At 30.5% G+C, this 277,029-nt stretch overlaps 8 protein-coding genes across 17 annotated transcripts; 5 read left to right on the forward strand and 3 right to left on the reverse strand.

The window, feature by feature from the left end:
* The first annotated feature begins 43,464 nt into the window (after positions 1-43,464).
* Positions 43,465-142,383, forward strand: LOC121122162 (uncharacterized). Its single transcript, XM_040717171.2, has 4 exons — positions 43,465-44,117; positions 128,318-128,402; positions 134,171-134,264; positions 140,397-142,383. Exons 1-4 carry the CDS (start codon positions 43,653-43,655, stop codon positions 140,587-140,589), a joined length of 837 nt encoding a protein of 278 aa, XP_040573105.1. The 5' UTR covers positions 43,465-43,652; the 3' UTR covers positions 140,590-142,383.
* A 48,567-nt stretch (positions 142,384-190,950) lies between these two features.
* Positions 190,951-197,110, forward strand: LOC121121538 (luciferin 4-monooxygenase). 2 transcript variants are annotated; one of them, XM_040716494.2, is made up of 3 exons: positions 190,951-191,197; positions 191,253-191,945; positions 195,588-197,110. In XM_040716494.2, exons 2-3 carry the CDS (start codon positions 191,280-191,282, stop codon positions 196,641-196,643), a joined length of 1,722 nt encoding a protein of 573 aa, XP_040572428.1. In that variant the 5' UTR covers positions 190,951-191,197; positions 191,253-191,279; the 3' UTR covers positions 196,644-197,110. The 2 variants fall into 2 exon arrangements, with proteins under 2 accessions (XP_040572428.1, XP_040572427.1); XM_040716493.2 differs by having other exon boundaries at positions 190,952-191,945.
* A 13,587-nt stretch (positions 197,111-210,697) lies between these two features.
* LOC121121514 (tektin-B1) lies at positions 210,698-216,792 on the reverse strand. The gene is made up of 5 exons (XM_040716466.2): positions 214,532-216,792; positions 214,032-214,466; positions 211,876-212,098; positions 211,454-211,677; positions 210,698-211,114 (listed from the first exon to the last, which is right to left on the reverse strand). The coding sequence occupies exons 1-5, from the start codon at positions 214,732-214,734 to the stop codon at positions 210,901-210,903; spliced, it is 1,299 nt and encodes a 432-aa protein (XP_040572400.1). The 5' UTR covers positions 214,735-216,792; the 3' UTR covers positions 210,698-210,900.
* Positions 214,767-225,637, reverse strand: LOC121121512 (NHL repeat-containing protein 2). 6 transcript variants are annotated; one of them, XM_040716465.2, is made up of 3 exons: positions 225,478-225,637; positions 216,930-217,223; positions 214,767-216,792 (listed from the first exon to the last, which is right to left on the reverse strand). In XM_040716465.2, exons 2-3 carry the CDS (start codon positions 217,071-217,073, stop codon positions 214,975-214,977), a joined length of 1,962 nt encoding a protein of 653 aa, XP_040572399.1. In that variant the 5' UTR covers positions 217,074-217,223; positions 225,478-225,637; the 3' UTR covers positions 214,767-214,974. The 6 variants fall into 6 exon arrangements, with proteins under 6 accessions (XP_040572399.1, XP_040572398.1, XP_040572396.1 ...); XM_040716464.2 differs by lacking the exon at positions 225,478-225,637 and adding an exon at positions 218,248-218,378; XM_040716462.2 differs by lacking the exon at positions 225,478-225,637 and adding an exon at positions 218,218-218,341.
* LOC121121511 (uncharacterized) lies at positions 218,426-225,339 on the forward strand. Its single transcript, XM_071890072.1, has 6 exons — positions 218,426-219,065; positions 219,505-222,325; positions 222,379-222,635; positions 222,699-223,151; positions 223,217-223,749; positions 223,809-225,339. The coding sequence occupies exons 1-6, from the start codon at positions 218,752-218,754 to the stop codon at positions 223,811-223,813; spliced, it is 4,383 nt and encodes a 1,460-aa protein (XP_071746173.1). The 5' UTR covers positions 218,426-218,751; the 3' UTR covers positions 223,814-225,339.
* On the forward strand, positions 224,237-225,339 carry LOC139906003 (uncharacterized). Its single transcript, XM_071890074.1, has one exon. It carries the CDS (start codon positions 224,237-224,239, stop codon positions 225,077-225,079), a length of 843 nt encoding a protein of 280 aa, XP_071746175.1. The 3' UTR covers positions 225,080-225,339.
* An 11,192-nt stretch (positions 225,638-236,829) lies between the features above and the next one.
* On the forward strand, positions 236,830-239,026 carry LOC121121678 (uncharacterized). Its single transcript, XM_040716645.2, has 3 exons — positions 236,830-237,203; positions 237,258-237,700; positions 237,814-239,026. The coding sequence occupies exons 2-3, from the start codon at positions 237,545-237,547 to the stop codon at positions 238,840-238,842; spliced, it is 1,185 nt and encodes a 394-aa protein (XP_040572579.1). The 5' UTR covers positions 236,830-237,203; positions 237,258-237,544; the 3' UTR covers positions 238,843-239,026.
* LOC121121679 (purine nucleoside phosphorylase) lies at positions 238,884-252,159 on the reverse strand. 4 transcript variants are annotated; one of them, XM_071890081.1, is made up of 6 exons: positions 250,248-250,346; positions 243,855-243,922; positions 240,709-240,850; positions 240,192-240,641; positions 239,426-239,616; positions 238,884-239,248 (listed from the first exon to the last, which is right to left on the reverse strand). In XM_071890081.1, exons 3-6 carry the CDS (start codon positions 240,804-240,806, stop codon positions 239,028-239,030), a joined length of 960 nt encoding a protein of 319 aa, XP_071746182.1. In that variant the 5' UTR covers positions 240,807-240,850; positions 243,855-243,922; positions 250,248-250,346; the 3' UTR covers positions 238,884-239,027. The 4 variants fall into 4 exon arrangements, with proteins under 4 accessions (XP_071746182.1, XP_071746183.1, XP_040572580.1 ...); XM_071890082.1 differs by lacking the exons at positions 243,855-243,922; positions 250,248-250,346 and adding an exon at positions 252,035-252,159; XM_040716646.2 differs by lacking the exon at positions 243,855-243,922 and having other exon boundaries at positions 250,248-250,440.
* Between the last annotated feature and the right edge of the window lie 24,870 nt (positions 252,160-277,029).

Consider the following 277,029-nt stretch of genomic DNA (forward strand, 5'->3'; position numbering starts at 1 on the left):
AAAACAATGGTGTGTATACAAAGGGTTTGAAAAACCAGATGAAGCCCTGGATGGACAATTTAACAAAAGAAAGATCATGTGTTCCCATAGGATTCAACTCCAAGTAATACACCCTAAGTAACCCTTTCCTGATTGATGATAAATATTCATAATTTTGATACTCTCAAACATGGTTGAATAACTCACCCGCTCTTAACCCTTTGTCTAGAGCAAATTAGATGGCCAAATTTGCGAATATCCTTAAAATTCAATCACAACACTGCAGGCTGACATCAAGAAATATACTGCCATGATGACTACTCAGGAAATTTGGTCTATCTACAAGAACTTCAGACATCATTTAGAGGAGTGGTTCCAACCTGTGGGTCACAACCTTAACATTACCTGACAATTTGCATGGGGTTGCATATAGCCTTATAAAAAGTTGTTGTATAATACTGAATGTCCTTGTTGTTCATTCTCGTGTCAATATCAATATTCAATAATTATAACAGACAACAAAACTGATTGTTTTTTATTTTTGTAAAATTTCAGATTGAATCAAGAGACAGAAGATATTGACTATTTTTTTTTTAAAGTATGGATGTAAATTTTTATATAGTTGAAGTAGGGACTGAAAAGCAAGAATGTGTCATTTGTAAGGAAATGTCAGGCGAGAAACCTTCACCATTATAGAATAATTGCTATTGCCATCAACCAAAAATACTGTTAGAGTTATGTTTGGAGGTGAATGTCCTAAAAAATTGACTACACAGTCCTTGTCTAATATAATGAAACAAAGGAAAGTAATTTCAACTTTTTTTTTCCTTGGGGTCTTTGCAATATGGTAAATGTTATCAAGAGCTGACGGCACTAGAAAGGTTGGGAACTGATGCTTTAGAGCTTGTAATGAAAGTCAAAGCTAATCATATAAAATTACCCTTAAATCTTATAAAAAATTATAGTCCGTATCATCACCCTTTTGATTCTTGATGATGAAAATTTGTTCCTAACTTCTTGTGTTAAGTCATCGTGAAAACCCTGTATATTCATAAATATATGAAATAATTTATTTGTTAGTGAGGTAGTATAAATGATTAAAAACTCATTCATCAGCTGAGGATAACCATGAGTAGGCTGGAAAGTCTTTTCTCTTTCAATATGAGTACAAAACTTATACATACCATCTACATAATAGGTATACATACTCCATTTAATATGTAGGCTGTATAAAAAAACTAGTCCACTAATTTTCTTACGTCCTCAGAGAAACTTCCAAAGAAATTCTTTCATTTGATGTTATATGTATCTAATAATTGTTTCTAATAAAACAATTTATTTTAATCCTTATCTTTGTTTGTGTTAATATTATATGTATAATGTTTAGATTGCTGATGATAAGCATTACAACATTTGTCTGCTCATAATTCACAAAAAGTTAAAATCCTTTTTCCTGATGATATCAGATGTCCATAATAAAAGGGACTTAAATATTCTTTATATATACAAACTTCTATTTTTTTCATCAAATTTATGAGACTAATGTATGGTTATTTTTCCCCTTCAGAGGTCGTATCCAAACTTAGATATATTCGTATTTACTTCCAAATAATTTCCATCTTGGCTTTTTCCTTCCCCTCCCTTCTAGATTATTTTTCCTTCTTCTTACTTCCTTTAATGGATATAAAATTGTAATTTATGGTTGAGAAAAAAGTACTAAAAAATGTTTTATCTATATACTCTACAAATGCATATTTCTCCAACTTGTCTTTTAATGATTACTAGAAAAGGGATACTTTGTGTTGGTCGGCCCAAGGAGGGAGCGGAAAATCTAATAGACAATTGTCAATGTTATTTTTTCTTAATGTTTAGTATTATTATAAAATATTTTATAAAATTCAATACATGAAAAAAATTTGTACAGTTGATAAGCCAATTGTTTATTTTTGTCAAAATATTACCAAATCAAAGTTTGCTATGAAAATTGCAAAAACTATTTTGCACTAAATCTGCAAAATAAAAAGTAGTTAATAGCATTTAAGGGCATTGTAAAGAGAAAAAAAACAACTTTTGAAGATTTTTTTTCGTACTTGCAAACAAAAAAAAAGTTATTTTTCTTCGAAAAAAATAGCCTTCGATAGCTGATTCATTTTTGCAAATATTGAACAAAAATATGTAAGAAAATATTCCAGAAATTGAACATACTAATGTTCATAATCAAAATGCATCGTTTTGTGAAAATGAGACGCCAATCACTTTTTGATCAATATCTCAACCCCCTATCCAGTCTCCTTGAGCTAATTTTTTTTTTTGCATGTGTTTAGTTAATAAAATAAGACGGGTTCCCCCTCCAAAGAAACTCTGAACCCCTGTCTTAGCCTGACCAGGTTTAAAAGAGGCAACAATGCAAAGTTCTAGCCCGGTATATCCAACGGTTCTGAATAGAAGACACACACATACTGTATTATATATATATACAGATTATATTTTAAGAATTCACTCTTATAATTATAACTAGGTATAAAATAGTCCAATCAAGATTGCCCTCTGAAATATTGTACTTGGAAAATGGCCCTTTTTGAAGCGAGGCCCAAGTTTGTACTGCACAACCTATGTGTTAGAAGCATGGGCAATTCCATAGGAGGATTTTTTGAAGTAGCAGATGAGGTTTTTAACCTGTTTTGATGTCTTAGAGTTGCACTACACAAATCTTGTGTGGTTGAGGTGCAATTTGGGAAATCAGGAGGTATATCATATATTTGCCCATTTGCTGGTGGAAAATTGGACATACCAATCCGTAGATGAATAAACTATGATAGCACGATATAAAATATGTCATGTTTTTGAAGAAAGTCCGAAATAAAGAAACTCTAAAAAAATCACTGTGGAATTATTATTGGTAAGGTATGATAAGTATAATTTGGTTTAACTGTTTCCTCATGAACATTTTATGAAGAAATCAACGCTTTAAATTGAGGAATTTTTCACCAATTTTACATTATTTTATCTTTGTTAGTATTAATTAGTTAGTCACTACTTTAATTTCTTAGATCTTGGTTAGGTAGTCGAATTTTAAGCTATAGGGCTTATTTATGTTTTTTTTAGTAACAAAATTATTCCTCTTTAATTTTACTGAATGTTTGTTAAAAGTACATAAAAAGTTCTTGCAATTTTTTGCACACTTCGGATGCCTCCTCACTATATGATAGTGAACCCTAAATTTTCAGGTGCCAGGTGCTGGGATATTGATGTTTTCTTCCAGATATCATCAGGGGAAAACAGAACTTTCCTTGGTTTATTATTGAGTAAGAGTTTTGATGGAGGGCATGCACTGTAAGAATATTACGCTGCATTGCTTCAATATCTAAACTTTGGGGATTTTCAAGATTTTTGAAAAAATCTCGCTTCGAGTAATTCTGCCTAATTATACCCACCATTTTTGTGGAATCGTAAATAGGTTTGGTATACCATAAATCCTTTCAACAGAAGCCCAGAAGGGAGAAAGTGAGCTCAAATACTCATTGGTGAGGTCTGAGCCGAGCATTAACTACTGATATATATATTTTTTAGAAATTACAGGTCTCCATTCCAGTTTGGGTCTAATTGATAGGTAAATAAGAGCCTTAATATAAATTTTAGGGAAAACTCTACTCAAGATTACTAAACCTCCATGCATATCTTTCCTTGATCTTTTGAGAAGCAGAATATAAGATTTATGTAAATCACGCAGAAGAAATTTTCCTTCCTCTTGGATTTCCTTGTCAGCTAAGGTAGACAGAGCTGAGGCCTTACATAACGCCAAGAGAATCCTCAAGTTATTATAACATTCAATCCCAGTTTGAAAATTAAAATGCCTCCATTGTGAAAGTTTTTTATACACCATAAACCCCAATGTACACCAATTTCTATTTGACTCCCCATAACTTTAATACTCAATACCTAATATATGCACTTTTTATTCAACGTAAAATCTTGCAACTTTTGTATAGAATTCATGATTCTATTCTCCACCTAGTGAGATACCTATTTTCTTTTTATTCGTTTACAGACCAGATCTTGCTTTAAACTTACAAAAAAAAAATAAAAAAATAACCTCAATTCTCTTTATAAGTTGGGCGTCAGAACTGTCTTCTACAAATAAAGTGATATCATCTGCGTATATATCAACTATGCGTTCCTGATGTTCAAATAGAACACAAAATCCACTTAAATCCTCTTAAATAATAATGCCAACTCCTTCATAGCCATAACAAAAAACGGAGTAGCAGGGCAGCCTTAACGACAGCTTTTTCTGAGATGTTGGATCACTTTCTTTTCCTTTTAAAGTTATTCTTGAAGCCCCATTGAATAAAAGTGCTTTAATTGGATTATAAAGTCGTCTTGGTAAAACATTTGTTGTTTTTCGTAAAATGTGGTTATTGGAAATGAAGCTTTACTAAAGGACATATACTGTAATTTTGGCGCATTTTTGTTTTCTTTTTTCAATGCTATCCCTCGCCCGCCGGATGTTTCCTGCAATATCAACCATTTTTTTACCTTTAAGAAAACCTTTTTAGTCAAACCGATTCTTGTATTAAGTCTTGATTCCATTTCATACTCCCAAATGAATTATTTCGTTTTCATATATTATAGTTATTGGTCGCCAATGACTTCAATGGGTCCTATCTCCCTTTTTCCGTAAAAGTACAATTTCGCCTTTCATTACTGACTTGAGGAGCTTTCCTTTATTCTTCCCAAACATAGTAAGAATGGAACTAGCTCATTGCTAAACTTTCCCTCCAAATCCATCTGGTCCAAATACTTTATTGTCTTTGAACTTATCCTTCATATAATTATATAATATCTCTTATATAAAAAAAAGAGGCTTGAAATACTTATGAGAAAAATTAACTCTTTCTTCCGCTACAGTGGATTGAAGGTCCTGGCGAGAACATGATAGTATATCATCATCTTTGATAAAGATTTGGCTGTTTAATTTTTTTAATTTATTTTATTTTGGAGTATTGAAAAGGCTTATCTAGTTTCATATTTTTTTAATCTAAATGAAATATCATTTTATAAATCCACTTCTTCTCTTGATTCTTGCAAAACTATAGTTGATATCCTAAAAGAATTGATAGAGTCAAAAGTGAATATTTCCCAAATAAGGATCCATTTTTTAATATTTAATCTCATGAAGGAAAAGGAAGGAACATTTCTTCTGCGTGATTTACATAGATTCTTCTGAAAGATACAAGCACTCTTTTTATGTTTTTTTTTATAAAAATAAGCACAGATTCTTGGATGCTATGTCTAAGTGAGTAAATAGCCCTATGAGAAAAAAAGAACCCATAAAAACGGATCTTTAAATTTGACAGCATGATATGCTTAAAATTATCTTCCTTCAGAGTCCATCTTTGGAGCAAAAATGGTTGTGGAGATGAAATGTTTCGAATTTCAAGTTCAATGATAATATTGTTCTGAAAACGGCTCAGGATTGTACTGAGCTCTTTTAACCTTCAATATAATACCGAAGAGAGCAAAGCTAGGTCAATTCTAGATGATTGATTCCCTCTCCTCCACTATATGCGATCACTAGGGTTCAAAACACTCTATGTGTCAATTAGATTGAGCTGCAAAATCAACTTTTCAAGAAGAGGATCATTTACATAGTTGTTTTTTTTCTAGTACAAAATCAACGTTGATATCACCAATTACTAAAATGTTAGGCGGTATTTTTTTATGGCCATAAATAATTGATAGGAAATACGTAGAAAGTTTTTCGTTCGGTCCATAAGCTTTAATTAGGTCAAACTTAAAATTCGAGGACGTTACTAAAATTTTATGCCAATCACCGCAACCAATGAACTTTTTGATAAAAATAGTATTATCATCTTTTTTTGAAATGAAGATTATAAATCATCTTGAGGCTCCAGAACCAGTAAAAAATGAGAAAATGTATGCAAAAGACTAAAAGGACAAGAGAAATCCCAAGTCGCAGAAACCAACGACTTTATATATTGTAGACAAATTATATTTGGTTTGAACGTTGATAAATGTGTCTTTAAGGGATATCTAGACGTTAGATCTCTTCCTCCTCTAATATTCAATGAAATTATTATTCTCATTTCTAGATTTATCTGGCGAATCCATTTACTTCAACTTTGCCTGGAAGAAATCAGTTATTTGCGATTGAAATTTAAATCCGCTGTCCGTACCGTTAATTTTTTTTTGTGTAGCTACCATGGAATACATTTAGAAAGGGAATGACTACTAACACCGGTAACTAAAACCCATTTATACTCTTTATTCATATTTGTTAACCATTAAAAGGAATCTACGATGAGTTAAACTATTTTGGAGGGGTTTCCTTCCCTTTTTAGGAGAGTAATCACTGTCTGGGTTATTCCTCTTTCCGGCTGATTTCGAACGAAATGCTTAGCATCTAAATATGGCTTAGATAAACTACGTAGTTCTTTTATATTTGCTTTCCCTCTTCTTTTTTTCACTCCTACATTCGAAAAGTGTTGTCCAACGACAACAAAATCTTCTTAACTTTCAATCACGTCATTTTCATTTAATCTTCTATTTTTATCACTAGCTAGACCTTTTTGAGGACACATTCTCTATTAGGGACAGTATCAACAAAAACTTCCCTTTAACCCGCTATGTTTGATTTTTCACTATCATCGACAGAACTATACTCCAGTAAACGCTACTTTATCTCCAAGTTCTCTGGTAAATTGTTTGGCATAAAGTCATTATCACTACCTTCTTTAACACTTTCTTCATCCAAGTACTCTGAATAGTGACAGGTCTAGACACTAATGCTTCATGTACTCGATCAAAAGACTTCTGGGCTGATTTATCCATCATTTTAGAACTGTTCTTTAATATACTATTATTAAATAAATTTATTGAAGTCAAATAAGCTTTTAAAGACTACTCATACTCCTGACATTGAATTCTTTCGTTTTAGCAGCTGAGCTTAATATACCCAAAGCTAAAACAGTTTTGACACTACAATTGAGCTCCTTTAAATATGAATTTAATTTGACAACCATCAATAGGAAAAATCTGAAGAATCATATTAGGATTGTCCACAATTTCCTCTAGATAATCCCCATACCTCTTTATAGCTCTAATATTTATTTTCAGCTACTCTGTCTGACAGATTCTTTTGCCAAATTGTTTCAACCAATCTACTTACTTAATTTCATTTATACATTTAAATATATTAATCAATGTTATAGTAATTTTATTTTTCTGTAAAAATTTATTTTCTCAATTTCCTTCATTTTTAAATTAACATCTATGGCCATACCCTTGGCACTTTTCAAAGAATAAGGGTGTACTTCTTTGAAGTAATCTAACTGACCTCTAACATCGATTAGATACTTTGAGTAAAAACATGCCTGACCAAAGACAAATCTAGAGTTAGCACCAGCTAATTCGTCCTCTTCAAGACCATATTGAATTTAGCTTACCTTTTGAAACGTCATGGGGCATTATTCTTTCTCTCCTTCAAATTGTCAGGGCTGCCATTTTGATTCTCGGTTGCTTTTCTTTTTTAACATACCCATTCCACACAGGATTTTCACCTTTGGTAATGATGTTTCCCAAGAGAAGGGATTACGTAACTACACATTTTTTAATTAATCAGTCAATTATACCTTAAAAGGCAACCGATACAAGCTAAATAGACAAATAAAAAGGAAGCTCACTGACTATTAATTATGCAGAGTGAAGAAAATGTAAGAATACAGAACTAAACCTATGTTCCATATAATATTAAATACTTCACTATAAAGATTCGTGTTTTTCATTATTTTTTTAATTGAACAGGAGAAGTTTGAGATTACTCACATTTAGGCTTACCAGAACAAGCAAAATTCTAAGCGTATTTATTAAGAACTAGTATGTACAACATTCATTAAAATTAAGTTTATGTTGGGCTTTAAATTTTTTTAAATCTCACAAAAATGAGCGATAAAATTTTTATTTATCATATACCCACAATATGTATAAAATCCTTAATATTTTGAATATGTTTGTACATTTATATATCTATTGTTCGTTAGACCGGAACAAACAATCATAACGATGTTATTTGAACAAAACTTTTGTTTATTAGGATTAGTGTGTTTTCTATCCAAAATATCAATTTTCATTTCCTCACTACTTTTGTTTGAAGATTGGTGAGTTTGTCCCTGTTTCTGAAGGGTGCAAAAAAATTACGTTCTAGTTCTCATCAAAGAAAAATGTATTGATATTTCTTAAGATTTCTAATTTGGTCCAAAATGGACTTTTTATCAACTTCAGGTGATCGAAAAGTTGTGGGCATATTATTGGTATTTTTTGTTGTTCCGACAACTATGATAAATAATTTCCGTTTTTTAAACAATAAATAAATAATTAAACATTTTTCGAACTTATAAGATATTTTCTTTTTTCTTCTTGAAAAAAAATAAAGGATTAATTTATTGGAGGCACAGTTGTTGGTTCGAAAAGCAAACAAACATGAAATAAATTGAAAACTTAAATTTAATGCTGTATAGTGTATCTAAGTATTTACTTTAGTGCTAATGTATATAGTATGTACTTTATTTTTCTAAAGGGAACTAAAAGAAATTCCAAAATCAAACAGTTCCATTATCCTCTTATTTTATTTATCTATTCACTTTTCTCATTAGTCAAGAATTTTTTACTCTAGGACTTATTGCTTTTACTTCGAGCAACATTAAAAAGACCTACTATATATAAAAATTTATGGTTTTGTAGCCTACAAAGAGCTACATTTTATTTTACTATCAAGGAACCTTAAAATCCAATGATAAATATACAGAAAATATTTTTTTAAGCAACAAATCTTTTTAAAATAATATTTTTTTTCTAGCTTTTTTCAATTATGTAGTTGTATCTAGGGATATGACGGATCTTGTATCCGAACCTGAAGTACCCAAGTGTGGCATAATTAAACTTGTATTATCCAAAAAGATTCGAGATATGAGACACGAACCAACTTCAGCTACCCGAATTTTTACAGATCAAAAAAAAAACCCGAAAGATTTTCCAGGATCTTTAAAAGTGTACAGTATTTCTTAATAATTAAACATATTTATAAAAGAATAGATGTTATTTTTATTTTAGTTAATGATTGGAGCGACATCTACATATACCATTACATTGTAGGTTTACTTTTTTTGCGCAAACAAACAAAATGTACACTATGTTTGATTGCTCCCTGTCGAAGACTTTTCTTCTTTTTCTCTTATCTGTGTTCTTAACATTGATTGGTTGGATACGAATTATTTCTTATTAAACTGCAAAAAAATTATCCACTATCATTGAATAATAGTTTCATAGGTTGCGAGATATAATTAAAGTAACGACGTGGGCCCCTAATATTATAGTTATTATTATAAAATAACCAATAGTTCTGTTCAGATGTTAATAACATTTGGTTATTTAATGTTATTAGTATCTGAATAAAAATGTAGTCTCAATTCTATATTATTTAGGTCAGAACTTCGAGTAAAATGATATTAAAATTCGAAACTAGTATCCATCTTAATTGACTTTAAATATGGATCCTAAAGTTCGGCTATATCAAAATTTACTCAAAAATTTACGTTTAAAAAATAAGGAATTAATTAGACTTTCAAAGAGTAATTGGTTGTATTACAAATGAATTTTCCTTTATTCAGAAAATATACATAAATAATGAAAATATTGTTTTAAAAAATCTGAAAATATTTACACACAAATTTTATTGGATATTTTTTTCATTTATTTAGATTTTTCAAGTCGAAAAATAATATCATATTATTTAGATGTTGTAAAATAATATTTTTCAAAAAATTACTCTGTTGGCCACAAAAACACACACTCTTTGGTTCTAAAGATAATTTTAATTAATTGATAAACTTGTTGGTTAATATACTCATTATAATTTCAAATACTTAAAAATAGTGCCTTGGTTCAATTCACAATTGATTAACTCTTCTTTTTTATGTAGAGATAGGGATTTTCAATCCAGAACAAGCTTAGACCTTAATATCTTGACAACTCTGAAATGTATAGTTTGTTCCTTAGATTTATCTGACAAAACTATACAAGAAAAATACAAAATCCTGAAATATCCTTCGAATACCAGGGCCGTGTGGTCATTATTGTCTGTCTTTGTGCTGGGAGGACACCCAAGGAGATTATTGAGTTTACGAAGCTGACCAAAACAGCTGTTTACAATGTTGCCAAGACTTTCAATGAGTCTGATTGGGTTGTGAACATCTGCAAGAAAGACCCATGATCGTTTTTGGGCTAATAACGTATAATAAATTAATGGACTATCCAAATAGCACTATTGACATCTTGCAAGCTTCCATTCCACTCGAGGCAGTGGCAACATGGACAAGGAATTCCTCATCAAGGTATGTTCCAGATTAGAAGGTGTGATTAAAGATGGAGGTGATTGGCTTGAGTGATTGACTTGACTATAATGGATCTGTCATGTAAGATTAAAAGATTTGTTAATTAGTGAATTAACTTTGAGAAATACATTGCACATTATCCTTAAATTTTTCAGATTTAGAAACCCCACCCCGAAAATAAATGTACATATTATTTTATGATATACTCAACGAAGAAGACAAATGCTGAAGGACCCATAACAAATCCTGAATTTAATGAAACATACAACTTACTGACAATTGAGTAATGGCTACCAAAGTACATACAAAAAGAAGGCAATGTATATATACATACATTGCCTCAAGACGTCTCATATGTTTTTAAAAATACCCACACACACATATTTATATTAGTACATTATTATTCTAACTCTTTTTCATCTTTTTTGTTCATATTTAGAGTGAAGAAAGTTAGGATTTGTGTTAGATCGTTAGTCACATATACCCTCTTCTTGCAGATCAACCCACTCGTTTCATATTTCATTACGCATTTTCATAGAGTATGTCTTAATATCGTTAATACATTTATAAATGCTAATTTTATAATTGGTGTAGTAGAAAGAAATTAATTATTTTAAGAATAGATGCCCCTAGTAATGTTTATCTCGTGTTGTATAAGTCCGAATAGTTTTATACTGGATGGTGTTAGAAATATACAATTTTGTTCAAAAAAAACTTCATAAACTATGTACTTTTTACAGAAAGTCATACATAGAGAAAGAACGACATGCATTCATTCTGAATAAATTTGTTTTATTAATATAGATGGAATTGAAAAAGTATTGCTTCATAGAAAAGTGATAAAGCCCTGTTACAAATAACATTTTAGATGTTTCTTATGATGTTTATAAACGTTAACAAAAACAGTTTGTTAACTTAAATGTAAATAAAATTATCAATTTCTAACCTAAAACTAAAACATCAAAAATATTCGACTTTGGCAGATGTTTTTTTTTGTTTCTTAGAAATAGAGAATACCTCTAATTACAAAAATAAGAAAATTATGACAACACATTGCTCTAGTTGGAGTCATAGTGTATCATAGGTTCAATTAACATTCGAGGAGATTAATATACAGTTTTAGAAAATTTACTCTTACTTTGAAGATTATCATCTCCAAACATTCTATTCCTACATTTAAGTTATAGAAACGAAAAAAGAAAAGCCATTTATTGAAAAAAGAAAAAGTTTGAGTAAATAAGTTTTACCCTCTTAGTTCGAGATGTACATTGCATATATCCATATTGGTTATTCCTCCGAATCTAATATAACTTTCTTCTAATATTCAATAAAAACTTTTTCTTTTCAATTTATTATTTTATAAAAGTACATTGCTATGATCTTTCCTTTTGGTTTATTTTTCTAATATTTTGTAATATTTATAAAAAATTTAATTCAATCGTACGTATGAAAGATTATTGCGTGAATCCCATTCTTTTAATTTATTAAAAAGTACTTTAACATCCTATGGATTATTTATATTGAAGGAGCCTTTAATTAATCTCATGGTATCAGTTCTATGTATAATGAGTCTGTGTTTATGCTACATATCACAACATTGGGTACCTTGTTAAAAAAATATAACCTATGTGTTTTGTTGTTAGCTGTTGATTCTCTCGTCCAACTTGATTCGTCGTGGCTATATCATAATTTATTTATTTTTGATAAATAAACGAAGTAATAAGTAATACTATACTTTTGCTCTGTTTCCAAAAGGACAGGAAAACAATTTCTGTTGACCCCTTGGTGTATATATACATATTTATATATATTGGGCATCTTATTATTCCTACAAAGAAAATTTTGCTATCATATAGAAATACAAAAGGTATTGATAAGCTTTTAATAACATATTGCAAATCAATATTATAAATCATTCAGTATTCAAAATAGTCCTATGTACGATTTGAATATTATGAAATATGTGTAAAATTCATTTTAAAAATTAGGGAGAAATAATGTGGTTTACGAATTTGGCTAACAACTTGATGATTTTGAGCCTTTCTTCTGTTCCTTTGTGCGGGAAAGGTTACGTGGTACAAATAAGGTAAAAATTGCACTAAGTATGCAACGGAAATTTAATTTTCAATGCTTCAGTCTAGGTTTCAAAATTGTTCGGGAGTTGCAATAAAATGTCAAATTAAAAAAAAATTGCTTATTTCTCATCTTCAAATACAACAAAGTGTCAGAAAACATGTACGGAGAAACGTCCTAAAGAGGTCAAAAATAGAAAAAGAGTGGAATTATCAATAGTTGATTTACTCAACTTTCGAATAGTTTACCTTTTTAAAAATTTTTAAAACAAACATAGGTTGCTAGAGCATTTTTAGCTTTGTTGGTTATTTTAGTATATTTGATTTTTAGTATTGCAAGAGTGCCGGACGGCAATCGGCAACTCATTAAAGCTCTCAATGAAAGGTTTTTGGTCTCCTTTAAAGAACGTTTTAAGGCGTGATTTTGTAAAAAAAAAAAGAGTTTGTTTAAGTATTTATTTAGGACTGAAGACTGCAATTCCAGTCAAGTTTTGGTCCTATACGGTCCAGTTCAGTAAACTTAAAAAATATTTAATTTGGTCTTTCATTACGTCACTCAACAGTTTTTCTTCTGTTTAAATAAGTTCCAGTACTGAGAGTTCGAAAGACCGACGTTGCCAAGAACCACCCCAAGGACTTGTAAGAGTGGTCTTAAGACTAAATTGGACCAAATATATAATAAATGACACAACGTGAGAAAAAATTGTCAACTTTTCAAGAACGTCTCCAAAAATGTGATTTGCCCAATGGCCAATTCTTGGAAAATGAAGGGGGTTGGAGCAGGGTTTTTTTGGAAATATATACATATATTTAAAAAATTAGAGTCATTTTAATTAATTTTAATCTTTTTTTTTCATTTAAATTGTTTCAAAATTAATAAATTAGAGTAATTGAAAATCCCCTTACACTTTTGGCGCAAATTATAGATAGGTAGACCACCATTGAACTGATTCATTGATAGGTATTTTTTTAAATATAAAAGTGAAAGTTTACGCATAACTGTTTTTTCTTCTTACTTAAAGTTTCTGCTTATCTTAGTTTGATAAGGTTCTTCGATTTATTTTTAGAGTTAACAAGTAAGTTTTTTTCTTTTTCTTGAGAAATAAAGAAGCATTAAGGGAAAAAGAAATATACATAATAATAAATAAAAAAAAGAAAGCCTAAGAATTGTCATTTGATATTATGTTCTTGAGTAATAGAGAATAAATATAAGCAGATACCATAGTCCTTTCAACTAGAAAATTTAAAAGATGCTAAATGGTTGTAAATACATTTGTATAAAATCAGTAAGAGATGTCAATCGTTTGTCTATTTTAAGCAAGCCCATTCTTTTTGAATTGTTAATCTGAAGAATGAATTGTCTTTTCCTCAGCTGTTGTCATGACTATTTAACATTTCTTAGAACATTCCATTATACTCAAAACCTGATTGAAAATTTTATGGTGGAGTTTTAATTGTAGGTCCTTGTTGGACTCAGAGTAGAATTAAAGATTGACATCGGAGTCATACTTGCCAATTTCCTTGTATATTTCCTTCTCCCTCTCCTTTAGATAATTGCATAAAACGACATGACAGATAAGCTGCTCTCCTCTTAAAAAATATTCAAATTGTCTGGGTTACCATGTTGAAATTAAGTTTTTTTTATCATGCCCAAAAAACACACGATTTTCCTCAATAGATATGAGTTTGTATCACCTTTCTACTCATATAATCATGATAAATGAATTTACATTAGAGCAGTTTCGAATTTCGATTCGACTAGTGCAGAAAAATTGTAATGTAGACGGAAAATAGCCAAGTATCACTATTTTACGATGCTATCCAATTGAGCAAAAATTAGAAATAATATCAAAAAATTTTGAGCATTTGATCTTTGCTCCATAAATTGACTTTCGAAAAATGTAACAGCAATATTTTTATACAAGGTACGGAAGCCAATTTGTTCTGTAGATTTGTTTATATATTACAACCTTAATGTTTTGATAAGCTGACTAATTTATTAGTTGATACAAAGTGCAGACTCTTAGTTCTACATTCATGTAATGAACTTTGTTTTGCGTTTAAAAATGAGTGTACAACAAGTAAAACGGCAAAGATTTCTTGATTTCTTCTAGGCAGATGTCAGCTATAAGGAGATTGCAAAGACTGTTGGGGTTAGCTTACTTACCATCCGCCGCATCTAGCTTACCAAGGAGGCTTAGAAGGGTGTTGAGATGTCCTCCTAGAGTAGTGGCCATAATCTCACGGATGATAACCCCTCAAGGTCAGGATTGTGAAGGGGTTGACCACCTATATATATATATATATAAAGTATTTAAAGTTCAAATATCTAATGATTATATTCTAGATAAATCATAATAATAAAAAGTAGAAAATGAAGAAGTGATCAACTTGAGCAAATCAAACTTCAACATATATATATATATTAATATAAGTAAATTTATTTCATACCTTGAATGATAATGAACATTACAATATTATACGCCAATTTTTACTATATTGAGAATTATTTCAACTAATCCAAAATAATAATAATAAAAACATTCTTTAGCTCTTAAATAATAATTAATTACAATAAAATAATATCTAGTTCCACAACTCCAATATAAACCTTTTTCTCCCCCCCCCTCCCCCTTTCAAAGAAGATTACATAGAAGTAAATCTCACATTAAAAATTCTTAGAGATAGAGAAGAAGACGAAATAAAAAACACTCCTTGGATGGACGCTATTTGTCAACAGTGTGAATAAAAAAATATGGTGTGGCTAGTAGTGTGCCTCCACCTGAGAAGGAGTCCATGATATTAATTAAAGTAGACATGCAGCTTCGGATTTCCCGTAGAATAATTCCATTTGTATACTTCGCTGCTTAGAGTACTTCCTGAACCTCAGAAACAATGTTCTTTAATTTGAGATACTCTTCATATGACGGAGACGTGACGATAAGCCAATACAACTGGGTAAGTCTTACTCTGTAGTGGCACCATACTATGTCCTCCACCAATCCTAACATAAGTAAATCAATTTGGTGAATGTAAAAATATGAGATGGTGTCCCTGTCTCCTTCTTATTACAAAATGAACACTTTATATCTTTGGGAGGTGCCCTTGGTTCATTGGTAGAAAGTGAGGATGTTGCCTACTCGTACCTAATTCCCTTCTGGCAAGAATTGCTGACAGGTTTTTTCAAAATTACTAATTGGTCTACTCCTTTCATATCTCTTTCATGGTCTGTTCTTTTCATTCTTCTCTGAGCTAGAGTGGAAGGATGTTTCACAGTAAGACCGTTGGAAAAGCCTTTTCTTATTAGTTTACTCGAAATAGTTTTAGCGCATTATATGCCGGAATTGTAGAACTACAACGCTTTTTGGATTCGGAACAGTGTTTTGACCCTTTGCGAAAGTATTCAATTTTTCAAAAAGATGCTATTTAAGTGCAGCTGACCGACAAACGTTATCCCATGGTTTTTCAAATACTTATTACGACTTCTCAGACGAGTAGATACTATAATTCCAAGAAGTGATGTTGACTGAGATAATTCAATATTTTGTAAGTGTAACTTCAGGGAGTCCTCACAATCGGTAAGTATTTGTGTTTTTTTCAAGATTTAAAGATATTTTTCCGAAGCCTTCTATTGTTTCAATAGCAGTTTCAATTGATTTTAGCACTTCCTCACTAGTTCCTTTACAAAAAAGTGTCAGGTTATCTGCGTAAAAAGACATTTTATCGACATGCTACCTATTTTTATTCCATTAATTCTAGGGTCACTATGGATTATCTCATAAATGTCGTTTATGAGTTGGAGAGAGTATTCCTTTTCGTACTCCTCGATGAAAATAAAACGGTTTTTTTGGTACCTGATACGTGGATTTTCGAAGAAGAGTTCCTCAGTATGGCCGATATTTTTTAATATATACATCCGGAAATCCATATTTATTCATTTGCCTAATTATTAATTTATGGGATGCAGTATCAAATGTTTTCTCAAAGTCAAACATAAGTGCTGCAAGGTCTTCATTTTGCAAACAGTCGATGGCATCTGGAATGAGGGAGGAATGCCTTCTAGGAGCTTTGCTTTAATGAAGCCTTTCTTGGCTGGAGAGATGAATTTGACTATTCTATTATTTAAAACACCTGTAAGATCTCTGTGGGATATATTTAGAGGAAATACAGGTCTATATGATGTCTTATTTTTTCACCATATTTTTTTTTCTATAGTTTCAATGCAACAGATCCGATGCTCATAAAATTTCCTTTCAAATTTAACTTTATATACTGTCTTAAGAACAGGGTATATAAAACTCAAACAACATTGGTGAAATAAAGAATGTTTGCCTTTTTTAAACTTAGATCATTGTGTGGTCTAAAGATTACATTGTAGATCAATGCCATTTTGCATGGGTTATTTTCTAGACAACCAAAATTTGAAAAAAAAGTTTTAAAAAACCGCCCGAATATATATACATTCTGACAAAAAAGTACCTATAATTATTCATTTCAATTGCCCACGCTGAAGGGATTTAAAAAACTAGAAATTCGAAGTTGGCAGGACTGTTTTGCATTATGATTCCAAGTTTGAGCTTGATCTGTAGACCAGTCTGCTTGCAACAGCTGGATAAGTCAGTAATGATCCACGATTTCTATATATACTCATTTTTTCCTCTCCATTCTGATTACTGTTGGCTTGTTTGCATGGCATACTTGTAGACCCACGTCTCATCACCAGTTATGATACGTTCCATGAACGTTGAGTCGGAATTTGCACGATAAAGTATGTCAGTAGTGACTTGCTCTCGGTACTTTTTTCAGATCTTTTGGGGAAAACTCTGTTTCAAAACATGTCCAGCTCCCAAATTTTCAGCCATAATGGTATAAAAAAAATTGAACACAATTTCCTTCGCTGCGTCGATGTTCATTTTAGTGGTAGAGGACGAAGGTCGTCCAGAACGCAGGCTGTCTTCGAGGAACTCACAGCTCTCCTTAAACACTTTGTACCACTCATGTGCACAAGTTTTTGATAAAACTGATGAACCAAAAGCTTTTTAAACATTTTCAACGTGTCAGCAAGTTAAACTTCATTTGCATCACAAAAATTTAAGGAAAACTCTTTGTTCAATAATTTCATTCCTTGTAAAAATCGTGAAGCACTAGTGACTGACTTATGGAGCTGTTGCAAGCAAACTGGTCTACAGATCGCTTTCAAACTTGGCATCATAATGAAAGAAAAAGCTGGCGACCTCAATTTTTTAAATCCCTTGAGCGCAGGCAACTTAAATTAACAGTTTCCGGTACTTTTTTTGTCAGAATGTATGCTCCAATCAAACTGGGTAACTAGGGATTACATGAAATCCCTTAAAAATGTTGGTCATTTTGTGAAATGAGTAAAATTTTCAAGGATTTCATGAAATGACTGATGATATTATAAATATTTTTAATTAAAAGCTCTTAACTATATTCACCCGACATTTCTTCTTATCTGTGTTTCAGTCATTGTGGAAAAATCCTCAGCCACCAGAACTTGCAGTTCTTGGATCTAAGGAATTGTAATGGTACGGTCATTTTTAATATTATAATTATTTAGTCGCCTTGTGGAGGATGACTGTCACCACAATTATTTTTAACACTCATTTTTTGTTTTGGTCATGTGGGTAGTAACATGATTTACATATACCAGGGGAAAAGTCAAATATGTGAGACAGTCTATAACTCATTTAATATATTTAGACAGAGGCATGGAATTCAAGTATTATTTTTAGATGTAATGATCATCTCTTTTCAGGACCTTATTTCAACGATTTTCCCATTCACTAAAGCCATCAAGAAAGACTGCTTGTTTTAGACCTTTTTTGACACCTTCCGAGAGAATTATTTACTTTCTGGAGAACAACTCGAAAATACTAATGCAGCGATATTCAACACGTGGCACATACCTAAAAAAAGCAAAAATTGTAACCAATTTAAAAAAATAATTAAGTCTATGGATTTCACGATTGTTACGCTCAGACCTACAGGTAGATGAGTTTTTCTTTAATTGCGAGCATATATTAGCGTAAGAGTCTTGAGCTTCCTCCTCTCTCAAGTCACTTTTTTTAAATGAGCCAATCCGACACTTTGAGACTTTTGCCAAATATACTTTCCATCACAGATATTAGATGTCTCACTCCATCACCATATTAAAATAAGTGAAATGATGACTCTACAGCTTCTTTGAAAAACAAAATAATAATAACATTTCTTTTTATTTAACTTGTTGGTAGGTATTTGTCGAGGATGTCGCCAAACTGTAACAAAACTACAACTGTGACCACAAAGTTAAAGACTTTGAAAGAATAACATTTGGGTTGATTTCTTCATTTTCAATTTTAAGGTTCTTGTATAATGCTTGATTTTGAAATTTTTTTTTCTCTTTCCCTGAACCCATAACTATAGAAAAGGTTATTGGTGGCCTTTCTTGTAGATAAATTAGCAGCACGAGTCAGAAAAGTGAGCCCTGCAAAAACAATCCAATCAGCAAAGTTACTTTTGAATCTTTTCAGCTTGCTTATTGATACTAGGGTATGTTCTTTTTAATAGTGATCTACAGTTCTATGACGAAAGACAAAGTTGAGAGGTTCATCAGGATCTAAGAAAATAACACTATCATCAATTGAACTTACCCAAGAAATCCCCATTTTATACCAATAATTACACAAAGTATTAATTATTTAAAAAAAAATTATTTGGTCATGAAAATAATCTGTCTGAGAAACCAAGTCCAGTTATTAATTATGACCTCATTGGTTCTTGAATTATTCGTAATATTAAAGAATATTTTTCTTCAATTTCTTTTAGTTCTTTAATGTAGTCCAATCAACACTATAAAGTTTTATCGTCTCATTCAGAAGACTGGTAATGAACTCTGCAAAACTCGTTGATTCTCAATACTTTATATTTTATAACCACAGTCCTGCTAATACTTTCATGTATTGTCGAATATCTGGGGTAAACCCTTTAACTATTGTTCCTTTGATATCCTTACAATTTATAACAACTACTTTTCATTTTTAATTCAAAGTTAGATTATTTATCGCCTATGAATTTGACATTTTAACTTTTTCATCATTGTTTTCCATATTATTATCCGTTTCTTCTCTTTCCATATTGTTTCTACTTTTCTCTTTCATTGTTGCTTCCTCTGTCGCCCTTCTGTTTTTATACACAGAGGTGTATAAAGTATATTCTAAAAAGCAGGAGCAGTTTTTTTCCTTGTTACAACCTCGATTGGATTTTTTACTTTCCAAAGTTGTCATCGTTATTATTTAATTATTGAAGAGAGAGAGAGAGCAATAAGTGAAAAATAATCACTTAACGTGAAAGAAGAAGAGAAACTCTGACGATTTGTAGTGGGGTTATAAGTGTGAGTCCTAGTCAGACTTGGAGTAGAATTAAAGATTGACAGTGGAGTAATTTCAGCTTATCTGCCTTTGCTATAAACAGAGTAGGATTTGTATTCATTTCCTTCCTGGCAGCTGATCTAATAAAATGTAATAACAGCTAAGCTGTTTTCCTCCAAAATATACTTCAAATTGTCAGGATTATCAAGTTCATTTACGGTTTCTTGTACTTTTACATACCGGCAGACATAATTTATCCATCAGGGTCTATATTTTACTCCTATGCCTTTGGATTTTGGCTTCGTAGGGCGTAGAATGAGTCTATCTTGTATATGAAAGCACTTAACTATTGTACGTTAAATAATCTATTCAATGATGTGAGAAATCCTCTTCAATATATTGTATGTCCAAGGATGTGTATATTTTTACATAGAGCATAAAAAAGGACTTTTTCACTCGTAAAAAATACATAGATAACCTAAGATAACATTACGTAACCATTTCACTATCTTCCTCAAATATACTTAGGTAATTTGGGATTTGTATACCTGTCCTTTAAAGTCATTTTGTGAAATTTTTTTGTGAAATAATCACTTCACGAAGTGGCTAAAATTTTCAAGGACTGTATTTAATAGCTGATTTAACTAGTGAATTATATTTCTTTGCAGAATATTTTATGATATAGCAGATTGGGAGTCAATTTGTCGTAACTCAAATATATACCGAATTAAGGATGGAAATGCCATTATTATATTATAAACAATGGGGTTTTCCAATTTTTCTAATAAGATGAATTTGAAATATTTATTTCAACAGTCTGAATTTCTCTGTTTAATAAGTATTCTCATTAAATGTTAGACTTCCAGGATGACAAATAGAGAATAATTCTAATATTTGTAATGTTTTATGTTATTTTTACTTACAAATATTTCTGTCCAGACGAGCGCTTGAAACCGTGCACCAAAATTTATAATTGTACAATTCATTCTTTGCTACAATGTACAACGTTTTTATTTTTGTGGGACAGACTAAAACCAATTTTTTGTGCAAACCAAATTTTACAAAAAGACCGGTTCTGATCTAACTAATTATACCCGTCAGTAGGGGAACCCCGACATTATAAAAAATATAACGTCTTTCATGAAAATAACCACCGTTAAAACTGTTCTACCGATCACCTCTTTATTGTGACTAAGTGACTATATCCAATTTTCAAAGAAACAACTGTTACAAAATAGGAAATCTGGCTAAAGAGGTCACTTGTACTATGGAGGTCACTTTTTTAGTTTCATTTGGCCGACTACTTCTTAGAGGTTTAACTTTATTTTAATTCAGATCAACCTAAATTTAAATTCGAGTCTAAAGTCAATGGCTATGTGCAAATATGTCAATATTATTCTGTTCAATTAATGTAAACTTTGGAAAAAGCTCAATCTCTGAAACTTTTTTTAATATATATGTAAATATCAAATTGTTTTTTAAGCATTTTCTCCTTTTTCTCACAAACTTGACAGGGAAGAGGTAGAATAACTTTTTATAAGTTTTTTAGTGAGAAAAAGGTGAGCAATTTTGAATTCACAAAAATTTCCTCTCAAGATCTTAAAAACACAATTTTAGGATGAATAAGAGACTGAAGATTTTCAAATTTTTTTTAGGGAGTAACAAGTTAAAAAGTACCAATATAATATTTTTCCCAATAGATGGCTTTAGTAATGTGTATCTCGGGTCGTATAAGTGCAATTGCTTCTCGCTTAATATTGATAGAAACATAGGATTTTATACTAAAGAACTATTAAGAAAGTTTGTGATTGTTTGAGCGATCGTCGAAGATGAATACCAAAAAAGAGAAAATGCGCCATATTGTACACTTTAAAGATAAAAATGCATGTCAGGTACCTGAAAATTTGAATGGTGTGTATGGTCCTGACAATGTAATAGCCAATCTTGCAGTTTTTTCGTTTCGTCGATATTATTCTTTTAAATTTGATGACAATGATGCACCACTCTCTGGAAGACCAATTGTCGAAAATGTGGATAAAATTGTCAAGGTCGGCCGTCATCTAAGCTCTTTATGTAAAAATCAATTACAAATAATAAAATAAAGATCACATTTAAAATTTAAAACAATAATGGATTTTTTTTTACTACCATACCAATCAAAAGTCATTTTACAAATTAAAATATTTTATGTCAAATACTCAAAATTTATAACTAAGTACTATTTCAAAATAATTACTAAATAAACCATGTATCTCAACGATCAAAAGTCTGATTTTGTTTCACATTAGTTAAAAATGACGTATTGACAAGTGAAACCTAAGAATAAAATAGTAGATCTGATCTAGGAAATATATGTCTTATCAAAATTATCTCAGGGAAAGGAAGAAATCTGTAATGTTCTCTTTCACAAAAAAACGTTTTTAGGTAAAATGAGAAAATAAAACTTGTATTAGATATACAAGTAAGAAGAAATATACATTTTTCAACTCTACAAAGCGGTTTCTTTTAAGCTAAGAAAAAAATTACTATTAATCAGTATGTCAAAGTTGTATTGAATACTAAATGATAATATCTATACATAGATGAAAAAAAAAAACTTCCCCAAAACTTAAATGTTTTATCATTGTACATTTTTTTCTATGTTCTTTGGTATACTTGTAGATTAATTGACATAAATTAATATAAAACATTATATCCCTTTTTTTTATTGGCCTTTATTGGCATGCATTTAAATATTTGTAATTTTATTATAATATAACACAATATAATGTATAGTTAATTTGTTAAAACATGAAGGCAAACGAGAATTAAAAAGACTATTTTAACGGACGATTAATTAAAAAAAAAAGGTTTAAATTTGGAACAAAACTTTTGCCTAAAGATTAGTAATATATAAAATTCCATCGAGGTTATTTTCTTTTACTGCCCGTAATTTATAGCCTATATATTGCATTTTAATAATAATTGCATCGACTTTCTCACTATTTGTAGTAAATAGGAAATTTTCTTTGTCCAGTTGTTTATTGAATAATGTACTAACCATTTTAAAAAAGTTCCCATAAATTTTAGATAAAAATTGACATTCCCACAAAATAAAATCGGTTGTTTCTTTTTAACATTGCCAGAAGAAGCAACTTCCTCGTTCGTCATTAAAATAATTGTCATGAACCTCGAAAGTCTCGGATTGTATACCATTAAATGGTGCTGATGGTTAAGGAACTTTGAAAGTGTTGTATTTAAGCTTAAAAAAGTGATTTAATGGATTTAAGAGAGGTTGTATGGTTATACAGGATGAGACAAGATGACTTTCTTTTTTCAAAAGGCAAAAAAGAAGTTATATAAATCAACAAGTTGTGTTTTTATTTAATAATCATAGTAGACATTTAAAGTTTGCTTTCCACAGTTTTTAAAATCACATCAGATAGTTGGTGTTCCCATTTGTTCATGCACTAATAAGCTTGTTAATGTTATTATTTAGCTGCCATGACATTTCATTAGATTAGCTGAAGTAGCTATGAAGGAAAGTAAATAAACACAAACCCTACTTTATATTATCTAGCGATGAAATACTTCGATATCAATCCTCCATTTCACTTTCAGGTCAACGAAGACTTGTTTTTTGCTAAACTTAGAAAAGTCTAAAATTTTTTAAATGTCTTTTTTTTTAGAATTTTCTACTTAAATTTCTTTTCATCTTACTTTTTTTTATAGTAAAAATAGTAAATTTTTTTGAAAAATAATTTTAAAATTTAAATAAATAAGCATCAAATATTAAATATTTAGTATAAAAATTTGAAAATTTTATAGCTCTTCACCGAAAACTAATTTTTTTTTTTTTTAATTTAGAAAAACTAAATATTTGCGAAAAAAATTTCAAAATAAAATTTGAAATATTAAATTGAAAAAAAAAAAAATTCCAAAATCCACAGCTATTTACAAAAATTAAATTCCTAATATTAAATTAATTATTTTGGAAAAAAAGTTCAAATATAAATTATTTTTTATGAAACAATTTGTAGTAAAAAGCAAAAATTACTTTTTTTTTTTTTTTTTTGGGAGGGCTACAGCCTCTTTAGCCTGCCTCCTGCAGACGGGGCCTGCTTACTCTTCATTTGATCATACGTTTCTCCTCTTTAATTCTAGTACATTTTTAATCATGGTTAGTGAAGATTCATATCCCATTTTTCTAATCGATACACAAATCCTTGAAATATTTTTGAATATGGAAAAATGTACCTTAAAAACTATAGTTTCTGCTTTTTTATTTTGTTCAGATCTTTTTAGTCAAAAAGTAATAATGAATCATATCGATATTGAATGAAAATATTTTTCAAAAAAGCACCTTGTATTCCTCAAAACCAGAAATTTTGGGTTATGTAGTCATTTTCATGTTTTTCGGAGTAAAAATCAAACAGAAAATCCCCAACTTATCCATGAGCAAAAAAAGTTTTAATTTTGGTGATGAGTGATATTATCAAAAAGCATAGAAGAAGAATAAACTTTCATAATGTTCCATGAGTTAGTTGTTAAATGTGATGCACGTTGAATATTTATTTAATGTAACTATTTTTTTATAGCATTATTATGAATGGATATTCAACTTTTATCAAATATACTTATATAATAACACTCATTCAAATCTTTATCTAGCTTCTTATAAACCAATGATGAGACTCTTGAGATGGTCCTTGAAAGAATAAGCAAAATTCATATTGTTCAGTCAATTTAAAAAAAGAAAAGAAATTGATTTATGGTTAAAAATATATATTTAGACTGTGAAATATTCAGAGGCCAAAAAACCTTTGTATTCCATGCTATCTTTATAATTTGGACTGACAAAGACATGTTCATCAAAAAAAAAATGTAGTACATCATTAGGAAATGGAATTAATTAATTTTTAATCTTTCCCTTTTGCAGAGTAGTAGAGAAATAAATTATTTTTCATTATAGAGTTAGATAATTAACAACCTCGCTTCATTGTCTATGGATAATATGCCACATTAGAGGTTTTTATACTTCTACATAGGGCAAAGACGTGATTGACACGTTAATTAGAAATAAGGGAGAAATGAATCAACCTTATAACAAGTCTGTCAGCTTGGTTACAATTACACAATGCATAGCTACATTCGTAGCTATGCATTGTGACTTTTTTCTTCTCGTACATTTGAACTATCAAAAAATTTTGAAGAATAATTTTGTATCTTTCCCTCTGGTATCTACTGACATCCTTTTTGTTTTTCACATTTAAATGGAACAGGACCTGGTCTTTCGATTACAGTAACTGGAATTTATTCATAAAGAATCCTTTGAAAATAAATTTGCAAACCATGACATGATCGTATGAATCTAACCTCATTTCTCGTGAGCGTTTTCCATTATGCTTTTTTCGTTGTTACTGTAATTTCACTTTCTGAAACTCCTGCTGGAACTATCTAGTACAACTGAGAACGCAAATTTACACCACGACATTTATTCACAAGAAGATGTGTCACCAAGGGGGAATGCGGTTTTATAATATAACCAAATAAAAACTTAATTAAATCGAATTCATATGAGAACCAAATAACTCTTGAATATGTTAACGGTATTTTCTGCATGTCCATTAGTGGAAGGATTATAAATTGTTGTTTTTATTTAATTAATATGATTCTTATCTCCCCAAAAAATAGCAAATTCACCAGATGTAAAATATAATCTTCTATCAGAAACTATAGAAATGGCTTTCCAAATCTTGAAAATATAGAACATAACGATTTAATGAAATAAAAGTCTTTGGAAGAATTTACAACTATTTAGAATTGGTATGAACTGTTACAAGATTATATTAGTCAGTAAAGCGTAATCATGATTTATCGGGTCATTTTCATGGATAGAGATAAGTCTTAGGAGGAACGACTCTCCATTCAAAACATTCCGCACATTACTGTAAAAACTTTTACCGGTCTTTGTCTAATCCTAGACACCATATATAAGAACTATCAACATTAGTCGAGCATTGATGATCAAAATGTATTTTTTCCACAAGTACTCTCTTCCTCTCTCCAAAAAAACTAACTCAGATCCACACAAAACACAATCATTCTATGAGACATAAGATGAAGGCTTCTCTTCCACAGCTGATGGGCACTCTTTCAGTTGTGGACTATTGTCATCTCTTTTAGTCATTACTATTATTATTTACCATTATTTCTGAGTTATTAGCACACTTAATATTTTCAAGACTATATGCTAATGCTGGTCTGCTTAAAGCATATGTAGTATCTAACTTTTCTCTTTTTTTGGAGGGAGTAGTTCAAAACGGTAACTTTGGGAAATTAAGGCCTATCTTTTTATCATACCGGACGTATGCTCCAGTGAAGATTTGAGGATTAAAACAAACCTAACATAGATTTATAACCATTTATCAATTCAAACCATCTCCCCCATAATACATTTGAAGTACCTTCTGTACTTGATAAAATTTGTTCTGCATTATTTAGAGTTCGAGAAGTAAAATAGATAGGAGACTCTCTGTTATCTGTCATAGCTACTGCAATGGCTATAATCGGTAATTTAGGATTAAAATGATCTAAAAAACGACTGTAAATAAATTCTTAAGACTCACTATAAACTTTTTTGTAAAATACTCCAATTATACCAACTCTTCAATAATTAGTTCAAAGATGCTATTAATATGTATGATTTGGGAATAAATTTTAGATGTCAATTTATTATCCCAAAATATAATTGAATTTGTAATATATCAGTAAAACGAGTATTTGCAGTTTCTCCCCCGTCTATTTCAAACCTTCTACATCAACTTTGAATCTGAAATATGAAATATTGGAAGTTTTAAATTTACACTTATCTAAATTTATTTTTTCCTTATATCCTGTAAAGTCTCTTAAATAAAAATGAGTATACTGTTATGTTCTTTTCCTGATCTACTTCTAATTGTAGGATCATCTAAACAGGAGATACCTTTCAATGAATTATCAACAATTCTTTGAAAAATTATGAGCTCTAAAAGCACTCTTAAACACAATCGAGGATATATAAATAATTTCAGATGAGTATTTATAGTATTTAATATTTTGGAATGATCATCTAATTCAAACTAATTACAAATAAGCAATACTCATCTCTAATTTAGGAAAATTTAGGCCATATAAAGAAAACAATCAATCTTAAAGGATGTCTATTTAAAAAAAAAAAAAAAAAAAAAAAAGTCGTTTTATATTATTCACAAATTATCTCTTTAGATCAACATGGCTGCAGTTTTAGCTAAGGGTTAAAAAATATTGAATTTGAAAATTGTTGTTCTTTATGTAATTGCTACCTGAAAGGATTTTTTTTTAATTTGTCAAAGCTGTAATCTTTACTCTCGAAAGGTGACAAATATGGAAGTGAAGTAACAAGAGTGATCCAGAGTGTTTGCTGTAGAGTTATAAGCGTAAGCTGCACTTCTCTCCAACATAATTTAAATTTTCTGTATTACCATATAAATTTTCGCTTTTTTTTTAAAAACCACAATTTCATATTATATAAATCACTGATGATGAGAGTCACCCAGGAAGAAGAATTTGCAAGCTCGATTATGCCTTTTTTCAAAAAACAATCTAAGGGCATTCTTACTGACCATATCTAAGACTGTAAGTGCTTCCCCATTCATGTTCTTAAGATAGTATGAGAAAGCTGGGAACTATTTATACTAAACAAAAAATTGGCGATTTTTTTGGAACATTTATCATTATAAAACTTGATGTAAATATACTTTACTCATTAAGGGCACAATTCGTCAACTTTATGAGCTCATCAATTAAAGAGCTTTATTTATCAGGTGAAAATATGGAATGTATCTTATTTTCCTGGTTTGTTGTGTGCCTAAAATGAATTTAAAAACATATTTAACATTTTTTCCTTGTCAAGAAAGATAAAAAAAAAAGTATCAAGAGGGAGGAGCAATCCTTTGATCTATTATAAATGTCTTTGATCTTGAATTTATATAGGTTTATTTATATATAAATGATATATTTTGGACTATCCGTCAAGATACTTAAATACTAACAATGTTATGCTAAGCTATTTTCAATGATATGTTTTAGAGCAGTCGTTCTCAAAAGGGAGTGCACATATCCCAAGGGATACTTTAGATTTAAAAAATGTTTTTTTTATATATAAATTTAAAAATCTTTTGGCTTTTGGATTTGACTCTTCTGCAATTTTTGGGGGAAATAAAGGGAAGAGAAACTCATCTATACATGTTACTACTCATAAGAAAAAAAAAACGTATTTTTTATTTTACAAATGATTCTGGCTCCCAGAAACTCGAAAGAATACACCCTTGTGTGATTCACTTCCACTAATTCCATTCACCCCATGGTGTTGTATTTTATCTTAAGGAAAAAGTTGGCTAACAGTGGAATGCGCTTTATCGTGAAACAAAAGATGAATCTCGTGTTGTTAGGAAACATGGAACTGTCGGTATTCAGGTGATCCCAGGACACAATTTGGAAAGCTTCCACATCATAAGCCAAAGTCCATAAGGCTTTTTATCCAATATCTTTGCTAATACCTAATTTTTATTCATATTTTCATTGGCAAGCAGTTGAGATGTATGCAGTTTATTTGGATTTGCAAAGTTTAATAAAACATAAATTGTTGACAGAGTGTTCTACCTCTTCTTTTTTTTTTATCTAAAATTATTTTTGTGAGAGTGTACTTGCAAGAAAAAAAATTCTACAAGCGTATATCACTGAAAAAAGTTTGAGAATCCCTGTTTCATAGAATACTTAGGCATACTAGCAAACATTAGATAGCAGAGGTTATGGACTACCAAAGTAACTCCTTATCGAAATTATATTCATCGGGTCTAGTAACACAAAGAGGAGATAAAACTCCTTGCAGTTTTAAACCCAAATTAATTCTGGTAAATATAAATATTCCTAGATATGTCAAAAGATTTAAAAAAAAAATATTACAAGGCAATAAGAAACGGTATATGATAAAGGTTTTTCTTCTGATTTCAGTGATGCCAATATTTCTTATATTTATTTGACAACGAAGGAGCCATCTTACCTTTTCGACAGAAATTACTACTTCATTTTCTCAGCTTCTTTACTTCTATTTTATGATTTTCTGACACAGAATATCACATAGATGGTTCATGTCTGATGCATGAAATTTCGTCAAACGATAGTTGAAACATTGAAGTATTTGAAAAGGTTTAAAAAAATCAAATAATTTAAAAAACGACAGAAATGTATACACAATAATATACCTTTTCCTTATAAATTCCCTTCTTCCCTACTCCTTTGAGGTATGGAACAAACAATAATGTTAGAGATATTTGTCATAAATTATATTCAGCAATTTATAATGTGTTATTATCAAGATAGTGCCCTTAGCAGTCTTGCGGGTCAAACGGAACCGCTTAAACTGGAACCGCCAAAGTCGAATCCATACTGCAATATATTACCTATCGGTCTCGGTTCTTGTGCTTTTGTTCCTATATAGAATATATAAAGAAAATAAAATGTATATTATAAAAAAATAAATTACCTTTCATCAATAAGTAAATTTTCTCAGTTTTTTTTTTTTTTTTTGCAAATGCACAAAGCCGTTAACCAATGATTTTGTTGATATGTTGCAAGGGTAATACAGTTGTATCTGAGTTCCAAATAGCTAAGGGCTTCTTATACATCTGGAAAAGGGGTTTTAGGCAGCAGACGGTGTAAATACAAGAGGAAAGCTGCGGGGTAGATTATGGATCCAGATCCGCTAGAAAGGTTGTCAGGGCCCTATAATATTTCTTAAGCCATGGTTTCCCAAACTTCACTATGCAAAGCTCCACTCTACACTAACATATTTTAAACTGAATCCTCTTTATACGAGTTTCAGGGCCCCTGTTGGAACTTGGGGTACTATACCCTCTGTGTATAAGGTAGCTGCGCCTTTGTTTGTTGAAATATCATTTCCGGGGCCCGCATTTTCTACTGATGTTTTAAGTGTCTCTTACCAGACGGATCATGTATTAAAAAGATCCAAGATGGAAGAGCGAAGCATAGACCAATAAAGCTTTACCGAGACCCAAACCGTTGAAGCGAAAGAAGTGGGACTGATAGAATTGCTGAATCTGAACCTTGCTTATTACATTTTTTTTTAAATACGGGCATTTTCCTCCATGGCAATCTTCTACAGGCTATTTTCTTCAGAGCAGTTTTCCACGCACGATTGAACACATATTATATTGAATGTGACAAATTGATACACAACAAAAAACATGAGCATCATTTTGAAAATGAAAAATATATGAATTCTTAAATCTTTCAATTAGCCTTTTTTTTACCTTAGAAACAGATGGAAAATCAAGATATTATTCATCATGTAACAAAAGTACAAGAATTTTTTTTAAGGCTTTACATTGATTTTTCTCTCGATTTATACATTTTTTAAGTAAACTTAAAATTTTGAATGAAACAACTTTATGTTTGTGTGCTTTTCTGATTTTTGTATCAATTAAGCATACAATTCATAAAGCGTAAGAATACGTAAGAAAATAATATATTGCAAATCCTCGAAACCCTTGTAAATATTTTTTTTTTCAATGAACAATTTAGAATCTGGCGTTCTGAATGATAATTCCTTGTCAGACATATTTCAATAAAAAAACTTTTAATATTTTAAAAGAAGGGATTTCTGTAAAGAAAAAAATAAGTTTTGCAATTAGAGTCTCCCAGACTGAGTAGTTTTTGATGTAATTTAAAAATAAAAATAAAAACTTTAAATAAATCAAACTAATTCTACTTTTCTTCTACTGTGCACGTTTAAATAAGTCCATATATTTCTACAGGCCTCGATCAGTTTGTCAGAAAATAACTTCATTTTTTAGGGAAGTTTGGGAAAGGGGAATTCTTTTTTTTCTACGAATATACTTAACGATCAACCTGCTGTATAGTCCTCTCTCCTGTTTAAAGTCGGATTTTTTAGCTAGTTTTCATGTATTATCTACAATTTATTATCTGGTATTGTTTTTTTTTTTAATTGATGTTCCGTCGTGTGTTTTAGGCATTTTTTTCGTTAATTTCAAAAATATTTCCTCTCAAAAGTGTTTTCATAAATTATTATTGATTAAAAACAAAAAGGTTAGCGAAAGGAAAAATAATTGATTCGTGTGCTCTTTTTTCTTTCATGTTCTTTATTTAATGAGTTGGGGGGTCACAAACATAATAACATAAATATATTTGAATTGATTTTTGTCTCCCTCAAAATTATATAGTAGACAGCTTATATTAACAAGGGTCTTAATTCAAAAATAAAATATATTACGCTCCCGCCTTCTCCTCGGACTTTTACAAAAATCCCACCTCCACCTTTAATTAATATTTAATTTCATAAATACTTCTTTTTGTCACGGAAATCTATAGTGTACACACTTTCATTGGAGCCCTTCAGTTGTAATTGATCCATTGATAGAAAACGTCAGAATGATTCAAATTATTTCCCAATCAGTTAGGTTTGAATTTGATAAATTTTATCAACTGATAGCAAAATAATCAACAACTCAAATGATATTAGTTGTAGTAAAAACAATAATAAGCTGACCCATATTCAAACACAAATATCCCTTCGCCAAAAAAATACTTTACCACCGTAAAATATCTCCAAAAAAAAAAGTTTACAAATAATGATTTATTTTTTCCACAATAATTGTTAATATATTATACAATTGTGTCTATAACTTTTTTAATGTTTGATAATAAGATTAAGTTTGTAATTTTCCCAGCTTGCGACTGTCTTTGCTTGTTTGAGTATCCGAACAAGTTATAATTTGTTCTTTTTGAAAATGAAACATATTGATTATATTCCTATGTATCACATGAGAAACTGAACTTTTATAAAACTTTAGAAATTCAGCAACATAACGTTAAAATTGAAACTTCTCAATCCCATTATCAATGTAGAATGTTGTTAGAAGACGTAATTTCAAAATGGCGAAAGAGGTAAAACAAGATGCCCATTGAAGACTTTAACTTTACAAAAATAACTTTTTGATCAAAATACAACTTATTATTATTAACTTAATAATTATATAACTATTACTTTAACTATAAAAAGGCTTTAATGATCACCAAGTTTGCAATTTTCTTCTAATTACTTTGAAAATAGATAAAAAAAACAAAAAGTAATTTTGGGATTAGAGAGGGCAGGGGGGTGATTTTAATTTTTTTTCCTGCCGAAATACTACAAAGATATGTAGTAGCTAGAAAAGTTGGGCTAAAATTGAATTTAGCAATTTCTTATGTTTGACAAAAATTATTTTCCTTTTAATGTATAAATTAAATTATAATTCTTATAAATCACACCAATACGACTGATTTCATGCTGATAAAACATTGCACGTCCTTGAAAAGATTTATATGTGTTTTATCTTTAGATGGTTAAAATTTCAAAAAAATCAAAGACTACCAACCTTTAAATATTTAAAGTCAAAAATGAAGGTCAAATTAAACTTTTTTTTAAATTTTTTTTATCAATAAATAATGAAGTTAGTTTTTTTTTACAACTATTTGATTGCTTTCCAATGATCTACTATACTTGCTTATCATTGCTATGGTCTACGATATATCATTAATTAATCAAAGTGGTAATTTTTTTATATTTAAAACCTCAGAACTCAAAGCTGGATTAGGTGATAGTTACAATATTTCATATCTAAGTAGTACTGCTGTCAATAATACGACATACCAAATTGAAGTAAAATCAGTGTCCTCGTGAATTTTTTTTGAAGAATAGCCCACGGTTATACCATAACGCTTTTTCGACTGAAGTTTGACTTCCACCACGCTTTTTAATATTATATCCAAAGAGTCTAATACACTTTTACTATTAATCATATAATTTATGGTATTATACATATATTGTTAATATAATGTTGTTATTCTCTATGACGTAAAATAAGTCTGTACGGTACATCAAATTGAAAATTTTGGCAAGCCAGATTATATGATGGTAAACCTTGTATTTCTATTCACATTGGAATGAACCTTATTGGAAAGCTAAGTTTGTCTTTTTGCTTATTTGTCTAATCGTAAAGTCATTTTTGAATGTCTACTACATGTGAATGTAAAATTATCGAAAAAGAGTTTATCAGAATGTTTGTCTCCCTCTTAGCCACATAAGTCCTAATAACGGCATACTTTCATTCATTGAGCTATGTGTATTTCCTGGCTACAAAAATTGAACAACAATTTATTTTACATTCCCTCCTTTTTTCTGACTTTATCATTTAAAATATCGGAGCAAATAACCAAATTTGTAATCTGATATATCAGCCATATCTAGTAGCTTTATTAAAAGACATTATGCAACACATATGTAGGTAATAATAGATCAATACATGTTGGTTATTATTAAGCTGTTAGTTCTAGACAGTGTGCAATCTCTTCGTAACAACCAATATGATTTTTTACAACATGTATTGTCTCCTAAACTAATCAGTAATCCTCTGATTTTAATAAAAACCAATGCCAAATGAATATTGAGTCAATTTAAAAAAAATCATTGTTCAATATTTGGCGTCTATTACAGCCTCGACTAAACTTTGTATACGGAACCAGGTTTTGATGACAGTCTCTTTGGCAGATTCCGGATCCTGGACATCATTTCTGATTTTTTTCAGAAGGAAGCTCTGTCGCTATATTGTTCTACTCCCCCTCACACAAACAAGTCCATGATGACCACTCTTATTATTAGCACACTTTGCTGTTGATTCATAATCATCTCCAGACAAAGGACCTGTTGAGAAGTTTGCGATCTCAACATTGTATCGTCCGGGGCAGATCGCAAAAAGGACAAAGATTATGAAATTTTTTTTTTTACTTGTTTTAACTTACTTGTGCCTAGCCAAAAAAAAAAAAAAGTAAAATGCCTTACTTGCACATGCACAACTGTTACAGGTGCTCAAAGTTTGTTGTCTAACAACGGCTGTACGCTGTATATGGAGAAAACAAATGAATTCTTCACTATCAGGCAAAAAAAAAATTGTCATTCGCCTCTAAATAGTAATTTGAATAGTTTAGAACACGACTTAATATCATGTGATCTATTTTAATTAAAGAAGTTGACACGTACAAAACCTATCGAATTAAGTGCCCACATAAATAATATATATACAATAGAAAAAAGGGAGTAGATATATGAATGCATGCATGTTATTTTAACAGAAGTTAGCCATCATTAAATCGTTTGTCTCTATGTATACATAATAATAAAAACAATAAAGTAATATGAAGAAATATATACATATATTTTATAGTCCTAGATTATGAAGTTTACTCATCGTAAAACACTACTAAGCAACTGTTTGGGTCACTCTCATGGAACGTAGTAAAATAATAGAAGAACAGGGCAAAAGCCTTTTAAAGATCTAAAAAAAAAAGAATATGATACATATTTAATACATACATATGTAGAGCTAATAAAGAAATCTCTTTAGTCTTTTTTGTTCTTCGTCTTCCATCTTTTTTCTTTTCTTGAAAGTAACAGCTCGAAAAGAAGGATCTTAATGACAGGGATTGATGATGAAATGTATAGTGACAAGAGAGTGATAAAAGCAAGAAAGAGTAGTTTTTTTTTAAATAAACGAAGATGCAGTAGGGTATTTTCATTATATCTGTTTTCATGAAATGACTCCTGTTACCTCTGTAACACAAAAATATACACAATATTTTGTTGTGAGCATCCCATTTTTCTGCTTCTTTTTTTCTTAACCAATGTTCTAAACGTTGATTGGTTTAATTAGAATTAGCTCTTTTTAAGCTGTGAACATTTTTTTATATGCAGGGGAATTATTTTTGTTCACTTATACTCAGGAGTTATACAATAATGACAACTGCTATGGAAAAGAATGTTTATTCTTCGGACAGCCAATTCCACAAATACACCGAATTTTCATCATTTCTTACTCACACTGAAGGTGCTATGACAATTTTTTCAGTATATGCCATCTTATTAAACAACAAGCTACAGACTCCCACAATACCATGCAGATAATAAATATTTTGTTCTATTTTTCCTGCCCTGTTATGAAATAATAATTCTATAGTTAGAATAATGAATTGACCGACTACCAACTGATTTTGGGCTTCTTTCTTTTCCGAAGAAAGGTTGTGTGTTACAATCACAACCTCCTTTGTTATTCAAAGCAACTTACTCTACGTATGAGGAGCTCAAAAAAGGGTAGCATCAAGGAATTTGATTTTTTTATTAATTTATTTCAATCGAAGACTTTATTTAGATTTTGTGTCATTTTATAGTAACAAAATTATCAATTTTAATTTATATAATAATTAATCATGATTTTTTTAACATAAAAAATGAAATTTGGAAATCAAAAATAACTACTGAAGACTAGCTACCATATGTATTTATTTTTCTTCTCTTTCTATTTTGATACTCGAGATTTCAAAAGGGATATAAAAAGCAACAACCTTGAAAATGTACATATTTGTTAGTATTAAAAAAACAAAAACAACCTTAGACAAGGTACATTTATGATGTTCTATGTATATATATTTATATGTTAATTGTGCATATATACTCGTAGATATTTCTTAGAACAGCAATGCTCTGTTTTTGTATAGAATATGTATATGAATATGGCATTATATCAAAGGTTTTTAATTTTCTGAATCTAACAGTTCTTGCTGATGTTTACATACAAAAATTATGGTAGTGGCAATCCTGATTTATTTAAATCAATCTAATTTTGTCTTCAGACCTTGAGACTGGTCTTTAAACCCATCAGTTCTTCGGACATTCATTTTTAGAACTAATTATTATTATTAAAAAAGAAAAAGTTGAGTGACGTCATCAAGAGCATAAATTTAAAAATTTTAGTACTGATATGTAGGACTTAACAGTACCGGACATAAACTGAACTGGACGGGACTGCAATTTTCAGTTCTAAATAAGGACTGACACAAGACTATAAAAAATAAATGATTTTTTTATATAAAATCTACATATTAAGTTATATTTGTCACTTTTCAATAAATCGATAGTTTTAGCACTTTTTTGATTAGAGCATACGTTTATACACTGGAAGGCCATAATTAAGAAATTTGTATAATTTTCTACTAAAATATCCATTGATTATACATTTGAAATTGTATTCTTAAAATTTTTTACCCAAAATATGGTCAAACTGCTCAATTCGAGAACTCCAAAGCTCATTTATCATATATGATACCTATTGTGTGATAGTAATCAATAAAAATGTAAAGTACATGTAATAATTTAAATTCCATTAGATATATTACTGGTGTAATTTGTAACTCTTTCGATGTACATTAAATTTACCAAGGGTTAATAATTCTTTCATTCGTTAATAAGTAGTATTAATAAGTCAGAATGAATAATTAAATAATTGTACGTGTTATAATTAACTAAAACATTAATTAAATGAGATGTACGTGCATTGTAGAATGTATATATAATATATTTGTTATGTAGAACCTTCTTTGTATAGGTTGCAAGCTTTACAAATATCTCAACTTCTACATGAACTAAAATACGTCGTAACAAATTATATATATATATATTTCAGGAAATTGTAAGACACACTACAATTTTGGAGTCTCCAATTTAACCACTTTCTAGTTACATAAGGATTAAAATACACCAACTGCCCATACTCGAGCCTCTCCAAAGTCTTTGAAAAACTTGGCGGATTCTCGGCTAGGCTCAAAGGGTTTTGTGATGGGTCTTGGGAAGTAATCAAAAAACTTAAAGATCCTTGGGATTGGAAATGCCTCTGAAAAATTGTATTAGCTACAATTATACAGGTGATTTTACATTGGAAGTAGCCGCAGATTTAAAAGAGTCAAACTTTCTTGTAAATCAGATGGATTTTTCATTCCATAGGTAAGTCTTAGGACATTTTTTAGCTGTACAACGACCAATATTTCCTTTTATAGTCAAGATCAGTGTTTTCTCCACCTGGTACCTGAGAAGATGTCTAACACAACATACATTTACGCCTTTCATTGCTTATTTAAGCTGTTGCAAAACCCCAAGAACTCCATAGCAAAGCATCAAACCCATTAAAAATAAATATCTAACGGCTTCTGAGAAATGGTTTAAGTATAGAGTACTTTTGGGTACTCTTGAAACAGCCAAGAAATATTACAAAGACGAGCGAGCAGATATTTTTTTCTACGATTCAATAAGAGAAAAAATCGACAGCATACTCTGGGAATGCAGCAGATTAACAGAAATCTACAGCGGCCTACAAATCATCATTGAAGAGGGATTTGCCCGCAAACTTTCGAAAAATGATTTTTTATCAACAGCAAACGATGGAAAAATCGACGTATTATATAATGGCTCAGTATATAATGTACAAATTGCGCACTACAAGAAACGATAACTTTGATGGCATTTTACCTATAGTAAGATTGTATTTTAGGACTTTGAATGGTATTATTAATTAATTATGACTTTACTGTCATGAAGTTATCGACTGTTTTTGATGATCAAAAGGTAAATTTGTATTGTAGTGCATGATTACCAATGGTGATAAGAATGAGCGCATAGTTTTCTGGTTGTTTTAAATGAGATATTTTATTTGCTAAATTATTAAATCAATGCAATTTGTATTCGAAAATTGTTGAATAAAACTGAATGCCCTAGTGGGCAACAAAAAAAAAATATATATACTTATATATTGTTAATTTTTAGTTAAAATAAATTTAGAAGCATTCAATAAAGTATACTGACTGATAAAAGAACATACAAAAATGCTCTAGTATAGCTGATTGCCCATTAAAAAACAATAATTTGTTGTCTAATTTTAATCAATATATTAGATAAAAATTGATTTGATTATGGGCAAGCATAATTTTTTAATCTTCCCTAGCTGCAGCAACATATTCAACATTTGACAAGTCGTAAAAATTATATGCTTTTTGTTTGTGCTTAATTGTGGTATGTCTTTAATGAAACTAACTTCAGGCAATTTAGTTATCAGCAAAAAGTATCATAATAGGTAAGGAGTAAGCTAAAACAACATCAATGTCCACCAGATGGCGTAGATGTGCTAGGTATATATATTAAACAAATAAGTATCGAAAATAAGTAATAATAATATCGAAAATCATTCAGTTTAGAAATATTACGGACTTTTGTTCAATATGAACAATATTGTTCAATCTGTTTGACTTACTTTAATTTAATTTGTTTTTATACCTTTTAATTTTATCTTATGCCCACATTTCATCCATCAGATCGGTACTTCTTTAACTGTTAATTATATTTATATTCTAAAGGATAGTAACCAGTCAAAGATGGAAAGAAAATTACATTTGCAATTTCAAATATCTTCAGGATGTTAACTTCTTCAATGCTTCTTGCAGGGACTGTGGAAAATTGTTAAAGAATTGTTAATTCATGCTTTTGCAGACTGCCCTTTACTACGTATTTTGAAAAATTCATATAGCTTAAAATGGGAGAAATACGTCAAAAATTTGTAGTTCCTATGTTTTTATTTGGGTCAATTCAAATATTTCGAGTGATCCTACAAAAACTTGGGCTATAGAGTTGCCCCTCTTGAGCTGTAGAAGTAGGATAGCAGAGAAGCTGACAGAAGGTGTCCCAATCCGAAATGAAGAATTTTGAGTTATTCTGTTTTCGACTACTGCGGTATACTCTGTGTTTCTTAATAAAAATTATGGACTCTTCTTATCTAATGTGTAAGTACGCGGGGATCTGATACGCTACTACCCAAAATCCTTGAAAGATACTATGATGTGTCTTTGCTGTACAATTTAAAAAGTAATGTGCACCCAATGTTTAACTGTTACTCTTTTTGTCTCCATCCTACTTTTTTTAGTCGTTGAAGCTTATTTCCTTTCCTTCTAATTTTAATAATTTTATTCATTTGTTTTTTACAACATCTTTTTACTTATTTTATTGAAAATTTTTATTAAATGTGATAAACTACTACAGAGGATTTTTATTATCTTTTTGCTCACTGTTCTGATTAAGGATTTAATTATACATGTTTTTATACAAGTAACTTCTCCAAAAGAATAATGTCTTTTTCCTTGGAAAAAAATTATAATAGTTGCAACCAGTTTTATATACCAAAAGCATAGACTTGATAATTTGGGTGTTTTTTTATATCTTTAATTAATTGTCTGTATGACCCTTAATATTATATCTCGAAACACAAATTCTTTGGTTGATAAATCTAAGCTCAAAAGAGTTGTAGATAGTAGTTGTTGATACACCCCACCCAAAACCATTGGGCTGGGAGGCATTATAGGATATTGAATGGGGTCCTTGATGCTCAAAGAAACGGTGGCGGTGGGTAATTATCCAACCCCTGAACATCAAGTTATTTTGCACATTCCGTGGGTGGGGTGTATTATAAGATAGAAAAAGGGGTCCTCGATGTTCAGTAAAGCATACATACGATATACATTTTGGACAAGGGGTTCAATTGTAAACCTGTGGGGCCGGGGTATATTATAAATATATTAGAAAGGGTCCTTGATACTCAGGATAGCAGCAACGATTGATTTTGATCCCACTTGTGGACAAGCAGAAATACCGCGTAACCCATGGGCCGGGGTGTATTATAATACATTGGAAGGGTCCTTGATACTCAGCACAGTGGCGGTGATAGGGTTTAATTCACCTGCAAAACTTGTTGGTTGTGGTATATTTTGCAAAATAAAATGGAGTATCTTGTGACAATTTATTATCATACTATGGTTTGATTATCAGAATACAATATAAATTTCAATAAAATGTACTAGATCAGGGATGTCTAGCCTTTGAAAGTAATAGGATGCATTGCCATTTGAAATATTTTAATGGACCACATATTTCTTCAAAATGGCAATATAAAACAAAACTATTAAATCCAAATTTATTTAAACTTTAGACCAAATATAAATAAAGAACAAATTTAATTTTTCAAGGTAAACTGCTTTAAAAAGCTTAATTGGCAAACCTGTTATAGTCTCAGAAAATACAAGATACCGTTAAATATTTTTCAATGTGTGTACGTATTATGAGCGCTAAACAGGGTTTTTGATGATATCGTGACAATTTTGCTAAATATATTACTTTCAGTGGGAATGAGTAGTGGGCCACACCTCAACATTCGGCATACCGCAATGTTGCCCAAAATCCACAGTTTGGACATACCTACACTGGATTATCAAATTGCTTGCAATGTGATTGTATCTTAATGATCAAATTGCTTGAAATGAATTGTTTAATAATCAAATTACTCACAATAATTTTACCTTACAATTTAAATGAAGTTAAAATGACTATTAATGATTCTTTTGGAAATTTTATATTCTGAAGGGCATTTTGGACATTGCCCCCTCTAACGGTTATTTTCCACATTGCCTGTAATACATACACTAACTAAATCTTTCTTTATACTGAATTCAAACCAGAGATAAATAGGTAATACAATTAGTATAATAAGAAAAAAAAGGTAACGATTGGAATCGAAAAATTGCTAATCCCTTTTCTGTTAGTTATTATCACTAAATATGATGGATTATTCATACAAGAAAATACTCATGGATTGACAAACAAGCATAATATGGGGCAAAAACATAATTACATCATCATTCTAACAGAAGACAAACATTTGATGCATTTTATATTAATAAATATTGCATATTTTCATTTAATTAATGTATAGGAAACGTCAATTACTACCAAAATAAACAATAACGACAGATAAACTTCATTTATATGTAATAAGTCGAAATATCCTTGTGATAAATGGCTTCAAGGCAAAATGGTTTAAGGCAAAGCTTCATTAAGCAAAATAGTTTAAGGCAAAATTATTGAGTACCATCTAAAATATCAGCTTTAACCGAGGGAATTGTCAATATGTAATCAATGTTTAAATTAAGGAAACTATTATTATGAAATAACTAAATGTGATATGTTACGGAATCTCGGGAGATAAGCCCTAGTATGGGCCAATATAATAGCTACATATATATATTGAAATGAAAATACTGAATACTGGATGTCCAGAAATAAACTTTAATGACTTTGATGCTAATTTACAACATCTGACAACTCTTTTTGTTAGCTTTGTTTTATTAAAAAAATAGAGTAATTTTATTTTGCTTTCAGTTTGCCAAATTTTGTTAAGATATTTTTAAAAATAAATTAACATGAACAAAATCAAAAACCATTTCCACTCTTTCTCAAGTCCCAATTCGCAAATTTCTGGGCTTAGAAAAGGCTTAGTGCTTTTTCATTCCCCATCTCTAGTCTCTGTGCTATTATTGGTGGAACAACATGGAGTACAATTATTTTAGTAGCCACCACAGAAGTATAGGTCCAGTTCAATAAAGGAGATTGCTTCAGCGTGCCCCAAATTTCGGTGATATCACGAGCCTATCATGTAAGCCGAAGAAAAATACTGTGCATACCTCAAATACCAGTGGTTGTTCAACTCTTAAATTAAAAAAATTCTTAATGCATATGATTAATAAATTTGTGGCTGTGAAACCATTCTTAGTCTTTTTTTAAGTTTTTTTTTTTTTTTTTGCCGCCTTGTACTTCTATACACACACATATATATTCAAAAGTGAATAATTATAATTTTGAATAGATAGAACGACACGACTTTTTTTTATTATTATGTAACATACCTGACATTTTCAGGATTTCATAATGTCAAATGCAATAAAGAAATCGACGTTTTTGACATATTTTTGCAAAAAAAAAAAAATATATATAAAATAAGGTTTTTATGATATTTTATTATTTCACTTTGATCAAAGTATTATTGAAATAATAAATATTTTCCATAACTTCTTTTTGATTTATTCTGTAAAACTTTTGTGGCGTGCAAATGGGGATTTCCAGCTTTAAAAAAAAACTAAAAAGCTTTTTTAGGATGAATTACATATCTATTTTTAGATCATAATACCTTTAAAAAAATATAACTCAACTTCTTGATCCCTTAAATGGGAAAATATGAATTTTAAGTGATTTCACAAGTCAACAGAAAAAGGTATTTTAAACTCGTAAATAAAGTGTTAGCACATTTATTAAATCAACAATAATTTTTTGTAACTCATACATTAATTTTTATGCGTACTGCTTCTTCTTTTTTTAAACTCAAAAGTTGGATGAAATCTATACATATATCAATTAAAAGTTAGGAATAGAAAAATCTCAAAAATAAATTTGATATGAAAAAGCTAATTACAAATTCGTAATCATCGCGTTCAGTACTACTACAATTAAATATTGAAGTAAAAGGATTCTTGAAAAAGCAAAGGCTTGTTGATTATTAATTTTAATGATCAATTCCTTTAAATGCCACATGACAACTTCTCTACAACTTAAGGCATTCAATTTCCAATATAAATATTAAAATGAAGTTAAAAATGTTTGGTGTTAGTTTTAAAAAAATGGCATCGCTCAAAGAAGTATTTATTCTACAATCCTGGAGAAGGCAGAACGTCATTCTTGCAATCAAGCCGGACAAGACAATGCTGAGATTGCAAACTTCTTACATTTGGATAGGTCCTTTGTCGGGAGAGTAATGAAGCAAATGGAAGAGTCTAGAGGTGTTTATGAATCAACAGCAAAAGGCAAACGTTCATCTGCTGGTCAGATTTTTTTTTTTACTCTGCTGGAAGTAGTATTAGGCTTTCATTCTCTCCGGACCTCAAACCCATGGAATTCTTTGTGTGCGGTTCAGTTGAGCGACACACGAACAGATCCTCCTTAAAAACAAAATCCGAACTAATGTCCAGGATCCACGAGGAATTTCTTAATCTGCCAGAAAAAAGAAAAAAAAAAGATATCATCACGTTTCACAGGGCAAGTTGAGTCGGTAACTGACGCCAAAAGCGATAATATTGAATTATAATATTCAACTTTCATTTGGTATTTGTTTTTATTCAAATCAGCTTATTAGTTTAGGATACAATTAATAGAAAATAAATGTGTTAATTGTTAAATGGAGATATATATATATCCTGTACATACAAAAACATATTTTATAGGTAGTTAATAGGTGAGCTTTTGAATGTAAAAAAAATAAAGACAAAAATCAAAGAACTGACAACCTTTCTCAACATTTAATATCCTAGCTGTTATAAAATTAATTTTGTATGCATATTTGCTATACAAATTGTCATTTTTGATACATAAAAAAACAAATCAAAAACTAAGCGTTGTCGAGTAAACTTATACAGACTTGTTAGTTGAGCTTATGTACACATTCATAAATAACATAATGATAGAACATACTTTTTCTGTGAACATAATCAACAAGTAAGGAAAACAGTCTTTTATGATAATTACACAATATTATGACTCATTTAATTTGTAGTGAACTAATCCATGACCTCTTGAGATAATCTTGAAATCCCTGAAGAAATATTTTAACTTACATAATAACTATGTTTGTAAAAGTAGTAAGTATCTTGAAGTGAAAGTCAAAGGGAATACCAGGTAACCTTTTTAAAAGAAGAAACGAAAGGATGCGCTTGGTTTGAAAAAAGAGCAAACGGGGACGGAGGAAAGACAAAAATAACAGAAGCAAGTACTTTGCAAGTTCCGAGTATTTTTTTTTCTCCCGCTGTAACAAAAACAGTTATAATTGTAGGAGCCTGAGTGTGAGGCGTTTTATTTGTTATGTTTGTGAATCCCAACCCTATCCTTGACCCATCCTTTTGATCCATATATAATTAAATACACAAAAATAGCTTTTAACCAAGTCCGTGAATACTGAAATCGCACAAAAAGAGGAATAAAACCAGGAAGAGACAGCATGAATTGTGTGACTCTACTCTTGTTCTCAATAGTACTCTGCAATGGAGAGGATGAAGAAGAGAGTTCGGGTCTGAGCTCAGACCCTTGTCTTTGTATACTCGAAGAAGTTCATCTTCAAGACTTAAATGATAAAATCTTAATGTGTCGTCCAGTCTATCTTACAATAAATTCATCCTTGTCCAATATTTCACATCCCATGAGTTGCTCTCCATCAAGAACAAGATTTAAATCCATAGCTATCACGTCAGTTCCAAATTTAAGGATTCAAGTCCTTGAGCATTTGGACTGTAGGTGTGTCGATCCCGTCCATAAGAAGAGCAGGAATAAGCGCTCTCCTACCCATAGCTCATCTGATAAAAATAACTATATTCCTCCCAGCAAAGTCTCTTTTCCGCCCAGGTTCGGTAATTTAACTACTTATCAAACCTGCCTTGCATGTAAAACTCAAATGGATTTTTGCCAGGTCAGTGAAATTTTTTTGTTTATTATTTTATCATTTCATTCAAACCAGGGGAGTTGATTATTTTCTCATTATGTATTTCTCACTTTATTTACTATGCAAATATTGAAAAACTATCTTCGATATACACACATATTGAATGTATGCATGCAAATAAGAACTCTCAGACCTAGATTTAATTATGAATCTGTTTAAATAGACTAATACTTTGTAATGAATACATGCCAAGTAAATCAATAATATCCGCTTTTGATTTAATTTATTGATATAAAAAAGTAATGGATTTACTTGTACATGATGGCAGGACATATTTTACAGAACGAATAAATTTTAGTGATGTGTCGTGTGTAAAACTAGCGAAAGTTAGTTTTAAATAACTATGTCGACGTAGTACCTAGAGTAATTTATCCGTCGACAAACTCTGGTTTAATATTATAGACGAGAACTCCCGAACAAACCATCAGTGTTAATATCCATTTTGTATGAGTATACTGACATGTAGCTACTTTATACTTGCAAGTTCCCTTCTTAACAATGTTAGAACAATTATAACAGGCTTGAAAAAAAACAAATGGTGTGATGAGTAATGATGAAAATTTGGTGTTTATTTTTTTCTTGAATTAGTAATTTGAAGAAATGATTTTGTATTCATCAGCTGTTGTCATTATTATTTAACTCCTGAGCTGTGAATTTCCTTTTCTACTTCATTCAACCATATTCAAAACCTGATTGAACATTTGATTGTGCTCATAAAGTAACCTGAGGATTTGTTGCGGAGTTTTAAAAGGAGGATCGACGTCGGAGTAATTCTTTCCACTGTCCTTGTGTATTTCTTTCTTCCCCTCCTCCCTTGACACAGCTGATTATAGCTGATCTAATGAAACGTCATGACAGCTAATCTATCTGCCTCCAATATATTATTCAAACTTTCAGGGTAAGCATGTTGATTTTTTGCTTCTTTTTATTAACATGGCCATTATACGAATAATTTTAATAACAAAAAATGCAATATCTGTCTATGGTTTATCTACACACGCTCGTTGCTAAATGTATTTATTTTCAGACAATCAATTATTTTATTATGTATTGCTAGAGTGTAGACGTACTCTTCTTGCTCTCATCAATAAAAAAAAATCATTAAATTGCGGAAGATTTCGTTTTTAATGTTAAAGACCGTCTCTATTACTTGCTGAAACCATAAGTGTTTGTTTAAGTGTCTTTTAAAAGTGTCAAGTACTGACCCTACTGATTCATTTGTAATTTTCATCTTCTGAAGATCATCAATTAAGGACTATTTAACATCTTTTTTCCTCCATCTTTTTTCTTCAATCAATGTTCTTCCAGCTTCAGTATCTATCACCTAAACACAAGACATCAAAAGGAACTTTGCAGAGTTGCACTTTTTTTTTCTTTCTTCTTTTAAAAGATAATAATAAACGAATCTTCAAGTGGGAATGACTCACAATTTAGCTATCTTAATGATTGAAAACGGATATTGCTGCTAGAACAATAAAGAGTCAAATCAAATTGATTTTAAGTCAATAGATGAACCGACATAGAACTAGAAAATATAATTTTTGAGCTCACAAACTTGAGCATTCTATTCTTTAAGGAATCAATGTATACCCAGCCCCTTGAAGCATTGTCGTTATTCTGCAGAATAAAGATCTTTACATCGGAGTGGGTCTCTCTCATATCGAAGATAAATTTATTATAATGGCATAAAAGGAACTCTCAGGAACCTGAAAGCTCAAAGAAGGGATGATTCCGGTAATCCAACATTATTCAATCTAGATGTTGTCAAAAACATGGACTAGAATTTCTATAATGAAACTTTTTCAGAATTCAGATTTGTTCAACAATAAATGAAAATGTTAAAGTTTTCAAATAAAATAGAATATTAATTTCAGTGTTTTAACTCGTAATGGCATTTCAACGAGTACTGAGTGAAGCTTTCCATTACTTGAGTTTTTTTCTGTATCTAAATCTTCCAGTTTTGATATTTATAAAGAATAATTATGTATCTACAGAAAGAAAAGAAAAGTTTCAAAGAAGATTTTTTTTTGCAAGGATTATGCAATAGATAAATGATAAAACCATACTTGTATACAAAAAAAAACTAATATACATATAATTTTAAAGATGAATAAATAAACGGAAGTATAATTTCTACCAGGATGTAGACAAGTCTAAAAAAATTTTAAATGGCATTTTTGGATTTAGTTTTTTTTTGGTATGGTGAATTTAATTAAAAAGTTAAAGTCATTCACCCTCCTTTAGTAAACTGGTATATTATACACCCCGAGAATTATAAATTGGCTTATATGAAATACTTTATTTTTCATCATTATGTCATGCTTAGGATTTATTAATATATTACGCTATTTATAATAGAGGTTGAGTAAATTTAATTAAACTACCTTGCTTGAAAGCCGTTCCATTGCTTTACATGATTTCTTGAATTACTTTTTTTTCAATGGGTTGACGTAGGCGTACAAAGTTAGCTACATATTTATAATATTAAAACCATTTTTTTATAGAAGTATGACAGGCAATCTGATCAAAAAATGATTTGTTGTAATTTGATTCCCAAAATTCGAAATGAAATATTCATTACTTTTATTAAATAATTTTACTAGTAGAATAACAAACTAGATCTTGTTGAAACTCTAAACTTGTATTTTCAATAATGGATTTATTTTCTCAACGTCTTTTATTTATATAAATGTTTATAGCAATTTAATTGATATTTACGAGTGAAAAAAGGATGAAGTAGTCAAAAAAAAGAAGGATACAAAATGAAAATGACATAGTTATTATAAGGCCCCAAGAATTTAAAATGTAATTAAATACGTTTTATTTTTGTTTTTTACCCTAGTTCACTAAGCACGTACAAAAAGGATGTTCACTCATGGAATGTGAACTAAAAAGTTAGATTCTCTGCTTTTATTTTAAATATAGAAAATAAACAAAACAATCAAGACAAAGCGGGTGATGAGTTGGAGGGGATGTAAGCCACCCAAATTAAGAAATTATTAGTTTTTCCTAGAAAATTTGATATTTGAGATTTTTTTCAATATTTGAAATTTAATTTGATTTAATTTATTGTAAATAGGTGTGGATTTTAAAATTAATTTTGCTAAAAAATAAATTCTTTGTTCCATAAAATTTAATTTTTGGAGAATAGCTATGGATTTTTAAAAAAATTTGTGAATAGTTGTGGATTTTTGAAAAAGTTCCACAATAATTATATATTTTAAATTATTTTGAAGAAATTAATTGTTTTATGAAAGCCTGTGAATTATTGAATAAAAAAAAAAAAAAATATTTGAAATTTAATTTTTTCGATAATGAAGCCCCTATGATATAATCCTGCAGACGCCCTAAAAGTGTACAGATTGCAAAGTTGTGGATAATAACCCCTTTTATACATTGGCATTTAGTCTGCACCAGTAAGACCAAAAAAAAAAAAACCTTGTTAAGGCAACATTCCTTAACTTTATCACAGAGGTCTGGCTACTAAGTTAGTCGTGTTTAAAAAAGCATATACACTCAATTAAGTTATAATGTCAATATGTTTTTATTGTAGGATTCAGTTAGCATTAAGGGTTCTTCAATTATGTTATTATGGCTTGTGATAGCACCTCACTATTAACAAATAGGTATTTTAATAATAATACTGTGGTATAATTGATTGAAAATAATGAATATTGTGAACTGTAAAGCTATTATCTATAATCTGATTTTGTTGTTTATGTATTTGTACCTTCTATTTCTTCAAGGCTACAGAATAATTTAAAATAGAGAACGCCTCTAGAGAAAGTTATCTTCTTGCTTTTTTTAAAAAATGAATTTTGACACAATAATCAAAATACTATCTACATAGTCCATTTACTATGGACCCAATAAAAACAAATTATGCCCATATACGCAAGAAATCATTTTCTTGAATTTTTCAACCATGACATACATAAATAAAAAAATAATTAATTATTCATGCATAGATTAATATTATTTTTATCCCATGGTCAGGTCTTCATACTCGTTATTGTATTATTATTTTTATTCATTCAAATAAAAAAGTAAATTATGAGTCCTGAATGCTCAAACAATGTGTGTGTGCCTATATTTGCTATTAGGTGAAAGGAGGCTAAAAGTGAGGAATAAGTTTACTCAAATTGTACCAATAGTTGCTCAATATATGTACGTACACATTGGTTCTATTCATAGTTATGTATTAGTTTATGTCTAAATTAAAATGTCATGTAAATACAATGTTCATAGAAATACAAGGTGATCCCATAAAACTTTTCCTACTGATGTTTGACTTCAACTAACCCTTTTGATTAGTGACGTAAAAGAGTATATACTATTAACATTCATCAAATGAATTTATAGTATTATATGCTTCTAATATCCAGTTATTATACTCAATCACGTCAAAATCTGTCTGTCTTGTCCAGCAGTCGGTATGTTACACCAAATTGAAAATTGAGCCCGATTTTTCTTGATGGTCTAACCTTGCATTTCTATTAACCCTGATGTAAATGTAAGATTTTCAATTTAAAGGTAGTAAATATGTGATGACTTTACGTGAAAAAAAGTCTTAAACGAATATTAAGAACAGAAGAAATGCCAATCTATTTTTCTATCAAATTTGTTTCAGGACTTGACCAAGTTCATTAAAGTTCCAACAAATTCAATCTGAACGATTAATTCATTCTTATCGTCCGTAAAGTCTCAACCATTACTTGATGGATTCTTTCTCTTTTTTAAACATTTTCTTATCTTTTTAATTTATTTATTGGACGGTTGACATGATTTTTGTTCTAATAGCGATTCAAGCCAACTGTTGAAGCATTCTCATAACGAAATGAATAAATTAAGAATTAATCATTACAATACGTGGCAAATGATAAAAAAAAATTGTCTTTAAAATTTGTGTAATATGAATGGTAATCAGAATGACACATTATTAAAGTATGAATCAAGTTCAAATATATTTTTTATTTATTTTGCAATGGGTCTCTTCGGCAATAATTAGTTTTGGGCAAAAGTGTTGCACACGTACAGGGTATGACAACGAATCTGGTACTTTTGATCTGTAATAAAATGCTATGTTTCTTAGATTTCTTTAATAAACAAAAACAAAAAAAGAGTTTAAACAGTAATTGAAAATATATCTGACTCAACGAAGCCTCCATTGCCCCTCAATCACAGCCTGGTTTCAGGTCTTGAACTGCGTGCAGGCCCTGGAAACTAGAGCCCTATTTAAATGCTTGTATTCCATGATGATAGAAGTCGATCAGGGACTTCTTTTTTCTTTGAGAACCTCTGTTGACCTATGACTCAAGGTAGCTCCAGACAAAATCATCCATCAGATTCAGGTCAGGGGAGCTAGGCACTCAGTCATAGCTGTGCTTGCTTTTGGGATCTTCTGTCTATGACAATTTCTTCCTGAACTTGTCAACCCTTCTCATGCCATCTTGAGCCCTCAGCATTAATAATATCAACAAATAACAACAAAATTATTACGCAATTTCTTTATCATGTATGCCGGAAAAGTCTGAAAATCTGAAGTACTGGATTTTGTTATTAATCACTGTATGTATGTATACATCCCAATATTTTATAGACAAATTTCGGGAATGAGTTGAGCTGCCCAAAAATGTTATCAACAGCTTAGAGCTTTCATTAAATTGAAGTTACTTTATTGGACCCCGATATGATTTTTTAAATAAAAGCTTTCTTATTTTTTCTTTTTGCCACTTTAGGGGCAATTGACGACGTTTCCGAAGGATTCACCAGATGATTTTGAGCAAAAACTTTGTCGATAATTCGCAAAAGAAAATATGTAATTCATATAGAATTTTGAGAGAAATATTTAAAACTTACTTTTATGTTGACTGGACTCATCTGATTAACTTCACATAAAAAATATAATAAGGTTACATATACCCTATAAAAATCCTCAATAGGGAATATATCAATTAATATTCACTCCATCAATGGTGAAAAAAAAAAAGGATATATATATATTTATAAATGTTATTTTTTGGCTAATTTATTCATTTTCTTAAAGTATATACTATATACATTAGAGTGAAAGCGGTGTTCAACAAAGTCTGAAAGACAACGATATACCTTATTTGTGTAAGGATCTAATGAACACATTTGTTCAATTTAAATTACCCTTAACACAAAGCTGATAAAACATTTAGAATAATATACCATGGTGATAAATTTTTATGTCATTTATTGGAAAATGTATCATTTGTTACCAAATACAATAAAAAGAGTTTCAAAAAGTATGAATACTTATATTATTGGCTAAGCTTAATATATATTTTTCTTTTTTTAGTCCATAAAAGCATTATTGTATAAGCAAATTTTCAATTCGTTGAATTAAGTATGAACAAATCTATTTCAATTCTTGGATAAAGAGTACTAAACACAAACATTATTCGCTTAAATAGAACGTATAAGGGATACCGGATAAAGTTGTAGAACCTTTTGATTTTACCCCAATGACATTTTAACACGACATAGATATTATATACTAAAGTAAGTCATTTCCCGGGAAATTAATCATTGAGTAGGATACTGGGAAATATATTTTTAAATTTTATGGTCATTGTAAATAGTAGGATATCGTTATTACATAATAAATACAGTCAAATTTATAATTGTATTTACATACAGTAAGAAAAAGTAATCATTTTTAAGCTATTCTAACAATATATTATCAGTTATCATTTTCTAAATTTTATAATTATCACTAATAGTAAATTGGTTGTTTTTGGGTAGAAGCTTTTTTGATGTTCGAAGAGAGGAAACTGTTGCAATCGTTCTGTGTTGTAACGTCCATGGTCTCCTCATCATATTATACTTTTTTTAAACAAGTAAAATACTTTTTAAGCAAAACTTTATAGTAGAATTAGTACACTTTAAATATAATCTGCTTTATTCACGGCTTTATCCAACAAATACAAAAATATTCTTTGTTATTTTTGTTACCTGTCCTTTTTTTCTTCTACTGATTAGTATTCTAAACGTTGATTAGTTGAACTTGAATTATTTCTTATTAAGCAGAAATATTTTTTCTATGGGGATAATAAGAAACTTACTTTTGCAAAGTTTGAGATACATACATGAGCCTATTGTAAATTGAAAGGAATTGGGGGTTTTTGATAGAAAATGGCTATTTTTAAAACTCTTGTTCTATGCCAAGTATGATGTTTTGAGTCAAAAAATGAAATTTTTATATTTTTTCCATATTTCATTTATGAGTATAAATATAGCACACGTTGTTTTTGATAATTTTTTGATTGTACCTAGCTTTACCCGAAGAAAGGGCACTCTACTGTCCACATTGATTAACTATAGCTCGGAAAAGAGCAAACTTCCACCTTTGGTTATATTGTCTAAATGAAATATCATTTATTTTCTTTGTTAAAATCGAAAATGTACAATGTTGAATTTAATAAAATTTTATATATATTGCATTCATACTTAAATATGTGTTATATAAATACACAAGGCGTATTGTGTGCAACAATGCGATAATTTCAGTTCCTTATTGTAATTTTTCAAAAATAATGCTCGAATATGCACTTTTTTTTTTTTTTTTTTTTTTTTGCTATATGAAGCATTTATATTAAACCTACATAATGACACCAGTTTGAGCTATATACCTCAATATGTTTCAAAGTTATTGTCGAATATGTATTTTTAACGTTTTGAACATCATTTGAACTTTACCTCTCAAAATTTAATAGCCTCTCACAGTGGTCATAACTAATCTTCGTACCTAGTATGATCAAAATCAATCCATAACTTTTGCTGTAATCCTTATGACCAACAGACGGACAAACAAACAAACAGAGTAAAAGAAGTAAATAATGTTCAACTTTGTTTGCAGAAGTAGATATAATTGAAATCCCACAGTGTGGTAGAATTGGATCGCATTATTAGTCTTTTTCCCCCCTACTCTTTCTGTCTTTTTTTATCAGTCCCATATTTTTAAACATTCAACGGTCCTAAGGACTGATACATCGGTCTTTCAGTCCGGCGGTCCTAGTTATCTTTCTATATTCTTCACTCCTAGCTGAGATTGAATAATATAAAAACTAAAAAAGAAAGCTGGAACATTTTATAGTACGTACTAGTCATACATCTCCTACAGGTATGTTGTCTCTCGAAAGAGGTTATGAAGTATGATGAACCTTCACCCACTCAAATGACTTAGTTAATAATAACTACGTAATTTCAGTTGTTGTAGTTTCTACAAAAGACCGATAAGGACCGGTCCTAGGACTGACAAATTTTATTAGGACAACAAGGATAGGACTACAGTCTTTTTTGTTTTTTTACACCGATCCAACACTAGCTAACCCCCAATTGATTTTGAAAACTTTTTCCCTTCCTTTTGAGGAAACGGTTGAAAGATACAAAAAGGATCACAAATTATTGAAGTATTTTGAATGCAAGAAAATGTGAAGTTGATAAATGGATGGGATTTAGTAGATAATATATTATAGATTAAATATTGGAGAGGAACTTAATCTGCTATTCAACATAGTTTGATGAAATTAGAATTTTTAGTATGTGAATTTATCCCCTCCTCCCTCTATTTTTTTAGGTAATAGATTATCAAAGCTTTATTGAACTGTCGAAAACACCTGTATCTTTCTCTATGTAAAAAATAACCATAGAAAGAGGAATGAACAGTTTCCTTCTCCATATTTTTTTCAATAAACAATTTAATTCAATCTTAGATGATTATTTTAGCAGATTTATTGCCACATTTTTTATGTAAAAAAAATTACATATAATATATTTATCATTCCATATATATGTATGTAATTTGTTTTATATTTTAACAACAAAAAATAAATTTGAGACCCAAAATAAAAGATTCACGGCCTATACTCATTACTCGCCCTAAAACAATTTTTGCTCCCAAACAAACTCGTAACTCAAAAAACCATATTTTTAAAAGAATTATTGGAAACCTGTCATTTACAGAGTGTGTTTCCCTTCTCTAATAAGTAGAGATGGGATTTTTGTTAGAGTGCATTGAGAAGACATACATTAATTATGAACTACCACCCTTCTTTAATATTAGATGCCTGTGATATGATTTTGTATGGAGAAAATTAATAATTGCTATTAAGAGGACAACCCTCTACATTTAAAATTGCATTAGTTGAGAGAAAATACTATAGTTATATTTAAATTCATTTATATATTATTATTAATTTAGATCAATTTACACTTAAGAAATGCGATAATTATTTTCTATAGGAAGATTTTAACACCCCCACGACATATTAAATAATAAACAAAAAAGAATAAAAACGCATACAACAACTGTTTTTCCTATTCTAATTTTTTTAAATAGTTTTTTCTTTAGATAGAACCTTTTTTTTCCTTATAAATAATATCAAGATTCCTATGAGATGCAGCAACATTCTTAACCGGCTCAGTTTTAGCAGATTTCTAACTCCTGTGGACGCGAAACTTTTTGAATCCGAAGAGAAAAAAAAACAGAAGGTCTTGAACATGTTGACGTGTGCACAGAGTCTAAGAGTACGTACTTCACCAACTTCTACATATATTTTTAAGTTTGGGAGGTAATGGTTACGTCATTGGTGGCTTTCATAGAATTTTGTTTTAGAGGGGATGGTTACTGAATGGCTTCTTTGACAATTTCAACAAAATTGTTTTTAGTTTTTTTATAAATGACAAATATGACAACTAATTTTTTTAAAATTTATATATTAAAACTTTTAAGAAGAGACTAAATTGTTACAAATAATAATTTTTTTTTGAAATGGCAATTTAAATGATAATTTCTTGTACAGGAGGTTTTGTGATATTTTGGTCCATATAAAAAATCTGTGGAAGTTATGGGAACCCAAACTTCCTGCGCCATTGACAAATTTCTACGTCAATCTGCATACTTCTACATTATACAAGTTTATCACTTGGTTTAAATTTTGGTGGAGTGTAATAACATCATAATATATAAGTCTATGACACATACTGATTAGGTCAAGATATTACATGGATAGCTGAAATTATCTGCCAATGAAGGGAAAAACGGAACAACCCCCAGCTTGCACCTTTTTTTTAGACTCAATTAGATAGTTTCATGAAGGATTTTAGGTCCCGGGTATATAAAGTTTCAGTTTTAAAAACTTATTTGAATGATTCTCAATGATGTATTCGTATAGGTTTTTAATCTCAGATCATGAGAAATGTACATTCTTAAGTCTAAATAATCATCTACCCCTAACAAAATGATTGAATGCAAGATTTTCAGGGAAACATTTTCCCCAGGGAATTTGTCGTAGGCCTTTGTGTAATTGTAGAATATACACATATCATAAATAATTATTATATCAATATTGAACATTTTTTTGGTTTAATGTATGCTTTATAAGCACATATATGCCTATAATTTTTCCTGTTAATATTTATTATATATTTTTCCGTGTATGCCGAAAAATATACACATTAAACACATTCTTTCTCAAAATATATTTTAAATATTCCTTTTATGAAGTTGATGATTTTATTAATTCATAAAAAAAACTTTACAAAGTGTTTTTATATATATCAGGGTTCAATACTAATAATAAGTTTAAAAAATTAAGGACTTCTCAAAAATCAAAGAAGTTCACTTGGTATATAGGTACATAATAATTACCATTCACTTATAATGAAAAATAGAAAAGCTTGGAGTTTAATTAAATTTACCTATCAATTAGTGAATGAGTTTCTGTAACTTTATTTATCGTGAATTTATTTAACTCTCTTATGACGTCTTGAAAAACATAAATAATCATATACTCGTATGTATACATAAAATAACTAAAATATACTCCTTGGCTTAAAATATGTATATAAATAAATAGATTGAAGTGGAAAAATATGTTCAACTGCCAATATTTTTTTCCTCAATTCAATAGATTTTGATTTTTGAAAGCAAATATTAAATATACCATAGGTACATACACGTAAATACGTATGAAGTAATGTAAATTGTATGTATTTTTTAGCTGGCCCGCTTTTTTGGAATTGGTAGTATAAAGAACAAATTTTGTTTTCTTTAGCAGTTGTCATTATTATTCAATTCCTAAGTAAAGAACTTCCTTTCCTACTAGATTCAATGATATTCAAAACCTGATTGAACATTCGTCTGTGCACATAAAAGACGTAGACTAAACCAAAGTTAATAGAAATACAGGGTTAGACCATCATGCAATTGGGCTTCCTAGAGTTTTCAACTGATGTATTTTACCAACTGCTGTGCAAGACATGCAGATTTTTACAAAACACGGAACCACTCATAGTCTATGACGACACTATTACCAGAAAAAACAATTTAATGTATCATACTGACTCCTGGACAAGAAAAACAAATTTTGACAAAACATACAACCACTCATCTACTATGACGTCAATATTAAAAGTGTGGAGGGAGTCAAACATCAGTCGTACACGAGTTATGTAACAACCATGTACTTCTATTATCCTTGGAGTAACATTGATGATTTGTTGCTTTGTTGTAATTGTAAGTCCTTGTTAGACACAGAGTAGAATTGTGGATTGAAATCAGAGTAATTCTTGTCAATGTCCTTGTTTATATCCTTCTCCATTTTCACAGCTGATTATTGCTAATCTAATGAAACGTCATGAGAGCTCACTACCGGAAGATTTTTCAAATTATCAGGGTTAACATATTGATTATTATTTTTTAATATGCTCAAAATACAACATATTTTCATCAGTATAATTAAATATGTATAATGGCTCGAAATTTCCATGAGCGCAAGGAGATTGAGACATAAGGTACTATTGATAAAATCAGCTGCCAATTATGTTTTGATTTTGATGGATTGAATATGACCCTGGGAGAACATCTTGCCGAAAAAAATATTTAATATATTTGGTAATTATTCATACTGCATTAATATGTAATTATGATTCCCATTCATTTTACCCAAATTTAAAAAGCCAAAATGTTTAATTATTTGCCACGTATTGGAATGATTAAGTGTTGATTAATTAATAATTGATTCGTTTTGTTATAATTACTCTTTAACAGTAGGCTCAAACCCCTACAAAAATCATGAAAACCGTCCAATAAATAAATTAGAAAAATTAAAATAAGAGAGGAGGTCATTAATCAATCAATGGTTGAAGTTGGGACAATGGAATGAGTCAATCGTTTATATCGAATGTGTTGGAGCTCTTATGTACCTTGTCAATAACAAACAGTCAAACTTTGCTTTATTAATTCAAAAAATAACTCCCTCACCAATCTTAAATATTACTTTCCGTTTTTCACTGTACACCTGCTGAATTATTATTATTATTTTTTTTTGTGTGTGTGTTGGATCATTAAAAAAAAATTAAATTATTTAGAAACAAATATTCTAAAAAAGTTAATTTAAAATATTAAATTTTTTGAAATATAAAAACATTCTAAAATAGTTAATTTAAAATATTAAATTTTTTGAAATATAAAAATATTTAAAAAAATTTCGAAAATTAAACTTTTTGGAACATATTTAAAAAAAATTTCGAAAATTAAATTTTTTGGAAAATATTTAAAAAAGTTAAAATTTTAAATATTAAATTTTTCAAAAAAGATTTGACAAAATAAATTTGTTAGGAAAAACATTTTAAATTTATATATTAAATTATCTGAAAAAAAAAATCAAATATTAAATATTTTCGAAAAAATTAGAAAAATTAAATTTTTTGGAACAGATTCTAAAGATTTTCAATTCATAAATTAAATTTTTGAACTTTTTTTTTCTAATATTACATTTGTCGAAAAAAAATTCAAAAATATTAATCAATTCACAGAAAATTAAATTTTTGAAACTTAAAAGCTGAGCTGTTTTAGGGTGTGATTTTTGTTGTTGTTCTGGCAAGCTGAAAAGTGTTTTTTTTTTGTTTTTTTTTCAAAAGCAGTTATCAACTATTAGTATTATTTTGATGTTGAGGAGATACCTTTCAACTATAAAGAGTAATCAAGAGTAGTTTTTGTGCTCTTTAAAAACGGAAAGTAACCCTGAGGATTTGTTAGGGAGTAATTTGTTTATATTTAAAGCATGATTTGGCTGTTGGTCGACCTCTACTAACTTCAAGCAATGGGAAATACTACCATTAGTAGATTATGTAATGTAAATTTTGTGGTTACAAATTGTTTGATGTTTGATAGAATGGGCTTGTTACAACTGTGTCTAGTCTCCCTTATGTATTAACAGCCATGAATAAGATGTTTTATTATTCAAGTATACTTGCTCTTACTTCAGATTTTGAAGAGGAATATCCTTATTAAACGTCTTAGTGAGAGAAAAGTAGGGAGAAAGAGTGAAAATAAATAAAGGTTTATCTTATTCTAATGAGTGAGAAAGCTTTTCTTGACAAAAATAAATACAGTATACGTGTACATGGCTTTGCTCTCTTCTTACCAATAATGATGACATTTAACTATTCTAAATCCATGGTAACAAAAGTTCTCCTTATTAAGAGAGCAATCATATGGTACATACCATAGTTGAAAATCATATGATCTGAAAGCATGCTATAAAAAATGAAAGCAAAAATTAATGTGGAAACTTTAACAAATTAAATAATGTTTGGGAGAAAAACAGCTCAACTCTCATGACATTTCATTAAACCAGCTGAGAGCAGCTATAAGACAAAGGATATAAAGACAATACCATCTCCTTATCTAGCAATGATATAGGCCAGAGTTACTCAAATGTTGATCCTCAATTAGAATCCAAGTCCAACAAGGATCTACATTTATAACAACAAAATATATCTTCAGTTTTAATTTTGTATTTCACGCATTACTGATTACTTTATACTTATTAGTTATATGTTCTCTAGTCAAAAATAAAAGAATAAAGATAACAGCTGTGGAAAATTTAAAAAAACAGCTATTAATGTAGCAACTACAAAACCGCTCCCTTTTACCTTTATCATATTATTTTCATCTATTGTAGGACCATATTATCCATTATATAACTATTAACATAAATCGAATTATGAAGATGGATAAAATCTAAATTTGATTTGAATTGTTCCTTTGTTCCAAATCAAAATATGACATTGAAAGAAAAAATCGGTCTAAATGTATATTTTTTCAATATTGTCTAAAAACCTCGTAGGTTCTTATAATTTTTTAAAAAAGTAAATCAACTTTATTTTTGCCAATCATTGTTATTTTTGACAATTTGTTGTAAAAAATAATTATCAAACGTGTTAATTTACAAAACAATTAGATACACTTTGACAATTTTTAAATTAGAAGACCTGTTATTTCAACAATACTTGATTAGTTATGATAATAATTGATCCGAGGGGGGCGGGGAATTATATATCTAATATTGAAAGTTTGATTATTTGCTTTCATATTGATTTTATTTTGTCTATTAAAAATAATTAAACGTTCAAAACTAATATCAATTTTATCTATTCGCCTGTTTTATTTATAATCCTTATTTTGCCTATCATGACGGTATTTGTGTGTCGACAGACCAACACTTTATTTACTTGTTAATTAACTGATTTTATTCTTCAAAGTTGGCTAATCTTTCATAGTCGGAGGACCTATAGCTTGGAGTATTATTTATTACAATTTTATAACCATCATTTTTAATTATGAGGTTTCATTACGAAGCTAAACCACAGCTGAAAGTGATTTTATCACATGTTTCTATGTGTAAAAATTTCGGAGTAACGATAAAAAGGAACAAACACCTGTACAATATTCTCATCGCCAATGTCAGTGCCGAGAAGGCTGTAGAGGCAGTTGACATCTCCTTCCAAACTGCCTATAGTATGAAGAATTCAATTACAGAACCATACAACAAAGAAAAGCTAAAAATATTGTAGCAAAAATAAGTCTGAATGCTGGACTGCCTCCATGTGGCCGTCCTCCAGAATTTGCAGTTGGAACGTTTTGGAGAAGAATGTCTCCCATATCTCTTATCTAAATTTGGATTCGCTCCGTGTTGACATAATGACAGCGTGGTACACCATGGACACGGCCTTCATCGTCAAGAGATGGGGCACTTTGGTGACGAGGGTGTCGAAGCTGACATTTCTTATGAAGGAAGACATATTGCATAAAAAATGCATTTTAATATAGTATTTGAACATATCACAAATTGGTTTTATGTTGGTTTTTCTGTGTTTTATAAAAATAACGTTTTTCGTAATTTAGTCATGGTAATGATAGTTTAGTGTTCCCACTCTATTACTATTACTATTTCACATTATATTGTTATAGATATTTGTATAGTATGAATCAATGGAGGGAATTATAAGGAGGTATGTCTTAATTTAAATGGGATTTGACTTGGTTGTATCTAGACCAAAATTTACCACATTGTGAGCTTATTTGACGTAGACTGATTATTCAATTAATGAATTATTGTACGAAAAGTTAGGAAATTTAATATCCTAATCTTTGATGAAAGCAATATCTTGACTCATAAATTTTTAAAGTTCATGTAGGGAGAATATGATTATCTTTACTAGCAGGTGTGTAATTATACATTTATGTATAAACCCTTTCATGGTAAATGCATTTAATTTATGACAACAAAGTTATGATGAGAAATAAAAGTAATAGAAGTAATAAGAAGTAACCTTTTTTATCAAAATGAGCATGATTCAATAACAAAGAGAGAATACCTAGATCATCGTATACCCAAGGCTAAAACACGTCATTATAAAAATTGTATCATGCAACATTTTCTCTAAAAACAAACATGGGGAAAATGCAGAAAAATCAATTGGTAGTTAGCCAATTTAACCCAACTATGGAAAGATTATTCAATAATTGTTTAGAATGGTTGAAAACAAGATGATTCTAATTCAACCAATCAACGTTCAGGGCAATGTTTTTAAGAAATAAGGGAAAAAATTTATTGCTGACATCAAAATACAATGTATATTTTTGTGTTAGTGTGATAAAGCCTTGATAACCCAAGAAGAGAAGCAAAGTCACCGAGATCAGTTATTGCTTCCACATGAAATACAGTCCAGTAGTATGCGACAAAATAATTGAAACACAATTATATTTAATTATACTCAATAAAACAAGTGGTTTTTTTGCCATAAATAACACAACTATGCCAATAATTAGTATTGTGCTGATCCTTGCTTAGAACGGAAGAATGAAGTACCGTCCGGTTTAGTCTTAGTCCAGTCCAGTTCAGTCCTACACATCAGTACTAAAATGGATAAAGTTCGTTCGTTAATTATGTTACTTAACTTTATTTATTTTCTTTTTTTTAATCAGATCTAGTAATGACAGTCCTAAGAAGAGACCTGACCAAATAAGTAAGGACTGACACAACACCACCAATAATGATTTACTTTATCATTAAGACGTACAAAAAATCTATATTTACAAGGAAATACAAATACTCTATGGGTGTCAGAGAGATAAAATTACTTTATTTATCTTCATGGTGGGGGATCATGGGAGATAAATGAAGAGTGGTACGATAATTTACTTGGATGAAAATAATATGATAATAGAACAGTGTGTGGCTTTTTGTAAAATATTTGATATATTTTTTTATTTTCCAAAGTTGTAGTCATTATCACTTTGTTGTCGAAGAGAAAACATATATGTATTAAGTAATCATTGGTAAGGGAACTACGAAAAGAAACATCAAGGATTTTTTTTGGTGATATAAGTGTGAATCCTTGTTGGACTCAGAGTAGGATTAATTATTGGTATCGGAGTAATTCCTGCCTATGTCTTTTATAGATACAGAGTAAGGTTTGAATTTATTTCCCTCATAATTTAATTAAATAGCTGCTCTCCTCAGCTGCACAGTTGAAGTACTATAATAAATCCATCTAATTTACAATAAATATCTGAAAGTCAATTTACATAGATATGATATGTATAGTTTCCTTTGCTAGCAACAACTAGGATACGAACTTTCACACACTAATTCCCGGAGAATAACTTTTCTCGAACGTGTTATCCATTATAATAGAAACCAACCAACCAAATTATTGTATTTATTCATTTTTCTCTTTTTAACTGTGTATTCAATCCTCCTTGAGTTAACTAGGATATTAAATATCCTAAATGTATAAAAGTATTACTTATTCATATGAGATTGTCCTTCCAACAATTAAATTTGATTGTATGCAATTCTTTATTTTTCTTGTTAATATCTTGTTTAGGATTTATTTGTATATTTAGCCATTTTTAATAGAGTTTTAATTAATTTAATCAACTGTTTTTCTTAAAAGTCGGTCCTTGGTTTTTCTTTTTGATTTCTTCTATTCTTTTTTTTTTTTTTTTAAATGAAGTCTGTGGCGAAGAAAGGTAATAATAAATTATTAACATTATTTTATATAATACACACAAACTCGTCAAAAACTGATGTCTACTAATTTGATTCTCAAAATTAGCATAAAGTAATGAATATTTTGAAAGAACATTTTTATCAAAAATGGCCATATAATGTTTTTATCATAACGAATAACGAATTATATCTCGTTGAAGCTCCAAACTAATGTTTGTTAATTTCACTATAAGATAAGGACTTCTTTTTTCTCGATGTCCTATATTCATACAAGTATTTTAAGTTATGCTTACGAATACAAAATGTATGGAATATTTGAAAAAATGATTCAAAATTTAAATAGAGTAATTATTATAATTCTTTTAATTGTTTATCATGTAATTATATAAGTTTAATTTTTGTGCTTTCTTTTATCCTCAATTAATTAACTACGTAATAAAAAATATATTCACTAACAGAGTGTTTGCTAATTCATCGAATATAAACGGTCAGTGTAATATATGTGATTGGGCCTTACATTATTTTAGTGCCTAAATTACTCGGGCAATAATATTATATTATAAATATATGACCTACTTGAAAATGTTAACTAAAGACAAAATATTATCTTTCTGGATACAGAATTTCAATTTGAAAAGTTTTTGTAAATTTTTCATGTTGCTGAAGGTTTTTCCCCGATGGCGTAACTTAAAACATATTTTACAGAGTTATGGAATTTATTGTTATTTTTAAAGTTTTATTATAAAAGGATATTTTAGACCAGCTTCAGGAACATTGTTTCGATTAAGACGATGAAAATATACACTTCAGGGAAGGTATTCAAGTTTTTTTTTCTTTTGTAGTCTTCATGTTGTAGGGAATTTGCATAAAGTGATCGACAGATTTAGTAAAAGTGATGAAGAAGGAATATTTCTCTGCAGGAAACAGTTTTAGAAAAAGGTAGATTGGCATATTTATCGCATACGACAATCAAAATAAAGATATCCTTCTTCGGAGATGGTTTCAATAAAATAATGAGTTTATGGGAAATTACATTTGTGAAAGAAAAAGAGTTATTTTTATTGGAAGGGAAATTTGCCAAAGGGTTAGTTTTTTTTTTTTTTTTGATAAAAATGATTGTACACAATAAGTTGAGAATGTTTTTATTATAAACGAAAAGAAATCAGTTTTTGATCAGATAGAGAAGAAGGAAGTTATGTTTGGCTTTAAAGCCTCAGTCTGGGATTTAGTCAGAAGGCTTAATAATAGTATGTTAGACTATTCCTTATTTTGGTTGCAGTACAGAGTGGTTATCAAATTACTAACTTTAGGTAGCGGATATGGTAGAACATTTTTCTTTTGTTAAAAATTACTGGAGACATCCAAACATTTTTTGTACGAGTGTACTCATATTGTTTGTAAAATTGACCTAGTAATTGAGTTTTTTTTTTTTTTTTTCTAGTTTAAATTGAGCCTTGGGCTTGATAATTTTTCACATTCTTACAAGTTGAATAAGAACAAGGTAATAAGTCGAAATATAGAAGTATCCGTGTTACAAAAAAAAAAAAATCCTATTGACTTAATAAAATTTCCAGAGGTTAGTTTTTTTACAAATAATAAAGTACGGCTGTCGTACAAGAAAGATCTTGTAATTATACCAACAATTTCATGTCTAAATGAAAATTAAATTAATCAGATGAAAAAGGATTAATAAATACCTTGATATTAAAAACAATTCTTATACTCGATGTTTTATGACAATAATATTATACTAAACAGTCATCGACTGGTTATACAAGAAATCTACTGTACATACAGGGTGACCAATGAGATCCACCACGCACCAATACGTACAATAGTTAAAATTTCTTACACAGCTTCTTTAAGAAGTTCATTCCAATCTAAGATTAAGAGAGCAACTTGTGCAACATTGAGAAGCAGAATCATACAGACCAAGTATTATTGATGGCTTTCACATGTAATTAAAGGACTGAAATTACCCTTTCTCAATATATTTTTTTATAAATGTCGAAAATAATAATTCATTTACCAACATTTTGTTGATATAACGTAAATTATATATAAAAACAAAATTAATTAGAAGATTAGATTGTAGAGCACAAACCTTCGCCTATGGGCATTTTTCGTCTATTAAAATGATGATATATGAAGCCTCTTCATTAAACTTATATAATGACACCAATTTATGCTTTATATCTCATTTTTTTTAAATTATTGGTCAATTATGGATTTATAATTAATATTTTGAGTTCCCTTGACCTCTCAAAATGTAATAAACTCCTACTTTTACTATACATAATCTTTGCAACAAGTTTGATCAAAATCGATGGGTAGTAACTTGCCGTAATCCTGATGACTAACAAACAAACAGATCTAGAAACATATTTTCTTGCACTTAACACTACTAATACTGTGGAAAGGTTAATTAAAATACAAAGCCCCGTTGTAGGACTTTTTTTAATTAAGTTATCTCAATTTGCTTGTTATTTCAATGTAATGGTGTTCTATTTTTATGGATTATCAAAGAAAAAGTTATTTTTCAATCTCTTTACTTCTTTGATTACATCTATATAATTTTTTTCCTAAGGGTCATTTGTTTTACTTTATCATTCAAAAACCACAAAACTTTTATTACTTTTTCTTTTCTTTTTTATGACTTATAAATGCCTTTTATTGATTTTATTATAATTGTTGCCCACTTAAAGTAATTTTAAGGGGATAAAATAAATGATCTTTTTTATTGGTATGTCCCTCCTTAGAAAAAAGTTATATATAATAGAATAGAAAGATAAAAAGGATATTTTTCTCATTTAAATATATATGTTTTATATAAGAAATCAATTGAGTGTGAATAAAAGACTTGTTTCTGGAATTAATTAGTTATTATTTTAATATTATTTTGAAACACTTTTTGACACTCATAATTGAATAATAATTTGGTAAGGGATAACTAATGTATTATTGATTAATAATTTGATAAATAGTGAAGAGGTTTTTAATATATAGATCATTTAAAAAAACAAAAGCAATATACTTCATTAAAAATAGTATTGTGTAAGAGTATTTTTATTTTTTGTTTACTTTGTATGTGAAAGAAAAGAATGGAAATATACTTATCGTTATGTTCAAAAAAGTTAAATTTAAATCATATCTGTTTTTTTGCCATGTCATATTTTAAGTTTTGTATTTCGATAAAACTTTATTAAACTTTAGAAACAAACTTTTTAAATATAGAAAAAGGTTTAAACATATCTGCAAGATAGTTTAACACATTTTCAATAGTAGGACAGCTGTAATGGTAACATTCATATGAGAATCATGCTGAAAATGGATATACTCGACTATAATTTATTACAAAATCCTCTTTCCATATTCTTTCTTTTATTTTCAATTTTGGTTATTTTACGAAAAATAAAATTATATAAATTGAGAAATATATTTTATCATAATACTTTAATATGATTTTTTATGCGTAAAGTCCATAAAAATGACAGCTAACGTTTAACGTATTTTATAAAAAATGAATCTTTATATACAGATTGCTATGGTTTTATTAAATATAATTTATATTCTCACTAAATCCAACTATATGATATTTATCAGTAATATTCAAAATTCTAATGCCGATGTATCTAATTACTTTCGAATTGAGATTACTAAGGACGTTTGACGAGGAAGACAACAATGTTGGCAAAAAAAGTAAGGTGTACTAATGTTTATGTTTTGTTTTTTTGTGTTTTTCAACTTTTATCGTAAGAGGAAAGAAAAATAAAAGAAATGGGAATACACAACACCTTACTCTTTTTGTAGCCTCGTTTTGTGTTCCTCGTTGGACGTTCTTAGTAATTGTGTATTTATCAGTCTATAACTGCTCACTTATAAAAAGAAATAAGTAACATATTTTGTAAATATATAATAGGTACACCCTGGTTAAAAAGTCAACGATTTATATGGATATATGTTCATATTTGACTTTTGTAAAAGTCCTGAATTATTTATAATATAATATATAAATTCCAACCTTTATTAATCGTTCAGGCAAGGGAAACTTCGCAAATTGACCTTTCCGTGCAGAAGATTTCTTAAGGTAGGTATGGTATTTTGTGAAAATTTAAAGGTTCAAAATTGTAAATAAATGAATACAATAGACAATGAAATATAGTTCTGGTTAGTAAATGGATAAAATTCATCCTCAGATAGAGAGGAAGGGAACGACAGATATTTTATGGAAAAACATTCATTTACGTCTATTCTTGTGTCGGTTTTTATTAAGAGCTGAAGACTACACTCTCATTCAGTTCAATCTCAGTCCAATTCAGTGCTGCATATTAGCCGTAAAAACTTGTAAAGTTCAGTTAAGGACGGATCCAAATGACTGGTTAGACCAGTCCTAAGACTGGACTAGACGGAATAAATAATATCCGACACATAAAAGTATCTTCAATCATATAAAAGTTTTAAACATTAGCTAAAATTCTTGAATATTTAACTCATCCCAAAAATTTGAATACAAAGCCTAGGGTTGACTCAAATATGTCTATAAAATATTGGCTATATGTAAAAAGACATAAATTGGGATTTATTTTTTTTGACTTTTGTTCAAAATTGATTTTATGTTGGTGCATCGGTAATGACATTGTTTTTTTTTATAAGACAAATACTATTTAGAAGTGTACAACAGTTAATATTTTTGTTTTTAAATTGTAACAAAAAAACAAATTTTCAAAAACAAGATTTTAGTCATTGGGGGATGTAGTCAATGGCTACAATTCTGTTATGTCGGTCTCTTGAGGTCCGGCTTTTACTGTATTTTTGAATGGCTATACATATGAGGATTAGAATATCTTATATTTTAATGGTTTTGTTTTTTTACATATATCCAAATATATTCATTCATCTATGTCTAAATATATTGAATATTTCTTCTATTCGGGGGCAATATATATGTTTATAAAATACAGAACCTATAATTGACTTAAATATCTTTGAAATGTGGGAATGTATGTATTTATGAAGTAAAAAAAAAAAAATTGGGATTTCCTCCTTTGTTTCATTTTTGCTTAAGATTGTTTTAATTATGACGCATCACAATTGTAACTCCTTTTTCATTTAAGCTATTGAAATTTAATTATACTTCCTTCTCAGGTATTTAAACTGTCACATAAACATCCAAAATGGCAATGCAGAGTAAATAATACATACAATCTGCTCACGTGGCTTTGAAAAGTCATGTGGCAGTTCATAGCCAAAAACCTTATATAGAAAGACACGGTCAATAAATATTTTCCCCCATATTTTGTACTTAATAGGTCTATTACGTACCTAGATAAATATAAGTATTTATACGTGTATTATAAAATATATATATGTTTCATGTAGAATCGTGACTTTTCCAATTATTTAGATAAATCTCTTTTAGGATTTATCCCCTTGTAAATAAAGGTTTCTCTAGTTGTACGTTTTCTCATTGTAATAAAACATATCAATCATAGATTCAATTTTAGTTATAAGGTAAAAAACAAATTGCATAATATCTAAGTACAAACATATTTACAGTGACTAGGTTGCTTTATATACATAAGTATACACAGTATGCAAACTTGAAAATGATATACAGTTTACAATTTTTACATAATTACTTCATATTTCTAATGATATTCATATTAAAAAACGTATTAATAAATTAGTTTAAAAAATGCCTGGTATACAGTTTGCAATGTAAAATCGTTGACCTTTTGATAATAAACAAATGGAGAAAACTTTTGCAAAAATGAAAAGAAGTACAACATTAAGGCTTTATTATTGATACATCTTTCAATTTTTCAAAGTAATTTCCTTTGGGTGTAAATATGCCCTCCAATCTGGGCCTAAAGGTACCACAGTATTTCTTGATGAAGGTCTCATACATGGTCTCCTACAACTGCTCGACAGATAGCACTTGAGGTCAACTAAATTTAGGTGAGGGGTAGTACAGGCTCTCTTCTTGACGACACATACGATGATATAGTCGAAGGGGGAACAGACTGGGGAAGAGGTGGCCTAAACGACGTTTATACTTTAAACAATTCAACAATTTCTGATCTGTCTAGACTTGGTTGGGATTGGCTGCTGTTGAAAGCAGTTGCTGAGGTCGTCATACATAAGAAGCCTTCCCCAAAACCCTCATATACCTCCACACAGTCCAATCACTGACATTAAGAACCTTAGAATGCTGTCTCATCGACTTGGCCGGACTTTTGGTGATCGCAGTGTCTACGTTCTCCAAGATTCCAATTTTCAGGCATCAACCTCTGTCATTGGACCTCTGAAGGCTCTGACCTGAAGCATCCAAGCTTTAATCTAGTAAGTGAGACTCCAAGAATATTCTACGACCTTCCTGATCCCCTCAACACTCAATTGTGAGTGAAATAAATGTGATACCCTTTGCCTTTTCTCCTCCATGCTGACAACTGATGATTTACATACGTAAATTGAGAGTTTCATGCAATATGAAGCAACGTGTTTAAAATCCTGAAACCTCCATGTTTTTTAATCTAGTAAGTAAGACTCTTGAAGCACTGCACGACCTTCATGATTTCTTCGTAACCCACTAGGGCGTTGAGCTTTGCCTTTTCTCCTCCATCCTGACAATAGTTCGTTTTAAAAGTTTTATTATTGTTGTTTATTAACCGGAATAGTCTTTATTTTTAATAATGCAATCTAATATTTTAACAGATTTTCCCTGCAATAATCCAGATTAATTTATAGTCAAGTCCACGATTTTACCTTGATCACTGTATATTTATTCAATTCCGCTAACATCAGCTGTTGCTATAGCAGTAATTCTCTTTCGGAAAGTGATGCAAGTCTTGCATATGCAGTATGGTTTCGTTCCAATCTAGGCCTTATTTACAGATGCCTTTATGGCCATCACAATCCTATGTCGATTCTGACTTAGCTCCATTTTAACATGAGATTATAATGTATAGTCACGGGGATTCGCATCTGGACTGTAGGGTAGCCACTTTATTTTCTCCTAGTTATTTTTTTTACAAGAATGGTTGGGTGAATAAGACGAATAAATCTTGAAACTTTTGACGGAGTATGACCCGGACGAATTAGTGATGAGAATTTAATTCTTGTTTCCTTATTCTAGATGACATTTTTTTCATTAATATAAAAAAAAATGATATTTGTCCGGAGCTTTTGAAGTCAATCACATAAAATCTGTATTTTTTTAATATTTACACCCAGTATATGTATATACTTTTTGGAAAAAGTATCGAAAAGCCAAATTTAATTTGGTAGGCTTTAATAAAAGCTTTTTTACACAAACAAAAAGGAAAGGGGGAAAAAATTGTTGAAACTCTTTAAAAAAATTGAAAACAAATGATAAATCAATCTAAATACTCTACAACTTACAAGTTTATATAAACTGTCAAAATATTTTTTAACTCAAAATGATAGATGCTTATGTACATGTGTTATTAGATAATATATTTAAGATTAATGTATCTTACGTAGTTATAATGGAATCATAAAAAGGAGTTGATGACATTATCCTCTTTGTATAAAAACACAACAACAACAAATTTGAAAATTTTAGTATGATTCATGATCTTTGTGTTTAGAAATGAAGATCCATCTTATTTGTTTATTGTTAGGGATTATAAGAGCATACATTTATTTTAGCAAAAAGAAATTTTTCTAAAGGGTGATTCAAAACGAGCGGTTTTTGGATTGTAGAAATAAAACACACAAATATTATATTATGGTCAAAACTTTATTATTAACGGAAAAAACAATTCTTTACAATTATTTCGAGAAAAAAATGCTGTTCATATGTTGGCCGCAACTGGCCTTTAAATGGTCCATTCTTTCGCGCCAATTTTCGATGACGCGTTCGAGCAATGTGACCGGAATTTCACGAATAACTCACTCAATATTTGTTTCTAATGATTCAATCGTCAATGGTGTATCCACATAGACTTTTGCTTTTACGTAGCCCCAAAGAAAAAAGTCTAAAGGTGTGATATCACGCGAGCTTGGTGGCCAATTCACGTGAAATTAATTGCTCACAAAAAGGATGTCCCAATAAGTCCATTGTTACGCGCGCTGTGTGGCAAGTGGCACCGCACCGTGTTGTGGGAACCAAATATCGTGGAGACCATGTACTTCAATTTGAGGTACCAAAAAGTACGTTACCATGGCGTGATAACGCTCACCGTTGATGGTAACGTGTTAGCCGGCAGCGTTTTTGAAAGAGCTGTACGTGTCCTACCAGACGACGGGACATCCCAGCAAGTTGCTGTCCCTTCAAATTTTTCGATTATTCTGCAAATTGTGGATTCTGGAGGTCGATTATGTGGACCATAAGTTGGGCGTAATTTGCGAAAAACTTCTTTCACAGACGCTGATTTTCATAGTACAATTGAACAATTTGTACACGTTGTTGTGGCGTATATCTTTCCATGAAGAATTGTAAAAAAATACTGAGTATAAATGTATAAATTTGACAGAACTCGCGCGCGCCTGTCAAAAAATCCCTACTGGAAAGAACTGCTCGTTTTGAATCACCCTTTATATGATGGAAAAACATATTTGCCAATGTTTATAATGTGAGTAGATATATTGAAGGTAAATTAATGAAATGAAGCAGCCAGACACGATTGTTAAATTGATAAATTCCTGGACTTATTGAAAAAAAAATTCCCCGGTGAGATCACTATATCATTTTCCCTTATCCTGTATGCAACCTTTTCTTCCTGTTTGTAGAACTTAAGAAGCTCTTTCAGTTCAAAGGTTAAATTTATAAAGGCTGCGTAGTTGGTTATGGAGTCAAACAATTATTGCTAAGAACACTACTTTTTAGAAATATTAATCACGGTGTTATCTTTTTTCCACTAAATTTATTATAAACATCAAAAACACATAAGGTGTACAATGAATACCTGCTCATTTAACGTACACTGTGCACTGCACATAAGTTGATTTAAATAATTTCTTTTTGCTTTAGAAAAAATTTAATTTTAGGAACCAGTGTTAAAAAAATATCAGATTGGCATATATATCATATATAAACAAAAGAAAGATATCATTCTTGGGATAGATTTGTAATAACTATAATGACTTTACAGCAAATTAGATTATGGCAAGAGAAATAGTTTTAAAGGAAGTTATTTTTAAGAGAATATAAATTGGGCCTAAGGATAATTTTTTTTTTTTTTTTTTGAAAGAATGATTGTAAAAAATAGGCTTTGAATGCTTTTAGTGATTAATCAAAAAGAAATCATTTTTTATATGAAATAGAGAATTGGGGCTGTATTTAAAGCCCAAGTATGGGATATAGTCAGACAGTTAAATAATAGTATGTTGGACTATTACTTATTTTGGTTGTAGTACAGAGTGCTAAAGGATTTTTTCTATTATTTTACATCAGGTCAAATCAAGAGAAAATAAAATATATTACTGCAAAAGTACAATCTCTTATGTATATTTATAAAAAATATGTAATAATCTACTTTTATTCGAAGAATTAAGGTCGTATTTAGTAATCTGTTCTAATTTAATGACATTAATTTAATTTGTAAAAATATTGATCACGGGTTCTTCTTTTCGTGGGAAGCTTTTTAGTCGATGAAAGTAAAGTAGTACATGATTACATAGTTTGTTTTCTAATGGATTTTTTGGAGGAAAATATCTTTGAAATGATTATACTGTAATGTAAATCTTTTTTTCTTGATATATATTTACTTATTTTTTTAAAAGTGTATGGTTATTTTTTTAAATAAAAATAATGTGATAAATAAAAAAGAAAGTGGTAAAATGACCCAAAAATGACAAAAGTACCCTTTTCCCTGTCTTTAGTGTTAATATTTTTCTACTTCTTGCTTGGTAAATAAAGTTATCTTTTATTATTTAATTATATATACTCATAATTCATTAAAATAAACAAAGAACACATATTAAATGATCATTCACTCAGTTATTTTTTTTGTACAATTTGTGCTTTTTACACATCAAATTTACTAATCAAACAGATTATTCTAAAATTTGGCTGCGCTCTGGGTGACCTGTTAAGATAAATAAAGACTCTTAAAATATAAATATAAATTTGTTTTTTGACCCTTTTTAACAAATGGACAATTTTTTTATCAAATTTGGATTAAAATAGGGAATAATTATAAATCTAATAACTCCCTCTATGATGATCCGAAAACCCACAGGGAAGCCACTATTAGAGGCCAAAACATCTTGATAAAATTATAGTTATTTTTTTATAAAAAAAAACTGTGTTGATTTTAAGGAATAATTAATTGTTATAATATTTGATTTGGAACTTCTGATGTCCTAAAAGCTTTGCTAGAAAATTGAATTACCTAGTTAACTTTCAAAAAACTGTTTTTATGTTCTGCTGATAATTATCTATATATTATTAAATGTAATTGACCTTTTTTCGAAAATATATTATCATTTTCTATTCTATATACCATTTTTGTATAGATAGACAGTGTTTTATACGAAACCCCCTCCCAGTTAAGAACCATTTATTACATAAAGTGTAAATATTTTTATTTTTCTATAACAGCATGAACCTTTGTGTTAATAAAAGACATCGGGTTTTTATTTTTTTAGTTCCAATGATAATTTTTTTACAATATATAGAGTTGACCTAACAAGATATTAATTTGCTATTCCAATATACTTGTATTCCCAATATCTATTTTTTTTTTTTTTTTTTTTTGACTTGTATGAAACTACATTCAACTTTAAGAAAAAAACTAGACGTTTATGTAAGATTCTAATACTTAAATTGATCTGCTATGTTACTGCGTGAAATAGCTATTTATTAATCATTAAGAAATAGTTGCCTTGTGTTTATGATGTCCCTTTTTAAGAATATACAAGCTGAAAAGTGTCACGAGGTTTTATTTCGGTAGTTTTGCTTTTAAAAAATGTTAAACACAATATAAAGACCCTATTTCAAAAAAAAATTCAAAAATTGTATTTCAAATATTCAAGTTTGTTGAGAAAAATTTCAAAATGCATAAATACAATAAAAATTAATTTTTTCGAAAAGAAAAATTGACTTTTTAGAATTTTTTTTTAACATTTAATGGAATTCAGATATTACATTTTTTGAATAAAACTTCAAATATTAAATATTTTGGAAAAAAAAATTAAAAAATCAAATTATGTTTCAAATATTAAAATTTCTAGTAAATAGCAATAATTCCTTAATTTGGGAGAAAGAAATAAAGAGCCTACTAAAGATATAAAGTGAATACTTCAGTTCTATCTATCAATCAGTTAAAGCTGAATTGGAGAAGAAGTTTCGGAGAAAATTGAATAGATGACTTTTCTGGCCCTATGCCAAAAAAAGAAAAAAAAGACGAAACTATTCGTTGTAGTGGTTATCAAGATCTAATTCTACTTATTTACAATTAAGTGATAAAAAAAAAATAATAAGCATGGCTATAAAATTATTTTTTGGCTTTTAACAAAGAAATATAGTTACATATAACTGAATATTTTTTTATGTCGTAGGAGTAATTCTTATTTTTATACAAGCTAACTTTATTCAATTAAAATAACTAAATACCGGATCGTGCAAAATGGATGTACCACTAATCAACATGAGCAAACTTTTGCTCCTGAGTCTCCATTAAGTCATTCGTGATAGATTACTTAAACACATTTATTAAGCACACAATGACAGATACTATTTATGAATTTGGCATCCATTGATCTCAATGACGGCCTTCAAGCGGCCACAGAAGGTGAATCACACTCTCGCAATGTAGTCCCTTCTCATGAGCTTCAACTCCTTCTCCATGGAGGACTTCAGGTCGGTGACATTGCGTGGTGTGATCTGCAGGCCACAGACTTAACTTGCCACTAGATAGAGCAATCGAAAGGATTCATATAGGGGCTCTGGGAAGGCCAAAATTTCTTGGGCCAAAACTCCATGTTCTCTATCATCCAGGCTTGCACAACATTGGATGTGTGGGTGGATACCCTATCCTGCTGGAAGATGTAGGACATCTTGCCCGACTTCTTGGGGATCTTGAGGACCTACGGAAGTACCTTGGTCTTCAAGATCTCCAAGTAGTCGGGATAGGCGTCCTACGTCTTACAGAAGAATGGGGAACTCGCCCACCTAATTTGGACACGTGGTGGAGGTCTTCAGAAGTGTCTTCAAAAGCAAACAATTCGATTGTTCTGCTTATTGAAGACGGGGCCAACAGTAAATGTTTTTTTCATCCAAGAAGAAGATCAAATGGTTTCCATGATGCTTCAGGTCGTTTAGGAGGCGTTTATAACCCCAATCCTTTTCTTTCTTTCTTTTTCTACTAAAAAACTTTAATTTATAGTTTAGGTTTCCTAAATAATATGTAAAGAACTGAATCATAATTTCTTTGTTAAGAATTTTTTAAAGATAAAAATATACTTTTATTAAAGAAATGTGTGTACAAAATAATTTCACCATTTAATGGGTCTTTAATTTTAAAACCATTATAAAATATAAGATAGTAGAAAATAAGTGTTAAATATAAATGTATGTATATTGTATAAAATGCACTTGTTATCAATATTACTTTATTTTTAATTTTACCTTTATTTTGTTTAGATTATTTACTTTCTGCGACTCCATGATAGCAATTGTGTTTTTTTAGGGAGGATGACATGTATGAACAAAATATAAATTAACATTTATTTATTTCATTAGACTTAAAATCCTGACAGTTTGTAATACTTTGTTCGGATATAAGTTTTAAGTAGCCGATTCTCATCAAGTTGGTATTTATTTTTGATTAAATACTGAGGAACTAAACATCCTTCTAAATATTTATTATGTACAGTAGGGGTAATTCTTATTTTTATACAAGCTGAAGTGCACAGCTAACTTTATTCAATTAAAATAACTAAATACCGGGTGGTGCGAAATGGATGTACCACTAATCAACATGAGCAAACTTTTGGTCCTAAGTCTCCATTAAGTCATTCGTGATAGATTTCTTAAAGACATTTATTAAGCACACAATGACAGATATCATTTATGAATTTGACCTCCATTGATCTCAATGACGGCCTTCAAGCGGCCACTGAAAGTATATCACACTCTGCTCATACATTAACTCTCGGTTAAATGTAATGGATTAGATGCTTCAAGTACACTTTGCCAAAAGCCTGATTGGCGAAAGCCACTTTGACGAGTGCAATATTGTAGAAAATAGTAATAAGGATATTTGATGATGATTCATGCTGCAATTTTATATAATTATCTACTAGACTACTCGATACAAACACATCTATCTTATGATAGAACCATGAACGTCATTTGAATAGAGAAAAGTCAATCTCGTCTCGGCAAGGTACATAAGTTCTCCAACATATTTGATCCAATCTCATTTTCCATTAAATCTCAGTCATTGATTGATTGACTCCCATTCTATAGTCATTTTTTTTTTCTGTTTCATTTATTTATTATGATGTAATGCAGATTTTGGTTGCAAAGGTTATAATAATAGTTCAAGCCAACTGTTGAAACATCTTCATAATGTAATGAATCATTTATTAATTAATCAACACTTAATCATTGCAATTCAAGACATATAACCAATTAAAGATTTTATCTTTTAAAATTGGTCTAACAAAAATGCGAATCATAATGACATTGTATCTTAATATGAATCGTCATCATTTTAGAAAAATGGCAATCGGCAATTAGATTTGTTGCAATGTGTCTCTCCACAGGCCCAGACATATCATCTATAATCTGACAGTTACGTATGAGTTATAAGAAATAAAGATGGAAAAAAGGATTAATAATTGCGTCAACAAGTTATTTTATATACGAATTACTGAGGCGTTCCTAATATTTAAGTAATTATTATATTAACTATTGCTAACAATTACCTGCTTTATGACTAATAAATAATCTATAATAAGATAAATGTGTCCTTTTTTTCTATAATTTTTTACCTTCAATTCTGCCATTTACTGTGAACAACTCGACAGTTTGAAGCTGGAGATCAAACAGAAGCAGCCAGCATTAAGAAACAACAAATCATCTTCGATGACGCACCAAAGAAGGAAAATACGAAATTCCTTTTTCCCCAATATATCATAATATCAAAAAATGAGTTTCTCCCTTTCTTGATTTATATTCAAGATGGTTTCTGTGTCAACACAACATATATCATCTAAAATTAATGGGGTTGAGAGCCTATGCATCAAAATTTAATCTAAATAAGAGATTAAATTGTGTGTTTTTTTCTCAATATACGTGGATAGTATTATTTGTATTAGGGAATCTATCATATCTGTAATTCTATTTGAAAAGGTATTTATAAAAGAAAGGCACATAGGGGTTGAATATATTGATAAACATACGTACATGCATTCCTTAGAATATATGTATACCTCAAAAAAGGAGAGCATACCCACATTATGGACATTTTTTCAAAAGTCCATAATGTACAATGAATAAAAAATGACCTTCTACGTGAGACGAATATAATTAATGCACATATTTGTCAATATATGCCTGTATGTAATTATATGCATAGTGTGTTTTATCTATTGTGTAGGTATAACTAAAAGGGTAATTTTGCCGCTAGTAATTACGCCTCTTGGATATTTTGCCATATCACATATTCGCCGCCTTTTTATATTATAGGGTCGAACTTCAATATTCCAAGAGGGGAAAAGATGCTTAAAAAAAGAGAAAATAAGCTTCTGGAGAGTGAAAGAGTAAACTTAGGAAATATAAGAGAGAACCCGTTGAGATAAATAATCCAGCATGATGTTTTAACAGACCATCTTGTATATAAATAGTCAAATGTATTTTGTTTATAAAATTCCCTGGTGTAAAGAAAAAGGAGTCCAAGCTTACGAAGGAAATTGAGTCGATTTAGTCTACAATGCATTAAAGAATCATTACTAATATCGTAATATTATACTATGAGAGTTGACTAATGTCATGTTGGATGAGAACAAAAAAAGAGACGCGCCTTCGTGAGCTATTTAATTATATCTGTAGTTACGGCAGAGATATAAGAGGCAGCATAGCACGATGAAAAGAGACATCCTCCGCCCAGAGATGAAATTCACGGAGAATAATTCCTTTTTTTACATTCCTTGAATGAGTAAGGTTCATTTAATCAATGGTACCTTTCTAAATACTGTTCTTTCTTTATTTTATCAGTCCTTATCTTCTTCTTCTGATCTATAGATTATATATAAAAGTGAAGACTGAAGATAAAACTCGATCCTATAATATAAAAATATATACAAACATTACTGGTACCAAAAATGCTCGAATCAAAATGACCCAGAACTACCTTTAACACTAGCAACAAAATGAATGATTATTATTAAAGCCATAAAACACGAATTTGCCAATTAAAACTTTCAAACAATGTAGGTTTGGCTTTTAAGTTTTTATTAAATAAGCTGGTTAGGTGTAAGTTGCGTTTAATATCGATTACGATAATATTCCGTCTACAAAAATTTAAGCTCTTCAAGAATTTTTCAACAATAATATATATTAATATGATTAAAAATTTAGATGTAAGGAGATGGAAACAAGTTTATAGATCCTTCATATTCAAAATCATTGATTAACTGATACATATATTACCGATTCAATTTTCCTGCCCGGAATAATATTGTAATAATAATATTGTCATGCAACCTAAATAGCTTATATTTTAAAAAATCCTTAATAAATATTAAAAAAAAATATTCCAAAAATGAAAAAAAGGACCTTTTTAATATACAACTTTTTTTTAAATTAAAATGTAAGGTATATTTTAAAAGTTCAACTAAGATATAAAGCACTTGAAGAAAAAATAAAAAATATATTCGCTTCAATGTAAGTGCTTTCATTTTACTTGATTTTTTAGTAGTTATATACATTTTTTATTAATTTCAATTAAGATATACTAATAAATAATTCATTTTTCAAATCCTGAATGCTTTTATTAATTTGTCATTTACTTGGATTTCCATAAATATAGGTCTTTTATGTCGAAATATGTCACTGAATCGTAGCTACACCCTAAAACTTGATTTTTTTTAAAAAAGGTTTTAAATGCCAAACCTGTAGGGTATTTTTCGTGTTCTACGGCTTTAATAACAATAATAAAGTGGGGGTTTCAGTCTGATCCCAAAAAATGTTGCTGCAAGGTGTAATTAAGTATTGTGGGATCGGGAAATAAAAAGTAATACTATACTTGTTAATTATATATTATTACATTAAAAGAGTGAGGAATGAAAAAATATAATATTAATAGCAAAGGACAAATCATTAATCGGAAACAAATATGTATTTCTTTCTAGAATACAAAGAGATAGTAGGTATTGTGCCTGCTAATACTAATAGGGCACTCATACGTCAATAAACGTTACTAAAAAAACCTCATATTCTAAGTAAGTCTCTCATTGTATTTGATCCCATTAAGATCCCACTCTGAATTTCGTATATGTTTGAAAATATAAACTAATACATGTTATACTAAAATTAGAACAAAATCGATTTTGCTCTTTGTTAGGGGCGCCATTTTGAAAGTTGCACCGGATCCCCAAACTTTTATTTTGATTAAAATAAAATTATGATTGAATATGAGTTAAAGTATGTGTTTTAGTACATTTTTTTACCGTACTTTTTTGTTAAAATCAAGCCACTATGAGTGAAATTATGGCCTTTAGAACAACACTAGTCCAACGCTTATTGTCCATCTATAAGCAGGCCTAGAAAGGCTCAGGTGAGTCACAGAACCCTAATATTTCACACACTCTCTTCTTTCATATAGAAAAGCCAGCTCAACAAAAATCATTCAAATCGGTGATGATCATGTCGTAAATTGTAAAAAAAGTGTGTACACAAAAGCTGGAATAACTGAGCTTTTTGAAGTGAAATCAATACACCCATAGGACAATTTTTACATAAGAAAACTAAATTCTTTGTGAAAATTAATTTTGAGCAGAATCACTAAAAAAAAGTTGAGCATAATTTCAGTAATTGATCTGGAAAACTCATTTCTGGTGCTATATATTCTGAATCCATATTGAAGAAGGGACATATTGTCATATTTTTTGTTCTTCTCACGTAAGAGTAGATAGCTGACCATGTTAAGCTTGGCATTATCTCTATGTTTTTTTAAGGTATCTAATTACTTACAATTTAGTTCTTTTTTTTCATCATTTTTACTTAATAATAACTATGACTCTTAACTTTATTAGAAAGGACGGATCCACATTTTCTTGGATTTGGGATGGGTCGAATTTCCAGGCTTTATCATCATTCCTCCAGAAAACAACCATTATATGCATTTTATGTTAATAAATATTACAAATTTTGATTAAATAATTCAAAAGAAATATATATTTCAATCCAAAATAAACCATAACATCGTATAAATCTCATACATTGATATATTAAGGCGAAATATCCTTGAGGCAAAATAGTTTAAGACGAAAGTACTGGGCCCCAATATTGACTCCCCGACTGAGAATGCTCAATTCCATAACCGGAGCTCCTGTTTGAAAAATAGATAAAGAAAGAGCATAAAATAACCCCTTTAGATGAATATAAGTGTTTCCTTATAATTTGTATAGTTGGATATTGAAATATAATTAAGCTAAAATTCTGTTCAAGGCAAGACACATGCTTCATACAGGTTGGATATGTCTGAACATGTCCTGGTTTGTGAAAGGAAATTCATGTCTTTCACTCTGACTTACAAGACATCAACTTAATCCTTTTCTTTAATAACCTTACATTATTTTCTATTTTGTTAAATTAGCATACATAAAAGAATAATTTAAAATGAAAAATGAGCAGACTTGCAAAAAGTAATTAACAAGAAAAATACATTATTAAATTTTAAGAGGATTTCCTTCATTTTTTTTATAGACATATGTATGTGGGTAATGGGTATGTACATGATTATGAGTTTGTAAATGAGTTTTTTATAATAATTTGCTTAGTGACTGAACAAACATATATCGTCACTTTAAAAATGAAATATAGGTAGATAAATAATTCATCTTTACAAAATTCAGTATATTCAAAGTTTACTAGATAGATAACATGTCTATTCTTTAGTCTTGCTTTCGGCTATGATTAAATCCTTTTCATCAGGAGTTGATGTTTATTTTGTAAAATTTTACACATCGCTTGTGCTGTTATGTTTTTAATTTAACGATGAAAAGTCCTTTGATGATGCAAGTCACTTTTATTTTCATTCTGTGTTTTTCAACTAAGATGGTTAAGTAAACCTGCCCTTAAACCATTTGGACTAAAAGTTTGAAATTTTTCCAAAATTTAAACAGTTTCTTCTAGAGAAATGAAAAATCAGAATTTGTACGTATATTCCTGACTAAAAAAACGTATACCCTAAAAAAGTTACAAAAGAGACTTTGAAATGTTGTGCAAACAAGATTAAATTTGAAAAGTCTCCTTTATATAGAAGTGATATTCTTTAGATAAAAAATAGATCTATGTGTCTCAAAATTTGTAAATATATCTCCTTGTTATTTTCTAATATATCGTATAACATTTATACATAAAATAATATACTATTACTTAATAAAAAAAAAGTAAGGAATGTCGTTATCCTACTTTAAAAATGTTTGAACATGTTCTTATAAAAATATAGCTACAAATATGTATTTTAAAAGTACTCCATATATAAAATATATAATATTAAAGTATTATCTCGATACTCATAAGTATTGTTAGCAAAAAAAAACAACTGGTATGAGTAGCAATAAAGAAAATCTAAAAGAAAAATATGCACTTTGATCTTAATGGGTAAATGACGTAAGCATATACTGGTAGTTACATAAATACGGGACTATTTGGGGTAAATAATTAAATGTGTAATGAAATTCGAATGACGTATTTTTTTGAGAATTATATAATTGAGAATTTATTCTGATATAAAATTCAATATGATTACTTAATATAACCCCCATCAGCTGCTATGCCACCCTCCAAGCGCCCCTGGAAGGTCTTGCACACATTGATGATGTAATGGTCTTCCATGGCAGCTCGTTGACCCTGGCCTTCAATGAGTCCAAATTCGGGTGGCGGGTAGCACAGGCATTCTTCTCAATTTGCCACCACACACTGTAGTCAAGGGGATTCAAATCAGGTGATTGAGGTGGCCATATGTTTTTGTTTCAAAATGGTATGTTGGCAGCAAGCCAATCCAGAGTCATTCCAGAGGTATGCACAGGTGCCCATACCTGCTGTATATCCTGCTGGAAGATAAAGGGGTACCATTAGAGATCTTGACGGCCTATGGAAGGACCTTGTCCTTCAAAATCTCCATGTAGGCCTCTGATTTAAGTCAGAAACCAGTTTTGAACCAAATTAGATCCATCTTTGCCCCATTTGATGCAGTGGCACCAAACATCATCACAAATGCTGGATGTTTGACTGTGGTGATTGTCCAAAGCTCCTCACCCATGTCCCTGTTGCCATTGAAGGACACCACCCGGTCACTTGACCTGTTGTACTCTGGATCAACAGTGAAATTCTTTTCATCTGAAAAATGATGATACGACTAGCCGGGACATGCTTGATATCATTCAGCATGACTTTACAACGTTCTAGGCGCTTATCCCGTTAAAGTTGAGACAATAAGGGCCTCTCAATCATCCTTTGAGATCGGACACCAACTTTTTTTACAGCCCTAGAAATGGTGGCCTTTTGAACATTCATGTCTTCAGCCACCTTTATCATGGAAGTCTTTGGGGTGGCCATGAAGGCCGGCTTCACCTCATAAACATTGACCGTGGTCTGCCGGTCCGAGCACCCTCCTTCAGATATTTTCCCTCCTTGACAAGCTTCTGGAGAACACAGTAGTCCTGGATAGTCCAGTGTCCTTGATTATCTCCTTGACAGACCTACCGGCGCGGAGGAGAGTGGCAACCATATGACGTTTGGCCTCGTCATTCATCGTAAACGACTTTGTTTGATGCGAGTAAGAAAAATAAAAACAAAGCCAAAAGATTTACCGAGTTACTTGTGCTCCAATTTTTTATTTCCAGTCACGGAACCTCGAGAGAAAAACGTTTAAAAATTAGTCCGCGTATTTATGCAACTACCGGTATAATTAATTGACTCGAAAAAATGGATAGTACAATTAACGAGAGTAACTTTAATGAGGTCTTTATATATTTTTTTTACTCATTATTTGTGGCATTCATTTACCATTAAAATACTTCAGAGGACAATTATATAAAAAGAAAGTTATGGGTGGACAAGGAAATAAAAACAAATTCAAGTATAAAAAGATTTGTTACAAAATTTATCTTATATTAATAAATATGATGCTAAATTTTCAAATAGACACACAAATAATCTTTTACTATATTTATTATCAACTTTCCATTGTATTCTCTATGTGTACTATAAATATTGTTTTTTTGCTATAATAGCATTGATCTTCCTATTGCCATAGCTATAAAAAAGGTCAATAATAATATTTATTTACCTTTTTTCAGAAGATATACTCCAGGAAAAACTAAAACTTTAACATATATATAATTAAATACCAAACATTCCCCTTAAAATGGTCCATGGTTTCCAATATTCTTTATAAAAGTTTTAATAGTTGAAGTGAGTTGTCAAGAAATCAACCACTTCAAATGATATTTGTATGATAACAGGGTCATTTTATACAAAGTACTTAAACATATATAAAAAGGATTTTCTTAAATGAAGGTGTAACAAACGTTTTGAATAATAAAACACAAAGATTACAAATTTATTGAATAAGTAATTTTAATATACTTATCAATACTAAGGACATACTTGTTTTCAAGACCGGATATGTTGTCCGATTTGAATGATTTTTTTTATGGACTTAAATGTTTTATCAGGCTCCACGCACCGTTTTAAAAGTGGAGGTACTTTGATTTTTTTTTTCCTGTCATATTTTGGACACTGTTTTCATTTAACCAGGACATATTCTCTGTTTACATCCTATCTAAAGTGTTCAAGGGACTATTTCAAAAACTCATTAAATGTACATTTTTTTATGGGTTAAGTGGATTTTAAAGATGTAAAAAGAAGACATAATCTAATGCACAATAGGGATTTTTTGTAATAATTATAAAATAAAAGTCAATTTAAAAATAAAGAACTATCAAAATCCAATTTTTTATTAGAAAAATCTTAGATAATAATCAAAAACCAAAATTTAAGCCTGAATTTTTAATTGAGTCGCAAGTCCTTTTTTTTATAATTGGAAATCCAAATATAAGCATCATACCTATACGATTATTGTACATTCTCAAAAAGCGGATTGACCCCCTGCCACTGCTGATAGAGATACAAATCGATTATTTCGAAATCCCTCCCTCAATACAAGATTATTACACAGTTTTAATATCTTGCAACTCATTTTTAAACCTACTTTTAATATTTCTATGCTCTAGTTATGTCTGAATAAAAACTACATTCTTTTGGATTACTCCTTAAAAGTCAATGGAAAAACTTTCCTATAAAACAAAATGATATCAAATTAAATTTGTATTATTATTTTTTTAATTATAAACATACATACATCAAGGGATTCGAGAAATAGAACACTTTTTTTTTTCTAAAATGAAATAAATAATAATTTTCTTTGATTTAAAAATCATCTGCAATGTTCATTTTTTTATAGATACAATCATTAATATCTATGTATTAGCTCTTATTTATATTTGATCTTAACACAAATGTGTATATATTCCTGCATTTTTACAAAATAGCTCTATAAATAAGTGTATTACCCTTATAAGTATTATACATATATATAAAAAACACAAAAATTTCCACTTATATTATTAATTTTACAAACAAGTTATTATCTATACATATACGTAAACAAATATCTAGTTGTGTAGTGTCTACTAGAGAATACTATCATTCCAGTGTCTTTTCGAGTAAATAAATTATTTACTTGGTTCGACTCGACTGAAATTATAAGATACTTTCCAATTTCAAAAAAACACTGAGTCAACTTAATACCTATTTTTAGAGTTGTATCGATCCATCTTTAGAAATAAAAACTGCAGTCTCTTCCAGTTCAGTCTCGGTACGGTCTAGTTCAGTCACGAGTATTAGTCCTAAAACTTATACAAAGCTCAGTCTTTTATGACGTCACTCAACTTTATTTCTTCTTTTTTTAAATCAGTTTTACTACTTGAAGCCTTTCAGGATCCGTCTAAAGAAAGGAATGGACTAAAACTGATAAATAAGAACTGGTGCAAAACAAACTATTTTGGGGGTCGGTTAAGTTTATATTATATTCTCATTATGATTTGAAAATTGAGGGATTACTTCATTAATCATGCGTCTGACGTGTACACTTAATGTGTATATGGATAAAAAAAAATTACTTCAAAGAACTTTGCGTATTAAAATCTTCAAGCCTCGACAATTTTCTCTTTCAAAATAAATAAATTTTGTGATTTAAAATGTGTTTTGTTTTTTTGGAGTGGAAATGTGATTGTAAATATAGTTTTGAAAACATAAAAACAAAACAACACTTTCTCTCCCCCAAACAAGACACTTTTTAAATCCCAAAACCTCAATATTTTGTACAGCTCAAGTCAGTAGTAATAAGTGATAATTGTCAATAGTGAAGTCGACGATTTAAATCAAATTAAATTCAAAATCATAAATATACAAAAGAATTATGCTGTTTTCAAATTGGGTGTGGATATGTGTGGCTGCTATATCTATTGCTATCCTTTATAATTCACCACCTCCAGTCCACGTAAGACTATATCATTCTTTACATATTTCATAGGAAATTGCTATCTAATAATTTTCTTTTGATGCAACTACAGGATTTTTGGTAACAAATATATAAAATAAATTAACATATAATTAGATTTTTTTCTCTCTCTCAATAGCGTTTGTTTCACCAACATTAAACCTATCATGTTTTTGCTTTGTTTCATTGAACTAACTAATCTTTTATATGTGTAATTCAAATTTGGATTAGTAATTTATTACAATAAGTATATATGTGTTCTAAAAATGGACGATTAATCATTTTAGTAGCTCTAATAAAGTAGTCTTTAATTCAAAAAATGAGATTAATTTTCTTCCAATCCTGATTGAACGGATTGTGTTATTAAGGAACATGAGCAGTAGAAAAAATTGGTGACCAACCAAAAAATATAAATCCAATTTTGTATGTTTGTGGAATAAACCAAGTATAGACCAATTAATTTACTCTATTTGATACAATATCATTGCTCATGACAAAATCCAATATATTGAAGTTGTTTCTGAGTTAGAGCGCCATCAACTTTACTGTTATTAAATTATGATAATTGTGTTTAGAGATACGTTACATAAGTCAGATAATAGTAATAATTCCAAGAGCGTTTTGTAGAAAAAATATTGCAGTATGAGCTTGGCCTCACACTACAAATGAACTAAAAGGATAGTACAAAGACACCTCTGAGGACTTTTGGTCTCCTTCTTCCCTTAACCTTTTTAAATTTTCTTTATCACATTTGTGTAAAGATTAACAATATGTAATGTTCCATGAAGGTTGTTTCTTTTATAGTACGCAATTTATAGAAGATATATTATTTTTTTATAATAACTGAATCAACTTTTTCATTCTTGGAAGTAGAGAGGAAGTCGTCTTTACCCAGTTTCTCATTGAATAAGTAATTAATTATTTTAATAACGTCCCCATCAATTTAGATAAAAATTGACATACGATTAAAATACGATTTTTTGTTTCTTTTGAGCATTGACAGAAGAAGCAAATTCTCCTTTCGTCAATCAAATACTTGCCAGCAACCTCGAGAGCGCCAGATGGTATTCTGTATTTATCTGTATCTTTCGCTCGACGTAAAAAACCTTATTTGTAATTGCGTTAATGGTTTTTAGTACATTTTTAATTATGTGTCGTTCCAAATATGCGTGAAAAGGTATTAAGTTGGGCTATACATTTAAAAAAGTAAAAAGTACTTGTATAATATTTTTATTTTTTTCTAAAAGGGATGAGAGGACGCTCTACTGAGCTGCTGGTTACGTAAATAGGCAAATAAAAGATAAACCATTTTATTCATGTGACAATCTGTAAAGTTAACATCGATACCAATATCTGAGCTTAGGGGACACACAATATTTATGTTAATGCATCTTATGTTGCCATTTTCTATTGGAAGGATAGCTCAAATTTTCTAACTATATTAGTAGAATCATCACAAAAAAATTGAAAAATTATTTTTTTTTGGAAAAAAATTCCAAAAATCACCAGCTATTCACAAAAAAAAAATCTTTTTTTTGGAATCAAATTTAAATATTGTTTTTTCGATCTGTTTTATAATTTGGAAGCATGACACTTTTAAAAAAAAAGAAATATTTAAAAAATTAAATTATCCCCAGTTTGGCGTCAAATTTTTCCATACTGACCACAAAAAATTCGAGTAAAAAGCAGAAATCCTTGATTTGGGAGGAGGCTACATCCCCTTCAGCCCGCCCTTGCAAACGCCCTTGTATGTACAGTACTTCATTTTGCACAAGGTTAATAGAAATACAAGGTTATACTATAGGACGTGTATGACTGATGTTCTTCACTTCCACCACGCTTTTAATATTGACGTCATAGTAGATGATGGTTGCGTGTTTTGTCAAAATCTATTTTTCTTCCCACGTAATCTGTACTATATATCAAATTGAAAATTTTAGTAATAGTGACGTCATAGACTATAACTAGTTGCGTATTTTTTCAAAATCTGCCTATCTTGCCCAGCAGTCGGTACAGTACATCAGATTGAAAATTTTAGCAAGCCCGATTACATGATGCTCTAACCTTGTAGTACTATTAACTTTGATTTTGCATACTTTGGTTATTGTATAAATAATTATGAATATGTATTTCATTAGACAAATTAACATAAATCCTATAGTGATTAATTAGGTTTTTTTGTATATAAAATATATATTCTTATTTCAAATTCTTTTTAATGGATTAATTATTATTTACTGAAATAAGAAGAGAGAAAATATGTATACTTATTTATACAAAGAGAATGCTAAATAAATACCAACTTTTTTACCCTAAGTATATTACCATATTATATTTAAATAAAAATAAGGAAACCATTATTACAATAGATATGTATAAATAGTATATATTTATTTTACATTCTTATAAAATAACTTTTCCCCTGAAAAAGAGTTGAATTTAATAAAGATTCTCTTAGTTGCCATTGAACATTACATAATTATAGTCGTATACACATAAGTTTACCCTTTCTCTCCCTCTATTATTTTCATAGAGAAGGAAAGACAAGCGAGAACATCAGACATATTAAAAATATACATATATCTTGTGACCTTAATGTATTAGAAGAATAAATCTCATTAGGGAGAAGAAAATTAAATAACAGGGTTTGAGAAACAGAAGTCTTTAATTTTTATACTTGAAAAACCTAAATTTGGATTTAAACCTCTTTTGAATAAACTTTTGGCTTGTTTACTTCGCTTTCTTTTTTTCCTAAACAACAAACTTAAACATGTATCTTCAAGGTTGATCATCTCAGCTCTGTCTAACTTTACTTCATTTGCAAATAATATACCTTTTGTAATTTTTTGCTTAAACAGTGGAAGAAATAATTGTTTGATCTCTACCGATTTTGTAAGTTTGTCTACGGACAAAGAAAAGATCGGGTCATAATCTTAATGGTGTGTTTATTCATAGAATTAGACATTATACAAAAAAAGAAAAATCATTTGAGGAAGAAAATACTGTGTATATGGCCAAGAACAATACACCCACCGTCAAGCGTAGGGGTGGAAACATTAAGTACAGTGTTTCTCTACTAGGAGGAAAAGACTACTTGACGGTGTCAAAAGAAGGTTAGTCTATCCTCCGGGAAATATTGGGCGACATCCTCCTTCAGTGAAGGGCATTGGAAATGGGGGTTCCACTGTCTATGTTTGCTCACAAAAAAATAAAATAATAATCTAATAAAATACTATCACTAAACATATTTCACATGGGTAAAAAACAAAATGGAAAAACAAGACAAAGCGACCCTAAAAATCTTTTTTTTTTCACTTTTCCCGCCTTCACTTTTTATAATTTAAGCTTCAATTAAATTTAACTCAAATGATAAAAAGAACTAAACAAAGATTTTTTTTTTTTTTTGAATTTATCTGTCCAGTAGCACCTGTTAGATAACTACAATTCAAATAATCCGATTTACCCACTATTGTAGGCGAAATTTGCCAAAACGACGAGTTCTTTAGCATTCCAAATTTATTGAAAAATCTTGGAGGTATATAGGTCAACTCATATTTTATTTAAGTTTATACTATAAAATATGAGTTAAAACTCATATTAAAAAAGAAAAACAATGGGAGTTCCATTAAATAAAATAAATATAATGAATACATTTTGCGGACGTTTAGCAACGAACGTGTGTAGCTAAAACTCATGATAATTACTTTAGTCTCTAATGCTCCCTCGTTCATCATGTTACATTCAAAAAAAGTCAATCTGTTATCATTATTCCTTTATTCTCCAGTCGATCAATTACACTACACCCGGAACGACCACTGGATGCAGAAACAAAAGAAGAGGTCCAAGGGAGTTACCACACCAAATAGTCGTCCTCAGCGTTCTGGCCTCTGATGGAAAGAAGATTCCTCCGTTCTCTTTCGAGGCTAGATAGAAAATTGGACAGGAGGCCTACTATAGGGTGCTTAGGTACACTATCTTACTATGGCTGAATATCAACTATCTGGAGGGTGAAAACATGTGGACTCAGGACGGCAACCCGTTTCACACGTCCACCAAGTACAAAAAGTTATGCGCAGATAACATGGCTCGATTCTGATCCAAGGAGATATTACACTCTTCCTCACCAGATTTGAGCCCACTGGACTTTTCTATATGGGGCACTTTGGAAAGGGAAAAACAGGACCATATACCCAAATGTGGACTCACTGAATTCCTTCATAGTGGCTGCATGGGACAGTTTGTCAGAGGAGTTTTTCATCAACTCCTGCATGGCCTTTAGGCGACGTGTAAAGGCTTTGATTGATAATTAAGGTAGCCATATTGAGTGAAAAAAGTTTTGCTTAAACCTTGTCTACCTGTTTTTTAACATTATTTTTTTGCCTATTACAGGGCCGTGCAGAATTATTTACCGATTTTTGTTCGGAACATATTGCAGACAATAATGACATTTCCAATGACTTGAGAAACAATTTATTCATACATTTTTAGAATAATAAAATAGTTGGTGATCAAATTTAATCAATGTAGCCACCATTTGATTCAATAACACTGGTCAGGCGACGTCTGAAGCTGCCACAGACTTGCTGGATGTAATTGGCGTCCATGGAGGCCTGGGCCTTGTTGACAGCAGCCTTTAAGGCATTTATGTTCTTGTGTCGTTTTTTGCAGGCCTTGGTCTCCACGTACGCCTAGATAGAGAAGCCTAGTGGGTTCAGATCTAGGCTTTGAGGGGGCCAGTAGTCCTTGGCCAAAAGTTCATGTTGTCTTTGAGCCATTCCTGAGCTTTCTTGAAAGGGTGGGCGGATGCTCCATCTTGTTGAAAAACCCAAGGAGAGTTGCCGACTATGGATTTGATCCACGAAGGACCTTCGACGCCAGAATCTTCACATAATCCTCCGATGTTAATCTGAGCCAGTGGGAAACCATACCGGCTTCATAGCCTTCCCGTTGGATCTCCAAACATCTCCAAAGCTCACAATACGGTCATTTTGCCTGTTGAAAACCGGATCGGCCGTAAAAGTTTTCTCATCTGAAAAAATGATGATGTGTCCAGATGAGCTCTTGATATCATTCAAGATTTTCTTGCCACGCTCAAGTCTGACTTCTCGCTGACGTTCAGTTAGCAGAGGGCGTTCAGTACGCCTCAGGGACTTTCCTCCAGCCCTTTTCAATGCCCTTGAAATAGTTGATCTCGACGTTCCCATCTTTCTGGCCATGTTGGCAATGGACCTGTTGGGAGTCCTCTTGAACGCTGCCGTTACTTGCCTTGTTGAGACAGTGGGCTTCCTGCCAGCCCCAGGGGAATGCTTGAGATCACCCCCAGCCTCCAAGCGCTTGGAAACGTTGTAAATTGTCTTCAACGAGGCCCCAACCTGTTTCTTAATGTTTTTATGAGGCACTCCCGCTCGGAGGAGGGCTGCAATTTCGATCTCTTTGTTTCCTGATTGGACATGGTCTCACGTGTGGAAGTCTATAGGCTCTCACAGGAAGGATTTTTGTTTATTTTAACAGTAAAAATATGAAACAATCAGATTGATTGCCACAAAACCTCTTAAAAAGTATATTTACATCATCGGTAAATAATTTTGCACGGCCCGGTATTGAATAATTAAAATTATTGATGTATTTCTAATTCCATCTCTCGAGCCCACATTTTACTGCCCTATCCTGTAGTATAAAAAAAGTCCAAAAATCTTATATAATGTATTCTTTGTTACTCCTTTGATTTATTTTAATCTATATCTGAAATGGTGGGATGTGTACGTTGAATCGAAATTACATAAGTCCTTCTTTTTGTGTAGGTTGTATCACATAAAAAGATGACATTTAACAAAGAATATTTGTTTATAACACAAGGAATATTTTAACACAGGTATAAACATTGAGTACTAAAAGCATAACGAGTTATTGATTTGAAGCACACATAAATCTTTAGGAAAAAATCAGTCAATGATATGGCATTTCTCCATGTTGCTATATATTTAAGAGAGTAATACTACATATATATATTTATTTATTTATATCCATATCACTTGATGCTTTCTCCAGAAGGGGAAGGTTCATAGAGAAAGAAAGAAGTCTTTATTTTTTACAGAATATGTTTTACCATACAATCTATTTTGTACATTGATTGCAATGCACGAAATTTATATTAATTTGTCAGATAGAAAAAGCTTTATGAAACATAATATATCTATAAATAATTGTAGGGGGGAAATTCCTTTAAGGTTTAATTATGTTTTGGACCCTTCATTCCAATAAGATAATTGTAATAAAATGTACATGAATCATGAATCATAATTAACTGATACTAGAGTAGTTTTAACCAGCGTTGCCCGGGGTATTAAGGACTTAAAATTAATTGTGTCCTCTTTTGCTTTATATAAAACACAAAATAAAGATCGTAAAATTCTAAAAAGAATTTTTGCTGCATGCAAGTAATTATCCCTGGACATTTTTTTTAAACGAAATCATAAAGTTAAGAGCGAAAAAAAAAAAAAAGGAATAAGACTTAGGATTTTTGACAATTTTTTATAAACTAAAATAGAAAAAAAACTTTAGAAAAATGATATTTTAAATCCGCCATGGCCTGAAAGACCAAACAAAGTTTTTAGCAGAACCATTTCTGGAGCCTTAAGAAGCTACATAAAATCTTTCCACAAAATCAATTCAATGTTTTGGACGTGAATTCCAAATGAAGACGCAGGCACAGACATTTGTATTTAATGTATAGATATCTGGGGCATTCCAATAGAAAGTTTGAACTATCAGTATAATTGATAGTAGTGCTACTCAGAATTGAAATATTGGACCTTTAACGCAACCACACTCTAAGTTCTGAGCTCTTAAAGATTTTGAATTCATGATCCATTGTTAACCAAAGCAATATTATGGAAATATACTTCATCATTGAAAAGCTATGAGTTATCTACACAAAATTTATATACTTTTTTTTAAATATGAAAAAAAACAAAATCTTAGTTTTTAACCTTTAATGTTTTGAGGTTAGTCTTTTTTGATTTTTTGAAACATGATAAAAGACGTTTATTTTTTTTAATTTAGAAACGAAAAATTCATGGCATAAGGAGTAATGATACGATTTATAAAATTGTGAACTTTATTTGTATACTTAAATAAAAAAATTAAAGTTTTTTCAAAGATGCCCTTTTAAAGAAAAATATAATATATGTGCAAAAATGAAACATAATTGAAGTTAAAATATTTTAGCATTTTTTTAAATATATTAACAACATATATTGCTAAAAAAAAATTTTTTTTCCCAACAATCAGCAATTTCTTATATTCATCCTTTTTTTTCAAAAATGTCTTTATAATTATCAACAATTTTGGATATTATTTTTTTTTAATTCAATTTTATTTAGTCTCATATGAATAGGAACAGTATTTCAAAGTATGAGAACTTTCTCATTATCTCTTATCTACATATTTATATAGATATGGTAAATAGTTTTTTAAAAAGAAAACCTACATATTATAGCTACATATATAATTCCAACTCAAAAGAGAGCAGCTGGTAAAATTCCCTCTATGATCATTAAAACACCTTATTAGGCATATAATTTTGATTTTACTCGACATATTATTAGATAATTATTCTTTTGCACTTTCTAAAAATAAAAATGTGTAGTAAATATTTTGGTTCTTTGTCACAATATAAAAATTAATCTTTTTTTTTTCTTTTAGTTCATTCATATTTATTACCCTCATAAATGACTAGAGGTGTATCAAATATGACTTACCGGTATGTAAAAATATAAGATACCGTCAATGAAAGGGGTAATCCTAACAATTTGAACCATGTTTGGGGGGAAAAGCTTGGATCTCATGATGTTTCATTATATCAGCTGTAAGCTGTTGTGAGAGGAAAGGAATAAATACTTATCTTACTACGTATGAAGCAAGAATACATAGACAGGAATTGTTGATCCTCTATTCTACTCTAAATCCAACAAGGACTTACACATTTGTAACTCTTCAACAAATCCTCAGGGTTACCATCATTCATTTAAGAGCACACACGCTAGTAATTACTATTGATATTTAGACGTTATTTCTTCAAGAGTTAAATAATAATGATAACAGCTAATAATAAAAACAAAAAATGGGTTTTGATCCATTGTTATATCAAATAACAAAAGTAGCGTCGCACTTAGCACAATAACTAAAGATCTAACTTAAGGATCCAAGTGTTACACGTAAAACTCCGTAAACAACCCTTCAACGTGGTTCTCCTTTTGGGCATGTAAAAAAAAAAAAATAACAAGGTAAACATGGTAATTTGAAGAATATTTTGGAGGAGAGTAGCTTAGCTGTCATGACGTTTTATTGGGTTAGCTACACGTAGTAGATATGAAAGAAGGGAAATAAAAGCAAACACCATTCCGTGTCCAAGGTCATAGACAGGAATGACTACGTTTTATTCCTGAATTCTACTCTGATTCCAACACGGAGTTGACGTATAACTCCCCACAAATCTTTAACCTGGCTCTCTGTCATTCAATTGTGCTCACACTCGTGGTTAATTGATTAATTGATAATAATTGATTGTTCTCTACTCAAGAAGGAAAGTACAATGATAACATCTTTAAAAGAATAAAATACACTGTTCAGGTTGCTAACAATAACAACACCCGCACGTGAAAATTCTTTTCATACGTTCTTATTAGTAATACGAGTTGGCTTTTTTTAAACTCCCAGGTCTTGTTTCTTTTGAGTAATGTAGTTCAACCCACAACATATTGTTTAATTTGACCACTATAGAAAATTTGACAAAAACATATAATAGTTAATTAATCCCTAAATACACTTAATTCCAATGAATTAAATTAGAAATTGACTAAAAACACATTCTATTATGTTTCATGATGAAATTACCTTACAAATTATTTATTTATCGTGAAATAAAATGTCTTAAATTAGAAATTTCTAACTCCTCCCACACACATAATAACAGGAACACTCGTAGGATTATATTTTAAGTGGTCCTTGGTTCTTGGAATATTTTGGAAAAAAACTACAACTAAATGATATTTCAAAAATAAATGTTTTCATACAAATTTCCGATATTAAATTTTTCCTAAAACATTTTTAGACATTATTCTTTTGGAAAAAGTTTCAAAAATCCACAGCTGTTCACACAAAATTCATTTTTTGGGAAAAAATTTCGAAAACCAAATTTCAAATATTTGATTTTGTGTAAAACAAAATGAAAAATTGAAATGAATTTCAAATATTACATTTTTTACAGCTACATCCCTCCAGCCACCTCCTGCAGACGTCCTTAAATAGGTATATGAAATCTTGTCACAGAAATGTCAAAACTTCCATCTAATAATGAATAATGAAGACTGATACAGAATGCTAATTGAATCTGTAAATCCATTCATCTAAGAAATAGTAAGCCTCATAAGATTTGAAATTAGGTTAGTATGAGATTTTGAAACATATGTACTTCAATCTCAACGTTACTTTTCTTTTATAAAAAAAAATCTCAATATTAAATTAAAGGATACCTTTTCTATGTTAGAAAAAAAAAATGTGAGAGAAATTCAATTTGTGGTATATTAGCGAGAGAAATGGTGGATTTGCGTGAATTTATAGCTAATTATTTGAGATTTGGGAGACATCGAATGGTGATACTAACTTTTGTTTATTGTTATCAACGAATGTATTACTTTTAAAGTGTAAAAATCCACAAAACCACTTACCCACTACGTAAAGGAATGTCATATTTTTCTTGGAACTGCTGGTTGAATAACCTTGAAAACACACACACCCGACCTGATCCACAAGTTAAAAGTTAACTATCACACCCCTATTGTTTCTTTTATCTGTCTTTGTAGATATGTTCATTCTTCAAAAATACATAATATAAGAAAGAACAAAATCAAATCCCCCTTCTCTTGAATTCTTTTTACATTTGATACCTAATTTTTGTATTTACTTTAAGGTATTGTTTACTAGATATTTACATATGATAATGTACACATCTATTATTTGTATATATACCTATAATAGAGTTTGTATATATGTGTGTCCTTTATGGGTGCCCACACCGTTGGAGCTAGGAGGCTGAAACTCTGAATTGGTGCCTTTTTTACCTTTTTTTACACTTGCCAGGCTAAGATATAAGGGGGGTTTAATCTATACCCCCACATGCAGGGAGCTTTTCAAGCTTGTTTTCTGCATACCAAATAGTCCATTCAAATCTCAACACTTTGAATTTTAAACTCCAACAAGATATAATTTGTTTATTAACAATATAATTTTAACAAAATCAATACCATAAATAGATGTGTGGTTGAGCTCAATTAATAACTAATATAGGCTCCCTTAGCAGCAATGATGGCTTCCAGGCGGTGGGGAAAGCCCTGGCACCCACTTCAGATGTATTTCTCTTTCATTTCGCCCCAGTGCTGGCGGGCAGTGGCTTTGAGGGTCTCAGCGTTTGGATGACGGTCCCTCTAGGGATTTCTTTCGGCATGCACCCAAAAGGTGTAGGCGAGGGGTTCAGAATTAGGGCTGTAGGGGGTCCAAAAGTATCCAAAAAAGAGGAGACATGTTAACTTCATTGCTGGTGTGATATGGCTTTTCACCTACTTTTTTTATAGCTCTCTCGACAGTATGATGTGAAACCATCATATCTCTTCCATGAGCCCTCACGGACTTCAGGGGATTGACCTAGGCTGGTTTCTTTAAGTCATCTGGGTCTATGTTGACAGACCCATTCTCCTCTCCAACGTTTTGGGCATGCTGACGGGGTAGACAAATGTCCTGGAGACACCCAACTGCTTGGAGTGGGTGAATGGAAATTCGTCTATCACGTTCAAGTGTCCTTTTCTCGACTTGAACGTAAGCTAAAGAGCTTAGATTTGTTTTATTTTGTAACTAATTGCTTAGGCCTTAATATATCGAAATATGAATTAATTTCAATAACTCAACCTTCATTAATTATTGCATTAGTAAGTGTTCAGATTTTAATGGACCACCTGGTACTTGATGGGTGTTGGAACACCCATCTTTAACTTTTACACCAAATTGGATGGTAATTTTTTTTTTATCATGTTGAGAAAATACCCAAAGAGCGTTAATTCGAATATAATTTATTAATATTCTGAAATAACCTAATTTTGGTGTATGTTTGCCACTTGAAAGAATTTACTAATTGTTTTTAACACCTACATACCCATCTCCATACATCCTCTTTGTAACTTCTATAATTTTTAATAATTATGTGCATTTATATTTTATTTTGCCCATTTATCATTTTTTAAATTGTTTTTTTATTTGACTTATTTTAATGAAGAAATAGTTTGAAAAAAGGGATAATTTTAAAAGAGTTGAAAAACTTCCTCATAACTCTAATTATTTATTTTAACTATGTCTAATTTTGAAGGACATTATTAAATAAAACACTTTTTCAGACTTTATTAATATTTTTAAAAGAAACATAAAGGTGTGAATCCGAATATATTTAAACAAGATACTATGAAAACATTAGGAAACAGAATAACTTTCGAATTGATCGTCTTGAGACTTGTGCCATATCCAAATTAAAGGTTTAATATAATTGTATTAGAGAGTGTGCATTAAAATGAGCGAACTTCCTCATAACAAGCCACCCGTCGTGGAAGTTCTTCGAATAATATACTCGAGGATGGCAAATCAAGCGAAAGATACTAAGTGGAGTGTAATTATTTCTTATGATTTGGATAAGATGGGAGACGTTTGTGGTCTTGTTTGAGGATAAGGGGGGAACCCCCTTTCGTATTGAAGGTTTTAAACATGTAAATGTTTATGATATTGTTATTTTATATGAATTTAAGGAAAATGAGTTAGCCGGTGCAAACCCTAATTTTGATTTAAACCAATTGAGTTTTTATTCAAAGTTTCGAATTGACATAAGAGGAAGACTAGAGGACTCCCGTTGAAGGCCAGGGGCATCGACAGTAAGTTTGTCGAGGTAAATTTGAGATTAAAAGGCATAAGCCACATCAATAAGAATAAGTAATAGTAACAATTGTCAATACTTTCAAAAGAATCGAGGTGTGAATGGCTCAAGAAATTTGGACAACTGGTGGAGCACTACCCAAAAAATAATCCTATCAATGAATCAGCTTGGAAGAAATACAAAGATTATAAGGAAGTTTGGAGAGATGGTGACTATACTGTTGTAATTATGGCGAATCCAGCCTTAATCCTACAGATAGTTCCTTTTTGGGGACGACTTATAATACTAAAATATAGAGGAGTGAGTCTACAATGTCAGAATTTTTTTTTCCCTTGGTCACACTATAATTGGACTAAAATTCAGGATTATGCCAATACAATAAAGCAAACTATTCCAAGTAATGTTTCACGGGAAGAGAATGGAAGTAAGAAAACCATGCAAATTGAGACTGTATCACAAGATACAGTCTAAATTGACCAAATAATAATGGATGTATCACAGGTTTCAGAGCCGTTAGATCAAATAAGAATCGATGGGAATAATGAATTTGTTGTTTCAAGGAGTATTCAAAGAAGAACACTCTTGTACAGAATAATATTAGGAGTATTTAGACGAAAGAAGTTAGAGAGAAAGTTAGTAATGTTGATGATATTGAAAAATCAATCAAAGTTGGTTCTTGTAAAGGTTTGTGTGATACCCCCCATGATGGAGAAGTTGTCCCAAGTCAAGTTGAGAATGGTGTTGGAGAAGATGACTCAAGCCAAGTTGAGAATAGTGATGAGTATGGTAGAGGAAATGAAAGTAAGCCGGTCGGTTATGAAGAAGGATATGTTTTCATTGATCAATCTTCTTTTAATGAATGCAGGAGTGAAGAAAAGTGGAGAAAAACATATCAGAAGAAACCCTGGTAGTCTCTCTAAGCCACATTTGGATGACAATCAAATTTTTGAATTTCGGACCCGTTCTGTTTCGGTAGGAAAAAAGAATCCGCCTAGGAACGGGGTGATCGCATTTAAAAGAGCAAACGCCCAATAAGATCCAGAAAAGTTAACCTTTGATTTATTTTAATTTATAAATTCAGCTTTCAAAATTACTTTTAAAAAACGAACTAAGATCTATGATTACTTTAGACAAGCATCGAGAAATTTGGAGATAATTATATGTATAAGCAAAATCATTTCCTTTGAATACAAGGGGTCGCAAAACAAAATCGCCCGTCATGCACTTATGAAAAGCTTACTTTGTCAAAAACCTGACATTATATGCTTACAAGATATAAGAGCGGCAATGTCATTGTCTTTTAAATTAAATTGTCCGTTTAGATAAAACAGTTCACAATATACCAACTTGCATATACTGTCGAAAATAATTTACGAACTCAATTTTGGGGATATTATTCGTATTTTAAGTCCAAAAGATTATGTGTCTTGGAGACTAGGTCGAAAAACTTCTCTAATTGATTTGGCACTGGCTTCCTCCTCTATACTTACTAAAACTAAAAAGCCTTTTATCGTCCTTGTTCTGCATCTCAACATAAGTCGATTTAAATTGGGATGCATTATCAAAGCCATAATAAACGATTTAGAATCCCAAGCTGGGTGATTGAGGATGAAAAATACATTCAAAAACTATGCACAGATCTAATACGAGCAGCATTAAATCATTTACCACCCAATACCTTGGCACCTGTTATTGAATTATTCCTCTCAAACAGAAGCAGAAGCCACAAGAATTTGTGATTCTTTTGGGACTTACTCGAGTTACCTTGTAAATGGACCGAAATGCAAAAAATCGAGTTATATAACATGCTATTTCAAGCTGCAAAAGTTTGATTGCAAAAAAAAAAAAAAATAATAACCATTGAAGAGCTCCTCAAAGTAGAAAATCTTAGAGCAATAATGATTGCGGCTGCCGCAAGATATTGGAGTATTCGTATCTTGAGTTACATATGCAGATATTTGAAAAATGTGACTATTCAACACGTCTGCATTACCAACAAGGTGGACCCCATATAATATAAAATTGAGTATAAATATTTAGTTTAAATTCTACTAAATATCATATCAATAGGTAACAATAAAATTATCTAAAATGACCCACTTCTGCAGGAATCGCAATCTTGAGTCTGTTTGCTATAACATCACTTTAGGCACGGGCACCTCCATTGGAATGTTGGCTGAATCCCTAATTATTAAGCTTTCAGTGCATCTAAATTTGAATGGGGCTACTTACAGATCCTGTCCTCTGAAATGGAGCAGATTTTAAAATCCATCTGATCCAAAGACGGACTGGATGGAGGCTAAAAGTTGCTTCTCCAAAAGCAAGGAACATGAGTGTATCCCCCCTTTGGCATCATATTAGACGTGTTGGAGGATTTATCATCTTTTTGAAAGATCCATGTATTTTCCTCCAATAGGGAATGGACCCATTGCTAGAGAGGGATCACGTACTTAATGTTTTTGATTTTGATCCCAGAGGGCACAACGATAATGCACATCTTATTGGACCGGTTCATGGCACCTTATATCTACACTGACTCTCATGTTTCCTTTCAATAGATCCTATAGGCTAAAATCTTTTTGTTTTTTTAATAAAACCTGATCGTTTAGTGAGCTCCGCAGAAAAAAATTTACTATCACTAAAAATCAATATTGGGAGCGTGCTAGAATTCAACAAAATTTGTGATTAATTGCATTGCCTACTCACTTATATCTCGTAAATGAAGAATCACCAAAAAAATGTTTGTAGAAAACATTGCTTACATATCTATAAATCTCTTTCAGTTGAAAGTTAAATTTGAGTTTACATTTTTTTACAATAGGTAGAGTCTACCCTGTACATTTTATATAATTATACTTATTTAACGTTTTTTTTTTCTTCTACTTAATAATTACCCTTTTTTTGGTCAATTAATGTCAAATTAGTAATGCACATACATCCCTTAAAGTCAAGAAACTGAAGATCCTTAGTATATAATTTGTGGTAGGTTCATTAAAGGCTTTATTTGAGGGAAGTAGGTAGATATGTAATTAGGTATAACGCTTATAAAAGAAGATCCAATTAATTTTTGCTTAGGTTAATTGAATCAGTGTTGGTAATATTAGATAGGATAAAAGATTATATGAGTATGTTTCTCCCTATTAATTTACATATAATCCATTTAGTTCTTTGAAAAGATATATGTTTCTTACATATGCTATAAACCTAGATATGTAAGTTAAGTCTTACGTAGGTATAGGTATGTATATATACGCTCAATAGTCTTTCGATTAATTTATGTAAGGGATGCAATACATATGTTGATGCCTCAAAATATTACTTTGTATATAGAAACAGGGTTAACCTAAAATACTATCACAAAATAAAACTAAAGTTAAGCTTATATAACTCATAGAGGCTTAGAGCTATCATTGTAAAAAAAAAATTGGTAATGTATAGTTGATCAAACGTTAACATTTTTTTTTGGGGTGATCTCTCATTTACTAGTAAAAAGATAAGCAATAAATCCCACAGTTTGTTGAAGTCGGACACACCTCCCAATATTGTTTTATAAAATCACAAAAGAGGATCTGATTAATCTTATAGTATCTAAGTAAAGGAGAAATAAGAGTCAATGATTTTTCCATTGAGTGCCATTAGCTGGTCCTGTAATATGGTCATTATGTTTGTGCTCTCGGTGCTCAAAATTGATAACAGTGATTACGGGAGCACCAACCTTATGAAAGGTCTCTAGTCATTGGCTTATTCCCACTTAAGGGGTTGACTTTTACCTTTGAAGAAGATAGTGCTCCCTCTAACATGTACAATATTTGGATGAATTGAAACCCTCTCTAATTAAGGAGTGGGACAACGTTCCTATGGAGATTCGTGCTTACAGTTAAGTTTTACCTAACAGAGTAAAGGTTGTAATTTCTGCAAATGGGCACTATTTTGCATAGGTTTTTTGTTACCTATTAATATCATAACCACTGGTGTTCATCCAAAACTTTAGGCGTCTCATAATTTAGATAAATAAGTTATATGCGATTATTCATTGTACAGTATTTAAGATCAACCCTCTTTTTAATTTCTTGACATGGTTGATTTAATAACAATAGAGGATACATATTTTTTCCTTAGTTATGTAATTATAATTTATACTTTAAGGGGAAACTTAAATTCCTTGGAATATTAAATATTAATATTTTAACTCATGTGTTTTACGAGAAAATGATCTTATTTTCTACATGCACAATTTGACTAATTAATATTTATAATGTAGGAAAAACAACCTCATTATAGCATTTTAAACCTGCATAATTTATTATTCAAAAAGCTTTTAAACACGTTGCTTCATATTGCATGAGACTCTCAAAATACGAATATAAATCAACAGTTGTCAGCATGGAGACGAAAAGGCAAAGGGTGTCAGTTTTATTCAACGTACAAGTAAGTGTTGAGGAGATCATGAATGTCGTAGGGTGCTCCTGGAGTCTTGTTTACAAAATTAAAAACATGGGAGCTGCAACTCAGAACCTTGAGAGGTCCCCTGGCGGCTGTAGATGTGGCAAAGACGATGAAGCAGCGTGAAAAGGCTGTCAATGTATGTGAAAGATTTAGGGAAAGCTTCGTATGTACGACGACCTCTATAGCAACCGAGGTCAGATTTTGTTGAATTGGTTAAAGCATAATGGGTTATTGGTTTGTATTTGTTCACAGACTGTTCCTCCCTCGACTATTCCATTAGGGCGTAGTCAAGTCTGTGTTACCCTCCCTAAAAACTTGGATTACCTCAAGGGATCCGTCGAGTAGCAGTGAGTGGCTATGTCCGAGGCCTCCATCAAGAATTGACTTGGTCCCTTTCGGCCTAGGTTGTAGGACTTGGTAGAAGCAAAAGGAAATAATTTTGGAAAATAGAAAGATGTATCAAAAAAGAAGTATGTAATAAAATCATAATGCTGTAATACTTTTTATTCTTGCAAAAATTTAGCTTATTGGTTCGTTATCAAAAATTATACAATTTTACCTCTGACCCTGTATGATCTTGATTTAAAATATGCAAATAACTAACCTCAACTTCCCCTCCAAAAAAAGAAAGACAAAAGGTCCCAAGTCAGTTGAAACCGCTCTGTTTTTTTAATGATAGAAAGTTATTGATCACAGCTTAACAACACTCAATTCAATATCAACTAATCAACATAACACTAAAAAAGGGACCTGCATAGAAAATTAACAGTGGGTACAAAAAAAGTTAAGGTTGTTATCGAACATTTGGGTATCAGACATAACAAAAATATTTTGATGAATAATAAAAGTCCTTTTTGACATACTTGGGAGAAAAATATGATATAATCAATATTATTGGATATGTCGATTGCAAGAAATCAATGATTAATTCTTTAAATTTTTCCTACCTATTCGACATAGAATAGCATACTATTTTATCAAAAATATAATATTTAAATAAATAAAAAAATTCAAAGTACCAGTGACTAAAGTTCATTAAAATTTATGCATCAATAGCATACACACATAAATACTCAAGAGTCATATACCTAAAAATGTTGAGTATCATATCTTTCGTTCTTTGTATGTAGAATGTAACTTTACCCATACTTTAAATAGTCTTCTTTAAGGAAAAACTCGATGAAACCTGATTACTTATACAATACATACATGCATTTCTTTAAAGTAGCTTCTTGTACTTTTTTGCCTATGTGGAACAATATTCATCCCGTATGAGTACAGAGAGAGAGAGAGAGAAAAGAGAAAGTTGATTGAAGATTTACAATCACTTGTTGTCTGTAAAAAGGATGTTTTATCTTGCCACCAACTCTTAATTTTGAAGGGTTGCAAAAAAATAGTTGAAAATGAATTATTACACTAATCATGGAATCCTAGAGACATCATTTCTTCCCCTCTTGAAGGAATAGAGCAAAAAATTAGATTAGCTCGGTTTTTCTTCTTTCCAACACATCTTTTTATATTCACCTCCTATGGGAATAAAAAATCTACGTAAATATTCCATGTATCTATAATTCCATGCCCTATTCATGGAATTATAGATATCAATTATAATTTGTTGACTTTGGTGTAGACAAAAGCCTTGTCACTCAAGAAACGATAAATTTTTGAATTAAATAAGTTATGTTACATTTTTTTCGGCAAATAGATGCAAATTTTTGAAAAAGTTTGATTCTATTGGCTTAATGGCTTTCTTACAAAAATAAATGATAAAAAAATTACTATTAGATTTGATTGTAAAAAATAACCATTTATCTTAAGATAATGGAGCTATTTTCAAACATAAAAAGTTTTACCGCTATTATTTGAAAAAATAACTTTTCTACATATTTTAAGGCATGTTTTGTATAAATTTAATCTTATCCGGATTAAGAAAAGTAAGAAATCCAGAAAAAAAGCAAACAGAGATTATTTTACAGAAAAAGGGTAAAAATAGATTGAATATACTTTGATAATGAAATGAATCTTAAGCTTTCTTGTATCTTTTGGTCGAGATTTGATTAATCATACAAATTAAGAACGATTGTACTTTTCAAAAAGTTTTCTTTATTCGATAAATGATTCTTTTAGTTATGTTTACTCATGTATAAAGATATCTAATTTGTTTTTCTTTGGGTGGTCAAGTAAGGATTTGTATTTCAATTTCTAAATATTTTGTTATATTTATTTATTTCTCGACCAGCGGCTTGTAAAAGTTGACTTATATTTAGTATTTATAAATTAATAAGAAATTATAATTCTTATTAAAAGTAATACATTGAAGATAAAAATATAATTATTTTTATTTAATTAACGTAATAGTGCAAAGGAAAAAAAATAAGAAAAGAAAATAAACCTAAAATCTAAATAACATATTTATAAATGTGTCACACACAAAAAAATACCTAAAAATGATAATAAAAGCAATACTTACAAATGTCTATATTTAGTTTTGGAAGGTAGATGGTGTTGTGAACAGAGAGTCTCGTTTCGTGGAAGAGGTAGCCTTTATTTAGTATCTAGGGTCTAAAACGTTAATGTAAATTTCAAATAACGTGTGTCCAAGTACGCTACCTTGCAGAACAGATGAAGTAACACCACAAGGCTCAGAGATAATGGAATAGATTACTACACTCTGTATCCTATTTGTCAACAAGTATCTATGCCACAGTACCCTCTATAACAGTTTTGGACAATTTAAAGAGAGGTTCACCATGAGGGTCTTTCTCGAAGGCCTTACGGAAATCAAAGTATATTACAACACAGACAAGATTACAATTACGGCGACTGACGATGATATACCAGAAACAAATTAGATTCGAAACATGTGACATATCAGGACGAAATTCGTGTTGCGTGCTATAAATAAGTTTATTACTGTTCAGGAATAATTGTAACTTCCGACTAACGATCCACTACAATACTTTCCATACATTTACGTTCCACTATGACCATATATGTTAATTTTACACTTAAAATTGTTGTTGATTCACTTTGTGGATTATGAAATAATCATTTGTTCTTCTAAATATTTTGTAATATTTCTCAGGAGTTGATACCGAGAATATTTTGAACATATATCAATAAGCATGTAGACATGATCAATAACAGAGTTATAAATAGCGCAACAAATTACCCGGTAATATTACTCACTTAATAAGGATCATTAAAAAATACCTTCTGTATGAAAATGTGTATTTGACTTTATAACAATTTAGTAATAATAGGGACATTAATAAATTTAAAGTATGTATATATTTATGTACTTACAAAACATTTAGAAAACCTGTGATATACATAAATATATCGAAAGTAATTCTTTATTTTTGCAACCATCTTAACAGTACCATAAATATTATAGAGTACTCTAGTTTGTTTTAGTGCTTGACAAGCGCAATTACTTGACAATGTATGTACGTAGAAAATGTATTGAGAGGATCAATAAATTATTCGTAACTTTAAAGTCTTATTCAGATAAATTAGTTCCAAGTATATAACATAAATTATTATCAATCGGAAGGTACAACTTTTGTTCATTTTTCAAGCAATGTACATTTTCCACCTTTGAGGAAAAGTATTGTACTTAGAAAAGATGAAGCTCGACAGGATTTAGAGTATTTGTTGGTTGATAGGAATATGGGTTACAATATAGGAACAATGTTTGTTTAACAAAGAATATTTTGTAGAACATCAAATTATAGTGCATTCAATGTGTTAATGACGTGTTAATGAAAGGGTTTTTCGTTTGGTATATTCAGGTGCATGAGCTTCCAAACACAGCTCAATTAACACAAATATTGTCCATATTAATCCACGATTTCCTGCTTCTGGATGCTTGAATTGTAGTCAATTTACTTAATTTTTAGTCCCTGTCACGATGTGATGCAAATAATAATAAAAAAGTGCCAAAAGATTATAAAGCTGGTCTAACGGCAACCTATTTTTTTTTTTTTTCAACTCTTTAACATTTAATGTGTAACTTTGATTTTGTTTTATGACGTGCTGACTTTAGCTTCACACGCTCGTTGCTTCATCACTATTTCTTAGATTAAGTAGTCACGCAGTGTTAAATTATGCAGAAAGTGGCCTTAACAGTTTTCAAGTTCATAATTCTTACAAAATCACCTAAATTAGATTTCAAAGATAATCTGCATTAAGTAGTCACTTTCTCCATGTCTGAATACTTAATACAGGTTCAATAAAATTTGTTTATTTGCAATTTAATGTCCAAATCTGGACCTTTTGAGTGCTGTATTTGGCCCCTAGTTCCCAGGAAGTGGAAATATAGCAAAATAAAATGAAGTTCATGTTGGTAGATTGACGGACTTATGTATATATTTAAGCCTTCCTCATAATAGTTGATTAGAACTGTCTTATACAATGTAATTTATAAATTATAAAATTCACTAGAGTAATACATATAGTACGTATATGTAAATATACATATAAATGAAACAAAGATTGTCTTTCTGTTTGTTTGTCGTAAACTCATTTTAGAGTGTGCACTTAATATCATAGAACTGCCTGACTACTTGATTTCAGAAAAAACAGTGAAGCAAGGAGCGCTTGTAGCTAAAGCAAGCTTGTTATATTAAAATAATGTTAATCATTTATACATGGAGCTCATTTTTTATTTCCCTTGGTTTTTATCATAACATAATTCAAACTTGCACCTTATCAACAAAATCACAAAAACTAGCATATCTCAGTAAAAATCCATATATTACCATAATTCAAACACTTGCAACCATTTTACATAGTGCAAATTACAATTCATTCGATGTAGCAACCCTCAACCTTCACCACAGCAACAACTCGGCCTCTAAAGCGAGCAGTGGCGGCCTTTACCATTCCCTGGTACATCTTTCTGCACTCCTCCTTGATGGGGTGATTAGGGAGGTCCTTGTGTTGAAGTCACATTAATCGGTACTTAATTCCAACAAGCTCCAGAAAATATTAATCCAATGGATTTTAATCAGGAGAGCTGGAGGGTCATGTATCCTTAGGGATGAAGTACTACAACAAAGCAACAGGCCAGAATGCAACATGTATGACCATCAGCGTAAATCCACCTGGATATATTTTATTATTGTGTTCCAGTTAACCCAAAATTCCCTGGCCAAGATGGCAGTTTACCTTCAGGGATCATTCAAAATGACAGCCTCTACCTTGATGATGAATAAGGCGTCCCTAGATTTTCTCCTTTCCTCCTTTGCCTTCAACTTCTTCTTGATGATTGAGTCAGGGTGCTTTTTATCTTTCTCCAACCTCTTCCTGATCCTTTGGATGAATCATTTTCGTAATCTAAGTATGTTAGCAATCTCCCTGTTCGTTATTTTGCCCTTTGAGTTCACCAAAGCCATCATAAGTGTACAAAGACTCTGCTCTTCATTAAATTCAATATTATGTCACGGTCCATATGCTGACTTCATTGTAATTTACAAGCTACTAAATAATTTGTCATTGTTTCAGAAATCAAACAATATCGAACATGAAATGAAATCTCAATTGTATCATCCTTTTTATACCGCTTTTTTACGACGACAATTACAAGTAGGAGCCCTATATATGTAAAATGTTAAATTATCTTGCAATTTTAAGTTTAGCCTCGTTGATCATAATTCATTCTTATGCAAGTTTTCTCTCTCATTTCATTGTCAAAATAACTACAATTGTAATAATAATAACAATATAATTTCAAATAAAGGTTGAAGATAATGTGGTTGTAAAAAATTGAGGGTCATATAATAAAGAACAACCATTTATTTATTTTTTGTATCCTTCTCATAAATTTTTAAAGTACCTTTTTCTACATATATTGGTAATTTGTGCTTGTACTATAAAAAGAAGCGACTTTTTAGCTGTTTTTATATCTTATTTCTTGAAATATCGCCAATAAATCCTTCTCTGGATCTTAATCATCTCAATTAGTCTTCATGGCGTTTAAGGTGTCACTCATTTTTTATTATAAGGACAACTATTAAACTCTAAATGAGGGCTGCAACATGAACATAAATTTGACTGTTTTTTCTTTCATAGTTTTTTTTTTTTTGCAAACATGGTCTGATAATGTTCTTTTTCGTAAAAAAATGAAAAAATTAGAGTTTGTGCAATATTAATCAATGCTTAGAGCCTCTGCATAGCCCTTGAACTAGTAAATTGCACAGTTTAAAAATTAAAGCATGTATCAAAAATAACTTTTTTAAATTTCAAAAATTATAATAATGTAGTTTTGTCCTAAAATATATATTTTTTTTAAATGACATCTAAAACAACATATGGCATAAACATCTGTATAACGAAAGATCTATAAAAAAAGTTGAAAAGTATTTTCAGAGGTGAAAAAGTCTTTATAATTATTGAATATCCCCTGTATTGCATCAACCTAGAAAAGTGTGTTACTTCGGGATGGCTAAATTGTATTTTTGTTGTAGAAAAAATCATATCATTACACCATACTTCTAGGGGGGAATATGAATATTTTCTTATTGCAAAATGTTTTTCCGAAAGTTTAAATATTATTTTATATGCTTTGATTGCAAAAAAAAGACTCTGTGATTTAGAATATTTCTTGCTTGAGAGAGAGAAAATGCAACAATATTAATTTTTGTTGAGTTTTGCATACAAGTCATGCAAATTTCTTAGATATAAATTGTATTCACGTACACCGATGATAGATGTGGTAATTACCACCTTAATTATCTATATTTACATATAAAAATAAAATAAATACTTTAAAGAGATATAAAATGAATTCAAAAGATTAATTTATACACTTGATTCTTTTGGAAACATTTGAATGATAGCTTGTTATAGCAAAATTATTAACTACCAAATAGGAATATTAAAGGCCTATAAATATATCTACGGTCAAAATAAATAAAAAAGCACCACTTTTGTAGCTCTAATAATCAAAAGTAATTATTTACAAATAAATAATACATTTATTTACAACAAAATAGAAGGTGTAGTAAAATTATTTCAATTATTTGTCCAATAGATGGCCTTAGTAATGTGTATCTCAGGTTGTATAAGTATAATCAGGTTATGTTATATTTTAGTATCTTAGTTACCGTATAGTATTTCTTAATGCTAATTTTTACAAAAATATATCTTCTATATTGAACGGAGCATATCCTTGCTTCGTGCAAAGGTTTAAATAAACAGCTGCATTAGGCACGTCGTTACTTTTATTGTATCATTCAACTTTTCCTCCAAAAAGAAACAAGAAAAAGATCAATAATCCTATGGTAGTTAGTCAATTCTTCTCAAATATAGAATTATTGTTCAATGATTATTGAGAATTGTTAACAGCTTAGAAGATACTAATTCTAATTCGACCAATCAACGTTCAGAATATTACTTAGGAAAAAAGAAGTAGAAACAACACAAAATACACTGAATAATATACAGTGTGCAATTTACAGAAATCAACGAATCAATATTAAGAACAACACTCATAAGAGGCCAAGAAGAAGGAACATTGACAGCTGAGAACCAAATACAGTGTAAATTTTTGCTTTAGCGAGGTTACGCGGTGTCCGTGGTAATTCCATGGACATTACTGTTACTAACATAAAAATAAACAATCTATTTGTGTGTCAGCTGTCGATGGTCTTTCTTCTTTTTCTTTAAGCAGTGTTCTAAATATTAATTCGTTAGATTAGAAAGAGTTATTTTTAAACTATGAACAATTTACTACAACCATCATTGATTGATAATTCCAGAATTGAAAAATTGTCAAATTAAAACGGATTTTGGGCCTTTTCTCTTTTTATTTTCGGCTAGATACAGAATAAGTAACAACATGTTTGATGTTATAATAACTAATTATGTTCTTATAGTAATCACATTGGGTTATTAATTGTTTCGGCATCAGTAAACCATAAAAATGAAAAATCATGAAAAAAAAAAACCATTAAAATAATGGATTTCTTTTTACTGCAGCTTATATTAATATATGTAGCCTGTTGTGTCTTCTCTCAACAGTATACACTCATAATTAATTATCCTTATAATCTAATGAATAAAGGGTTTAATTAAGTTTCTCTCCTTGTACGTACATTCATCCACTTATTTTTAAGTATAATTACTACATACATATGTATTCATTGGAGGGGAAAAAATCATTAATTTACTGGTATCAAATATTATGTATGTACATATTACATAAATACATTTATTGGGTGACTATAATAACGCTTGTTATAATAAGTTAAAAAGTAACGATCGACGGTTTTTAATACAAGTAGTAAGCACGTTATTTATTTATATACCCACATAGTTTTTCTCACGTCAGTTTTTTTTTTTTTTTTTTTTTTTTTTTTTTTTTTTTGTGGAAGTGTTTTGACAGATTCTGTAAATAACCTCGAAACTCTTTTCAAGTATCAAAAACTTACATATATTGTATGTATTATTTACATAGTGAAATACATTTATTTATCTTCTAAAAAGAATGCTTTTTCAGTATTTCTTTTGAGTATTTGTAATAGTATTCTGTTAAAGACCATTTTATCTGAGAAGAGGACAAGATTAAGACTCTTTAAGTTTAATTAAATTAACCAAGCAAATGTGTGATCATCAGTGCTTTGTAAAATATACTATATATGTGAATAGTCCTTTTATTTAATAGTAATATTTAATACTATTATTATATCCTTTCCTTACATGTACATATTGTTGGTTAGAAGTACAAAGTCCACTAGAAAATCTATACAAAACATGTGGGGCAGTCGGGAGTTCGAAAACATGTTTCATATTTTTTTACTGTAATTCTATTCAATTCTTTTAAACTTGATTCAGTTCTAAAAAAAGGTCAAGCCAATAAAAAGTTCAGAAGGTGGCTTTAAGGTGAGATATATACGAGAGATATCAACAGATGCTAATTCTGGGTAGGAAAAATTGAGAACTATGAAGCATCCTCAGTATGTACCACCAAACTAGGGTATGCAAATAAATCTTTATCCAAATTGAAACAAGCAAAAAGTTATCTGGAGGAGTGTTTCTCAAATGGACAGCCATCGCACACTGGTGTACCCTCTGACTGTGTCAGTCGTGCCGCCAAAAAAATATGGATTTTGACATCATACTTTTAATTTATTCTAACCATGTACCTGTATTTTCGTTTGAATTTTCAATAATCTAATAATTACGATCTTGGGCTGAATAAATCAATATTCACTCGGAAAAAAAAGAACATCTAAACATTAAGTAGTCACTATTGTGTTTGCTCATGAAAGACCATGATTAATAATGAGGGGTTTGGGGAATTGTATGTTTAGTCCTGGTTGGATTTGGAGAAGAAAGGACGATCGATTACCACGTCAATTTACACTTTTACATAGCGGTAGGTCATATTTTATACAACTCTAAGTATAAACTTAATAGTTCAAAACAAATACGCTATTTTCAATATTGCTGGTAATACATTTGAAAGTGCATCTAAAAACTAAGAAAATGTTGGGATTTCATTTAAAAAATACATATTTTCCAGACATGGAAATATTTTTGAAGTCAAAATATAATAAACATGAAAGAAACTTTATTTGAATATATTTGATGAAATATTCATAGGTTATGCTTATAAAAATATTATTAATTGAACCTAAGTATATTCAATATATGAAGAAAGACTTGAGAGATAAAGACCAAGATGATACTAAAAATCTTTATAAATTAGGTAATTATAAGTATTTGGTTTCTTTTATTATTTTCAAGTACAGTATCAACTCCATTGATTTGATGAACACCATAAAATAAAAATTATTAAGAGGCCCTAGATACTTAAAAAGTTCTATTAATCCGATTAATAATGTGTGTTGAAGAAGAAATTAATGAAGGGAAACAAAAAATATTTGATTTACTATAGTAACATATTGATCATGATCATTAACAAGAATTTGGAACAGAACACCCGTTTTTGGTTGTGAAATCAATACAATTAGTCTAGTATAAACATACCAAACTTTTATATTAAACAGAAATAGAACCCCGCCCATGTTTGTCCTACATTTTTGAGCATTTGTGCAGGAACAAAATTAAACCATTCCGAAAAAAAAAAATTTTTTTTTATTCTTCAAAGAAAAATCATCTATGAGAACAAAATCTTAATCCCAGTGGAAAAACAAAATTCGACGTCGTGATCATTTTCTTCCCTAATTAAATTGCCTAAAATACGTTTGATCCACAGGGGGCGCAAAGGGTATCATGAATTATCTATAAAAAACTATACAACCTCCATGAATTCACAATATAAATTATCATATGGGAAAAAATTAATACGTACATCACTAAGAAAAATGCAAAATGATATCTGTGATACAATCAAAGGTGACATTTCGCAAAAGAAAAGAGTTTGTGTATGTTGTCAACTAAATTAGGACAAAAATGAATGAACATATATTTTTTTATTTCCACATTATTGTTTTTTTACTCAACAAATTCAATTTATAAAATATTATCTTTAATTAACAGTCCGTGAATATTAAAAACATTAACATAAGTAGAATGATCCAGTTAGATTATTGCTGTTCTGATATAAAACCTATTAATGAATAAATCAAAATATTTCAACATTAATCATTTATTATTATATATATGCATATACGGATTCATGTACAACATATATATTTTTTGTCAAACATCTTTCAACTCCATTATTCTATGAAAGAATCAAGTTTCCAAGCTCAATTAAAATAAAACGAGTGCTTAAATTGAAACAAGTGGATACCCGACCTTCAATATGTACTTTCATTTATTAAGCTAATTTAAAAAAAATTTATAAACAAAAAAAAACAAAAAAAACCTTACCAAGTATAATTATATTATACTTTTTTTGAAGAAACTAATTATATATTTAGTTAAATTACATTTTTGTAAGATATGTCCTTATTTGTTGGTGGAGATGTGTTTTGTATATATATATATATATATTAAGATTCAATATTCAGATTAGGAAAAATAAGTTTTCTTTATACACCTGTGAGGGCTTTATATATATAAATACTCCTCTATTGTATTTTATGATAGTTAACAAATTTAGATATTTTGTAAGGAACTAGTTGATATAAGTTTTATTTAGTTCTATAATTTTTTTTTTATATTATTTTTCTTAGACGTTCCTTTTTAGTAGCTGTTGTTGTATGTATATATTAATTTATGTGTATTTGAATTATTTTCTTCTAATTAATGACATAAAGAGAGAGAGAAAAAATAGAGAAAGCTTTCTTTCCACGTTTTTATACGTTTGTCATTGTCACATACATGGTTAATTTGAAAATATATATTCCAAAAAAGAAGATGACGAATAAATCAAGATAGTACCAATTTGAAACAAACAGTGTTGATGTTTACATGCAGTTTTATATAGAACACAAAAAATGAATTATATAAACTGGGTGTGTAATTGAAAACTAGACACTTTGAATCTGGTATTTTAACCAGTGTTTATACCAGAGACTATTGAAGCTACATTAATTAAACTTTGTAAAGATGTTGGCACATGATTTGCAATATCTAATTACTTAATGTCACCTCAGTAGACTTTGATAATGGCATCAATACCTGTCAAAAGTTATGACAGGTGATAATAATGTAACTGGGGATCATGGAATGCATCAAATGAAGCCTTGAGAGCTTTTTTGAGGTTTTTTTTTTTTTGAGGATTTATTATTTTATGTCAGAAATAATTGAAAAATTTGATTTAAAGTATTTATAAATATAATTGTTTCATCGGGACTATTTGATTTATAGATTAAAAATACCAATCTGGTTTCTCCAGTAATCTAATTTCTGTTCATAATTGGTACTAATAGTAAAAAATATTTACAAAATATGTATAAATTAAGATTCAAATAAATTGGGAAATCTCTAAAATAGATTCAATTGTCCTTAAATTTGTCACAGAATAGTATTGCATAGTATTAAAAATTTCCCCAATACCTCCTTTTCGACCCAATCTAATTTATCTAAATCTATTACTTACACAAAAGATTGAATATTACAACTTTAACAAGGGTTTAACAATCCCTTATGAATTATATCTAGTAAAATAAAAAGCTCTCAACAACAAGTATATTTATAGTATGCGAAAGAGTAAATGTATGAAGCTCAAGCATGAGTCTTTGCCTTCACATAATATATTGTAGTTAAATATGGTATCAAATAAATAATTTATGAACGGATTATATGTAGACACTATAGTATATACTTACAACATTGTACCTATTATATACATACATACAAAAATAATTTTAAAGCTCTTAATGAGTTGATCAAGTCATGATTGCAACTTTTATGTTATATTATAACTAATTATAGTTTGTTTTTGTTTTTTTGGGAAACATTCTATTTAAATGTGTATCTGCATATTTGAATGAAAATAAGCCATTTTTGATCAAAGAAGTAATAATGTAGTAATATTAATAACATATTAGAAGCGTTTTGCATGTAGCATCTAGCGTGTATAAAGTACTTACCCATGTATATCCTATTCATATTTTTGATCTAAGAAATAACAATATAGACATATATTTTGAAATCTCGCAGGCATTTTGCATGTAGCTTTCAGCGTGTATACAGAGTGCACTTTTTATAGGGCTCCCTGATGTATATCATTTATATATTTTTGATAAAAAAATAATGATATAGTCGTTTTAAGGAAAACTCGAAGGCGTTTTGGATGCACTATTTATAGGTTTCCCTGGTGTATATATTTATATTTTTTATTTAAATAATATCAATGTAGTCATATTAATAAAATCTCACAGTTGTTTTGATTGTAGTATAAAGGGTGAATACAGGGTGTACGGGTCATAGGTCTCCCTAATGTATTTCATATTTTTTATTTAAGAAATAACAATGTAGTCATTTAATAAAATTTCAAAGACGGATTTCATGTAGGATTGAGCGTATATACCCCAAGCTCAGCCGGGTAGCGCTCTAAAGACTCAATTACGTCATTTTTTTTTCTTAAACTGTTATAATTATTCTTTTATTTTTGAATAGAAAACATATCCATATTGAGTAAAAACGATGAGTAACACAGAGGATTTATTGGGTAGTTATATTCTATATTTTTTAGAGAAAGTTTGTCTGTTTGACGACGCTTAATTACTCTGGGTGATGTTGGGTACTAACACTAGTTTATAGTATGGAGGAATTATGGAAATTTGTCTGGCATTCTTGTAGTGAGTCGTTATTTGAAGACTTTGTCATCGATAAGATAATTCATTTTATGAAGATCATGGAACTCTACTACAACGAGAATATTGTGTTTCTTGCTTTTTTTATACAGAGTGCGTGGACAAAATCTGCCACATTTTAAAGACGCCTTTACTCCATCAGCTGATGTCTGATTCGCATGTTTTTGGTATTAAAATTTTCATCGGGTACAGGCTTCAGTTATTGTTTACCACTTGTAGCGATAGCATCATTTTAAGTGCTCAAGAAAAGTCATTATGTTCAATGGGAGAGATCGTAGGTGCGCTGCTATTCAGGTTATGCTTTGTGATCACATGAAATTAAGCAATGCTGACATCTATGGCCTTCTGTCAATGCCAGTTAGAACGGTCAGAAGTCTCAGGAAGCAGCTGGAGGAGTCATCGGACCCGATGGACGTTGTTGACAGGAAGAAGAAAGAGGAGAATATCACCAGGATTCTCCGAAACGTCACCTTCATCAACAAGGTCAGGGACATCATCGACGAGGACCCCTAGTCGTCCATGAGAGACATGGCGAGGGACCTAGGCGTGGCCGAGTGGACTGTGAGGGCTTGTGTGAAGGAGGACTTAAGGTGCTACAGGCGTCAGACAGCCCAACGTCTGACTAAAAGACTCAAGGGTTGCAGCTGCTCAAAAGCTGAACATCTTGAAACCCTAAGTCGCCGAACATGCTCTGGTTCTTTTCTGATTTTTTTTCTTCTTTTGCGTTCGTACCCTTCTCCTCTTGGCCTCCCTCATCACCGGATTTGAACCCGTTGGACTACTTTGTCTGGTCCTACGTGGAGAACATGACCATCTGTTCCTCCCATAACACCAAGCAGTCTCTCATCACCTGCATCAAGGAGAAATTCAGTGAGATAGAAGCAGCGCAGATCCAAAATGCATGTTCTCGGTTTCGTAGCTGCATTGAGTGGGGTTTGGCCGCAGACGGCGGCTACATTGAATAGATAGCTGCTCTATATCCCAATAAATATTATAAAATAAGCTTGTAGTTTTTGTTTTTTAAAGCGGCAGATTTTGTCCACGCACCCTGTACTTATATACTCCATTTATAAATATGCTAATATTCCTACATATATTTATATATAAAAATAATATTTCAAGTGATCCTGCTCCACAGGAATTTTCCAGGGTAATGAAAAACCATAATGAATACCTTCACAATAGATAAAAAGTGCTAACACAAAGAAGTTACTCCTTTTATAGGTATAATATGTTTTTATCATTATGAATAATACACATATGACGAGACAAAATAGTATTAGAAATATGGAGAAGTCATTTATTTTTAATTAGTTTTTTTTTCTTTCCTATTGGTGACTCTTTTCATATTTGAAGTATGAGTAAAAATATTTTTTTATTTACGAAAAAAGTCTATTTTTCTTCTAACATTTGTATTCAAAAGAAACCTCCAAATTCAATTTTGTCCCTTGTGAAACTTTATTCTCTCATAGAAAGACATTGAAATGTGCGTGTCAATTTGTATGCATTTGTATTAGAAGTGTACCGATACATTGGAATCGGCAAGTATCTGCCTTTTTTGAAGTATCACCATTGGCTCAATAATGATACTTCCACCGATACTTGTGCTAATTTATTTATACACATTATTAAGCTAAATGAAAGTATGATTTTGTAATTTCAAATGGTCAAACAATAAAAGAAAGCAAGGAGCATAGTATAGATTAACAGAGGTTCCAGACTTGAGCCCCCTACTTGTAGGGGCCCGTATAAAATTATTTTTTGTTTACTTTTTATTTTAACTTGTAATAAGTGCAATAATAATAGATATGCATAACAAAATTCATGTATATTCATTAAAAACGAAAGCCTTTTCAGTTGAGTGGAGCAATATATATGAGCCAGCCAGGATTAAATTCATTCCTGAGCACGGAAAGGAACTAACTTTTTAAATAATTTTAATTTCAAATGATTTACATCTAATTATAATCACAATTATGAATGATATATTAATGTATTTTCTTGTCAAGCCCTAAATAATAAAAGTTAAACACTTAAAAAGTAAATCATTGCGTTATTTGTTTTTGTAATTCCTTGATATATAATATTAATAAGGAATCGTATCAAAATAGTTCATAAAGATGGTATCGGAATCCACTGAAATGTTTTTATCACATACCAATATGTATTTATCGTACAATATATATATACAACAATTATTAGTTTACAATTATTACAGAATTCAAATAATTTCATATATGTCAAATATGAGATAAAATAAGTAGGGAATCATTAGGAATGTGACAAATTATGTGTCTAAAAAAGTGCAATTAAATGTTTTTATATTTTCTAGTTATCTTTAAAAAAAAATTAAATTATATATGTATTTTGAGAAAAAGAAAGCCATGGAAATCAAATGTAACCCTAATTATTCTCTCTTACACGCCTTTAACTTCTTGTTAGGTAGTGGGAGTGTTTATATATTAGTGAAGATCCTTTACAAATCTAGTTAGTGAGCTTTGTAAAAATGATAAACAGTTAATCATATTACATTTCATAACGACATCACTTAAATTTTGTACCAATTTCTTGCTATTCCATCCATTTGATACCCGTAAATGTCAATTAAAATGCTAAAAATACTTGTATGAAAAAAAACAATCTATAAAAATTACTTATTTATTTTAAATAACCTTAACAATAAGAGTTGCGGTTTCAGCAAGATGTAGTTTGTTATTCCTATTGTTAAAACATTTTTTTTTTCCATAAAATATTCATTATTTCATGTGAATTTTGTGAATCAAATTAGTGTCCCATCAGTTTGTTTGATGTACATATCCAAAATAATAGCTACAGTACTACATTTTTGTAGCTATTACACTGCGTTAAATACCAGAATACCCTAAGTATTTTGTGGTCAGCTATCTATGATCTCGTCTCACTGGATACGTCATGGCTATTTCATAATATAGTATTTTTGTTAACTAAAGGAAGTAATAAGTTATGTTCTACTTATGCTCTGTTTCCAAAAGGACAGGAATACAACTTCTAGTTGATCCCTCCTTGTATATATACCGGGCCGTGCAGAATTATTTTCCGATTTTTGTTCATAACATATCGCGGACAATAATGAGATTTGAATGACTTGAGAAACAATTTATAAATAGAATAATAAAATAGTTTGTGATCAAATTTAATCAATGTAGCCACCATTTGACTCAATGACACTGGTCAGGCGACGTCTGAAGCTGCCACAGACTTGCTGGATGTAATCGGCGTCCATGGAGGCCCAGGCATTGTTGACAGCACCCTTTAAGACATTTATGTTCTTGTGTCGTTTTTTGCAGGCCTTGGTCTCCAGGTGCGCCTAGATAGGGAAGTATAGTGGGTTCAGATCTTGGCTCTGAGGGGGCCAGTAGTCCTTGGCCAAAAGTTCATGTTGTCCTTGAGCCACTCCTGAGCTTTCTTGGAAGCGTGGGCGGGTGCTCCCTCTTGTTGAAAAACCCAAGGAGAGTTGCCGACTATGGATTTGATCCACGGAAGGACCTTGGACACCAGAATCTTCACATAATCCTCCGCTGTTAATCTGAGCCAATGGGGAACCATACCGGCTTCATGGCCTTCCCGTTGGATCTCCAAACATCTCCAAAGCCCACAACACGGTCATTTTGCCTGTTGAAAACAGGATCTACCGTATAAGTTTTCTCATCTGAAAAAATGATGATGTGTCCAGATGAGCTCTTGATATCATTCAAGATTTTCTTGGCACGCTCAAGTCTGACTTCTCGCTGACGTTCAGTTAGCAGAGGGCGTTCAGTACGCCTCAGGGACTTTCCTTCAACCCTTTTCAATGCCCTTGAAACAGTTGATGTCGACGTTCCTATCTTTCTGGCCATGTCGACAATGGACCTGTTGGGAGTCCTCTTGAACACTGCCTTTACTTGCCTTGTTGAGACAGTGGGCTTCCTGCCAGCTCCAGGGGAATGCTTTAGATCACCCCAGCCTCCAAGCGCTTGGAAACGTTGTAAATTGTCTTCAACGGGGCCCCAATCTGTTCCTTAATGTTGTTATGAGGCACTTCCGCTCGGAGGAGGGCTGCAATTTTGATCCTCTTTGTTTCCTGATTGGGCATGGTCTCACGTGTGGATATTGTTACGCTCTCACAGGAAGGCTTTTTGTTTATTTTAACAGTAAAAATACGAAACAATCAGATTGGTTGCCACAAAACCTCTTAAAAAGTATATTTACATCATCGGTAAATAATTTTGCACGGCCCGGTATATGTATATTGACGATATTATTATTTCGATGAAGGTATTTTGGCTATCATATAGAAATACAAATATATATACCTATGCTATCAATAAAATATTACTGAGCAACCTTATTATAATGTATTGAATAAAATATAATGTCGGAGTTTAATATTATGAAATATTAGGACGTACCTTTATCATTTTTTTTATTGTGAGTTATTATATTAATAGTTTAAATAACTCCAGAATTTAGTAAAACTTGTCGAAAGACAATTTAATAATTGGAATTATGTTCCTTTTTCAGCCAGGATGAAGATACATACAAAAACAGACTCGTTAATCCTCTTGTTAATTTCCTTTTTTTAAATCGTATTCAGAATACATTCTCCCTTTTTCCATTAGTACAATAATTCGTTTTTTGGGATTTTTAATTTTTTTGGTGCATTTTGGAATATACAACCCATATCTTCAAAAACTTTGAAACACGGGAAAACGATCTTGTTGTATGAAAAAAATCAACTTAAATGCGAAAAAACAAACTGCCCCCACCCCCAGATAATCTGGTTCGATTAGAATTACACATAACATTAGGTATGTAACTCAGAATTATGAACACCTTTTATTTTATGTCCTATGTCTGTATCTGTCTCGGTTTTTGGAATAAATATCATAGAATAAGAACTTGGACAGCTGAATAATAAAAAAAAACAGTGTAACTTTATATCGATGTCAAATAACGCCATCCTGTGCATACAAGATCGGAAAATTCGATTTTTAACTCCTAAGAGTCACAAATATTACAGTTCTTTTGTATATATTCATGATCAATTTTTTGTAACCCAGAGGACGATCCTACTATTATTTATTATGCCAATATTAGTCAAAATTATACATATATTTTGGATATTTTTTAATTAAAATATAACCAAATTACAAAATATAATTGATGTTGAAGTTTTTTTTTTCTATTAGTCACCAGGATAACGGATCGATTTTGATCAAACTTGGTGCAGGATTATGTGGAGGTTTTAAATTCTATCGAGTGCCCATTCCATTTTGGGAGCTGTTTCTTGTTATTGTTTTTTTTTTCCAAAGAAGAAGATTTTTTTTACATATGAATAAAAATATATATTTCTGTATATCTTATCATAATATATCAGTCGAAAACTAGATATAAAAATATTTTAAATTAAAAAATCACATGGATCAAGGTCTTATGACCACAAAATAACATTTAGTAGCACTGTGTAGAAGGAGCAATGATTAATGAAAACAAGTGCCTAGGAATGACCTAAAGAGATTTCATGAAAGATATGCATTATGTATATAATATGTGCATAGATAGACAGCTCTTTCATGTAAAGTTTGTTGAGTTATATTGATAAATGTATTTTTACATTAATATCAGTATGAAAGTGATTAGATATATCTTGACGGCAGGGGATGTTGTATATTTGTGTATCAAAGAGAAATATGTTAAAATAATTCCTATTAAAAATTTCCATTTTCCAAGAAAAATTTTATATTTTACTCTGAAGAGGAGAGATAAATTAGTTTGATCTTCATACAACATACACGCCCTTATAATATATTATTTATAATATTGGATATATATTCATGCGAATATTTTCTTGACTCAACGTAGTATATTAAAAGTTCAATTATTAATTATGTAAATCTGGTGTGTGTTTCAGCTATCCTGTTGATTTGTAATTGTTAATGTAAAAAATGAATTTTCTTTTCCTTAGCAGTTGTCATTATTGTTTAACTCCTGAGTACTCAACATCATTTCCTAAATAAATTCAATTATATTCAAAATCTGCTTGAACTGTGTGAGTTCCTAAAACCTTGAGGATTTGATGCGGAGTTATAATTGTAAGTCATTGTTGTACTCAGAGTGGAATTGGGGATCGACATTTGAGTAATTCAAGCAAATGCCCATTTTTATATATATCCTTTTCTCCTTCCTCTCTTGTCCCTGCTCATTGTAGCTAAACTAATGAAACGTTATGTGCATATTTCTTTCTCTTCTCCAAAACATTTTTCAAATTTGTCAGAGTTAGTATATTGATTTTTTTTTTTTTAGCATGCCCATTCTACACTGGATTTTCATCATTATTCATTATCATCTAGAAACAACTTTATTCCTATCTCATATTAAATAAGCAAAATTACTTGGTAGTTGATTTGAACATAATTGATCCGAGAGTTTCTTTACACGACACATTATTCATTTGTAACGTAGCATCCCAGAGAAGAAGAGCCCGAGAGAGGCTAAAGTTTATGAAAGATCTGGCTGATATCGATATCAAATTCCAGAATAAAATTAGTTCCATTATCAAGTATCAGTTCAAAGGAGCTCTAATTAAGATAAAATATAATCTTGACGACGCAAATATTAAAGGAAAAATCATATTTTAAATACTTCGAGAAGAATATACATACTAGGATTGTCTTGGTATGTAGTAACAATCATAGAATCCAACTGAAATAGTAATATAAGCTTAATATTTTATACTGAGATATACAAATGGTGGGAATGGTTTGAGGAGAAGGAGTGTTTGTTCTGTTTGAAAAAATAAATAAAAACTAATAAGGACAAATACAAAATGGTAGAATTAGATCAAGTAGGTTACAGTGAAAGTGCAACCAAGAATTGCCTGATCACTCTAACAGCACAAGTCAGAGCCCTCAGATCAAAGCCTGGATTCATATCAGTTCTTTGATAATAAAAAAATACAATTAAAGCCGTTAAAAAGATCCCCAAGACATTATTTTGAACTTCAAAATGAAGCCCCACAAACACCAGAATTGCAAATTGTTCAACCAATAAATTTAAAGTTTCCTTCAGGATGAGATTAACTGGATGGTGACAAGATGTTTCAGAATATTTACTGGGTTGCTCAATTTGGTGGTAGTAGATCTGACACGTTCAAAACAAAGTTTTCAGTCTTCATCATGATACTGAGTGTCCTTGAGAGTCATCCTAGTGACATTAGACTGTCATATTTCTGCAGATGTGGTAAACCTATAAATCTATCTGATTTCGTATCGGGTTAATGATTGCTTGAGGAAGATGATCAAATTAAGTGAATGTATTTTTTTAAGTCTTAAGACGTTAATTTGTAATTTTTTCGCAACATTTCTATAACACGTTGTATTAAATACATATTCAAAATCTTCTCTTTTTTTTCACATAAAGTCTTTATTCGTTTAGAGAAGTTACATATATAAATAAACATTTTAGTTTACAAGTAAGACCCTAAACTAAAGTAATTACAACAGTTAATTACCACGGTGAGTGAAACGATAATTAAAATACTCTGGAGTAGTTTATCACATTTCATAAAAATCTTCAATAAAATTAGTAAAATGAGCAGATAGGAAACAAATGAATAAAAATTATCAAAATCATACGACTAAAAAACGTAGGATGGAGACAACAATTAAGCATTGGATGCACTAAACTTTTTAAACCGTCTGTGAATGCGTATTAGACGGCGAATAAACGTTATATTGTCTTTCGAACCATATGGGTAGTAGCGTATCAAATCCCCCGTGTACTTCCACGTTAGATTAGAAGAATCCGGAATTTTAATGGCAAGGACAGAGTATCTTGCCGCAGTTGAAATGAAAACAGCTCTAAATTCTTCATTTTGGATAAGAACGCCTTCTGTCAGCTTCTTTGCTATCCTACTTCTACAGCTCGAGAGATCCAACTCTATGGCACGAGTTTTTGTAGGAGCACTCGACATATTTGAAGTGAGCCCGAATAAAACAATAGCAGTCACGAATTTATCACTTATTCCTGCTATGTTAAGCAATATGAATTTTTTTCAGTGTATGTAGTGAAGGACAGTCAGCAAAAGTATGAATAACTCTATTAAACAATTTTCCACAGTCCTTGCAAGGAGCATTGAAGAATATACATCCTGATGATACTTGAAGTTGCGAAGTGAATCGCTTTCCATCTTTTACTTTTAAAATAAAACTTATTTTTATAATTCTGTCGCACCACATCAATGGTGGAAGTGGATGAAAATGACGGCTTTCCTTTCCAAATAATCCTATGTGCTGCCGCTAAAGATGGAGATAATTCCACCAAGTGATCATTTATAAAATCTGTTCCCAGTATAACCCGTGTGTACATCGGGTGTGAGGAAATAGTAGCTCGCCACTCAGTCTCTGGATGTCTTGAAAGGTCAATTAGAACTTTTTGATGATAGACTTTAGGTAGCATTCTTGAGAGCAGAGATAATCCTCCACCCATAAGAGATCTAGGTCGTTTGATTAAGGGTAAATAGATCCTATAAAAACATATTAAGCCAGGAGTCTTCTTCTTCAATTGCTCTCTCAGCGAGTCAGGGAATAGCTGTTGCCTTATATAGGATATTAGGAATAATTCAGAAATTATATAGTCAAATCCTCTTTTGAAGATTGAAACTCCTCCATTGGTAAATGGAAGCCCGCACATACTTTTTTAGGAATGTCCAGTTAGAATAAGAGGCACCCTTTTGAATCCCAAATAATTCCCAATATCTCCACTGTGTCCTTAATTGAACAGTTGGCAATTTGAATAGCCTTGCTTGGGAATCATTTACCAATAGGAAGAACAACCGTCTTTTTATAGTTGATTTTCAAACCGGACCTCAATTTCCTACTTCTTGAAATAGTTCAGAATTACTTCAATTCGTCTAGTTAATTGAGCCTCAGAGTTAGCTTCTAACATCAATGTGACGTCGTTGGCATACATATCAATTATATGTGTCTTCCAGATTTATCTGATCGATCCTAAGAAGATGGGGGAACATTCATTTTTCTCAGTCAACTATATAATATAAAGTAAAATATTGTGAAAGAAATCAATCATTTTTATCAATTTTTCTTCAAGATGTTAGATAAAAACTGATTTTGAGGAGTCAAACAAATTAATTGGGAAACAATATTTTTGTAGTAATGTAGTCAAATTTTAATTGTTTTTGTTATAAATGAAATCAATAGAATTATTTATAGCTTTGCTATCAGTTGATATAACTTTAACAAAAAATTTAAAAAAATAATCCATGGAGGAAAAAAGGTTAAGTTGAGAAAAGTTTTGCAACTTTCCTTCTATTATTAATTTTCTTTATGATTTTATACATCTAGACTTTACAGATAGCATGTTTATAAGCTAATTTCCGAAATACGAATCAATGGTCTATGCTATAAATATTATTTCATCTTAATCAACTATATCAAATTGAAAAGGTCTACTTATTTATTCAACAAAAAATATTGGAGAGTATAATTTTATTCCTTCTAGATCGACACTCAATTATTGTTTGCTCTGGCAACCGTTCCCGACTAAAGTAACAATTGTAACATATAACAGGTGACATTAAAATGTACTCGTGTACTCCCTAAAGACATATGCTATATCCAATTTTCCTAATTTTGAGTCAAATCAGATCCAATTAATTGCAAAAAAGCTAAAAGTGTTGTAACTGTCCACTGTCAGGGCCTACTAATAAACAAATTAGTAATAAAAAATAAATGAATTATTATTAATAATTTTGTTTAATTTGATTATATAAAATAACGACCACTTGTAATAGTCATGAAGACTGAAAATAAAATTATTTAATCAAATAAAATATAATTTGCGAGTTAATTATCTTCAGATTTTGCCGAAAGAGACAGAATTATTCAGTAGATTTTTAGTCAAAAAGGCGTATAAAAATATAATCAATTTTATTGAAAGATTAATGATTGTCACTAATTGAAAAAAAGCTAGATATTTTCGGTTGGAGAGCATATAGATAGATTGGATGTTATGGCAATAAAGGACATGGTTTTATATTAATGATGTTGTTACGGAGAATGGGTATCTATCATTTAGATATTTATTTGTTTTACTACATGAGTAAGTACCCTCCATTCTTGGCAAAGGTTCTTCTATACAGATAACTGAAAATAAAATATCTATTTTTACAAAATGTTGCCAAACATAGGGAGGAGAGATAAAATTAATCATCGAACAACTAAGTATAAAACATTGAGCAAGGAATAATGAGTTGAAAAGGTTATAAAAATGCCCATTTGAGTTCCATTTGATGCTGGGTGGCCATATTTCCTTTCCCTAGAAGGCACAGCAGTGCATACTCAGCTACTTTAGCTACCTGTCTGGGACATGACAAACAGAATAGTCTTGTCAGAGCCAATGCCGATCTTTAACAATTTGCTGGATCCAAAAAGATCTCCCGATTTTAAATCTCCATATTTATGTGTACAAAAATGATCATCACGTGCAACTCCGTTCCTCTTTGGCAAATTCAATCTTCTTTATAGCTAGAGAAACTGCCGCCATGATGACCAAAACTCCACTAATGTTTGTTAGTACAACAAAATTTCTACCAACAATTAAAAAGACGCAATCAGAGAGCTGCATCGAAACAAAATCGCAGGTGAAAGCAAGCGCTGATTTGATCTTCACGCTCTGTATTGTGACCAGACTTCAAAAGAATTCCCAGTTCAGATGTACTAATTGTAATACTATTATATTCACATATGCTTAATCAGTGCACTCCATCTGATTAAAGGACCATTCAAAAACTAGTCGTTACTACTCAAAAATTAATCTTTGAAATGTTTTGGAACGATATTTACTGTATCGTCTTTAAAGTCTTGGTTCTGACTTGTAGAGATAACGATAGTGTCACAAATAAAAAATCTAACCAACTAATGGATGAGTGAAGCTTAAATTATGCTCCATTGATTGCACTTTTCAATTCAAACACTTTTATATGTAGATGTAGTTCCTAAATCTATGCAGACTTTGACTTTTTTTAAACTTTAAAAATATCTTTACTCTCCTCATAGGTATATTTCAACTTTATTTAAAATTCTGCTTGAAGATATTTTATAGAAGATTTTAACATACACTTTAACTTACATTTTTTTTACTTATATGCATAATTATGTAGGTAATAGTAAGCTTGGAATAAAAATACCTCCCTATAGGTACACAATGATTATGGATAGGGATTTATATACACAGGTTTTCAAAAGATTATATATGAAGTGCTTGGGGTCATGAATATATATACAATGTAAAAAGGTACTAATAGATATTCCCTTCATATTGGTCTGTGATAACTTGAGAAGAAGAAAAAGTTTTCGGAAACTCAATATTTCAATATTTGTATATATAATTTATACATAAAGATATAATATAATAATATTAATGATTTTATCTATTATTTTGGCAAACAATAATATGATATATAAGTAAAGTACAAGGATAAATCCTTATTATCACATGAACCCAACTTAGAGTTGTAAATCCAAAGCATTTTTTAATGTTCTATTTTTTTTAGTTTTTGGCAAATGAAACTATATAATACGATTATTATGTGTAGTATATTTTCTAAAGGTGTTATTATAAGTATTTCATTTTTGAGCAGGGAATATCTAAGTATTACGTGCATGTACTCAGGGATGATTCAAATTAACGCAAAGGATTTACGGGAAGTCTAAAGGGTAAGTCTCTGTTAGACTTAGAGTAGAATTGAGGATCAAAAACGGGGTCACTGTGGCATATGTTTCTGCTTGATACGGTGGGGGACTTATGTTTATTTTATAAATCTCATAGCTACTTTCTGCTACAGAACGGGGATCCAAAACTTGCAGTAGTGTTTAATTACGATACTATCCCCGTTTTTTTTATTCACCAGGTTTCATTGCGCAACCAAACGACAATTTTTGTCTTTATCCAATGTCTCTTAGTGTTAAAATGTTGGAGAAACGTGTGTGATATCCTTCGTGTCAATGTCAGTGCCGAGAAAGCCGCATAGATTGTTAGCATCTCTATCAGGGATGCCCATGACATCAAGAAGTCCATTACAGCCCCATCCATCCAAGAAAAATCAACCCTTCTGCAACAACAATATGGCCGACTTCTGACCAGGATCTATGTGGCCCTTCCTCATCCCCGGCCTTAATCCCATCAACTGGGCATTTTCGCGTGTGTTGGAGAAAAATAGAGACAGTCTTCTTTGTCAAGAGCTGCAAATCTGTACGCCATTATATCGAGACAGCCATTAGTTGTAAAGGAGGATTCATTGAATACAAAACATAGCTAAATATAATATTTAAACATGTCACACATTGCTTGTCTTTTCTTGATTCTATAAAACAAGGGTTGTTTTTTTATTTAATCATACAACTACAAGTTTTGGATCCACACTTAGTAATCTAATGATAAATGATGGCAGCTAAGCTTCTCTATTATCAAACAATCTTCAAATTGTCAAGGTTAAGATGTTATTCATCTTTTTTTTAAATATCGAAAATGATTACGATTTAAATCCCGAAACATTCTCTTTTAACCCAATAACAGCCAAAAGGGAAATGCATGTTCAGAATTTTCAAGGTTTTTTTTAAATTAGAATCTTTGCCCATTTCTAAAGACAAATATATATCTATATATATTTTTTTTTTGAAGATATGGTGAAATCAAAAATTCTTCAAAAAGAACCTAGTAATATATTGTATCAAAGTTAGGCTCTTGATGTAAATAAGACATATAGAAACATTACTCTGTTTAAGGGGGGAAATAAGATTTAAGGCTTTTTATGTTATGACCCTCGTTTCATATACATTAGCTCTTGGTGGCCTATTTTTGATGATTTTTTGCGTCCATTTTTCTATTACCAAGATTCATATACCAATAAATACAAAAACTCATCAAAAAACTGTAAAATCTTGGAGCATTCGATGCACCTTAATGAACATATGTCATCTAAAGATGAGAAACATATTACTAGAGCTTCAAAAACTCAGCCTAAAATCAAATTGAGGTATATATCTTAGTTTGTTCAAAAATTATGGTCGATTATGATTGTTTTATTTTTTTGTGTTACTTGATCATTGACTTCGATCTTGACCTCTCAAAATTTAATGACGTCTTACTGCGACTATATAAAATCTTCAAACCAAGTTTGATCAAAATCGATCCGTAACTTTTGCTGTTATTCTGATGACTAATATAACAAAAAAAAACCAGGGATATAACCTCCGTTCAATTTTGTTGGTGGAAGTAAATATCGGGGGGATTCTCTAACTACCTTCAAAGTACGTACTCATTTACATACATATTTATTCATGCTTTAAATCTCCCCTTAGGGAAATCTAAATTTGTACATAGTATGAATAGGATTTGATTTGCTTCTCTTCTATGATTTGATAATTCTTTACACAGAAGTTCTCTCTTTCTTTCTCTAGTATCAAACTAATGTAAAATATTCAAAAAACAATTTTTATATTCATAACAATAGATTTGACTCTACTCTTTCCCATTGCATATTATTCTTTCAAAAATTGAAGAAGTAACTCTACAAATTTATTTATTCCCTTGAAAGTTTCAACACTGAGCAGATATTTAAAAGAGTTTTCTCTTTTGCCAGGAAATTGTCGTTGATTTTTCTGCAACTTCAGAAGTCCGTTAGTAAATAATAATTAATGTTATACTCAACTAGTTTTTGGTTTTTTTTAATACTAAAAGAAGAAAGAATCAATTTTAAACTAGTCTTATCCATATATTCTCAATTCTAATTTTCTAATAAATCCAACCCACAACAAAGGAACTTAAATAATAATCCATAATGAGCTATATTTTATGTGGAGGTTGTATAATTGTGAAATGCACAACCCGAACCTGAGGATACCTGTGATTCTATATTTATTATACATTGAACATTTAATTTAATATATATTAAAAAAACAATGTTTGTCTGAATTATTATATAGCAGTTCTTTTTGAGAATGTGTTTAACTCAGCGCGTTATATTAAATAAGAAAAGGAGGTACATTTTTATATTATTCAGGCAAAGTGTGTCTGCCTTTTGTCCACGTATAATAACTCAGAGCAATCCCTGGTACTCCCGGTAGTGAGTAATATACAGACAATAAAATGAAACTTATATTATGAAAGAAAAAATCGTAGAATTGCCCAATATAAAACCCTGAGAAACCACGGTTCAACGGTATCCCAAAAAAGGAACGCTAGTATTTAGAATCTTTACTCCATAGCATGTAATGAAATCAAGTTTGATTGAAGTGCAAAATATAAATTGTAATGTAAATTTCTTTATTCCTTTGTATTGATATAATACTATTTATATTTCGTGATTTAATTATAGGAGGATGGAAAAGTCTTTGACTCTGACGTCTGCCACTGCATCTTTCCAGCCTCAAGAACCTTCCTCAATTCCTTCTATACATTAGGTAAGTACTTATAAAAGTATTTTAATTTATTTTATATGCCTACATACTTTTAGAAGGATAACCATTAAGAGACAAAAAGTTAGTCTTTTTCTCTTTTATAAAAGATTTAGTAGATAAGTAAAAGTGAACGAATTATTAAGCATGCCCAGATACAATTGTACAATATACAGTGTGTCCCTGTGAATTGTAAACATTTTTTTCCAAGTTTAACTTTATTAAGATTATTAAAAAGTATAAGGAGTAAAACAATCAGACTTTATATTTTTTTTTTTTTTTTTTTTGTATAAACAATTAAATCTCAAAGTGGCCACTCTTGGATTTCGTCATGGTCTCTAATTTAGGCCTGAAAGTATTGCAGGTCTTCTTCACTTATTTTCCCAAGATGTCAGCCCATTCCTTCTCCACTGCAGTCATTGGAGCCTTCACAGGGGATGTAGTAAAAGTATTTTTCTCGATGACGCCCCAGATCCAATAGACAAGAGGGTTGCAGTTGTGAGAACGGGGAGGACGTTCTGGAAGGACAGAAACAACACTTCTGATTTTTTTTGGCTTTCTGACTTCCGAGCTTCCTCTCAAGCCTAAAATTATAGTCATTTAGCTTTTAAGTCTTGGTAATGAGACCTTTGATGTAGGGGGCGATTTAGGAAATCTCGTCAGAACTCATTCCCTCGTTTGAAGCCCCTAAACACAGTTTATTTTACCATATATCTCAGTTTCCCTTTTTCTGATAAAGAAATTTGTTTCACAAAAATTGCTTGTTTTATTCCTCTACCAATTGGTATTACGGTCAAAATCAGTAAATGATTTAATAAGTCAATGAAACCTTCCTAAAGTTTCCTACACGGTTCACTGGGACATGCTATACTTGTACATTTTATCCTTATTGTACAAGCAAATTGTATCCCGGCTCGCCTAAAACTGGGTGCATCTTTATTTATCTTCAGATTAATAAATGTCCTTACAAACATTACAAATACGTAGCTAACTATTGTATAACGAGCTTTCGAAAGGTGCGTAGCAAAAAACTTTTATATCTTTACTAGAGAAGTGGAAATGTACTCATTTTGAAGCGTACAGAGATACAATTGCTCAATTTACTTGTAATATGCTTGACCAAATGTGTACTAATATCGATTATGTGGTCTTTTATCGCCTATAAGCTCATACTATATCTACACTTGAAAAAATATATTCAAAGTTAATCCCTTTAATCATCTCCCAAACTATATATTTGTCATTTTATAGGGAAAAATATCCACCAATACTTCATAAATTAGTCAAACAAAATCAATTATGTTATGACAGATTTGATAATAATTTGTTAAATTGAAACTTCATTTCAAATTTATATTATTTAGTATTTATTTTAATAATATGACATATACAGAAACAAAAGTCATATAGTGTGTGCCTAAAAAAAAACATGTTTACGAAGTCACTGTACCATAAAAAAAGGTTTTAGACTGACATTTATAGACTCTAATAACACTCAGTATTTGGCAAATAAATTAGTAAATCTCCGTTGCAAAATTTTTTCATAAATTAAGAACTTACAAAAATATTAATACTGCACTGAGACTCCAGGATCATGATACTACTTATCATACTTTGAACCAAATGGGCAATTATGGGATTCCCAGAACATCAGTTATTAAAAAATTATAGTTGACACTACATATTTGTTGCCAAATCATTGATATGTTAAAATGTTTGAGATTGTAGGAATTATCGCTTTATTTTTATTAACAATGAAAATGTTAACAAGAAGTAACTAAATAATATATAAGCATCAAGATCAGAAAAAAAAAACTATTTTCCAAATTTTTACTACACGTTCATATAAAGTGAGTAGAAACTTATGATTAATTGATCAAAAACAAGATATACTTAAATGGGTGAACGAAGGAATGCCTACGAGAAAATTGCCACTAATTAGACCATATTTATAGTGATTCATCCACTAATCTGTTCATCTACAGATTGGTCTAAGCCATAGATAAGTATAGATTACTTGAGGGTACTGGTGGTGTGTAAGATCACGTCAACTGTTGTGTACCACCCGTTCCATGATATATACTCCACACACCCCCCAAATAAAAAAATTAAAAATTAAGGATTTTTTTTAATAGAAAATTTAACTATTTGAAATGTGTTTTAATTATTCAAATTTTATTCCCCAAAAAATTAATTTTCTGTAAAAAGCTATGGATTTTGAAAAATATTTCAAAAAATTTAGTATTTGAATTTTCTTCAAAATTTTATATTTGTAATTTTTTTACAAAATAATTATTTCTTTATAAACAGTAATAGATTTTTTTTTTTAATTTAATTTAATTTTTCTAAATAGCTGTGGATTTTCGAAATTTGTTATGAAAAAATTTTTTCCAAAAAATTTAATTTTTATTAAGAGTTGTAGATTTTTGGATTGTTTGTCCAAAAAATTTAATTTTGTGTGAATAGCTGTGGATTTTGAAAAAAAAGATTCGAAAAAATTTTATATTTGAAATTAAATTTTTCAAATACTTTTCCAAAAAATTTAATTATACTAAATTCTTTTACAAAAAAAGTTAGTATGATTACGTGCAATATTCTACTGATGGTCATTTTCTGATGACAATATTCCAGAGGACAATATTCTTAGAACCTTTAAATTTAATAATTATTATCAAAGGTGAACATATACTTCTATCGAATATCATGTAACTTATTCTGTCAGCATTAAATTTAATCATATATGATTCTTTGTACCCTTTTTTGTCTGTAAATTCAGGTTTATTTAGGTTTATTATTTACATACCAATGTATATTACATTTTGTGTGTTTGTATGAAGGTGAAACTTCTTATAACTTTCCTTCTTATATTTGAAACTCTTTACATACCCTTGAAATAATAATGTGGGTATCTTCTTATCAGACTCGAATCATTGTACAAAAAAAAAAGAATAGGGAGGTATTGAAATCAGGGAAAGGTATCATTTCTTTCTATCTTTTCTCTCCCTCACGCACACTCAGGACACACTTTTAAAGACTCTATATATTTTTTATCTACGAATCAAAAATTACTTTTATAAGAATTGAGATTGAGAGTGAGAATCAAATATATGTTTAAATGTTCATATAAACTTATTTTATGAGCAATTGACTTATAACAAAGAGCTTTTTTGATCTCTTCCAAAACCTCCACTGTCAAAAAGAAAAGTAAATATTTTACAAATTATTTTTTGACATTTGTTAACAATTCATAAGTGCGAAGTCAGAAAGAAGGAACTGACGAAAACAGTTTATGAGATAATACTTGTGTTTCTGTTTTTTCATAAAAGAAAGTCGTGTTTGTATATAGACAAAGAAATGAAAATTAAAACAATAGAGTGACGTGGCTGAATGGACAACGCACTCGGCAGAAATAATTCTATAAAGCTCAATGTGTGTGTGTATGTTCGATACTGGAAAATGTATTATTTCTTTTGAAAATATGTAAAGTAATACTTTAATTTCACATTATTTATTATTTACGAACGTAGCTCTATCAAAAAAGTGATCAGGATAAATTAATCTTTTGAACACAATTTACAAAGGTATATTATGTAAATGGACTTCAAAGACATTCCTTTAATTGTTATAGATGAAAATTATACGACTGAGTGGTACATTCAAATCTGAACAATTTAAATTTTAAATTTCAACAAAATATAATTTATTATGTAACAATGGAATTTCAACAAAACTAATATCATAAATAGATGTGTACCTGAGCTCTCTTAATCAAAAATGTAGCCGCCCTTAGTGGCAATGATGATTTCCAAGCAGCAGAAGGCCTGGCACTCACTGTCGATGTAGTTGTTTGTCATAATGTCCTAGTGCTGGGTGACAGTGGCATTGAGAGCGGTGTTTGGATGATGGAAACTGTAGGGATTGACATTATGGTTGTAGGTGGCAAAAGTTAAAAAAAGAAAATAACTCTTTAGAGTTGAAAAGAACTCAAAAAAGAAAAGAACTCTTTAGAGTTGAAAAGAACTCAAAAAAAGAAAAGAACTCTTTAGAGTTGAAAAGAACTCAAAAAAAGAAAAGAACTCTTTAGAGTTGAAAAAAACTCAAAAGAGTATTACAACGGAGAAAATGGGTTTCTTTTATTGATGGTGTCAAACATGGCCTATCTTCCCTCACGAGGCTCTTTACACCCAATTTTTTTATAGTTTTCTGGACAGTCTGTTTTGAAACATCGAGATCTCTTGCATGGGTCCTGAAGGACTTCAGGAGATTGGCTTGGGCTCTTATCTTTCACTCTTGAGGGTCCAGTATTGTCTTTTTGACAGAGCCCTTTTTCCTCTTCAACATTTTGGACTTACTGACGACGTAGACGGTGGTCCTAGAGACGACCAAATGCTTGGAGTGTGCGAATGGAAATTCGTCGATAATGTTCAAGTGTCATTTTCCTGTAAACTAGAGAGCTCGGGGTTTTTTATATTTTATAACTAATATTTTATGCTTTAATATATCGAAATATAAATTGATTTTAATCTCTCAACCTTAATTAATTATTGAATTAGTAAGTGTTCAGAATTCAATGAGCCACCCGGTACAATAGGAGAAAGGCAGACTTTTTTTAGTTGCCACATAATCAAATATTTTTTTAATTTTATTTTATTCATTGTAAGTTCCTCACGGTATAAGAATAGGCGGAAAACTGAGTGACTTATCTCCATAGTACAAAGTTTAATATACGCTTTGAAGCACAAGAACTCCCTCGGTGGCTCTATGATTACCACTCTCAAGCAATTATACTCCTAAACTCCTTCTCCATCGATGGGAAATACTAATGCAAAATATAGAATGTTTACCAAGGATTATTTGTCAGAATTAGCTCGATCTCCTTTCATCTTAATTTTATTTACTTATCAGATCTCTGGATCTGCCAATTTTTCATTTATTTTTTCCCTTGTGTTTTTACCCTCATTTTAATTAAATTTGCAATTGCCATTTCGGTTTTTTACACAAAACATGTTAATAATGGTGTTTAGTTAAATTAAATTTAAAAGAAAAAGTAGAGTGCTGTATTATTTATTTTAGTTTTGGAAAGAAAAGGAAATTTGGAATTTCAATGGATAGCTCAAATTATTGAATCATTCTATTGGATTAATCGACTCCAAGTTTCGTTTATTAATCGGTTATAAAATGAAGAAAACCCCCTAATAGCTATGTCACATGAAAATATTCCGCTTAAGTTTTACAAAGAGAAAGTTATTTGATAATAAGACTTTATATAGCAACCAAATAATGTGGTTTATTTCAATATATAGTGCGCTTTTGACCTTTCACCATTTGAAAATAATAATGGTAATAAGTATTGTTAATGGCAATCAAACACTTTTTATATACCTACTTACATAAAGGTATTACAGCTCACTATAAAAATCTTATTTTAAAAAGCCATTTTTTAATAATACTGTACGACGTAGAGTTTTTGAATAAAATGTTTTGGTTAATTGGACATGGAGTAATATATATCTCCTGCCACTATTAATCTTTTTTTTTTTATATATATCGTGATGTTCAATTAAATAATTGTCATAAACCTTGATATAGTAGTTAAATATTTCAACAAGATGAAACATGATATCAAAATTACAATAACAGATATTTCATTTTGAATCAAAATGTATTAAAATCACATGTAATCATTAATATTTATTTAGCAATTCATTCAGAAAAGGATGAGTTATGATTTTTACATTGTATTTGTTCGACTCATTCCTTGATATCTTTTACAGGTGTTGTCATGTTGACCATAATGGTATGTTGTTTTCTAGTCTTTGGAGTTCAAAAGGGAGACGAAAACGTCTTATCCAGTAGTCGAAGAATAAGGTGAGTCCCTATAAAATACAGCTTCCATCTTTCATAATTGTACATAGCAATAGACAAATGAGAGTCTCATTAATTAAACTGGTGTAGACTATTGAAGATAACTTTTGTTCCATAATCTTTTTTATTTTTACAAAAAACTAGTTTTATGTACAGATTAGTGTACTGCTCACATGCCATCAAAATAAGTATATGCATTATGAAGAATGATGTTTGCAGAAAAGGAGGCATTAACTACTTTGACCTCATTAAATATGGCCAGAGACAAAAACAACACTTATTAATTTATCATACATACACAAATTTTGTAATTTATTACTCTAGTTTGCTCATTTTCTTGCTTTCCAAACAAACAAAAAATAAAAATAGCATTGTCCCCATGACTCCGCTTTATATTCTAAGTACTTTATTCAAATTTTGAGGTTGTATTATGCTAAATGACTCAAAATTTAAACAGCTTGAAATTTAACAAAGGCATTGAAAATCAAATAGAAAGTTTTAAATTAAAAGTATTGCATCTTAGTCTTAGGGAACTGTGGAATTCTTAATAATAAAATAATTGAATTAATTATTAGGAATTTATAGCAGCATTGAACAATTTATATACATAAGTGTTGTATAAAATAGACCCTCGAAAGCGTGAGATACTTTTTTTTAGTTGCACCCTAAACAGGATTTTTAATTTGCTAAAACTGTTATTATTATTTAATTCTTGGGCTCAGGGAACATCTAAGTATAAATGAATAACTAGTACGTCTTCTCATGTAAGACGAAAAGTAACAATAAGGGTTTGCTGTGGAGTTATAATTGGAAGCCCTTGTTGGAGTAAGAGTTGAGTTGATGATCTGCATTCTAGTCATTCCCGCCTATTTGTCCTTGCTATATAAGGAGTGGGATATGTATTTACTTTCTTGCATTCAAAGCTACTTGCAGCTGATATAATAAAATATCCTAACAGCTCAGCTGCTCTCCTCCAAAACATTCAACAAATTGTCAGAATTACTACATTCATTTTCATTTTTTATATTTTTACATACCGGCAGGACATATTTTATGCAACTCTGATTTGAACTAATATTACCTCAGTGCCTTTCTTTTTAATTGCAAATTTCTTCGTATGTGTAAATTAAACCAATTTCGTAATTGGGGTGGGTGGGTTAAAATAATAATAATAATCTTCATTGAGAATGTGAATTAAAAAAATTAGAGATGATAAATATATGACCTAAATATAAACTCATAAATCATACAAGAATCATATTAATCATACTCAGTGTATAAATGATGAAAGATTGCATTGTATTCTTTATTTTTAATGGATTATAACATGCCAAAATAAAAGGAAGCGGAGGATGATATTAGCAAATTTATTCTATATACTATTGTAAATTGTAAAAAAAAAATATATATTGTTCGAAATAGTTTATGGGTTTGTTACTATTAAAGAGAAACATTTATTTTTATAGATGTAATATTTTTCTACCTGCCAATATCAGAATCCTCTTATTTTAAAAGAAAGCAATAAATCCAAAAATAACTTTTAAAAATCAAATTAAAAAAACAACTTTTGGAGACATTTAAATATCTATTGCTATTTTGAGAAAGGACAAATCTACTCTAAGGTCATACCTTGATGAAAAAATATTTTTAAAACGCAATACAAATTCAATATCAGGAAGTAAATATTTGGTATTACTTTGTGCAAATATTGGCGAAAAATATCACCTTTAAATCTATTTTTAAACAAGACTCTGTTCATGGTAAAATGGCACAGACTTTCTGGACCATAACCTTCTGGCCTTTCACTACTGTCATTGTACCTCCTATAGGATATAATTTCAATTCAGAGCCATATTTGGAAATGAAATAACTATATAGATGAAAATAAATTGTTATGTTTCATATTCAATGTATTTGAATAATATTTATTACAGATTAAGTCGTCAAATTAACAAATTTAAATTCAATTTTTAAGCAGTTCCTGCCTCTAAAATAATCATTATGTCTTAGAATTTGTCAAATAATTGACTTAATTTTGAAACATTTTGAAACAATCTTATATTACAAATTCCATTAGAAAACTAAAAATTAAACTGAAAAAATATGTCAAGATCAATCTTTTTTTTAAACAAATCTTCTTGAGTTTAGCTATTGTATTATACAATTTAAAAAAGCATGCAAAAATATTATTTTCAAATAAGATTATTCATTTTTGTATAATTAGACCCATTCTATAACATCTGTATTCCAGATAACTTAATAAATATTTTACCTTTCGAATGCTGAAATGTTTTTATCAATTGTTTTGAACCTTTCATTTTAACATATGGTTTTGAGTTATGTCAATTCAAAATATAGCTCGGAATCGGATTTATACAATAAAAACGTGATTTAAAAAAGAAGTTTAGAACGCCTTTTGCAAACGTAAATTTTTAAGATCATTTTCCTATTTTTTGGCTTAAATAGCAAAAATTAATGTGGATGTTCCAAGACCTAAATTTAGTTGCATAGGGTTATTTCTACTATTTCTTATGATTTGAGAATAGCATTTAAATTGGTTAAGGTAAATATTGAAAAAAAAAAAACAATTTTGATGTGGGCTTTTTGAAGCTAAATGATTTTAAGATCCAAGGCACTTATATCTATGCTGCGGGAGTTATACAATTAATTTGATTGTTGCAATTAGCTTCAAGATTAACAATTATAAGTTATTTTTGTCAAAGAGTATTTCAATAAATTTAAATAGTTTCATAAATAAGACAAATGTCCTAGAAGGTAAAATGTAGGGAGGGGATGTCCCAGAATCATCATGCTTGTACAGTGTACATTTTAAAAACATTGCAAATATCCGTTAATTTGCTATTTTTAAAAGTTTCCAATACACATTTAAATAAAATAAAAGTTTTCATTAGTAGATATAGTCAACAAAGCATGAAATTTCTTCATGAAATAGGATATTTGTGCCCTGTCAATAAAAAACAAGCTAGAATGATTTTCTAAAAATTAAATAAGGATACTATTTGTATTATTTGTTGAATTATCGTCAATTTATATCTTCAATTTATTCTTAGAACCATTTTGGTTTCCCACAAATTGTATTTAAAGTAGACAAAAATTTACTTTTACAATAAATGAAAGATAAATTAATATTTTTTTATATTAAAGGCAATAAAGAGGCCAATATAAGTATCACAAATCAAATATAGGTAATAAACTATACCTAAAATTCTTGGTAATATTAACTCATCCCACAAATTTGAATAAGAAGCGTATTATTGACTTAAATATCTCTATGAAATATTGGGCTGCAAGTATATTTGAAGTAAAAAAAGATTAGGATTTTCTCCATTTCTTGATTCTTGTTGAAGATTGTTTTTATGTTGATTTTATATTTTTGTCTCATATTAGAGAGCAAAAAAAAAAAAAAAAAGACTTAAAGAAAATATGAACATACAAACGTGGATATTTTAAATTTTTAACTCCAATAATTATTTTTAGTATGAAAGGAAAAAAAAACTTTTCTAAATACAAAATGCTTTGTATAAATGTAGATATTTTAAAATTGAAGTACTCTTTCAATTTATTGTAATTCAATTTAAGACTTTGTTTGTTTTAGAACTCCATTCTTTCTCTCCTTCAAACGTAATCAGTGTTGTTGAATATGTCAGATTGATTTCTTCATCATGAAATATATTTATGACTGTTATATATATCCATTTAATTTTGTATTTGCTCATGTTAACGGTGTAACTGTTATAACTCTACAGTATGTTTGTTTTAACTGTGCGATAACATTACTCCCTTTAAGTGAAGTCGTCCTTTCCCCTTGGGACAGAGAAATATCCCCCCCAAAAAAAAAAATTTACACCCCATCCCCCCCCAACCCTGCCCATGTTTAAAGGTCGTGGATGGTCTTATACTCCTCATTTTGCTTTCTCCAAACACAGCAAGTTGAGTTGATACCAAAGGGCTCGATTTTCTTCCCAGCCTCCTCTGAATCATTCAGGCTATCATTGGCAAATTTTAGACGTGTCTGCATATAGGTATTTATAACTTAAATGCGAGGTGGTTTTATGGGTTTTTTTAATATTCTGTCTAACACTGTATCAATAAATCCACCATTTATATTATAAACTCTTCTTTTCTCTATCAACGGGCAAACTGCATCAACTTTATATCTTTTATTTATGTATATTAAAAAATATAGACAGGGTGTGCAATCTATTTATGCCATGAAAAAGATTTTTCCCAAACGTAATTTTCTCTCCAACAAGGTATCATTTTAAAAATATTTAAACCAAATTCTGAAAAGTTGATAGATTCTGATTTATTTTATTAAACAAAATCACACACAGCATCTATACGAGGCCAAAAGCACGCGTAGGCCTTCGTCACTTGGTCTTAGCAAATCCTTGAATTCTTTCTTGATCCGACTCATATGTTCGTCTTTTGTGTTGCTGGGGGTTCGATTTGTTTGTCATTCGATTGTGCCTTACAGACGAAAAAAGAAACGGATTCAGATCCGATGAGTTTGGAGCCGAAAAGTCCTGTGAAATGAAGTCATCGAAATTGTCTTGGTGGGATTTGAGAATTTTTTTTCTAGGTGTTGCTGGGAAACCCATGTTCAAAGCCCTCAAATCCCCTCCGAACAATCCAAACAAACATCTCAATGAGTTCCAGATTTGAAGAATTGTTATATTGTTATATTTTTCAAACATTTGGGACAATAAATTTGTCAATTGATTTCATTTTTTTCCAACTGGTACAAGTTTAAGTAAGTATCCCACAAAAAAAAAAAGATTAGCTGTTTGTGCTTACATTTGCTCAAAAGAGCTCAACAAAGCGGCGGCATATATAGCTTGCACACCTCGTATATAAACTCCTTTTTATAATTATGATATGTTAGACACCATGGATCAACGTTTTACAATATGCTATGGTTTCTCCCGCAGAATCCGTTTTGACCAGATTTATTGTGATTTAACATATACGACAAAAACCTGCATTACATTATTTCATGATATAAGTTTCGTTTAACTACTTATCATAATTATAGATTTTTATAGACATAATTATAGACAAACCATTACATGTAAAAATGTATTTTATATATACTAAAAATCTAATCTTTTTTCTTTTTTTGAAGTGAGATATTGATTACATCTTATTTTGATATTTTTTTTTTTAATTCAAAGGATATTATGCCCAAGATATTTCAGGTTAAATAATATGTTCAAGGTCAACCATATTTTTTATTTTATTTTTTTGATAGCATAATTACAAAAGTTGTATAAAAAACTTCATTACATAACTCCATATCTATCAACTGATGTATTATATGCATTCATCAGAGCAGGTGTTCACAAACTATAATCCAAAATTCAAGTCTTTGCGACGATTTTTGATCAATTTCATGATAAATTGATTCAAATTTACCAATTTGAAATTTCATTTGTGAGTTTCCCAATAATAGATTATTTGGTAAACCAAGTTTTATTAAAATTGGATGAATCTATATAAAAAAAAGTCTAAGCTATCCATGTATGCATATAAATGCATCACAAAAATGCACGTTTCATACTTGGAACAAAACTAAAAATCAACCCAAAGAACCTAAAAATTTTATATGAGTCAGTAAATGATGTATAAACTGTTTTTTATCGACACAAATATCTGAATTGTAAAAAGATTTTTTTTTGTTGCAGATCGGATCAGGTTACATTATTAAAAAAAAACAAAAAAAAACACTATCAGTGAAAATAATATTATATAGAAAATGATAATTGAAAATACGAGTATATTATTAAGACTAGCTTTAAATTCATTTTTTCTCCTTAAAATATAAAAAAAAAAATACTTAAATTTCACTGTATTTATTAGTTACGAACGGTATTCCACAATTTAAAAAAATATTTCCTGGACTCCTGCTCAAACATAATTTACCAGAAAAGGAGAAACTCAGTAATTATAGAGGGATAAGGTAACACATTTGCATAAATCGCTCAACTCAATTAAATCTAACTTTTTGCAATTCAAATTAACATCAATGAATTAGTAAAAACATGTAAAAATACAGTATAACAGTATAGTTTAGAGAATAGAAAACTAATTAAACTTTTTCTCTTATTTTTTTAGCTCGTCTTCAAATAATCACCGAAGACTGAGTAGTTATCGCCTAGAATCTGGTGGAATGCCTCCAGAACGATCTGATCGAATCATCCGGCCATCTCTAACCGGTCCATCACAAGTGAATTATGTTAACTCACCTGTAGCTCTGAATAAAGATGAATTCCTACCCATAGTTGAGCCCAATGCAAAGGATGTATAAGAACTCATTTCAATCAAAGATAAACTTACTTACTCCACGAAGAAAAATAATAATTGATCGTTATTATTGATTGTTTCATATAGATTTTAAATAGTGGTTTAGTTACGTAATAAAATATCATACAAAATATAAATAAAAGAAATGTTGTTTTAGTTACAGGTATGGTTACCAACTACTTATAAACAGAAGAAAAAATGAGCATGTTTTTGTTTTATTTATTATTAACCAACCATTCTTTGATGTAACTCTATACTTTACTTTAGTAGAAACAAAAATAAGTAATTCAATAATTAATTTATTCATGCAGAAAAACGAGGCTGTTTTTTCCACTTGTGCAAACCCTTTATTGCTTATTCTATTCTCTACAATTTATTTAAAACATTTATTATTATATTCGTAATTTACTTTGAAAAGACTTCAAAAATATGAATTTCTTCTTTAACAAATATGTGGGTTTTACACCAAACAACTATATCAAAGAATTAGAATTGGTTAAATTGAGTAAAAAGGATTTGACGCAGAAGAAAATGAAGCATATAAGTATATATTTAACTGAATACATATTTACATGTATATAATAGGGAATTTAAAACTATTTTCGGTGATTTGTATGAGAATGACATCCATAAAAATGGTTTTACCAGACACATGATTGAATATAATATTTGCACCGGCATTAAGGGATATTACTATGCTGACCATAGAGTTGAATAGATAAAAAATTACAGTCCATTCAAATTTCTTTTTGAAAGAATATTGGAATGACATTTTTGGGGATAAAATGGCTTTTCTTTGATATATACAAAGTTTTTCTGCTTTCTGTATTATTAAAAAAATACTATTGGAAATTTTTAGAATTCTTTTACGATTTAAAGTATGTAGAAATGACGCTTTTTGGGTCAAAATTGGTTATTTCAGACACTCTTCGCCATTTGCAATTATAGATTAAACATTTGTTAAAAGAAAACAACTAAGAAGCACTTTTGTATTCAAAAATTTAAAGTGTCCTACATGGATTCAACCAAAACAGTACCACTATTTCATTGGTGAAAGTAAAAAAATAATCCTGTTAATTTGGGGAAAATGTTTAAGGATGGAAAACAACTTTTAAACTATCATTATAAGCGTTTATTTCAAGCAGACACTTTGAATGTTTTCCAAACTGTGACTATACAAATGTCAGATTTAAAATCAATTATTCGAATTCAGGGTCAATATTATTTTGTGGTACACATTTTTGTTTTTTAAAGAGTAAATTTTAAGCATGAGTTTTGTAAGAAAATATATTTGACAAAATCATCTGAAAATAGTGCTCGTCTCAAATTTTATTCAATATATGAGCCCTCACCTCTAATATTTATCTAAATATGAGGATTAAATCCCTTGCAAGCCTTGACTATAAAGTCATACTCGAGGTTGGGCCACTCCTTCTTGATGGAGGCCTCTAGGGACGGGAAACTCCTGTGAGGAGTAGGACTTACACTCTCCCCCAGACGTGCATAGATAGTTCAAGGTGCTTGCGTCTAGAGAGGAGAACAGCTACATGTTGAGGTCCCAAAATTCTGAAAATTTTATTAAAATTTTAATGAAGTGTACCACTAGATAGGGTCAATTCTGTATGTTCACAAGGTAACACAAAAAAATTCTTAATCCATAGTTCTTAATGGATGAAAAAGATTTCATTCTTTCCGGAAATGTTCAAAATTTTAATGAACCTAATAGTGAAATGTTAATTTATTACTTTTAAATATGTATACATATATTAAAATATAGCTTTAAAAATGTATGAAAAAAGGTAAAGAAGGATATAAATAAAATACTTAGTTATTAAAAAAAAATAACTCATTTCCAATTGAATGAATATGTAAATTATGAAATGGTTGAAGAAAAAAACTGACTCACAAAAACATATTTCAAACTTTAAATGACAGAATCTTTATATTTAAACACACAAAAAGTAGAATATCATTATTTGTTCATTTCTGTGACTTTCTTCAAATCTTACAGAAAGCTTTCGGCCTTAAATGACAGAGAGGAACACTCATTTTGAACAAATAAATTCAATCCAAAAAAGAAAAGTTATTTTTGAGTGAAGAATTCAAAACTGATATCAATTTTTATTTCAGTTATTTGAATTCTGAAATATCTGGGATTATAGTAGTTCAGAGCCATTTTGTACCCTTAAAACAATCTCCAAATTAAAAGTAGGAATAATAAAACTTATTTAAAAGTTATTTTATTCATCTTAACTCGATATATCTCCATTTTTAGGCTGAAAAAGGATAAAAAACGACACGCTTATTTAGAACCTTATAATTTATTCATAATACATAGTGGTGAGAAATCCTTGGATATGCAGATTTTTAAATAAATATTTTTTTAGATAAAATATGTAATATATTTCTATAATATAAGCTATGATATTTCTTACCACCATGAATGATGAATAAGTTATAAAGTTTTAAAGAAAAGTGTCGTTTTTCATCATTTTTAGCCTAAAAATGGAAATATATTGAGTTCAAAACGAGATACAGAATCAATAAAAACCCTTTTTAATTATACAAAAACGCTTTAATATAAGTTTAAATAATCCTACTTCTAATATGGGGATTGTTACAAGGGTGACTCTAAACGATAATAGTCCCGAATTACTATAAACTCAGATATTTCAGAATTCAAATGACTGAAATCAGTTTTGAATTGTGCACACATAGATAAATTCGATTATTGTCTTCAATTCATTTGTACAAAAATGTCTCCTGTTAAATTCAATTCCTATTATGATGTGTAATTATTGGGTGTCAAAATATTTATATCTGTTAAGAAAATAAGAAAAATAATAATTCCAAACATAATCAAAGAGCGATTTATTTGAGTAATAAAATTTGTGGAATGTTTTATTTTAAGTTTAAAGTGCACTTCACTTGGAATTCCAGAATCTTGTTTCCCGATTTTTACCGGGGCTTTAAACCCACAAATATTCTGAGAAAATAAGAAATTTAATTTTTTCTTAAAATAGCTTTCATTTAATGGCATATAACCATTGAATCCACACAAAAATTGGCGTGTTCATCACATACATTTCTTAATAATTTTTTTTGGTCGGATTTGGAATTCCAAAAAGTGGGACCTGCTGACTTTAAAAAACTACCAGCACACTATGAGTGATCATAATAGAAATAAAGAACATGAGAATTGAGAATATATTATAGGTAGAGAAGGGATCTGTGGAAATAAAAAACTAAGTGTAGCCATTAAAAAAGGAAAGATGGTTGTTGTAAATACTTTTTTTTTTTCGTTGTTCGTCATTTAATAGGTCGTCGGGTTGTTAACTTTGCTCTCCGAAGTAAGAATTATCCCCTATTTTTGGTGTACATTGTATTAAAAATCCTTAATAATAATATATGAATCTAAATATAATTACAATATTTTCCCAGCTCTAATGCTATTTTAAATGTAGAAGGTTCTCCATTTTATCACAATAAATCATTTCATGGTATTAACTAAATTATGTTTTTAAATAAATACTTAAATTTCACAAAATGTAATATTTACTAACGTGATATTTCCAGTGAAATTAAGAAACTTTTATGTTTTCATATCTGTGGTGTATAATTGGTGGAACAATGTTATAAAAATTAGGTAAAGTTCCAAGCCTGTAAAAAGTCTGAAAAATCAATAATTATGTTTAATTATTAGTAAAACTGTATAGTGTATCTATAATTCTTTACTATGTTTTGAGTTGTTGTTTTTTATAACGTTTATAATGATTTTTCCCCATAAAAGAAGCGATAAAAAAAGGCTTTTTTTAATCAATTTTTGGAGAGATGGGTATTAGCATACGATATACGTTGTACTTTTATGTTGCACTTGGGTCAAAAAAGATGTACAAATTACCCGTAGCTCAACATGTCAACGTATGAAAGGACATTGAATTCTACTTGGATTTATCTGTTGGCCAATATTGAAGAAACATAATTTTTGGCAATGCAATTTTTGAAATCTTGTAAGTTTGTGAATTATTTTAAAAGAAACTTATATTCACGACCGATGATTTTAGAGTAATTTGTACAACATAGCAGCACCAAGTTCTCAAAAACTATCAACACAATTGAGGATGATAACCACACATAATCGAAGAGTCAGTATTACTTGACTCATTACTAAAAAAGTCTATTTAAGTTCTAAAATATATTTCTTGTCTTTATAAGTAAAGTCTCTATAATGAAAGTTTTTTAATCTAACCGTCAGACACATTTTTGAAAACACATCACACATGAATTCATTGATACAATTCACTTCATATAAGAGGTTGCGCCAGAATATCACCTTTTTAGAAAGCTATATTAAAAATAATTTGTTTATGGGTTTATTAAATTTGCATACACATATTTTGATTAAGTCCTTTCTAATATGCAGGGGAAGACTATTCCAATATTTCATTTGCCTTAAGAAAAATTCCTACTGAGTTCAGCATTCATTGACTAGAGGAGGCTCCATCAGACTGTTAAGATATTTTTTAGTCATGTAGGTATAATTACCATGATTTTAGATCCATTCAGGGATGTTGACATATAACTTCCCCTTATTTAAACTATGAAATGTTTAAATGTCCTTTGTGATCCTTCGTGCTTTTAGGGGTATAAGGCCAGCCATTTTGAGATTCTCTTCAAATAAGTTACTATTACATATTTGTAGTACAATTTTTTTTCTGAACTTTCTAAATTGCACTGATTAGGTAAAATTGTGTTGGGTTCCACACTTTGGACTCATATATCAAGATATGTAATTTATGTATACAATACAACCTGCTCCGCGTATCAGGGTAGGGCAGTATGAAATGGCTGGATATCTCCTGTCGGAGACATGTTATATAGCAAAAAAATCCTCTATCAAACTTTTTAGGTAATAAAGGTTCCTCTAAATAATGGAAAATTATTTTTGTATTTAAAAGTTTTCTTAATATCTAAAACATTATACTGGAGTTGGTAGCAAAACGTGGACGCAATAGGTTATTGTAGACACACTTCAATATTTTTTTGCTTTCAAAAATAATATTAACAAAAATTACACAAGGCCTTTGCAAACTTGGTCACTCAGTTAGGCCACCTTCAGCATGAATCACAGCCTTTTAAAATCGTGGAAGGCCATGCAGGAGTTGATGACAAACACCTCAAACAGGTTGTCCCGCGCAGCCACTATAGCAGCCTTCAGTTAGTCAACATTTGGGTGTGGAGTTTTGTTGGTTTCCCTCTCCAAAGTTCCACACCCAGTAAAATCCAGCGAAGAATTCCTTCTTCACTTCTTGAGCATCCTGCCTTCTGGTCTTCTCCATTATTCTTTATCTTGGTCTCCTTGAAAACTAGTCTCCTGCAGCTCTTTGTAATGTCCATAATCCTCGACACCTCAAGTTCAGCATCCAGCAGATCTGAGATATGGTCCTTTTGGTTTTTTTCTCACTCATGATGACGACATGTTTATAACAATGTGATAATTCACAAAGGATGGGTGAACCAGAATGTCTAAAAATAATCACTAAGCCTGCGTATATTAATGAGAAAATTAACTTTCCACTTTTTGGTGCCCAACCTTGTATGTATAGAAATATCATTCCTGGTTATTTTTTTTGTTAATATTTTTACCTGAATCAACTAAGTGAGCCACGAACTATCATATTTTCAAAGTATTATTCAAATTATTTTAACTATTTTAGATACATCAAATAGAAAAAAGGTTAACACTTGAAGAAAAATGAGTTATTAATAAATTTAGGGATTTTACTCCCACTGATTGAAAGGAGAGGTTGAAAGATGCAATAAAAATCACAATGTAAGAGATCACCACCTGGAATAAAAGCCTATAACTTTGAAATGTATATACTCAAAACTTCAAAATCACAGTTTTTATTTTATTTTGATTAATTATAATTAATTTATTAAAAGATAAAACTAAACACTTCATTCCTGGACATATAAAATTAATAGACATTGGTAAATGGAAATTGCTAATTAAGTTGAGTTATTTAAAGGAAATAAGTTTTTACCCCAAGCTTCCTCGTACAATAAAACTAGAGTTGACATATTTGTAAGGAAAAATCCACTTTTAAAAATTTGAAAAGGAAAAACGGCTGTTGCATGTGCTCTTTCTTTATTCTTTTTATTCTTCATTATTTAATACATCTCAGTGTTAAATCTTCACCCTCTGAAGTAAGCATTCTCCACTATGACTAATGTACATTGTTTTACAATGCATATTGCAAATAAATATAAATTTATTTGCAATATTTCCCTTGCATTAATGTTACTTTTAACCGTAGAAGTTTTTTCTCTTTAAAGCAGCAATTCATTTTGTCCACCCCAAAATCATATAAAAGGCAGTTGATATTAACAAGGATCTTAATTCAGTAGTATCATATGTCTCCCTCCTGCCTTCTCCTTGTGCTATTTTTTTCCTTATAAAAATGTAAGCTCTAATTACAATTGAAAGTTAACACCTAGTCAGTTATGATAACTAAAATTTTATGTAACTAAATTATTTTAATAATTTGAGGCCTCTTTTTCCTTCAAATGAGATCATTTGTAAATACAATAATATATATTACATTTAAAAAGGAATTGCCTTTTTTGAAACATAGTTAATAGCTAGTCCCTTAAGATAAAATACCTTTTTGTTAATAACATTACAATTATTATAATAATTTCACAAATCCTTACTAAAATAAAAATAAATCAAACGAATACATAAGAACATTAAAATATTGAATATGTATTTTTGTCAATAAATGTCTTACTTTTTACGATTTTCCTTCTCTAATGTTAAATAAACCAATTTTACTTATCCCCCCAAAAAAATTGAACTCGTTTTGCTGCGGTAAAAGTATAGTTATCGACTCTGCAATAACTATAAGTGCTTCTGGGGTAAAAGATTGCCCCTTTAATTGGTTGTGATCATTGTGTTATCTCACAGACATAAATATTTACCTAGTATTTCATTGTCAACTTTCAATTTTTTCTACTCATCAGTGCTTTAAATGTGGATTGATTGAATTCAAATTAGCTCTTGTTAAGCTGTAAACAAACACTAAAATTTAATTTGAATAATTTATTCAATGATTGAAAGAAAGGACTAACTATCCTTAACTGATTTTGTGTTTTTTATGTTTATTTTGGGATGAAAGGCTGCGAGATAAAATTAAGGTAACCAACTGATATTGATCATAGATCCATAATTTTTTAACTTATTTCTTTATAAAACTCTTCTTCATCTCCGTAACTTATCACTTATTCTCTTATACACCTAATTACTTTTCAACCGCATTAATAATTCCAGAAGTTCACTTATTCCTAATACTCGACCCCTTGGGCTGCCTTTTGTCATTGTTTTGGGATTGCATTGTGTCAACTGTAGTCCTACAACCTCCTTGATGAAATTGCAAAGTCAATTAGAAAAGTCTAAAATAACTAAATACACCTTTCATATTTTAAACACGAGTGATCAAATAAAAACAGTCTTCTATCTTCTGTTAAAAATATAAACAGCTGAAATTACTTGCTTCTACTTGAGCTTACTTCTTTATTTATATTGAATTATAGGTAGAAATAAATACACTAAATCCTAGACAAATAGTCTATTTTTGATGTTATGTTAGTTAGTCCCTAAGTAAATAACTACTATAAAAATATTCTTCAAAAACAATTGATCAGTATTTGGAATTCCATTCAAATAATTACTCAAAAATAATGATACCATGATTATTTTATTTGCCTTACATCTTGTTTTTACATAAATAGGCATGTTAATCATGTTTTGAGCTATGAAAAATCCCAATTCAATAGTTTCTTATTATCTAGTACACGCTGTCATTTAATTAATGGTGTTGAAGGTTCTTTCAAGGAAACAATAATCCTATTAAGATCTTTTTATATTTGTTAAAATGATGAAATATAAAATTGTCATAATTGAATACTGTATGGTATATTTCAATATGCACAATTTATGGGTTTTTAATGCACATTTTAATTTAATACTTCCATATCAGCTTAACTCTTCTTGATAATGTGTTAGCGATCATACAGTATTAAAATTCAATACAATTTTTTTATGCCATGCAAGGATTGTGGTAAAGTTTTTAATGATACTCTACCTGCTTTCGTGGATTGTCCTTCTGTGGGCATTTTAAAGCCCCTTGTAAAGTTAAATATAAAAAGTAACATTAGAAATTGCTAATATTAACGTTGAAAAAGGTATGGTTTTGTTCGGGATTTACAAAAGGAACCGAGGAGTGTCATTTGAATCCAAGGCTTTAGATGTTGCTTTACTAAACCAATTAAAGGCTTTAAAAAATATTTTACGGCAATCTAAAATTTAAATTTGAGACTTGTTTTTGTTATTTTCATAAATTATATTTGTTTTATTGTGAATGCCGTATTTTTTTTTTTTCTTACGATAGTATTAATTTTACATGTTTTATTTTCGTATTTTTGTGTAAATTTTAGTAACATTGCGATGTAGTCTTACTCGAAGCTTTAATTTTAAACTAAAATGCTTATTTATGTATATATTTTACGTTACTGCTTCGGTGTTTAAGTGTAAGAATGAAAAAATAAATAAATAAACACAGTTTTTTGACAAGATCAATTCCTAAAATCCAGACTTGAAATATAATTTCACGTATAAAAATAAGAAAAATGCTTTTAACTAACCCCGCCTTTTGTTTTATTCCTAGCTGGAAGACTTTTGTAAATACTTACATTGGGTTTCTACAAATATCATGAACGTAAATATATTCGGTACGGTATTTAGAATATGCCAGGACCTTTCCATTCGTTCTGAAAAGAAAAAACAAAAAATTTGGAATAATTTAGATGTTACTAGAAATGTCTGCAGTCCGCCGTTGGTAATGGCGGAATAATTGTCTGACCATTAACAGTCAATGGATTTAACCATTACCCAATTATCATTTTCCGAAAAATCGAGTATATTTCAGACTATTTATTAGACGAATTTAGTAGTGGTTATCAAAAAATTATTATACAACTTTTTTGAATAATAATTTAGAATTTTCATAACCAAAGAATACCTATTACTTGGGATTTTTTTTTTCTTTTTTTTTTTGAGTTCCTGAAGTCAATGTGCTCGAGTTCGAATCCTGGTTGCTCCTAGAGAAGAAAATATACAATGTAGAGCAGGTTTAGGCAACCTTTGAGACATGGAGTGCCAACTTCAACATTTCTAATCAATGAGTGTGCCACTGTCAACAATAATGGTAAAAAACTACGGGAATATGTTCTGATTTGGGCGTGCAGTTGAATATACCTCTGCATGCCAGCAGTGGCACGCGGGCCATAGATTGCAGACCCCTGATATATACAGTATTTCTTATAAATTTATAATATATATTTATAATTCTATTCTTAGTGCAATGATACGTGGAATCCAAAACGGTCCAGCAGATCAGTCTGTTCATATGATATTTTTTTAGGCCTTTGAGGTCATTAAGAGGCTGTTTTTGACCGAAATAATACGTTTTTTTCCTTCTCTCTTTCTATATATATCTCTGAGTCTCCACTCCTCTTTTCTCCCTCTGTTCTACATCCTTCTCTCTGTCTCTTTTATTCTACCTTCATCCTTTGTTTCTATTCGCCTCTATTCAGCCCTACAAAGTGCGCACACTATGGTAGTAAGTTATATATTAACTTCAATTTCCAAAGTTAGATGATTTATTTGTAATAGTAAATTGTTTACGAATGCTTAATTGGTGCAACTCCGTCTGATTAATAGGGGAAGAAAAAATGTATTTGATGATAGTTTATTTAAGAAGAGAGAGGTACAAATAATGGTTTACGTTATAAGTACTCCTCCTTTACTCTTATTCTCTCCATTTTCATATCTTCATCTGAGGTGAAAACTTAGGTATTTTATTAATTAAATACCTAGATAATATTATTAGTAGTATAAATTATATTTCCACAAGTATATTTTTACCCCTATATGAGATGGTGTAAGTATTATTATTAATATTAGGTTGTTCCGAAATAATTGAGACTGCCCAGTAAGACAAGAAATTACATTCAAAAGTTTTAAAAAAGTACTCAATCATGTCACATAGTCTCCTCCAGCTCGGATAACATCTTGGCAATGATTCTCCAACTTCCACAACTGTCTGGCGAGTTCCTCTGCGTTCATTGACTTCATCACCAGCTTAATACTGTATGTGAAGTCTTCGTGGCTATCAAAGTCGTACTCCTGGAGCAGATGTTTCAGCTTACGGAAGAGAAATAGATCACAGAGATGGAGACCAGTCTGTAGGGACTCTGTTTGACCGTTTCAATCTTACTCCGCGTTACGAACTACCTGATGACGTTGAGCTGAGAGAGAATGGGGTACCCATAAGCGGAGACGGTTTTTGAATCGAAGATCATCAGTCAGGATTCTAAAAATAGCTGTGGGTGGTAGGAAAAGGTCCGTTGAGACCTCTCGAACACTCAATCGAGGATTGTTCTTTACCAGGTCCTTGACTTGGGCGATGCTGTTGGGTGTCCTTGTTTACCGGGGAAGTTCTGAGGAGACACCTTTCTCGAGCCTAAAAATTCCATTCAAAATCTCACCAGCCCACAGAAACAACCTGGGCAGGCATCAGGATCAACGATAATGAGGTCGGTCATAATATCACACACTGTTTTGCTGCGTTCGTAGAGTATCAAAAATTATGAGCGAAAATAACTCTGTCTCTGAATAACTATAGAATGTTTTTCCCCCATAAAATACGTGAGGAAATCGATGCTGCTAAAATGTTGTTCCGAACACTTTCCCTTTAAACGAATCCGTCTGAATCATTTCGGGATAGTCTAATATTATAATATAAATATAAGCTGTAATAAAAGGAAATCCATCATTTTAAATTGATGATTTTAATTTTTTTTTAACATTAATGGTGATCTCCTCGGAACAACTGGAGCATGAGTCGAAGTTTTAGGATGACCATTAATAACTCTAAGGTTCAACAACATTGATGAATTCTTAATTATTTTCATATAAACTTGAAAAGACATGGAGGAATTTACAATTTTAAATCTTCTAAACAAAAGAGCTTAGTGCCCTTTTTCTTACTATTAACCGCAGAGCTATTTAGTTCATCATGAATAATTATCATACTTATTAATGACTTTGCGTAAGTTCATTTAACTGCGGTTTTTAACCTATAAAAAAACTAAATATCATTTCAATACATATAAGGAGGGGATTTTAAATCTGGAACAAGTATAGCGTCCCTCATATTTATGTTATGAAAGTGTGCTCTATAGATACAGCTGACAAACTTTATTATAAAAAATACAAAATCTTTGAGATGTCCTTCGAATACGAATGCCGTGAAGCTATTATTGTGTGCATCGGTAGCGGGCACACATACAGGGACGCAAAAAAAATTATTTATAGAATGATGCAGGATAAATTAAACGGATGTTAATAGATCCGATGTTATGCTAAAATCTGAAATTAGTGCAGTCTGTCTGGATCGGGTAATTGTAACCGGATTTACTTTGGAAAAACCAACGCTTTTAAAGCCTTCATTTTTTGGGCAAAAGAAATATTGCCTCTTAGCTCGCCGGATCTGAACCCCTAGTACAACTATGTGTGGTGTATCTTGAAGAGAGAATTCAATAAATGTGCACATACCACTGATGACTCCTTCTTTACTTCTATTCTCGAGGCAGTGGCTATCATGGACGTTGGACAAGAAGCTCCTCATGAAGCCTGTGCCAGGTGCAGGGTCAGGTAGGAGGCAGTGGTGGAAGCTGGAAGTACTTGGTTCGAGTGCTCACTTCAGTATGAGCCCCGTCATTTAAGAGCAAAAAATGTCTAATTGCTGAATCAATTTTGGAAAATAAATTGTAGTATACATTATCCTTGAATTTTCTTGATTTAAAATCTCCACATCCTGTATATTGAATAATGCTTGAATTTTGATGATATTGTTGCTATGAATTACAATAAAAAAACCTTGAAGGAACTTTGTACATACTTGCATTCTCAAAAGTTTATTTGGATAAAAATAACATATAAATATGTAATTATTTTATCGAAAACATACCTTATGAAAGCAATAAGTATATGTTTTCAATATTTAAAAACATAATGTCATTTTTCTTTAAATTAGAAGAAAAAAAAGTTTTATGTGCATGAATATTCATATTCAATGGTATAGTGATAGCAGAAACAATTTAATAACTCATAAAAGAAAAACTCATTCCGTCAAAAGTTTCTTATTCATGGATTTATTAGATGTTATTGCATACGAAATTACATACCTAAACCCTTTAAATGTACATTCCTTACTTTTGGTGCATCTTTCTTTTATCATGAATCTTTAAAATGTATTAGAAAAATACATGTACCCAAAAGGTTTAAAATACAATGTGTGACATTGGACCGTTGTCAAGACCCAGACTTGCAAGGGTGTCCTTGTCCTAAATCAAAAAGTTCCTACATCTTGTACACAAGGGTTTGCCCACGTCTTTAGCATTCTAAATAGTATTTATTTTGTGGCCATTGATCAAAAAGCTGCAAGAATTCAAAGTTTTATTTCCATTTTTGCTTTTATATAAGTTAAGAGAACTCTAATTTCCACCTCTCAAGAACCTCGTATGAAAGCCATATTACTACTCTTTTGGATCAAGCACGACATTAACCGTTATAATCAACAAACAAAATAATAATTTTTTTTTAAATGTAATTGGGGGGGGCGACTTCATGAATAAAAATGGGACAATTAGGAGTATCTGGCATCATTATCATTGTACTAAAGTTTTACTCGGATAGATCTTAGTGTTATGTCAGTACATGCAAGTAAACTTAGGATCCGTTAATAATACAAAGTCAACTTCACCTTAATTTAAAGGGCCAACTAGAAGTGTCCTCACAATTACTGTGGCATCATTTGAAAGATCAATTTAAGTTACTTTCAATGGAGTATAAATTGGCCTTGTTGGTTATAGAATTTTTAAGAAATTATCAATTTTTGTAAGCATGTAAATTTTTCCAGAGTTTTTTGAAAAATATGTATGAATGTAGGAAAATAATATATTATGAATAAATTACATTTTTCCCAATCCCAAAATGTTATTAAAACTTCACTTTTTTTTGTTTTTTGCAGCTCAAATATTTCTCAATTTTTTTTTTTTTTAAATATGTAAAATTTATCCTATGATCTTTAAATTACTTTTTTATATTTCAAGAAGAGGAACTCATATAGTAACAAGATAATCTACGTTTACTTGACAGTTTTTCTTCGACAAAGGCAAAAATGCAAGCCAGGCGTCTGAAAATGTGAATTTGTGTATGGTCCGGATACTGTATACAAAGATACATCACGCTCTGGAAGACCAATTGTCGATAATGTGGGTAAAATAATGGAAAAAGTCGATTACAACCGTAATGTTTCGAATACCAAGAAAATAAACATTACAAGATTTTTGTTTAATACATGATAAATAATTTATTTATTTCTACTTTACCTGATTAATTGTACTTTATACACATAGAGTTCTGCATAATTTGTATTTAGAAACATTTTTGTTGGAAATTCTTCCGAAATAAACATATTAAACGATGTTTGTGGTAAGCAATGAGTTTAATATTTAAAATTTAAGAAAATAAAAATAAATAGTTGGTAAGATTATAATTTGTAATAAAAAATGTAAAGAAGATATTTGCAAAATTTGTCCTTTGATATTTTAAAATTGATAAATACAATATTTTAGGACCTTATTTCCCTCTGATTTATTATTGTTTATTCTGAGTAGAAATTGTAACTTGTATATGCAACTTGTACATGTTACAATTTTTTTATCTTAAAATCTATTATTTATTTACAACATTGCTGATTCTAGTTACCAACTATTCTTTGATACTATCATTTAATTTTAATCTATTAAAATAATATGGTTATTATGTATTTATGATTAATATAACTGTGGGCATTTGGACTTTATAATGTGTCACATAATACTTATTTTAGTGATTTGTATATTTTAAAAAAAGCCAAAAATTAAACCACTAACGTATGCATCATTCATGGAATATCCTCGTCCTAAGTGCTGTAAATCATTCATTTAAAATGTTTCATCATCTTTTTTTGGCGGAAACAATTTTGTACAATTGTATTATACAAGATGCAGCTTGTACACAACATTAATAACAAAAGAAAATAAGCACTAATTTGGCAAAAAGGAAACCCCCCTCTTCTACTCGAGGTATCTTGAGCTTCATGGCAGATGCCCCTATTTCAACACATTTCAATTCATTTTTTTAAATTAATGAAACACAGCCCTCTTGAATTTTGAACGAGAGATGAATGCAAAAAAACATTTCAATATAAAGCATAGGTCATTAAATTAATTTTTTGTATATGAATAAATAATTGTGCAAGTTTTTGTATGTACATATATTTTATTCATTTGTTAATATGATGAATCATGGGGAGTATTTGAATTATGAGTATTATTAAAGTGTTGCTATTTTATTAGTTGTGTAATAGAAAATTAAATAAAATTTCGTGAAAAAAATAAAAAAATATTTGATATTATTCTTGTTCTTTGCTAAGCTAGTTGCTCCTCTATACATAAACATGGCACCATTTTTTTATTTCCTTTTTTAGACCACCTACGGGTGATTTTTCTTTTTTTTGTAATTGTAAAACAGTTACTATTATGAGCCTGCCCGTTCCACTGACGCATGGAAGGTTATAATAAAAGTGTGATGTAATGTTTGTTTCGAAATAGATTGATGATTGTATCCCCATCCAATATAGAAAGATGATGTTATCTTAAGTAATCAAGAAGATATATTACCAAAGTAATATGCATAGTTAGTTATACCATGTCACTATTTGGCTTTATTGAACAGATTAAATTCTCATAAGTGTTCATTTGAATTTCAGCAATCCCAGACAAATCAACAGATTAATGCAATCTTCTCTTTTCCTTTTTAATAGTAGAGTATAGAACAAAAAATGTTGCTAGGCAAAAGAAACCTTTATGAACATGTTCACTCAATATGGCCGCCCTCAGCAGCAACCAAAGCCTCCACACGGCAGCGGAGAAGCCTTGCAGGAGTTGATGATGAACTTCTCGCAAAAGTTGATCCATTCCTTCACAATGGTGGCCTTCAGGAAGTCCACGTTTGGGTGAGATGTCCAGTTAGTCTCCCTCTCCAAAGTGCCCCACACAGCAAAGTCCAACGGATTCAAATCCAGCAAAGATGATGGCTACATGTCTTTAAGCCAAATATCAGCCATGTTGTCGGGGCAGAACTTCTGGCATTTAGCCGATGTGTGTGAGGGTGCACCCACCATCTTGGGTCCACATATAGTTGTCCTCTGTGTAGGTGACCTTGAGCCATGCCAGTATGGAAAACCTCAGAACCTTGTTGTAGGCCTCCTGGCCGATTTTCTCCCCATCCCAAAAAAAGAAGGGAGGCATCTTCTTGCTGTCGGACGCCATGACCCCTAGGACCATTGTTTGGCCCGGATGCTTTGTACAGAACACCCCCTTGACCTCCTCTGGTGATACCTCAATCCAACGGCCGTTCCAACAGTTGTAGACTTGGTCCATGGTGAAAATCTGCTCGTCAGAGAAATTTTTCACTGTGAATCCATTTGCCTTTATCCACGCATGAACTTTCTTGCACCTCTGTAGTATCTTTTCCTTCAGAGTATCTGTCAACAGGTAGCGTAAGGGTCTTTATAGAAGAGAACAACCCTAAGTCATTCACACCCCTCCTGATTGTCCACTCGTCCAGGTCAAACTCGTTAGAGAGGCCATTCATGGATTTTGTAGGGTCCTCCTTGATTTTCTTCTTCAGGTCCCCCAGTAACTCAGAATCCCTTTTAAGTTGTATCCCCCAATTCCTTCTTTCATTGACAGGTATTTTCCATCCTTTTTTCATCTTGAAAATGAGGCTCCTGGAGCACTTCAAAATGTCCATAAACTCTGCTACCTCAATTTTGGCATCCAGAAGATCTGAAATCATCTAACTTTTTGCTTCTTTCTCACTCATGATGCAAGTTTGATAAATGTTTATTATTGTTTACTTATTCAGAAAAGACAGGAGATTCGTAATATGGAGGGAAAATCACAAAACCTCTCTATTTTAATTGCATAATTAGCATTTATTAACACACCACATTTTGCTTCCGAACCCTGTATAGTTTATATATACAATGAAATGAAAGAGAGATTGAATTAAATCAATCATGCAATTTTCATGCTTTCAGTAGAAAAAATAATTTTATTTATTAAATACACCAGTCAGTAATTTTTTCTCCTTCAACTGTTTGAATTAAATTTCTCTATTTCATTCAACATTATTCTACTCTTTAAAAAAATGGCAAATTGGGGGAAAATAAGATAGGTTAATGTTGTAGATCATGAACATTTTTAAAGATTGCTAGTTTTTTCATTATTGGTAACCTAAACAGTGTGTGTTTTTTTCCAATGTTGTTTTAAATTTTATTTCATTCTTGAGGAGAGAACATCCAAGTAAAAAGTAGAAAAATACCGATACCAATACTGATTTTAATATCAATTCTGATTCCAAGACAATTCCGATACCAATACCGATTCTGATTCCTTATTATGAACTGGGTAGTCTATTGAAATCTGACCCCTACTATTTCAATAATTAATGAGGTTTGAGTGATTAAAATTTATCCATATTTCGATATCTTAAAGCATAAACAACTAGTTAAAAAAATAACAAACTGGAGCTCTCTAGCTTACGCGCAAGTCAAGAAAATTACACTTGAACGTGAACAACGAATTTCCATTTGTGCACTCCAAACATTTGGACGTCTCCAGGACCACCGTCAACTCTTTCACCACGTCCAAGACGTTGGAGAGGAAGAAAAGCTCTACGGGAAAGGCCAAACTAGGCCCGGAGGAGTTAAAAAAATAGACCAGGCTAATCCCCTCAAATCCTTGAGGGCCTATCCAAGATATCTAGGTGTTTATATGTGTATTAGTATTCAATAGACCTTGGATTGATAAATATCAATCCAAGGTCTATTGAATACTAATCTTTATAAATTTAACTAAAATTAAATTCTAATCAAGAATTTCTGAATTTAAAAACCCTTTACTATTCTAAAATATTAAAAGATTTTTTTTTATATGTATGGATATTACCAGAGCTCCTGCCCTGGAGTAATGGAAGATTGGTTCTTTCTCAGATTAAATAAAGCCAAATTAGTGTAGAGCTCTGTGAAATTTTGAATTGGCTTGAGAATTGGAGATATTATGTAAATTTACTACATAAAAACATAAGTAAACCGTTTTTAAGCAAGGAAAATTGCGCAAATCATACGCCAAATGTGTTAGACTTGACAGACCAGCTATTTACGCGGCTCTTAAGTTATTCAAAGATTTACCCTGGCCGGATTTCGCTGATGCATCAAATACTGTCCTAAGTTTGATTGTACTTGAAGATTCTTTTAATACTCCATGCTGAAGAAGATAACTTAAATTTTCAGCGGGGAGTGCGGATTCGGTCACTTCTCATGTTGTGGGCCTTGCGGCAGACCTTCTCCTCAACCTCCCAGGCATTGAAGACACGGTACACCGTGGTCTTGGTGTAGTTAAGAAGCTTGTAGATAGCAAAGGGCTTGTTTCCCGCACGAGCCAATTCGAGGATGGCGTCTCTCCTTGCTTGCTCCATGATTACTATTATTTGTTGTCAAAACAATTGTGGTGGAAGTTATTGTGTATTTTTCACGCAACCTTTTATATTAGTATGATTTAACCTCGAATATCCACATTATGGATCTGGATGAAGTTTAAAGTAGTTCCAATTTATCGTGGACACCCTGTATACTAAACAATGACCCACTAGAAATCCCATTTGAAAATTTCTGATTATTATCCACAAAATAATGATATCTCTTCCCTCAGTATTTACAAAAACCGAACTTATAACCATCATATGCTATGACCTGTATGAAGACAATTATGACAAAGATTCTTAGAAAGTGTAATCTTAAGACCCTCTTTTAAATATTTACTCTTAAAGGAACTATATTTCCAAAGAGGATGAGACTCGCCGGAACATAAAAAACAAATCTTATCATTTACACTAACTTGTATACGTTTATTTTAGATGAGCATTCAAGCCTAACTTCAATCTCAGCCACTCTAACTGCTATCTCCAAATGTTCCATAACTTTCTCAATTATAAAATAAAAAGAATCATTCGAGCTAACTAGATGATCCCATCCTTCTATGAATGTTATTGGGAGTTTATGTTCTATTTTTACAAATCTTCCAGCGTGTTCTTCATCAATAAGGACGTCATTTATCTCCAAAGATCCTTTAAACAACTATTTAAATAAGAGAACTTCAATAAAGGATCCATGTTTCACGAATCAATTAATGCTTTAAAGGAATCTCTTCTGCATGAAAATTCTATCAACGCTCCTTCAAATGAAGCTTTCGAATAGCAGTAAGTAATAAGGCTCTCATTACTAAAATTCGTGGACTGAATAGATGCAAGTTGTCTTACATGTTTCAACTCTGCTTTTCGTTTATCGTTCATTGATTTTGCTTGAATCAAATTTATAGCTCTTTTTTTTTCGTAAGCTGGTTGAACTACTTATTTTGGAGACCATTGTGTTCATTTACAACGTCTTGAACAATCTTCATGGTTGCTGATTCTTCCATTGCATTGTATGATTGGGACCACTTACCATAAGCAAGACCTAATAACTCAATTAACAGCCAATTTTATGGGAATCATGATCCCTTGGCCTAATCTCCCTTTCTATAATATTACATGCCTCTAAAAAAAACTTCTCATTTTTGCTCAAGCCTCGACCTTTTTAGTCAGAGCCATAATGCAAGAAATAAATGCCTAACGGAATGTAATTAATTAAATGCTTCAATGTATAACCCTACACATACACATACAAATTTAGAATTTTAGATAATAATAATAGAAAAAAGCAAATCAAACGAAACACAAAAACAAAATAATAAATTTTTTAAATTCAAACTAATGTTTCAATTGTAAATTCAAACAGATGACTATTGTATTTAATTATACTCGAGAACACGTGCTTATAGAAAGCACAAGTAGTACATATATGAACAAGAAATTACAAATGCTGTGTCGGGGTACACTGAAGAGAAGAGCATAATCATTCACATACTAAATGGCAAGTTTGATGCTGAAATTCCACCAGTTAAATAACAAATCACTGCAATTAAATCTAATTTTTTTCCTTCATCTTTATTCATGTCATACATTGACAAGTAAATAAACTGATATTTATACTCGTATATGGGTAATTCCATGGATTTTAACATTTTTTCTTGTTTTACATCCGATTTGAATTAAATTTAGTATGTATAATAACCTACTTTTGAAATTTCAGATCTCTAACTTAGTTCAGATCTGAGTTATTCACTCCTTTTTATTATGAATTTGATCGAAAAGGGAGAACCCTGATATATAATATGTTCTAGATTTTCCTTTAAACGTCTAAGATCCTCTCTAAGTCCGAGTTAGACACTAAACAATCATCTTTGGTGATAACAGGATGTCAAACTTTTTTAAAAGCTATTCAAATAATATTTTGATTTTTTTCTTTTTTCAAAATCCAAATTGATATGACAAATTGCTTTCTTTTAAAACTGTGTATAAGATTCGACCAGATATCCTGTTATGATCAGAATAGGATTTAGGTTTTGATTTTTTGTTATTTTCAACAAGTAAGACGCTACTAATATGATATGCAATCTTTATTTCTCAATTTCATTTTTTATAGATCTACATGATACATTATCATTTGGGTTATATATTTGTAAATATTTATAAGGTCTAAGTCACAAATTACTCTCTGTGAAATCCTCAAGTTTTTATTGTTCATTTTGTCTGGATTAGCATTAAAATCAAGATAAGCAGTAAATCATTATTTTTCTGACGATTATTAGTTGCTTGATGAAAAGGAGACCATTTCACACAAGGATCTTAACTGTTGACTAGAGATAATTGATAGGATTTAGTTTGGACAATGATCTTGGGCTGATCACTTTTGCTAGAAAACTCTTTAAGACATACAAAACTGACAATTGCTTTGGATATGAAAGAGAGCACTCCCCTTTGATAGTTTGGGCCGTTGAAGAAATACAAAACCCCACTTGGAAGACATTAAGTAAATTCACGAGTGTAAGAATTTTACCCGATCAATGTTTCACCACTTCCCCAAATTGATTGAGACATTCCATCCTGTTCAACTTGGCTATTCTTTTGAAAGTATTGACTATTGTAAAGTGACTTTATTGTTATTACTAAAACACACTTTATTTATGCCTTTCAATCTTAAGTCTACTAAGACAAAATTAGTGTCGATGGCTTAGACCTTAAACGGGAGAACTCATTTCAAGTTATTTAATCTTCCACATCTGTCAATCAGGAATTTTGAGTAAAAAAGCACCTGTTTTAAACCAAAGTTAGGTTTTGCTATGGGTAACTAATAGTCTATAAATCCATTTAATTTAGCGATATCATAAACATTTATATGTTTAGGACCTTTAATACAAAAAATTTCTCTCCTTGTTTTCAATCAAGACCAAAAACTTATTCCATTTATATTTCTTATCAAATCATAAGAAATATTTACATTTTACATACTATCTTTATTTCGTTTGACCACCTTTGAATATAGTATTCGAGGAACTCCTACGTTGAACGGTTTATCCGAAAGAAGTATATCCATCTTCAAACTGAACACTTTTTTAAGCTGAGGAATGTCATTAAAAGTCTACCTAAAGCTTATGCACGGAAAAAAAGGCAACTGCCTTTTTACTATACAAAAGGTAAGCAAAATTATTTAGTAAAACGTGGCATACCTGCAACAGATTTAGATTCTTATCCAATTCATCAATTTCATTTCATTTAAATATTCTACGCACCCTGGCAAATAGTATACTACACTAGAGTGTAAGGAAACACGTTCATAATTTCAGATTACGTAAATTAGGAACAAATAGTGTAACATTTAATTTTAAATCAACTCTGAAAAACAAAATAGCTTTTCTTAAGTCATTCGCACAGAGAGAGTTTGACTTCTATATGAAATTTTCCATGAACTGAACGCTAAAAAAAGTGCTAAACGTTAAGAATGAAAGAAAAATAAAACAATTTGTTCGACAGTATAGACGAGGGATCTCTTGAATTAAACACTCACATATAACGAAGGAAAAACTGGACGTGAGTGTAGACGAACGAAACAAAATTCAATAGCTATTCAATGGGGGAAGTTAAAGATTCAAACTAATCCCCTAGACACTTAGTTTTCCAATGCTGTTAGAATTTTCCCACTAGACAGTCTAAGTTATCAGAATCAAAACCAAAAACACCAAATCAGAAGAGGTCACTTTCTCACTCAATAAATAATTGTTTCGAATATATTAATCAAGTTATGAATACTAATGAAGAAATATCGGTGGAACCTATGAGAAAATACTTCATTGAGGTTTAAGAATCATAAAGAAAATCTTATTATTCAAAGAGGTTTATGTATAATAAAGAAAACAAACATATTTATTAAATTACCTAGCTTTAAACAAATTCGTTATGAATTAATTGTATTATATATACATGGAAATGAGACGACAACCCATAATCAAGTAGGTACATTATTCATTTAGTCTAGAATATAAAAGTTGATAACGTTTATTTTTATTTTATCTTGCATGCAAAGCTATATAAGTAGACTATATTCATTACTCAAATACGTATATAGATCGAATGATACATAAATACATAATAGGGAGTAGTGAAATTTTATTCTAGGCTGCACTTTTTAGGAATGGTTCCTTGTACATATTTAAAACTCCATGATAGATTTCGGACCAATTTATTATGTTTTATTCTACTGCATTTGCATATGAAATTCACAAAGCTATTAAACATATGAATGGATATTGTTTCATTGTCTTTTCAGCTTAACTACCAAGAGGTACATTAAAATCTGGAAACTTGAAGTAATAAACTTAAACAGGATATAATTTATTAATTTTAAAAAATAACACTATAACAATTAATTAAGCCGACCTTAGAAGCAATGATATCTTCCAGGCGGAAAATGTATTCATCTGACGTGGCGTTCCAGTGCTGGTTGATGTGTTAAGAAAATGATGGTAATATAAGTGTGAAATTGAGATTCTACTGTTTTTCCTCATTTTCATTTAGAATATAATATAAAAGAAATTCAACCCTCGGAACATGTTTTTTTAATGACCAAGAAATGACTACCGTAGAATCGAAGAACTCACAGGGTTTTGGTAGTAGGATTGGACGAAAGTCGAGATGATTTTTATTGAGTAGTAATTACTTTCTAGTTCCGAAATAAAGTAACGACAACAGACAATATCTATGAATAATTTATTTTCATATGTTAATCGGAGCTCTATGATCTCTAGTACATTGCAATGAAATATTGATGTTTTAATAATTTGTTGTAAATTTCCATGCATTTCTGAATAAGGCTCTCTTATTCATACTTATCAATTAGGCTTTATTTCTTCTTCTTCATAGAATTTTAATATTTAATTCATTCATGATGATATCCAGATGGTCTTAGTAAAAAAATATCTTTAAATCCCTATCAATTTATTTATTTAGACTAAAATCCATGGGGCGTGCCTAATTTCAAATGGTTCCAATTTGATGAACGCATCCTCATATTTTTTTTGTTTTTTGTTTTTCCAGAAGAAGAAATTATAAGAAAAAACTTGAAATTGTTGAAAAATGAAAGGTTTCACCAAAAGGTACTCAAAAATAAAAGGAGCTAATGCAGTCAATATGGACTCAAGGTTTAATAATAAGAAAAAGGGAGAAATTACTTAAGCAATGAAATTGAAGGCATTCACTATTTTCGCAAAATTATTATATACTGATATTGAGTAATAACGATACGAATATTATTTAAATGTGGATAATTTGCAGATGTCACTATGTGCTATGTATTAGGGGCCCAGACATCCCCAATCTTGGGAATGTTAAAAATGAAAGCCAAAATCAACATGATAATGTTGACAATTTCATGAATGTTGTAGAGGAGAGCAGCTTAGTTACCATGACGTTTCATTATATCAGCTAAAAGGACTACATTTTTTTAAATATTTGCTGCCCGATTGGTTTTCGTTGTTTTACAATCAAAGATAGCATTTCTAATTGTCGTAATTAAAAAAAGGAACCAATTTATATAGCTTGTTTGTTTAATTATAATTATTTGATATTGAATAAAGTGTCTTCAGAATATGAAATATTATTCAGATATTGAATGTTTGTGTTATATGTAGATGAAATAGATTGAAAATGATGGAACGGCATTCACGAGAGCAAACACTTTGATATTAATCAATCAAATTGTAATAAAACTATTATAATACATTATTTTATAATGAAGATTTATATTTTTTTTACATGATTAACGGGAGTAATTGTAATACAAACTTCAGGGAAATTTTACGTTAATTTTGTTGAATATATGTCTTTGTAGCAGTGTCAGGAAAAAAGGGCAGAAGAAAAAATGTCAAGAATAAAATGACAAGTGAATGGTTTAAAAGGAGACGAAAACCATCGTTCTATTTCAATTTGAGATTTATCCAACTGTACTGAGCTTAAAAGTTTTCCTCGTGCTCTACAACGACCCGAATCGTCTCTGGTTTTTCTCGCCCCAACCATCTGACTCTTCTTTTGACACATCCTGGATCATAGCAAAGTAGAAATCACTGTTTTTGCCTAATATTAAGCTAATGTTTCTTTGTTAATCCATGAGTCTTGTCCAATACATATGAATAATCCATTATGTCGAATGATATCATGCTATAATTGATAACGGAGATATTTAATCAGTTTAAAAGAATCTTATCATTTTTTCGACTTAGTCACTTTTGCCTATTTTTTTTCCTTTCTACTTTTTCCTGAAATCCTTTCTGACATAGTATATTCTAATTAAATTACACAAATAAAAATTTTTATCATCACCTAATAAAAAGAATCTTCTGTTAACAATGAGTTCCAACACTCTCTTTTTGTAACCTTGCCTGTATTCATAAGTTAATTAAATTAACATTATAGATGGAATAAAAGATATAAATGTTTTTGAATATGCATTGATAATATCAAATCAAAAAAATAAAAGGGAAGATCTTGAAATCTCCGCCGGTTAAAACCCATTTTGGTAATTATTACTTAAGACATAGAACACAAAAATTATCTTTAAAATTTTCAATTTTAAAACTTTTTTTAATCACGTTTTATTGAATAATTTCTATTCAATATTTTGAAATGAAATAATTATATAACTATTTGACTAATTTAAGGAAGTAATAAATATGTTAAAGGCAGGAAAAGTTCAGAAATTAATTATAAATAAGTCTATTAAAGGACTTAATCTGTGATAAATAGTAATCACATACATTGGATTTGAAACATATTTAAATGGGCGTTAATCTTCCTGCCTCTACAATATTAATTACTTTTGCAATTAGTGAAATAATTGAATTCATTATATTACATTTCGAAAACCCTTTAACGTAACCTTACATTGCTTATTTATAAAATATTCTATTAAAAAAATTAAAGATTAAACTGAAACCATCAATCAAAGTCGAACTTTTATGACGGCAAATCTTTTTAAGTTGTAATAAAAAGTGTATTCTTTAATTTTAGCTTTAATTTAAGGCAAATGAAAAAAATAAGAATTAAATATCAGTTTCAGTATATGATCTTTCGTTTTACTGGCTTTACGTATGATTAGACCCATTTTGTACGAACTATATTCAAGATAACTTAAAAAATAATTTATCTTTTGAATGTTGGAATGTGTTTTATCAATTTTTATTATTTGAAATTTTCATCTATATAGCTATCTCATTTTAAAATATGGTTCTAAATCGAAATGATATTCAAAATGGGATTTTTAGTACAAGGCGTTATATGTCAAATCTACTGAGATTGAAAATTTTCGTGTTCTATAGCTTAAATAACAATAATAAATTTGGGTTTGATACGGCGGGAGAAAATGTTTTCCATAATGTTGTCATAGTCTCCAACATCTTAAGAAATGTAGAAAATGTAGCCTCCATATTTGTGACTAACATTTTTTTAAAACATTTTCTGGACGTAACTTTTAGGAAAATATATTCCTAGATGACGTATTTAAAAAAAATCATTTATTGATGGTCTTTATTTAAATAAAAAAAGATAAATATTACATTTGTGCAAATATATCAAATTAGACAACTTACATAGAAAAATATTTCAACTACTATGTGTTGCAAAAAAAAGTATATACTCTGAAAATTGTGTTGGAAGGTTTAGTCACAGTCTGATTAAGTTAAAGAAGGACCATAAGTAAGACAAAACGGAAGAAGATCTTAGTATTTACTGGGCAACGGAATTGAGTGTCTCTAATATTGTAAAGTAGTTAAATATGTGTGTTAATCGATTCAAAAAGCTTATTGAAAACGACAAAGACTTTTACCAAAAACCCAAATTGTCCTAAAGCCTGAAAATTGAATCTGAAAGACTGAAAAGGGTGGCTCAAACAAACCCTTCTTTGTCAAGGTTGAGCATGGAATACTCCACAGTTTCAAGGTTAGTCAAAAGGAGAGTGATAAATCCTTGTTGATGCTGGCGAGGTTATTTTTGATCCCAGCCATGAAAGAAATCCATGTCAAATCAATGAGGGCATGTCACTTGAACTACTCAGGTTTTGATGATGCACACAAACTCAAATTTATGAGTATATTAAGTGTGCCAAATTTCAGAACATCATTTTGAGTCGTTTCGGAGATATATATACTCGTCTCAGACCAAAATTTTCAACGTCTCTTTAATGGCACATTCAACTGACACTACTTTATCCTTTTAATTTTTTTATCCAAAAAAGCTAACCTCTTGAAATTTGGACCTTAAATATATTGAAGTCTGAAAATTCCAAAATAATAGTCAGAATTAGAATACTTTAATTTCTATGACCTCAATTTTAATTTTTTTCTTTAAATTTGAAATACACTAGCAAGTACTTGATCAACAATAAAAAACATTCCCCAGCTGTTATGAATATGAAACTTTGGCAAAAAGTGTTTCGCATAAATGGGGGTATCATTGTGCCAAAAAAGTGTTTGTTCATTATCATAGCTCCCAGGGTAGGATCTCAAAGTTAGGCTACTTTTCTCCAGAAATTTGGTCATTTTCACTTATGTTTTATACCTTAAACTTATTTTACTACAAGTCGACAAATTTTTTTTTTAAATTAGTAGCTTATAGTACTTGTTTATAAAGTTGAACATAACTTTAAAATAGAGTGTCCATTCTTTTTTTAGACTGGAACTGTCATCCTTTCACTCTTGTTGCTGCTGTTTTCACAATGGCGTCGATATCCTCTTTTTAGGGCTTTAAAGTCCGAATTTTTGTTGGCCTTGAGAAAATATAGAATCTTCCTTGCACTTTAAAATAATCTCAGCTTACTTTCTTCAGAGCTAAGATGTCTTACGGTCCTCTTCCTTGATTTTGCACCAATGTCATTCCGGATTGAAAATAATATAATATGTACCACTAGACAAGATCAACCTTGTACTATGCCTCAAATCTGGTGTCTCTAATGTTATCACCTTAAAAGTGATAATTATAAGGGAAATGAATGTCAAAATTTTTATCATGGTTTTATTAGATTCTTCCGTCCAGAAACTACGTCCAAAAGTAAAAAAAGACCCCTGTCAACAAGGCCAATTTCATACAGAAGTGGCTTAATAAAAATGTACCTTTTCTACCATTTTCGATCCTACAGTCCAACACATTCTACATTCTGAGCCCACTGGGTTATGTTTTTGGTTGTAATTACAGTACAGAGTTTTTAAACAACATTAGTAGAATATCAACTATGTTACCCTTTACTAGTGTGTCCAAGCAGTGCGTATATTGGCAGCCTGATTTGCGAATTCAGACACGGATTATAGATTATAGGTCGTTTTTTAGGCCTAGAACATTAAACAAAAAAGTAAGGGTTTTTTTTCATAAATGATGATCTCCTGGGCAATCAAAACAGTGCTTAAAAGACGGTTGGACTCGAGAATTTCTATTATTTTATCAATATTTTCGACAATTGTCCTTCCAAAGCGTGGTACATCCTTGACATCAAAATTACAAGGACGGAATTGACGAAACCAAAATACTGAGTGATGGGTTGTTAGAATATGAGAACCGTAGAAACTATTCATATTTTCATATGAATATAGATTACAATAATATTCAGGCGGAAAAATTGAATGACTTTACAGTTTTTAACTAACAATGAAATTAATAAGTGGGTAAATATTTTTTTGATTATGAAGCATCTATAAACTTGTTTTAATCCTTTAGATATAAATTGTTAATTATATAGTTAGTTATAATCTCATAGATAATTCATTTTGGTTTTTTCCAGAATATTATTTTAGTCTATATTCAACACAACGTAACCAGCTTATTTTATTAAATTTCTTAATAAATATTAAAAACTAAAATGACCAAAATCAATCAAAATCGACTTTTTCTAATTGAAATATAAGGTATATTCTATAACTTCAGCAATAATATATAAAGCAGTTGAAGAAAAAGTCAAAATATGTTAGTTTCTACGTAAGGTCTTTCATTTTACTTAATTTTTTGATAGCTATCTACATTTTTTAAATTGTAACCAAGTTTAAGTGAAAAATAATTCATTTTTCAAATGCTGAAATTTTTGTATCAATTTTTGTATATACTTTGATTTTCATCTTTCATCTATATAGTTCTTTCATGTCGATATATGACACTGAATGATACCCTACAAACTTTATCTTTTTTTAAAAAGACTTTAAAGGCAAACCTGTCAAGGTAAAAAGTTTCGTGTTGACTAATTAAATAATTATACTAATTGTAGGTTTCAGCCTATTGGTGAAAATGTTGTTACTTGGTTAAATCTATAATATTTATGGAAGTGGGGGGTTCTTTTACATGCTTCAAACAAAAGAAAAAAACTATGGGCCTATTTATATGAATAAGAGTGTAAATATTGATGGTCGATTTCATTTGTTTCGGTTTTGTGTTCGATCAATATTTTGAGCTCTATTTGTATAAATAAAATAAAAAAGATATTATCGTTATATATACAAAATATTTACAAAATACACCTATATGTTCAAAGGCGTGAAAGTAACTCAATAAATTGTTTAAAACATTGAAAACACAAATGATTTCAGGTGTTGACTTAGTATAGATATTAAAACAAATAAAAATACATTTTTATGTGAGTCATTCTATGTCAAATTAACAAATGAAAGAGGAATATCACAAAATTGGATGATCTAAAAAGGAGGTGTAGTATAGAAAAATCCAATTTTTTTTCGCATAAATGGCTCTAGTAGTATTTATCTCGCGTTGTATAAGTGCCATCGGCTTTCGTTAGATGATGTTATAAAGTTAAAATTGCGTACTAAATAAACCTATCAGACAGTTTTTATGATTGTTTGAGTCAGTATTGTTTGAGCGGTCGGTAAAGATGGACACCAACAAAGAGAGCATATGCCATATTTTTCAGTTTTTCTTCGAAAATGGCGATAATGCAAGAAAAAGTGTCTCAAAAGCGAATAGTGTTTATGGTACTGATACTGTCAATAAACAGGCAATAAATTGCAATTTTGATTTTGTCGATTTTGTTCAAGTAATTTGATGCAAAGATGCAGCATGTGTTAGAAGGCCAACTATCAAAATGTGGATAAAATGATAGAAATCGTCTATTCCAAACGTCATGTTTTGATTTCTAAGGAGATATACATGAATGGGGGAAAAGTTTACAAGTAGTGGATTTCTCATCACCTAATTACAAACAATTTTGGTTTCATCGATTCCTTTCGGGTAATTTTTTTGACAGTAGACTAGCTCAAAAGGAAATTTTGGATCTGTGGCTCAATTCTAACTTTGAGATCTTAAAGATAAAGAAATTAGTATTTTGAGGAATTTTTGATTAGCTATATTTCATAAACCAGAGCAATGATAAGTAACTATATTATCATAACTGAAAAGCTATCAGTTACCTTAACAATACTTATCTTTCACTTTATTTGATTTTTTTTTTGAAAAAACGCCATATTATCTTTCGAACATAATCGGTAGTCGTGTATCAGATCCCCATGTACATACTTCCATGTTAGATTTGAAGAATCTGGAATTTGTATAGAAAATACCGAGTATCCTGGAGTAGTCCAAATCAGAATCGCTCTTAATTCAACATTTCAGATTCGGTCGCCTTCGGTCAGCTTCTCTACTATGCTACTTCTACAGCTTAAGAGAGTCAACTCTATGGCGCGAGTTTTTGTAGGAACGCTCGAAATATTTGAAGTGAGCCCTAATAAAGGCATTAGAGTCACAAATTCATCCCTAATTCCTGCTATGTTAAGCAATATAAATTTTCTCAGTGTGCATTGTGAAGGACAGTCAGCAAAAGTATGAATAACTGTGTTAAACATTTGTTTACAGTCCTTACAAGGAGCTTTGAAGAATATACATCCTGACAATATTTGAAATTGCGAAGTAAAATGTTTTCCATCTTTGAGATTAGAAATTCAACCCATAGGTATCCTCTTCCACGATATAGGCTGGTCCAATATTTATACGAACTGGAAGCAGATTTTGTCTGCTTCCTCCTTAAAACTTAATTTAAAAGATTTAAAAGAAATTTTCAAATTCTATGGAATGGATATCATGTGATTGTCTGCGGCTCTCTTAAGTGGATAAAAAAATTTGCACAGTTGAAGATTGAGCCGTTGCTCAAACCGTGAGAAGAGATAATACCCCTTGATAAGGCTAACCATTCTAATTATTATTATTATTTTGTTCCACGAGGTTTTTAAAATAAAACGTATTTTTACAGTTCTGTAGCACCACATCAGTGGTGAAGGTGATGAAAATGACGGTGTTACTTTCTAAATAATCCTATGTGCTGCCACCATAGATGCAGATAAATCCACCAAGTGATCATTTATGAGATCTGTACCCAGCATTACATAAGTCTATACCAAGTATGAGGAAATAGTAGCTCGCCACACAGTGTCTGGATTTCTTGCAAGGTCAATTAACATTTCTTGATTGATTTTAGTCAGCCTTCGTCCACAAGAGAGTTACTTCGTTCGATTAAGGGTAAATAGGTCCTATGAAATAACTATTTAAACTTGAACTCTTCTTCTTCAATTGCCTTCTCAGTGAGACAAGGAATAGTTGTTGCCTTATAGAATATATTAGGAACAATAAGGAAATTATAGAGGTCAATCCTCTTTTGAAGATTACAACTTCTCCAATGGTAAATATAAGAACATACATAATTTTTCAGGAATGTCCAGTTTAAATAAGATGCCAGTTTTGTATCCCATAAAATTCCCAATATTCCTGCAGTGTCTTTAATTGAACAACTGGCAATTTTAATATCCTTACTTTGGTTCCATTTACCAATAGGAATAACAACGGCTTTGTTATAGTCGATCTTCAAACTTTTTTTTTAATATTTTTTTATTGAAGAACCATTTTAAATTTAATAAATAGATCAAAATTTTCATGCAAATATCATTCAATGATCACTCAGATGATCTAGCATGTGGACACCCAGACATTCTTAGCGTGATTTTTCTGAATAAAGATCAATTAAAATAACTTCTTCTCTCTCCTTTTTGAAGGCGTATGATGTTTTGCAATAGATACAGTGATGAACATTCGGTATATTTTTTGAAGAGCCCGTTTTTTTGGAATTGGTAATCTGAAGAATGAATTTTTCTTTTCCTTAGCAGTTGGCATTATTATTTAATTCATGAGTAGTAAACATCCTTCGCTAAATAGATTCAATTATATTCAAAACCTTATTGAACATTTGTTTATGCTCATTAAAGACGGAGTGTAACCCTGAGGATTTGATGCGGAGTTATAATTGTAAGTCCTGGTTGGACACAGAGTATAATTGGGGATCGACATGGGAGTTATTCTACCAAATGTCCTTCTTTATATCCTTTTATCTTTCCTCTCTTATCGCAGCTGATTGTAGCTGATCTAATGAAACGTCATGAGTATTATTCTTTCTCTCCTCTAAAGCATTCTCCAAATTGTCAAGGTTACCATCTTGATTTTTAGTTTCTTTTTTTAACATGCCCATTCTACACTGGATGAATAGATCCTAGGGATCCTAACTAAAACATACAAAGAAAATGGCGCGTCGAAGACAACTGATGAAAGTTGACAGAAAATGACGCCCGCTGCATATTTTCTCCGTTAGAGTCGTTGATGTATTTACAACTCAAAAATATTTACTATTAGCTAAGTAATAATTAGTTTGTGTCACATGCATTTGATAATAAATTATGCTCCAATATTCCTTTAAATATATGGCCAAATATGACTTGTTGTGAAAATACTCGATTTCCCAAGCATTTCATTCTTAAAACCTTGAGGGTTTATAACTTCATTACTACTCGAATCTCAAATTAGACTTGTGACACATCACTAGTAGTAATAATGCGCTACTTTCTGTTAATGTTTTAGTCTTAACTACCTTCTTATTTATTAATAAAATAATAGGATGCAGTCCTCAAGATCCCCATAGAGATAAAATGAGTCCTTATTAACACAATAACACAAAACCAATCAATATAAAAGTCCTCATTATTACAATAACACAAAAACAATCAACATAAAAGTACTTAAAACCACTATTTCAAGGAGCTCTGAAGATGCATGACCGCAATTGGCAAAATATATGATTTATATAAATCACTACATTATGCCTTAATTCATGAATTATCCACTCTGCAGGTTTTTCTTTTAATTATAAGGGTTTTACACTATATGGTTAAAATTTAAAGACCATATACCCTGAAAAATTTAGATATAATGTGGTGATTTATAAAAGTCATAACTTTTTTATTGTAAAAAAAATCATCAAACATTTCCTTTTATATGAAAATAGAATATATAAAAAAGATTTATACCAATGACATTATAACACATAAAACCAAAAAAAAATTTCTTGACCTGTTTTTTTTTTTTTTTTTACTTTTCAGAATGATTAAAGTTTTAAAAAAATCAAAGACCTTAAAAAAAAAAAATTTCATAACAAAAAGCAAAAAAAAATTTTAATTTATGTATTATTAAGCTAACTGACAGTTTTTTAATGATATATTACACTTGCCTATCATTGCTGTGGTTTACTATATATCTCTAACCAAATATTCCTCGAATGTCAATAATTAAATGACCATCTTTTTCTATGAATTAGTAAGAATTTTCTTCAAGCATCCCATATGTTGATATGCATGATATTATTGATTTAAGATTTTATAAATAAAAACAAATCTTTAAATATGTCATATATTCTTATAATTTTGTAATAAATGAATTGGATAATTTATTAACACCAGCCTATATTTAAGATATGTGTGTATTTTTTCAAATAGTTTGCTAGTTAATTATTAGCAAAGGTCAGAAATAGCACAAGAAATCATTCAAAAGAATTTTTGATAGTCTCAAATGCCTTATTGTGAAAGTTTCATCTAGAATCAGTTATATAACTTGAATATTTCATACCTACAATATCATGAGAATTACAAACTGTGGCCACATCACACTCACTGAGAAACGGGAGTTTCTCCTCGATTCATGTGACTCATGAGGCTGTCCTACCTTGACTGTTGATGAGTTTAGAAAACGAGTAAAAAAACAGTTTAGTTTGTCGTTGGATCATAAACAGGACTAGCTAGCTTTCCAAGTGAATGTAAGAGTATTAGGTCAAGCTTGCAAAGGAAAAGGTCCCAATAAATTCCTTACCAACTAAATACGGAGACCTACGAGCCAAGGTCTACCTCCTAAGTCAGTGCAGTGGGCTGAACATGGACGCCGTCGGATGAAAACCCCGAAGATAACTCAATCTTCGGGGTTTTCATCCGACAGCGCAAGCTCCTATGTAAATCAAACAAAAGAAACAGAACCTTCATGATGTAGATGGTCAACGAAAGGCATTCTGCAAGGTTCTTAAGAGACTGAGGGTGCTTCTTAGGGTTTACACAGGTGAAACGAAGATCCATACCACAAGATGTCGTCACTTTTGTATTGAATTTTATCACCCCTATTCCAGGGTTTTCTTTCTAGCTCCCCCCAATTGAACATATATAAGTTTTTCTTCTAAAATGGAAATAATGGGATGTGTGTATTTGGTGTAAGGATAGTTATATTATTTTTCCATATCAGGCTAAAGCTTACAAAAAAGAAGACGAAGGGCACCAACAGTAGATAATTCTAAGCTTGTTCATTTGATTGAAAAAAAACAAGGCAAACACACTAAAGGTCTGTTCCATCAAATATGATGTTGGAAAAACAATAAAATATATTTTCACCTTATTTCATAATACTGGGTAGAGGTCAAATGCTTTTTTTTTTGTAGCCAAAGTCTTGATACGATATGTTGAGCTTTGAACTTAGCTCAATGCAGTTCTTGGGTATACTGCATAAGATTGTCCCCACGTCATACTACTCTCTCTTTTCATCTTGAAATTAGAAACAACGACAATGGATAGTTGAAAAATTATATGTATTTAGGTGGGTTTATATAGAAGCCAAGGTATCATCAGCACGAATTTTTTTGGAAAACTTGCTCTAACGCAGGAAGGTAGAATATAGTTGAAAATAAGAATGTAAACCTGATAGTTCCTAATTGTGTTTCGAAATATAAAAAAGGGCGTAGAAAGAGTTGATCTCTTGGATGCAATAACAGTGCTACTGATGTTCAGGCCTTGCTGTCCATCAAAGCTACAACAAATTCGTCATATAATATATTAGACGTTAATCAATTATATAGCAGAGGGACAAAGTCCCAGTACTCATCCATTTTTTTAGAGGAACAGGTACAAAAGTTGACAAAAGGCAACACGGGTATCCGCTTTATCAGATCTATTTCTTAGCTAAGACTTTGCAAAATTTGAGTATCCCAGATGTAATATTGGCTACATTTACACTTCTTCTATAATTGTCTTAAATATGAATAACTATATGTATAATAAAATTATTTTTCTTTATGAAATTTTATTTTTGTAAATACATAGTCTACATATCTGAATGGATATATTCATTTTCCATGTAACAATAACAATAATTTATCCACATATATATGTATTCTTATATCTAAATACTAATTATACTAGGGATAGTTTTATTAACTAACCAGCCACTATTGGAGCCCCATGGGTATTTTTTAATTTAAAAAAATTATTAATTAATTAACTATCTCATTTTGATAATAGATAAATCAACTTTAATGACAAGCCCCTTCAAAACCTTAAAAATTATCACTTTTAATAGGTTAATACACAAATTCTATCAAAATTATAGTTATTGCTAGTTTCTATTTATTGTGTGAGTAGAAATGGAGAAGGAGGGGCTCATTGATAGGGATGTAGAATTGTTGAAGAAATATAAGTATTAATTTGTAACCTGCAAGATATAAGTGCTCTTATCGATTTTTTTTCTCTTTTTAACAAAATTCTACAGTATTTGCTAAAAACGGTCAGTAAAGTTTTAATAATGATTATTTCAGCAGATGTGGGATCTATCAAAAGTTCCCAACATTTAATTTTTCGTGTAACGTTTGCTTATAAGTAAAAATTGCTTATGAGGGTAGTTATTACAACTTACTAGTTACCATATTTATTTATAAATAATAATGATGAAATCTTAAGGGGATGGTTTTTATGCAAGTTAAGGGTAAAGAAAGGTGTGTATTAATTTCAAAAATCATATCGAATCGTAGTTCGTTAAGAAGCCATAAAGCTCTTCAGATCTCTTCCCCTCTCAAGTGGAGGGTGAGCTAATGAAGACTTATTCTTCTTAATATACTCGAATTCAATTGAAATTATTTTTACCGTCCTTCCCTTACTCTATTTTGTGAGTGAAGGACGTGAGCTTCATAATTAATTTTCGGTTATTTTAGTTTATTTTCGGAAGTTTTTTTTCCTTTTGGCCTTTCATTCGGAGATTTGGATTGGGAGAGTGAGACACCTTTTTAATAGCAACTTCGTAACAAAGTTATAAAAGGTAAACCGTTGTGTTTGGGGTTCACAACTTGATACGTCCCCGTTGTACGATAAAATCCCTTATTTTGTGTGTTCTCATTCGAAAGCTATAATTCTCATGAATGTGATTCGGCTAAAGAAGTCTTCTCTTTTCTTTCATATTTGAGATCCAATCCAATGAGAGAGGAAGAAATCTGTATGGTTTCAAATAAAACTATTTAATTTTAATAGTAAATTTATAATTTAACAACACTTATAGTCATACACAAAAATATACCTTGCAGTCTTAAAACTAATAAATGTACATAAATAGTACATTAGTAAATGGGTTTGAGTGTTGATAAGATCTAAATTCCTTTTTGTTTCTAACTCAAGAGGAATTTAAAAATAATATTATTCACATAAATTGTTCATTTTGATGCAAGATTCAATTTTAAAAGAACTCTCACATATGTTTTGAATTATATATTGTAAAAAATAAAATAAAGCTCCAAATGAATGAGGGGAAAAAAGAAATTTCCTAGCTGTGCTTCAGAAAATATTTCATATAGTCAGTTTTACTGACTATTTTCAAAATAAATTTTAAGTAAAATTTATGATTTTGTTAAATATAGTCTCCTTACCTACTGTGAGGTAGTCGAATTTGTACTATACATTTTAGGATTGTTGAAAACTTGATTGATGAGTTTCCCTCTCTACATATGAAAGAAGGATTTTATCGTCAAGTTATGCATTTGTGGTTAAATACTAAATTACCAGAAAATTATCCATTCGTTATGTAATAAACAATTTACCTTAATTAATATACCTATATTAAAAGAATAAAATGCTTACGTTGAAAATATAGATCTTAAGGACATTATCATTTATATTTATTATATTATTGCTAATTTTGGTTCACGGGAAATTGTCCATTTTTAACTTCAAATTGAATCATACTTTTATATATCCAGTTCAGTGCTGCATATCAGTACTAAAACTGATAAATTTCAGTCTTTGATGACGCCACCCAACGTTAATTCTTTTTTTTAAATCAGTTCTGGTACTAACATTCCGAAGGACCGGCCCAGGACTGACAGGGCTTGTTTTAAGACTAAACTAGACTAGACCAAATAAATAAGGACTAAAATAACAATAAATTAATTTACTTTTGCATAGAATTAGAGATCTTTTGAGACCAATATTTAAGCTGATTCATCCATATGAACGATTCCAATTCTTTATTTTGTATAAAGGGATTTCATTAACAAATAACAAAAAGATTTACTTCTTCTAATGTTTCAACTTCTACTGATTAAGGCTAGGCAAGAAAATACATAAATATATTTTCCATAATTATTATTATAATTAAATGTAAATAATTTTCAATTTTAATTTTAAAAAGTTAATTCCTCTCTCTGATAAGGATTGAATTGATTCTGATTGGCCATTATATATTTCCCCAATTACGGAATAGTGTTTCCACTTTAAATGGATAAAGGTTGGCATTGTAAGTATCTAAAAATACGAAGAATACGTTTTTTTATTTGTATATGAATATAAAAGAGCTCCTAACTAGGTTAATTGATGGTTGGTTCTTGCTATGATTGGGTAAATCCATAAAGTTATGTAGGGTTCTTAAACTTTAAATATACGAGAGAATTAGAGATTTTATGCCAATTTACTAAATGAAAAATTGTTTGTCAGAAAGGAACATTGCGTGAATCTCACGCCAAATGCGTGATACTTGACAGCTCTGATGTTATAAATTACTAGTGAAAAGGGTTATTCATAATTCATGTGGTTATATTTCCAAATAAGTATGCCCTTTCAGGGAGTCAGCCTTAGAAAGCCACATCAAGTACGTTGAGAGAGACATTACAGGGTTTTCAAGTTTTAATTCATCTTTAGCATGAGATTTGTACGTTCGAAAAAATTTCAGGAAATGCTGCAATGTTGCTGATGAATCGTTATTAATTTTGATTTTTCTCTATATGGTTTCTTCAAGGTCAAATATGACCCTAAATCATAAAAATATTTCCGAAGAACGTGATTTTTAATGGCTCTAAAGGTCAAACCTGGATCTAATTATGGTTTTTAAGAGGATTTTCGTGTTTTAAGTCTTGGAATAATAATGATAGACGTCATTTTAGAGCAATAACATATCATGTATAAAAAATAATTATGTCTTGAGCTCTTACATGCCCTAGATTTATAACTAGGTTATTCTACACTGTTATCCTCAACTCCATCTTTGGTTGAACTTTTGAAATAATAAAATATTATAAAACTATTTTCTTTTTGTTTAAGTCAGTATATAAATTAGTATGCACAGGTATCGACAGTATTGATCCGATTCTGGCTTTTTAAAAAAAGATCAATTCTTGCATATTCCGTTACTGATTATAATGCATCAATACACATCTACAGATAATTTAAAATATCCTTTAAGGTACTTTGAATATCATCTCATATACATAAAGTATATTTCTATCTCAAGAAATGACCTGGGCGCAAGCTTACGCATACTGAGTTGAAGAAAATAATTTCTCCTGAGCGCGTTGTCTATGAGCTATGTAGATTTACTCCTGTGAGTTTTTATTGGTGCGATTGATAAAAATCAGATAATTGCTTGAATTTTTAATATACGATAAACGATTTTTCAATTAATTTTCATAATTTGAAATTTGCAAAATACTTTGCACGTAAATACTCATCGCATATTGATGTCAGTTAGATAAAATTAGTATCATCAGATTAATTCTTAATTGATGCAGTTTGTTATTAGAAATTCTGGAAACCCCATCATTTGAAGGCCTTTGCAGAATCGCCAATTACTATTTATATAACTAACTAATCGTTCAAAATGATAAAATACAATATGTAAACAATTATGCACTTTTTTGTTACAAAAAGTATTCTTCAAAACCTCTCATTGAAAAGTTATTTAAAGAGAAAATAAACAATGAAACAATATGTTGGTATTGAAATACCCAAGTTTGGTTAATTGAGGATTTGGACAATGGAGGACGTCATCTATATGGATTGATTTTCACATCAATGTAAAACAAAACTTTAAATAGGTATTATCATTATGAAACAAAAATAAAACTTTTCTTATTTACCTACAGAAACTTGTTTTATTGTCTTTTATTTATGTGACTATAACTCCACTTTTCCTTTATTAGCTATTTTGCTAACATTCTTAAAAATACAAATATTGTAAAATTCTAAAGAGTTCATTAAAAAATATATTTTAATCAATTCAATTTTAACGTTTAAAATGTAAGTCACAAAAAATATATTATATTATATTCAAATTACTCGCAAAAATACATGGGAGGGTTTTTCTGTAGATAAGTATCTAACAACACGACAATACATTTTTAGTCTATTTTTACGTCTTCAAATTAGCCCCAAAAGGAAATTCAATGGTGGATCTTTTTTTTTTTTAATGCTAATTTATTGTTGCTTATATATTTTTAAATCTTTAGTAAGCGACGAACAAATTTTCCATCGTCAAGAATATAACATGTAAAATTGTATAAGTATAAAGATTTTTTTAATGATCCTTTAATTAGTCAGATTGATTTGCACTGATTCAGTCATAAGTAAACATTATAGTTACTACAATTACTCCATCTGATCTACAAGAATGTCCATTGATATCTGAACACTTACTAATTCAATAATTAATGAAGGTTGAGTGATTTAAAATAATTCATATTTCGTTAAATTAAAACATAAACAATTAGATACAAAATAAAACCAACCAGAGCTCTGTAGCTTACGAACAAGTCGAGAAAAAAACACTTGAACGTGATCAACGTATTTCCATTCACGCACTCCAAGCAGTTGGGCATCTCCAGGAAAAAAAAATCCCCTCAAATCCATGGGGCCCATGCAAGGGGCCTTGGGGTTTCATACAAGACTCTCCAGAGTTATATCAAAAAAGTGGGTGGAAAGGCAACTTTTGACACCAGCAATGAAAGAAACCCATCTCCTACGTTACCAGACTCTTTTGAAGGAGTCTTTTAAACTTTTTTTTGACACTTTTTTGGTGCATTCTGAGGGGAAGGCCTGCAGTTTCCGTCATCCAAACACCTATGCCTTCAAATCCATAATATATTCCATTCACAAGAATGATTTATTTCGATCGTTTATCCTCTGAGCCACTTCACTTCATCTAGGGTTGCTTATTTCCTGTGAATTTTTTTTAAATGACGTGATACTGGAAAATGTCGGAATCTGGTTGGTAAATAAGTTATACTGTTAAATTTAGGCATTTATTTTTTTTAAATTTCAGCTAGGCCTACCATATGGTTGAAAATATCATATTCTTCATTTCTATTATTGTCACTAATAGTGCATGGGTTGTTTTTAAATCATTTACCTGGCCTCAGAGTTGGGTATTCTTCTAATCCTCAAATTAGTGTACGAAGAAAAAAATAGGGGATTAATAATTAGCGGAACACCTAAATTGTAAGAACACTAATCCCATCATGACTTCTTACATACTTTGAGATCGACTGGTTTTGAAGATTTGATATTTGAACCTATTGTAACGCTTTGAGTTTGTTCTTAATGGGCTCTCAAACACCATATTTTCTAAATTTATAAGCACGTTGCCTCGGTCATGTCGCCCTGTTAGTACCACTTCAACGAGGTCAAGTGAGAAAGAAGTCTGAAGGACTAACACTCTTAGCCAGGGGGACAGCCACCCTAATCCAAGTAGCCAACGTTTTAAAAACAAACATGTGAGCTCAACTTGAGTCGCTCTTGAATCGTATTGCGATTTCATACTCTAAATGAACTTGAAGTATAAAGATTTAGGATTTACGTCTCGTACTCTTAAATAACAAAGAGCTGGGGATCCTAACTCAGGTCTTATTAGACTTCAAAATCGAAGTTAAAAGACTTGGAAATGAACTTAGACTTGACTCTGACCAGTGGAGCCGGAACAATGAGGCCCGAGGGACCATTACCCCCTTCCTCCTCCCACTAGTATGGAATTTTTATAGTTATCACAAAACAAAAATTTCTTTTTTTCTAAAAAAATTTAAATCTCACAATTTTAGAGAGAAAAACAAATTTCCTGAAAAATATTAACTCTACAAATTTAAAAAATATATATTTTTTTGTCATTTATAATGAGAATCATTTGTTAAATTTGGCATTTATAATAAAATTATGTCAAAATTGTCAAAAAAGCCGAAAGGCACAGTACCCCCCTACTCATAAAAAATTGTCAATATATTCCGGTACCATTGACTAAGACTCTAAAATATGATTCGTGAACATTAATTAATTTTATTAACAGTCAAAAGTAACCTTGGATTTCATCTAATCTTTTTTAATTTGGTGTAGTTCGTGTTAGGACAAAAAATCAATTTTCGAGACCGATCGAGTTTGAATTTTTCAGATTTTCTACAATTGTAATGTGCAACAGTACAGGAACGTTCAGAGTTTTGACCGTCTTTTTTAGAGTGAAAATAAATTTGATTAATCAAGTTTCGAGTTTTGATCATTCAAGTTTGAGAATAGTGTAACTTTTCAAAAAGTATTTTTTGTGAGTTTGAGCAATTTTTAGAAAATAGTTGAGTTAACTCGAATTCATCAACACAAGTGGAAAGTATTAATAATTAGCTAAACAACTGCATTTGACACCATGACTAAATACATAATATGTATATATAAAAATGAATTTTGCATTAGATTCAATCGTTTGTCTTCTTCAGCTCCTTGACAGCGAGGCATACGTTTGATTTATTGATTAACATAAATCAGTGAGTAAATTTATGTATGTATTATACATACGACGGTATTTGCATTCAATCCTGTAAGAAAGAAAGTATTTTACTTTATTGAAATCGATATTGATTGAGCATGTCTTGAAAACATTGGACTGTATTCTTCACGATTGCTGCGTTATATTTAATGAAAAAATAAAAACATTCTCGTCACGAAATTTTCTTAAATCATATTCTTCATGTACATACAAGTATATCTATAAGGAAAAAATAGTGTGAAATATCTTCCAATATCTACATTTTATATAATATAAGCAATACAATTTGCTTTTGATTTATGACTTGATTAATTCAATGTGTGGTAAGATGATTATTGAAGATGATCTGAAAAATAGATTTATTTGAGTCTCTTGAGAAAACCATTAATATGATTATAAACATACATTTGCACAGAAAACAAACATTTATGTACCATACAAAACGTATATTTTTAATGTTACTACTTTATATAGTCATAAATATTATGTAGGTATTAATACTTTTCTATTATAAAAAGAATCAATCAATTATATATAACAGACTGGCTCCAAATAATCCCTTATAATCACATTAACAATACAAACTTAATTACTCTAAAATTATGGTTCTTTTATGTTTAATGTAAACAATAATACCTCGACATACGAGTTTAATTCGTTCCTGGACGAAGCTTGTAAGGGAAAACAATTTATTCTATCAAAAAAATAATTAGAAGCGCCCCTTTGTACATACATACTAAGACTAACTCGCTAATCATCTTTTTCATCATTCATCAGATTCCCTTTTTTAATTCGTATTCAATATATTTTTTTGTTGCACAATAATTCGTTTTTTTGGACTTTTTTTTGTGCATTTTCGAATCTACACCTCTTACCTTTAAAATAATTTCAGACACAGAGAATCAATCTTATTTTATGAAAAAAAAACTCAACTTAATAGCGAAAAACAAACATGCCCTCCAGAGCCATGGAATCTGGAATGTGATCGGAATGAAATAAAGCCTAAAGTACATAACTCAGCATTGTGAACAACTTTTATTTGATGTCTATATCTTTATTTTTTAAATAAATAATATATACGTTTTTATCAGGTACATACAACTATAATATTATATTATAGTAGACTAATTGCATTCAAATTCAAAACAGCCCCAAACATCATCTTCCAAAGGATTTATATTTTTTAATTTTGCACATGCTTGATTCTTGATTTATTTTCATTATTATATAGTTGTCCTTGTTCCTTGTTAAATATTATAGGAGTTATTGGATGCTTAAAAAGAATTTAGACAAAGTATGTATCTAACACAAAACATGTTCATAAATGAATAATTTATTCCTTCATTAACAAATTACACTAATCAACAAAATTTAAACCTTGTTACGCATTTTCATTGAAACTTTATGTGATTGATTGTTTTTATTGCGGAATTAAAATGAGAGTAGCCTTTATAACTGAAAACGTCTGGTTTTGTAGCCCACAGAGGGATTTTTCGAAAAATATAATTTGTGATGGACATGTCTCCAGATTCAAAACATTATTTTATAATTATTTATGTTTTTTATTCTAAATCGGAGAAAATACATTATAGCTACAAAAAAAAACAACGAGGAAAATAGACCTTTTTTTTAAATATAATAAACTTTTCCTTTTTAACAAACTAATATTAAAAATCTTAGTTTTTCGTCAAAAAAAGACTTCTTAATACAAAGGGCACTTTAAACAAATTAATATTTAAAAAGTTATATTAGTTTTTTTGCTTCTCTATATTTATTCAGCCATGAAGGCTTATTGATATAATAACAAATTTTGTTTTTCGTAGGCAAAAGATAGAAATTTTGCCGATAAAGGTTATTTTCATATTTTTCGAGGTAAAATAAATCAAAAATACACCATTTAAATCCAAGAACAAACATTTCTTGACTAATGTTATTATTGGGTGTATCAAATTTTGTTTTTTTTTAAATATAAAATTAAGTAAGATGCTTTAACTTAAATAATGTATATATATATGTCATCAGAAATTCAAGGCCATCGTAAATATGATGTTTACATATATTTGCTCTATATTACAATATGAAAATATACACATATTTCTCATAAAATAAATGAGATATAATGTGGAAAAATATTCAAAGGAAGCTAAAAAACGAACAAAAAAATAGAAATGGGATTTTCTGTGACTCTGTACTCTAAACTACATTTAACCCTGCATTTATATGCTTATGTTGTAGTTTTGAATTTCATATACACTTCTTTTTTCAAAATACATAAATCAGAAAAGTTAAATATCGATGTTCTAAGAATCAACTCTGTTACTAAACTCGACATAATGAAGAAAGACAACATATTGTCCCTAAAATTAATTTATATCGTGGCATTTATTAAATGACCTTGGGATCATCTACAAAAGTTGTCTCAACAAAGCAAATTATTGCTTTGTAACAACATAAACCATGGAATTGAATTCAAATCATAAATAAAGATATCGAAAATGAATCGCCGTAGCTCATAGACAACGCGCTTGGGAGTTATTCTCTTGAACTTATTGTATGTACGTTCGCGCCCAGGTGATTCCTAGAGAAAGATATATACTTTATGTATATGAATTTTCCCAAAAGATTCCTAGGTTAGATGGAGTAAAATTAATACTATAATGTTTACTTGTACTTAATCAGTGCAACTCCATCTAACTAAGTCAAGCAAAATTTAAAAAAAATATAAGACTTCAAGGAAGAAATTATTTGAAAATATGATACTCTCTTAAACTTTAAAAAATTGGAACCAATCTTTTTGAGATGAAATGGATATACTCTTAATGAAAAATATGGAAATCCATAAAACTAAACTTATAGTTTCCCGTCCCATATTACCATATGTGTACGCTACGTTCAAAGAATTAAAACGAATAAAGAGCAAGGGACTATTGAAGATGTCGATGAACCCTCAGGATACACATGTGAAATTGCATTGTATCAGGTATATGGTTGTATCAAAGTGTGGTAAGAAAAAAACACCCGGGGATGTATGATTAAGTATATAGAACGCCCAATACATTCATTCGTAAGTCAAAGTGAAATTTCAAAACAAATATCTTATCAGATATTAATTATTTACTTTCGATAGTGAAAAAGATTATCGACATTAACCTTTCACAAAAAGAGCAAAAACCTTGATACTTTTTTTAACCTTTTGGGTCGTAGCCAATTTGTGAGAGTAACAATAGGTCTCAGTTAGTCAGGGGACGAATGTTGTGAATGAATGGATAGAGCCCAAAATGGTGAATGATTTATCAGGATTTGGTAGAGGTAGAGAAGAATCAAAAATATTTGGGAATCAGTTATGATGCGGTTTTAAAGCTACGGACTAAAGCTGAATATTTATAAAATGCACATTGGAACCGAGGTTAAATTTTCAACGTTTATAGAAGAGCAATTAGGAGTGAAAGCTGATCCTTCGAAGGTTGATGCAATTTAAAACTTTCCAAGGCCTATGAATATCTTGGAACTGAGAGGATTTTTTGGTAGGGTAAATTTTATAGGAGGTTCGTTGCAATAAAGAACATTTTTTAAATCGAAAAATGTCTATGTCTGACGGCCTGTACATAAAAATGTTTTTTTTTATAAACCAAATGAGGCACTTTCAACTTCCCCCATATATTATCTCACTTCAATCCAAAGAAACACATTGTCGTATGTATTGTACTGATGTATCGTGCCTCCATGGACTAGAACATGTAATGCTTCAAGAAAACAAAAATGAACGTAATTTGGTTTAATGAGGATCAAAGTTTTTATATTCCAAACCGAATGTCAATTCTCTACTATGATCTCGAACTTTTTGCAGTCGTATGAGTTGTTCAAAAATTCATAGTTTTAACTATGAGGGGATCCCTTGGATGTATGTAATGCTTTGTCTGTCGTTTTTAAGGATCCAGGGGTACCCTCAAGTACCCCCACGCAACCCGAGTGCTTGTAACTATTTTTTGATATTAGAGGGGTTCCTTAGATGTATGTGATGCTTTGGTGGTAGTCTTTAACTATTCCACACTACCCCTAGGAACCCTGGCCAACCGAAGGGCCTTGAACTAGTTTGTTCCATGGAGGAATTGGCGGTGGTTTTTAACAATCTCATAATACCCAGGGGACACTGGCCAATCTGAGGGCGAAGAGTGTTCAACCCTTATTTTAAGTGGCCCCCTAACCTATTTATCACCTATATAGCAATAATATTACTCCAAAACTTGAAAGTACTCCCTTGGGGGATGGAACAGACAAATATGTTTTAATATTTCTTCATAAATAATATTAAGTGAATTTATAATGTGTTATTATTCGTCATGAAGTTTGAACAAAATACGAGCGATTTTCCAAACTGGCAATTTTCCTCTATGGTAATTTTCTCTAGGGAAATCTTCTGCCGGCAATTTTCTCCAGTCAGTTTTCTGTACATGTACTTCAAGTATTAATTAGTACTTGCATACATACTTATAAAATATGCCAAAATGATCAATTCTGAACAAATTATAATTATGTCTCAATAATTATATTTCCTCATTTAATGAATACAATCCATGGAAACATTCATTTAACAAATGAATTTTGTACCATATTTATTTGTTATTTTCTCAATTATTTAGTTCGATGTTTCTCCACTCCATGATGAATAACCGTCAATCTTAGAATCACTCAATGAATTGTTTTCTCCTTCAAATATTTGGGGTTTAAGATAATCTTCAAGTTCAAATAATTCAAAATCCGGATTCGAATTACGTAGTTCAATGTCATTCAAGAAGGAATAAAAATCTTCAACAACGCTTATTAAACTTTGTGCAATCATTGTTGTATCATATCATTTCGTACTTATACAAATAGTTTAATATGAAAGGAAACACATGAGTATACAAAAGATGTTAACAAATTTTGTCTTCATTAACCAGATAAACATCATTTTTTTGGTTAATGTCAAGCTTTATTTACTAGGGCGTCAAAATTCGACATCATGGAAATGATAGAGGCGTCATGTGTAGTCATTGTGTGGAAAAAAGTTAAAAGCTACAAAAATTTCTCGTTGATTAAAGGGTTCCAGAGAAAGAATGGGAATCAGAGATTCAGCATGTCTTTCTATATGAATAGTTCCAGACTTCGCGTAACAAAAATATAGCGTGCACAAAAAATTGCCCTTGAGAAAATTGCCATTGTGGGAAAATTTCCCGTCATTTACTTACAAAATCGCAAAACTTGTTTTGTGCCATGGTAAGGCCGCCAAGTTGGTTGAAACCCACCGCCGCCACTTCACAAAGCATTTAGCTCCCCTCTGTATACTTCAAATTAAAGCCCAAGCCCAGGGGCTGTTACAAACCACTGCTTCCACATCACATAGCATTTAGGCCCCTGCCAAAAATTCTAAAATACCCTGTCCCATAGATTAATTAAGACTACAGCAATAGATCTGGGGTTTATTTTGAAATATTAAAAGGGGCCAAAAAACTTTGTGAAGTGTTGGCGGTGTTTTTTAACCTGCATAGTGTACCACCCGTAGTCTTAAACAAACCATGGGATCAGGGTTCATTTTGAAGTCATGGAAGGGACTAAATTATTTGTAAAGTGTTGGTTTTTAAACTCATACGTGGCCTTGTTGTAGTCTTAATAAAGCCATGTGCTTGGTGGTTATTTTGGAGCTTTTCGAAGGAATATATATGCTTTGTGAAGCTGCAGCGGGGGGTTTTAACCTGAAGATTGTTTTTTGTTTTTTTCCTAAGCTGTTATCATTATTATTTAATTCCTGAAGAGTGAACTTCCTTATCTACTAAACACAACTGAACCCATATTATTGACTAATGCAAGACCGAATTGAAAATAATACGTTAGGGCAGCTAAACTTCTCCCCTCTAAATTATTCTTCCAATTGTCAGGGTTACCATGTTTATGTTTCGGGGTTTTTTTCTAACATTTCCAAAATCCAAACGTTTTTATCACCAAGTATGTTCGATGAAACTTTATTTTCATATGTTAATACATAATTGAAGTAATTTTTTTTTTTTAATAAATAACACCATATTCTCCTAATTCCATGAATTTATCCGCTCTTCACTTTTTAAAAGAAGATTTACAAGTGTTGTTTTTTTTCTTTATCAAAGAGGAAGGGAGGTAGGAATTATGACTCTTCGTACGATAATCATATCCACACTTTCTATAGAGCTCTTTAAAATGGATAAAGAACAAGCAATTTGTACATTTCAAGTTTGAACTACTTTTTTTTTCATTCTTTCATACAATATCAATAAGTAAAATATTTTCTTTTTCTTTTTTAGACTTGTATCATAATACATCGTTTGAACAAAACGAGTTATGATTTTTCTAAGAATCATAGTTTCAAGTAAATATATTTTCCAACACAACAATATCGACCCATCATTGGTCACATATATGTTGATAGAAATATATTTTTTATATAAAATTTTGGGTAGTTTCAATCAAAGATAAAACAACGTCAACATAATTTCACCATTTTGACTCAATGGGATTTGAAGAAGCAATACAATTTATTAAAATGGAGGTTATATTAATCCAAAGAATGTTTTATTTTGTTCGATAGGACTATAACCATAATTGTTTTTATAAGCACATTTATATACAAGTATATAGATTTAAATACCAAAGATATTGTCTCTCAAAAATGGAACATTAGTTTTCAATTGACCTAATATGTAGTGGATGACATATTATGTTAAGAAACATCAAAAAGTGGGACACATATGCATCCTGCTTAATGCAGCGCTGATGCAAGACAATGCATAACTTGTTTAGATAATGCAAGGTACATATTTTTAGTTGGATATCATTGTTCTAATCATTAGATCTACTATTTTGATTGCATTTGCAACTAAGCTTTTACAGAAGAGTTGATTTTAAACTGCATATTTTGTTTGGATAATTCAAAAGAATTTATACTTAGATTTTCCCCTTTCACAAATTAAAAAATATTGATAACAGCTTTGGAAAATGTAAAGAAACACTCTTCAGATTGTCATCAAAAGGATTTTTCATTAGGAACGCTTCAAAAAAATTCGTGTTTATTTTCTTCATTGACATTTAGAAACTTCATTAGTATTCATTTAATCATTGAGTGAATTAGACTTGATCAACGATTACAAATTATCCAAATTCATTATCAAAATAACCGTTCAATGTTGATGCTAATTTTCATTACATAATCATTTTTTTGAGTGATGAAACTCATTTTTGCTTCATAAGCAAAATATACGTTACTGGTCATGCAGCAATCCATAAGTGCTTCACAAGACACCGTTGCATCCCAAAAAATGAGTGTTTTCTGTAGACTTCATGTTGGAGGGGTCATTCGTTGATGATGATAATTACCACGTTACTGTAAATAAAAATCGTTAATACAGCATGATAACTGATTTTTTTTTACCCTAATTGCATGGTATAGGCTTGGCAAATATGTGGTTTCAACAAGACGATGCCACTTGTCACACAATAAATGTTACAATCGATTTATTACAAAGCAAATTTGGTGAGTGGGTTATTTCGAGAAATGGACTAGTGTATTGACCGCCTCGAACGAGCGATTTAACGCTTTTAGATTATTTGTTTTTGGGTCACGCAAATTCATTGGTCCACGCCAATAAGCGGGCGACGTTAAAAGAACTCAGAAAAAAATTGGAACGCAAAATTTCTCCAATTTATTCGAAAAGTAATTGAAAATTAGGATTTGACTTCTATGTGCTCGTGGTGGTAATGCTAAAGAAATCGATTTTAATACGTAAATGTATATGTTTATAATGTGTACTAAAAAATTAAATCTGGTAAAAATTTTAAACATATGTGTTTTATTTATAAAAAATGTTTAAGGGTTCTTAATGAAAAACCCTGAAGAAAAAATCTTGAACGTCATATTTTTTCTTGTTTATTTATCCACTCAAACATAAATTGTTTCAAGGCTGTCAGAAACAGAATAATGTTTAACAAATATTTGATTCGTTGAATTATTTGTTGGCAATATTATTCAATTATTCAAGAGAAAACATCCGATTATAAAGCAATCGCCAGTGGGTGCGTAATTTTACTGTCCATATCCTTGCAAAATATGAAATAGGATAAGTTTTATTTTCTTCCGCTCATAACTTCTTTTGTTTGCTCGTTAAGGTTATATTTTATACGGTAAGTGGACTATTAGCAAAAAGACAATTTTGGGACATTGGGACACAAAATATTTTAAAATTTATTCAAAAACTACTGGTAGTACCCAATATTTCTTGGAGTTATTAGACCTCAACATAAACACAAAATTTGCTTTCATCATATAGAAATACCTTTTTTGGGAAATTATCTGTGTATTTTTTTTTCTAAAGAAAAGGATGCTTGAAGTATTAACAGAGTATTATCAAAGCAATAATTATTATTTTGTAATTACGATCTAGAAGACATAAGAAAAATAAATTGGGTATTAATATCATTATTGAACTTCACAATAATTCAAAATCATTATTATTATTCGTACAAAATGCAGCTAGGATCAAACTAATTTAATAGAAATACAAGGTGATACCATAACACGTGTACATCTGATGTTTGACTTTTTTAATAGTGACGTCATAGAATATGATTGGTCGGGTGTTTTGCCCAACAGTCAGTACGATATATTAAATGAAAATTCTAGCAATAGTCACGTCCTGGACTATGATTGGTTTCGTGTTTTGTCAAAATCTGCATGTCCTACCCAGCAGTCGCTACGATAGATGAAATTGAAAATTCTAGCCAGGCCGATTACATGATGGCCTAACCTTGTATTTTTAACCTTGGGATCCAGGTATTTTTAACCATTATAATTCACCTTTCTACTCTATACCGCTATGATCAGCTGGATAACACTTCTCTCTACTTTACAATCTCATTTTTGATTCACTATTTGACTTCTTTTTTTTAATATAAATTACTGGATTTCATTTATTCAATACATGCAGTATTACCTGTTATTATTAGGCATCGAGGACCATAAAAAACTTGCTTTATACATATAAAAGGTAATTTCAAAGAAATCTTCCGTGTTACTCTACGTTTTTCAAGAGCACACTCACATGTAGCTCCTCAATACTGTGATGTTATCTCCTCAAGAATAAAATACTAATAATAACAGCTTGAAGAGAAAAAAAAATGAAAAATAAACAATGACAACGTATAAACTCCCCTTATTTATTTATTAAAGCGAAATATCTTTCAGGCAAAACAGCTTAAACACAAAATGTCTAGAGGCTAACTAGTTTAAGGGAAAATTACCGGGAATCATATAATTTTTTCTATTATATGTATAATATAATTATGTAATAATAAAGGAAAAACACCCTCAATAACTAGGGATCGATTTTAACTTCATGAAGGATAATTGGGACTAGACTGGAGTACTCCATCCTATATAAGGACCGATACAACACTGCGTAATACAATAAAAAGGAATGGGTTTTAAACATGATCCCATTACGAAAAAATTAAAAATATAATACCTAAGTACATACTGACATAATATTGTGGAAATTTTCCATTGGCCATTTGCTATAAAGAAGAAAAAAATGTATCTTCTTATAGAGCGCTCATAAAATAGTACATAATTTTGTATGTAGTCAATTACGAGGTATTTTTCTAGAACCTTCAATTACTCACGCACACTCCGTCTCTGTGTAGCAAAATCCTTGTGAGTATAAAAAACTACTGTTACATCACCTTCTCCTTCCAAAATATATATTTAGTACACTCATTCGTATTTTGTGCTCAAGATGATCAATGTGATTGAAAATGATGGAACTCTCCGTGGACCTAATCTACAACCCATAGCCAACAATGATGACACTGCCTTAAACGACTTCTCTTGTAGTAACAAGTATTTGACTCCCAGACATTTAGGCGTCATATATTTGGATCATCTATGCTACTCTAATAAAGGAAGTTTTTTGTCATACGAGAATGAGCATAGAAGCAATTCAATTTCCCCCAGAGAATTTGTTAAATATACAAAGAGATTTGCACATTTTATAAATGAAAGACATGGAAATGCAAGATTTGCGACTGTGCTTCTTCTGAACAATAACCGTTTTTTCTTCATTCCTGTGGTGGGAACTTGGTTCCTGGGATCATCTGTGTCTCTTTTTCAGCCTTCCAGTTCAAGAGAAACGATTGAACGACAGTTGATGATTTTGAAGGAAGAATTAAATTTGGAGGAGATTGTTGTGATTACCGAGACATTTGCTATTCCAAAGATATCAAACATTGGTGTGGACCGAATTATTTCTCTTACTCCAGTGCCTGGATACATGTCTTTGCAAGAGATTTTTATGAATGATGACAATGAAGTTGTTGAGATATTCCATCGAGAAGGGAGGACGTCACTTCAAAGTGAAATAGCAGTCACTTTTTGGACTTCAGGCTCAACAGGAGAGCCGAAGGTAAGGTCCTTAAAAACTGTTTATCATATGACAGTTGCATGAGTAGCTATAGACTAGGATCCCCATCCTTTTTTAACTGTACAAGTGTAGTACTTAAAACAAAAAAGATAGTGCTAAACCAAAAATTGTAAACCCCCAAATATGTAAAAGATATTTGAGCAGTATATTGCCCCTAAATTGGGAGCTTGTAGTACAACGTAAGATGATGACAGTACATTATCAATGACAAAAAGAATAGAATTAGACATTTTAATCGAAATAAAAATATATATTTTTATCACTAAAAAAGGTTCTCTGGAATAGTCTATAAAAGTTTTCTTTTCTAAGGACTCGCAGGATAATTTTGCAGCTTTTTTTTATTGATTCTAACAAACTTAATCCTTTGTTCGTCCTTAATAAGTAATGACTTTGATATTGAACACTTTACATGAAATTTTCATGAACTTGGAACCCGATTCACATTCTTTGCTCTACAAGTACACGTAGACTCGAACAGGGAAAAGAGAAATATTGACAATTTCAGATACATTGTCTTCCTTTAACTGCAGAAAAGACATGTATTTGAGCTCTAAGCTTTGATTACATGGAAGATTGAGGAGGTATAAGCGAAAGTTATTGCAATTAAGAGTATAACGTTCTAAATTTAAAATTGCATTAGTGCACGGAAAATAATAAATAATTATATATATATATACAAATCATGGGGGGAGGGCCAAATTGACGTAACTAAAATTAAAATTTCCCCAAAAAATTTCCAAAATCCATAGCTATTCACACAAAATTCAATTTATTAGAAAAAAATTTCAAAAATTTATAGTTATTACCAGAAAATTAAATTTCTTGGCAAAAATTTTAAAAGTTTAACTTCAAATATTAATTTTTTTGGAAAAAAATTTTGAAAATCACACAAAAAAAAATTTGAAAAATTTAATTTCAAACATTAAATTTTTGGAAAACAAATAGAAAAATCCATAGTTATTGACAAAAATTTATTTTTTTGGAAAAAATTCAAAAAATCTATAGCTATTTACAAAAAATTACATTATTTGCAAAAAAAATATATTCATAAATGTTTTTGTTCTGCTGCATAATTTGCCCTAATGACAAATAAAGTTCTTGTAAAAATCCAAAATTCCTTATTTGAGGGGCTACATCTTCTAAAACCCACCCTTTCGTATAAAATAATAATATTAGATATTATTATACTTCTTGGATGACGTTTAGGCAATACCACTAATTTGTCACTCAACTTTCTATATATCTTTATTTTAGTATGAATTTCATAACAATTAACAGCATAGGTTAGAAGGAGATGCTAACACTCCCCCAGGACCCATTAAAGAGTGAGCAAAAAAGAAAAACAGCAGACACAACAATCATTTTTTATTTTTCTAAAATCGTTTTTTTTTTCTTTTGAAAAATCCTTATATAAATATAACGTACAACATCATATCACATATATTTTCCCAATATACTCGTATTTTGAAATATAAATCCACTCCTTCTTTTTACTTATAAATGTGGCGTGCAATTATACGTTCTACGTTTGGGCTTGTCCAAACACAAATATATACATACGTATATCAATCATAGTATACATTTGTATGTTTCTCTACAGGAATGTAAAATGTAAAAATCAAATAAGAATGATTATTTAAGTCTTGCCTACGTAGCTTTATAAATTATATTTATTAATTAATTATTTAAATAGTCTCGTAGTTCTGTCATTAATTAGTAGACTTGGAATTTTTGAGCGACTATTAAACCCAAAAAAAGAGAGGTAAAATTTTGAAAAAGAAGTAATTTGAAGGTATTTAAAGAAAAATACAGTTTAATAGAGATCATTTAAACTAATGAGTGTTTTAATTTATATTTATCATAATTTATGGATAAATTTTGTAATATTATATCAATAAATAAGGATCTTAAGAAGGTTTTTGTGCGTTAATTTTTGTCTTTGATCAGGATTGGTAGTTTTAAAGATACTAAAACACTTTTAACGTCTACAGTAGTAGTTGGAGCAAATTTGAAGTAGACAAAGACCTTCAGGAATCTTGGTTAAACGGGAGCATGTTATCATTACCCCCACTTATTATACCTCCAACCTTTTTCTTAAATGGAAAGTAAGGATTTTGCCATTTGGCGCAAAAAATATTTTTCTTTTGTTGCAAGATTCAAGGAGGATTATTCATCAGTCAATTTTGTACCAACTTTTCTCGTCCTCTCATTGGCTACTGTCAGAATCTGGCTCCCTTACAAATCCGATCATGTAATCATAACCCTGATTGCATCATATAAATAGTTTTACCTTCAAAAAGAGAGATAATTTTTTTTTTCAATGTTCTCCTGCCTAGTTAAGGAAGGTTTTTGCAGGTTGCTTTTGCTTTAGAACATTTGGCCTGAAAGCCATTTTCCTCTATTATATTACTCCATAATATTATATAAATTTATGAGATTTATACATCGTTTTAGTTGAAATTGATGTTTGCCTTTGAACTTTTAAATAAAAATATATCATGCTTATTTCTTTAAAAAACAATGAATGCTAGTTTTGAGGAAATAATTGTCATATCATATTTGCTACAATCCAAAAAGGGGCAAAAAAAGAGGTTGTTGGCTGTAGGGAGGCACTTAAAGGTCGTGTTAAAATAAACAGCCAGCCGCCTCTTCTTTTGACAAGTTTTTATATTATATGGAAGTAGAAATAACTGCTTCTGTCTAAAATTAGGTTGTTTTTTGTAATAATAATCCACCATGTTGAATAATAATCGATAACAAAGGCTGTAGAAGTTATATCACTTCTTCCATTCGAATTGCGGTAATGTTTGCTTATTTTTATTAATATAATTATATTACTTATTTTCTCTCTGGTTCGAAATCATTACACAGTGAGATTTGGAGAGTATGGTTTGAAATTTTTGAGCATAATCCCGTCATTATTCTAGCATACAACAATCGTTTACAGCTTTTTAAAGTAGTAAACGTTATATATTTTGATTTAAAATACAAAGGGATCATCCATTTCATTCAAAAATATACAATGACAACGTATAAATATCATTTATTTATATATTAAGGCGAAATATCCTTGAGACAAAATGGCGGTAAGGCGAAATGATTTACCGCAAAAAATGTCCTGTGGCAAAATAGTTTAACACCGATTTTGTCCTCCGAAAATATCCTCAAATCTATTGTGTAATCTAACTATAATCGAAATTTATTTCATCTATTTCTTTAAAAAATGAGCAATTTTTTGAGCCATTGAGCCATAATACACAAATTCTGAGTCTACTAATTAATTTTAGTGTATAGTATGTACTATTACGTACTACAATTTAATCCTTTTAAAATTATTAACATAGTTATAAAATTATATGCACATTATTGCTTTTTCAATAAAGAAAGTATGTAAACCTTTAAAAAATACATTTTTAGTTATTTTTCAATGATTTTATTTTTATTAAAAAATAATAAGAGTTGTTTTCTTCCGTTCAATTTGTAATATAAATACTTGCCTGATAAACATGTAACATAAAATAATCTTATATTAAAGACATAAAATGTATGTATGTATATATTTATAGCTATGTTTCTAAACATTTCCGACTCTATGTAATGTCTATTTCCCTTTCATTTCTTTAGGGCGTTCTTTACTCAGCTGAAAATATACTCAACTCAATTCATTATTGCTCCTACGTTCCATTTCAAATACGCCACGTCATTAAGAATTATGAACCATCAAGTTTACGCCTCATGATTCTTACAAACTTTTTCCATCCAGGAGGATTTACGGAAGGTCTCAGAAACATACTACCTCAAAAAAGAACAGGAATTATCCTTCGATCTCCTAATGAATATGTAGATTTCTCTACTACACACTTATTTAACGCCATTCAAACAACCAAACCTAACATGATTATTTGCTCACCGGAATTTGCAGTCAAAATGAATGGAGCTTCAAATGATTTAAGCTCTCAATTTGATTTATCCTCTGTTTTCGTAATTTATCCCATTGGTGGATCAATTAATACCAATTATGAGAAAAAGGCCCGAATTCAATTCCCTTCCTTAAAAATGATTTGCAAAGGCTATGGCTCAACGGAGACATTAAGTATCAGTTTGGGAATATCAGACCAGCATTTAGGACGTTTATTCCCTAAATATCAATTGAGAATTCTGAATCCAAATGGAGAGCCTCTTGGTCCTAACAGTGTTGGAGATATTGTGGTTAAACCTGGATATGGAATGAGGCGATATATTGGTGATCATGAGTACAACATAACTCAAGATGGGTTTTTTTATATGGGAGATGTGGGATACTATGATTCAGCGGGAAAGATATTTTTTAAATGTAGATCCAAGGACTTGGTCAAAGTTCATAATCATCATGTGTATCCACAAGAAATCGAGTCCTTCATCTCCTCAAAATGTTCTTTTGTGAAGGATATAGGCGTGTTTGGTCAAAAGGACAAAAATGGTATCGAGAGATTATCAGGAGTAATTGTTCTTCATCATATAGAAAAAGGACTTAGTTTGCAGAATGTTTTGGAGAGAACTTTTGAGGCGTATAAATTTCCTCGCTATAAATGGTTACAGGGAGGAGTTAGAGTAACTAGTGCAATACCACGTAATGCCAACGGAAAAATCTTCAGAGGAAGATTGCCTCTTTTGTTTAATAATGCATCGGAAAATGTTTAAGCCAAATACCTATGTAAAATTCATGCTGTAGAAAATATGGTTAACAGAATCAGGGGTGTCCCCAGGATTATATATATGTGGGGGTGCTTGGTTCATGGAATTGAATTTTTTTTATAAAAAAATCCAAAATTAAATTTCAAATATTAAACTTTTTGAAAATTCCAAAAATCCATATTTACTCTGAAAAAATTTAATTGTTTGGAAAAAAAATATGTTCATAAGTAAACGGCTAATCTCAGAAAAAAAAAAATTTTTTTTTTTCAAAAATCCACAGCTTTTCATAAAAAAATTAATTTTTGCCAAAAAAGTTGGAAAATGACATTTCAAATTTTAAACTTTCGGAGAAAAATTTAAAAAATTCATAGCTATTCAAAGAAAATAAAAAGTTTTGGAAAAAAATTTAAAAAATTAAATTCTTTGGAAAAAAAAGTGAAAAATTAAATTAGACTTCAAATATTAAAAAAAAATTGAAAAATATAATTTCAAATATTACATTTTCTAGTAAAAAGCAAAAATTAGGGAGAGGCCCTTCCAGCCCACCGCCTGTAGGCGCCCCGCAGATAGAGAGTTAGGACTGAACTGGAAGCGAACGCAATCTGCAAGAATGATCGACACAATACCAGTTAGACCGGTAGGAACTTGAAAACAAGTATCCACATTTGTTTTCTTTTTAGGATGTAATTGTGAATATAAGCATTTAAAATTTGTGGGAAATCAGAATTTTGAGACTGATACATCTATAATATTTATATATCTTCTTTTTTTTTTTTTTACTTTATGAATATCTTTAATTATGAAAACTTTTACTTTCCCTATAATATTATTTAGATGTTCAAATTTTAATGTCAATTCTATGTAAGCTAGAAATACATTCCTTATGTTTTGCTTAACATCATATTAGTTAAGTATGATTATGAAAAATTTAATATATTCATGTTATATTATTAATTGGGGCATTATTGTTATAAATTGTCTAACGATTTATGAGGTTATTAAATTACGTCTTATTTTATTTGTTTGGTTGGTTTTTTTTTGTCTTTTAATATAGTAAAGAATCACAATAAAGTAATTTTTCATTTAATTTTTGTATCTTTATAAATGTACTATTACTTATATCTTCCTTTTGCGAAATAAAAAATTTCCTCTTGTCCAAAAAATTTAAAATGTCATAATTTTCTATAAAAAAGGAAATCACATTCCCTTTTTTTACAAAAATTATTATTTGTTCCAATTTAATCTGTTCTGAAAAACTTTTCATCTAAAATCCTCAGAAATATTTTTCATCTCTTCTAAAAAAATCTATTTGTCAAATTTGGAGATAATAAAAGAACCAAATATTTTCAGACAAAAAAGCCGAGTCGCCCAATCACCCCTGATTACATCACAATTATATAACTTGCCCCCCCCCCCTTCCCACTAAAAATACATTACGGCGTCAGTGAGTTCTTTCCTTTCAACTTCTAAACATCTAACTTTTGGCCGTCGAAAGTATGTACTTATTCAATAAATTAAATATTCTGCCTTTTTTCATATAATTTCACTCGATAACAATGTGACCTTAATTGTATTGATCGACCTTTCTTCCGAAAAGAGAAATAAGAAGACCCAAAATCAGTCTGTAGTCAATTATTTCCAATTTTTATTGACTATTCTTCATTTAAAAAGAAGAAAATGTTCACATCTTAACAAAAAACTCATAAGAACTTAACCAATTAACTTTCAGAATGAAAAACAAGGCATACCCTTTTTTGGAAATTCACGACATTATCATCACCGATTTTGACAATTTTTTGAAGACTGTTTATCCCTAAAAGCAATAACAAAAAGAGACATTGTGTGTGAAATTTTAGACTTGTAGGAATACGAGGGGTCAATTGAGAGTCCCTCAAAGTTCGGACATTTTTGAAGGATCCTCATAATTTAATGTGGCATATCATGAAAATGGAAAAAAAAAATCATTTCTGTTTAGATTATCTTATTACTAAAGTTGACATGTTTGTAAAGAAAAAAATACCTTTAAAAATTAGAAAAGGAAAAACTGTTGTTACTTGTGTTCTTTTTTCCGTATTGTTAATTATTTAATAGATCGTCGTGATTTTAACATTTCCGTCTAAAGTAAGCATTCTTGCCTATCTTTGGTGGATAGCGTTTTAAAAATGCATGAAAATAAATATATAATGAATTAAAATATGATAACAGTATTTTCCCTACGCCAATGCTATTTCAATTGTAGCAGTAATTCATTTTCTTTCCCAAAATCACGTCTTCTCTTTAGAAATATGTCAACTCTAATTATGACTTTATGTTTTGGAATCATTTTGGTGAAGTAATTTGAAAATTTGCAGCAACCTTCTTCTGTGAATGAGGTCAGTCCTTTCAAAAAAAAATCTGGAAAGTTTAAAACATGTTCTGGCATTGAATAAAATTGAATTTGTTATTATCGTTCCTTATTAACTTTATAAAATGGTATATAAAGTTTAAGACAATATAACTTTTTCACCGTTTTTGCCCCTCCCCTCTCTCTTTGATGGTAAATCTTTTATATCCGTCTGTCAATCAGATCAGACAAGTATTTTAACTTTTTTTGAATGATCATAATTTTGTACCACGCCTCAATCTCAAGATGCATAAATAGAATAAAAAGTAATTTGCCGTTTCGTGTGTATGATGTACACAGGAATGCCTCTAAGAATTACCTGTACATAAGTAAGTAGTCCAATTATGTACAAGGTGCGGTTAAAAAAATCCTTACAGTTTCAATCTAACACTTCATCAAGATATATTTCAGCAACCAATTGTAATAGGGTATGCCAATAAAATTAAAATAACTCATATGAAATCTTAGCTACCCTAATCATTGATGTAGCCCGCCTTGGCAGCAATGGTGGCTTCCAGGTAGACACGGAAGGCCTTGAACCCATTGCAGATGTATTGTGCTAAGACATGGCATCCCAGTGCTGGTTGACAATGTCCTTGAGGTTGTTGATGTTTGGGTTACGGGCGGTGCAGGCATTGGATTTACAATACACCCAAAAAGTGAAGTCCAATAGGTTGGCATCTGGTGAGTAGGGGGGTACATTTTCTTTGGCCAGAAAGGCAAATTGTCCTCCAACCACTTCTGGGCCTTTTTGAAAGTGTGTGTAGGTGCACCATCATCCTTCGTGTCCGGGTAATTGGTATGAACCCATGGTAACAACTTTTCGTCTGTAGGTTTCTTGCCAGCGTCCAAAAGCGCGAGGACCGAAATCCGTTGGTCATCACCGCACCCGGTATGTAGGTATTGTAGGGTTTTAAATCCTAAGCATAGTTAAGTTTGCATTATTTTTTTTATCTTTTTTTTTTGTTCTTGGCAAACTGAACATTGTATTTAAATCTGGAATCATTATTACTTCATTCTTGAGGAAACCATATATAAGTATAAAATGTAACCTTCAAGTGTTGGATTTAGAGTAGAATTGATGATAGAAAATGGATAAATTCCTGCCAATGTCCTTGATTGATAAGGAATGGATTTAGTTTGAATTATTTCCTCTCATAGCTCCTGTGTGTAGCTAATCAAATGATATGTCATAGAATATTCTTCAAATTGTCAGGGTGACCATGTTAATTTTCGGTTTCTTCTTTTTTAAATGCACAAAATGCTTACGATTTACACCCCTTGGCATGTGCATATTGTACTCTATAGTATAATTATGAAAAAATATATATAATTGTTCACTAGAACAACTAAATTGGGGCCCATTTAAGTTATTTTTATTATTATATAGTACTAGTACTTTATAAAATCTCATCTGATTAAGGGTTGTAAATATTTTTTTTATAATCATAAACATAACATATATATTTATGTACCTCCTTGTCATAAATTATTTTCGCCTTTTGATATAACTTTTATCGTTTAATCAACACATGCTGTTAATAATTTTCTTTTATTGTGTTTAACCTTCAAAATAAAGTTAATAACTAAAACATAATAATTAATTGCAATATTCGTATAATAGGAAAAATGTTTTTATCAAATTGAAATACAAAATATCGTGAAGGCATCATCGCCTCAAATATTGATCAAAAATCCTTTTGGATCTTCTTTCCAAGATAATCTTTTTTTTTTAGTACCCATACTCTTTATGAGAGCTATTGTAGATATGTGTTGTCTTTGTATAAACACTAGGAAGAGTTAAGATACGCAAGTATTTTATCTTATATTGACACTGACAATCAATTATGGATACTTAAAGTGCAATTTCCAACACACCCAAACGGTTAATAAGAAGAACGTCTTAATAGTAAAAGACGATATTTCGTAGAAGAATACAAGTACAGCGTACCGAATAATAATACTTATTTTGTTAACACTTGACCATCAGACTATAGAGGTAATGGGGTTTTATTGTAGAAGCGAGATTCTAAAGTTATTTTTCTGAAATGCAGTCAGACGTTATCTTGATTGTAGTAGTATGGAGCCTTTGTTTGCCGTCAAAAATATAAAAATTGCTTAAAATGGGTTAATATAATATTTTATATAATGAACCTGAGTTTTTATGGGTGCGATTTATGAAAATCCCTCAATTGTTTCATTTTATAATATACAAAAAAACGAATTTTTTCAATTCATTTTCATAATTTGAAATTTGTAAAATCCTTTGAAGGCAAATGACTCCACAAATAATGATACTAGATAGCTTCAATCGGTATCATCTGTCACAATGTCATACAATAATTTTAAATTGATGCAGTTTATTTAAATTGAAACTGGATTTATTTCGGGGAAAAACAACGTTTTTAAGGCCTTTGTAAAATAACCAATACCTAATTATTTAATCAATAAAACATCAGCAATTATCAAATAAGTAATGCTTTTAATGTAATTTCGCATCTTGATGTATGGAATAGTTGTTCCTTTAAAACCTCTTCATAAAAAGTTATTTAAAGAGAAACAGGAAAATCCTGGGTTATTAAAATAACAAAGTATTGCATGAACAATGATAAACGTCGCCTATCTGATATGATTTTCTAAATTTCAATTTTAAGTGTATACCATCGTTATAAAAAAACTTTCCTGATTTACAAAACTTGCTTTATTATCTTATGGAAAAAGAAATCTATAGTACATCACACTGTAAAATCCTAACTTAATTCTAACTTGTTTTTTGTGCTAAAGGGTCACATATGCTAAATCCTTAGTAAAGGTCCTATCTAAATGGAACAAATAAATTACTATTTTTACAGATAATAGTAAAAGGTAGCTATTATAAGGTTATTATTTATATACATCCATAATTGTATATTTTACTATAGATCAAAGACAGTAAATATAATTATGTTTCGTATGTTATGTATAATTAATAACTATAATCAATATATTATGAGCTTTAATGACAAAACATACCTTTAGTCCTGAAATAATTAATCAATTATCAGTTCATTTGATTGTTTTGTACATAAAGAAATATAGAATATACATTCATTCGTTTAGAGAAGGAAAATATAAGTAAGTACTTTAAGGCATAACAATGAAAAAAATATATATCAGCGTGAGTTCTGATAGATTTTAAATTTTAAAAGAATTTTAGTAATTATTTCTCTATTTTTTGATAGAGGTTGCAAAGTAGGTGAATATAATAAATATTCTTATTTTTTTGTTTCACTAAAACTTCATTATGTGATCATCATTGAAAATTAAATAATGCATTTATCTTTGGGGGGGGGCTTTAATATGGTCATAAGAATTTAAATATATAATTTACCGATTTTACCAGAAACAACCCATATTTTAAAGTTCAAACCTTTTCGAATAACTTATTACACTCCTTGATATTTAAAATAAAATATACTCTTCTTTCATCAATCTAAAAGAAAAGAAAATTGGAGCATTTAATTCTGTGACCATGACATACAATTTGAGTATTCAGTGAGTACTTTGTCTGAATTGAGTGAAACGTCTGTTCTTTTCCAAGAAATCTTGCTAATTGTCGTGAAAAAGAATTTAAAAAGTAAAATTGTTTTAATTTAAGAGCTATTTAGCCAGTAAAAAATAATTTATGTATGAAATTACGTCGCCGGGTACACCCTATAAAGTGATCCATACACCAATACAATATAATAATAAAAAAGAATATTGTATGCAAGGAACACTGTAAAAAATAAATTAAATCTTCCAGACGTTCAGCTTAACTAAAAAAAAGCGGGAAGTACTTTATGCAAAGTTTATATGAATTTGACTATAAATGAGGTTTAACTACTAAGTAAAGTACTCCTATCTTTATCAAATCATATAATTTTTTCTATCTCAGTCTTTTATTATTTACATTTTATTCTTGAGAAGATAATGTCCAAGTATTGAGTGAGTAGCTACGTGTGAGTGTCCTCATTTTTGGAAAAATCTAAACCTGAGGTGGCTAAAAAAACTAATGAAGCGAAGAAGTTTGGGCAAAGATAATCAAATACGCATTCGAAAGATCAACTAAATGTGGATTCTCAGACAGAATATTTTCTGGAACGAAGGAAGTTTTTAAAGTAATAAAGACCTAGGGTAATCATTGGTTTAGAATGACAGTTTCTTGGGAAAGTTCAATAGTTGGTACTCTCATTGTCTTAGGTCCTGATGAACCACTCTACTTTAACCCACTCCTTAGAAGAGGAAAAATTGCCGATTGGGTTCTTCACGCTGGAGTCACATCCATGACTCGTGCTACTAATTTCCTACAATAAGGCCCCAAATCTCCTTCTTTATAGGAATTGGTTCAGTGGAAAGTAAAAAAAAAAAGCATGACTGGAAAAAAAATCAACACCAAGTTTGTTGGTGGTAAGCTCTGGAAGAACCTTAATATGGAAGAAGAAGCAATCAACCAAAGAATAATACAATCAAACCCATTTACTACATGCTCACAGAAGTGGCTTCGGTACAGGTTGGCGACATCCTCGATATATACCAGCAAGTCAAATAAAACGGACCATTGATGTTTGGTTTTTTTTTCTGCAAAGAATCAGTAGAATCTTTGTTCCACTTATTTTATTTCTGTGATCGAGTAAGACCTCTGTTGTCAATAGTGGACAGTATCATTACCGATAAGTTAGAAATAAGTCTCAAGGCGTCATACTGGCTCATTGCTCGTACAATGAGGGGAGATAATGATTTTAAAGTGGAGGCTATAATAACAAAGACTCTCACAATAATTTACGCATGCAGATCCAAAAAGGACTCCTCTTCCTACAGGTCTAAACACAACAATCGTGAGATATATAGACTCAACGAACTTTTAAACTATTAGACATTTTTTTTTATAAAGGGAACTTCTATCCCATTTTGTAATAACTTTTAAATCTTTAAAGCTTTTTTAATTAACTTGAAAAAACTATGTTTTTTATTAATTTGTTTTTTTTTAATTTAAATTGTTAATCTTTGGTAGGATATTTTTGTATATGTAGAAAAAATAATTATTATTTCTATACTCTGATGAGAAAGCTGGAATAAACCATAATAATAATAAAAAAGTAAATACATACAGTTTCATAATGAAAAAAAAGAGCACATTAAAAAAAATTATTTTATAGAATGATGGCGTTTTTGAAAAAAACGCTAAAAAATAATAAAATTATTTTACAACAAATTAGATTTTTAAATGAGAAGGAGTTTTAAATAATGTTGATTCTAATAGATGATAAATAGATCCTATGGAAAGGGTTTTTTAAAGATTGAAAAGGATAGGAAACAATAGGTATTTATTTAGTGAATGAAATAAAGAGAAATACATTTTAAACCAAATAGGTATGAGGAAAGAAAGGATTTGTCTTGAAGGAATTAGTCTGGGATCAGGATAGATTACCGAATAACAGGAGGTTTGACTACTATTTTGAATGAAGAAAAACAGAGTGGTAACCAACACAACAATCTTGAGGTATTGTGTATGGTAAAATATATATAGAGACGTTCCAATACCATAGTTTTTTTAATTAGAAGTATTAAAAATAGAACAAGAACATCCTGTAACTATTGAATTTATAGCAAAAAATAAGAAGAAAAACATACAATAACTTTTTCTAAATAAAAAGTTTTACAAATAGGTTATATGTGAATCTTATCTATGCATTATTTTAAAGTATATATATGACCAAAAAAAAAATACAAAATAACAAAGAAAGCAATTAAATATGTTGATCATTTGTAAAGATTTTTGTAAGACAAGCTTTAAAAAAGATTCTAAGTGATAATTAATTCTACTTTCATTAAACCGAAATTAAAACCCAAAAATTACACTTTTATTTTAACAGAAGTTTGTAATATAAATATTTATGGCCTACCAATGAATATATAAGTTTAATTTGACTACTTATTATGTAACACATAATAATTCATTTCATTATTATCCAACAAGAAATATTATTGTTTAGAGTAGAATAGTTGTAAAATGAAAGATAATTATTAAAACAATCATATAATAAATTTCTTTAAGGATATAAAGAGTAATATTTTTCTGCGTTGATAAATATACAAAAATAATTAATAAAAAAAAATATTTTTCATTCTCCTAAACAGTTTTTGGGTGTTAATCTCAGAGAAAACAGACTCGCATGCTTCATAAATATGAATAAAGATGTTTAAAAAGCTATTATAAAAGAGGGGCCAGGTATTTTATAGTTGTTACCCTATTCAGGAAGAGTACTTCCTGCCATAATATATGTTTTTATTTACCAAAGCTGTAATCATTATTCTTTTATTCCTTTGCTTTTTATCATTACTGCGCCAGCTCAAAGTCAATGGAGTCCAAAAGTAAATTAGTGTTGTCATAGATTAAGGAATAACTTATAGGAAAGGATATCTTGCCTTAGACATGAATATAAATAGATCAAGACATTTCTTATTTCCCATTGACTCGGAGCATGAGGACTTGTACTCGGAACCAGAAAAATCCAGAGCATGAGGAATCGTGACCACAAAGCGATCATCAGTACACATTTAATTTATTCGTACAAATTTCCCTATAAAAGAGGTTTTATATGGAATGAATGGATAACATTGTTGATTTATTGATTGTATCACTATTTTATTCATACAATTGAGACTTAATTGAAGTGCTCGTCGTAGTAATCAATCTTTTACGATCATCAGAATTAAGAAAGAACATTTTTACTTCAGAGATATGAGTGTATGTTTTTCGAAGTAATTAGGAAAGAGTGCTGCTATTCTATTCAGACCATGGGTGAGACAAGTGACATGCAACATCATTGGAAATGTTGATTACGATGTTTGACTGTTTTTATACAATAAGCTGTACTATCGATAATGAAACCCGTCAGTCTTTCGCCACAGAAATCGGATCCCAAAACGTTGTTAAGACTTTTAACTTCAATTCGTGTGATTTTTCTATTTCAACCTTCTTAACCTCTTCCAATTGTATTAAATAAAGCCAACCTATCAATATTGCAGTTATTGGGCCTTTAGTTTCGTCTAAGACAAGAAGATTATCATTTCCTACAAGTTCTTTCTTAATGTTAATGTTAATTATATTCTTTGAATAAAGCTGTTAATTGTTATTGTCAATACAGATTTTCTTATGGTGCTCAAATTTGGATTTTCTAAAGGCTTGGATCCCAAAACTATAAAGCCCACATGACATAAATCTGATACCCTTGCATAAATTTAGACTTTTTTCCCTTTAAAAAGGATTTAAATTAATATTTATATATAACAATTATACGATAAAATTGAATGTTATTTAATGTTAAAAATTAAATATAATGTTATACTCATTTTATCTTGTTACAAGCAGAATATTTTGTTTAGAACATGTTAGAATTCTTCATAAAAAAGTCAGTTATATTGAAAGTGTAGGTAGAATATGTAAGCCTTAGAATGAATACATTTTAAAAAATTAAGCTACCTGTAATATACGCATTATATTTTATACAAATGGAAATATGTGTTTAATTTTCTCTTAAGTTAAGGAAGACTACAAGGTATAAAATTAACTTGATTTAATAGTTTTAAATTGTGCAACATTTTTAATCAAACTTCAGAAATTTCCATCACAATTATACGTCTAAACAGTTTGGCTTGTCTTTTTTTTTTCTTTTTTTTTTGGGGGGGGTATTAATGATGACGAAGGAATTGTTCTTTGGCATCCTATATCATATAAAAGCGATTCTTGGCAATACCAATTTTGTTGTTAAGAGACTAACATGATTTCAATATTTAGAGGAAATGAAAATTTAATATTGTAATATCAAAGATTCATATCATCAACTCTTCCCATTCCTTTATTGAGAGCAATACCATTTTAAGACACAAATGATCTAGGACTAGATCATTTTCTTCAAATTTGAACATTTGGGAAAACATTCCATCTTTTTAAAAACTGATTAAGATAATAGATTAATATTGTAATTATTCTTCGCTATACAACATTGGTTTGGAAATTATGGTTATGATAAATAGTTTATGTTGAACTAAGACTTGTGTTTAGGATCGACTTCAAAGTAATTTCCTGCCAATATTTTTAATATATACGGAGTAGGATTTGTGTTTACTTTCTTTCCAATTCTCTCAGGGCTGTTCACAGCTAACCTGATAAAACGTCATGGCAGTTGAGCCGCTCTTCACCAAAAATTCTTCAAATTGTCAGGGTTACCACATTAACTTTCGGTTTCTTTTTTTAGTATACTGGTGGATTGCATTTTGAACATCTTTCAATATGAACAATGATGTAAATCCAGTGATTTTTTTAGCTGGCCCATAAATTTGTAATTGGTAGTGTAAAGAATGAATTTTCTTTTCCTTAGAAGTTGACATTATTATTTAATTCCGGAATAGTGAACATCCTTTCCTTAGTATAGATTCAATTACGCCAAATGCGACTATGTTGAATAATAATAAATATAAAATTATTCAGCATTCAGTTGGGATTGGTTTTTATTAAAAGCGGATAATTCGTTTAGTAGAAACTTCATTTTTTTTAAATCGTGTTGGTTGTTAAATAGAGGTAATATTTAGGGGTGGGGGTGGAGGTCATGGCCTCTTACTTTTTGAGATTTTTCAAATATCATACAGCAGCAAAACACTGTTGTTTTTTTAGAATTATTCCATTCTCAAAAACGGCGTACAGAGTTTTTTAAATTATTCATTCATTAATTAATCATTGCTGCTATTTTTCGAAGTTGAATAATTAAAAATGGAGTTGCCTCAAGTGAAGTTGAACTGATTTGATCATTTCTATACTCAACACAACACTAATACAACTTTACTATACTTTTACAATTTTATATAGCATGTATTTAAATATAAGATTTATTCAAAAGTTCACATATATAATATAGTATATATTTTATAAGGAATAAAAATATTCAATGGCAATCAAACACTAAATAATATAAAAATCAAAAAAGTCGATTGAATTTTCTTGAGGGATCTTTAACTTTGTTTTCTCTCCTCAATAAATAAGTTATAAGAAAAATCCATTAAATTTTACCAATCGATATTATTACTAAGGTATGCATAAAGCTGTATATTGGAAATCTAATTTTTTTTAAAGAGTGTACTGTTGTGTTAGTAAGCACATGAGTGTCTTAAAGTCGGTTCATTGATGGACGCAAAGAAGTTTGCACCTTTCCTCTTTTTGTTGTATACGGTTTTTCACTGTAGTACCCAGCATTGCCCGGAGTGATTAGGCGTCAGCAAAAAGATATTTTTTTCTTTAATAATATAGAGTATAAATACCCAAGAAATAATTAGTGTTATTCTTCGTTTTTATGAGCACACTAGTACGTAACTACTCACTCCCTTAAGACCGATCTAAAAAATAAATCGGTCTCAGTCCAAGTCTCAACACTAGTTTGTATCATAAGCAGGCTCCTCTACATTTTGATACTAAAAAATTTAATTTTTTAACCCGTTGTTACTTACTTGAATCAAAATTTTCAGGACCTACTTTTAGACAGATGTGGGAAGTGGGGACTTGGGCTCGAGACCATATTTTGAAGGCTTGAAACTTGACTTAGATTCAAAAACTACGATTCGCAACTCAACTTGGATTCAAAAACTCAGACTCGAGAGTTGAATTGTACTCGAAAGTTCAGACCTTAAGAGTAAACAAAACATTTTATGATATTTTTCTTGTCGAAAGACTTCATTGGGATTCAGACCATTTTTTAACAAATTATCTCACAATCGTTTCTATTTTTCCAAAGAGTTATAGATATATATAAAATACTCTTTATTGCACCCTATACATTGGAATGGTAAAAGCATAAAATATATTTCCCAGGGTCATTTTTTTTTTTACTGTACTTTTTAAACTATACTGTTTTTCCTGAGGACTTGAAAAGGTTTAAGAACTTGGACTTGTGAGAAAAGACTTGAGACTCGACTTGGACTCTTTGTACAAAAAAAAATCCCCACCACTACTTTTCAATAAGTTGCATAGAGAAAAAATAACATTTTTTATTTTCCATACCGAGTGATCAATTAAAATCTGAACACTTTGAATATTAAAATTCAACGGTATAATTCATAAATTAACAATAGAATTTCAACAAAATTAATACAATAAATAGATTTGTGTCTGAGCTCTCTTAGTCATAAATATAGCCGCCCTTGAGGCCAATTATGGCTTCCAGGCGGCGACGGAAGGCCTGGCACCCACTGCAGATGTAGTCCTCTCTCATGGTGACCCAGTGCTGGCTGATCGTGGCTTTGAGGGCCTTGGTGTTGGGATGACGGACACTACAGGTCTTTGCCTCAACATGCACCCAAAAGGTGTAGTCAAGGGGATTGGCATCGGGGCTGTAGGGAGGGGGGTTAGTAAGTGTCAAAAAAAAGATTTCAAAAGAACTCAAAAGACTCATTAAAAGAGAGGCTTGCAACGGAGGAGATGAGTTTCTTTCATTACTGATGTCAAAAGTGGCCTCTCTGCCCTCACAAGGCTCTTTCCACCCACTTTTTTATAGCTCTCTGGAAATTCTTCTATTAAACATCGAGATCTCTTGCATGTGCCCTCATGGACTTGAGGGGATTGACCTTAGCTGTGTTCTTTCACTTCTCCGGATCCAGTTTGGGCTTTTGACAGAGCCCTTCTTCCTCACCAACATTTCTAACTTGCTGACGGCATAGACAGTGGACATGGATACTCCCAACTGCTTGGAGTCCGCAAATGGAAATTCGTCGATCACGTTCTAGTATCATTTTCATTATTGAATTAGTAAGTGTGCAGATATCAATGGACCACACAGTAGAAGTAGGTTTATTATTACTAAAAATTCATTCCTGAAATTGATTTCTTCAAATCTTTGTAACAATTAATCTAAATATTCCTTATCTAATATCTGTATATCTATATCAAAATTAAAGGAAATTAAAAGATTTCGTCTTGGAGTGGAAACGATCGAAAATATTCAAAGAATAGGGGCCCTTAATTGGCATTCTGATGGAAACAGATAAGTTGAAACTAAAAAGTGTTTTTATTGCTAGCTCTAATTGCTTAGATTATATCTTAAATCTTAATAGATCTCGCATAAAATATGTTATGATGAACAAATCTAGTATATTTGAAAATTGTGATAGTTAAAAACTTTTAAAATAACCCATAATTTTTTTTTAATTTATTTTACTGAATTGTTATTGTTTTCACTAAAGGACTCTAGGCAAAGAGTAGACACTCAAGGAAAGGAAGGTAGGATTTAGTCAATCTCAATTCTGATTCACCTAATTTTGATTTAAAACATGGTAAAATATATACTTTGTATTTTTGAAAATCCTTTTATAATGCTGCGACTAAGTAAAATTTCGCAGAGAGAACATGTTTTATCAGTAAGAAACAGTGTAGCCTTATAAATACATTTGAATATAAATTCATTAAATTGTCATATTAAGAATCAAAGTGTGAATAATTAAATTTCGTCTATTACATAAAACTTTATACACACCTCGATTCATATTATCAATTAGTATTACCTCGATTTCTCGTGAATCTAATAACAAAGAAAGCTTTATTTTTCTTTTGGCTAGAAAAAGTATTTTTACCTAATAATAATAAACAAAATATAACAAAAATAAGAAAAAATTCAAGCATAATTAATTGTATTTACAGTGGATAAGTGAGTTATTACTTTTACATTTTAGGGGTATTCTATTAAAAATCAGTAATGTGAATCTTTTAATAAGGTGTTTTTACACAATTACAAAACTATCAGGTTTCTTTAATCATAATAAGGTCAAATATTGAGCAGAATTGAAAAGTGTTGTAGTGATTATGTTACATTTTCTTTAAGCAAATGAATTCTCTAAGAATTTGGTTTTTTTTCTAAGTATCCCGACAAACTTCATATTTTTATCAATTTGAGAATTGACATTGTAGTCATGAAACTTGATTTGCTTTCGAATATCCATACATCTGTCTTCCATGGACAAACAAAGCTTCTTCCTCTCACGATCTTTCATTAAAATATTGAGATTATCCAAGAGTTCGGTAAGAGTTTCCCTAATAAAAAAAGTATTTAAGAAATTTTTGGATCATGTAAATCTTTAAGAAAATACATATATATATATAATGGTTATTAGATCAGATTTATTTTGAAACAAAATTTTCCGGACTCTTCAAAGATCGTGTAAAAAGTAAAATAACTCCCAAGAAAACAGACAGGAAATAAAAAAGTATGCATATAAATCATCTATTAAGATCCAACTGATATGGGACGTGACAATAAAATTGTGAATGTTTATATGGGTTGCAGTAAAAAAGTTTGAAAAATATAACCCTTTTGATAGAAATAAAGCTCAATTTATTGTAAATTAAACCTTAATAACATTGAAATCATACTTAGCAGAATCAGTCTTCATTTCTAGATTTGAAATTGAGGCTCTCAAAGTTTCAACTTCATTAATCAATCCATCTGTTCCAGAGTCCTGACATAGTTCGATGTGAGGTCGACGAGTTCGATTTTCAAGTCTTGTTTCTGCTAACTTCAGCGGATTTGTTTTTGCAATTAAAGCCATTTCTAAATCCCGTACATTATTTTCTTGCCATTTAATTTCTTCTCGAGTCTAGAAAATGCATTACAAAAATTATTATTGCAATGAAATAACCTTGAAAAAGATAAATGACCTCAAAAATTAAAGGAATTATTACCCTTCGATGATTACTCATTGATACATAAGATAATTTATGTAAAATATAATCGAAGGTTAATAAACATTCGTATGGATGAAAAATATATAATAACAAAAAAATAAGAATCTTACTGTGTTGATATTGTAATCAATTTCCTCGATGGACCTTTTTATTTCATGTTGTCTTTTACGAAACTCAAAATTAGTTGTGTCAACAGTTGCCCGAAGGTCATTAGATGTATTTTCTATAAGATGATAAATCTTGGTTCTCAGCTTCTGGGATTTCAGCATCTGCCTTTCTCCTGTTAATTTATTATCGGCTGAGAATTCATGCCAAGCTTGAGGCTGTAAAATCCTATCAAATTTAATATAACGTGTTAAATCACTTATAATTACCATAATATGCATAATAACTTCAACTATCTACACATTTTTGCTCCAATGTATTGATTAATTTTCTGAGAGAAATATTGTCATTGATAATATATTAATATGATACGAATATTCCTTTAAGAACAAATGTAGCAATGAAATTGTCATTCTTTAAAAGGAATGAAACTTTACTCTGTCATGATGCAAATATAAATGCATACTATCATTTATAAATTCATTAAAATAATCAAAAATGGGTCCTATGGTTATTCAAATATTTTATAAATTGAGAACACAAGAAAAATTGTACATAAATATACAACATTTATCTATTAATTAAAAATAGGGAATTAGGAAGAGGATGAGCGAGTTAATCTTAGAGTCCGAGAGCCTGCCACGGAAGATTACACCCCATAAGGTACAGAAGGTTTGACCCTGACATTACTTATGTCACCTAGAACATTGAATTATTTTTGTCGGTCTGACCGCCCTGTTGGGTCTGGCCTCCAAACTCCCCTGAAAATAGCCTCTAGACTGTTTTTTTAACCGCAAGGTACACAGAAAAAACTTGCACCAATCTATAGTACTATGTCAGGACATCATAAAAAACCAAGACTGACAAAAAATTCCATCGGAAAAGTGGGGTCAGACCCCACTTTTCGGTTCGGTCTTAAGTAATTTTTTCTAACACAATTTGATCCGATATTTTGGCACAGTCCGCAATCTAAGACCGTAACCCAAAATTAAATCGTTTCTTTCAATAGATAATCAATCTATGTACCAATTTTGTCCCTTATCGTAAATTATGAGTCGTACGTACAAATATGACTTATCGTCATGGAACACTAACTTGACATGACGTTAGTAAACCGATGTTCACAATTTTTAAAAACACATGACGTCATCAACAATGCATCTATTTAAGCGATCTAATAGATCAAATTTTTCTTTGAGGCTGGACCAAGCTGAACTTCTATGAAGGAACACATTCGTTCGGTTCACTAGTAACTATAACAGTCTCAGACCGGTTTCGCATTTTCAAACCGAAACCTAAAACAAGTTATAATTTACTTTTTTTCTTGAATTCATGAGGTCTGCCCTGGAAGTGTGAAATGGTTAGAAAGTTCATAACTCATGAAGAAAGCCTCTAATCATTTTCTTAATAAAATAAAAGTTGCCAGACGGTATAAACCAAAAGCCTATGTATGTACTAATATACATATCTAAATATTCTCGAATGACCAAAGTATTAAAAAAAGTAAAATTAATTGTTTGGCATGAAAGTACAATAACTGTCATACAGAGGGGATCTTGAAACAGTGACAATAATGTCACTCCTATGGGAGCAAGCTCAACTCTGATGCTCACATTTTGGAAGTTCAAATAATTTAGTTAGTTATTAACCTCAAATATGTTACACCACAAAATATGTTGTATATTAAGATATTTTAATAGATTAATATGATTTGTGATAACTTTCATTATATATTCATTATTTATTTTTGTGTATTATCATTTTTTATTTTATTATATAAAATATCGGGTAATGCCGGGTATCTTCAACCAATGACTAGTCTATAGACTATATACTTCAACTAGTAAAATAAACCATGCGAGGAAAATTGCAGCCCTTGTTGCAACTGCCCCTTTAGTAATAGACGTTACAAAAAAGTTGATAAAATTATTAATTTTCAAAAATGTTCGAAAAAAAGGGATGAATTGCATACGTCCTTGGTCTCTCCTATACTATTTCAGAAGATTATATTTTTTTTTTAAATTGGATAAATTTTTACTAATTACTTGATATGCAATTTTGCGGCATACATTATAAATAATTATTAAACTAATATAGAACTACTAAATACTGGAATATTATACATCAAATGTAATAAATATTAATATTTATTTATACATACCCCTGCGGCATCCTAGTTGCATTTGGTTTGTGGCTAATCCCTGTAGACATAGGAGTCAAACTTAGCTGTTCCATATCAATAGAAATGGCTTCCTCTTTATCCTGTATATCTATTTCCAATCTTTGTTGGATTTCTTCCAACGAATTTAGTTGATCCCATGCCTCATCACAAACGTTTCGAAGCACATTTTTTATTTTATCAATTTCATGAACTTCTGCCTTGAGTAAGGATTCAACGGAATCGCTAACAATTTCGTATTTTCTTCTTCCATTTTCTCTAAGCAAAAGACACTCCTTTGTAATATCATAAGGAAGATGTTTAGCCTCTATTGCTTTTTCACAAGCCTCTTTGGCTTCTTTCAATACAAATATTTCGTCTCTAACTTGGGATAAATTGATATCAAGAGATTTCTTCCATTTTTTAATTTCCGATATCCTAAAGCAAGGTAAATGGTACAAAATTTGTCAAACGGTTACGCATAGATTGAGTATTAACAGTACCTTTCAGACAGACGAACATTGTTATCAAACTGATTCCATTTTGTATTTTTGTCAGTTTCTACTCTGAGGAGCTGGGCATCCTTTCTCAAATTCAAAGAGCGATCTCTCACATCTCTAGATGTTGAAACTATCTTGGAATTACGGGCATGCCAGTCTAAAGGTTGATAACGTGTAGTAATTCTTTCACAATAGGCACCTGACATTTTTTATTCTCAGATTGAGCTCAACTAGGTAATTCTTTTAAAATTATGTATTTTGTATTCGATAAAAAACAGTAATATATAAAATAAATATCTCCAATAGACCAGTAATTTGACTAAGTGTAGAAAGTAGTTTAATCAATGACATTTAGCTCTCCTTACTTCATTTTTTCATACAACAGCAACAATAAAACTAACTAAAATTAGGGTCATGAAGTTTGTTTGATAAAATAATATACCCTTCTATATTTCTATTTCTTTCCTGTCTTCTTCCTCAACCGCAGAACATGAGACAGAATAATCAAGTATATAGTTGATTTGTGTCATTTTACAGGTTTTATCTTCAGAATTACAGACCATTATATTCAATAGGATACAAATATTACCACTTAAGTCCTTCGTATTACAATTAATTATAAATTTATTTGCATCTAGTTTTGTTGATGTGGAACAAAAATTACTTTTTTCTAATAACTTTCCGTCCTGGATTCTTTTATTCTCAGTTTTGGAAATAAGGCAGATTTGAAAAGACTTAGATTTCAATTTAAACTTTATATTAATATCTTCTTTCTTAATCCTCGATTTACTCTTAACTGGATTTATTATAGGGATATCCATGGTTCTCAATTCATTATTAGAAGCATTATAGACTAAAATTTGGTGGTTATTAGTATCACAAACATAAATGAGGCCATCAAAGCTCGAGTAGATAATATCTGACGGCTCTTGAAGAGTCAAAAAAACTGAGGGTTGAAAAGTTGTACAATTTGGAGATTTGTCATTAAGGTTTCCAATAATTTTAAGCTTATGATTATAAGAATCACATACAAGTAAGTTTCCATCAATGAATGGAGTAACACTTAATGGATGTTGCAATTTGGCGTTGATTCCCTTACCATCAACGTCACCAAAAGCAAATAGATTAGTTGGATCACGCTCGCCACCACTAACATTTTTTACAGACCCATCCTTTAGGTTCAGTCTTCTTATTGAGGAGCTTTCACTATCAGCAATAAATATTGACTCATATTCTTCATAATAACAAATTCCAGATGGTTGTGCAAATGACGCCTGGTGTGGGTATGAGTTATTACGATTTTCCTCTCTGCCATTTCCAGCTATGGCAAATCCCATCCCAGCCTCCCTTTTAACACCCTTCCACCATTCAGTATCCGTTAATCCATATCCCCAGATCTGATGTGAACCAGCCATAGCTATATAAAGAACTTCACCGGATCCCTTTGGACCAGGCCCAATACACAAATCCCATGGCGAAGAAATAGCTTGATCTCGCATTCTATTTCCACCAATGAAATCTAGCCCTTTTTCACCAGTTCCTAAAATTGTTGATACAGAAGCATCTTTTAAACTGATCTTTCTTATGAGATGATTCCCAGTATCGGCAACGAAAATAGTGTTATCATCGTAAATGAAAACACCTTGTGGAGAAGAAAATCTTGTCGTATTGAAAGGCCCGTCCATAAATCCTTTAGAACCATCCCCAATAACAATAGGATCAGGCAAATCGCCAAACACAAGAATACGATGATTTCCACCATCGGATATACAAATTTTACCCTTTAAAGTGCTCATCTTCCCAGGATAATATAGTCCTTGAAGATTTAAAGGTTTCATCAAGGTTAATTCAGGTGATACTTCACTCGGAATATCCAAAAGAGTATCTACAAAAGTTTCAACCCCTTTGAGAAAATTTTCTCCGACAAAGTATTTTCTCAATCTTAAATTCTGATCAATAATGAGTATAGAAGGCCAGCAGGTAATAGCGAATACGTTCCAAAGTGTATATGAATGGTCATTGACAACAGGACGGAATATGCCATAACGAGATAGGGCATGCTGAATATTTTTCGAAGATTTTTCATTAAGAAATTTTGCACTATGGACTCCAATTAGTGATACATCTTTTTTTGAGTATTTGGAATCAAGTGCTTCCAATATAGGCATTGCATGAATACAATTGATACAACAATACGTAAAAAAGTCTAATATGATTATTTTTCCAGAAAGTCCTTCAGATGATTTATTAAACCATTCTAATTCCTGAAAATATACAGAAATAGTAGATGTAATTATATATATAATGAAGTCGATTTAAATTAATCCATTACAAAAATGTACTTTTAAATGTTTAAAAAATGCATATCAATCATATCTATACTCTAGATTTGAAAACTAACGGGAGATGTTAAAAGTGAAGAGGGAATTTCCACACCCTGGTGTTCGCTCAAAAACTCCTTGATACGTTTTTTTTGTTCGGAACTATTTTTCATTCCATGTAGAGCTGCATCCAGCATCAAACTTTGGTTCAAAAGATCTTCCATGACAGATGTGGGGAAATTCAGTTCAAATCCTTATATACAATTTGGACTATTTTCCTTGTTGGCTTGTTTTGTTTTGGCTTTTTGACAAAAATTTAAATAGGTTTGTAGCAAGCTCGTAGGATTATTCGATTTTTATATATTATTAGTTACCTGAAATGTAAATTAAAAATATTTTAATATACTCATTTGAACATTGTATCATTCGATTATTGCTTCAAATAATATAAAGTATTAGCCCAACGCATATTATTAATCATAATGAAGTAACAAAGAGGTAGAAATCAGTGATGTGTTACTCAGTCTTACAACATCCCTCCTTGTCTAAGTGAATGACGTTAACAAAGTGTTTCATCAAAGTAATACACTTTTTAAAAGAGTCTCTGATATTTTTCTAAAAAAATGATGTATGAATTTCTTTTAATTACATTTAATGTTTATTTCAGTTTTCCACATTAAGGAGGGATTTTGTATCACTCATTTGGAACTATCCCACGCAGAGCAATGATATATAATTCTAAGTGCCTTACAACATATCATCAATAGAATAATCATGCTAATCACTTATTATTTCACATTTGAATGATAATTCAAGATTGATATGATCATAAGTTTTTATTTTTCAAACATCTTTTCAGTTTTCTATTTCCTCATACGTCTATATATCTAATTTAGGGGAAATCCATTGAAGCATTATTAATTGATGAATAACTCTATGATGGAATGAAAAGGCACTGCATCCCGAATAAAGTATAATAATCAAGACTAAATGACTAGTAGTTAAATGAGACTCGCTACCACTTCTGTAATCCAATTCTTGCCACCTACTCTTTGCACGTGGATCTATTTAATCTTATAAGTTATAGCTCATACACACTTTTTATCATGTGACTAGGAATCATTCAGAGATGTAATAATATAAATATTGGACTCCTTTAGTGAATGAAATAAATGATAGGTAGTTAGTAAAGAGTTAGTCCATTAGAACTAAAATTGAAAAGGAATTAAAGATAGAGGGAAGTGAAGTAATTGTTGTGAGTCGCAAGCCTATGTTAGCCTTTTAGAGAGAGAAACATGTGGTAACCCTGAGAACATCACTCTTTACTTATTCTAAGGATAATATTTTAGTTGAATTCTCGAATGATACATTCTCAAATGATGTGAATATTCCCATTACTCTGTGGCGAGTAAGAGGAATCCAAAAAGATGAGCCTTGATGGAAAGGAGAGGGAGACTGGAGTGTTTCACGATAGGATTCCTTCAACATGGAGACGGAGGAGGAGGAGGAGGAGGCATACGTCCACTCCTAGCAAGAAAGAGAAAGAAGAAGAAAAGGAGGGAAGTTGACGTTAGATAGACGACTGTTCTCTGAGCGAGGAGAAGGACGTACGAAAGAAAAGGAAGAAGCGAAGCTGGCGGGAGTGAGGAAAGAATGAAGTGAGTGAGATAGTAGGTGCAAGTGGCGGTAGATGACGCTAGTGGTAGAAGGAAAAGAAGAAAAAAGGAAGCTAGAGCTGCTGTTGAGATAGAAAGAGAGAGCGAGATTAGAAAAAGAAGGGAAGAAGAAAAAGAAGAAGAAGACTCAAGCGAATTAGGAGGCAACGAAGACGACGACGAGGATCAAGAAGCGTTGTCTCTTGGTGGGGAGTTGTGGCCATCATTAAGTAGCTGTGATTGGGCCATGGATTCCTCGAGCAGCATCAACTGTGGGTACAGCAGCATGAGCAGTAGCAATACGAGTGTATCAAATAAACCCGCGGAATATGTATCGGACAAGGGCCTACGCCTCAGGTCCTATTTTCGTCGAAGACCTGTTCCTTTCAAAAGAGCGGTGGATTTGGACATGCAGGTCGGGAGTGCCACGTTTCTGGTCTCCCTTTGCGAAGAGGTGGAGGAGTGCACCTACGTCGGGGACGAGGAGCTCGTGCATCAGTTCCTGGATCCCAAGGGACTTCAACTCTCGCATGCTCTTGAAATCTCCAAACGCAGTTTGAGGCACGGATTCCCATTTCTCGCTATCCACAGCTCACACACTCCATTCCCTGCCCAGTACTCCGGATACGACCTAGAAGAAAAGTAGATGTTGGCAACTTTGCTACCTGAGATATTCACTAAACAAACTGTTAAAGTGCTCCCTGCTCCTTAATAGTAATTAGTTTGCAATTTCAAACCTTTCTAAGAGCACTCATATCTTGCAGAAGAGTTTCCAACCTAGACTTTTTTTAATTGTATACACACGAGGATTTCAAGCATTTTCACATCCCTACCCATTACATTTATGTCCTTCTTAAATGTCCAATTTATTGCAGAATTCTTTTTTCATGCACAAATAATAACTTTTTATTTTTGTAAAAGTAATGTGACTTGGCCCCCCTTAGATTCATCGATGTAATCGGAGTCGTGAGCTGTGGATATAATATTATTTCTTCACTAGAGTACCATCTTTTTCTACGGAGAGCCATGAAGAGGATGAAGAAGAGGATGAATATTTTTCAACCGTCGAAGAAAGACGTAAGAAAGAACGCGCCAAGAAACGGGAAGCTGCACAACGGGTATCTGATGGAGAATTCCTTAGAAATCCTATTGAACGTTCTAAAGTTTTTTCTTCGAGGAAAGAATCTCTTATGACTAAAGTGATAGAAATGGACACTATTTGCGGATCGAAATCCTTCATTTTAATAGTTTGTCCTGAAAAAGAAGCAGCATATTATCAAGGGAGTGAAGAATTAGTTTCACAGTTTTTTATATCCGGTCTTTCCTCCTCCATGATCCATAGAGACATTAATATCAGGCCCTTTGAACCGGATGAAACGGAATGCAATATTTGTTCTGTGCCTCATTGTAATGTATCGCGTAATACTTTATCTAAGTGGAGATTAGCTGCCATGGACTTGTTTGGATTTCCAGATAATATACCTATGACTATGTATGCATGTCCTGAAGCTGATCGAGATCAATGGATCGCAGAACTTGATTTAGATCCTAGTATTCAAGGGAAAATAACAGTGTGCTCTCTTCATTTCAGAGAAGGTTTTCCTACTGATGACTTCCCCTATCCTACTGAATTACTCTCTGAAACAAATTATGAAACTACATTTCAAGGGACAAAAACTTCTAGTTGGCGTCAAGGAGTAGATTATAAAAAGTCGAATGAGGATTTTATTTCTGACATTTTAGATGACATATTGATTAATGTTGATAAAAAAGCGAAAGAAAATGAGGACATTAGATCACAACATCTTGCTTTTACACGTTTAACAAACTCTAGGTCGTGGAAGAAGAAATTTAGCTATAAAAGACTTTCATTATGGAAACCATCAAGAATAACTAAAGACCTTTCTAGCTTAAGGAATCAACCCTATTATAAAAAGTTAATTAGGTACTATTGCAAGCGAAAGCGTTATGGATATTGCCGCTTTTGTAAAATGAGACTAAATGATTCAAAAGAAATTTTTGAGCACATTCGTATTCAACATTTTGGACTGACCTCTCGTTTAAATAATTCATGTGATATAGACGCGAAGAGTTCTTCTTTGCCTATAGATGTAGAGTTATCAGACATCGAGACAAAAATGTATTTGAACAAATTATACCCGAAACAAGATGTTCCAACTAAAAACCCCAAGAAAAAGTACGTGTGCGGTGTTTGTCAATCACAGTTTGATCTGCATGGGATTTTTGTCCATATGAAACAAGTCCATAAAGGAATGTTATGTCAATATTGCCTTAAACTTTTTATGGAAGTTAATGAGTTGGAAGCTCATTTAAAAAGGGATCACAAAGTTCATAGCAGATATTATCATTCATTTGATAAATTTGAAGAAATTTCTGGTTCTAGATATAATTTTGTTTGTGGTCAATGTAATAAAATGGTTCGCTTTAGTGATTTAAAAAACTCTGCACATAAGTGTACATCATCAAGTTCAACAGTCTGTTCTAATTGTGATAGGACTTTTACTGGTTCTTATCAGTTAGAGTTGCATTTAGTGAATGGGTGGTGTAAGATGGATTCAACTAAAGAAATTTCATTTATTGAAGCATCCAAATTGTATAAAGTGCTTACGGGTAAAAAATTATCTCATTCAGATGTTTTAAAACATAAGGGCTTGAGTGCTATTTTACCATTAAGTGAAACAAAAAAAGCACAAGTATCATCTACGAAGGAATTCTCGGTGGCAGATCGTCAGATTTTAATGAAATATCACTCTGTTCGCAATAACAAAAAAGTATCGAATTTCAAATCATCTCGAATTATAACAAGTCTCCCCTTAAACGGTAATATATATTGTGGTGCTAAAAGCAGAGGTATTTCTAATAACCTTAGAAAAGAAATTAAGGAAGAAGGTTATAAATATGAAGATATCAAGGATTGTAATATTACTCGGTTAGGTAAAAGTTTAATTGTTAACTTTGAGAGCCCTGTGAAGATTGTACCCCCTCTTAAACTTCACTTCAATCAAGCAATGAAACCCTTGAGTAATGTTCGACGGACTATTTCTCAGTCCAAAGCTAATGACTCTCAAGCAACAAGACATTCATCCACTGAGGATAAAGAAAATTTGGATACGGCACGTCTTGAAGAAACGGCAGACAGTAGTAATTCCTTCAATGGCTTAGAAGATGAGGATCAACAGATAATTGCTGAAACAACAAGTAAAGAACATAAGCTTCAAAGACTTCAGAGAGAGTATGAAGAAATTATTGAGGACCTCAGTAATATGCGCAACGTTATTCAGCATTTTTCAAACAAATGCTTAGTATGTCAACAGGCTCACCTTGTTTGTGTAGATAGTACATACTTGCTCTCCCATTTATTTATTGTTCATGACAATCCAACAGTAGTTTCCATTTTAAAAGAAGATCCCCAAAAGTCCATCAATCGAATGAAGCGTTATCTGAAAGATACAAAATCCAAAGAAATAATATTTAGCTATCAACAAGATAAAGATTTAATTATCGATTTTTATAGCTGCTCTTATTGCTCAACTAAATCCTGCTCGACGAATGAGGATCTCTTCCGTCACTTGGAAAAAGAACATTCACAAAAAGTCCTTACTTGTAACCTCTGCCAAAGTATATTTTTAAATTATGGGAGTTTTATAAGTCATGTCTGTTATGGTCCTCCGACAAATTCTCAAAAGCAAAAGGCTGCTAAATTTAATTGTAAAGTGTGTCTCAGGCAAGACCTTTCTTCATTTCTCATTTTCCAAAATCATGTTCGAAGGGATCACAATATTTGTGAAATTTGTTTCAAGGTATGTTTGTCAATGTTTTACTTTATCTTATTTAATGTGATGTTATTTTTTAGTGTCAGGGATCTCAAGAATCCTTATATTCTCATTGCCTTCAACACTCTCAGGAACTTATGTGCATGAAATGTTTTTTGGCTTATGATGAATATGATCAATTTCGTAAGCATCTATATTTTAAACACTATGATGAGTGCCGTATTTGTGGTATTTGTTATCAGAAAACTTGGCCTCACGTATACCATTTTTGTATCCAAGATTTGCCTTCATCTTGTGAAGTATGCGACAAGAAATTCAAATCAACCAAACAATATAGGTAAGTTTGAATGTATATGTGTCATATTTTTGTAGACTTAAGTTTATATATTTCTATAACCAGGGTGCATATGCGTACTCACACAAACATTCATCCTTACGTTTGTTCAGCCAGCAACTGTTCAAAAGCTTTCATTTCCAAACAATTGCTCTGGAAGCACCAAATACGACGCCACCCTGATTTGTCTATATCTGCTACCAAGGCACTTGAAGACAAAAGAAACTCAAAGGAAGTTCTTAAATATAAAGCTTCATCCATCCATGTGATCAGAGACATTCAGGTTATAATTGAGGATATTATCAATGATACAATAGTCGAGCGCAAGGTTGAAGATGCTCCTGTGTTGGAAGATAATCCTACAGATCCAGAACCAGAAAAGGAAATAGATCCTCTTCAAGCCGCTGTTGCTAGTATTATGGGTGATGATGGTATTTTCAATACCAAGACAAGCCCTGTTAAACCTCTAAATATTCAATCTCCTGCCACTCCAACTAAGACTAATATTCAAAACAATAAGTAAGGGATTTTATTCTATTTCCTATTATGCTTGTATAACTAACTATAAAATATTTGCGTTCTAGCAATTCGATTGTGCAAGCTTCAGCTGGTCTTATTAATTCAAATGTACCTGCAGCTCCTTCTATTCCCAAAATACAGGAGCCTCCTAAAATAATGCATCCATCCGAATATTTTAATAAAAAGCCACGAGCGTATAGTGATACTGATAGTGATGAAGAGGATAATAAATTCAAGAAAAAGAAATCTGTTTTCCCAATCAGTGGTGCATCATCTGCTCCAGTTGTTGGAGGAATATGGAACCAGGATTTGTTATTTGTATCCAATGGTCCGAATACAGGTAAAGCCAAAGTTCGTAAACCAGGCATGAATAAAACAGGTAGTGGCCTAAAAGTCATGAAGCCAATTACGGAAGGTGTTAGTGGTGGTATTCTATCCAAGATATCAACTCCTCAAACTCCAGTTGCACCCAAGACCACATTCACTTCACTTGACCCCAATTCCATTACAAAAAAACTTGGTACTGGAGGGTGGGAAGTGTGTCTTTCTGAAAGTTCTGGTGATTCTGATGCTGGAGGCCCTGATAAACCAAAAAAAAGTACTATTTTTTAATTACCAATACCTGGGCATAGAGCTATATTTTATTTTATTTTTTAGGTTAAAATGATTGATAAAATCATTGACAGGCGCATTCCTGTAATGGATCATGATTATTGTTATGAATCATATATGTTGAGTCTAGAACCACCTAAGCCGCCTGAATTAAGTGAAATGGATAAAATACTTAGCAATGTTGCGTTAGGTGTAATGGATAATTTATCTCCTGAACGTAGTCCGGGCTCAAAGAAGAAGCAAAAACACAAAAAGAACAAAAAGGAAAGTAAGAAGAAGAAGAAAAAAAGCGAAAAATCAAAAAGACGAATGATTCAAGTTCCGACTCTGAAGACGAAAATCGAAAATCTAACAAACTTTCTACTTCTTCATCAACTTTGACTACACCATTTATTAGGAAGGCTGGTCCAAAACCTAAGTATCATACACCTCTGTCTGGTGCTGGGGGAGTTACTGCAGGTACTGGTAGGATCATGTTTAATAGTTCAAGTGACGAAGATGAAGATATTGAAGATACATTAAAGAATGGAGATAAGCGCAGGAGTAATGATGAAGCAACTTCTGCAAGTGACATTTGTTCTTCAGATCTTGACACTGATTTCAGTGCTGATGAATTTCAGCAAACCAAAGAAGAAGAGGAGGAGGAGGAGGAGCCTGAAGTCGAGAAACCTATTGTGACTTTTGCTCCAAAACCCCTTGAAAAGGTCGCTCCTCCAGTCCCTGCTCCAAAACCAACTTTGAAGCTCAAAATTAAGTTACCTAGTGTTAATAATACTCCAACCATACCAGTTGTTCGCTCTTCTTCTCATGCAAGTAGTACAAAATTAGTCATCTCCAAGAATCGCAAAAGAACAGGAGCCGGTACTTTCGTTTCGTCTACAAAATCTCCGTCTCGACTCTCCTCTCAAAATCGTTCATTATCGAAAAAAATGCGTGAAAGTTTGGCATTAAATCGTGATTCCAGCTCTTCATCTTACACAGACGAAGATGATTATTCTGCACCTCCCCCTCCACCTCCACGAGCTCCACCCCCTCCACCACCACAACAACAAACAAAGATAAACAACAAATCTACACCCAAGGCTTATGTAATAAGTGATGCACATGGAACATCTGGCTTAATGTATAATTCTGATCCCGAAAGACTTTATTGTGTTTGCCAATGCCCTCATGATGAGGTTTCTGAAATGATTGGTTGTGATGCCCCTGACTGTCAAAAAGAGTGGTTTCATTTTGAATGTGTTGGTATATTAGTACCTCCAGCTGGTAAATGGTATTGTCCAGAATGTTCAAGTCGATATAAAATTCGTTCGTGATATTGTCCTCTTCAAAAATATTTATTGATTGAAACAAAGAGTAATAACTATTCTATTGTTATGAAGTTTATTGGTATAATAAATCTTAACCTTATAATTGATTTTCAAATGTTACTACACCTTATATTTTCCGGGGAGTAATGTATGTTCATTTATTTAACTACTATTTTCCAGAGTTATAGAAAATTTACCGTGCATTGTATGAATATTTTTTTATGATATAGAAAAAAAAATCAAATATACACGCATTAATGGATTAATCTATTGCAATTTTTACATCCTCTAAATAATAAATATATTATTTATTTTAGCTATACGGAACTACATAAATGAGGAACAGGAGGTAAGGTATGTCACAATTTAGATATAAAAGGAAAAGGGGAAAATCTAAGACTTACGCGTCATTTCTTGAAAGATTTGCTTCAAAGGGGTTCCTCCAGCACGGTAAGTTTAACAATTTGGTATCTAGCGATAGTCTCAAGAGGCACACATCCACAAAATCAGAAATTATAAGCTACTGTCTGTGCGAAAGGGAGTTGAAGACAAGAAAAATGTGACGTCATTTTCAGCTATGTACATATTAAGCCAGCCATGTCATACAATAATAATATGATTGGAAGACTGCTACAGGTACTAGCTACAATTCATGTTACTTTTCTCTAGTCTGATGAAATTCGCTCTACTTTCCATTTTCAAATAGTTAATCTCTAAAAAGATGAACCCTTATTTCTAAGATAACTTAGTACAAAAAGATATGATTGCAAACATTGCATAAAGGCTATTTCTTGAAATACCATCAAAATGCTTGGGAATTACCCGCTCATATCATTTTTTTGTAATGGTATAATTAAATAGTCAATTTACTGGGTAGGAAGATGTGATATTGCAAATAGCACTATTCTTAAAATGCATAATATATGACAGGATGAATTTTTCTTCCCTTGGCCAGCACTCTGCGTTTAAATGTGTCCCCTCATTTGATTATGTAAACTCTTAATTGATCTATAATATTATTTAGCAAATTATTAACTGACTTTTGAATAAAAAAGTTGCATTAAGTAAAAATATTCCCCTCAATTTGCCTTCATATACTAAAGGCGATTCGATTGATATCATATTGAAAACTGCCTAAGAACTATTTTATTCATCATTTAGTCTATTTTATAGTTGTTGATGGGGGCTACGCCCAATTGATAAACGAAAAATGAAATCTTGATTACTATGGAGCCACATTGGTTTTCAAATTAATAAATTAATCTTTGGATTAGTGAGTCTTTTATCTCCAACCTTTATTATTGTTGGAATGCTCAAATTTTGTTTAAATCATGCTTTGACCTTAACTAGAATGGCTCAAAAGCTAAAAAACTCAGATTTGTGTTTATAATATACTAAGTCGACTAAGTTAGGCTAATTGTAGAAGACATTTATAAGGATTTTTTAAGTAATTTGAAATAAATTTTTTTGTAACTTTTCTGTTTTGGATTAGAAGAGACGATAACCATTCTAGTGTATATTTTACCATACTGTAGATGGGTCCATAGACATTATTTCGATTGGTTCAGATATTTCCATTAAATGATTATATTTAAATGCTAGTTTTAATCTTCCACCATGTTCAAAATTGATGGCCTTTTTTTGTTTAACCCATTCATGTTAATATTGATAATACTCGTTTTTAGTTTTCTTCTTGACTTCAGTACACAACTCTATTATTTATATTAAGTACCTTGATAAAGCTGAAGATAATGAGATCTATGCAGGATATAGTAACAACATGTAATCTTTTGAATTCCATTTCTGCAATATGGTGTAATATGTTAATAATTTGTTTACTTAATTTTGCCGTGAATTAAAAGAAGATATTATAAACAATTTAATAGTCTGTACAAACATCTTTACAATAACATTGAAATTATATTTTTTTTCTAAGTTGTTATAATTTTATTCTGTATCTTTGTAAAAGTAAGGACACAGAGGGTTAATTATTCAATTAATGATTGACTTTACTCGATTATTTAAGATTAATGACAAAAAGTTATATACAATATTGTGTTATATTCAACAATGCGAGCAATTATTGGGGAAAAGTCAATGGAAAAGCCCAGAATATGATTTCAGTTCAGCCATGGATTTGAGGCAATTATTATTAATCATTCTGTCAAATACGAGACGTATTAGGTCAATTTTTGGTGGAGCATTGGATAAAGTATAGAACTATGCCTCACTGCCCTATGGAACCTTCCAAATTTTCGTTTGAACTATCGTTTGTCGTCGAGTCTTAGGTCAATTTTTCACGGAGTATTAGGAAAAGAGACAAATCATACTTCACAAAATCCACGAAGAACGATATAGACAATAGGGGAGGGTCTATGGGGCAATAAGAAATAGTTCTACTTTGCCCGTTGCTGCACCAAAAATAAGCCTATTATGAACTCTCATATCAAAATCATACATATTTGATATTACATAAATAAGCATTCCATTACGAATCCATTACCACGACTTTTTGGGATAAACAAAAATACTATGTACTTTCTTTTCTGGTGTTTTTGCCAGTTGAATCCTCATATTTATCTATGAATTGAAAAGGATAACAGAGTGTTATCTTGCTAACAAGTGGCGCTGTGGCCATTGTCCCTTCATTTTTGGGCATTTTTTATCATTATAGCAATAAAATAAATTATTCTTGTCAATTTTTTTTGTTCAAATTGCCATTGTTAAAAGAAAAAAGTTATTTGCTCAAACTTTTTTTTGTTTACATTTTTTTTTTTTAATTTTTTTGAAGAGGTACAATTTGAAGTAAAAAAAATGAAAATAATAAATAAGTAAAGAAAAAGTTGTTTGTCATATTTGCCATCTATAATATAAAAAATAGTCTGTCAAAATTGTCCAAAAAGCCGAACATCCCATTTCCTCCCTAAAGAAAATTCCAGGGACGCCCTTGATGCGTCACCATTATATAACCAGGGGCGTCCGCAGGATTTTTTTTCCTAAAACGAATGACATTTTTTTTTAGAAACAAATCCTTAAATTGATTTTTTTGGTGGGGGACTAATTTTTTCCCTATTCAAGTGATTTTTTTAAGTTTCTCCATTTTTGGGGTACGCCCCTGATAACTCCCCCCCCGCTTGCACATAGTTACATACATCTGGTGTCACTAACACAAAAATATACTGTGATTTTGTCGGTCTTTCTTCTCCTTCTCTCCTTATCAGTCTACTGAACATTGATTGGTTGATTAGAATAAGCTCTGGTTAAGCTGCGAACAATTCCAAAAATCATTGTACAATAGTTCCATAGTCGCATGCCCCGTTTGTAAGAAATTAAATATACATGACACTAAGAATAATTTCTTATAAAAAAATCTTAAAATTAGAAATAAAAAAACATTCATTTCTAAAAAAAGGTTATTCAATAGAATTTGTTTTGTAAGGAAGTTAGTTTAAAAAACAGTCTAAATTTTAATAAAGAAAATGGCGTGCACATTAATCTTTGCCTCAGACTGTGCTGCGCTAAAATTGTCCCTGAATATGTTACGGATGATATTTATAAATCATAACTGGGAAAGGGACTTATATCTCATCATCAATTGAGAAGGAGAAATTGGTGTTAACACTTTTGTCAAATAGGGGTGAAGTACATTAAAACTTATTCTTTAGCTGTCTAAAACTAAGTAATTTTGTTGTTAAACGTCAATGCGGAATAAAAATATGAGAAACACCTTGTTCTCTTATTATTTTTCTTCTTGAATTCCAAGTGACTGGATTGATAATTGTAATCAATGAACCGGACCCGCAGATAAGATTTTTAAACTGGGGTTCAGGGAACAATAGTTTTTTTCTTTTTTTTTTTTGTACCATGATCCTCCTAAAACTTGGGAAGGAATTTAACGATAATGATTTTCAAGTGTATTATTATACTTTAAGCGACTCCTAAAAAATATTTAATGATTAATTTATCTAAAGCGCGTATGCTATTTTCTGATTACTTCAGTTAATATAATAAATTGACATAAAAACAAATTCTATAGGAGCTCCTCCAAATTATAATTATGCTTAATCACTATAATCTCCTATACGACGGATATGCAAAATACCGAAGCCTTACGTATATTGAGTTAGTAGTAACATCTTAAATCCTGAAGCTTGCGAATGGGGTAATATAGCCAGGTATCTAGATAAAGCAAGGAAGAGAGGACACGCACCTAACACACATAATGTCTTTTGGAAGTGTTGGATTATTCCTCAACCAATTTGAAGGGAGTCATTATAAATTACAACTTACAAGTATTTGTCAATTGAAAAGGTTTAAAACCGAAGCAAAAAACATATCATATTCAGGACTAATAAGTTCTTTCTATTAGTAAAGTTGTTGTAGCTTCTTCCTGCTTATAAGCCCTCAAGAAACTTTGGTTAATCTCAAGATTAATAGAAATACGAGGTTAGACCATCATATAATCGGGCTTGCTATAATTTTCAATCTGATGTATCGTACCGACTGCTGGGCAAGACAGGAGGATTTTGACAAAACGCGCGACTACTCATAGTCTATGACGTCACTATTGCTAGAATTTTCAACTTAATGTATCGTACCGACTGCTGGAAACCCCCCCCCCCAGATTTTGAGTAAACGAGCAACCATTCATCTACTATGACGTCAATATTAAAAGTGTGGTGGAAGTCAAACATCAGTCGGATATGCGTTATGGAATAACCTTGAATTTCTATTAATCTTGGTTACTCTTATGCAATGTAAAATCAACAAATGCTCCAGTTCGCAAAGCTAGGACCATTAATTAAAATATAAATAAAACATGTGATGGGGGGAGAAAAAAAGTTTACAAATAAATTTCAAATATTATATTTTTGAAAAAAAAAAAATCATTAAAACAAACAAAATACACATGGAACTAATAAACTCATGTTTAGGCAGATGGTAAATGCCCCACTGTTGTCTGAATGTGCGTGTTGTTTGAGTACTGAATTACATCTTCCGAAAATTGGTTTTTCCAGTATAGGGTGTTTCAAATGTTTTTAGGTCTTTTTTCTTTCTCTTTTTGATGGTAAAGCTCTTTATTATTGCTTACTATTAATATTATTTTGATATTCAATCTATTTTAATCAAAAAAAAGTTTGTCTCGATGTTTTTATGTTTGCTGTAAAGTCATTTTTGATCTAAAAAATAACAAAAATCTAGCAACGAGTGTGTGTAGCTAATGCTCACCGTTTTATATTTTTAGATTAAAAAGTACTAGCAAAGCTCTGTGCGTCATATCAAAAAAGAAAAGAAAAGGGGAGTACATATCTAGTTATGAAAATCCGCTGTACTTTTTGTCTCGCCCGTTTTTTTGGAATTGGTAGTATAAAGATTAAATTTTCTTTTCCTTAGCTCTTGTCATTATTATTTAACTCCTGAGTAGTAAACTTTATGTTCTACTACATTTAATTTTATTTGAAACCTGATTGAATATTCGAGTGGTCTCATAAAAGACGAAGAGTAACCTTGAGGATTTGTTGTGGACTTGTAATTGCAAGTCCTTGTTGGACTTGGAGTAGAATTGAGGATCGACATCGGAGTCATACTTGCCAATTTCCTTTTTCATATCCTTCTTCCCCTCCTCTATTGTCACAGCTGATTGTAGCTGATGTAATGAAACGTTATTTCAGTTCAGTTGATCTCCTTCAAAACATTTTTCAAATGGTTAGGATTACCATATTTATTTATGGTTTCTTTTTTTTAATATGCCCAAAATACATATGATTGTCATCACTATACATATCCATATTCTTAAAGCAAAGTTAATTGACGTGTCAAATAAGTCCGAGCAATGGCGGGTACTCTTGCTGGTATATTAATAATTATTATTTAAGATTAAATAGAAATGTATGGTTGTACCCGTTTCAGGTTCAGCGCTTCCATTGGTCTCGGTTCTTTCAATTCAACGGTTTAGGTCTCGGTTCTTTCAATTCAACGGTTTAGGTCTCGGTTCCGGTCTTCGGTCCTAGTTCTTTTTTTTATACAGGCTCAGTTTCGTAACAGGCACTTAAAACAAAGGGCTTCGCCAGAAAATTGAGGCCAAGGAAATTGTATTACATACAATCAGGACCACATCAACCTAATACGCAGAGTGTGCAGTCCCCCAAGTTCCAGCAAGTGCCCCAAAAACTATGGTTGGTTAAGACAAAGGTTTTTAAAGTGGGGTCCGTAAGAGGAGTCTATGGGTGTCGGGGCAAGAAGATGGGTAATTGAGAATTGCTTTCAGTCTACACATATGTACATAGTACACATGTTTCGTATAAAGGGGGCCTCAGCTAAAAATGTATTAGTGTAGGGGGTCCTGGCATATTGAAGTTTGGGAAACCCTGGTTTAAGAAATATTAAAGTTATGATATTATAGGGGCCCGACAAGCTTAGTTGGGAACCTGGATCAATATTCTACCCCAACCCTTCCTTCTGTTATTTACGTCGTCTGGTGCATAGAACCACTTTTCCAGATTAATAAGAAGCCACAAGCTATTTTGAACTCAGATAAAAATCTATCTCCCTGGCGACGTAAAAAAATCATTGGAAAACGCTACAATTGTACAAAAAAAAAAAAAAACTTAGAAAATTTACTTGTTGATTAAAGCTAATTTATTATTTATAATATATATTTAATTTAATGTATATATTCTATATAGGAAAAAGTACAAGAACCGAGACCGATAAGCAATATTTTGCAGTCTCGGTTCGATTTTGTCGGTTTCGATTCTAGTGGTTCAAGAATGGGAATTTTTAAACCGCTATACCGATAAGGGTACAGCCCTGGAAATGGTTATGAAATTTTGTTAGAATAATCAGGATATATTGAATAATATTTATTCAAGCTTAATAAATACTATTTATTTTTTAAAGATCCTTTTTTTTGGAGGTCAATTATTTTTTTTTATAGATATCCTTTATATATATATATTTAAAAGAAATTATATGAAATCAAGATACGCCTGGGGACAGTACCCCCAATTTATCTCCCCTCTTTGACGATAATAAACCAATTAAAGATTTACTAAGAATACAAAGATATTAAAGTTAGAGCTGTTTGCTGGGGTAGTGCTTGCTTTCATCATTTGTGGAGGGGAGGGGTGCTCAAAATTTATCAACACCAGAATCCATTTACTTAAATAAATTGGTTTATTTTACATAAATTTTGTCTACAAGTTGTGATATCTGTATATGTTGTAACTTGTATAAGCAAATTGTACAAGTTGCAATTTTAATCCTTTTAATTACCAACCATTACTTGATATTACCTTTTCATTTTGATCTATTAAAATGGAAATGGTTTTTACGTATTTATGAGTAATATAACTTTGGCAATTTGAACTTTATAATATGGCACGTAATACTTATTTGTATAAAAATAATCAAAAATTACACCATTAATATATGGATCATTCATGGAATATTCAATTATTAGATTATCCTTATTCCAGGTACTGTAAATCTTTGAAATTATTCATCATATTTTTGGTTACAATTTGTACAATTTACTTATACAAGTTACAACTTGTATTGTTTGATATTATATTGAATACTCATTGTTCAAGCACAAATGACTTACAAAATAGGTGGATTTTGTTTTTTGCCTGTGCATTCAAATAGAAATGAACATTTCTCTATAACTATCTTGTATAATTATGTAGTCCTTCTATTTAAAATACAAAACACTTATTGTTCTTCTAAGTAACAGAAGACGAGACTGCATCTTAACTTTTTAAATGGCTTTCAAGTGACCATTACATGGAATAAATTATACGGTTCTGTATGCTCTTTTATCTCTGCATTTTTCATTACCAATCATATACATGCTATTAGAAAATATTCACTAACTCTAATTGGGGTTTTTTGTAGTGGTGTGCCGCGAGCTGAGTTTTGCTGCTCGAGTATTTTAGAATCACTCATTACTCGGTTGAATGCTCCATACTCGTTTGAATACTCATAGTTCTGATGGGTAAGAAACTTGCAATTTTTTCCTAACTGATAATTATGAAAATTTCAGTGATTTAAAGGATCTACAGCCCCTCCAGCTGCAGACACACTGACACTAATGTTGTGTCTTGACAAGGTCGAGAGACACACTATTTATTGACGGAATCAGGGACGACCGAGAGAAACGAGGAAGAGACGTCGAGGAATCATGTAAGGATTAATTTATAGGAAACATGTATCTATTCTTAATAGAAACATATTACATAATTAACATACTACTCTGACAATCACAATCCATACAGGCTATTTATAATGATAAAAGATCACGCTGTACTTTACATACATCTTAAATAATCACAATAATAATAAGAACATAAGAAAAATAATAAGAGGGGGGCCGGGGGAGAAGGAAGGAAAGAAGAGACAAAACACCCAACCCTTTTTGCACAATAAAAAATTCGTCTGTCAAAAAATATGATTTTATATGGGATTATTGAAAGTTTGACATTTAAACATTGATTTTCCCGTCTCTAATTACTAATAATAAGATTCGCATTCTCAAACGGTTCGGATGATGCGGCGGCGTTCTTCCTCTTGTGGACTCGAACTTTTTGAATACGAATAAAAAAATACTTTTAAGGATTCACATGCTTTATATTCTCAAAAAAGAAAAAAGGGTAAATACTCGCATTTGAGACACACGATCCGAGTTTTTTGTGTCTTTTTTTTGTTTACTTCATAAAACTCGAGTAGCAATTTACGAGTTTTGCTCGTGCCACATCACTAGTTTTTTTAGTATCTGTATATGGAAGGTGATGATTATCTTTAAAACGATTAGTATATAATTATGCAAATGAATAAGTAGAAGAAGTTTATCCTTGGTTCTATATATTCATAAAGCTTTTCGAAGGGAGGATGGATAAGTCCATGTTTAACACCGTATTCTAACAGTTTGAGATTAATAAAGAAGGATTGGTTCAGCTTATACAAAATCTTGAAATGTAAAAATTAGCAAACAAAGATGAGATAATCAACGCGACCAATAATGTTACTTTAAATATTTTTTGCATCTGGGAGATTTTGCCGTATGACATATTCGCCGCATGATTATCTATATTTGTGAGTTTGGATTTGAACTTTAACCCTAGTTTGTACTGTCTATTGTATCTCAGCTATAAATTAGAAGAAGAAGGAAATTAAAAAATAGTGTCAAAATAAATAAAGAGTAGTTTTTATAAGGATGAAAAAGTAAGGAATCACAGATCTATGATCATGAGTATTGATGAAAATGGGATGCATTTTTTAGGTTACCCTTTTTTGAAGTTGACAAACTGAATAGTGAATTTTCTTTTCCTATGCTGTTGTTATGATTATTTCATTCTGAGGAGTGAACTTCCCTTTCTATTACATACATACAATGATATACAAAACCAGATTGAACATATATGTGTGCTCTTATATGACCAGGAGTAACCTTGAGGATTTTATGTGGAGTTACAATTATAAGTCCATGTTGGACTCAAAATAGAATTAAGAATCAAAATCAGAGTAATTATAGACTTATTTATTTCCATCTCATCCTCCCCCTTGCCACAGCTGCTAATTAAACGTCATGACAGCTAAGCTGCTCTCCCCAAAACATTCTTCAAATTTTCAGAGTTTCCATATTGATTTTCAGTTTCTTATTTTTTTAAATGCCCAAAATGCTCTCGATTAGCATTGCTGACTATGTGTCCATTTCGAAAAGAATTATTGACTAGCCCGGTGTGTTCGTAAAGTGTTGGCTGGAAGGGCTTACGCCCCCAAATGAAGAAATTTTTGCTCTTACCATAAAAATTATCGCTTTGTATCAAAATCAAGTTATTTTTTCCAAAAAAAAAGGCAAATTCTTTAAATTTAAGGTCAGAGAAAGCTATATTCTTAGTCATGGTCTTAGTTGATGATTGAAGAAATGGGAGAAACTTCCATAGAAATCTGTTGAATATTTGAACAGTAAAGACCAAATATAAGGATCGAACATATACTATATAAAAACATGAAAATCCTATAAATAAGTCACGCGACAAAATCTTTGAGTGGATATATTAATAGACAAAAATGTTCGCTGCAAAATTACATAGAACCAATTTTCATAACCGATGACTGGACTATTTCATTGAAATAACCAATCGCTCTAGGTACAAATAAAGATTTAAGCATTAAGATCCTATCTGCCGAAAAGGATGATCTTTATAATAATTATTAATGACAAAAGATGTTGATTAGGAAAAAATAATATTATGGGTATGTTTGTATGAATACAATATATTATTTTGTTTTCTATTACATTGAGAGAAAACTATTGTGTGTTTGTAAAGAGTTTAGGTTCTTTCCAAGAAAGAGGAAATGTTAGAAAATGATGATTGTAAAAACATAGGTATCATGCCGCCAGAATGTATTTTCTAAAGGCGGGAGGGGAGGGGGTGTAGGGCAAACTATATAATAGCCTGGGGGTCTGCAGGATTAAATTTTGGTTAGGAGCTTGGATTTTGGTTTTTTTTTTCAAAAATTCATAGCTGTTCAAAAAAAAGAAAAAGTTTTTTTGAAAAAATTCAAATATTAAGTTTTTTGGAATTTTTTTTCAAAAATCTACAGTTGTTCACAAAAAATTACATTTTTTTAAATAATATTTCAAAAATTAAATTTCAAATATTAGGAAAAAAAATTCATATTAATTTTTTTGGAAAAAAATCTCCAAAATTCATAGCTATTTTCAGGAAATTACATTTTGTAGAAAAACATTTGAAATTAAATTATATTTTGTTGAAAAAAATTTCAAAATTAAATTAAATTTTGTGGAAATTTTTTTGAAAATTAAATTAAATTTCAAATATTATATTTAACAAAAAATAAATTACAATTATTAAATTTAACAAAAAATAAATTTTAAATATAAAATTTTCTAGTAAAAACCAGAAATTCCTTTTTTTAGGGGGGGGAGCTACATACCCTCACTCCCCCCCCCCTGCGGATCCCCCTGAATAGGGACGTCATGAGGAATCGGCAGTATTTTTTTTGAGGGGCTAGGCCATTTTGGTTTTTTTTTACAATTTTGTCTGAAAGGTTTTTTCTATAAATAGTAAATTTGAAAAAGATTTTTTTAGAAGATACATATATTTTTTTTTTTAAATTTTAGATTTAAAATTTATCAAAAGAGACTAAATTTGAAGGAATTTGAGGTTTTTTTTTGTTTTTTTAAAGAAAGGGGATATGTACTTTTTTTCTCCAAAAATATGACACTTCCAATTTTTTATATAAGAGAAAGTTTTTCTATTCTGATAACTATAAAAATTCCACAAAAGTTCCAATGCCACAGTACGGTCATTGTACACTACATTTCTTCTCTTCTAACCACATCACATTATAAAAAAGATCGCCGTTTCACCCAAAAGGTCACAAAAATTGTATATCTACATTCTACATACATTTTTGAACCCTGGAACAATTGGTGTAAACCTTTTTTGTTTTGTTTTAAACTAATGGGGCGGTAAATATACCCATAATTACTTCATTACATCACCCATTGACGTATTATACTACATATGTACATGGGTATATTTAAATAAACTAATTAACGCTCGCCTTAAATCACTTACTCACTTTTTTAAATGCAAAATACTTTTTCATTGGACCCTTAGGGTTTCAAGACGACAACATTTTTTTTATACATACGTTTTTGGTTATAAAAGTAGTAAAAAGTTGTTTTTTTCTTCTTTTGCATGAGACGTGCAAAAATGTGGAGTAGATTTGCAAAATACGTAGTTGAATAAGGTAACACACAACCATACATTCCAATGTTGAATCAAACATTTATTTGAAAAAGAAAAAAGAATTAATTCATGAGGAGATTAGAGATGAAATCCTTTTCTAATCCGCATTCCAATCTTCATTTAAAGATTCATTACATTATAAATGATGCTCAGGATGGAGACATCATTGCCAAACAAGATGGTGTCTGGTCGTGATCTAATTAAAAAATATTTAGGGTTTCTTTTTTTTAGTGGTATTATACGTATATGTTCAAACATACATAAATGGTTTATCAACGCCATTAAATCAAAATTTTCAAATATTTCCTTCTAATTCATGTCGAGGGGAAAAACCGTTGAAGAAAAGTGTAGGTATACATCCTTACAAATATGTATATATAACATACAAGCCATATAAGTAGTGAATGTTTCCGAGGTAGAAACCCACTGGAGGAGGACCTTCACATACCAAAGAGGAAACAGGTCTATGAGCGCCTGCTCAAAAATTGTTATTATCTAAGAATTGTGAGCGCCCACAGGTGAGTTTTTTTTTAATTCAAATCTTGGTTGTTCTCGTTTTCAACCGTGTAGTAGTCCTAAGAAATCACGATAAGATTTTATACTTAAAAAGAGAGGGAATTTAAATATTTGAAAGGCGGGTAGTTTTGAAAAATACAATCAAGGTGTACGTTGTCAGTTAAAAACAGCAATGCAGTTTGAGTGGTCAACCCATTCATCGGAGTTAATTGAAGAAATATCAAAGCTCCTTTGTGGAAGGAATCTTACGGATGTGACTCTTACGGCTGAGGGAAGGACATTAAAGGCTCATCGACTTGTACTTGCAGCCGCATCAACGTTTTTTAAAGTAAGTAATTTATCATTACTCTACATTGTGTACATAAAAATGCCCACTTCTATTAATCTTCAACACATGAATGTACATATTAATATTTATGTTTGTCTTATTATTATTTTTAGGAACTTTTAACCTCTGATCTGGATGATAAGTGCCCCATCATTTATCTGAGAGATGTTTCATACATTGAGCTGGAATGTTTAATTCAGTTCATTTACGGAGGGAATACAACAGTTCCGGATGGTCATCTTAATTCATTTTTAGAATTAGCGAATGACTTAGGCGTTTCAGGCTTTTCAGAAACAAGTCCCGCCAAAAAAACAAGGCGTCAAAGTTGTGATGATGAGGAAGATGAGAATAAAGCACCAACTACTCCAAACAAAAAGTGTTCAAGTAGTGTTCCAGCATCCTTTGAAGAAACAAATCAAGTGGAAGACACTCATACGCAACAACTTCAAAAGAAACGAAAACTCCAAACAAGGAGTTTAAATAGGCTTAATGCTGAAGAGGATTTCATCAATGCACCACCTCTCTCCCCAGTCAAACTCCCTCCATTCTGGTCAAACACACCCTCAGTCTTCTTTCCGCAAGATATTCGACAGTATGATGAGTATAACAACACTCCAAATCATAGCAGCACAGTCTCCTGTCCTGTTGAACCAATAAGGGATCGGAAAAAGACAATTTCTATCGGGAAATCAGAATCCTCGGGAAGTTTAGACACACCTTCATCCACATTACTAGATCCGGATGAACTTGCTGCAAAAGGAGCTACGCTTTTACATCATCTAGCACTCTGTCTTATCAGGGAAAAAGAAGAGGAGGAAGAAGAAAGACTTCGACAAGAGGCTATTCTTAAACAAAAAGAAGATGATGATAAGCTTTTCAAACCCCCAATACCTCCCAAGATTAAATCACATCCTAAAGCGCCTCTCAAAGAAAATAATTCTCTTACTCGTACAAGGGGGGGATCAGAGTTTGATCGTCCTGACTCAGGATTTGATTCAAAGGATGAAGGATCTGCAAGAGGGCTTTGTGAAGAGAAGGAAAGTGGAGGAGGAACGTCTTCATCCTCCCCGGAAGGACAGGAGATCACTCGACAGGCACCCATTCGTCAGCCTATCTTTCGAAAGAGAAGGATTTTGCATTGAGCCTTAATACACATTATACATACGTACTGAATCGAGTAAAATGATTTTTTGTTTTGGTTTATATTTCATTTTTACAAATCTTAAAAAAATTGTTAAGTTCCTACAGTGATTTGATAAATATATATCTTTATATATTACTTTATACATAAAATAAATTGATTTAAAATACATATAATGTCCACTATTTAAATTTGTTCAGAGTTTCCTTCTCGCATTTCGATTATCATCTTCCGGACAAAGTCCCTGAGGACGTTTTTCATTTGATTTGCTGTTTGAAGGACTTCTGCGTGATTGGGTGTTTCATCCGTCTCTTCCTTTACAATACACTCATTGGTGATGAGTGAAAACGAAAAGACACGGATCTTACAATGTCTTGCAACGATCACCTCCGGCACTGTGCTCATTCCTAAGAGAAGGAAACAAAAAGGAGTTACAAGATCATAAAAGGAAATGGAATTCATTATTTTATGACAATGAAGAGTATGAAAAAATGTGAAAAACACAAAAAAGAAAAAAGGACCATTGCATTCCACAGATGTTTTTTTTTAATGAGGAAAACAAAGATATCATGAGAAGAACCCACCGACGGCATCTACTCCTGAGCGATGAAGCATCCTCAATTCCGCAACTGTCTCATAATTAGGTCCACCTAAATACGCATAAACGCCTTCGTGAACATGTTCAGTGATATTCATGGATTTCGCAATTTTGAGGGCCATTTTTCGAAGTCCCTTATCATAACAATTATTTAGTCCAAAAAAGCGTTCTCCAAATCTAGTGAGTGGAAATATCTCTTTTTAACTATCGTAATTTAAAAAAATATATATAATAGTTGGATTTTGAATCGTTATTTAAATAGATAAAGTATTATAACGACTCAAAGTACATATTATGATTCAAATCAATGAATTAATTTACTGTAATTGTTATTTCATATTTTTTTCTTTGAATATAGAAACCGTTTGACAAATGGTTATGTTACTTGCTGAATGGAATCATCTGTTTCCCCTCTTTTTCCTTCTGAGCAACGATTTTGTATTAAGATATAGGTAAATACTATATGAATGGAAATTTAAGATGAATAAAAGAAAATGCGCTCATAAAAAATCTACTGGTTATTATCCAATTGAGTCATAAAATGATTTCTACTAATCCTACCTTTTCACATTTGAACGCACAACCACATATATTTCTATCAATATTCATATTAATGAGTCTTCAGAAAAATGTATTGTCTTTGTTTTATTGACCCTTCTACTTTGGTATTTTAACAAAGAGAAGTGATAACATTTGTGTTCTCACGTTCATTGTTTTCTACAGGAGTAAATTAATGGATTTATGATTCTTACCTCTCCTCATTGGGACCCCGAAGTGGATTCTTCCCAGCCATCCCAGGGATGTTGACATGATCCTTCAACAGCATTACATCCCCAACACGATAATCAGGATTGAGTCCCCCAGCTGCATTTGTCACTATAAGAGTCTCTATACCCATGAGCTTCATTACACGGACACACATGGTGCATTTATCGAGGGAATGCCCCTCATAGGCATGGAATCGTCCCTGCATCACCATGACTGGAACTTCTTCCAACAATCCAATTAGTAGGCGTGATTTGTGTCCAGTAACTGTGGAGACGGGGAAATTGGGTATTTCATCATATTGGAAGATGTCTGGTTTGATGAGAAGATTTGCAAGCTCCCCTAGACCGGAGCCACAAATAATACCAATCTTGGGCTTGTAGGCCGTTCGTTCACAGAGATATGTAGCAGTATGGGATATTTTTTCATAGCTGAGGCTTAAATTAAAAGGGGTATATCGTTTTTTTTGACACATAACAATCTAAACAATTTGAGATAACTTACCCGTGTCCATTGTTTTCATCATTGGATTCATCCTTTAACATTTTGCAAATTTCCGTATTATTACCATTTCCGTTTGAAATTCTATCGTAATTGGTCATACTGCTTGATTTCTAACAAAGATGAGTCACAATGATCCACAAATCTATCAATAAAATTAGAGCTACATTTTATAGGTATATATAATCAATGACATCTTTATATTTAAAATAAAATAAAACATTTGCACTAAATAGCACACAAAATTATTATTTAATGACTCCAATTGACATAGATATATGGGTCACAATTTTTAAATAGGTTAGGATTTAATATATATCAGTGTGGTGATTACGTAATTTTTTATTGGAGTCTGATTGAAGGCACTATCAATGACTCACCATTAATAGGGCTGATAAATATTACTCATGAAACAATTATTTGGAACACGTATCCCCTTCCCCAGTTTATTACTGCTTTGCTATATTTATACATATAGTTTTTTTGGGAAATGTTTCCATTTTCTCTCTTTATAATTACCAAAATAATTGAGCTAAGAAAATTCCATAAACAAATTAGATTCCCCTTTTAAACAGTTCTAAAACTTAAAACCTGGTATTATCATGAAGCAGAGAACCACCAATTTTATTTATATTTTTACATGTTATATAGCGTCAGGCCCGTGTTTTTTTTTGTCACCATGAAAGAGGAATGGTAATTTTTAAAATGCTAGAAGGTCATGTAACCATTTTTTATGATTTTATAGTCTAATTTATTATGTATTTTATAACCTATTTTTTAAAAAATAAATTAATATTTATGCAGTTTTTTTTATATATTAATTTCAGTTTATTTTATTTTATTGGGTATTGTAAATATCGATTTAATAATCAGGTTTTACAATTTTTAAATCTGTTGAGCATATATGTATATTAATATTATAAATAAGTATATATACCTCATTTTATAATGAATATAGGATAATCTTATTTTCTTCCTATAAATGAATATCTGTACTTCATACATAAAAGTATAAAGTACCCTAAAGTAGTTGCTCTAAATTTTTAAACCTTTACAACCTGAAAAATATCAAGATTTTAAAGTAATACCGTTTGGAAAATACAGCCTTTACTTATTTACGTTAGTGTGGTTATATTTTGATTTCTAAAAAAGAGGACCGTTTTAACGGCAGTGATTTTTTGAAGTTAATACATTAATGAATGAAGTAACAATTTTAGTATTCTTATTATATAATTTGGATCTTATCATTGTCTTTCACTTTAAGTTAATGTTTAACATTTCCAACTTATCATACATGAAACCGGACATTTCATTAATTTATTGGGGGAAAAAAAGTCCCCAGATAAGATGTAAAAAGAAGAAGTGTCCTGGGAAATGAGGAGGGTTGGTCAGCCTACCCTACTTACCCCTAGAATGAGCTGGAGTAGTATCGGCTGTGTATTTATCACAGTTTGAGAACCATTGAATTGAAATGATTGGTTTTTGGATTTAATTAAAGGAATAAATCGAGGGTTTAGGGCCAAACTTTCGTTACTCAAAAATTAAAAATATCAGAGTTAATGCCTATATCTCATTCTAAAAGTATAATATTTAATGTTAATATTTAAAAATAGAGAAATTCAGACTTTTCAAATGAATTTATTAGATTCATTTTACCGTAAAAATAGGAAAATGCCGATATTTATGATTAGAGAATGGAGTTTCCAAGCTTAAATCTCTCAATTAAATATTTGAGTTATGATAATTTGGCTCTCATCCCACGAAATGTCAATGATTTGAACATAATAAAAACAGTATGTATTAGGGGTTCCCTCATTGGATCCCAGGATTTATCAGGGTTTTACGCCTACAGTAAATTACAGGGAAATCCTGCGTTTAATTATAAAATAATTAAACGCAGGAATCGGTACATAGAGAAAGTTTAACTTTTGTGATTACAAAAGCATAAAAGGTTGTTGCATGTCCTTTTTCTTCGTGTTCGTGCATTACTTAATAGGTCGTGGTGGTGTTAACCTCTTCCTCAGAATTCTCGCCTATTTTTTTTTGTGTAAATTGTATTAAAAGTGTATAATAAAATAGATATATATAAATTTAAATATAATTTTATACTATTTTCACTACACTAATGCTTTTCTAAAAGCAGTAATTCTTCCCCCCCAAGTCATAAAACCAGCAGCTGATATTAACAAGAATCTTAATTCAGTAGTACATTATGTCTCTCTCTCCCTCCTTCTCCTCACGGTCTTAACAAAGGGCAGACTGGGCCAGCCACAAGATTAAAAAAAGCAAAAACCCTGGGTGCTAAAAAAACCAAACTGGGCAATATTAGTAATGATAAAAATTAAGAAAATAAGTATTAAAATGAATTCTTCCTTCTTAAAGTATAAAAATAAATACTTAAATTTCACAATATTTATTATTTACTAACGGGTTCCCTCTTAAAGATAATTTCCCGGGAAATAATATGTATTTATGTGTCATCAAGCGAGTTATTATTGACATTTCCACCCATACTAGACCTTAAATAACTCCCCATATGTACACACGTAGAAGCTATATACAATTATATATTTTTCAAACCCAAACAATTTTATTATTGATAATATTATATGTATCCTACCTGATGATTACCAGGTCTGTCATTTCCTGTTATTATTCTTTTTTTTTTGTTCTTTCAAATAAAAAAATCAACAGATGGAGGAAAATATTTGGAAAAATCATGTTTTTCTTTCACTTTTTTGTAGTATTGGATGGGTCTAAAAAAAATTAATTAAAAAGGTCTTATCAGTCCGGTACTAATAAGATTTGTTAGCTCGAGCTATCATCAGTTATTTTCTTCGCTTGGAGTGAAAAAATAAAGAAGGAACTAGGACCGACGTATCTGTCCCTATACGCGATGAAAAAAATCGCGTATGAGTGAAGAAAATAAAGAGATAACTAGGACAGACGTATCAGTCCTTATGACCGACGAAAAAAATAAGACAGAAAGGTGGGAAAAATAAGACTGATTAGTAAATCAGTCCTAGGACCAATCCAGCACTAATTTTCTGGGATCATTATCAAGAGGTATATCTATTTGTACAATTAATTACTCATTTGACTTCCGCTCAAAAATAATTTTATTAAACAGAAAATAAACAAAACTTAACCTTTCTTAAAAATGATGATATAAGTAAAACAATGGATTTTTATCTCAATTCATCCATAAGTAGGTTAGCTGTGTAAAGAAAAAAAAATCAACTTTAATTTTCCACATTACAATTTTAAACTATCAATATAAAATATTCCGGTTTAAATATCTATATTTGTGAAAATCTAATGAATTCTAGAAAATTGCATTTTTTGTTACATCAAAAATGCGTTTACTACAAATATGTTTAGTAATATGATATGGGAGTTGGAAACTAAATATATTAAATTAAAAAAAAACTTTGGGAGTTGCCAGTAATATAAAGTACAATATAAATTTTCCTCAGCGAACTATTGGCGGAAACATTTTGGCTGATGGACATTTTGCATAGGATAATTTTCCCAAGGGGTATTTCCCCGAATAATTTTGAAGAGGACAAGTGTATATACTCGTATAGCATTTGAACAATACTTATTTATCATTTAAAATTGAATTAGAATATACCAACGCATAAAATAATATTTTAAATATCATTTTTGAGGCAAATGTCCTACGGCAATCAGTCCTAGAGCCATAAATTTTACGTACATTTTCAATCATTTTTTTTTTTATATTGTATTTTATGATGTTGTTTTGTCAAAATTCAGGGAGCAATTAAGAGGATCCTAAATTGCCGTAGGTTGCTGATCCTAGAAATAACTCATTATATTTCTTGAATAGATATTCAGCTAAAATAGCTTCTATTAAATATTTATTTTAAGGAGACCTTTAACATTGGGTTCAGGGTCGTCCCTAAGGTTTTTGTAATTAAAATTTTTTGGACCAAACGGGTCCTTTAGAAAATAAGTCGTTGAATTTTTTTTTGCCTATTAAATAAAAAAAGTACTTGATTGGGAGGGGGTACATCCTCTCTTGCACAACCTCTGCTAACGTCATGAGGTTGATTATAATTCTTTAACTCACTCATTTGTTAGGTACCTCCATTATTTAGGGAAAAAGTTTCCCTTATGGAAGAAGACAAAACCATTTAAATGTGTATATGTAAGCCAATGAAAATAATTTATTCTATGCTTCATTTAATACTAATCATTTGATATTTATATTAAAATATATCATAATTTTGTCTTTATTTCTTTTACTGAACCTTTCCATTCCAACTAACAAAATATTTAATTAAATAATCATAATAAGTTCTATTAAAATCTCGCTACAAGTGTTGGGGTTCGGTCTACTAGTAGACTACTCTGAGACTGTTATATTTTTTGTTGACGAAATTAGTTTGGTCCGACAAAAAAAAGCTCTGTTTTACCGGTCTCATATAAAAATTCGGGTTCAATCGGTCCAAAGGAAAAATTTGGTCTAGTTCAGTCCCAGAAAAATCGGTCCAGACCGATTTTACAGATAAATTGTTTATAATGTGACATCATATATATGTATTTTCAAGTACAATGACGTTATACGAAGTTTAAACAGAGATAGCTCGGATTAATTTTGATCCTGCCGTCTCATATATTTATACAGTATTTGTTCTAGAACTTATACTGTATTTAAGCGATTTTTTTAAAAGAAAAATTAATAACATTTGATCTAGAAAAAATTGGTCTCTCATAATATATGAGACCATAAAAAAATCAGTCCATAAAGTGAGACCAAATCAAAATTGCTCTACAAAGATAGACAGAAAGAAAACGGTCCAACTTGGTTGAAAAAAATCATTTAAGACTGAACTGAAAACTAAATTCGGCGCTGGACCAAGTCACAACACTACTCGCTATATGTCTATAGTTTTACATATACATAGTTCTTAGATGGGATCTAATTACATATCATGCATGATTTATGTTAATCTGGTCTAAATATTATCATTTATTCCACTCAAAAATGTAGATATATGTTTAATGTTAATACATATATCAATGGTGAAAATTGATTCCCTTAAGGAAATATTCCTTACTTGATTAATCGATATTTTACAAAAAAAAAATGTATTCAAATGAATATTTATTACTATAAATTATACATTTGGAATTAAATGACGTTATTGCATTCTTAAACGTACTGATATGAAAGCAAAATGAGTTGGTATGGATTTATTGATCTCTGAAGTAATATTCAATTGAATTTTGTTAAAAGATAATTTGCTATTGTGTTGTGTTATTTGTATCATTAAATTCTATAGATCCCCTAAATGAAAAAATTGAAAAATATAGAATTCAATCCCAAAAAGGATGGGGGAATTTCTAGTTCTTAAGACTTTAGATGTTAAAGAGGCACATTTGACTCTCTTTAATATTGAATAAATTTATGTTAATAGCACAAATCAACAACAAAAATCTATTAAAATTAATATTCAATTATAAAGAGTACTTGACGTGCTGATTACGAATCTGTAATTTTTTTTAATTTGAATTTTTAGAGTATTTACAACATTTTTATGGATTTGAGTCAATCTTTGAGTAAAAAACCCAGTTATCCATTTAAAAACTAATTTATTATATCCAAAATATTATTTTGAGCTCAAATATGTTATTATATTTTATATGCAACCTTTCGATCATGATACAATGCAATTTAAAGGGCAACTAACTACTTTATTTTAAGGATTTTATTTGAAAAGGAATAATACTCCGAGTTTTTTTTTGCTTTTTTTTACCCAAAAATAATTTATTTGTAGCAAACTATACATTTTAGAAGCAAATACTCTTCTAAATGAAACTCTAATTATGCATCCTTCAAAATGAATTTCTTTGGCGTAAAAACAATTGATAAATTGAGGTATTATTCCTTTTCAAACAAAACCTTTCTAATATGGTGGTTTTTAAACCTTTAAATTTTTAACTTGACGTGCTGAGCGTAAACATGCTCGTTGCTAAACATCATTGAATGTCACATTAATTCCTTTTAATTTTATATGTACAAATGTAATTTTTTTGGGGGGGGAGGGGGTGAGCTTGTTTGTTTTTTTTGGATTTTTTTAAAATCCAAAGCTAATCACAAAAAAATTAAAGTTTTGGAAAAAAATCTCAAAAATCCATAGCTATTCTCAAAAAATTTCAAAATCTATAGCTATTCACAAAAAAATTGAAAAATCCACAGCTTCTCACAAAAAAATTATTTTTGTTGTAGAAAAATTTCAATAATCCATAGCTATGTGTTATAACTGAGTAGTTAAGTACGAATTGCAACTTGCACAACATGTTATAGCTATATATATAAGTATAAAGAAAAATAGAGCAATAGTCATTTGGACTTTGACCTTTAAGATATTCATTCAGACATAATTATATGTTTTTATCAATAAATGTATAAGGGATTTTTAAAAGGCATAGCAACATATTTTTGTAATTGATATATCCCTTAAATTTAAGCAATATTTAATAATGTATCATTTACATATATGATAAATAACAACTTTATAGACATACGGAACAATTACGTAATATTTTCCACAAACCTTAAGAAAATGTAAATATAATTACTTATACTTGTAGACTTTCCTCTGTCTGTCTGTTACGTATGGATAGCACAGCTACATGATAAATTGACTTGATTTTGTCATTTGATACCTTTTACGAAACTATAGTGAAAATAACCTACTTTTTTTATGACCCTACCGTCAGGACGTCTCTAAATTCAGTTTTATTCTCTGTAATGTTATGCACATCTCATTTTTGTAAAAAAATATTATTAATAAAAAACATAGCCATATGATATTAAGCTTGTGCTTGATCTTTGGCGTATCACACTTGAAAAATAAGGTCTTTATGGCTTAATAAGTTTTTCCTAAACTATCTACACTTATGTATCTGTGTAACTTTTATGGAGAGGGACTTTCTCTAAAAGAGAACAAGATATAGGCTTCTCTCGTTATTACCTTTATTGTACAACGTAACCTTTCTGCCAAAAATAAAGAGAGGAAAAATTCTTCCAAACTATAGAATTGTTATTCTATAATTCTTGGGAATCGTTTGCATCTTATAAGGAGCGAACTCTAATTTAACCAATCAACGTTCACACTTATTAGGATAAAATAAAGGACTCTAGGGAAATAGCGGTGAAGGGAAAAATAAACAATTAAATCTAAAACACAGTGAAGATTATGTTCCTAGGTGCCTAACTGGAGGAACATGTAGCAGCTTCTAATTTTAAGCCAATCAGAATTGATTACTTCTAAATCCTACCTTTCTTGCCTTGAGTGCCCCCTCTTTGCCTAGAGTCCTATGGGATAAAAGAAGCAGAAACCTCAATAGTTGACAACAAAATACAGTATATCATTCTGTGATAGCAAAGTACCTTAGTGGTTCATCATAAAAAATCTCCAGTCTATAGTTTCATAAGCCTTAAAGGCAGAAGCATATTCTTGTACAATTTTTATACATAGTTATCACATAAAGAAATGTCGCCGTGTCTATAAAAGCTTATATATCAAAATGATAAAAAAAAAAAAAACACCCTTTCTCAAAAGTAAAATTCTAGTCCCCAAATACAGTTACATAAGCTTATAATGATGTCACTATTTAATAATCCCCCCACAAGCATGTAAATGAAATCTGCCGCCATTTTTACTTCATATTTTCATTTTTTGAGTACATAAGTTTTAAATTTAATATAAAAGTTGAAAAAAAACAATATTTTGGAGTTTTGTCTTTCCTTAATTGAACCTTCACCATTTGTCCTTACAAATGCCGGGCATTTAACGTATTTAGAGAAAAGTTTCTCATATGCCCTTGATACAATGTAAAAAGAAGGCATATCCGGGGTTAAAATGACGGTTAGCTACCCTCATATAGCATAGCAGAGAGCGGTATTTCACACAAAACCTTAGAAAATATATATACTATTGTTTACGACTATACTTGAAAACTAATGAATATATTTGGGTGTCCATACATAAGTAAACATCAATCGTTTATTAAATTAAAATATAATTGCGTAGAATAAAAAATGTTTTCCAAATTGAAGTAAGTGTTTGTAAGTAATTATTTTTACAAGTTAGTCCAAGAAATACGCTATACATGGATTCCTGTAAGGAATATATTTAGGAACTTAATTAATTAATTACTATTTTGATAATACAGAATAAATAGAAAAAATTAATTCTTTCAGACATTATTTTCCATTCTTAAGATTGGTCCAATCAGTCCTTGGGAGCTGTCCTTAAGACTGTCGGTCCTTTTGACCAACAGTACTGGAGCTGATAAAAAAAAAAAAAAGTAAAGTTAAGTGACGTCACGAAGGACTGACATTAATAAGTTTTATGACTGAAATGCAGGATTGAAGTAAACCGGACCGAGACTGAACTGGACGGGAATGCAGTCTATTCTGAAATAAGGACTTACACAACACTAGTTGTAGGTAATAAGAGATAAAAAAAGAGTGAACTTTCCGTATGGAGTATTGTTGGACTCGAGTAGTGCTCGAATTCCTAAAAGAACTCGACTTCACTAAAACGACATTTGTACAAAAAATTATTCAAACACGCCGGAAATATATATTTTGGTGAAAATTTGCCTTTATTCGAACTCGAATAATCAAAACTAATCGAAACAATCGAGTAATGATGAGTCAAAACTAAATTATCACTTAGTAGAATAGTAAAAGACTAATGCATTTCTTACTAAAATAAGAATTGAAAGGAGAATCCTCATTACATTATGACGAAATTCTCAAAACCTCAAAAATTTGTAAATTGTCAGAACACAAACTCGGTACAGAACTTACAAATCGAATTCTAATTTTTTTAACTCCAATCCAATATTTTTATGTAGAGTATGTTATGAATGAGTTGTAACTTATATAATAATCAAATTGTACAAGTTGCAACAAAAAATGAGATTAATAATTTTAAATGAAGGAGTTACAGTTCTTGGGATGAGGATAATGTAATAATTGAAGGTCTAAGCATGGTCGATATATATTAATAATGAATCATTCGACTATTTTTATTAAAAAAATGTTAAAATATAAGATGATTCCATGGCAAATTCAAATGTCCACAGTTATACTACTCAGGAATACATAATAGCAATGTAATTTGAATAAATTATAATCCAATGATAGCAAATCATTAATAGTTTTTTATTAGAACGACCAAATATTATAATTAAATAATGCATTTTAAGACAAAAATATGTAACTTGTACACAATATATACCTATCATATATCCATAATAGGCACAATAGTTAAAATATTTTTCTAAAAATATAAAAAAATTCGGAAATTATTATGAAATATTTCAAAAATTGCTCAATACCTTTTATGTAACTGATCTTTATCAAATTATTGACACTATATCTATAAGGAAAGAAAAAATGTTTGTCATAAAAAAAATGATTAGAATAACACTATTGAGATTTGGAAATTGAGTAATCGATAAAAAAAGGTGTGAATTTGATTAAAAAAGTAACTTACCTTATTTATTATTTAGAAAACGTATATTCGAATGTCTGAAACTATGATACGCAATCAGAACTGATACAAATGAATATATATTTCTTCTTTCTCAGACATAAATTGAATGAACCAAATGTTTGATCAAATATATAATTTATTTTACAATACAAATTTCAAGTTTAGTGTCTTCTTTTTCCTTTAATACTTGTACAATATACATAGTATACGCACATTCATATATACACGCTTGTAAAAAACATGATTTTTTTTGTCGAAATATTTCCCAAACATTTTCAAAACTGTTTAAAATTCATTCATTTTCATATTTATTGACATTGAAAAACTACAAAAATATGGAGCCTTTTTCGCAGAAATCGATATTTGATGTCAAATTTTCCATTATTATAAATTGGCTCAAAAATAATAATGTTTGAGCTGCAATAAGAATATTAAGCAACTTTTAAAAGTTTTAGAGACTATTTCGATATTTAAAAAAATCATGTTTTTAGAATAGATGTTATATATGTATGTAAATAAATGTTGGAACTAATAAAACAATATTTGTGATACATTATAATAATGTTTCTAAATCAAGTTCACCCTTTTTTTTAAAAGTTGAATGTTTTGTTGTACAATCTTGTTTGTTTATTTGAAATAATTTTGATAGAATGACCCTGAGTTATGTTTAAAATTAATTGTATATAAATAATAACAATGAAAAAATTCAGTCATATCACGAATATAAAATTCATCAATAACCCGTTTTGAAGAAAGATCATCACTTTTGCCCTCAATTTGATAATTTCCGCAAAATCCTATGAGTATTTACATTATTATATTGTTAATGTACGAGGTGTGACCAAAAAACTTTGTATTTTGTAGAAAAAATGTATATTTATTCATCAATATTTATGATGTCCTCTTCAAAGTCATTCCCCTCAGATACAGTAGTACGCTTATGCCAACGATTTTTCCAAATTTTAAAGGACTTCTTATACGCACTTTTTGGTATAACCTAGAGCTCTTCCAGCACTGCAGTCTTTATCTCATCAATCGTTGTAAATATCTGTCCTTTCAAAGGTTTCTTTAGTTTTGGGAACAAGAAAAAGTAACATGGGCCAAATCCAGTGAATATCGTGGCTGTGGCATGATTGGGATGTTGTTTTTGGGTGAAAAATTATCAACAATTATTTGAGTCAAAATTAAGCAGTTTCGGAACAAACTTCGTTGACACTCGTCTCATGCCTAAAAAGTTCAAAAAACTTCATGGCACGAGCCAACAGATATATGTCAATATCCTCAGCAATTCTTTGATAGGGATTTGACGGTTTTTATCTATTGTTGACGTACTTGGGCGTCCAGAGCGGAGGTCTTCATTGGCATCTTCCTGATCATCTCGGAAGTTTTTGTACCATTTGTAAACATTTTTTTTATTACACAAAACAGTTTCACCGTATGCAATTGTCAACATTTCAAGTATTTTAAAGCACTTAATTTCATTTATATACAAAAAATTGTTACAAATACTTTGATCCATGTTCTTCAATAGTCAAAAATCGTCAAACACGCAAAATACTTCTAACCGTTATGCCTCTCACAAACAAACTGAACATATTATATAGCTGAAATAGTAAATATATGTTCGTGGCGAGTGTACTTTCATAAAAAAATTGAGCATACCAAATATACCAAAGCCACGAAATTTGAAAAGTCACTTTACTTTTTGAACATTCTTCGTATACACCCTTACTCAATTAGAAAAACTGTAAATTCAGTATCAATTTTTTGTCAGTTTTAAAACTTACTTTTAATGTGTAGATTTTTAATTCATACATTTTAGGAAAAGTCTAATGATAATTTTGATAAAATGGTCATTTTAAGTCAAATATAATTTTTGAAAAGTTTGAACTGCAATGAATTGACAACAACTGAATATTTGAGAGAAGGAGATAAAATTAAAAGTATGGTTTAGTGTGCCTCTATTATTCGCGAGAGATACAAAATAATAAAAACCATAGCTACTGCGAATGATTAAAACGCATGCCGTACATGTCAATCTTTAGTTTTCATTTAATTTAAATTTTTATCGAATTAATACTAGTTTTTCTACATCAACAAATATTGATTTAAATTTAGATGTAAAACTCTGCCCATTTAGTTTGTCGACTAAAAATATCAAACAAATAAGGCTTTCGAAACTTTCTTCAAATGAATAATTTCTTGTTGTTTTATTTCATATTATTCGTGAAGTAAATTTAACTGAAAAAGTGATAATTTGACTATCCATGAGTTTGATACTTTCTGAAAAAGGCAAAAAAAAAAAAAATCCCGATAAAATCATAACATGATTGATTATATCTATTAAACAAAATTTTTATACTTATATCTAGTCTGTCTATATACTTTCTAAAAAATCATCATTGTCAGGATGAATTTATTTATAATTTAAATAGTTCATTTGATATTGCTTTAGTCGAAGTATACCAATTAATTAAAATATAATGTGGTAAATTGTTCTCGCAACAACAAAGGAAAATAAGATTGATTTTTTTCGAGTAGATAAGATATTAAGGCAGTAATGGTAGAAGAAGTCAAGACTTCAAATATTTGATGAAGGGAAATGAAATATTTTTTTCGTGTACGTCATTAATTATACCCAAAACATGTCCAAATGAATCTAGTGAATCTAAGAACTCCATATATTTTCCTTCAATAATCAAACATCAGAATAAATGGAAGAACCGAACCATGATACAGAAAGATAGGTTGACTTCAAAGTTAGATAACAAATTGAACAGGTAGCAATCAAATATTAGGGATCCAATCTTTATTCCAGAAGTTAGTATGATTAAATATTGATAAACTTCCGTACACTAAGTTTTTTATCCAAAGAGTCGAGAACGAAAGAAGAAAGATTGTACAAAAGTCATAAAAAATTATGTAGGACCAAACGTTATAAACAATAAGGACTTATAAATACATGATTATCATCATCATATGGCTACAAATTGCATTTCAAAGTTAAAATCCAACAAGTGAAAATAAGTCACTAAATTTTCTTATTTTTAAAAATGAAACGATAATTGAAGGAACATCAGTTCCTTTAAAATAGACTCATTTTAATCAATCCATCTATTGCTAATACATTCGTAAGTTTCGGAAATAATTTGCTTACTCGTAACCGAGGAATGACAATATACACAAAGTCTCACTCCAATGTTAGACTTTGCTCTAATGAAATTGATTATTTACATGTCTAATTAATGAACTAACACCTCCCAAATTGAATTTTTTTTTTTGTTATTGCTACATAAACTATCGTCTATTGTAAAAGAAGTATATTTGTTCAAATGTACCCTCTCCCAAAAAACATTACTCTAAAAAGTTTTTGTCAAATTTGGTTATTTATGAAAAAAAAACAAAAAAACACAGAAAAACTTTTGAAAACTTTAGCTGAAAATCTCACTCATATATATACGAGTTATACACTTAATGAACAAATTAAAAATATATCTTAAAGATAGCCAATGAAAAATTAAAAAGATTTTATTTCTTATTTATGTTAAAATTCTAAATTAAAATAAATTACTATATAATCGGTAAATTTCTATTGTAAAACCTCCTTCTATATTTTTTTTTGTTGCTTCTGTACATTTGATGTAAACATAATCAAACCTGCACCTCCTTTTGACACTCTTGAAAATGCAACAACATATAATTGACAATGTGAAAATACTGATTTTGATAAATATAAAGCATTTTTTCATATGTTTGACCCTCTGATTTATTTATTACTATGCTCCTTGTTCATCCATAATGAGATTCAAGATACATACTAAAATTAATTTCCTCTTCCTGATTCCCTTTTTTAATTCAAATTTAATATACATTCTCCCTATTTCTTTTGTACAATAACTCGTTTCTTGAATGTTTAAATTTTTTTGGTACATTTTCGAAAGAACAACCTATACCTCAAAAAAAACTTTGAGAACCGAGGAATCAATCTTGTTTTATGCAAAAAAAATCAACTTATTTACAAAAACAAGCTTTTCCTACAGAAATCTATCGGATCAGAATTAAACATAGACTTATATACGAAACTCTAAATTCTGAACAACTTTTATTTTATGTTTAAAGTCTGTATTTGTCTCCGTTTTTGAAATAAATGCGTTTTTATCATTGTTTTTCTAAGCGGGACGTATATCACAGGCACACATAAATTATTTTAATACTATGTAGGATTAAATATTCTAATAAAGCTCAGCGCGTTATATTAAAAGAAAGGAAAAAAGGAAGTACTTATCTATATTATTAAAACAAAATTAATTGACGTGCCTAATAACTCCGAGCAATGCCGAGTACTCCTTCTAGTATTAAATAATTATATTATTTAGGGAGTTGTATAATTTGACCGCAAGACGGCGCATTTTTTGATCTTTTTCTAAACAAACTAATGCAAGTAAACGACGCCTCACTAAACGTTTATAAAGCATATTTGATAAAAAAAAATCGTAATCATGAAAGTCAATCGTTATTATAGGTCATCACCATTAACACAGAATTAAATCCGGTTTGTTTTACGTCATACATTATATGTCATAAAGAGAGATTTTTTTATAACATTGTCAATTACGTATTATGTTAATTAAATATATATTTTTTTAAATTAAGATGAGTATGTTGGAATTTCCAGTTTCCTCTAATGATTATTCACACAACTTAAGTATCATATATACTTATAATTTGATTGGAATGACATAAATATGCCGTAAAACATTTTAATTTGACATTTAACGCAACATTTAAATATATATATATATTCAGAGTATTCGTACATTTATGTAACGGACTTCGATACATTTTTCATGAATTAAATCATCATGTGTTAGTCAAATATTAAAGGCTTATGTTTAAATTGAACTCAAATAGAAACAAGTACTTGCTGGAATGTACATCGTTTATAAGAGTAATTCATTTGTATAACTAATTCCTTTTAGCATAAAAACAGGGGCCTTCAATTATTTTAAGAATTTATAATGATCTTAACGTAGGCAAAACAATTGTGTTTTTTTCTCTCTTATAATAGCTATCGGCTCCCCTATTTTCAAAAACAGTGGTAGGAGTGAATTAGTAGAATCGAGCACGAACATAAATTATACGCTAGGTGGTATGGAAGTATGTATTTAGTTTGATTTTGAAAAAAGAATGAAGTGGAAAAAAAAAAAAAAATAGCAAGGGAAAAAAAAGAAAAGTAACAAAGTAGAAAAAAATAAAAATTATTTTAAGCTAATATAATACCTATCACTATTGACACTATAATATTATATATTAAGATAAAAGTAAAATAAAGAAACACGAAAGCGATTCGAAGGGAAGAAGTGCTAATCACTTAATTCTCCGTAATATAAATTATAATATTATTAGACATGATGGGTTATTTATATGGGATAAGACTCATGGATTGACGAACAAGCATTCGAATAATATTAGACAAGAGCAGTGATTTCCACTTTGTGATGATTCAGGATGTGTCAGAATAACCATCAACCGATTGGAATAGAACGATGGTCTTGGTCTCTTCATAAACCTTATCTCTTGTCAAAAGAGAACGAAACAGGCTGCATTACGTAGTTACTCACCGGAATCGAATCCTTGAAGAGGTATATCTAGGACTGTGAATTCATACTTCCAATGGATCTCAAACCAAGCTGTGGTGGGAACCATAAAAACTGATTTATAGGCTCTTTGAACGAATTTTTATGTGTATTTTTCTGGTATGATACAATGACTGTTGGATATGTAATTACCTTTTGGAATAATGGTATTTAGTGATTTTTTTCAAAGACTATGACTATTACAACTCCATATATTCATTAAATTATATGTATTTGACACTTATGTAATTATCATATTTGGTATACTGTGGTACATATGGTTGGGACCAACTCATTGGGAATGTTTGTCTGCCCTTGATGATTTCAGGTACCTTATCTTTCTTAATATACAACGCTAATGCTTGTTTGTCAATCCATGAGCCTTGTTCAAAATGAATAATCCATCATCGCTAATAATATTATAATTGATTACGAAGAATTAAGTGATTAAAACTTCTTCCATTCGAAGCACTTGAGTGTTTGTTTATTTTTCGTTTATATTCATATAGGTATATAGGTGATATGTATTATTATTTCAGCTTAAAAGAATGTTGACGTTTTTTTCCACTTTATCCCTTTCTTCCCATTGCCATTTTTGCCTGACACTCTAATTCCTTTCAGCATAGGAGTAAGTTCTTTAATTATTTTAATAATTTACAATGATCTTATAGTTAGCAAAAAAAATGTAATTATTTTTTTTTTTTGTAATTCCAGTTATTGGATCTCAATTTTCAAGAAAGATGCTTGGAGCCTGACCATTTCCCAGAAAATTAATACAATGGGATATGAGTAAACTTATAATTATATATTATCCGCTAGGTGGTATGAGAGTATGTAGTTTGGGGTACAACATAAATAAATTATAAAGTGTTTTTTTGTGCCCAAAATACAATTTTGAATTTGAATATACAAAGAGTAAATATATGAAATAATATTTTAATTCAGGTAGTTGCATTATTTTGCACCAAGGTGGACCCCTTTCGATCCTTTTGTAATCAAGCTAATATTATTCAACCCTCATGCCTACGGATTCTCACCGGATTTTCTGAGCATTTTCAGGTTCAAGAACAAGAAGCTTAAAATTGATGAGATACATGTTTTTCGGGTTACTGATTCAGGAAATCGAATAAAAATTATGAATTTTCCAATTCTTAGCATGTTTTAGGACATACTATTGGAGTGATTTGAATATTTGAGCATGAGCCCAATGTCTGAACGGCAATTTTTTGTCTCATATCAAAATTTGAAATCTTAACTTTCTCCTTTGAAAAAATTGAAAGTCTAGACGTGTTCTTTATGCTGAATAACGAAGACAAGGTTTTTGGGGCGTGCGTATTCAAATTATACAAACTTTGCAAAAAAATAAAACACAAATTTTTTAAGAATTTGTGTTGTTGTTTTTTTCTTGAATTTGGAATCCAAATTCGTAATCTGCAGGAAAAGTTGCGTACAGAAAAAACCTTTTTCAGGCAAAAATATTTACAAAAAAAGATTTTTGTGTTTACCACGGTGCATAGTACAATAATCAATCCGAGCACCTGCAGTAATTACCAGGATTATCGCCATGAGACCCCCCACTTGGCTCAGAACATAATTACTGACATTTTTCACAATAAAAAAAACAACAAAAAAACTTTTCCATGTTTTGTAAGCTCAAAAGTTGAGCTTTCCTTGAAAGTGAATGGTGCAAAACAGCACTAAAAAACCCATCAAATCACAAGTTTTCATAAAAATACAACATGTTTGAAATTCACATGATAATCCCTAATCTTGCCCCATCATTATATTAATAGTTGTTTGAACTATATCTGCAATATATATATATATACATATATTGCAGTTTCTCCTCTTCCTTGACCTTTTTCAATAATGAGCCATATGCAATGTATCCTTCATTATTACTTGTTTTTATTCAATTGCTGGCGTAAACACTTATGAATGGGAAATCTAATAGTAATAAAAGTACTCCTTCAAAAATAAATCAGAAATAATGAATAATTTTGTATCAATGATTACTGTGAAACATTTTGAGATGATTATTTGTATCTAAAAAAAAATAAACCATTAAATTAAATTTAAAAGGAATAATCTAGAGAAAAATGTAATGAGTCAAGCATATGGACATTGGACAATCAAAACTATATTTTATATCATTGTACAAAAAATGAACGTTATTACTATCCCAATGATTTATTTCTCAAATCAAAAATAGACCTATACTTGATGATTCTTCAATAATAGATTGGTTCAATCATACTAATACGAGACTCAAAATAATAAAATGTGTTTAATTGAGATCATTTATATTTTTTTTTCCTTTGAAGAAAATATGTCAAATATGACAATAAATACTGTCAAACATTTCGCAAATATATTAAAATTTTCTCAAACTTATTAACTATGTCTATTATGTAGACAGGGTGTTCAAATATAAACTTCATTAACTGATGTTAATTTACAACATTTGGTAACACTTTTTTCAGTTTGACTAAATTCAACAAAGAGGAGACGTCGTTATCTTTATTGTATCACGAAACCTTTCATCCAAAAAGAAACAGAAAAAAGGGCAAAGATCATCTGGTAGTTAGACAAATAAGTTAATCATACCAACCGCTATGTATATCTTTTATACTCCCAGACTATCACTGACATATCATTTCTTCACCATTTTTAAAAAGGAATTACATATCATTAACATCTAAATAGTAGTCTATTCGATACAATAGTCAATAGTATAATATTGCTCAGTAATATTTTATTAAAAGAGTAGCTAAACCTTTGTATTTGTGTATGATAACCAAAATTTCTGAATATAAATAATAAAATGGCCAATATATGTTATATAAAGGACGAGGGATCAACAAGGAATTGTATATCCTGTCCCTTTAGAAATGGAGCATACGTAGAGGATAACTTATTACTTTGTTTATTTGAATAAAAGAACACATTATGAAATAGCCATAACGTATCAAGGGAGATGAGGAAGTCGACAGCTGACAGCCGTGAAGGTACAGTTATTTTTCTTTCTTCTCACCAAGTTTCCTTCAGATAGCTTGAAAAATGAATTCTATAGCAGAAAATCGGAAATTCATTTCCGCTTTCCTTTAAAGATACAAAGGACACAAAGGAGATTGCAGCCGTTGTTGGAGTGTTCCTAGTCACTGTATATGCCGTATATAAGAGGATGAAGGTTAACCACATAATGCAGCCTGTTTCCATCATGCTCTTTTAGGTCATCTGCAGAGGTGGGAAGAGGGCATCCATTACTTTTTCAAACCAGGACAGTCTTTCGACACAGAGGACTACTACAAGTTGCTTAGGACAATGCTTTCTCTGGTTGAAGGCCAATTATAAAATTGGTAATTATTATTGGGAGGAGGATGGAGATCCATGCCACACTGTTAAGAAGAACCAGGGCTTTCTCCAGTCCAAATTTGCAAATTTCCGGGCCTCCAAGTTCTAGCTCCCACCATCTCCCGACATCAACTCTCTAGACTATTATTGATGGAGCACCGTGGAGATGAAGTCCAACAGCACTCACCACAATAGAATTGTAACGGCTCTATGAACCAGCTCTTTGAAGTGAACGAAAAGAGCCAGCTCCACCCAATTAGGAATCCGGTTAAGAGTATCCACCTGGGGGGGGGCTGGAGGGTCTGTAGCCTTTCACCCAAATGAATGAATTTTTGCTGTTTATAAAAAGGGGGGAAGAGATTATAACTAAACTTTCTGGTAAAAAAAAAAATTAAAAAATTCACAGTTGTTCACAAAAAATAAAATTTAAAAAAAGTTGGAAAAATGAAATTGAAAGTATTAAGAAAAAGAAATTCCAAAATCAACTGCTATACATAATAAATTTATTTTTTTGAAATAAAATTTCAAATAATAAATTTTTTGAAATAAAATATCAAAAATTCGTAATTATTCACAAAAAGTTAAATTTTTGAAAATCCACAGGTGTTCACAAAAAAATTTCAAAAATTCATAGTTATTCACAGAAAATTAAATTTTTGATTTTTTTTTTGAAAATTACATATTTAGAGGGGTACAACCCCTCCAACCCACCCCTGCAGACGCTTGAGTAATTTAATATATTTATTAAAGCAACAAAAAATATCAAGAGCCGTTTGGGAGTCGAAAGACCCTGCTCTTTTTAATGAGCCTAGCCAAAAGAGCCGATTCTCTAACAAGAGCCACAATTACCATCATTGCAGCCTTGAGCACCCCTTGCAGACGCCCTTGATTTAGAGATAAGAATATCTTATTCTTCCCAATTTAGTATTTAATTTTTATGTACATGAGGGAATAGGATTGGATAAGCTATAAGGATCTAGTAACATATTTTGAACACATTTTAGGACCAGACATACAAACAAAACTAAGCAATATTTTCTTTCAAATTAATTGATATAAAACTTGTTTATTTAGGCCCTCAAAGTGGCCCATATCAACAATACTGACGTCACGTGAAAACGCTCTTTATCTTTGTTCTGGAATAAGTATATCTATAAAAATAAGTTTGAAACTGTCTTGGAATTTTTTAATAAAATAATTACTGTCCAGAATGGAAGGTAGAAGAAAAGTTAACTTATTAAAAAATAACGAATTATTGAATTACCTGATCAATATTGTTCTTTGGAATAGTTCTCTTCTTGAAGTAGTACTAACATGAAATAATGTTCTTCACTTCAATTTATACGGGGTACATAATTACGCCCCTCTATCTTCCCCACTAATCCTCCAAAATACACACAAAATTAAAGATACATATGTGTATATTTATGTTACATCGAGGCATACCTAAAAAAGTAAATTATATTTTAATAAGAAAAGTATCCTCTACAGGGCTGTCGAAAGTAGAAGCTGTTAGCAGCAATCATTTCAATAAATTTAATAAAAGAAAATTCTTATGACCCTTAAATATATTTTTTAAGGGACATATCTTTTGCCCTCACCCAATGCTTGAGAGCTTTCATTGGCTCTAACATGTGTCCGGTCATTTAGGCTAAGCTATTTTCAGGGAGTGTCATCTTTGCAAGATTCATTTGAGCAAGTTATGATTGGGGAAACTTCTTTTCAGTGTCGTTAATTTTAAGGAAATTTTCATATAGTAAACATTACAAGATGAATGACATCATTATTTACTCGAGCAGTGTTTATAATCAGATGGAAGAAGTCCAGCAGGAGTAACTAAGACTCTTTTTGGATTTCATCTCAACTCCGTAAGATTCTGTGGAGGGAAGAATTTAAAAAAAAAAACACATGGAGTGGGATGGAATTCAAACATTTTGATGGATCCTTCTGGATAGGATCTTTCACACCTAGCTTTTTTATTTACTCTCAATCTCTACAGTCAAAAGGGAAAGGAAACATTTGAAAAGAAAACAAAATATACTATTCTGTATTTTTTGTGTTAACAACTATTAATTATTATTTAGAGAATAGTTATCAAATATTATATTCATTGAATCTTATCGATGACTGAGTATGAAATGACTCGATTTGAATTCTTAACGAAGACCCTTCATTGATGAAAATTAATATGAAAGGCTATATCCTACATAATACCTTTTTTAAGTTCATAATACAAGAGTCAACTGCTTTAAGTCATAAAAGAGTCAAATTACGAAAATTAGTGAAAACAGTTGAAAAAAAATAATGATACATCTTTGTTTATTTAAAAAATTCAAGACGAGTTTAACAAAAGATGTGCAATCCAATCATTTTCATTGTCTAATTAATGTTATCACAATAAACCTTTGATTAAAGATCCATTTTTGACTTTGTTCAAGACTATATGTATTTTTTCTTTTGGGAGAAGGCTTCAAGGCAGTTGGAAGAGATCCTTTAGGTTGCTCCTTTATGACTCTGTTAGCTTCATTGAGTGAATAAATATTCAGTATTCTGAAAATACAAAATAAACTATAAATAGTTCTTATCCGATTGACCCCCTACCCCTACATAATGATGTCACCATCACATAAATATAATCCTTATGGAGTGGTTTTCTGGATAGATGAAGATGTGTCTTCAGAAGAAGATGCATAAATAAAAGTGATAACTATGCAACATAATCTGTTTCTATCGGATTGACTATTTACTATTTAAAGATCTAGCTGTTTCCAAGATTCTCCAGGGTAAGTGTAATGTATTCGTATTTCCCTCCCCCTTGTTCTCTTCTCTTATTTTCTTGTATATATATGTATATGTGTTTAAAGTACAATGTTTTACCTAGTATAAATAGTCATGTATTTTATGTATTTATTAAAGTAGGTTTTGTATTAATAAGAATACAGATGTTCTTCTAAATCACCGTTCTATTATTCTTCCACACCTTTCCTTCTCCTCACTTCTCTCGGTCGTCCTGGATCTCTCCACCTTTAAATAGTTTGTGTCTCCTCAACCTCGTCAAGACACAACAGTAAGCAAGCAGCCCATTGTTCATTTTATACTTCGTGGGTCAACATCAGTTCAGTGAGTTACATGCTGTGTGCACATAGCACAACAGTTCAAAAACAGGCATTGTAATTCAAAGACTCTCACCCCATACTTTCCAAGGAAAGTGTGATGACTGACCATTTTAAACTACATTATCAATAAATAAGAAGGAATATCAAATTGGATGCTCAATTCATCACACTTCCTCAGAGTTATATCCATACACAGTTATCATCTGAAGCCATTTTTTTTTTTTTTTTTTTGCTTTCTAACGCCCTAAATTATCAAGTCAGTTCAGTACTATGAGCCAGCATATTCTATGGAATATTATACAGCAAAGACAATTAAAAATAAATAAATGATATATTAAGCCTAAAATTATTTATTGAAGCTATTTGATCCATTGAGATATGACTCAAAGAAAATTATTTTTCCTAATTGCTTTCCCATCAAGCTACCCCATAAACTCAACTCAGGTATCAAAACCTCAAGCGCTGGAATTATCAAACCAACTTGGTAACTTCAATAGTAAAGCCATGCAATTGATATTCAAATGAATAATAGAAAGATGAAAAGGGAGGTGAAATTTAGCAAAGATGATACAAAGAGAGGTTTCCCCCTTTATATAGGAAATTGGGGCACCCTTGGATTGGGGCCCGGTACAAAAGTTAGCTCTGTTACCTTATGTCTCCGGCTCTGATTGTAACTATTATTAATATATTTAAAAGCCTTTGAATTATTCCCACTAAGAATAAGGATCGAAAACTGGATAAAGAGCTAGCTGGGATTATTTATTTTGAATATTTTTAATAACTTTATAACTTTTTCAAAAATCATCATTATTCGTGGATAATAACGATAATCCCAAAGGATGATTTTCTTCAATCCATTATAATGTTGATTTGTTTAATATATTTATAATACGGGAATATAGAGCGGGTGTGCTGATATAGCATCATATATCTACACCCAGTTACTAACAGGATTGTTGCACATAAATAACAATTCGCGATCTGACCCATTTTTGTTGAATGTTATATAAAATAGGCTGTTTGATGCACATATGTTCTATATGTGCATCAAACAGCATTTAAAGGTTAATAAAGTTTTTGAAAAAAATATCGTTGCCAGGTCATATGGATTTTACTTCTATATATACTGGTAGTTGCATAAATACGCAGACTAATTGTTAAACACTTATATCTCAAGGTCCCGTGGCTGGAAATAAAAAAATCCAGCACAAGTAACTCAGTAAACCTTATGGCTTTGTTTTTGTTTATCTTACTCGCATCAAACAAAGTCGTTAGGATGAATGACGAGGGCAAACGTCATATGGTTGCCACTCTCCTCCGCACCGGTAGGTATGTCAAGGAGATAATCAAGGACACTGGACTATCCAGGACTACTGTGTTCAAAGTCCAGAAGCTTGCCAAGGAGGTAAAAGATCTGAAGGAGGGTGCCCATACCTCTGGAATGACTCATGATTGGCTCGCTGCCAACATGCCATTTTGGAACAAAAACATTTGGCCACTTCAATCACCTGATTTGAATCCCCTTGACTACAGTGTGTGTTGGCAAATTGAGAAGAAGGCCTGTGCTACCCGCCACCCGAATTTGGACTCATTGAAGTGCAGTGTCAATGAGCAATGGGCAGCCATGGAAGACCATTACATCATCAATGTGTGCAAGGCCTTCCACGGGCGCTTGGAGGGTGTCATAGCAGCTGATGGTGGTTATATTCAGTAATTATATTAAATTTTATCCCAGAATAAATTATCTATTATATAATTCTCTAAAAAAATACGTCATACGAATTTTATTACACTTGTAACTATTTGCCACAAATAGTCCGCGTATTAATGCAACTACCGGTATATTGTTGTATATTAGTTTATAGTTGCATCTTGTATATACATTACTTTAACCTAAACGAGGGTCGTCTGAAAAGTTTCCACCCTCAACGGGAAGAGGGTAGCACTCGTAAATAAATATGCTTTGTGAATTTATACCTTAACAGAAGAGTAGAGATGAAATCGGATAAGAGCCTTAGTTGCTCAAGTGAATGATGACGTCATTTATCTTTTAATGTTTACTATATGAAAATGCGGAAATGATAGACGCTCAAAAGGATCTCGAACAAATATATACTTGTTCAAATGGATGTTGCTAAGATAGCAGTCACTGAAAATAATGTCGCTCAAATGATTGCACAGCAATGAGAATTAATCCAATTCAAAGTGAATAAAATCAATGTGTGAAGATCTTAATCAAGACGGTTCGAATTTTCTGCGTATTGTAGTTGAATCCCAGGCTGTTCATAGTTGTATATAATAAAAATTTCTGAACCTATACAATTTAAGTTTTTCTCCAAATATTTCAAAAATACGTTTAACATTCATATCAAATAATATATAATAAAACAAAAAGTTTGCATTATTTTTTTATTTTATTGAAAGTATTACTGCTGTGTAAAGAATACAAGCTTTTGAGAGCTTATTTTGCTTGCTTTTACTTATTTGAGCTCATTATCTTTCAACTTGTGATCTGTTCCCCGTAATTTAACTTTCATCATTAGAATTAACATGAACATCTGTCTCAGTTACAACACTTAATTCCCTACTATTTCAAGCGAGTGGATGTATTATATTCCAGAAATTGATGGAGATTTGAAGGAAAAGTAATTTAAAGTTCCTAATGCTGTTTGTTAAATATATTCTTTGTGTATATTTTCCAAACTGACTCAATGTTGAGAAGATCAGTTGGGTAGAATGACCATTGACCAATGCAAAAACTAAGCCAGATAGAGTCGTTGAGAACCCAGGATAAGAGTTTGATTAAAGCTGTGAAGCCTACTATAGAGAGATTAGCATGGAACATTAATCTTGAATATATTCTTCAAAAAATCATCTGCATGCAAATGAGAGTGAAAGAAAATATGCAGTCAGAAAAAGGATCAGCATTTGAGGTCCAAGCGATGAAAATCTCAAGCTGGACATTAATCTCAAAGAACAAGAAATAATTTTGTCATTAGGGTTGTCAAATCTCTGAAAAGTAAATACAGGACAACTAGATAATTGGCAGGGTTGGCCGATCTGATTGCTTTTACCTGTCCTTGTGCTTTATATATGTTTTCAAGCACAGTTTATACTACGCTGTTAGCTTTCTCCCATTCCTCCGGTATTTTTGGATCCTTTCATTTTTTTTTTTCTTCAGATATTGCGAGTTGAATGGCTATTTGAAGCTGGCGTCTGAGTCACTGTTAGCCATGCGTCTTTGTTTGCTTTTTCTCAATATCGTCTACACGTGGAACAGTACCTCCTCGGCCGATGGGATGATCGTATTCTGTGTATCGTACATGTTTGTGAATATCCTGTCAGCAAGTTTATTGTAAAATTTCATATAAAGCTCATTGTTATACATTTTCTAGTGGCATTTTACCGGCTATTTTTTAAAACTACAGTATTACGGGACAAAGTACGTGATTTTTTTCCTAACTTCGGGACGATTTCGTTTTTCAAGGGTTGCTTGGCCACCCACTTATGATTAATAACAAATTGTCAACTTTGACATACATGATTGGTTGGGATTATGTGGGTTTGAATGAAACTTAATGGGCATGGTCTTTAACAACTATAGAACTGGAGTAATTCATTGAAAGTCCAATGGAAGTTCCTCCATGGCTTGCACATACATAGGTAATTAAAGGAACTCCAAAAATAGTTACTAAAACTATGTAACTTTGTTTTGAGAAAGATAGAAGGGGATACTTAACAAAGTAGAAGCTAATCTGCACAAATACGTAAACAAGAAAAGTATATGTTTAGAAAAGACAAATTTGACAAATTACTTTTTTTAGATTTATCTTTTTTGACGACATTGTTAATTTCAAAATTCCATTTTTTTTAAATGCAGGGGTGTCTGCAGGATTATATTTGAGGGGAGGGGGGCTCCGTTTTTTGAACCTTTTGGGAAAAAACCTATAGTCCCTCCCCTCCGGAATCTCCTGAACAAGACATTACTGCAGTGCACATTGTATATTTTATAGTTAAGTAGCAAGTCATATATGTACATAATATTAAAATGTATATAATATACATATGTATGTTAATAATATATACTTTACTTATTCAACTCCCCTCTTATATGTATGTACCTAGATTACTGGGTCAAAACATATGCTAATCCCCTATTAAACTACAAATATAAAGCCCTATTAATCTGTTAAAAATATCGTTTTACATTCAAGTATTACCTAAGAGAGCTTAATGCAATTTTACAAGGGAGTTGAGACTGTTTCTCCTTATGCATTTATCTAAAAGATATATCATTACTATAATTGCTTACATTCCACACGGTATAAGACTGCAGTCATATCAGTCCGGTCCGTGTTATTTTTGTCAGTAGTAGGAAAGATCTTTATGGGTCATTTATTGAAACTACAACAGCTGAAATGATGTAGTTACTGACTTTAGGTATGTTACAAAATGCCGATTTATTTTCGGAAGAAAATAACTTGTAGGAAGCGTGGGCTAAAGTCTAGAAATATTTTAAAGATTCCTATAAAAATGATGAATTTTCATTATTTAAATGGAGAAAATAAGTTTAACTTCATTTATATTTAATGTAGATAAATTCTTATCTTGAATTTAGTTTATCTTTTTTTTTCAATTCGTTGCTTTGTTTAATCGCATTTTTTGCTGAAAAATAAGTCATCTCAAGATAGCTTCAAAATTACAAATGAAGTTTAATAAGTCAAATAAAAGGTATAACGGACGTTCAAAAAATTATTTATCCAGTATTTTGTAAGGTTTACAACTAATTGGTTTTTGCGAAGTACATAAATTTTAACCATCAGTCTTTATTACTGCGCAATATGAAAGTACTTTGTCTTAATTTTTAACCTCTCTTTTTTTTCAATAAGTATTATTTATTAGAAAGATATTCATCTACTTGAATTTCATATTATACAATTAAATTTCAGGTATTGAAAAGTATCATCTACTATATTCTGTAATTCCTAAAAATGTAATTCAATTTTCCTGATATTTAGAAATTTGTGATCTTTTATTAAATAATCAAATTTTATTATATCACAGATTTTGGTGTCGGCTATAACATAAGCAATACGAAAAAAATGGTGTGAAATTTCTATGATAAGTTGGTCATGACTTCCATAATATGGAGGCTAGAGACAGGGTATCAAAATGTCTTTTTTACCATTATCTATTTAATAAAACAGATATTAAAGGAAATTTTTTTTTTTTTGTAACATATGTAAAAACTACGTCATTTCAGTTGTTAATTTTTCATCATAAATCCTTTCAACAATACAAAAGATCTGAAGTTTGAAATAAGAGGTATGTGCTTAACATTAATTCTTTTCTTCAATCCTAGCTATAAATGAAGAAAATATAAAGACTAGAACTGAAGGACCAACTAATCAGTTCTTAGAACCGACGAATGATCAAAAATACCAGTCTGATTAGAAAAAATACTGATTAGAAATGCAGTATTATGACCGATTTAATGCTAATTACTTCAATCATTGACTTGAATAGTGTACTTCCTAATTTATCCCCTTTTATTCAAGTCTGTTGATTCTCAGTGCTCTGAATAACAAAATTACATAATACGTTCTATGAAAAACATTGACGACTTTCTTGTGGACCTAACTCAATCCATATACTTTTGAATGGATCACCAAATTGTTGGAATATTATTAGTACGAGTACTGAAGTATCACTCTAACATTTTGAAAACGGTAGATTATGATCGCAAGATTTTCTTTTCTTCCCTTCCCTCTCACTCAACCTTTCTCCCTCCCTCATCCATTATTTTTTACTTTAGGTCTTTTTTGCCAACTTTTGAGCATGGAAAAAAAAAATCAATAATCCACATAAAAGTTAGTTTATTCTTTGAAAACTATAAAAATTAAATATTATTTGAATTGTTGATTTTCTATACACAAAAGTTGGTTCTTAACATTAAAATACTCAAAAACTTCAAATCTAAAATTCTTGAAAACTAATTCCAGACTCGTGATCAACTTGTCAAGTACTGATAGAATTTAAAAGATTTTTGAAAAAGTAAAAATTTTTCAATTTGAATTATCCATTAGATAATACATCCCAGGCATTGTTTCCATCCATTTTCATTACTCCAAATGATCTAAAAGAACTTACAACAATATGAAAATATTCTTCATACACTTGACTTTATAATTAAGTTATGACAAAAAATGATTGAAAATAAACATAGGGATATGAAACACATTGTCATTACTTGATAACACTTTTGATAATAAGATAAAGATGATCATAATTCTTAAAGAGTGTGCTGTAAGAAAGAGTCATTTAATGGATTTTTAGATTTCAACTTAACTCAGAGAATAAGAACATTCATTACAATGGATGAGATGGGTTTATTTCATTGTTGGTGTCAAAAGTGGCTTGCCCACCCTCACAAGACTCTTTCCGCCCACTTTTTGATAGCTTTCTGGACAGTCTGGTGTGAAAGTCTGAGATATCTTGCATGGGCTCTCATTGGTCTGTTCTGTTTTCTTTATCGGATCCAGTTTGAAACACACATAAAAAACCCTCAAAAATCATAATAAAGCAGGCAGATGATAATCACATCAGTAAAGTTGATAATATTCTAGAGAAAAACGCGTGCAAGGAGAAGGGGGAAAAATACATATGGTATCATTGTTTAAAATACTGATGTGATTATCAGCTGCCTGCTTTATTATGATTTTTGAGGGTATAACGAAAGTATTTATTAGCAAAATGTTTAATGAGAAATACTACGTATAGTTGACTTAGACGTTTTTATCCGTTACAGTAGATTTTATAAGGTCACATTCCATGAAATTGTAATTCATTATGAACCTTATTCTCAGAATAATAGCTAATGAAACGACAAAGTAGAGTATTTCGAAATATATTTGAAGTTTAAAAAGTAAGGCTTAAATGAAATATAATCTACCTACTAAAAAATATACCATCATACATTTATGTTAAATATACAAAATTAAACAATTGAAATCATATAACTAATAACAATAAATTATATATACAGAATATTGAAATTATAGATTGATCCAAATAATATTTTCTTGTTCTGACACCGGAATCCAGTTAAATATGTCATAACTTTAGGTTGCAAAACACAAGCGAGACGTGGAGTTTAATCAAAAAGATAATCACCCCTCTTCTTCATGTGGAAGTTGCTATATACAATTGTGCACAGGATAGATATATCTCTACCGATGAGATCTAACTAATTATTAATAATAAATTAAATGTCAAAATCATAAAATTAGACAATAAATATACTAATAAAAAAAATGTTAGAAATAAATCCATCTTAAAGATTTAGAGCAAAAGCTTTTGTAGTAATAGTAGTAATATGTAGTAATTTCCGGCGATATTACTCCTTATTAAGAGCATCAAAAAAGATTTTTTCCCCGTTATTTATGCTTATATAACAACATACTATTATCATGAAGGATATACACAATTGCTAATTATAAGGCTACACCCAATGTAACTACCCCTGTTGCTGTTACCATTTAAGTAGTTGTTTTTGCCTTTTGTGAGTGTTCTGAACACCATTTCTTGGAGCCTATCAACCATAGCTAAGCCTTAAGTGATAAAAAAGCAATATTTATTGACTATGTAATATTGGAAAACCTAATTATCATACCCAAGTCTTTAAGTGAAGAAACTAGTCTAGACAAACTAGTTGTGAACCATCCAAAGCTACTATTCCCGTTGTTGTGACCATTTAAGCACTTTTTTTTGCCATTGAATGTGTTGTGTATGATAATTCTTGATAATTTTGCTAAAATAGAATCATATTTTAGGGTTAGATTTAAAAAAAAAAATGAATACTTACTGTTAGATAGTGCAAAATTCAGAGTTCCATTTCGAAATTACTAAATATTTTATACTTTTTACTGATAACTTGATCGTCATTTGGTGTGGATGACTCAAAATATTTTTATATGTATTTCTATAAATTCCATCAGTACCAAGATCCTCCATTAATTTAATCATGGTTCCTCGGGAAGGGGTATGTTTACCCGTGTATTTATCCATAATTTTTTTTAACATAGATGATTAGCAATGGATAAGGTTATATTATATGCAATAAGCATCTTTGTGAGATCAGAGTTAAAGTCTGACTTGATGTATTCATCATTAACTTGATTTTATAGATGAATGTCCATGCTCTTGATATGAGATGAGGATAATGAGTGGCGTGTAATTCTAGACAGGGGACTAAAGGCACATTTATATCGACAAATCCGACAAACCATCTGTTTCTTATCCGGTAAGTATTTTCCAAATTCCTGGGCCTCCATTTTCATAAATCCAGACAGAAGGCGACGTTATTTTGCATTTTATTCAGTTCTCTATCGAATATCACCATCTAATACTATACCATCTAATATAATAGGGCCTGAACATTTATCAAATTATAATATTAAATATATTGAATAATAAAGACGGGAATGATAACGTTCTTGATTGATAGAAGAAGATGTATATTATTTAATCAATGATGCCATAAGTATTTCTTCTCTTCGCCTTGCACGCTTTTCTATTCTTACCAAAATTATCACCCTTACACATCAGTATTTTAAACAATAATACTATAACGTTAATTTAGTTTATTTGCTGATTTTTTTTCCTCGGCCGTATCATTCGGGCAATTGGATCTCGGGAGCGAGGTACACCCCTTTTAATAGCGACAAACATTTAATTAAAGTTCTGAAAGGTTTTCCATTGTGTTTGGGGTTCACATCATTCACCTTTTTATTAATAAAAAATCATTTTGTTAGTTCCCAAAACTATTCTCGAACAATTACATTTTTCTGGAAAAAAATTCAAAAAATTAAATTTTTAATATAATATTTTTTGAAATAGAAAAAATCAAATATTAAATTTTTAATATAATATTTTTTGAAAAAGAAAAAATCAAATATTAAATTTCCGAGAAAATTCTCAAAATACATTCACAGAAATATGGAGAAAAAAAGTTAATTTAATTTCAAATTGTACATTTTTAAGTAAATTGCAAAATTTCCTTAATTTGGGGGGGGGGCGGTTATCCGATTCCTGAAAAAACAGCCGATTCACATATTCCGATTAATCGTCCCATCACTAGTAATTGGTCTCCGATGGCTATAATTTTCTCATCTCCTTTTTTTCTTAATCAATGCAATGCTCCCTTGACTCTGTGATTTGGGTAGTTTTCCAAACTTTTCCATAAAACCTCAAATTTTTAAAAGATACAGAATGACTTCATCGCTAAAATTTGAATAGACTTTTCCTTAGACTGCATTTGGACCATAGGCTTCATCATCCTAGCAATACATTCCTAAAAAGTTATAAATAATATCTTTTGGGAAGAGGTTATTTCCTTTGAACAACGGAAAGAAAATACATCTCTCTAGGGAAAGTGGTCTCTTTTTGTGCCAACAATATTTTGGAAATGGGAATGAAAGTAGTCTAACATATCTACTGCTTTTGCTATAACTTTTCCTTCATAAATAATTTGTAGTTTGAGATTTGATAAATGTTCAGGCCCTATTTTACTTTGATTTATTAATGTATATATATAATAAAAGACAAAGTTTATCTGTTTGTATGAATCTTAGAAACAAATGGAGGGATTTTTGGCTAATAAATATCAATATTTAGGATATCTCTATGACTTATTGTTTTCAAATCAAGATAAAGTTCAATAATTTATTTTATAAAATATTTGTGAATGTTGCCAATCGTAGGAAAGTATGGTGTTTACCATAATTTAATTAAAGAGTTATACGATTCTCGTGATCGAAACACCAAGGGGTAACCGAGTACGTTATAGTCAATAATGCTAGACAGGTAATTAAAATGAATGTATACACCGTGTATTTGTTAATGGATAGAAGATGATTAAAATATAGAATAACTAAAGTGGAAAATGAAAGGTGTAATGGAAGAATGTAAGTTGCAGATTAAAACCAGTACATATTACTTAGAACTTACATGACTAAAATAAGGGGTGTTTAAATAAAAAGGGTATAATATAATTATTTGTCAAAACATGGCAAATATAATAGAAAGATTATATTAAATAGACTTCTAATAATACATGCCCCTATTAAATAAGTTTTCTCATCCCTAAAATGACAATGCAAACAAAACCTTTTAGTCACCCCTATATTTTGAGGGGATCTAGGAGGATTCGGCTTGAACATTTTTGCCTTGTACGTATTCGCCGTGTGACATTTTTCTCCTTGAAACGCTTTTGCCTTATGACATTTTAGCCTTCTCCCGTTTTTGCCTTGTACTGTTTTGCCTTGCGACGCTTTCTCTTGAAAACTTGTTTACTTTGAAAATAAAGGGAATAAAAAGAAATTTTGGAAGAAGCATATGAGTAACTAAAGTGCTTCAAAAACTAATTTTTTTGTTGTATTTTCTCTACTCCAAACAAGGTTCATTTTAAATCAAAACACCTCTTGATTTTGATATGAAGAATTGTTGAAATTTGAAGATTATAGTATAGAAAGTCCTTAAAAATACATAGTCTATTCGTCTGTTGAAAACTTATACACGTATATTTACAAAATTTCGATAGATGCGGTAACCCCCTTTACAGAATTACTACTACTACAGTCCATTCCGAACATTCATTGTATATACAGTCCATTTTTCATCAACATGCAATGACGATATGTTGAAATCTCTACCTACATTAATGATTGTAATAGAGTTATAGATGAAGATGGGGACTTTGTTATGAAAGTAAAGGCTTCAGGTCTTCTCCTATACTGAACAAACTCGGGTTATTTTGAATGTTAAATAACATGAGATATATATGGGATATTAATCAAATAGTGTAATTGATTTGCTAACCTTCGGAAGACATCAAAAGAATCTTCTCTGCAGGATGCTAGAACCGAAGATATCTCGGATGGCCAAGACTTTATAAACCTATGTTGGACAATATCATGGAGCACCTCAATTTTTCTAGCCGTCTTACTAAGTTTCTTCAAATATAAGGAATGGCGCCCGACTGAACTAAAGACGAAATGAGGGGTCTGTATTCAAATAAAAAGAATTATATTTATTATACAATCACTATAAGATCTTTCATTTGGTTTTTCCTTTTTGATTTTTTAGATGAATTGCAGATTGTATATCACTGAAAACCTTATTAATTATAATTGACATATTCAGTTATAAATTTTTTGCATTAAAGATTTCAAATCTAATATTCATATTTATAAGAATAAAATTAAATCATTGATATGTATATACGTCAATAGTGAAATAACTATATTTCCTTCTGTATTTGTTATTTTAGTATATTAATTGCAATTGGTCGACTATATAATGCTATTAAAACGTTCATAAATATTGGATTTTTAACTAATAATTGGTTTTTTTTTACGTATAAAAATCTATTTTTGTGGATTCTACAACATTATATTTCTGAGCATCTTTAAATTATTACCAAAAGTGTTCTCTGCTGAGGATTTGGTGTTTCATATCACTTTATTCCATGACAATCTTTTGTTACGTTAGCATAAGTATTAAATCAGGTGTATGATGAACTTTGTCATTTTGGTTTCAGTTTTTTTTAGACCATGTGGGGTAATGAAGATTGCTGGGGATAATGGTTAAAATATGAGTCTTTATTTATTGGATAAACAAATATACTTTCTGCTATGTTTTTTTAAAAGTTTTTTTTTCTTTCTATTTTTTAACATAAATTATTCTTAATTCTCTTTCGTACCAGTCACCGTATAATTATGATTAAAAATATCTTCAATTACGCCAAATATTCTCGTTTTATTATGTGAAAAGCCAAAAGTGTCGTTTGATATTTTTCCAGAGATATGTAGAATTGTAGTTCCAACACAGATAATGTATAAATGTATTTAGATATATTTGAAACAATCTAATTAAATAAAAATTGATATTATAATACAATCTGTAAACTTGACATATACACCAAGAAAATAGTAGTAAGGAGTTAATATCAAATTTTACAGTTATTTTCTTCCTGTTTATTTATTTCGACATATGCCAATGTATGTATTTATGGTGTCAAGGATAAATTATAGTACTAGGAAAACTTCCCTTGGGAAATAATCCGTGGATGATTGCCCTAGAGAAAAGTGCCAGTTAGGAAAATTGCCCGTATTTTGTTTCAGCATCAAGATAAAAAACAACACATTATAAATTTGGCTAATATTATTTATCGCAACTATCTAAACATATTTGTTTGTTCCATCCCCCAAGGGAGTACCTTCAAGTTTGAGTAATATTATTGCAATACAATATCCTTACAATTTTTTAAATTCAATCCAATCTTCTCAGAAATAAATCGAGAGGATTCGCAAGGAGGACGAGGGGAGAAATAAATAGCTTAGGGATTCTTAGAATATGGTTGAATACCCTTTCCCAACGGATTAGCCAGGAGTATTGTGGGATTGATAAAAACCACCGCCAATAAATCCAAGGAAACCCTAAAATACAAAAAAAAAATCCAAGCCCTTGGGTTGCGTGGGGTACTTGGGGGGTACCCGTGGATACCTAAAAACCACTTTCAATTCATCCAATACCTCCAAGCAACCCCTCCTATACCAAAAAATAGCTCCAAGCCCTCGGGTTGTGCAAAGTACTTCAGAGTATCCCTGGATTCTTAAAATCCACCGCCATAGCATCACATACATGCAAGGAACCCCTCTAATACTAAAAAAATAGTTTCAATCCCTCGGGTTGGACGTGGTAGTAATAATATTCGACCATATTTTAAGAGGCCCTTAGCTATTTACTCCCCCTCCTCTTTACCCATCCTTTCGATCAATTTGTTAGAGGAACATCCATATGGCCAAATAGCTCTAATTTCGTCTCATCAGACCACAAGACGGTTGACTAGAAGCTGGGATATTGCTTCACTAGTCATTGCTGGTGATAGATAACAGAAAAAGTAGTTTATCTATTAATTAGTCAAAATAATTGAATAAATTTGCTCATTTCTACCATTTTTCAAACAATATTGTGTATTTTTTTTTTTACAGTAGGCACAGATTCAAAATTTTCATTGCAGAACAATCTTTTATAATTCTTCAAAGTGAAAATATTACTTGTAGTTGAGTAAATTTTTACATCTTCGTCGTCGTCGTCGGTAAAAAAAAATCAACAACTCGAATTGTCTGACTTTTTTCGTATAAAATTGAATCACGAGCTCTTTTGACTGTTTTTCTAAAGATTCTCGCTTAGGTAATTTAGTAGCCACATTTACAGGAGCATCATTGGTGAACTGATTAACTATGGATATCGATGGAGCAGATAATGAGGTGCATGACATAGCCTTGATTACTTTTTTGAATTTTTTTTGCTGGATTTTCTAAGTTCTCAGGACGATGACAATAAATTTTGGTGATGCTGATTATATTCTTGTTTGTAATGGATCTGTCCGTACATGTTCCTCTTTTATCACATTTTTAATAGCGGGTGTGAGGAAAAAAACTTTACACTTAATTTTTGCTACATAAACTAAGGTTTTTGTAAATGCAGTAAAATTGTTTCGGGCAAATACTAAAAATAAACAAAAGAATAAATAAACAGAAAAAATTAGATCTTCCTAAGTGTTTTAGATGCTGATCAAAGCCCATTAAAACGTGACCAACGAATTTTGGTCCATACGCTTTTGGACGCTGGCAAGAAACCAACGGAAATTGCAAAGCAATTGGGGATTTTCAAGGCAACCGTCTATGCCGTTATGAAGTCGGAAAATGTGGATGGGAAGCTTGGGTAGGGTAGAAAAATCCTGTATTTGTTCCTTGGGGAAATTGATGAGTCTCTCCAGACTCTCGCTAACATAAAGCACCCTACATCTGTCTTTTTCCTGGGCTTTGTGGCTTCAGATGGCAAGGTCATTCCTCTCATTTGGTTCCCGATCGGGTACAGGCTCACATGGCAGACTACGTGCAAGCCTTGGAGGAAAGTTTGTTATCACAGGTCCAGATCAACTATCCGGACATGAACGTGGTGTTCCAGCAGAATGGTGTGCTTGCATACACGTTCAAAAAGGCCCAAAATTGGTTCGAGTACAACTTGCCTTTCTGATCAAAGAAAATGTGGCCCCCACTCCCCAGATGCTAACCACTTGGTCTTCTCTTTTTATGTGCATGTTGAGTCCAAGGCCCGCACCGTCCGTCACCCAAATATCAACAACCTCAAGGACACAGCCAACCAGCACGGGAATGCCATGTCTGAGGACTACATCTGCAATGGGAGCTAGGCCTTCCGCAGCCACTTGGAAGCCATAGTTGCTGCTGAGGGGTGCGACATCGATAATTAGGGTAGCCAAGACATCATATTAGTTATTTATATTTTATTGACATTCCCTATTACAACTGGTTGGTGGAATACATCTTGATAAAGTTCTAAATTGAAAGTGTAAACATTTTTTTACCGCACCCGATAGATGGTATTATTTTATCAAGTAGGTATGCATATCAATCATGCCTAAGTCTTTTCACACTTTTTTCAGTCTTAATAATTTCCATGATGGTTTGAACACACAATACAAAAACTTTTTCTTAATCTATTAACAAACTAAAAATGGTCTTAAAATTTATTACAAATATTTACTTAAGCGAGGAAGGGAATGTATTAAAACGCAAATATACCTTATTT

Source organism: Lepeophtheirus salmonis, chromosome 7, assembly GCF_016086655.4.
Source record: "Lepeophtheirus salmonis chromosome 7, UVic_Lsal_1.4, whole genome shotgun sequence".
NCBI lineage: Eukaryota > Metazoa > Arthropoda > Copepoda > Siphonostomatoida > Caligidae > Lepeophtheirus > Lepeophtheirus salmonis.

What these genes read in the sequence shown, in the direction of transcription:
- LOC121121511 (XM_071890072.1), top strand. Translation starts at nt 218,752, where the DNA reads ATGGATTCCTCGAGCAGCATCAACTGTGGGTACAGCAGCATGAGCAGT. An exon ending in ATCTCCAAACGCAGTTTGAG is followed by an intron (nt 219,066 to 219,504) that starts GCACGGATTCCC and finishes TTTCTTCACTAG; the next exon opens with AGTACCATCTTTTTCTACGG. An exon ending in ACTAATATTCAAAACAATAA is followed by an intron (nt 223,152 to 223,216) that starts GTAAGGGATTTT and finishes TTTGCGTTCTAG; the next exon opens with CAATTCGATTGTGCAAGCTT.
- LOC121121538 (XM_040716494.2), top strand. Translation starts at nt 191,280, where the DNA reads ATGATCAATGTGATTGAAAATGATGGAACTCTCCGTGGACCTAATCTA. An exon ending in GCTCAACAGGAGAGCCGAAG is followed by an intron (nt 191,946 to 195,587) that starts GTAAGGTCCTTA and finishes TCATTTCTTTAG; the next exon opens with GGCGTTCTTTACTCAGCTGA.
- LOC139906003 (XM_071890074.1), top strand. Translation starts at nt 224,237, where the DNA reads ATGTTTAATAGTTCAAGTGACGAAGATGAAGATATTGAAGATACATTA.
- LOC121122162 (XM_040717171.2), top strand. Translation starts at nt 43,653, where the DNA reads ATGAATTGTGTGACTCTACTCTTGTTCTCAATAGTACTCTGCAATGGA. An exon ending in CAATTCCTTCTATACATTAG is followed by an intron (nt 128,403 to 134,170) that starts GTAAGTACTTAT and finishes TATCTTTTACAG; the next exon opens with GTGTTGTCATGTTGACCATA. An exon ending in TCCAGTAGTCGAAGAATAAG is followed by an intron (nt 134,265 to 140,396) that starts GTGAGTCCCTAT and finishes TTATTTTTTTAG; the next exon opens with CTCGTCTTCAAATAATCACC.
- LOC121121678 (XM_040716645.2), top strand. Translation starts at nt 237,545, where the DNA reads ATGCAGTTTGAGTGGTCAACCCATTCATCGGAGTTAATTGAAGAAATA. An exon ending in CCGCATCAACGTTTTTTAAA is followed by an intron (nt 237,701 to 237,813) that starts GTAAGTAATTTA and finishes TATTATTTTTAG; the next exon opens with GAACTTTTAACCTCTGATCT.
- LOC121121514 (XM_040716466.2), bottom strand. Translation starts at nt 214,734, where the DNA reads ATGTCAGGTGCCTATTGTGAAAGAATTACTACACGTTATCAACCTTTA. An exon ending in TTGATTACAATATCAACACA is followed by an intron (nt 211,678 to 211,875) that starts GTAAGATTCTTA and finishes TGCATTTTCTAG; the next exon opens with ACTCGAGAAGAAATTAAATG. An exon ending in ATGAAGACTGATTCTGCTAA is followed by an intron (nt 211,115 to 211,453) that starts GTATGATTTCAA and finishes TTTTTTTATTAG; the next exon opens with GGAAACTCTTACCGAACTCT.
- LOC121121679 (XM_071890082.1), bottom strand. Translation starts at nt 240,806, where the DNA reads ATGACCAATTACGATAGAATTTCAAACGGAAATGGTAATAATACGGAA. An exon ending in GATGAAAACAATGGACACGG is followed by an intron (nt 240,642 to 240,708) that starts GTAAGTTATCTC and finishes TTTTAATTTAAG; the next exon opens with CCTCAGCTATGAAAAAATAT. An exon ending in CTCAGGAGTAGATGCCGTCG is followed by an intron (nt 239,249 to 239,425) that starts GTGGGTTCTTCT and finishes TCCTTCTCTTAG; the next exon opens with GAATGAGCACAGTGCCGGAG.
- LOC121121512 (XM_040716465.2), bottom strand. Translation starts at nt 217,073, where the DNA reads ATGGAAGATCTTTTGAACCAAAGTTTGATGCTGGATGCAGCTCTACAT. An exon ending in CTTCACTTTTAACATCTCCC is followed by an intron (nt 216,793 to 216,929) that starts GTTAGTTTTCAA and finishes GTATATTTTCAG; the next exon opens with GAATTAGAATGGTTTAATAA.